Source organism: Epinephelus fuscoguttatus, linkage group LG4 (assembly GCF_011397635.1).
Source record: "Epinephelus fuscoguttatus linkage group LG4, E.fuscoguttatus.final_Chr_v1".
Taxonomy (NCBI): domain Eukaryota; kingdom Metazoa; phylum Chordata; class Actinopteri; order Perciformes; family Serranidae; genus Epinephelus; species Epinephelus fuscoguttatus.
Genome location: NC_064755.1, coordinates 7,065,620 through 7,345,914, shown reverse-complemented (window position 1 = coordinate 7,345,914; position 280,295 = coordinate 7,065,620). Strand labels below are relative to the sequence as shown.

At 40.5% G+C, this 280,295-nt stretch overlaps 6 protein-coding genes and 1 non-coding gene across 8 annotated transcripts in view; 4 read left to right on the top strand and 3 right to left on the bottom strand.

Moving 5' to 3' along the window:
- Window positions 1-45,915, bottom strand: part of il34 (interleukin 34) — a 46,699-nt gene extending 784 nt beyond the window's left edge. Inside the window, exons 1-8 of one of the 2 annotated variants that reach the window (XM_049574729.1) lie at window positions 45,778-45,915; window positions 34,614-34,898; window positions 16,097-16,200; window positions 14,562-14,639; window positions 13,535-13,612; window positions 12,529-12,636; window positions 9,483-9,666; window positions 1-3,677 (exon numbers count right to left, since the gene is read on the bottom strand). The exon at window positions 1-3,677 is cut by the window's left edge and continues 784 nt beyond it. In XM_049574729.1, the coding sequence (XP_049430686.1) occupies window positions 3,619-3,677; window positions 9,483-9,666; window positions 12,529-12,636; window positions 13,535-13,612; window positions 14,562-14,639; window positions 16,097-16,200; window positions 34,614-34,782 (780 nt within the window). In that variant the 5' untranslated portion in view covers window positions 34,783-34,898; window positions 45,778-45,915 and the 3' untranslated portion in view covers window positions 1-3,618. Of the gene's footprint in view, window positions 3,678-9,482; window positions 9,667-12,528; window positions 12,637-13,534; window positions 13,613-14,561; window positions 14,640-16,096; window positions 16,201-34,613; window positions 34,899-45,648 lie in introns of both variants that reach the window. The other variant, XM_049574728.1, reaches the window with a different exon arrangement.
- A 52,293-nt stretch (window positions 45,916-98,208) lies between these two features.
- Window positions 98,209-133,592, bottom strand: sf3b3 (splicing factor 3b, subunit 3). Its single transcript, XM_049574720.1, has 27 exons — window positions 133,465-133,592; window positions 132,642-132,782; window positions 131,954-132,109; window positions 131,522-131,692; window positions 131,084-131,256; window positions 130,212-130,353; window positions 128,901-129,013; window positions 128,386-128,523; window positions 127,995-128,098; window positions 126,672-126,837; window positions 126,422-126,517; window positions 125,702-125,774; window positions 124,985-125,136; window positions 124,700-124,855; window positions 124,055-124,210; window positions 121,616-121,759; window positions 120,140-120,262; window positions 119,765-119,919; window positions 118,036-118,210; window positions 115,562-115,767; window positions 112,420-112,576; window positions 110,217-110,342; window positions 108,734-108,946; window positions 108,347-108,445; window positions 100,986-101,129; window positions 100,747-100,851; window positions 98,209-99,663 (listed from the first exon to the last, which is right to left on the bottom strand). Exons 2-27 carry the CDS (start codon window positions 132,709-132,711, stop codon window positions 99,523-99,525), a joined length of 3,654 nt encoding a protein of 1,217 aa, XP_049430677.1. The 5' UTR covers window positions 132,712-132,782; window positions 133,465-133,592; the 3' UTR covers window positions 98,209-99,522.
- Window positions 133,593-137,991: 4,399 nt separating this feature from the next.
- Window positions 137,992-215,116, top strand: st3gal2 (ST3 beta-galactoside alpha-2,3-sialyltransferase 2). Its single transcript, XM_049573960.1, has 8 exons — window positions 137,992-138,108; window positions 189,084-189,773; window positions 200,766-200,825; window positions 201,287-201,420; window positions 203,661-203,840; window positions 204,247-204,292; window positions 205,652-205,771; window positions 205,931-215,116. Exons 1-8 carry the CDS (start codon window positions 137,992-137,994, stop codon window positions 206,102-206,104), a joined length of 1,521 nt encoding a protein of 506 aa, XP_049429917.1. The 3' UTR covers window positions 206,105-215,116.
- A 1,862-nt stretch (window positions 215,117-216,978) lies between these two features.
- On the bottom strand, window positions 216,979-239,431 carry aars1 (alanyl-tRNA synthetase 1). Its single transcript, XM_049574115.1, has 20 exons — window positions 239,310-239,431; window positions 235,636-235,793; window positions 235,267-235,455; window positions 232,518-232,663; window positions 231,422-231,613; window positions 230,524-230,668; window positions 230,180-230,325; window positions 229,693-229,801; window positions 228,566-228,716; window positions 227,653-227,777; window positions 225,385-225,529; window positions 225,105-225,283; window positions 223,652-223,765; window positions 223,251-223,457; window positions 222,740-222,924; window positions 221,109-221,217; window positions 220,397-220,510; window positions 220,100-220,306; window positions 219,509-219,622; window positions 216,979-218,199 (listed from the first exon to the last, which is right to left on the bottom strand). Exons 2-20 carry the CDS (start codon window positions 235,777-235,779, stop codon window positions 218,020-218,022), a joined length of 2,901 nt encoding a protein of 966 aa, XP_049430072.1. The 5' UTR covers window positions 235,780-235,793; window positions 239,310-239,431; the 3' UTR covers window positions 216,979-218,019.
- A 100-nt stretch (window positions 239,432-239,531) lies between these two features.
- exosc6 (exosome component 6) lies at window positions 239,532-242,862 on the top strand. The gene is made up of 2 exons (XM_049574116.1): window positions 239,532-240,225; window positions 242,178-242,862. The coding sequence occupies exons 1-2, from the start codon at window positions 239,948-239,950 to the stop codon at window positions 242,722-242,724; spliced, it is 825 nt and encodes a 274-aa protein (XP_049430073.1). The 5' UTR covers window positions 239,532-239,947; the 3' UTR covers window positions 242,725-242,862.
- A 15,279-nt stretch (window positions 242,863-258,141) lies between these two features.
- On the top strand, window positions 258,142-270,957 carry LOC125887470 (protein-glutamine gamma-glutamyltransferase 2-like). The gene is made up of 15 exons (XM_049574318.1): window positions 258,142-258,218; window positions 259,851-260,021; window positions 261,395-261,625; window positions 262,166-262,284; window positions 263,181-263,309; window positions 263,551-263,728; window positions 264,406-264,547; window positions 264,654-264,757; window positions 265,084-265,226; window positions 265,343-265,442; window positions 267,135-267,280; window positions 267,480-267,609; window positions 267,763-267,923; window positions 269,594-269,730; window positions 270,104-270,957. Exons 1-15 carry the CDS (start codon window positions 258,203-258,205, stop codon window positions 270,258-270,260), a joined length of 2,064 nt encoding a protein of 687 aa, XP_049430275.1. The 5' UTR covers window positions 258,142-258,202; the 3' UTR covers window positions 270,261-270,957.
- Window positions 270,958-275,047: 4,090 nt separating this feature from the next.
- On the top strand, window positions 275,048-275,130 carry trnal-cag (transfer RNA leucine (anticodon CAG)). The gene has a single exon. It is a non-coding gene; the product is annotated as a tRNA-Leu (tRNA).
- The last annotated feature ends 5,165 nt before the right edge of the window (window positions 275,131-280,295 follow it).

Below are 280,295 nucleotides of genomic sequence, written 5' to 3'. Positions count from 1 at the left end.
GTACAGGATTTTGAGCATTTTTTAAAACAACTCTGTTATAAGCTGCATGAGAAATGCGCTACATGAGAAATGCACTATTATAATAAACACAGTTAGCCCAAAAAGTAATGAAGGGATAAGAAAATGTTACATCATAAACTGACTAAACCAGCAAGTCAGGATTTGTAGGCAGTAAACCAGATGCATCAAGATAAAAGTCACCATCACTGCAATTCACGCATGCAAAAACATGAGTCTTAGGCCTTATTAACACCTGGTATTAACATCCATCTTGGGTGATTGGATCAAAAGTGGAATGCTCTAGGTACAGGTGTGAATGCACCCAATGCGTACTCAATGCTTCTAGAGATCAAACAGCTAAGACCATATTCAGAAGTGGTCCGAACCTCATATGGTCACATTCTTTAAGCAGTGTGTGACTGCTCTTGTGTCATGAGACACATCAATGGACTGCTTATTCAGCTGACATACTTGCTTATCCAACTCCCTACTTTCTGTAACTGCAGACTAAGTTCTACGTTCTACATTTTTTTCAGCTTATACGCCAATGTGTCCTGGGCCACACTATAGGACCAGCTATTCAACTGATGTACGTGCGTATATGACACTCCACTGGATAAGAAAAGAATTGATGGTTCTTTTACACAAACACAGAGCAGAGGGACTATCTCTGGAGCCATCCTACTCCCAGCAAACGGTCAGTTCAATGTCTGCCCAGTTAGCATGAGCTACACAGCAGCATCAGCAGCAGCAGCAGCAGCTGGTAATTGCTCCCAGCAAACTCCCACCGACAGTGACACAGCTTGACTCTGTCATTAAAGACTTACAGTTGTCCAATTTTTGGACCACTCAAGATGCATGGTAATACCAGGTCTGATCAAGCTCTGTAGGAAAATGGTGACTGCATGAAGTGGTGAGCAAATGATCGTGAGCCCCTGTCTATGCCTCAGTCATGAAAAAGCAACCCTAAGGCCCTCAGTGTGCTAAATATGCCCAAAGCATTAGGCCTACTCATGTCTTCATTTTTAAGTTTTTTTCATAGATGTGCATTGTCCTTTATATGTTGAGCCTCCTAAGTACCTTATCAAACTAAAGTTTGACCTCTATGATATTTATGGATGAATTATATATCTTAATTTCTCAAAACTGGACATTTAATGCATTTAATTTAACAGCGACAAGATAGCCTTGAGCTGAATCGCATAAGTGAAAAGAAATATAATGTAAAGCTGACACAACCTGAGAGGCAATCTCAGACAGAAAACACTGACAGGAGATACTGCTTTGCTTTTAAGCAAAATCTTAGTCAGAATTTGTCGTTAAGTAAAACTAAAATTTGAAAAGTGTTTAAGATTCCAATGTTGACAATAGCTATTACATACTTGTAATGTCTGCAAGTTTTAGGTTAGAATTTTACAGCTTTTATTACAGCATGTACAGAGCTAAAATTCTGAAACTAAATACACCCAAACCAGCCTGGGATGCCAATTTTGTTTGCTCTAATGAAATGTATCCTATCAACTTGCACATTCTCATTAAGTTGTATTCCATGTAACTATTTTTCAGATAATATATTTAGATAATATAGCTTTGGGACCTGATTATAAAATATAAACAAATCAGACTATGATGTTACTTCATACTTGAAATGCTGATGGTCACTCTTTAAGCTTTACACATTTAATTGGGTTATCAAAATATTCAATAGTTGCCTTTGCAAAAAAACAAAAACAAAAACAAAAACAAAAAACAACAATTACATAACAGATCTACAGTAAGTATAAAAATGCATACCTTGGATGGAGAGAGATGATTGTATGTTGTTGTTTGTTGGGATTTCACTGTCTCTCTTTATGCATGATAAATATATAAAAAGAAATACATGAAATTGAGAAAAAATGAACAAACTTGTTTTGACAGCTTTTGAATAATGTGGGCTGATAGTGCAGATCTAAAAATAACACTTTAAATGTAAGCTGCAGGTAAGAAGTGCTAGCCCATTCTCATTCCCAAGGTGCAGGACTGGGCAATATATTGATATTATATTAATATTGTGACATGAGACTAGATATTGTCTTAGGTATTGGTGGTTTAAAGGCTGCATTACAGTAAAATGATATAATATTCTGGAATTAACAGACTGCTCTAGCTGTTCTATTTTGGCCTTTGACAATTATTTTATCAAAAATATTATTGTGTAAATATTTTGTGAAAGCAACCATCCTACAATATCTTTGCAATATTAATATCAAAGTATTTGGTCAAAAATATCATGATATTTGATTTTCTCCATATCGCCCAGCCCTACCAGGGTATTAAGTATGGCAGCTTGGTCAGCGGCAGTTGCTGTCTGATTCTGACACAAAAGGCACCCTTGAGCGTCTGTAAGAGATACCACAGGCTTTCAACTACATCGAATGTAAGCCCATCCCCAAAGGCATAGTATAAAAAGCAAGAAAGGGAAGGAGGGGTGCTGGACGGGTCCAATAAACAGGACTTTCACCCAGGAGACCACTGTTCATGTCCCATATGAAACCAAAAGTCAACTTTGAATCTTTAACTACGTTACATAGTTAACGTCACATGACATACGTCACTAAGTGAAAACATGATCTTTTTTCTAAACCTTGTCAAGCAGTTTTGTTGCCTAAACCTAAAGTAGTTTTAGTGACAGGTCCTGGAAACATGTAAGTTTAATTTGAAAGGACACTGGCAGACACTGACACCTTGTCCCTGAATGCCCAAAGCTGATGCTAGAGGGGTACCTAGAGCATCATATTTTTAAGCATAGCGCCACAGACCAAGCTGGGTTTTTTTTTGTTTGTTTGGTTTTTTTTGACAAATTGAATGTGTTGGAAATGCATAGTCAACAACTGAAGAGGGAAAAAAACAGTAGTTAGCAGTTTGCCTGTAGGTTTGAAGTTCAGTTCATGTACATTGCTCTTGCTGTATCTCGTTGAAGTTCGAAAGAGGCATTCGTAGAGGACAAGTCTGGCTATGATACAAAGTCTGCTGGAGTTTCTCAATATAATAACACTCCGATGTGTAGTCTCTTGCTGCTTCTTGTTGGTCTCTGAGGTGAACCATGCAGGTCCACTGGAGCGCAACACAGGCTTTTTGGGCACAGGTTAGGCAAAGTCACGGTGACATCAATTTGATGATCAGTTAAGCCCATATATGTGAACATGAACAAATCTCTTCCAAACCTTGAAACCCAAGTATCAAAGCATCAACCTGAGCTGCCATCACAAGACAAGTGCTCTACACTTCCTGAGTGACAGAGAATTGGAAAATCTGACTTGGAGTTTTTACTCCCAAATGACTGTTATTTCATTTTAGCAAAAAGTCCTATGCTCATGAAAATCACAATGAATACTGTCGCCATACCTGCAATATCAGTTTGCTTTGGCTGATGTTGCCAGTGTTTGTGTCTCCAAGACAATCTTAGCTCTGTTTGGTAGATTTGGGAAAGACTTATTGATGTTCACAAATCAGGACTGAACTTTCTTGTTTCCGTGTGGATTGTCCTTTTATCCCTCTCCCTATCGTACAAGGGAGACAATGATACCAATCCCCTATCAGTGCCAATAGGGACGACTTCCCCCCGCTGGCCTCTTCTCAGCTTTCAGGATGTAAGTCTTTCTTCCTGCCTTTCCTCCAATAGGAAACATCGCAGTCTGGAAAAAAAGAGAGGAGAGACACTTGATTAACTCTTGGAAATATTATTCCATGTCTGTTGCTTCTTTTTATGGTAAAAAAGTGTAAAAAAAAAATATTTCACAAACCTTAAGAACAGTTTAGCATTCATGGAAATATGCTTATGAGAGTAAGATGAGAATGAATGCCACTGTCATGTCTGCACAGTAAGTATGTATATGGAGTCAGTGGGCAGTTAGCTTAGCTTAGTACAAAGACTAGAAACAGGGGGAAACAGCTCGCCTGGCTCTGCCCAAATAAGCTTAAATTTACCCTAAGGTTTCACCTCTTAAATAGGCACAAAAAGTAAGAAAATTTGTGTTTGGTAGATTATTTCTTTGTTGTAACAATGCTTCTTGGCAATAAATCTTATACCGTTGGAAAGCCTGTTTATTTCCCTTCTAAATGGTGCCACATTTGTAAGGAACATGCTTTTGTGGGATGAGCAGCAGAGCTGAGTAGGTGGGTTGCGCCGATGAAAAATTTGCCAAATCTTCTCTGCCAATGCCAAACAGTTTTTTTTTGCTTTTGACTCTTCTTTGGTGTTGTTTGGTGGATTGGATGATTGAAGTCTGAAGAAACAAGACAAATTGGCAATTTACCAATTTATTCATTTAACAAACAGGAGCCTCAGTAGTGTGTGGATGAACCATACACAGCCACAACAGCCTGGCAGCTCCTCCTCATGCTGGTCACCAGCCTGGTCACACGCTGCTATGGGATGGCATCCCATTATTCATCCAGCATTTGTCGAAGTCAGCCAACGTGGTTGTGTTGGTCACTTTGGCACAAATAGCATGTCCAAGCTGATCCCACAAGTGTTCAATGGGGTTGAGGTCAGGACTGCTGGCAGGCCATTTCATCCTCTCCACTCCCAAATTCTGGAGGTAGTCTTCTCCACACTTTGACCCTATGATCCAACTGCTGTAGGCAGAATCTGGACTCATCGCTAAACATTACGTTCCTCCACATGTTCAGGTTCCAGTGCACGTGTTGCTGACACCAGTGCAAGCGGGCAGTCATGGCAGGCCTCCTGGTAGCCCTATGAGACCGGAGATTGGCTGCATGCAGTCTGTTCCGGATTGTCTGGGCAGAGAGAGAGAGAGATGAGCAGCGTTGGGTCTGGCTGCTTTCCTAGGGTTCACCTTGCTTAGCATCCGTTTCACATCCTGTACCTGCACAGTCAGTGAATGGGAGCTGGGAGCTGGTTGTGGCTGGGATGGTGTGGCTGCAGACTGTTGGGTTAGGACCTCAAAGCTTGCGAAGAAGGTGTTCAGCTCTTCTGCCAGCGCAATGCTTGAGTCCTCTGCTGCGTTGATCTGCCCCCCGAAATTGGTGATCTGCTGGATACCCTGCCACACCTGATTGTTGTTGGTAGGGTGGCTTTCTATTTTCCTCCTGTAGTCGGACTTGGCTTTCTGCATTTCTCTCTTCAGGTCAGCTCTAGCAGCACTGTACAGATCTTTGTTATCTGACCTGAAGGCGGTGTTGCAGCCCTTGAAGAGTGTCTTGACCTGGTTGGTCATCCGAGGCTTCTGGTTGGGGAACACCTGTATGCATTTGTCCACCGTGACATTCCCCATACAGAACTTGATGTAGGATAGTGCAGCCTCCGTGTGTACAACACTCCACTTGGTATGAGTGAAACAGTCTTGAAGCTGAAGAAGTGCATCCTCAGGCCACGTTGTGATGGTATTATTCAGTGGAGTTGCCCTTCTTCTGAGAGGTGTGTATGCAGGGGTAAGGAGCATAGATAGGTGGTCTGACTTGCCTAAGTGTGGGAGCTGTATGGCTCTGTATGCATGGATCTAACGTGTTATTCCCCCTGGTCGGAATCTTAACATGCTGATAAAACCTAGACAGGACAGACTTTAAGTCTACCTGATTAAATCACCAGCAACAATGTGTACACTGTCGGGGTGACCCTGCTGTAGTTTGCTGATGGTGTGTGACAACAGCGAGAGAGCTATGCTAGTGTTAGCATCAGGTGGTATGTCATAGACTTTATAATAATAACTACCAGATGCCAAGATGGCGCCTATTTATTTCAATGGAGTTGGTTGCCTGGTGCGTGCCAGAAAAGTTTCTCCTTTCCAGTTTAGAATGTGGCCCATCCAAGTTCCCCCTCAGCTCATAGACTTTACAGGATGTCACAGACTTTTTAATCACTTTTCTCAGGTCCAGGAAAGTTTTACACATATAGAACCTCCATGGATGAAAAAAATTATAACATAAAGAGTCATAATTGACCTTGTTTGTAGTTTGAAGTGTCTTGTCAACAATTTTTCAGATGTCTCTTTTGTAGTTGTGGCCTATGGGAAAAATGTTTTTTTGGGCCACAGGGGATTTTTTTTTTTTTGCTGCAATGCTGCAAGCGGCCACTGGGAAAAAACTGACTGCAAGGCTGAGCAACATTCCTTGGGGCCTATTTTAACCTGAATTGATATGGGTTTATAGGAAGTGGCTATATATTTACTACTTATCAGAAAACTATTCACAGAGCAGCCTCAGAATTGGGCTTCATTTTTTAATCACATGAGTAAGAGACCTATTTAGCTACCCAAATGAGGATTTTCCTTCATCATGATTATGGATATTGACACAGAGTTTACTCCGATCATACTTGTGTTAGTATTATGTACACTATCCATACCAGATACTCGTTTCATTCAAAAACTCAAATCTCTGTTTTTCATCTCCTGCTGTATCCTAGCTCAGCCACTCAGCCTTTCAGCTTTCCTCTGGATATTTTGCTGTTATCAATTTCCATTGCAGTTTACTGACTGTCTTCTTTGCACAACACTCAGTTACTTCCTCTTTAAACAAGTCTCACAACATCTAGTTCAAGAAGAAGAGACTTTGGACATTTTGTACTTTTATTTTTATTTTTACTGTCACTATTTAAAGGAAAAAATGCAAGCTGATCACAAAGGATAAAAGTAGAAAGTTTTCAAGATCATTTTTCACCAGGGTTGAGAATTTGATACCCACATGAGACACATGTGGAACTGTTTGCTCCAAGAATGGGGGCCTCAAATGGCATACACTGTATACTGCCACATTATGACAATGACAGATTACCTCGAGTACGAACGAATGGCCAGGGCAGTGTACATACCTACATTAGTAAATGTATAGCATTCCCCATCTGTGACACTGTAATCTTTACTGATATGCTGTCTGTGCTGTTTAGGACCTTAGGTCAGTTTTATACATATTCTAGGTGTTTTTACTTTATTATAGGTGTATTCTTAGCAGGATTTATGGTTATCTAATCAAGCGCATTCAAGCTTCTCCCATGTCAAAACAGTTCATACCTACATACATAAGTATGGTTACAAATCATTCAGTGAAAAACAATCCACCCTAGTACTGTATCTCTTTCTGTGAAATGTATTACTTTTAATTTTAAAAAGTGTAAAAATACAGTATATCACTAGCCTTAAATGAAATTGGGTCAAAAGCATAGTGACGTGTTACTGGAAGAAGAGTATGTCATATGAGGCCTTCCAATGAAAGGTTTTTGGTAACTTAACTGTGATGAAGAAATTTGATTAAAAGCAGATTTAAACATTTTCTAACACTGCCACGTTTTACCTTTTGTATTCACTACTTCTTAGTTGTAAATTAAGACAGATAACATATATAACATAAGCCCCTTTTACACTGCCTCTTCAGAGCAGGAATTCCACACTGTTATTCTGCCTCACCGTTCTGTATAAATGGTACATTCACTGAATGAGAGGACAGAGTTGTCTCCTCTTGTCTCGCCAGGAGAGAAGGTAGTAACAGCGCAGAAATTACATATTTGTAAAAGGTACAGTCGGCAGAACTATAGACTGCTGGGAGATTTAAGAAGCAGCTGAGAGCAGTTAGCAGCTAACTCAAAGAAGAGCAGTGGCTGAAAATGTCCTCTTTTTTGGAAAAACAATGAGGTCTGAGACCTTCTTACCCTCCGAGCAGAGAACAAGACCAACTGCCACACAACAGGGACGGGAAATGATTGTTATTGCCACATCAATGCCATTGTTATTGTTTATAAAGCGCTACTGATGTGTATTTTATGTTACACTAGAGGCCGACACTGTTGTGTTACATGTCACACCTCTTAGCGTGTTGTCTACAACAACACACTGAAGCAGCATAATGTTGCTGTTGTTTTGTTCTGTGTAAAAATGCTAAGGTGGCATGAAGAAGGGACTTTGTAGCGGCTCTATAGTGCAATCACTCTATAAAAAGGGCTGTAGAGAACTGCTGAGAAAAGTGTACATTTTGGTTTGCACTGCAGTGTGTGTTTAGTGTAGGGCCATGCTTAGTTTAATCCATCCAAGCAACAAATAACTCATCAGCTGAGAAGGACAGTGCCGTCTTACTGCTCATCACTTTATCATCTGCTTCTGAAATGTGTCAAGTGCTGGCTGCTATAGTGATGTTTGTGCCACTGCAGCATGCTGCAAACAGATTCTGTGATTCTGATGCACGCTGCCATTTGATATTTGGAGATGGACCATGAAACAGATACAAATTAAAGGTGGCTTTAAATGTTTACTGCCTCATTAAATCCGTCTCGCAGGGGTCTAGTAGGCTGGATTAAAGCCCACGCATAACTCTGTTGCACTGTTTTTTTTTTAATGAATGTAGTCACGTGTTGGGGCCTCTCTTTCAGGGACACTGAATCACACACCTCCAGATCTTAACTAAACATTCTGGTTTCCTTCTAACAAACGCATTCTGTATCCATCAACTTTAAGTAAGGTTAAGTCATGTCCTATCAATTTAAGTTTTGCAAAATCTGGGAGGGGGCCCTCTGCCAGAGCAGAAGGTGGGGCTCTTCAAAAACAACTGGAGTTAGACCTTCTATCTGCCTCAGCAACCCCAGCAACAACAGCAAAGCTTAGCTGTTAGTGTATGAGTACTGATTACCTTGGATACTTTTAAAGCTGAAAGATAAATCAATGCAAACACTTTAGGAACAGGTTACAAATGTAACGCCTGTTAAATTTTGGTTTTGTATCATTTTATTATTTGTATGATTTTCCTCATTCCACAATTTTGTGATTTATTGGATCAGTTTTACTATGCTGTGTGAAACTAGTAATAAAAATGACATTTCGGTATTTTCCATTACTCCTGCTATTATGAAACAAAGTGTGTCTGGGTGTGTGTTTGGCAATGTTTCTGACAGGAAGGAATGTTAGCTTCAAGTGTTTGTGTGCTGTGTGTAGAACAATATCACTATGTGGAAATCTACAGCCACAAAAATTTGTCCAAAAAAGCAATGTCTCGAACATGAGCTGCAGCATCAAAGGCTTGGCTATGCTTTCACTGAGAGCAAAGGAGGACATTTAAACAACGTCCTCCGCAGCAAGGTCAAACAAAAACATGTTGGGTATGTACTGTACTGACTGTCAACTAAATTCTGTTTATGTCAAATCTAAGCTGACACTTGAATTGGTTCCTGATTACATATGACATGAAAAAATGTGCATCTACGACAACATGTTTGCGTTACACAATTTTTAACCCCACATGAGGCATATCATGGCCTCAGTGTCTTGGCCACTGGCTGACCCAAAATGTAGATGGACACTAGAATGTCCTGCCTTAGACGAGCTATTTTTTTCTTTGCTTTAAATTCTTCTTATTGTGTAGCCAGCCTGTGCTACTTGTGTGTTAGCCTCTGTTATTATAGTACTGCAACATTAGAAAAACTGAGCATGTCTTTTACTCTTAGGTTTTAGGTGCAGCCTGCGGTGTCACCAGCAGGTGTTTTTTGTTACACTCACAGTCCTGCGGTGCTTCTGTGCCAGCAAAGCACTCGCTGAAGAGACAGTGCATGGTTTGGCAGAAGTTGTCCAGGAGGGATTTCGGGGAAACATATCGCCAGCTGGACTCTGGCACTCTGTCGGGCTCTTCTGTTAAATTATCCCAAGTATCCTGGACAGACTCTGGAAGCTCCTGCTGGAACACCTGGACACACACAAAAACACACACAGAAACACATGCATGTTGTGAGACATGGCCAGGTAGGCTAAATGTAATCCATGAGGCGCTTCGCATCTAAAAATGTCAATATCTCATAAGGAATTAGTCGACAACAGTGTGAGCCAGCATCAAAAAACCCATTCACTGTGAGCATTTCAAAATGTGATTATGCATGGTCAATATGCACCAGATTATCATGGGCAATGGAAGAAAACACAAAAATGCTTCCCTGAGCTGCAAAACACTTCCTCCTACATATTTTAGCCATTTACAATTGGAGAAAGCCAATGCTTTTAATCCATAACATTTCAAAGCATCCATGCAGAACTTGTGATTCCCTTAGCCTCTGTCTGTCCCTGCAGGCTGTGATTCCTCACACCTCACATCCACCCACATGCAGGACCTCAACTGAATGGCACATGGGGGTCACACAATGTTTAATAGGTCTGTGTAGGGTAAGAACAACCAAATATTTATCATTTTGTACCAAAGTAAAACCAGGCAAGAACATTTTACTTAGGCCCACTTTTCTCTCCACTTTTGGTTGCACAATCACCTAAAAAAGTAACAGTTAATGAGTATGCTATATTGATAGTATTTCCTATGTGCTAGCATTTTGTCGGCAGTGTGTTCAGACGAGGAAGCTATTAACAGCTTCCAAAGTACACCCTGTTAAACCCAAAGTCACACAATAGCATAAACAAACTAGCTGATGGAGGCAGTGGTAGATAAGCAGCTCCTGTGTTCAGTGATGTTAAATTACTGTTTTCCTCAATGGAGTCTGGCTTGTCTTCAAACAGCTAATAATGTGTTGCTAATGACAGATAAACCTTGTTTCCAATCGTGATCATTGACAGCTTGCAAAGTACAGCTTCTCCTCTGATACCCCTCATTAAGCCATAGCATTATGGGATTGGTTCCTCAGGTTGGTTACGTTACAAACTCTGGAATCTGTGTAGCCCTACTCTGCAGATCAAGGTGGACATGCTCAGCCATAGGACTGACTGCTTATTTCAGTCATGATATGCCTTAGCATATAAAAACACCATATGGACATGTTAACAAGATTGAAAACTTGATTTTCAGTAGAGGGGATCTTTAAGTAAGCATTGATGAAGTGTGATATCGTTCTTTTATCTTAAAATTAGTGGTAAATGTTGCTCTCATAATTTTATTGGGCTTGGGATTGGATTTACATGAAAAATCTTTAAATAGTGAAATTTGGAGCCATTTAGTGTCATTAATGTTGTTACTCATAGCGTTAAAATAAAATATCTTGTGGGTGTGGCCCCAAGATTCTGAGGTGTTGGGATGTCAGACCATTGCATTTGCCAGCTGGGGTGGTGAAAACTGGAGCTAACTGGCAGGAGTCTGGTGACTGTCAAGTCTTTGTAATACCCCACTGAGGAACACTTCTCAACTCAGCATGTGTATGTAACCAAATTATTTAGTAGAAATGGTGAAAGAAGATACACATTTTACTGCAAAACACACAAAAGAACAAAGATATGGATCACAGTTTATGTCGATTATATACTGGAAGACTTAACGTCTAAAAGACTCAAGTCTGACACCCTCTGACATCTCAAGACAATGTGAGTTATTAGTCACACACTGTAAGATTTTGCAAAGACTGGGGATCCAACAGGTTCACTTTTTGCAAGACTACAGCTAGATGCCTTTGAGATTATTTCCCATTCAGCTCCTGAAGGAAAATATTACGCCAAATTCCCTTTAAGAAATGTAACATATTAACAATTCATTATGTGTCTGCAAGAACACATAACTCTAGAAACACAAGATAAAATGCATCATATGTCGACAGTATTCTTGCCAATTCGGCATTATTATAATCCACAAATATTAACTGAATTCGCATACAAACTTCACATTTTAGATTTTGTCACCTCAACTTGTTACCAACCTTTGTTGGATAGCTGCACTATTTTAGTGGGAGGAGACTGTGGGAATAAGAGGAGAACCGTTTCAAAAATTACAATGTCTCACTAAAATAAGTTTGGGTTGGATCAGATACATGCAGAATTACACATAATATAATATAATAAACACTTTTTTTATTTACTCTACAACTTCACAAGTCTCTCCTTTATTACACAGTCCAAGAGAGCTGTGACTTGTTCACATTGTTGCCCTGTCCATGTATATGCTGTATTTTGTTAGAAAGTCGAGATAAGAAATTGACCGACTTAAGACTGCTCGGTCTGGGTTTTATGGCCACCTAAAGGCATCTGATCTGGCTGTGATCAGTCCAGACAGTGTCAGTGTCTGCTGACTTTAGACTCAGTATACTTCAGCACAAGGTCACAGCAGGGCATTTTGTAGAGGATGGCCGATGAGACAGTGGTATGTAAATGCATGTAAATTGTCCAGACATCCATGTCTGTCATTTCAAAAGTGTTTTTTATCACTGCCTCTGCCTGGCCGACATGCTTTAACACAGAGGACAAGGAAAACACATATTCAAAGTGAATAAACTGGGCTGGAATATTAGACACCAGCACAAATACAGGAAAAACTAAATTTAGTAGACTGCCCAAAGCACTTCACTGCAAAATATCCCTCATGCTAACTTCACTGAATGATCAGTGCGTGTCCTGAATTCAACTTCACTGAACTCTTTTAGGATTATAAGTAGACGCCACATTTAATTTTTTTAATGATGGAAGCATTCATTCCCAGTACTGATAAATAGGGTCAATGTGACATCCATCCCCTGTCAAATATCCTCTAACCTCTGCAGTCTGAGAGAAAATCACTTACTAACTTAATTGATTAGTTTTAAGAGTAACTAAATACAGCTGTACAGATACCTGAACTCTGGCTTACCTCAGCTGGATGTGATTGTACAAAGACGCCCTCCGCATCCCTGAAGCGACTTTCCAACTCAGCGGTGTATGGACGTGAAGGATGTCTCTCTGGCATAACCCTGATGATCTGAAATTACAATTTCACTTTAGTTTAAGAAAACAAGATGCTCTCAAAATTGAATATAGCAAACAACACGCTCAGCCATCTTCTTCATTCAGATCTTTGACTCTGTGTACGTAGACAAACAACCTGAATCAAGCATGCGATGACGCTGGTGAAACCAGCTCTTTTCTTCTTTTTTAATGGAGGTTGACAAACCAGCTTCACTGATGTCAACAGCTGTACTGGTGTGACGCAGAAGACTGGGATGGATTGAGTGACTCACTTAGCTTTGAATATCCGTCAGTATGAGGTTAAAATGGTTAGTTGTTGTTTGCAAACAGTCCCTACTTACTTCTAAGGACTACATGGGCCCAAGCCCAAGGCCCTGGAGGGCTGGAGACATTAACCGAGAGGAGACAGAGCTGCAGATCTCCACCCCACTAATTTAACCTGTTCGTCTTTGTCAGGAGCACAAAATGTGTGGGTGGTGTTTCACCACTTAAACCCCTGCATTGACCAGTCCATGTCAGCATACAGTATGTGCCTGTTCCTTTAAGGAGTCAGTGACTGACATGTGATTTTAAAATTCTGATCTTTATTGACTGATTTACAAAGGTTTAGTCTTATGATTTACCTCAAGCTGACATTTATCTCTGTGTGGCAAAAATACAAGGTCACATAAACCACCTTATATAACCTTTTCATAGCACTATAAAATAAAAGAAAGGTCTGCCAGTGACAACACAGGCTGAGTGTTACACACATTAATGACCACAGGCGGTGAAATCATATTGAAACTTCGAGCCCGTTGAGGCAGTTGGGAGAGAAGGTTTTAACAAATTACATAAACTGTTTACACAAGGGAAATAAAATCATTGTTTTTTGACAAAATGGAACATAATGCATCTTACAATATTCCTACCTTTTTTAACACGCCTTGGTTGACCTGGAACCACAACCTCTGGAGAATCAGCTCATCCAGCCCGTCCTTCTGTAACCTCTGATGGGTAAAGAGAGGAGAGAAATTAATCAGAGGTGTATCAGATTATGTGAATCTGCGATATAAAAGCAATGTTAAAGAAGAAAAGATACTTTGATTTTGATATTTTGTCAATGTTTACACTATAGTACATCAGCATATAGCACGAAACAATGTATACATAAAAAGACACAACAGGTAAACCATAGGTGGAGTTGTATTAGTCTCCATAGCCAGACCTTTGTGGCATAAAGTCACAGACCTGAAGTCTGGCTTTGTGAGATTTGTAACACCCACCAAACACTAGAAGGCTTTGAAAAAAAAGGCTACAGCTAACTTCCTTTAAAGATTATTTCCCATCCTGCACCTGGTGGAAAAAAATTACACCAAACTCCCTTTAAGAAATATGTAACTGGGAGGAGACCGTGGAAATGACAGGTGAGCCATTTCAAAAATAAGATTTCTCGCCAGTTGGTGGAGAGACACGCACCGAATGAAACATCAGCTACACACCTCCACCAGTTTCTCCACCTTTTCCACAGTACAAGAGAACTGAGTGTTATCATCCTTGTGCCTCCCAAGAGTTCCCTCCCATGTTAACTGTCTACCTGGTTTGCTGCTTCCTGTTTGGTCCTGGAGAGAGCGCAGCTACTGGTTGTTGACCATGTTCATGTCATTATACTTCAATATAAGCATGAGCTTAGACTAAAAACATGTTTGATTTTATCGGAGCACCATGACAAGAAAAGAGCTGACTTTAAGACAGCTTGAACTGAGTTTTATGACCACCTTACACCAAACGATCGAAATCACGAGAACTCTAACATAACTCTTGGGATTTTAATTTGAAATTCAGTGACATCAGTGAAATTGTGTGAAAAGTCATTTGGTGTAACAACATAAAGCACAGGGAAAGTATCTCTAAAGGAATCTCCTCCACTTTGTCCTCTGTCAGGAAAAAAACATTTACCATTCTGTTGATGCTTGAAACTTTAAAGACTTCCTCACGATGAACCCTGATGGTGTAGTTGATGGGGAAGTTGTGCTTCTGTAATGCATAGAAAAACAGAAAGAAAAAAAATATAGCATGTGCATCTCATAAAGAGAGAGCTATAACATGTGTTGTGCCTTTGAGAAACTGGTTACGACATTTATTATCAAATCTAGTACATCTTAAAAAACCAACACAAATCCAAACTGTCTAATAACAACAAGTAATAACAATAAGTATGTCGTGTTCTATTTATGATCGAGTCCCCATCTGGGACAGACACTAATAAGACAGTGAGATAAATCATTACCATAAGATTGGATTAGTGGTAGTTCTGTCATGCGCATTCAAGTTCCAAATGGATTCATATGTCGACAGAAATACTGTTGCACTGAAACATTTGTCAGTGAACAATATCACTTCTTGTATGCAAACAGAGGAAGTTTGTCTTCTCACACACACTCTACAGATAAATCAACTAATTAACAGCACCACTGAATGTGCATTATGAATAAAGGGATAGCACTGATCCATTTTATACCCCAGTTTTATTGTTTAGGACAATTATCAACACAGAATGACAATTTAAAGGGTCACTCCACAAATTATACACAATATGGTCAGTTTATTTATAACTGGGAGTATGACTCAGCCTATTGAAATGGTTTAATAATGTCTTCTGCCTCTCTGGAGGAGCTTTGTCAAGTCTGGGAAAATGACCAGAGTGATATTATAAGCCTTTTTTACACTGAGATTGCACTACAGAGTCACTATGAAGACTCCTCTTTACGCCACCTTTATGCCACCATTTTTACACAGAACCATAGCAAAAGACACGTGACAATTAACACAACAGCGCTGGCGTCTTTATAAACAATAACAAACGTCACACCTGTGACACCCATGATCCTGTCCTGCTGTTGTCCCTTTTATACAGACCTCATTTAGGTGCTGTTACTACCACCGATGCTGCCTTAAAGGTGAGGAAACTCTGTCCCCCCATTCTGCGAATGTACCTTTTAAACATAACGGCGAGGCAGAATAACTGTGAAATTCCCACCTGGAAGAGGCAGTGTAAAAGGGGCAATAAATATGTCAACTCGGGCTTAGGGGCTACAGAGACCTGGGGGCACAGACCTTAAAAGATGAGGCCGTTAACCAGGAACAGAGATGAGAGGTGTGTTTATGGAGCCTGTCTCAGATTAGGAATTAAATTTAGCATATCTCTGCAACCATTTTTTAAAAATTACACCGAACTTTATAGAATTTTACTACCATCTACTTTAAATTTCAGTAGCACAGAAAAACAGTGTTTCATTGTTTAAGGAAAATCTCTTGCCGTAAATGCCATTATTATACTATCCTATTATTATCTAGTTGTCAGTTAAAAGTCACTCTGGGAATGGCGGTAAATCACTGATGTAATAAAGGATGTGTTAATTTGTGGGTAAAATTTGCTCGCTTGCTTCCATATTCACTGAGACATGCTTGTAAGCATGCCATCATTCTCTCACCATGTACCGTCGCCTGTGGCTAAGGCTGTCATTGAGCGTCTTCAAGGGCGTGCACATGCTGGCTGGTGTTGGGGCCATCAGAACAGGTGATAGCAGAAACAGGCCTTAAAAAAAAGAAAAGGAAACACAGAGCATTAGATCAACTGTCATTTTATATTTACTTTTCACACTGGCCACTTGGGATGTCCTGTCCAATTAAAACACTTATACACACTTATATACCTAATCAGTCTGGCAGAAGTGAGGAAAGGAAGCACGCTACCTGTTGCCTGTCTCCTAACTTCCCTGTTCTGTACAAAAAAGAGAAATGACAACTGTCTCTCCCTAGATCCTGCTTCAGATAAGGAAAAAAATAGATTTCAGGCCACTCCTCAGGAGAGAGGCAAAAGATAATGTACGTCTTACAGGGGAGGGTGTGTAATTATGTCTCCATCATTTAATCTGATCTAACCAGCCTTGTCATTATTTTAGCAGCCGTGTGATGTTGTGTCAGTAAAGAATCCAGCGTTTTTACCTTCAAAATAATCAAAGCTCACAGTAGTCCAGAATCACTCAACCAACAGCAAGTGATTATTCTGACAGTTGACTGGCTTCATGCCAGCTGGCAAACACACAATGACTTCTGTCAATCCAACATACAGATAACTGTCATTCATATGCATCTTTTTCAGAAGATTTATAGCAAATCTTGTCATTCACCTTTAATTTGCTTACATTTAATTGGCCATTTAATTGATGTACCAACATCAAGAGCATTTAAATTAACATAAAAAGTAAACAAACAAACAAACAAAGGTTAACACATTAATTAAAGACAGGCAATTCTGAAAACTTAATTTGCCAGGAATAAAATCTGTGTTTTAATGTATACGTCTTCTAACTAGAATTACCGCTTTGTGGTTGTATGCCTCTGAGAACCCGTCAAGATACAGTTTATACGTCCGTCCGAACTCATGTACAATGTTTCAAATATGGGTGTTGCTGCAATGATGCTACAAATTCTAAAACCTGTATGATCGCACAAATCTTCAACCCGGCAGCATGGACGTATTTTACAATCAGCACAGTTTTAAGGTGGGCGCCCAAGATTAGAGTCAAAATTCAGTCTCTGACCAAATGCCTTCCCTTCTGTTCCTGAGTGACGTCATTTCATCCTATAACACAATTATGTGAAGTTTTGTCATAATCAGCATATGAATTCTTGAGTTATGGACAAAAATATGTTTTGTGTGGTCACAGTTACCTTTGACCACACAAAAAAACAAAATTTACACCAGATGTTCATGTGATATCATGTTCAAAAGAACATGAAGTTAATTCTTGAGTCCAAGTCATAAGAGTGTATAAACAAAGTGGACATAGCCAGTGTGACGTCACACATTGGTTTGTGGACTACTGTTTTGAAGCCTTGAGTTCACCATCTTGGTTTTTTGATGCAAGAAGTGACCATATTTGGATGAGAGGGTGGGGCGGTGGAGGAGCAAGGGGTGGATGTGACTGAGCAGCCGAGGACTCGGTAGCAACTTGTCAATTACAAGGTAGTCAAAGCACGCCCTGCTTTATCGTCCATTTACTCTCAATGGGACCATAATTTATTAAATGAACATCATGCTGTATTGGAGAAGACTTTAAACCAAAAACTCAATAGGGAAATATTTACTTATCCTAACTCTGTACTTACTAAATCCAGTGAGAAGTAGGGTCACTTTTGGATAGACTTGACTACAATTCGTCTTACTTTTGCAACCAGAGGAGTCGCCCTCTGCTGGCCATTAGAAAGACTGCAGGCCTAAGGCACATCTGCATTGGCTTCCCCTTTCAGACCTGGAGATAATCCCTTGGTCAAAGTGAATGTTTTTGCCCAAGTCTAAGAAATTCCCTACAGGCATTTATGAGATATTGGGTTTACATGAATGGGACGAATGGACCAATAACCTAAAAACATAATGCCTCATGGCTAAGGTATAAAAAATTAAATCAAGGCCAGATGGCCTCCAGATGGTCAGAGGTGTTCTTAGTGTCAGTCACAAAAAGTGATTCGGTCAGACTCTGGGAAAAAGTCACTCAATCAACTAAAACCCCCCAGGGGCCGTATCTATTGCTTTGAGAACGGTGTCAGAGAGCAGTTGAGAACAGTTGATAATCGCTGACAAGGAGTCTCGCATCAGGGGTGAATTATCGAAGTAGCAAAACAAAGCCTACGGTTTAAATATTTCCCACCTATAATGGAAAACCCACAACAATTTGGTTGTTTGTAGCTAGAGTACTGAGGATGCACCTGTGTCCCATTCAAGTTTTGATTATCAACCAGGCAACTGCCCGGGCCCCAGACCGCCTTGGAACACTGAAAGACCTATAGGTTCACTGTGTCAGTTGGTTTGTGATAAATGATGAGTTGCAAATTTATTTGAGAATTTGCACAACTTCAGCCTGGAAAAAAGTGAAATGTCAGGTGATAGAGAGTGGAGAGTGGGAGGAATGGTGAATGGTAAATGGACCTGCACTTGTATAGTGCCTTTCTAGTCTTTCGAACACTCAAAGCGTTTTTTACACTATGAGTCACATTCACCCATTCACACACACATTCATACACTGGTGGCTGAGGCTACCATATAAGGTGCCACCTCAGTGCTACTCAGTTTTTTAACCACTCACATATTGATGGAGCAATTTGGGGTTCAGTATCTTGCTCAAGGATACTTAGACATGCGGACTGGAGGAGCCGGGGATTGGACCGCTGATCTTCGGATTAGTGGACGACCTACTCTACCATCTGAGCCACAGCTGCCCATCTGGTCAGTAGTGGGTAAATCTGGCCATGATGAATTATCCCATCAACATGAAAGTCTGCTGCGCCCTGCTAATGGTGCTTTGTTGGTTTACAATGTGCAAACATTCAGTGGGAGTTGAGTTACTCAAACTGTGAAATGGCATTAATAACAACTGATTCACCACTTTAGGCCGCGCCAAGTCAAACCATGCTGCACCAGTTTGTCCTTCCATTATCAGATAAGATGTGCCAAGCCACTCCGAGCTGCTCCATAGATGGACCAACTCTGAAGCAGGGCCAAAAGTGCGCCCAACTATCTCCAAGCGTGTAGCAGTGATGTATCACCAACTGCAGCCAACCCATGACGACCCCCTTCTCCCCTTGAAACAAGTATGTGTGTTTCGAGACTCGACTCAATTCTGTCTGTGCAAGAGACCAGATAGAATGGCAATGTATGATCAGCTTTCAGTACGTTTGTAGCTTCTAACTTTATCACTGTGGTTTGGAGTTTAGTTTAAGTCCCTGTTTGTACTTTAACAAAATTATGGGGGACTTATACTATGAAGAATCTATGGAATGTGTTTATCACCGTATTAGCCGTGAACAAATCTAAAAATACAGCAAGGAGGAAGAATTTAAGCAGAAACAGCCACAGTGAGATGTTAGATTAGAGCTGCAGACACCAGGCTCTTACTGCGCCTCTGCAAACAGCTCACCTCCATCAGGTAAACTTCTTTTAGCTGCTGTACAGTATGATGATAAAAACACTTGCAGCAAAAAAAGACAGATTTTAGCCTTGAATTTACCCACTGCTTTTAAACGTCATCACTCAAGACAAGCCGTCATCAGTTAAAGATGCACAATCAAGTGGGTAGCCCTGTTGTAATGGAGACACAAATCCCTGTCCAAACTGAATCAAGCTAAGCCAGCACAAGTGTGAAAAAAGGATACAAGTTTAAAAGAATATGCCACCAGTTTAGCATGACACTCACCTCGTCGGTCTAATGATGGACGTTTTTTTTTTTTTTTTTAAGTCTGAAAATGGTGCGGCACAACCAGATATTGTCTTTTTTATTGCATGCATGGATTTAAGGTAGTTTTTATTACACTGCTGTATGTTATTGTTAATACTATAAAACAGGGATTTACAACATGATTGGTAACTGTGTGAACTACTCGGTGGGTTCGCATTCAGTGGCGCTGCTAGCAATTGGTCGGAAGGGTGTATGGGCGGCAACCTATATACTGCAGAGATTGCTACTGCGCAGACTCTGGCTCCGAATGACGTCACTATAGCAAGATGGCAACGGCTGTACCTAGGATAGTTTAGCTTCACTTCTGTACAGCGCGGGTTGTCAATCTTTATATACAGTCTATGTTTTGGAGTAGTTCTTATCTTCACCTTAAGCTTAGAGAAGAAAATATTACCAGGTTTTTTTTAAAAAAAAATATTGCTTCTCCCACTGTTTAGCAATAGGAAGCTAATGTTTGTACACCATACTAGCTCTCATGATTATCAAGATATTGAAAATATTAAATAGTAATGTGTAATTTTCTAGGTCTAAGATGACATAATGTGTGGACACAGTTACTGGGTTGTGCAATTGCCACTCTTAGTCACTTTATTTACACTAATTTAGTTTTTTTCTCATAAGTTTCCTGTTCTTTCGCTGTCTTTCATTTCTCCTCTGACTCACAGATATATAATCCACACACAGCTGCTTAGCAAGAGGTGAAAAAACTGAAACATGACTCAGGCTCTTGATCTTCCCCTTAACTGTATTTACCTAGTGTTGTTGGAAGACCTTAGATTTTGTAAAATGGATGATCATCTCTACAGTATTCTCATCATGCTCTTTTCTGTCCATTTAACTACTCAGATACAAATGAACCCTTTCCTTCATCCTCAGCTCAAATGCAGGTAGCTACATTTCCTCTAGGAACTTGCCAGCTACAAGATGAATTACTTAGAAATCTAAAAGGGGAACTCTTTGAAGTGTCAGACACCATCAAAGTAAGCCATCCTTTCACATCGGCATGATATGTTACTGGTCGCCACAGCATCAGGGGGAAACACGACCGGACAAGGACATAAAGTTTGAGTAGGGTAGGTGGGAGTGGTGGTGGATGGGTCCAACAACCACCAGCTTTCACCTGGGAGGCCAGTATTCACTTCCCATATGAATGAGTATTTCTTTCTAAGCCTGACCACATGTGTGTGTTGGCTAAACAAAACCACGTGTGTCTGTTGAATTGACACAGTGAATTTATTTTGAAAGAGACCGTATGCAAACTGTACATTTCCTGTGAAAATGAAATTGCATTTGAAAAGAGACAATGCATGTAACAGGCTGAACTTGACAGTTCCAGAGTGTCAACAACCAAAGCACCCAGGCTACCTTGCACATTATGTTAACGTGGAAAGTCCATGACCAAGTGTAGATATGTGACGAGGTTGGAGTGAGATAGTGTTGCAGTCATAGATTTTTGTGTTGGAAGAGAGAAAGGGTAGCTCAGTGTTATCTAAAAGTTTTCAGTGTCATGACTGAATATTTAGCTGATGTTGATGATATAGGAAAGTCCACATGATTTCAGAACGAGACTTGGTCATAAAACAGACCAAGCAAAAGGTATTTCAGTTCTCTGTAGGGTCCTTTCAGTAATGTTGTAAGACACTCATTATAACAATCTGAGCCTGTCAGGGGCGAACACAGGCACGGGCATGAATTGATTGATTTGATTGAGGCGCACCTGCCCTCAGTAGTTATATTGTAGCCTGTTTCTCTGCTGCAGCACTCTAAATACTAGACCAATTCAAAAATTGTTGTTCCCACGAGTCACTTAGACACAAAAATATGATAAAATAGGGTCCAGGTTGAAAAACACCAGAGCTTCCCTATATCCAACTTATTCCACGATCAATACATAAAACCAGCAAGACTTATATGTAAGATTTTTCTGTTACTACTTTTCCATTCAACCAAAGTCACGTTTAACAGCACAACAGCAGCAAAAACAGCTCAGTTAAGCTAATTTCAGCTACATATGTGACAGATTTTCACACAGACAGTTGGTGGTTGATGACACACAGGAAACTACTTTACCTTTACTGTCTGAAATAGATACGAAATGCCCTTGACTACAGTACTCCAAAATGTTTCTAATGTACTACATGCATGTGTGTGTGTGTGTGTGTGTGTGTGTGTGTGTGTGTGTGTGTAAGAGAGTTGACTGATCCCTCACACATGCTGCTGCCAGTTTGAAGAGAAGATTTTTTAAAGGTGGGAGAGTGAAAGGGCTTCTGTACCATCTGGAAGTCATTTCATGTGAAGAACACAGAAAAAAAACAATTGGGACAACTGCCCTTTGATTTAGTGCTGGATACAATGACTGGGCCATTATCTCAGTATTTAATTTAGTTAGCATTAAAGTCTTTTCATATGTAAGCTTGTACAGTCCATAATGCTAGCTGACGAAGATTCAGAGAGACTTTGAGTATATCATAAACTGTGTTTCTGTATCTCAGCCTGCATGTCAGCACGTGTTTGTACACATGCAAATGCCTGAGGCTGTGTGTATGTGTGTGGTGGTACATGTCTGTGTGGGTCTGAATGGATTCATTTGTACTGTACCACCTAAGATTATTTACATTTTTTGTGAGTATTGTTGCAAATTCAGTGAGCTTTTCATAGTGTTACAGTCAGTTGGATCAGACTACACTAGGACTCGATGTCAGTGGCCAAACAGGTTTGTCTTAGTGTAGCAGATGGAAACCTAACATTGATGATATTATACTGATTATTATGTAATCAGTGAGTGGTAGCCTGCAGCAAATATCCTCCATAATTACAATGAGACGAGTACAATGATGCCTGCCCGTCTCTGAACCCTAAGCCAGTTATTAGGCAAAGTGTGCTTTCCTTCCTTGTTTGACCTTTTTGTGGTCACATCCTAACCACCAAGAAAGTACCCAAACAAGCATTTTGGGAGTTTCCTCTGAAGACACAATCCTTCTTAAGGCCAAGTCTGACGGAAATTGTACATTTCTGCAAACCACAAATACGTTACATTTGTATGTTTCCTATCAACTTTTCTAAAAAGATTATATTATATGAGCTGATATGTCAGCTGAGGATGGTGGCGATGCTGGATGGCGTGACACCTAGGTGAAACGTCTGCCAAGCTGCAGAGTACTGTTCAAGACCAACAAAAATTTCATTGCATTTCCAGGTGGGATAGTGCCATGACATGCAGATATTTTAAGCCAAAACATGATCTTTTCCTAAGTGGGTTTTGTGCCTAAGCTTAACCACGTTAACTGCAGTGCTGTTAAACATAAAGTTTCAACATATCGCCAACATAATAATTTACAAATGTAACATATCTCTGATTTGCAGAAACATAGAATGCCAACATTTTCTCTTTCTCAATTGAGGCGGATCCCCACATGGGTGATCCGGCAGCAAGAGATTGACCACTGAGGTAGTGGAGCTGAGTTCCCTGTGTTGTGTCCTTACAGGAGTTTAAACTAAGTTCCTCTGATGTGCCCAAAGAAGACTATTTCCTTGAACGGAGTTTGGTCCTTAATCTACAACTTCACACAATCCACAACAAGTGGGTAACAGGACCAAATGGCTAATTCTGGTTTCTGCATTCCCACATCCCCCAAAAAAAACATTTACACCAAACAAATCCACCTCCTACTGAACAACCCCATCATACACATGAAACTCAGGAAGACTGTTCTCATTCACTGTCTGTCTATATCCATCCAAAACTTCAGCCAACTCTCTTTACCACCACCACCACCAGTGTCTCGCCGGGAACTGCCCATTGGTCCGACAGCCCATTGGTCCGACAGCCCATTGGTCCGACCATATTAAACCCAATGTTCCGAAGTCCGTTCCGAAATCATCATGATGTCTTGTAGTTAAGGTCTGGTTAGGTTTAGGCACAAAAACCACTTGGTTAGGGTCAGGAAAAGATCATGGTGTGGGTTAAAATGAAAAAGAAAGTGACAAACACATAAGCCGTGAGCCTGCTCCGCCTCAAGCCGCGGACAGTCGGACTAATGGGATGTCGGACCAATGACACGGACCCGTCTCGCCTACCACTACTCCCATTACAATGATTTTACGATGGGGTCTAATCACCTGTCTGAGTCTCTACACTTCAAAAATAAAATGGATTTGATCACTTTTAAAATTAAGTCTCTCCTGACTGAAATACACACAGCAAAGAGCTTGCATCTTTAATATGTCTGGTCAGACAGTAAGTACACTTAATGTTTACCAAGCTGCATGTGGCTGTTGTTGAGGACTGCACTTTAATATAAAAATGTAGAAAAACCCACAAAAACCAAACGTAATGGGGCACAAATGTATGGGCTGCCACAATTGCTCAACTTTCCCTCGCAAAAACATATTTTCCCACAAATGCGGTTCTTCAGTGTAAACATGTTATTCACGGTGCAGAACATACTAAACATACTGTGCCGCACTGTTGTGGTTATACATCTTTGAACGCTTTTTACACCAGTTTTTTCTATGGGATCAGTGAAAGTATGCTGACAAGGAAAGAGTAATGACCCCTTTGGGCCCTCTGCAGCATGTTTACACTAATGAGGCTGTTGTAGGTGAGAGGGTGCTGCCATGTTAAGGAGACTCCATAATCAGATAGCCACTGTGAGCTATTACCCTGTAAATCAGCCTGTTGCCCTTTCTCCAACAACATACAGCAACACCAGCCCCCATTATGAATGTGTGGCATTTTCTTTTTGCTATGACATGAAGGTATGCAGAGTAAAGTTCATGTAAATACATTTGATGACATCAAATTGACACAGTGAAGAGTTTATGTGTCAGTTCAAAAAAATGAAATGCAAAAACATGTGTATTGTTTAATATGCAGTATATGAGCACATTTATTAACAGTGTGCTTCAGGTTTTGGCTTGTGTTGTGTTTACTTCAAATGTTCAGTGAGCTACACTAGTTGGTTTAAAATATTGAGTGGTTTCAAAAATAAGAACTAAAATTATAATAGCAGCTCGTGTTTAATTTTTGATGCTTGGCTATCTATCTGTGCTCCAACAACCTGCCAGTGGCTGCAGTTACGTAAATTATCATGCTTCCACAAGTCTCCTCTTGCTTCTGGCAAATACTGAGGTGAAGCCAAAGACTTCAACTTGAAAAGATCTAAATCTGTGGGTGACAAAACAACCCTGTTGTTAACACATTCTGACAACAGTGACGTTAATCAATCTGTCCATTTTCTACTATCACTTACAGTGGTGGTGTACTTCTTATACCCCTTTTCCACCAAAATTAGGGTGTTTATGTGTTTTTTTTTAAACACCGGTAAACCTGCTAAAAATAGGCTTCAGACTCGTCTCCCATTGCCAGTGGGTCAGAGCTGTGTACACGGCTCTGCAGCAGATGAATAAATCTTTCTTTGTGTGGATTTTTTTAGTGTGTCACATTTGACGTCCTGGGGGTTGGCTTTATTGATAATAAATGTTTCTGACCACTGAGATAACCCGTGCACCAGGCCTATTCATTTCATAGCCAGTGGGTCACATCTGGCCCAGAAGCCAGGGGAATTCCAACCACGCTTAGCAGCTTTACAAAATATCTGGGCTGCTGTCAAATACTCAAGATAAGTCTTATGTCTTTTTCTAAACACTTTTCATTGACTTTGATGGAAAGCATCATAAGGTGAGATATGTGTGTGTGGGGGGGAGAAAGAGAGGGAAGAGAAAGGGAGGGAGATGCTGGTGGAGAGAGAGACAGAGCATGTTATTGATTACTCTTTTTGCCCAATGTTACGTTTTGTGTGTCACTTGACTTTCTGGCAGTACATAAATAGTATCGAGAGCTTTTTTTTAATTTTGTTTCTGCACTTCATGTGTCTGAGTCAAATATATGATCAATTTTTTTTGTTATGTTGGCATTGTTATTTTTTTGGTTCAGTCATTCTTATTTGTTTAAAATTTGTCATTACCAAACACTAAAAAAGGGGTTTTTGAATACAGGCTGCTGAAAATGCCTGGCCCACCGACGTTTACTGGTTTTAAAATCTGGCCCAATTGAATACGTAATTGAATAGCGCTGCTGTTTACACATGCAAAGACACACATACACACACATACACACACACACACACACACACACACATACAGACTGCATCTGGTTATTCACACCAAGGTGAAATTCATCACACTGCAGCTATTTAGCCATTTACACCCATCCCTACTCGTCATGTTTACTGGTTGAGGTTGGAAGTGGTTAGAATTAGGGCAAAGAGATCATCGTTAGGGCTAGTGCTAGCCAATCTCGGATATTATTTGAGATTAAGGTGCTAAATTTAAGAGAAAAAAAACATCTGAAATGTATTGCCAGAAAGACAGGTGACAAAATACACATACTGAGTAAGATGCAGTTTTCACTACTTCACTATTACTGCCATCTTTAATGAATATAAACTGAATATGCTAAACAGGGGTTTAAAATTAAGCTACACTTTAGATTATTTTCTGAAGAGTCTTGTCTACTTTGCACTTGGCTGTAGCTTGTAAGTCAGCAGCAGGTTTATCATGGCTAGAAGCATTAGCCACCCACTGCACTTTCATCAGTGGTTACTGAGTTGATAGTGTATCAGAGGCTCTTGCTCGAAAAGTTAAACTAATCCATCGTGGCTCAGGCTAACTGGTCAATATGTTTAAATGGTGCGTAAATGTTAGCTAACACAATGACTTAGCGCTAGCTAGCTCACGGAATTGCACACCTGTCATCAATGTTGTGTACTGTAAATTAAATAGGTTTTTTTAAAGAATGGGCTGACTTATCCTTGCTAATAACATGTTCGATTCATGTTAATAATCTTGTTATTTTCATACATATTTTAATTGTTGGAGGAAAAAAAATAAATTAAAACTTAAATTGTCAAACAATAATTTGACAGACCCCCTGCAGTAACTCCGAGGACCCCTTAGGGGTCGTGGACCCCCTGTTGAAGACCCAGGAACTAAAATGTTATTGATAAATGTAACAGGCATCTATCAAAGTGGCAAAATAAAACCAATAATTCAATGTTATGGTTGTTCATTTTGTGTTCATGTACATTAAATGCAGATGGACCACAACCTAAATTAAAAACATATTATATCCAAGAGTATACATTTGAATTGCCCAGGGGGAAAATGCCACAACTTCTTGGCTCTCCTGACAGTTTGACTGTATATTAGCACCACAAAGCATTCCTTCACACACAGTTGATGACATGTGTGCTTGTATGAGGAAGAGCTGTCAGTTATCTGCTGCAACCCATCTGTCTTCGTTGTCTGTAATGAAGACCATGCCTCACTGAGAGTTTAATATACTGTATGAACAACTTCCTCTGGTATTGTTAATATATTCTCACACAACTTTAAGGAAGCCTGGCTGAACATGGTCATGCACAGACATGTTTAAAAAGTCCTCTGATCATCCACACAGCCAACTCATTGTGGTAAGGTATAAAATCCATTTGCAAGGATATTAACTAGAGATTATCCTGTGGACAGGTGTTGTATTTTTTTTTTGCTACAAAGGCTAAACCCATCTAGTCCTTGTGTATAGATGTATGTTACAATTCTAATACTACTGTGACGTCTGATATATCAAATTAAACAAACTAAACAAATCTGCCACATTTAACAGCATGTCACATTTTATGTCTGCTCAATTCAACAGTTCAACAAAAGGATCTGGGCGTATGGTAATATTCTCTTTGAACAGGACTGTGTTCTCTGCTATGGCTACAGGGACATCTGACACAAATATATAACAGATGTTCGACTGTGTTTCTTGTAAACTGACCGTTGTATTGACGTTAGAAATCCATCACCAGTAAAGGTATCGAAGTGTAATTTGTCTGCATGCATTTTTTCCACTGGCTGTTATACACTGAAATTTGGAAATATTTTTTGGCCCTTTAATGTGCATGTTTGAAGAACTGAACAGAGGATGTATTATGGTGCAGCCCAAAGTGTATACAGTACTCAGTGCCAGGGTTTTTAAAATTTTACATGTATTTGGCCTGGAATACATATAAATATATGTATTTTGCAATTGAAAACAACATGTCTTTGAAAAACACATCTTACAATAAATGTTTTATGTACAGCACTAAAATGTGTTTTATGGTAGTTGATTTAGACTGTCCTTTAGGGAAAAGGAGGGAAGGTAGGACTGTCACCTGGACGATTTGAGAATCCTGAGTTCAGTCCCAGTTAATCCCTGCTTGCTGCTTCTGTGCATTTTAGTTTGTCATCATGGTTTTAAAGCCAGACAGGTAGCACTCTAAAAACTGGTTCAACTTTAAAAGTTAGGGTAACAATTTGCATGCATCTTTTGAAGTAGTTTCACCTCTGGCATTATTGAGGCAATCCTATGAGTCTTTTATAAGTCTGACAAACTCCATTCGCTAAGTACAACCAACACGGCTTGCTTTGACCTCCAAAAAACTTATTTTAAGTTGAATCAACTTAATATGTATTAAAAGGTTGTGGTGATATTTAATGGTCAAATTATTTGATTTGATTATTTGATATTCTAACTTATTTACTTTAATTCCATCCTACTCAAGAATGTCAAAAATAGTTTTGATTTTGACCAACCTCTTGAAATAAGCTGTCAGCTGACTAAAACATATGAATAAAACAAACATAATTTTTTTAATGCTGAAAGAATTCTGTATTTTAAGCACTATCCACAAACCCCATGAATCCACTAGTTCAGCTTAAAAAATAGGTAACAATTTGCATACATCTCATTAGGTAGTTCCAAATCTGGCATTATAGAGTCAATCCTATTCTTTTATAATCTGAAAAAATAAATTAATTTTGTTCAACCAACATGAATTGCTTTGACCTGGAAAAGCTTATTTAAGTTGAGCCAACTTAAAATGTATCCAAAAGTTGTGGTGAAATTATTTTATAAAAGATATTCCAACTTCTTTATTTGAATTTCATCCTAGCTAAAAATGTTTCTGATTTTGACCAACTTCTTAAAATAAGTTGTCAACTAATTTAAACACGTTAATGTAACAAATCTAATTCTTTGTGCTGAAAAACTTTGTTTTAAGCATTTTCCACTCACCTCATGAGTCATATTAAACATACATAATTGCCACATTGAAAAGGAAAAAGAAAAAGAAAAACTGATCAGTATTTAATTATTGGCATTACAATTTGAAATGTTTCACGCTTTAACAACATATTTTCATGATATGACATGAATCGTTTCTTGTTAAAACAACATACTGTATATCTTGTTATATGACACATTTCAATTATAATGCAATAAAACATGTGTTGTTATAACATGAAACTCCTATTTGAATGAGGAAACGGCGTGTGGAGAGCAGATAAATTGAGGAACATAGCTCATGATTTGAGTAAATTGTACTTCATCCACGAGACATGGTGACATTCAGCTGTTATTGGTGTATGGTGGATGATATTTTACATACAGAAGAATTTTAAAAGGCATAGGGCAAATAGTGAGAGCAGCTGAGAAGATCACCTTTCCATGGCTGACATCTACACACACCAGTGTGTCAGGAAGGCTAACAGCATAATGACTGACCCCTTCCCTCCCACCACCTCTTCACACTCCTGCCACATGGAAGAAGGTTCCAGAGCATCTATGCACGACAGACTGTGCAGTTTTTTCCCAAAGCTATCAGAATTCTGAACACTGTCCGAGTGCTGATCCCATCCCTCCCTCCAACACCACAGGATGATACATTGTGACACACAGATGATACATTTAAAGAGCGCCAGCACTTAAATTCTGCACTGCCTGTTTTTCCACAGTACACTGCACACATAGACACTTAAGCACTTTTTACAGGGGTTTTGTTTTTAAGTCTAAATATGTCTTGCATTATAGAAGTGACTAATTAACCTGATTCTGTATTTGATTCTGATTCCTTACAGAAGGAAGAAAGAGGAGAAGGAACAGCACTGGGCTTTGAAATCAATCTGACATAGTGGCCTAACCCTGGAATTACATCTTCCAGGTCCATCATATGATGTGATTGAGACTTTTTCCCCTAGACTTCAGGATTTGATCCATTCAGTCCGATAACATTTTGAGACTAAAAGAGCTGCACTAATAAATTATTTGATCTCCATTCAAGTTAGGGGAGCACTAGACTAGCAAGTTAGCCGCTTGGCTGGCAAAAGCCTCTATAGTGTGGCTGCCCTATGGGTTCTTCGATGCAGAAGCAGAAATGGAAGATTCAGTACTTTAAACATGGAAGTTAATATTTTTGGCTTCATGTGCCTCCAACTCTGTATCCACTTCTCTTTTACATCAATGTTCTGCCCCCTGGATGTAGCACCATTTCTGATTGATCAGCTGGAGGAGCATGGAAGGTGGATACAAGTCCCAAGGAGTCATGCGAGGCACCAGGATGATGTGACCAAGGGGTAGGCCACTTTATATGTTGTAAATGATAGTGATCTCTTTTTCTTTTTTTGATGTGGCAGAAAAACACTTTAGATGTTGCCCTTGGCTGCAGGTGTTAGGCCACATGTTTTTATGAATATAATTTCCAATAGAAATAGTCATTCTTCCACCAACCATTTCTTTTCCTGATCCTCCCAATGACACTGTTCTTGATGCAGTCTTGGTTTTCATGACATCCTCAATCTGACTCATCTAGGCTATTATTTTCATTTTTTATTTTTGAAAATGATCTCTTGTGGAAATAATGTAGATACCCTACTGATTTAACAACAGCAATGCATGGAAACATGAAATATGTGGAGTTGTGAAAAAACGAGTTTGAATGTCTTTGTGTGTCTAAATATATGGCCTCAACTGTTTTTGCCTAAACTCTCCAGCTACTAAAGTTATGGCACCCAAGGTGGTTCTGAGATGATGGGTTGGGGGTCTTGTCTGTGGATTTGTTTCTACAGGCTTGTTTGATTTTCCTCATCATTCAGACCAAAGCACCCTTGGGACACAAGTGAGGTTTCTTCAAGACAAGAACAGATCCACATATACTCTATATAATTTACTCTATATAATTCCTCTGTAAATCTGTCTACACCCTGTCATCCCGGGGCAAAGGTTGTCATTTAGATGGTCCACCATATGGCCCTGTGTTAAGTGAGATTAACCGGGGACATATGTAGCCTTGTTCTTCTCCTCGGGCCTCCCAGCATTATTTACTCTTGAATTGAAGTTAAATGTCAGACTAATTAAGGCTCTTATTCACGTGCTGGCCTGCAGCAAACTATAGGGTAATTAAAGCTTCTCCATGTTTATTTTGTTTATTTTTTTGTTAATTTTATTTGGATCCCCATTAGCAGCTGCACAGCAGCCGCTAATCTTCCTGGGGTCCACACAATGTCACTTTTGATTTTAGCCCCTTTTACACTGCCTGTACAAGGCAGGAATTTCACAACATTATTCCTCCATCATAGAATGGGGTGACAGAGTTGTTTCGCCTTTAAGCCAGCAGCGGACATCATTTGTAAAAGGGAAAGTTTTAGGATGGCACCATGGAGGGGGTGGGTGTGAGGTTTTGACAACCTGTTATGTGTGCGACCCATGGCGGGGCAATTAAAAAAGCTAACAGCTAAAAGCAGTCAGCAGCTAACTCAAAGAAGAACAGCAGCCGAAAACTGGGAAAACAACTAGGTTACCCTCGGAGCACAGGACGAGATTAGCTGCCATATAACAGCTATGTAACAGTGAATGATTGTAATTGCCATGGTATGCCATCGTTATTGTTCATAAAGCACTGCAGATACATATGTTATATGTCGCAGTAGAAGCAAACACTGTTGTGTAACATGTCACACCTCTTTTGCTTCTGGGATGCTGGCATGCTGAGCTGTATGATGCCGCTGTTGATTACTTCTACGTAAAAATGCAAAGGAAAATACTATATCCATGCAGATTTTCTATGTGCAAACAAAGGCCTCTGATTAATGCTGCAAAAAGACAAAGGATCTGAACAGTCTAAAACCAGCATTGGAATTACGGTTACAGCGATATACTGGTTTTAAAGTATACTGTGACATAAAAAATGAAGTTCATCGTACTGTGTACATTTGCTTATCTACGATAATCAAAAAAATTCAACTAGATGGAGAATCTCCCCTATATTTTAGTTATTTTTAAAGGGGAGACTTTTTACACATACTTAAATTAACAAAATAGTTTCAAGTTTCACTTGAAATGAAACATTTGTTCAACCAAAAATAACCCTTCAATTTTCATTCCTTTAAGATTCATTCTGACTGATAATAATATAAATTATGTAATACTGTGATACCATGAAACTGGTTTTTTTTCTGAGACGGTTATTGTACTGTGAAAATCTCCTACCGTTGCAACCCTAATTGGAAAAGCTGACAAATGGGCAGACTCTTCTATATAACCTGTGTTAGCACCTGAACATCCACTGTTCATAGTGAATCCAAATGAAATGCTGTGATTAATGTCTCCGCAGAGAGGTTCACTTTCATTTGAACTCTTTGAGACTCATTTTTCTCTTTAGATAAATTTTTTGGATCAAGGCAAGGAGGACAGTTAAGGGGCCGGGCCTGAGGAATATATTGGTGTTTTTACTGCAAGTGGCTGCAGGCATACATTCTCCTGCTGAAAAAGACCTCATATTCCATAGAAGTTGTGAATACCACTGATGTACTTGCAGTACTGGCATTATCAGAATTAAAGGATAGGTTCACATTTTTTCAAGTCCTCTCATATGTACACTGAAAGGGTTAATTGTTGCTGTAATTCTAAAGTAAAGCAAAAGTTAATATGAGGCAGGGTGTCCTCCAAAGTTACGGTGTTTAGTATTGCCTTGTTGTGTTGCTTTCTCTCTCAGGCTCAGCAACAAACACAGTCAATCAAAGAACGAGCATCATGTTAGCCTCAACTGAACCTGAGGATTATGTTGTGTATGGAAACAGATAAGAGACAAAAGTACTTACATTTTAACAGCTACTGAATACTTAACATTGAAATTTAAACACCACTTAATCAATAGCTTTGAAATATTTCACTTTGAAAACCATGTATTTGAATTTGTTTTTTCTGAATTTACCTCTTCGGCCAAGTTCAGACCTAAAATTTGTCATGAGACGACTTGAAACAGGCAACTACTTGCAATGCAACATTCTGAAAACCTGCACCAATGCAACAAAACAAGACAGTATATCAATTCTGTGCAACAACTCTCTGTACTCCAGTTCTGATTTCCAGTTTCTTAGGCTCATTCTTGGCTGAATATAATTTGTAGCTCCTTTATATGAATGAGGATAGTGATGGTAAGATACTGGCTGCAGTTGCATTTGTAGTGATGAAACAGTGACAAGACGCCACAGTAATATATATAACCAGCGCCAATTAATCAGTCAATGATAATGTGTGTGTGTGTTAGTGTGTGTGGGGGGGGCATAAGCACACACAGCGAGAAGCAGTGACCCACCGTCTGATGCCAACACACCATGGGGACAGAAACAGAGGGCTCAGCAGGGATTTAGCACCTGCTACAGCAAGCGAACACGGCGTTTGTGGTCATTTTGAAACATTTTGCATACAGTCTAAAACCAGCGGCCGGTGATTTGACCAGCTGAGTTGCAAGTGACACCATCGACCGGCTTGAGTCAAGCTCAGACAGCCAGTTGTCACCGTTGCAGCTCTTCTCTACAACGTTCTGTAAAGGTTTCATCCCATCACAAATCATTGGTCTGAACTGGGCTTTTGGAATTGAAATGTGAAATTTCTTGAATTGCAGTTTTGAAAGCCTATTTTTGAATATAATGAATGTTCATGAATTTAGACCCAAAAATTTGAGTTTCATTATAAAAAAAAAGGTTCAGGGAAATTATTTGATTGATCAAATTCAGATCTAAAATTTCACGTTGAAATTTTTCAAATAAAACCGTTTGAGTGCTCAAATTTAGATCCAAAAATTACAATTCCAAAAACTTTAAAAGGCAACATCCGGGCTACCCAGGACAGGATAGACAATCAAGCCTGAATGCACTCAAACCAACTTATGGCCTATCAGAGCACAGTCTGTCAGTCATGTGGGCCAAGATAGTGGTTCGAAAACTGAAAAACAATAATGACTACCAGGAAGAATGATGGGGCTCCAGTAAGTTGTTGAATTTGTGCTGTGTATGGACTGTCTTATTGAACTGTTCTGCTGTTCTATTTGATCATTTGAAACCTAAGTTTTTAGATCTGATTTTGACCAATCAAATTTTAGTTGTAGATGTTTAATCTATATTTTTCTTTTTTTTTTTGAAATTCTGAAACTTGAATTTTTGGATATGAAGTTGTGAACATTATAAAAATCTATACATTCAAAGTCAGATTTTACATTGCAAATCAAGAAATTTTTATTTCAAAGTGGTGAATTCAAAATAAATAAATTCAGATACATGGTTTTCAAAGTAAAATGTCTCACTGTTTTGAATTCAGTGGTCTTTACATTTAAATATTAAGTATTCAGTAGCTATTAAATTTAGATGTCTCTTATTTGCACACACACACACATACACACGCACACACACACACACACACACACACAATTCCATTTTTTTTTACACTGAGACACAAAAACCAGCTCAGCACTAATACCAGCAGCAAGGCCCATTGCAGTGCACACACACACACACACACACACACACACACACACACACACACACACACACCCCTGCAGATTTCACTTACCAAAAAGGCCTCCCAGCAGGTAGACTGAGTTGGACAGTTGGACCATAGTCTTGCAATTAAGTCCTCGGCTCCACAGTGCTTTAATGTTAATGCACACGCACAGGATCGACAACCTACACAACTCTGTCGTTTGCAACTCTTTAGTGTGTCTGTTCAGTGGGACACACATGGGATGTGGAGCCTCAGGTCTTCATTTCATCGTTGAGCATCTCCAGAACATGCCAGCAGACACAGATCCTGGTTTTTATGGCCCTTGTTCTTCTGTTGCTCCCTGCTGTTGACAGTCTGAAACAGATGGGGGATAAAAAAAACTTGGCTGTCAACTCCACTGTTAAGTTAAAGCCTATAAAGTCTTCAAATAAACATGTCTATACATTTTTGATATGCTCATAAACTCAGACCTGTGATAGACTCCACAAAAAATGCATGAAATTTTGGGTTCTACGTGGAGATTTATGGATGGTGTTTTAGTCCTTGATTATTCACATTCCACATCACGAAATGCAATAAACAGAATCCATATCATTATTACAGTTGAAGCCAGCAGAAAGCACAAGTCTGCAGCCACGCCAATGTCTCTGTAAGGCTGTTCCATAGGTTCTATGCTATATGCTAACATAAGGACGCTAACATGCTCCCGATGTCAAAGCTAACATGCTGATGTTCACGATCTTATTTTAACTTTGCTAATCAGCACTTAACACTGAAGCTAATTGGAGATCAAAAGTCAGTCATCACTATTCATCTTGAGGGGGGTATGAATAATGATAGGCCTACAAAATTTCATTACAATCCATCTGATAGTTTTTGAGACCTTTTTGACGCAAATAGAACCAACTAACCAATCAATATTGTTATACCTAGAGCTATGCCGTTAGCATGGCTAAAACTCAAACTAGATTCATAAAGATAGCACAGTATTCATTGTGGAGGAATAGTTATCTCGTGCAAGTTCAATTTTGACGCTGAAAGCAATGAAAACGTTGGCTGCCTAGAAGGTAGATTGTGTAAAACAAAATACATGTAACAGCATGAAATATATATGGAACAATGGTCAAAGTAATGATGAAGAGAAATGAAAAACACTGAGTGACATGAGCAGAGTTTGTTCCTGTTTAATGTTCATATTTGATATAAAAAAAAGAGATAAACTTCAGCCCAAGCCAACAACTGCAACACCCATGACCTATCCTGTCATTTCATATTAACTAACGATACTGTTTTCAGGAATCTGTTAGCTATCATATCTTATTGCGTCTTATCAGATCTGATGGGAAGAATGTGAATTTGAATGTTTGTCTCTTCTCTTGAGTTCAAAGGACTTTTACAGTAAGGCTGTTTGGCTGATCGTTCACTCATTCTGATGAAATATGGGCATATCGTGCATCTCACCAGTGAGATCACCATTTTGAGAAAACAGGGATACATGATACAATTCAGCCCAGAGGTACTCAAAGTTTTTCAAGGGACCAACAAAATGCTGCAGCCAGGCACAGCTGGTTAAAATATCAAAATACAGGTGTTCAGAAGATTTATTCATCTCCTAAATGAGCTTTTAAAAAGGGACAAATCTTATGTGAAATGTAAAAGGCACACTGGATAGTTTATCCACCTTATTTTCAAACACGGAAGTAAATAGTGATCAACTTCCATGTTTTTGTGTGTGACTTCTGGTCAGCCGGTTTCCCTTACCGGAGCTAATGGTGCAAGCTAATTTTTTTTTCAATTTTCAATTGTTTATGTTAGTCAGTCAGTCAGTTAGTTAGTTAGTTAGTTAGTTAGTCTGTGTATTTTATATAGATAACTGTGCCCACGTTTCTGTTATCCGGTAATTGCCGGTAAAAATATTTCCCTCTAAACACGAATAAATCGCACGTCAATCAAAACTATGAACTAAAAAAGCATAATCTATCCTGAGTGAGACAAACTGCTTGATCCCCATCTCTAGTGTACCAGCAGAGAACCTGCAGAACCGAATCAGCGAAAAAACACACCAGGCTACACAGCCTCTCTACCTGAGCAGCTGAAGCTGTGGCTCGCACCCTCGACACACAGACACACAGATGGTGTTTCTGCATGCCAGCCAAACGTGCGCAACTGTGAGAAATAAATATGTGAGGTGCACGCTGCTTTTCTATCGTTTTTTTCTTTTCTTTCTTTCTGCCAGCGACATGCACTCCTAACACAGGACGGGTTGTTTTTATTGACTGAGTTGATTATTAAGCCATAGTGATGCATGGATCGGCTCTGATAGCACCGGAATCAGCATGTACGCATCAACCATCCAGCCATTACAACATGATTGAGTTAGCAAAGCAGTTTTGTGTTGCTATGTGTGGTATTTATTCAGTTTTGGGAAATCACAATGTCTAGAAAGCATCAGTGGCTGCAGCTGACAGGGACAGCTAACGTTAACACTAGCAGCAATGCTAACATCAGGACGTCATCTGTTAAAAGCCTCCCATTGTCGGATACGACATGAAACTACTCCAGTTAGCTCAATCATGTTGTAACTAAGACATCCGCTGGGAAAAAAAAAATTTTCACGGACCGTTTATTGAGTTCTTGAGTTATTACAGACACCGCTAACGGCTAACAGCTAACAGTTAGCCCAGCTAATCTACGATAACCATGTTATTGATTACAAAACGTGCACACAGAAATAGTAATGTTTGTTCAGTCATTGTGTTTATACACTTTACAAACATCAGATTAGTCTGATAACAAGATATAGTGATGTGAAAAATGTGACTGATATATATTCCCATTTACACAGTGGTCAAGAGTGCTGGATAGGAAGTGTCGCACAAAAAAATGGAAGCTGGCTGCGTTCTGTTTTGCCTCCGTGTTTCCGTGAAAAATAAGGTGGATAGAATTACAGAAGCTTTGCAATCTGTTAAAGACATGATATCTGTATTTTACATCAGATGGTCAGCTAAGTAGGAGGATTAGGGCTGCCACGAACCATTATTATCTGTGTATCTATGTATCTATTGTTTTTAGCTATACTAGCAGCATGGCTCTCAGGAAAGCCTAGTCGAAAATACATCACATATGTATGTTTCATATATATCATAACTTTTATGAAGTTACACAGTATATGAGCTGACTTTGTCATGTAGAGGTGGAGGGAATGGTGGATGGCGTTACACCTCAGCCATACGCCTTTGAAGCTGCAGACCACTGTTCAAGACCAACAAACACCAAAACTGGTTATAAGCCATACGCATTTACAGTGGCTTTTTGGCCACCCACACCAAATGTGGGTGATTTTCTAACCACATATTCACATTGTTAAAACATAGAAATGGAAAATTTCAACATTTCCACAACATATAAACCTACAAATACAACATATCAATGGTTTGTAGAAACATAAAACGTCAATATTTTACCTAGCGATCGGGTTGCTGAGGATGGCAATTTTTGTCCAGACTGAAATGACTTAACAACAATTGGACAGACTGCCATGAAATTTCATGAAGATATTCATGGTCCCCAAATGAAGAATGACTCTGGTGATGGCTTAACTTTTACTCAAGCACCACAAGCAGGTTGACATTTTTGGTTGTTATTGAATTATTGAATAGATCAAGATGGTAACATTTTACAGCAGCATGTTGCATTGTTATTGTAGGCATGTCAGCATGCTGATGTGTAGCATTTTGCTCGAAGCACCACTGTGCCAAGTAGCACGGCCACCAGAATGACAGTAATATGAAGTATGTCCATTACAATTTCCAAGCTCCTCTTTAAATTGGTTGTTTTGTCAAAAACTCAAGAGACATTTTATTTACAGTGACACATAACAGAGAAAAGCAGCAAATGCCCACATTTGAACAAGATAATGTTTGCCAGTTTTGCTTAATTATTTGCTTAAATGCACCTATCAGGGTGCAACATGTGAAACTCATCAACATGTCTGGTCATGCTTATAACACACTAACAACTAACAGTCTGTTTGTTCAACAAAATTTTCCTGGCCACTCAGCAAATGGCATGGCTTGCTGTAAGTCAAAAGGTCATTTAAGAGAAAGAAATCTCAGCTATAGCAACATAAATTATATAGATTAACTAAGAAGAGAATCCACTTTATAATTTATTTCGAAACGATGAGGGATCCATTGTTTTTTTTTTTTCAGGTGTAAGAAGGAATAGACCTCTAGGTGTCCAGAATGCAGGCAGGTGAACAAGCAATGAAGAAAAATGAAAAAAGAGAGAGAGACCAAAGGGAATGTTGAGCTACCAAGAACTTAACTTATAGCAAACTATAAACTAATTTTTCTTTAAAAAAAAAACAATTGTACAAATGTTGGGGAAAGCAAAACATGTCCATAATAAATTTTCCAGCTAACGTTAGCTTATTGATCTTACATTAATGTTAGTTCATATTAGACTAATGTCTGAATTAATATTGTGTTTAAAACCTCACATTTGTGGTTATGTGTCCAATATCGTAAACAATAAAGCAGGTGTCAGGTCTAGGTTTAGGAACAGTAACTCTGAGCAATACTGACCTTCATAACCCAATGAAGAATACATAACAAAATACAATATTCTAATGGTGCATTTCTACCATAGATTTCTGTGCGTAGTTTGCATGTTCTCCCCGTGTCAGTGTTGGTTTTCTCCAGGTTCTCTGGTTTCCCTCCCAACATCCATTAGGTTAATTGGTGACCCTAAATTGAATGGGAGCGTGAATGGTTGTCTGTCTCTATGTGTCAGCCCTGTGCAACTAATAATCTCTATATCAGTATAAGATTTCAATATCCAAAGCATTCTGCTTTCCATTTATAGTCTGAGCAGTATTGGCCAATCACATTTGAGATTGAGTGGTAGGGAGAGCAAAAGAGTCAGAATACAATGCAGTCATCAGCAATGCAATCCGCATTCATATGCAGATAGAGATTAGCCGAAATGAGTGGCACACGAAAGAGGAAGTCTTGGCCTGGGTATGTCAACTTTCTACAGTGGAACCCACGATATATTAGCTGTTACCCCCAGAGACTTATTGCATGGCAACTGATGTCATCTCACAAGTGTCGTGGGAATTACTTCTGTCATTAATGCCAGCGTTGCTACTGTAGCTTTGTCAGCAATTTTAGAGGCTGGCTCAGCACTTTAATGTAAAAGTATGGAAATTATGGCTGGCTCTCTAAATTGGCACTCATTCATCAAAACTTCGAGAACCTCTGGATGGCACCTGACGGGAGAATTAGTGCCACCTACTGCTTATCTCAATGAACCATCTCCTGATATTCACATAACAGTAGTGAATGGAAACGAACATTTTCTTTTGAGGATTTTCTGAAAGTCTTTGCTGAGCTGGAGAGATGCATGGTCAATCCTTAAACCTGTTGATATAGCACTAGAGTCTGGTTGAGGCTGAGGCTGGAAGAGTCAACACAATACACACCTCTCATTCTAAAAGTTATTGTAAGCTTTAGGCTGGATCCTGTGATGCTGTGATGTTGCTCTGTCTTTATGTTCTATCCGAGGCCAAAGTGATCGTACTGACAGAGCTGATGGTCCTGTGACGTGTGCTACTACTGATTTTCTGCTAGTAACAAATGCAGTTATTGCTTTAACAACTGCAAAAATACTGCACTCTCAATATTAGTTGTGAGGGGTTTTTTTTGCTTTTTTTTTAACTGCTGTTAATTGTGGCTTGTTATTTCACCAAAGGGTGGCTGTGGATAACTCTGATTTCACTATCTGGTGCCAACTTGTACTTCTTCAGTTCTTCCTTCAGTCCACAAGGAGGAACCACAGACGGACCATGGAAAAAAAATCATCTGACTGTTGGTGGGAAAAAAGCAAACTTCTCACTGTGTGCAAGATCTGTACTCACTTCCTTGTGAGGTGCTCCTTTACTTCAGTGAGCCTGTCATATATTATCTGTGTATAATTACGTGTCTTCGGCTGATATCTACTGTACATCTTTACAGCACAATCTCAGCATTTCTAGATCATCTTAAAACACTGATACCAGAAAGGCTCAACTTTGGGATTGGTTAGTAATTAGAGGGAAAAAATGTATTTTTGATTTTGGGGTGACTGTTTCTCTAAGGCATAGAGCCAGTAGTCTCGCTCACCAGCCCTTTCTCAAGAAAAGAAAGGTCTGGCTGGGTCGACTCTCAGTTTAAGATTGGAGAAAAAAACGCCCCAGCTTTTTTTATTTCTTTCAACCAATCACAATCGTTCTGGGCGGTGCCACAGCAACGGTGCACTTGCAGAAATAGAAACAGGTTTTGGTGTAACACGCCCACAAAAATATCACCTACAGGACGCGAACCATTGCAGAAGAATGGCTACAAAAAAAGTTAGTAAAGGACATGTTGAAAACGGTTGAAAACTGCTACACAACCGGAGGTGGTAGGGCGGGACTTCAGCGGGTGGCTCGTTCTGCCCAATGAGAGGCTGATCTATGCAGCGAACTTCTGCCCACTCAGACTATAGAGCCAGTAACTGTATTTGAGATCTGGTTTTGGGGGATAATATAAACTAATTAAGACTTTTTTAAGTACTTTTGCTATTGACTGGGGTGATAGTCGGCCCCCAGAAATGGTCCTGTGTTTACAGTCTAATGCCGTGTTTCCTATTCAGCTAACACTCGTGAAACATTCCCTGAGTCAAGCACTCAAACACAGTCTTAATGTAGGTTGCTGAATTTTAATTTCAAAATATGAACCCGACTTAAATACACAAACTGTTCCTTCATTCATTCATTCATTCGTTTTCCGTAACCACTTCTCCTGTTAGGGGTCATGGGGGGCTAGAGCCTATCCCAGCTGTGAGGCGGGGTACACGATGGACAGCCAACGGACTATCACAGGACTGACACATAGAGACAGACAACACTGTTGCTCACATTCACACCTATGGGGAACTTACTGCTTTTCACCAGTTCACCTGCATGACTTTGGACTGTGGGAGGAAGCTGGAGATCCTGGGGAAAACCCACACAGACACAGGGAGAACATGCAAACTCCACACAGAAGGGCCCCAGCTGGCCAGCGGGTTTAAGCCCGGAACCCTCTTGCTGTGAGGCGACAGTGGCAACCATTACACCACCGTGGCGCCCACTGCTCCTTCATGCATAGAAAAAAAATCTTCCTCATACTTCTTCATACCAGAGGGAACACTGTGCCTCACAGACATCACATGAATAATCAAACTGGAGAATCCGTGTAGAGCCCACATCAGCATCCATGCAGATATTTCCAAGAAACCCACAGAAAACACTTACCAGCTGAGCACAGGCAGCTTCCACATATCCTTAATAAAATCACTTCTTCCCATGAGCTGATTCTACAGCATAAGGTCTACTTGCAGTTCAGAGGACTCCTGCTGCTCTGGCATATCTTCAACTCAGACCGATGTGTGGACATCATCTTCACATATGGTTAACAGACCCTCCTCTCGTATAGACAACATATTTGTCAACACATAGACAATCTGAGGAACTATGAGGTCATTTTAGATGCAACTGAAGCTCAGTGCAACTTCACAGCCAATCACGGATGACTCAGAAAGATGATTGAGATAAAAGGCAAGTTTATTTCACATCTCTGTGACCTCTGTGGTGCTGTACTGGAGGGCATTATATTTAAAGGTGTTTCTAATATTTGTCGAACCCCCGTTGGGCAGAATATTAGAAACATCTCAGGTAGAGCAGAGGCACTCCCCACATGAGTCAGAGACTTTCAGAGCAGCACGCCCACCACTGCATGCTCGCTGCACCTCATCAGTAAAACGTTCCAATCTCAAGCAAATGCTAGCAAATTTCAGGAATGCTTCTGATGTTTGGGTGAGAAACACACAGGAGCTGAGCTGTATTATCCCTGGTGAATGTCACCGATATGTCACACTCACTCAGATGAAAACTGTCTACTTTGTGACAGAACGTTAAAACCTCAATGCAACACAGCATGATGCCTGATATTCTTCAGAGTTAAATGAGAAGATGTTTAAACATGTCTCACTCAGTATGCACTTAAAATTTATCCACACAATAATCTGTGTCAAAGATGAGTCATTCCTTTTCGTTTCCCTCCCTCATGCCTCTATTCCTGTTTTCCTCTTGTCATATCTTTACCTTCCTCCTCGTTCACTCCCCACAGCTGGACATCACACCTCAGTGCTTAGCCAGCTGACTAACTCAGTGACTTTCCAGCTGGTTAGATGTGCCACCAGTGGTGAGGTCATTGTGGCATGCAGCCAAGCTGCAAAGATCAACAAATGACTAAACCCAACTGATGGTTTCACAGCTGGCAAAAATGGATGGAACAGTGTGTAGGTTGTAATTGCAGCATGTGTGGTCACCTCATGAGGAGGCTACATCTAGTTTTCATTAAGTATAATTTCATTCCAGTAAGAGTGCAAGAAGATAAACAGTAACGATAAATAACAGTAGCTGAAAGAGGGTAAATGGAGGTTTAGGGGCCGCGTGTCAGGCAGTTTCTTCTAAAGTGCCCCATTTTTTTTTTAAATGCTCCACTCTGCAACCCAGAGTTAAAGAAAGTGCACATTGAATGAATCATAAACGTAATATCTGTATGGGCAAAAATGTGTGTCAGCCTGTAGAACATCCAGGTGTTCATGAATCCATAGAACTAGACAGGACTGACTGAATCAGACTCAAGCCAAGACCTCCGCCAGCCAAGGCCATTGCCGTGCTCCTCGGATGGTCATTCTTTTGACTTTGGTGTCTTCATGAGTTTTAAGTTGTAATAGGGAAACAACATGGACGCTCCAAAGGCAATGTGTTGTACGTTATTGCTCTCAATGTTTAAACAATATCTTGATAACAAAGCACAAAGGAAACACATCAAACAAGCTGTGAAATATGATTGGGAACTCATTTTTCAGATTATTCTCGCACCACATGAATGCAGTACATGCAGAGAAAACAGGGATGTCTACTTGCTCTCAAAGAACAAAAGAGCGTTAGTCAGTGACATTTTTTAAACATCGTAATGAGCTTACATAGCCTACGTACATACTGTATCAATGTGTTAGAATTATTATTTTATTTTTATTAATGTAAATGTATACATGATGACTGTCTTGTGAGTAGTTGCACTGTGAGAAGTTTTGTGGGGCGGGTGGCACTAGCTGTCAAACATGCTTGGACTGAAACACTATATTGCAAAAAGTATTCAAACTTGAAGCGCTCCATACATTTACATGTCATTTTGGGGACAGCAGAGGAAATGGCAGGGAAGTTATATTAGGTAGAGATAAATAATAATAATAATTTGGGAGGAGTGACCTGTTGGTAGCCCATTCAAAGACTCCCATGACTCATGTGCAGTCTCGATCTTGACTTTGCCCACAATGCTCAAAAACCTGAACTACAAAACTTAATCAGTAGGACACAGGCTGGTAAATGTACTTTTCCAGTCATAGCATCCGCTCAAAGTGCTGTTCACTACAGCTACCATTCACCCATTCATACACTGGTGACCAAGGCTACCATACATCATCAGTTCATCAGTTAAACATTCACATGCACTGTTATCTTGCAAGGACACGTCAACATGTAGACTGCACAGGCCAGGTATCGAACCACAGACGACCCCATATGCTCACCTGACCAGACATAAAACCCGAATGTCACAACATGGCAGCTGACATGCTTAACCTTCTGCACCCACACAAGCAATGATGCATAACAGCTGCATCTCTAAGCTGCTTTCAGTGTGCACTCAGAAAATTACAGGGTCTGTTAAATCCTCCCTCTCCAAGGACATACTGTATGCCCATAGTCCTACAGAATACACACGTATATTGAAATATAGCATATATAGACTGGTATTTACTATAGTATTCCTGTACTTCTGACAGCCCTGCCAGTCTACAGGTCTTTCATATCCATCCACTGTAACCTTCACCTTATCCATCAGCATTGCATATCTAAACCATATCCTAACTTTAAACCTGACACTAAAACCAAGCAGTCCTATCCCTCAAACTGAGGGCAGACTGGGTCAAAGTGTCTGCACAAAAACAGAGAGTTATCAGGTCCAAACCTCACGCTGGTCCTTACAAGGACAGAACACACACACACACACACACACACACACACACACACACGCACACACATTGCTCTGGGCTGACTCACCGCAGTTTTCCTCCTTTTCCTCTTGCCCTCTGTTGCCTAGCCTGTAAAAGAAGTTCGCCTATAGGCTGCAGTCCATATCAGGGAAGCCTATGGGCAGGACGTCTAATTTTACAGTAACAGAGGCGCTGCCCTGCAGACTCTGCAGCAGAGGCCAGAGGAAAGGCCTGCTGTATTTGCATTTCCTGGCCAAAAATGCTCTTTCAACCACATAAAAAATCTGAAGCTCAGGTCAAATGAGCATAATGGAGAGCGTGAACTGTCTGTGGCTGCATGAACTGCTCTCACCATGTCTAACAGAGATAATTATTTATTCTGATGGGAAGCTATTTAATTTACCCTCAGAGTAATGTTTTTTTTTTTAATGTGCTGCGCAAACAGTCTTGTCTCTTAATTCAACCAGCAGCCTGACTACTTCTCAATTGTGAAACTTGGACTCTCTCACTCCTGCGCCTGCTCTGGTGTTGCAATTCTTGGATACGGATGTTTATACAGTCTAGCTGTACTGTGAGGAGCCAAAACCCCTAGGTGGTAAGGTCTCACCTTCTCGTGCTCGATTCATGACAGTTGCTGCAGAGAGTGTGAAATCGCGTCTGCTTGCATTATTTAACCCAGGCTGAGAGTCCATTTGCCTTGCAAGCCTCGTCGGCACATACTGTCAATGTCTTCAGCCAGAGGCTAAGCGCAGCCTGGGCAATAAATAGCTGACGCACCTGACGAAAGTGAAAGTACTGCTGGACAACCAAAGACTACAGGCTGCACACACTCTCTCGTGCGTCACACACACACACACACACACACACACACACACACACACACACACACACACACAGCACACAGCAGCAGCACACCTGTGTGACCGTGAGGAAAGTTTGACAAATTAAAATCACACACACATGGGTACACACGCACCTCGAGAGTCCCGTCTGCCCCGGCTCCCGGGATGCGTAAAGGCTGTATCCACTAAGAGGTTGCACGTTGTAATAAGCCCTTGTTAAACCAAGAGAAAAGCAGACCCGATAGGCATCCAAGTAAAATCACCTATAAGAGAAGTCCTTTAGTGGCTCCGTTCATCCACGCAGCTGTGGTGCGCTCTGTCTGTGTGTGCCGCCAAGTGCGCAACAGGCTGGCCTGCAGTTCCTTCCAGTCAACACCGAGTCGCAGACACGCACACAAATGCAGCCTGCTTTCAAAATAAGAGCAGCTCGGAGCCTCCCTTGCGTGTCTCACAGTCCTCCTCCTCCTCCTCCTCCTCCTCTCTCTCTCTCTCTCTCTCTCTGACACACACATCTTGCCTTTTTTGGTTCAAATACACCAATTGACAACTGTATTACGCAAAAGATCCTCCCCTTGACCACAAGGAAGTCTTGCAAACACGTCTTTTAAAAATAACAAACTTATTTTTGTAATTAAATGTAAAACCATATTTGCCTCTAGTCAGGTTTCAGGATCGGAGAAATCTGATTAGTCATCCAAAGTGGGGGCGTTTGAGAGACTGGCTGATGGGTTCCAAGCTCGTGTCTTTGTCGCCTTTTATTAAACCAACCTTAACCTGCAGTGTCTTTATTTACACAGCCTTAAACCCTTTGGCAGTGAATTTGGGCATTGCCCAATCTGCCTGTTGCCTATTATCATTAGGGTTTCACACAGTTTTGTTTCTACTTGCTTGACAGACGTGTCATCACACACTGCGGGAAACAACATGTGGTTTAACGCAGTACACATCTGCATTTCTCGGCATGTTGCATCACTAACAGAACACAGAGGTGTCAGTTCATCCGGATTTTACTTTGAAATTTGGGTTTTAACCAGAACTGTCGGTAGGCCACTGTATTCCATCCGGCTTGACAGTAAACGCAGCTTCACTGTGGTGCTGCTGGCTCTCATAATAGATGATACTTGGACTCCTGCTGATAGTGCTCTGGTCTGCAGCACACATGTTTTTATTCAGCTTTCCAGCTGTTTCTGTGCGCGTCCATTCACAATAACCCTGCTGTTTTCATATTATAGAGAATATACATTAACATTTTATACATCATATTGAGGTGAGACAATGATTAGACTGGTAGAAATAAAAGAAAATAAGTTTTTCACTTGTTTGTTAAATAAATCTGCGGAATTTCTTCTTTTAAATCAAGTCTTTTTATCATAAGGGCGTTCTTCCAAATATATACATATATATATTTCAGGTAAGAATATCTAAAAAAAAAAAAAAGCCGCACACGCTCATGGCCAAGACAAAGTTATGATCCACCTGTGCCTTGTATAGGCTAACACATAAAAAGCCTCGGAGTGAGGCAAAGGAGGACTGAGGACCCATGGCGCGTTTCAGAGATTTTAGACAACTATATCAAAAAGTCACATTTACATTTTCGTGCGTAATCTTGTGCCGAAGATTTCCTGGACTATAGGAAGTAACTACAAAAAATCCTTATAATCTAACCTTATTTTCAAATCAAATCATGATTCAACGAACATTAAAACCATACAGAGTGGCATCTTAGATATGCTGTTCATATTGTCTGTTTGTTGTTTGTTTTGGTGCGTCAAGTCGGCTGTCGCCACAGCAGACTACTGTGTCCCACTGTACTTTACGCACAGGAAACTCATCATCTGCCAAAATGAACCCGCTCACATGCCGCCTTTTAGGGTCGCTCCGGGATATGGCCTGGTCTGACTCTGATTCACCTACATCTATCTATCTATCTATCTATCTATCTATCTATCTATCTATCTATCTATATTATCGGCGCAGCCTATTATGAACTGCGGAGGGTATCTGGCTGACTCTGAGCGTGCATGATGGAGGGACATTATGGCATCATTATAGACCAGAGCCAGATCACACCGAAACACCCAGAGCCAAACCTTCACCACAACCGCATGTGTAGCTCCAGACTGACTGCTGAGCTCAGAGGGGAAAGCCCGCAGGGGAGCAGCAGCATGGATGCAGGGTTTTTATGAATATTTCCATTTAGTCATATGAGGTCGCCTTTGATATTTTTTTAGCCAGATTTTAAAAAAAAAAAAAAAAAATAATAATAAAAAAAAAATAGTATAACTATTTTTAAGGAGTTGGTAAAAAAAAAAGTAGTAGCATCATGGGAGTTGAAAACAAAATAATCAATAATCAAAGTCACTGAAATCATACAGCAGAGTAAGATTTTCTGAGTGCTCTAATGGGATATGAAAATTCAAATGGTGCCAATTTTTAATAGGTCACCCCTTAATAATGGTGTTATATTTAGGGGTTATATAGTGTAACTAATTGTTTTATTAGTTGGTAATACATGCTTTACAGATAAGTTAGCTATAGTTATCAATAAGAAAAACTTTGGATTGTTTTTCTTATTGATAACTTATAAAACATTTTAAAAGTGACATTGAATGTACTTTTAAAAAATGTAAAATGTAACAAAAAAAAAAAAAGTCCTGACATAAAAAGTAACATGTTAGTAAAACCTTAGAAATGCTCTCTCCTCCGCCAGCAGTTGTGATTCAGCTCTGGTAAAAATGCTTAGTGGCCAACAGTAGACGACTGTGGTTGTACTTGGATTTATTATTGTGTCCAGCTCTCCTTTTCCATTGTTCATGGTTACATAAACACCACCTGGAGCTTGGTTGACAATATGAATCCTAATAGATGAGGCCTTAACACATATTGAACTGTTAGCACACTGCAAACATTTGAATAATGTGTTCATATATGCTCATGTATTTTTGTTGGTCAAATGTACTTGACTGTCCTTGAGATTGCCACCAATATTGTGTTTTCATTGAATGCGGTCCTTGAGATCAAAGATGGGGGACCTCCTTCACTCATGGAGAACATTTATCTTGTGCTGACCCAGAAGGTGTTGGCAGGCCTATCAATTTGTTGTCTCTTCACATTCATCACTATTTTAATTACAGAGCAGAGACACTGCTTAAAGCTGTGGACGACGATCCATCAGTTAGTGACGCAGAATGATGAAAACTCATACAGCGGGGCTTTTGACCTGGAAAAACCAAAATGAGCTCCTCGACCTGTTACTTTAAGTTGTTGTTCTCTACATGGCAGACTGTCCATCACACTCACTGCCCTCTGTTGTTGCTTATTTGTGATAGATGAGTCATGCGGGAACTTCTGAGGCAGTTTAGTGCTTTACTGCATTCTTGACTGTGCGGCTGAACTTCTGGGGCAGTTTAGTGCTTTACTGCATTCTTGACTGTGGGGTTGAATTTTCCGAGCCAGGCTGGGAAGACTGGCGACATTTTGGGGACAATGTCATTTGTTTAATGTTCCAGTTTAATTAGGGACATAATAACACTGGGGATTATGAGCAACAGATTGGCTCTGGTCTCTTTGTCCATTTATCATACAAAGTAAATGTGGGATGTCCAATCAATAGTATTGATTGGATGCCGACTTGTGTTTGACCTTGCCAAAGGAATGTAAATGACACTAAAAGAAATGTTGTTGTGACTGTGGTATTTTACACAGTGTTACATGAGAGGGAATGACTGGACCATCTGTAAGGTTTACTGTTGCTCTGTCTAATGTGTCCAAAGGACTAGAGCTGTAGATTTACACTGCCTGTTCAGGGCGGGAATATTATGCCATTATGCCACCTCACGATTCTTTATATAAGGTATGAATGGGGGGACAGAGTGGTCTTGCCTTGAAGCTGCCATGGGGGGTAGTAACAGCTCCAAAATAGTGTCTGCATAAACAAGACAGTTAGCAGGACAGGATCATGGGTGGCACAGGTGTGATGTTTTGATGATGTGTTATGCATCCAACCCACCACGGCCGATTTAAAAAGTAGCCGTAAGCAGTTAGTGGCTGACTGCAACAGTTATTGGCCATGTATAAACCAACCCTGCAGGAAGTGGAGTCTGTCTGTCACAGATGTTTTAAGCTCAGATGGGCCAACATTCAGTCTGCCAATTGGTCCACCAGCCCAACAGTTGGATCAAGGGATTTCACCACAATGGTGGACAGGTTGTATGATGCAGTGTGCACCAAGAAATATACAGCAGCACACACACTAACACAATTACACGATGACTGATGAAGAGGAGGCAATGATATCACCAGTGCCTGATAACTTGTGTGCTGGAAGCAAGTTGATTTTGAGAAAATAAAGGGGACAACTCCTGTTATTGTTCAGCCAAAGTCAACTTTTAGATCAAGTAAAAGACAATATCCACTATCCCAGAGGCTATTCAAGGCATTGCTCCTGTCATTCAGTCACTCATAAATCAAGGTGCCATTGTGGAATGACCTAATTCACCATGTAATACCCCCATCCTACCTTTAACAAACCAAATGGGGATTGGAGACCAGTGCAAGACCTCAAATTAGGCTGTGCAACACCCAGCCCCCACTGTTGCAATGTCTTTCACAGGTGCCAGCAGACTCTGTTTTCTGTCATTGATTTGGCAAACTTTGTTTTCTGTGGCTGTGGCAGAAAACCTGTCGCACTGGCAGTTCAATTCATGGCAGCACACTTGTGCAGTATGGTCTCTTAGTGTGTTCCACTACACAAGAAAATTGTAAAGCTGACACAGCTGCTCTGCTTTTTAGCTGAAAATGGTCACAAAGTTTGAAAAGATAAGCTGCAGCTAGTGTACCATTCAGCGCATTATCTTGGCCATAATATCACTCTGGAGGGTCCTAAATTGAGTCTTGACCGCATCCAGGAGATCTTGGATGTTCAAAACCATGTATAAAAAAAAGAAACAACAACCTTTTTGGGCTTAGTAGGCTATTGCCATCCATGGATTTGTGATTTTGTGGAGATCTCCCAACCACTGTATGACATCACGCAGGGTGAAGACATTTGGCCATGACTGACATATTGACTGTGACTTCTACAGACAAAAACTGCTCACCTGACCTACACTGGCAAGTATATCACTGACCATGTCTAATGTTACCTTGAATCAGTGTAATTTCTTTAACTAATCAACATTGCTCCCAACAGCTGAAGACGGAGAATCACATCCCTGTCTGGAACTGGTTACCACAGCATCAAATTCACGTGATGAATTGTTTGACACTGTTGTGCAATTAACCATGTTTTGAAGCTCATATTTTCTAAGGTCAAAGCTGCCCTTCCTGAGCCACAGCGGTCAATTTCACAACTTCCAGCCTGGGGACTGGGTGGTGATCACGAACCTCAGAAGACATCATTGGCAGCAGCCACAGTGGATTGCTACAATGCATGGAGAACAACAAGACACCCCAACAGTACCAACAGGGGCCAGAGACAGATGTGGGTAAGCCTCCCATGAGGGAGAACCAGCCAGCTAACAAACCATTCAAACCCTCTGGTAAAAAGCTAATTTGTTACCTCTGTGGACTAGAAGGTCATACAAAACCCATGTGCCCTAAAAATTCAGCCAAGATGACACAAATGTGCTTTGTTCCACGCCCTCATGTTGAACCTGAGCTTAAGCAAGACCAACCTGTTAAAATGACACACATTGAAGTTAATGGAACAACTCTCAAAGCCCTGCTTGATTCTGGGAGTGATCAGACTCTTGTGCATAGATGGTTTGTGCCACCCAACATTGTGAGGGCCCAAGACACCATTCCTATCTGTTGTGTACATGGAGATGAGAAAGACTATTCAACAGCTGACATGTACATAAAAGTATAGGGCCAAACTTTCCTTATGAATGTTGGTGTTGCTGATAAATTGCCCTATCCTGCTGTGCTAGGACGAGACCTGCCAATACTTTTTGATTTGTTGGAGGCTGACCAAAGCCAAAAATGTAATGTTGCTGTTACCAGGACGCAGGCAAAAACTTCCAATGACCACTCTGAGGTTCTCAGTGCCCTGCCTTTCTATAATGAGGAGTTGGAGACGACACCAGGAAAGACTCTGAAAACCTGCAGACAGAGAAGGCAGGAGAAATTCCAACATACAGTTGTGAAACCACCAACCAACACTGAGCCAGAGTTGCCTCTAGGGTTTCAAATGCCAGCCAATATCAATGAGATGCAGAAAACCAATCAATCTTTAGTGTCTCTTTTTCAGAGAGTGAAGGAGCCAGGAGCTGAACTGGACTGCAATGGAGAGGAGTATGTTCTACAAAATGGTATGCTCTACCGCCAACAGGGGTGAGTGTTGCAGCTAGTGGTTCCCCAAGCAGCTAGAGACACCATACTTGCCTTGGGGCATTCTGTTCCCTGGGCTGGCCACCTAGGAAAGCATAAAACCACAGCTTGCATCCAACACCATTTCCACTGGCCTGGCCTGTGCAAAGATGTTGCTCAGTTCTGCAGAAGTTGCCCTCAGTGCCAAATAACAACTACTAAAACTCCCTCCAGAGCTCCACTCCAGCCACTACCCATCATTGGCATCCCATTTGAGCTCCTTGGGATGGACATTGTTGGTCTTGTTAAGAGGAGCAAGTCAGGGAACCGTTACATGCTGGTTATTACTGATTATGCTACAAAGTATCCAGAAGTTTTTCCTTTGAAATCCATAAAAGCAAAGTCAGTTGCTTTCTGTTTGGTGCAGTTCTTCTCCAAAGTAGGCTTCCCTCATGAAATATTGACCGATCATCCCCAAACTGATGGACTCACAGAGCGCTTTAACCAGACCCTGAAGCATATGCTTTGGAAATTTGTGAATGACAGTGGTACAGACTGGGATCAGTGGCTGCCATACCTCCTCTTTGCATACAGGGAAGTACCCCAAGCCTCTACTGGCTTCTCTCCATTTGAACTTTTGTACGGGCATGAAGTACAAGGGCCTCTCTCGCTGCTCCTCCCCAGTTATAACAACAAGCTGTTGGCAAAGTGGCAAGGACCGTTTGAGGTCCTAAAGAAACTCAGGCCCACCACATACAGGTATTAACCCCAGGGCAGCCACGCCCTAGTAGGTACTGCATATAAATCTCTTGAAGGAGTGGGTGCAGCAGCCTGAAAGAAGGGTGTTGGAGGACGAGGACGTGGACGAGCAATACTTACCACCTGCTGGTGCTCCGGTAGATTGTGACCTCAGTCACCTCCCAGAAGATAAACAGCTTCAGGTGAGATCAATCTGTAATTCAAAAGTGTTTCAAGAGAATCCTGGGAGGACAAATATTGTTGAACATGACATTGTTGTGAGAGAAGGTGCCTCTGTGAGACGAATGAGTTACAGGATCCCTGAATGCCTGCTGTCCTCACTGGAAAAGGAGATTGACCTGATGATGTCTCTGGGAATCATCGAGGCTTCCAAAAGTGAGTGGTGTAACCCAGTGTTCCTGGTGCCAAAGACGGATGGCAGCACCAGGTTCTGCATTGACTTCAGGTACCTGAATTCAATTTCTCAGTTTGATTCTTAACCAATACCAAGAATTGATGACCTGCTTGAGCGGCTGGGAAATGCCAAATACTTGACCAAAATAGATTTGTGCAAGGGTTACTGGCAGGTTCCACTCACCGAGCGGTCCAAGAATCTGACAGCCTTCAGAGCACCATGGGGTCTCTTCCAGTTTACGGTCCTGCCATTTGGGTTGCACGGTGCTCCAGCAACCTTCCAGAGTCCTTTCTGGGCATGGCAGGCTTCTATCACTGCTTTATACCACAGTTCTCTGCCAGGGGACTGCCATCCAGTTGCCTACATCAGCCGAAAACTGTTCCCGAGGAAGGTTCGGTATTCAACAGTGGAAAAAGAGGCCCTGGCCATTAAGTGGGCCCTCAGCTCTTTCCGGTACTATCTCCTGGGTAGAGAGTTCACCCTGGAGATGGATCACAAGGCGCTTCAGTGGATGGAAAGGATGAAGGATATCAACGGAAGGATCACCCGATGGTATCTGGCACTGCAACCCTTCTGCTTCCGCATCCAGCACATCCCAGGAAAGGACAATGTCACAGCTGACTACCTCTCTCGCGAGAGTCCTGAAAGGGGGAGTGTGTGATGGCCACAGCCACACATGGTAATATGATTCCAAAGCACATTCACTCACCATTAGTTTGTGGTCTACATAAACATAGATACATGGGGGAGACGTGGCATTGGCAAGAGACCCCAAGAGAAGGACAGTTGATCAGAGTCATAAGGCTATAAAGTAAACAGAATGACGAGAAACTTTTAGGGTCTTTTGCCTTACTGCTTGGTCCCTGACAATGATGGTGACTCAGTCATAGACAAATGATATAATTTTGATGTGTGACTTTAAATTGACTGTTTTATATAAAATGTTTTGTTTTTCTTTTTTTTTTTTTTTACAGATATTTTTTTAGGCTTTGTAGCCTTTAATGTATAGGACTGACAAGCATGAAGGGGGGAGAGAGAGCGGGAGTGACATGCAGCAAAGGGCCACAGGCTTGAGTCGGAGTTGATGACTTCGGAGTGAGACCGGGCTCAAAGGGGACGGGGATAGCCCTCCATTCCGAAACACCGCAGTTCCGAAACACCACCATTCTGAACCACCCCCACTCCGAAACCCCCCCACTCCAAAACTGATTTTCAAGTCCATATCGAGTTTCCTGCATCAAACACTGCCTCCCGCTCTCCGGCCGCACTCGCACAATTCTGAAATTCGTTGTACTTCAAAAGCTTGCAATGAACATTCAACTCGTTTCTTATTGAAAATATGTCACTGTCTTCATTTATTATGTATAATTTCGCTAGCAGCAAACACATTTAAAAGGAGACCCTTGTGAAGTCTTTTTACGCGTGCTGTCCGTGGTGCTGAAATCCCCACTCCCGGCCGCACTTGCGGGGGGGATACGTGTTGTCGTCGTCCCCCCCCAGTCAGAAAGACAAGTGATAATCTGGCTTCTGGTCATAGTAAATATATTAAATGCATTTATAAAATGGAAAGGTGAAATCAGTCAATCTGATTGTTTCTTAACTGTGATATAATGAGCATACACCCACGGCTACAATTTTAAAGCCTTATCACAGCATAGCACCAGCTAGAAGCAACGATGTAGGCCTATCCATGACAACAATAAACCTGATCCGGATCTGTGATTGAGTGTGCGGCTGATTGGAGGCACCTGTTGACGAGCTGCGGGCATTGTCAACAGCGGGGCCTTTAGAAAAAATGGGAAATCCCGCCATTACAAAGAATGGAGGTCTATTTTTGGAAAGGCGGGGTGTAATCAAAGGGGACGTATGACGTATTGACGTATGCTGACATATTGCAGTAAGCGAGTTGTGTCATTTCCGGTGTTTCTGTGACAGCGTCTCTGTAATGCTCTGGTGAATTCTACTAGCCTGCTTTCTCACTTCAGTTGCTTTAACGCTGCTTTTACGTCTACTTCAAGTCATAACCCACACTGGTTCTGTTTAAGCAGTTATAGCTCTCCTCCTTTCTACGACTTTCCCACTAATCTTTTAGCTGTTGTTTGCACGTTACTAGCCTTGGTAGCTACATTAGCTTTACAGTTAGCGATGGCTTCTCCCTCTGCTCTTTCTTGCTCAGTGTGTCAAATGTTCAGTTATGCCTCTGCCTCCTTTAGCAACAGTGGTAACTGTAATAAGTGTAGCTTATTTGCTGCATTGGAGGTGAGGCTTAGTGAATTAGAAGCGCGGCTCCGCACCATGGAAAATCATTCAGTAGCTGCGGTAGTTAGCCAGCCCCCTGTAGCCGGTGTGGAGCCACATAGCATAGCCTTAGCCTCTGCTAACTGTCCTCCGGTAACTCCCGTTCAGCCAGGAGGTTGCGTTACGGTTCGCCAGAGGCACAGCTCCAAGCCGAAGCCCACGGCTCACCACCAGCCTGTTCACGTTTCCAACCAACTCTGGTTATTGGCAGCTCTATTCTGAGAAACGTGAAGTTAGCAACACCAGCGGCCATAGTCAAATGTATCTCTGGGGCCAGAGTGGGCGACATTGAATCAAATTTAAAACTGCTGGCTAAAGCTAAATGTAGATTCAGTAAGATTGTTATTCACGTCAGCGGCAGTGACACCCGGTTACGCCAATCGGAGGTCACTAAAATTAATGTTGCCTCGGTGTGTGAATATGCAAAAACGATGTCGGACTCCGTAGTTTTCTCTGGACCCCTCCCAAATCTGACCACTGATGAGATGTTTAGCTGCATGTCATCATTTAATCGCTGGTTGTCCAGGTGGTGTCCTGCAAACAATGTGGGTTTCGTTAATAATTGGCAAACTTTCTGGGGAAAACCTGGTCTTATTAGGAGAGACGGCATTCATCCCACTTTGGATGGAGCTGCTCTCATTTCTAGGAACCTGGCAAATTTTATTAGTAATTTAAATCCCTGATAACCCAGAGTTGAGATCAGGACTCAGAGTCACAGTCCTATACGCCTCTCTGAACTTCTAGTTCAGTTACCCAGCCATAGTTTTCATAGTTTTATACAAATGGTGTCTGTCCCCCGACCACCTAAATTATTTCAATCTAAAATTAAATTAAGAGGAGTTGTGCATAACAACCTCATAAAAATTAAAACCTCTTCTGTGACAGAAAGACAAAACAGGAGAATTAAATGCGAACTGTTAAATATCAGGTCTCTATCGTCTAAAGCAGTGTTAGTAAACGAATTAATATCAGATAGTCATATTGATTTACTCAGTCTCACTGAAACCTGGCTGTGTCAAGATGAATATGTTAGTCTAAATGAGTCCACTCCTCCCAGTCATAATAATACCCACATTCCTCGAGGCAGCGGCCGAGGAGCGGGAGTTGCAGCCATTTTTAACTCTAGTCTGTTTATCAGCCCTAAAGCTAAACTAGATTATAATTCATTTGAAAGCCTCGTTTTTAGTCATTTACATCCGGCCTCGCAGCCACTTTTATTTGTTCTAGTGTACCGTTCTCCTGGCCCATATTATGAATTTGTATCTGAATTCTCAGAGTTTTTATCCAGTTTAGTTCTTAAATCAGATAAAGTTATTATTGTAGGCGATTTTAACATTCATGTTGACGTTGATAATGACTCCCTGGCTACTGCGTTTATCTCATTATGAGACTCCATTGGCTTCAGTCAGGGTGTACATGAACCCACTCATTGTTTTAACCATACCCTCGCTATCGGATCATTATCTGATTACTTTTGATTTCTTTTTACTCAATTACATGCCACTCAGCAACAGTTACTATACTAGATGTTTATCAGATAGTGCTGTCGCAAAATTTAAGGAAAAGATTACTCCGTCGTTAAATTCAATACCAAGTCCTTCAGTAACAGAGGTTTCCCGTACCGACTTTAACCTCTCCCGAATTGATCATTTTGTCGATAGCGCCGTAGGCTCGCTGCGAACAACACTCGACTCTGTAGTTCCTCTTAAAAAGAAGTTAACAAAGCAAAGAAAGTTCGCTCCTTGGTATAACTCTCAAACCTGTAAGTTAAAACAAATATCGCAAAAATTTGAAAGGAATTGGCGATTAACCAAACTGGAAGAATCTCGTTTAATCTGGGCAGACAGTCTCAAAACTTGTAAGAGAGGCCTCCGCAATGCCAGAGCAAACTATTACTCAGCACTAATAGAAGAAAACAAGAACAACCCCAGGTTTCTTTTCAGCGCTGTAGCCAGGCTGACTGAGAGTCAAAGCTCTATTGAGCCTTGTATTCCTTTAGCCCTTAGCAGTAATGATTTTATGAGCTTTTTTAATGATAAAATTCTAACTATTAGAGGCAAAATTCATGACCTCCTGTCCTCAGACAGTACCTATCTAACCTCAAACACAGCTGTAAGACCTAATATATATTTAGATTGCTTCTCCCCAATTTCTCTTCAAGAATTGACTGTAGTGATTTCTTCATCTAAATCATCAATGTGTCTCTTAGACCCCATCCCAACTAGGCTACTTAAGGAGGTCTTTCCTTTAGTTAACACTCATATATTAGATATGATCAATATATCCTTATTAGCAGGCTATGTACCACAGTCTTTTAAGGTAGCTGTAATTAATCCTCTCCTAAAAAAGCCCACCCTGGATCCAGAGGTGTTAGCCAACTATAGACCAATATCTAATCTTCCCTTTATGTCAAAGATCCTTGAGAAAGTAGTCGCAGACCAGCTGTGTGATTTTCTCCATGATAATAATTTATTTGAGGAATTACAGTCAGGATTTAGAGTGCATCATAGCACTGAGACAGCACTAGTTAAAATTACAAATGACCTTCTGATTGCTTCAGACAAAGGACTCGTCTCTGTACTTGTTTTATTAGATCTTAGTGCGGCGTTTGACACTGTTGACCATCAAATTCTGCTACAGAGGCTGGATCACTTAATTGGCCTAACAGGTTCTGCACTAAGCTGGTTTAAATCTTATTTATCTGATCGTTTTTAGTTTGTTGACGTTAATAATGAATCATCCTTACGTACTAAAGTTTGTTTTGGAGTTCCGCAAGGTTCTGTGCTTGGACCAATCCTGTTTACTCTATATATGCTTCCTTTAGGTAACATCATTAGAAATCACTCTATAAATTTCCATTGTTATGCGTATGATACACAGTTGTGTTCATCGATGAAGCCAGAAGAAAGTAATCAATTAACTAAACTCCATAACTGCCTTAAAGACATAAAAACCTGGATGAGCACCAATTTCCTGATGTTAAATTCAGACAAAACTGAAGTTATTGTTCTTGGCCCCAAACAACTCAGAGACTCTTTATCTGATGACATAGTTTCTCTAGATGGCATTGCTCTGGCCTCTAGCACTACCGTAAGAAACCTCGGAGTAACATTTGATCAAGATTTGTCATTTAATTCTCATTTAAAACAAACCTCACGGATTGCATTTTTTTCATCTGCGTAATATTGCGAAAATTAGGCCTATCCTGACCCGAAAAGATGCAGAAAAATTGGTCCACGCTTTTGTTACCTCAAGGCTGGATTACTGTAACTCTCTATTATCAGGTAGCTCTAGTAAGTCCTTAAAAACTCTCCAGCTAATACAGAATGCAGCAGCACGTGTACTAACAGGAACTAAGAAACGAGATCATATTTCTCCTGTTTTAGCTTCTCTGCACTGGCTCCCTGTAAAATCCAGAATTGAATTTAAAATTCTACTGTTAACTTATAAAGCTCTAAATGGTCAGGCTCCATCATATCTTAGAGAGCTCATAGTGCCATATTATCCCACCACAACACTGCGCTCTGAGAACGCAGGGTTACTCATGGTCCCTAAAGTCTCCAAAAGTAGATCAGGAGCCAGAGCCTTCAGCTATCAGGCTCCTCTCCTGTGGAATCATCTTCCTGTTACGGTCCGGGAGGCAGACACCGTCTCCACATTTAAGACTAGACTTAAGACTTTCCTCTTTGATAAAGCTTATAGTTAGGGCTGGCTCAGGCTTGCCCTGTACCAGCCCCTAGTTAGGCTGACTTAGGCCTAGTCTGCCGGAGGACCCCTCTATAATACACCGGCCACCTTCTCTCTCTCTCTCTCTCTCTCTCTCTCTCTCTCTCTCTCTCTCTTTCTCTCTTGTATTCTATCACGGCATCTTGCTAACTCAGCCATTCTGGATGTCACTAACTCGGCTTCTTCTCCGGAGCCTTTGTGCTCCACTGTCTCTCAAGTTAACTCATATCGCAGCGGTGCCTGGACAGTGTGATGTGTGTGGTTGTGCTGCTGCCGTGGTCCTGCCAGATGCCTCCTGATGCTGCTGCCATCATTAGTCATTAGTCATACTTCTTCTGTTATTATACACATATGATTATTGTCACACATGTATACTGCCAGATATTAATATATACTTTCAACATATTGTACCACAGTAGCCAGAACTATAACTATAATATTATTACTTTCAATAATGTTGTTGTAAGCTACTGTCATTACCTGCATCACTCTCTCTCTCTCTCTTTCTCTGTCTCATTGTGTCATATGGATTACTGTTAATTTATTACGCTGATCTGTTCTGTACGACATCTATTGCACGTCTGTCCGTCCTGCAAGAGGGATCCCTCCTCAGTTGCTCTTCCTGAGGTTTCTACCGTTTTTTTCCCCGTTAAAGGGTTTTTTTGGGGGAGTTTTTCCTTATCCGCTGCGAGGGTCATAAGGACAGAGGGATGTCGTATGCTGTAAAGCCCTGTGAGGCAAATTGTGATTTGTGATATTGGGCTTTATAAATAAAATTGATTGATTGATTGATTGATTGATAAATAAGGGACATGTAGCAGCCCTATAGTGCATAAAAGGGCTTTTTTTTTTTTTTTTACAAATACTATTGCATATGGGAGTCAGTCATACTAGCAACCATAAGGCTACTGAGGCATTTTTCAGATAAATGCTAAAGTTAGCATACTAACAGGGACAACTCTTAGCTTAGCATTGTGCTGTATGTGCTGCAACATATTGTACACGGTACCCCATTTTAAACCAATAAATAAGGAAATAAATGAACATGCTCACAATAATAATGCTAAAATGCTGATGTCAAGCAGGTAGAAAAATTCACCATCACAGTTAGCACTAGAAATTGCTCAACATGACATCAACATCAGCTTTATTGTTTAGGACAGTGGTTCTTACCCCTTTTCCTTAAGGGACCCCTTGGGTGTCATTGAGTAGACTGACAATGCCTGACTTAGTAACATATTTTATGGATATTCCATATTATATGCAATGCATAACAGTGACAGTAATGGACAACTGATAAACTGTACAATTAGCCCAAATAGTGAAAGCAGCTGAGATAGATGAAGCCTACAGTATCTTTTTTTTTGTGTGTGTGTGTGTGTGTGTGTCTTACATCCCTTAAAATCAGGCCTTGCGACCCCACAGGAAGCTATGGAGACCTGTAGTGGGGCCCAGGACCCCCAGGTTGGAAACACTGGTTTAGCATATCATACACTTATTGTAAATTTAAAGTTTCAAAACATTCTTTCAGACATTAATGTTAATTAACAATGTGAGGTAAATAAGCTAACATTAGCTTAGCTATCATTCAGTGATTAACCCACAATAACGAATGTTAGCTAGCTGATCTGAACTCGGCAAACATCATTTTGTGAAAATTTAACTTAAACCACAAGGTTGCTAACATGAAAAATTCATTTTAATGAGAGTATGAATTTTTAATAATTACCCATTAACTGGGTGAATCCCACCATATCAGCAGCCATACTGGTGTTCCATGGACCAGAAGCTGTAACATTACTGAACCGTTTTGACGACTGCTGATAGTTTGCTCCAGAATGTGAGAATGGCGCTCGTTCACACACCTTTTTGACATTTCACCAGGCCTTTGGACTTGCCATTATGCCATCTTCCAGGGTTATTGCCTCCTTTGATGTTCATTCCCTCAGGCTTGTAGAGCAGTATGGGCCACAGATACGTATATTCAGTTTTTCCTCTGACCCTTTCTGCACAGTCTGCTCATGTCTTTCAAATGTCTCAACATTGTAAGATAGCAAGGTGATTCCTTTCATAGGTCATCTTATATTCATGTATTATATAGCCTCCAAATCTCACATCTTCCTCAAAGGACCTCACAACCTGTACAGTACAACAGGTAGCACCCTATATATTTGGGCCGTAGGTTTAGAAAGCACAAACTCCTCATGAAGTTCTAAAGTCAGTACACAAGACGGATCTGATGGTAATTTGATCATCAGTGTACAATGAATGTATAGTAAATACAATTTCAGCAATACTGACACCAAGGACTCCCAAAACTCTCCAACTGCCCTCTCAGGACAGTTGAGACTATGAGATTGGCTGTTTCCTGTTTGTTTTAATTGCTCAACTTCAGGCTGCAGAGCAACATGTTGAAACAGTCCAACTTAAACTCTTAAGCATTATTTATATGTCAAGAGGTCACTTCAGCTCCACTGTAGCTTCTCATTTCAGTTTGAAACTCTTCAGATCCGATTAGCTCTCAGCATGGTAGATTACTAAGTGGGCCTACCGGGCAAAGGCCCAGGGGCCTATAGTGTCGGGGCTGTCCCTAGCCTTCATCTGCAAAATATCAGAGTGACTACAGAGACACAACTAGACCACAAAGAGATGCAAATGAATTGCAAAGAGACACACAATAACTTCAAAAGGGGCAAAACAACTACAGAGAGTAATATTACACCAAACAGACACAAAATGATTACAGAGGGACACAAAACCACGAAAAAATGCATAATGGCAACAAATGCGATGCAAAACAAAAACAAGAAAAGTGACAAAGTCAGTGTGTCTTGTTCCAATGTAGGGGAGGTGGTAGGGCCTTTTGTATATTTGTGCCCAGAGGCCCATCTACTCATAATTGGCCCATGGCTTTCAGTGCATCCTTAGATACATTTTACTACTATAAAAATGTTTAAACGGGGTATATTTGCTGACCTTTTTGTTTAACTTGCTCAAATTCAAGCTGTACAGTGACATAGTGAAACAGTCCAACTTAAACGATTGTTTTACGTTGTAAAAGTGTTTTAACAGGGTCTCTTTGCTGACCTTTTATTTATAATATTGGTGAGCTGGCCCAAAGGAGAGTTTTACCACCACTGGGCTTTCCAATCTATTTCTGTTTAACATCACTTAAATGGGGCAAAAAGCGAAATCGTTTCACCACTAGGTTTGCTGTTGTGCACTGCCTGTAGACCAAAACAAAGTGTGTCATGAGCCACACCTCCCTCTACCTCTGCTCTACTCCGGACATTAACCCATGCTACAATTGTAACATTAAATTTAATTGAATCGACATAGGGACATGTGCCTAACGTTACTGTAACACTAATTAAAACAGACATTTGTCTTTATGTTGTACCTGTCCAGGAGAAGAAGAGCTAGCTCCGAGTCAGATTGTAGCCCCTTTAGCTCTTGCAGTGCTCTCCACCTTGGAAATGCAAGGCCAATGTTAATCCGAGTTCTGTCCCTTTCTTTATCCGACAACTTCTTCGCCAACAACCGTAGTTTCTTTAGAGGTAATTTCGGATCCTGGTTGTCTTAAGGTGAACGTTTCGTTCCGCTCTCCGCCATTTCGCTTCAAAAATACGAGAGGGAGGGCCAGGGGCTCCAAGAGGAGGGAGGAGGCAGCGATTCACATGAACGTACACGAACGCGCAGCCGGACCGGCTTGTAAACAATGGGCTGGAGATCAACACAGAGAGAGGGTGTGTGAGGTCATGCTATACTCCAGATGAAATTACACCTCTAGTTCTTCACATAGCGATTTTTTAATTCCTTCAATCTAGAAATGATGAATTTCCACTTATTGCCCCTTTAACTGTTTGTGCATAATAGCCACCGGCAGCTTGGGTCTCTGAGGTCATCCAGTATGTGTCTCATGGTGGACTTTTACTGCCACCTACACTTAAAAGGGATAGTTTGGATTTTTTGATCTGTAGTCAGTGTTTTATGTACAGTAGATGTCTGTCATCACACCCCCAGTTTAGAGAAGCTGGCTGGAGTGCTGACATGGAAGTTAGGCAATGTACCGCCGTGGACAGCAATAAAACTTGTTTTAGCCACCTAAAAAAGTCCTACAAAAAAAAAACTATAACAGTGTTAAGTGTGCTATATTTAAAATATTTTATTGCTTTACCTTTCTGTCAGGCAGCATGTTCTGAATACTGTTAACGACCTCAGTTCCCCATCTGTGCTCTCATCAAAGCCACCAGACTCCATTGAGAATGACAGTTCAGATTCACCAGTCACACAATAACACAAACTACCTAACTAAAGGAGGCAGCTGTAGACCAGCAGCTCCTGTGTTCAGCAATGCTAACTCACTGTTTTTCTTGATGGAGTCTTGCCCTTTAGAGAGCAGCATCATGGCTACAGTTCCACTTCAGAAATCACTGTCTGATGGTGAGGTAAAGCTGTACAACTTTCGAAATACAACATACACTTAAACAGATATTGATTTTATTAGTGCTGAGTGACATATACTGTTTGTGATGAACTGACTATGGGTAATTACCTCATACAACATCACTTTAAAAAAAACTGAACTATCCCTTTAAATGCAGAAATCCAGCATCAGACAATGAACCAATGAAATGAAAACAATGAGAACTCCATGTCAGTGTTTTGGCACATTTTTCAGCCATCAGAAATCCAGTGAGAGATATCATATATAATGCCCAATTTACTTCAGAATACATCTAAAGTAGGAAGAACAGGGAAATGTACAATATCTATCCATTATGAGTAGTCCTCATGTGAATAAGACTGTATTAATTTGGATTAGTTTTTACAGAAAAAGAACTCATTACAAGTGTCAAATGCACACATCTTTAAGCTCCGAGTGTCCTTATGGTCAAAGGGCATAAAGTCACAGGCTAATGTGTTTTCCCTGAACTCCAATTTTGACATTAAGACAAACAAGCTTTCTTTGCATATTTAATAGAGAGTGTTTGCATGTCTCAAGGCAGAAGCATACGATTTATGTTTTAAACTCCATGCGTCAAGTGGTAGATGACGCTTGAGGAAATAAGAGGCATAGCTGACATATTACATTTATGGCTGCAAGTTCATTTACAGTCCATCATGAAAATGTACAAGTGTAAGGCTAAAACATTTGTGTGACATGAGGAGGAGCAAGCGAGTGACTCAGCTTTGTTGCCTGGGGAGCATGAGGTCACTGTTGTTGTGATAATAATTGGGCCCACCCTGAAGAAAAGCATGTTGTGTTTCAAATACTTCAAATCCCCTTCAGTCTGCTCTGCAAGTGGCCACAACATATGCAGCTCAGTCAGCCTGCTTTCAATTTTATTTCACATTTAATGCCTGGGACACACTTAAATGTGCTTTACAAATACCAGACAAAAGGCGAACAAATTCCAAACCTATTAGAGCAGCAGTTGACACAGCACAGTGTAGATTTAAGTGGCTGTAAAAAGGCAGTGTGAAAAGCTGCGCCTAGTGGCTTATTTCACAGGCATTTACACACTCTGCTGGCCTCAAATACTCTGTGTGTCAGCTCCATAAATGGTGTCAGCAACGCCTCAGATCCTAGTTTTTGCTAAAGGAACTCCTAAAAGTTTCATGTTAGAGGATCAGATTCAGGTGTAATGGTGTGGGGGATATTTTCTTGGCACACTTTGGTCCTCGTAATACCGACTGAGCATCGTTTAAACGCCACAGCCTATCTGAGTATTGTTGCACAGTGTACTTCCAGCAGGATAGCGCACCATGTCACAAAGCTCAAATCATCTCAAACTGGTTTCTTGAACATGTCAGTGAGTTCACTGTACTCCAATGGCCTCCACAGTCACCAGATCTCAATCCAACAGAGCACCTTTAAGATGTGGTGGAATGGGAGATTCGCATCATGGATCACAAACTTTCTCATGAGCCGTGATTGACTCCTCTGCTCTGATTGGTTGTTGCTACTGCGCCATGGTTGGGCTCTTATAAATGCTATTAGAAGCAGTAAAAGAGATGTGATTTTATTCACAGACTGTTTGTGTCATGTACTTCTTTAAAATAGACTCCTCTGCTCTGATTGGTTGTTGCTACTGCGCCATGGTTGGGCTCTTATAAATGCTGTTAGAAGCAGTAAAAGAGATGTGATTTTATTCACAGACTGTTTGTGTCATGTACTTCTTTAAAATATAGTAAAGGTTTCAGTAAATATGACACAGTTATTTTTTTTGTGTGACTTTAGAAAAAGCGAAGCAAAGACACACAGCTACAGCTACATCAGTAGATGTGGAGGTTACTGACTATATGCTGCATAACTCAAAGCAACCTGCCCTCTGTACGGTATGAAAGAGTTGTGCCCCTGGACAAAGTTAATGGAAATTTGTATTGTGAATATGAATTATGTGTTTTGTACTTACCTGTAGGATGAGGTCAATAATATGCCAGAGGCTGTTTTAATTCCCACTGAATTAAAGAAAAAAAAAGATTATTTGAAATTGAGGTTTTTACAAATTCAATTTCAGGTTCAACAGAAATCCAGAAGCTCTATTGGCAACAGCTCAACATGAGTTTCAGTTAGGAGCAACAGTCGACGGCAGATTTAATCAAATGTATTTTATTGCAAAAAGAAACAAAATATTGTGTACAGGTTAGGAAAAGGTAACAGCTGCTCTTATTATGTCATTTGTGCAGATTTTCTGTTTTAATATCCTGATTATAAATGTACCCACACCTGTTGAGTCACGTGTCTTTTATCTGTACAACATCAAATATGTTCCTACACTTTAGTTAATAGTGTACACTGATAAATTGGTAACTAAATATTAAACAAGATTTTCGTTTTTTTATTATTTAAATAAGATATAACCTGTTGCAGCCATACACAAAATATCTGCTTTTGATTATCTTACACCTTTAAAAATAATCACTTCCACCAAAATATTAAACCTGGGATTAAACAATTTCTTAAATATTTGCAATTTTTACTTTGGGTCTATTTGATACTCTTAGCCTAAATTAAATGTTGTGGTCTACTTAGTATTAATGTTTCATAGCAAAAAAAGTGTAGTATTGACATCATATTGTAACAGCAAAACAATTTTTTAATGATAATTGTCTTTATGAACATGTGCATTTTCAGATGAAAAAGCTGAAAGGTCCACAAATTTATAAATCATTTTAGAAACCTGAAAAAAAGTAAACCTCACTTGGAGGTGAGGTGGAAAAGCCAAACATGTAGTCAGGGTCAAGTTTGAACATCAGGCATCTGACATCTGGGATCACAGAGACCCGGTAGGTCATGCTCAATCCATTGTTCCATCCATTTGTCTCCATTGCTGACAACTGTGCGAGCTAAAAGAGTGGTGGAGGCAGGCATCAGGCTGAAGAAAGAGGCCTCTCAGACTTGGCTACCTCGGGAAGCCTGACTTAACAGACAGTTACCAGGAACACAAAGAAGAACAGCATCTTTCACTAATGTGGCCTCCGAAAAGTTCATCAGTCTGCGAGAACACCAGCTGAAAGTAATTACCTACACTCAACTTTATATTTTAACAGTTGGTATGAATTAAAAAAAAAAAAAAAAGAATTTGTATTTGGAAACTGACAAACCATTTCTGAGTGCTCATACAGCAGCTTTATGTGACTTAGCCCCCAGTAAATCAAGCCACCGGTTGTAAACTCAAGTTTCACGGAGTGTGTAAGAAAGCTCTTTTAAATTACAGCTTAGTTGTTAACATCATGACACTTAACAGCAGCCACAGTAGCACCACTTGTAATGGCCTCATGTTTTACTGACACATCTTCACTCACACAACTCCCACATTGCAAATTTGTAGCCTCCAGATGAGACTTATCCCTCAGACTTAAACGGGACAATCCATCTTGGACTGTTTATTGATTGTAAATGTTATTCCTTGGCGTGACTTTATTGAGATTTTTATTGCAACTGTGCTGGATTTATTGACTGTTTAAAGCACAACAAAATCCATTAAATCCTAAGCCTTTAAAACACTCAACAATTGAGGCTGAGGCTAAAATTCATTGTCTTATGACAGGAATAGCTTTTACACATTTAAATCTGTCTTCAGTTATCGACAGAACCTAATAATAGAGTACTGGTTGTTGTGTTTTTTGTTTTGTTTTTTGAGTAGACACAACAGGGAAGAGCCGCAAAATTCTGGTCTTGCTTAAACACACCAAGCAAGGTATTGTTAAAGTGGTAATTACAAAATGCCTTCATTTCCCAAGATTCTCTGGTGTGTTTATCTGAAACATGATAAAGCAACCCAGTCACCAGAAGAAAATGTTGTCATTGTGCGTTTCTGAAATCCCATTATATTATACGTTATATTTGTATGTTTCATCAGGAGGAAGAGGAGATGGTGAAGGGTGTGACACCTCAGCGGGCTGCATGTCATGCTGCAGACCACTGCAGATCGCTGTTCAACACCAAAAAACAACAGAACCACTTGTGTATTAGGAACCTGTCATTGTTTTTCTAGCGGCTTTTTTGCCCAAAAAATATTGGTGTCTTTTAGCGTCCCGTTGCTGTTTCTCCAACGAGGATACTGCTAAAAAAAAAAACAGTTTATTTATTCGTTTTATACTGTACCAAGACATCACTGCATTTCCTGCCAGGATAATGCCATAAAAAGTGGGTACTTTACGATGAAACATGATCTTTTCACAGCATTGTCGAAACATAAAGAATGGTAAGTTTTAACATATCTGCAACATAATGATATACCAATGTAACATATCCATGGATTGCATATATGTCCAATGCTGGCATTTTTTCAGGGGATTGGGTCAGATGAAATGTAGTGTGACAGGAGCCCAAGTATCAGAAAGTCAAAAAGCTTGTAGCTGCAAAACCCCTGAGTGTGTTGAATTATTGAATTTAACAAGAGTGCAATCTATTGCTTACGATTTAAAGTTTCATTCATAAGAAGGAAAGTGTGTTTATTCGTCTCACAAATGCTATCTGGGCACGCTTTAAGACAACTTTTGAAATAAATCTCCTTATCACAATTTGTGCCATTTCAGCATTCAAAAAAGTTTTGTTTTTAACATTAAATCCAAATAAAATAGAGCAGCCAAACAGACGCCTGCTATTTGTTAACTTCTTTCCATACTCATTCGTTTTCCGTAACCGCTTCTTGTGTTAGGGTCACGGGGGGGTGTAACCTATTCCAGCTGACATTGGGTGAGAGGCAGGGTACACCCTGGACAGGCTGCCAGACTATCACAGGGCTAACACATAGAGAAAACCCACACAGACACAGGGAGAACATGCAAACTCTGCAAAGAAGGGCCCCCCAACCCGGGGTTTGAACCCCCCCCCACCCTGGGTTCAAACGAGGAATCCTTTTGCTGTGAGTGGACAGTGCTAACCACTGCACCACCATGTCACTGTGTACCAAACATACTCTTTCCAAAAATATGGCAATTTGGCATGGCTTGAATATTAGCAGGTACATTCCCTTTGAAGCTCAGCTGCGACTTTTTGGAAATTTAAAAAATTTGGGGATAAAAATGTAGTCACCTCACATCAATACTGATCGAGCAAAGTCGCACCAAAATGTTAAAAAACCTCTGCACCTGTGCAGACGCTGAAAAATAAATACCAACTGCAGCTGTGATGAAGATGATCATCATGTTGAACCTTTTCTTTACTCAGATGTTATGTTTTAATCAAAGTGTTTTTCATAAGCAACACAAAGTTAAATGTGAAAGCAAATGTATGAATGTACAAGTACAATCAACTCTTTTTATCATTTAGTATGGATAGTTCCACCACACATGGATGGAAACCATAACGAAGTCAGGCAGTGAGCCACTGCTGGGGCCTGAACTGAGGAGGCTTATTAAATCACTGCATCACAGACCCTTAAAAACTAAGAGGAAAATCCAATGAGGAGTCTAAATATAGCTGACATTTCCTCTGAGTTATATGTTCCTGATGTCTGTCTCTGTCCTCTCTTTGGACTGTTAACAGGACATGTTGTGAGAGCACAAGTATGTACTGTAATGTGTTGTAAGTGTTGTATAAGCGCTCCACTGCTGTGCAGCTCGCTGGCAGCCACCGCTGCAGAGAGGATGAAACAAGTATGTTTGTGAACTTTGGAATAAAATAATTAAATGTGGAACACAGATGACATCTGAAGTGTGTCAGGTGTTTTATTTTGTCAACCTCTTCAGATTTTATTTTATAAAACAGAGGGGGGCCTCCCAAATTCAGACTTCCCTCTATTATGGGTTTATTTTCAAAGAGGATCGCTAATGTAAATAGCGTGTGGTACTTGGCAAACACCCTGTTTTGGGGATTACAAGTTTGTGGTGGGTTGACTTTGTTGCTGTGTTTGCTCATTCAGTCAAGGTAGCACGAGACCATAAAAGTTATGTAAGTTCAAAGCTGACATGGAACATATTTGAGATGCCGGGGTCATTTGTTTCCATCACACTGTGTGCTCTGTTGTAGACCAGTTGGGTTTATTTTTTGCAAACAGTGTGAAAGAGCTAAAGATCATGCTTCACGATACATTGGGATACATTTAAATGAGCTCCATTTTTTGAGTAAAATATATTTTTTCTGACATATGTTATATTGTCCAACCTCAACACAAGGTTTGTTTAATCTGAATACAGTTTAGTTGATAGTAGTTCAGTTATTTCTCTCTTTATTATTCCCCAAATAAAATATTGTCTAATTGTCGGAGCAAGATTTATTTTGTAAGTTCATTACTTCTTATCAAACATGCATGAGATTAACAGGCCGACATTACATTTTATTCAACTGACGTTTTTATCCAAAGTCACTTACACTAAGTGCATTCGACCAAGTGGGTACAAGAGTCAAGCAAGTGCATCAACCTCATCAAATATGAGGATCTACTTCAAGTGCTACATTTAGAGAAAGTAAGAGGTCGAGAAACATATGTTTTTTATTGTATAGGGCAAGTTAGCAGTCTGAACAGGTGAGCTTTTCTATGTGTAGAATTCCTGATGTCCTGATGTCAAGTGGGAGATCATTCCACCATTTAGGAGCATGGGACAGCAAACTGCTGTATTCAGCTATGATGATAAGTCTTAATTCAGTTGTCTGTACTACTAGTCCATACCCATGGGTAGCTTTGTCACCTTCTACCTATGCCAATCCTCAATGCCTTTGTGCAATTTCACATAGATTGACCACGTCAGACCGTGATTATGTACAGCATACCATACCATGACTTAGTCATACCAAAAATTAGAAAAAACCCCCCAAAACATTCAGCCACAGGGGGAGCCACAGCGATCGGTCGCATTTTAGCCATTTTAAAGCATTTTTCTGTTGTTATAGCGCCACCCAGTTGCCAATTAGAGTTAAATTTCTCCAGTCACCTTGAGGCGTCCTGTTCTACATATCTACCATGTTTAGTAAAAATCGATATGGCGGTTAGGCCTAGATAAGAAATTAACTTTCTAGCGCCCCCAGTTTGTTTGATGGGGTCAATAATGGAGGAGTCCCCTCAGATTATGTGTGGTCATGTGCCTACACAGTTGCGTGGTGATCGGTAAAACCCTTGAGATGTTATACACCTTTATGTGATGAGCCACGCCCTCCGCAATATTCATTGCCTTATAGAAGCTCAGTTTTAGTAATTTTTCCAACCTTTGCCAAGAGGGAACTTTAGATATTGGTCCCTAGGTTATGTTCACTGAGTTTCATGCAGATCGCTCAAACTCAAACTAGGAAGAGATTGATTTTAAGTGTTTTTCAAAAAATTCAAAATGGTGGAAAATCTATATAACCGGAAGTTATGGGTTCTCATGTCTCTACAACATACAGGGCTTGAGATATGCAAATTCAAAGTTTGCAATTTCAATCAATTGCTATAACGCCCCCCTTTGGCCAATTGATGTAATATTGCTTCATTCACATCCTCCCATGACCCTCTACCACTGTGCCACATTTCACATGGACTGACCAAGTCAGTGAGGAGAAAAATGTGGAACAGACACACAGACAGAGTTTTCGTCATTATAGTAAGATTGTCCTATGATGACTTGTGCTGCTATGGGATTGACATCTCTCGTGTCTATTTTGCAAGTCTTGGTGGTGCTCTTTGTGGTTGGCTTTGGACGATAGTGGCGTGTGGCTGCAGGTCACTCACCACGTCGATGAATATAAACATCAGTAAACATTGAGGAAAAGATGGAGAAGAATGAACACTAGCTGAACTAGTGTCCTGGTAGCGATTGTGCAGCATCAGTTACCATCAGAAACTGTAATATAATCTGATTCGCTGAAAACTTGGCTAAATCCTGGACAATACCATTCAGTCAGGACAATTTTTTCTATATGCCGATCCCATAGAGCAGAGGACTCTGAAGAGAGAAGGACAGGAACTTTACGGTGAATAAGGACTGGTGTGACAGTGGAAATGTGAGGTGTTGCCCTGTTCCTGCTGTGAATCACTGCATTCGTTAAGAAGTGGCGGCAGTGCAGAGCTGCCTGTGTTCTGGAGGAGCGACCATGTGGCCATCTTGTTGAGGTCACAATATGTGGACAGTTAAATCACTTCACAACCAGAAACCATGGAGCACCAGAACCATCTGGAAACATGGACAATTATAAAGCAGCAGCCAACAATGTAAGACACAAAAAAAGGACCAGAATTACAGAGCACAAGTTAAGGGAACTGATTGGTAAATGGATCTGCATTTGTATAGTGCCTTTCTAGTCATCTAGTGACCACTCAAAGCTCTTTTTACACTACGAGTCACGTTCACCCATTCACACACACATTCATACACTAGTGGCCAAGGCTACCATACAAGGTGCCACCTGCTACTCAGTTTTAACACACTCACACACTGATGGAACAGCCATCGGGAGCAATTTGGGGTTCAGTATCTTGCTCAAGGATACTTCGACATGCAGACTGGAGGAGCCTGAGATCAAACCGCTGATCTTTTGATTGGTGGACGACCCGCTCTACCCCTGATGATTGACTGATTGAGACATTCCTCCATGAAGGACTACCTTACTTATAAAATGAGGATTTGTAAATCCGTGTTACATTAAATTTGTGAAGAGAACTCTAAAGAGATGTGAAGAGATGTAACTTTTTCTCACATGCCTCTATGGTAAATGAAGAATCCACAAACAGAGAAATTCTTGATAATTTGGAGTAAAAAGGGGGCTGCATTTCACAACAACTAACTTGTATCAAAACATCTGCTTACAAACTCTCACACAGCTCGTGCAGTTCTTCCCAAACACAAATGCATTCTTGTGAAAATGTCACTATTTAAAACACTTCCGCATAAACAGTCTCACATGTGGATAAGTAGCGCACCTGGGGAAACACATGCATTTGAACTCTGCACAGCGGAATGCATGGGCAGAGTTGAAACTCATTTTCTCATTAGGCTGATAGAAAACGTGCTCCAAGTAGCATGTAACATTTCTTTCAAAACACAATTGCGGTTTCAAATTAGTTGTATAGAATTATAGTGTAATTTCTAGGGGACAGGGTTGAGTTCTTCATATGAGGAAGCTTCCCCTGTGGCCAGGATGAAATTAAAGATTGTTGGGTTTTGAGGCACGGATATGGCTGTCTGTAGCTGTCAGTCCTCCTGTCAGTGCTGTATCACTGCCATCAAAAGCTCCACTTCATTCACAGTCTGCCTAATGTTTTGCTAGCAGTTGAAGTGCACATAGATTTTACTGTATAGTTTTACTTTCTGCAGTTATGAAGCCAAGCCACAACTCAAACCAAGTTAGGAATCTGAATCTTATTTTGTACTCAGCTCTTGTTCATTTCATATTCACTGTCACATTGAATAAAAAAACAAAGCTTCACTGCAGGGCAAGTGGCCTCACCGTCTGTGACAAAGTGACAAAGAGAAAGACCGCCCGGCAGGAGGTTGGAGCCGGGGCTCTGGAGCTCCCCGCTGGGAACCCCTGGAGGGGCTGGAAAAGGCTGCTGCTGCAACCACTCTGACTCTACGCCATAGAGGCAGGGAATCTGTGGATCTGTGTGTGACAGTGGCTTTCCCGCTGGTTTTCTTATTATAGTGTTGTATATGGTTTTTGTATACACTCTTATCTTTGTACCAACCCTTTTATCACAACAACTCCTATCAATCATTATCAGAAGAAAAATCCAATAAAAAGAAAAAGAGAAAATTGACATTTAAGCCACATTTAAGCTAATGCTGTTTGAAGCCTCCTCCTCCCAGTGTGTGCCCAGACCTCTCTGACCCTGGCTCCCTGTCTAGCATTGAGCTTAAGGCCCCGTTTATATGACAACGATTTCAACTTGGTTGGTAAATGGTAAACTTTAGTTGCGTTTTGGCCGATCCAGTGGAAAATGGAGACATTTCGCACATGTGCATTAGGGTTCCAGTCACTAGGCAAGCCCACCATCACAACAACAGTGCCGAGCTATGTTTGTGCTGCTCACCCTGTTGATTTGAAGTGAAGTGCCTGCTGCTAGATAAGATCTGTGGTGACCTGAAGCGCTGGAATAATCTTCCCATCTCCCATCTGGGACAAATAGCCACAGTTAAAATGAAAATTCTACCCCAAATTAACTATTTTTTTCCATGATTCCATTCAAACCCACATCAAAATGGTTCCTGTCATTACATTCTGCAATTATAAAATTCTACTCAAAGAACAAAACAGCAAAAATTAGCCTAAGCACCCTTCAGAAAAACAAATTGGAAGGGGGATTGGACGCTCCTAACTTTACACATTACTATTTAGCTAACCAGCTACAATACCTATCCAAATGGTTATATCCTAACGAAGACTACAACTCCTGGCTCGAACTAGAACAGGCGGACTGCAACAACATAAAACTCTCTGACCTCCCGTTTATCACCACTACACTCAGACGTCATAACTGTTTTAAGAACCCAATGATTGTTTCCACCTTGTCAGCCTAGTGGAAAACACTACAAATCACAAACTCTCAAATAGAACCTTGCTTGCTATCTCCAATTTGGCACAACCCGGATTTTGAAATTAACAAAAGACCTCTCCATTTTAGCACATGGGAGATGAAGGGAGTAACTCATATCCACCACCTTTTCCAAGACAATATACTTATGACATACACAAACTTATTTCAAACTTTTGAAATAAGAAATGGAAATTTTCTACAATATTTACAACTGATAAAAACAATCAAGAAGAGAATTCCAGCACCTCAGGATACTTTGCAGCCACCAGAATTTGCCAAACATATTACAAAGCTTTCTCCGAGAAATAAAAAGAACCTTTCTAAGATTTATAAATTACTGCCAGAGACCAATTCTATACATTTACCAATTTCAAAATGGGAAAAGGAGCTGGGCGTATGACCGGACCCTGACTTCTGGACTCAAATATGCAAAAATACGTTTAAGATGACAAGACACACTAATATACAACTTATCCAATTTAAAGTACTCCACAGAACACACATCACCCAACAAAAGATGAATAGAATGGGCTTCAGTCAATCTGACATATGCACTCAGTGTACTCAGAACACTGCAGACACCTACTTTCATGCACTCTGGTTATGTTCACCCGTTCAGCACTTCTGGTCAACAGTCACTCAAAAACTCTCCTCCATTTTGGACTGCAGGATCCCATTATCTCCCAACCTGTGCTTAATTGGTGACCTGATGACAATTGACCTCCCAAACAGCCACTGCAATTCTCTTCTTGTAGCTCTCGCCATCGCCAAGAAAACAATCCTAGTCAACTGGAAAGATAAACAGACCCTCAACATCAACCACTGGCTGAATCTCCTTGCAGAACATACAACACACGGTGGTGTGGTGGTTAGCACTCTCGCCTCACAGCAAGAGGGTTGCCGGTTCGATCCCGGGCGTGGGAGCCCTTCTGTGCGGAGTTTGCATGTTCTCCCCGTGTCAGCGTGGGTTCTCTCCGGGCACTCCGGCTTCCTCCCACAGTCCAAAGACATGCAGATTTGGGGACTAGGTTAATTGGAGACTCTAAATTGTCCGTAGGTGTGAATGTGAGCGTGAATGGTTGTCTGTCTCTATGTGTCAGCCATAGTCTGCAATAGTCTGGCGACCTGTCCAGGGTGTACCCTGCCTCTCGACCGATGTAGCTGGGATAGGCTCCAGCCCCCCCGCGACCCTCAAGAGGATGAAGCGGTTAGAAGATGAATGAATGAATGAATAATAATAATAATAATAATAATAATAATAATAATGAATCTGGAAATACAGTTTTAAGGTTGAATAAGATGCCACAGTACATAAAAAAGCAGAAAAATAGAACTTGCTCATTTGGAAACATTTCCAGGATCCCCTCCAGTCACCCCTACAGATCCTCAAATCCTACATACACCCCTGCTCAAGATAATCCACAGACCTTGTTGAGAGCAGTTTCATGAATCCAAATAGTTACTCTATTTTCTTCCCAAACTACAGGAAACATGCATCTTCTCATGGACGAGAGGCCCGTGCTTGTGACAGTATGAGATGCAAACAGTAATGATGTCCTTCTCAGCTGAGCTGTGATGTTAGCTAGCTAAATGGTGCTAGGTGTTTTTAGACTAAAAAGCTTAGATAAATCCACTTTACACTTCGTGCCCAGAACCAAACAGCAGACGTACACAATTAGCCACTAGCTGGTGAACACAGTGAAACATTTAGCAGCTACAGGCCTGTATATTTCCCTCAGTTGGTGGGGACCAAAAAACTACTAAAGGGAGAGTGAATATTGGATGTTGATGAAGTTCCATTTTAGGGCAGCATATGTCAATGTTTTGTTTCCAGCTTGTTCCACTGCCCCAGTGTTAGCTTTTCATTTTCAGCGAGGGAGTGATTTGTGGAAAGTGTGATGCTTTTTATGAATTAGTTATAATTTCATTATGACCACAAAAAATGAATAATAAGGAATTCAAATATAGCAACACTCCTCAACAGGAAGTGAATCACTCCTGTTTTTCTGGAATATCCCAGTGCCTTCATGAAGTGCATCACAGTTAATGTTCACCGCAACCACACAGCGACATGGGTCTGATTCACTCATTTCACTTTATGTGTGTTCCGACATCATGGGACTTCCACTGTTTGTAAAGGAGGTAAGCAGGACACCAGAATAGGGAGGGGCGGACTGACCACCATCTGCAGAGAATTAGCAGCATTCATAATCCACACTTAGACAAACCTGTGCAGACCGTGACCCCCAATGCGACCTCCAAACACTTTTTTATGACTGCCTGAACTTTCCGGATGTCAAAATCTGTTACAGATCAAGTCCTACTCCAGTGTGGCTGACAGGCAGCTGGATATGCAGGGCTGGGGTGTGAGAGAGGGTGAGTAGAGGTGACGTGATGGATGGAAGCCAGTAAAGCTCACAGCTCATGAATATAAAAGCAGCCTGTGAAGATGTCTCGAAGCTCCACAACAGCTGCTGTTCATAAAGTCAGAATACTGCAGCAGACACACGGGGTGTCATCATACTGTATAATATGAAACACAATATGGTTCGTCTTCAAGCAGGCGTATTCTCTTCACTCTTAATTCTCCAATCTTCATCCTCACTCTCATTTCCCTCACTTTTTGTTTTTTAATATTTTGTTTTTATTCCATCCATTTTTCTTTACTGTATTCTCTCTATATTTCACTAATCTTTCTCACCCAGTCATTCATGGCTGTCTTGTGGTTGATTACAAGACCATTTTTTTAACAACTGCAGGACTGTGTCTGTACTTGCTTGCTCCATCCTTATTGTAGAGTGGTACTGTGTGTTGTGTGTGAGTTAATCAGCTAAGTGCATCTCTCATGTGGTCTGCCCTACAGGGATCTATTAAAATGACCTTGTGATCTAGTTATTTTTACTGTTAATCTGAAAATTTAAAAAAAAAAGTCATTCCTTTAGTGGCTTCCCTGTATTGTTGCAAAATTCTGTCTTGCTCACTTGTTCCTATATGGCAGTGCTGCCGTCTGTCAGAGGTGCACTTCGCAAGGAAATGGGGTCGCCTTTGTAGTAGCCTGTTCCTGACAGTTCAGGTCAATTGTCTGCCCCCTGGAGCCAGTCATTCCTTCACTTGGTCAATTAGACCTATACTATCTACTTATGTCTACTAAGTACCTCTATTAGCCCCAACATCAGTCATGTCACTCTGAGTCACTGAGATCTCAAAATCATTCCTTTGTTTATACTTTTCTCCAGCTAAAAGTCCATAAGTTTAAACTGACTTCCTGCCACGGTCTTATTTTGGTACAGAGAAGACATAAGAAAGGTGTTTCCATCAAAATAATTATGAAAGATACCAGTAGATGACTGCTACAGATCTTTTGCTAGCGCAGTGCCTGATCAAAACATGCCTGGTGAGAACATAGCCTCTGGTACTGCTGCATGTAGTTTTCTCAAGCACAGCTCATCCAAACAACTTCACACTCGACACAGCACTTCCGTGGGTCCTGAGTAATACACCTGCCATGACGTAATTCAATGAATCCTCACAGAACACTAAGAGAATGTATGATATCTTACAAAAATGCAGACACAAATGTTCCTATGATATTCTATGTAATAGCGCCCCACAAATAATGTTATGTCCTTAACGTACAGTTAGGTACGTGATCACAGCCTTTCAAAATACGTGGGAAATGTACAAATTTGGGTGCATTACTTTTCATAGGAAACCATACGTACAGTTTATGAGAACACCCTGCATAGTTGAATCCCCTAGCAATGCTAGAGTGTATGCATCATATGGGTGAAAAAGATCACACAAACATTTTATGGCCTCAAAAAATCAAAGCCCAGCTACTTCTGGGAGCATTTATTCCTAAATTCTTGCTGATGACTGAAATGTTATAGTTTGCTACAACATAACATCTCTAGTTTCTCTTTCTTCATTTGTTCTTGAATGTACTGTGGCAAGTAACAGAGAGCGACAGAGAGCAAGCCAATAAATATGTCCTGCAGATCTCAGGAGCTGGCACTCAACATTGCACTTCCTTGGTTCCTGAGCACTACACCTGCCATGACACAGTTGCATCCCCTAGCAGTACAAGAGTATTTGCGTCAATTGGGTGCAAAAGCTCACACGAACACGTTATGGCCTTAGTGAAGTCAAAGCCTGGTAATTTCCACAAACAAAACCGTTCTTTCAGAAAGTCACATTGCTGATGCTTGACATGTTTGCGTGTGCTGCAATGTAACATCTCCGATTTCTCTTTCTTCGTCTGCTCTGGCAAGTGTAGTCTAGCAAGTGATGGAGAGCAAGCTTTACCCAATGTGCCATTCAGCAGTGTAACAGTTAGAAGGGGTCCCCTCTCAATACGCTACACATTGTGTACATAGCTCGCACGTGACACTGTGTTCCTTGGCTCCTCAGCAATACACCTGCCATGACATAGTTCCGTACCCTAGCAGTGCTAGAGCATAAATGTCATTTGGGTGCAAAAGCTCACATGAACATGTTATGGTCTCAATGAAGTCAAATCCTAGCTATATCCTGGAACAAAAAGTATTAATTCCAAAAGTTAATTTTGATGATTGAAATGTTAAAGTTTGCTACAATATGACACCTGTGATCTCTCTTTCCTTATCTGTTCTTGAATGTACTGTAGCGAGCGACAGAGAGCAAGCTGTACATAGCACGCTGTTAGGCGGTGTACCAGTTTATGTCCCCCCTAAATAAACTAAACAGTGTGTACATGACGCTATACTAAATACGTCCCATAGATCTCAAAAGCTTGCACTCTACTCTGCACTTCCTTGGGACCATTTCAGTTGAATGGGTCCAACATGGCTATAAAAGTTGGCACAGCAGCATCAGAATAAGCCATGTGCAGGCTACATTTCATCTAAAGTAAACTTTGGTGGACACCAGGTGACTCATACCAGCTATAACATTAATCAGACAGTAAACTGTGGTTGTGTGTGTTGACAGGAGCTAGACGAGTAAAAAATCATCATGCCGAGCACAGTCTCTTTTTATCCTGTATTGCTTTGTATGGTATTTTGAAGGGTCTGATCCTTGACTAACAGTATGCATGCTCACACATTCCTCCCCTGGGATATTTGGAAACATTTTTTTTAAATACTTCAGTAGTCAAAACTTTAAAAAAGATATATGGCTCTTCTCTTGTAAACCACACGATTGTAGGATTGAGAAAAATCCATTGATCAAAGAAGAACGCTATGCCCGAGGGAAACTGTCTACTAAAGTCTGGAAACTTGTCAGGACAAGTAGAGTCAGGGTTTCTGCAATGTTTTTACAAATTCGAAAGATCTGCTTTTCAGTATATAAAAAAAAAAAAACACACAGTGGTTTTCCAATTCACAGCAAACAGACTTTGTAAACTTGCGATGAGTTTTCAGAATTTTTACTCAGTGATACATTCAATGAACTTTTAAAGATAGATTGTGATTTCCCCCCAAAGTCTGAGGTCGACTCAATAAAAAAAAAGAAATGTCACAAAAAAATTGTCGTTACAGGACGCTCTATGATCCAGAGACAGGCAGACAAAAAGCTGCAGGACTCCCTAATGCATAAAATAGCAGTCAGATCATTGCCTGAGTCAAGTAGTAATTGTGAGGAAGTGTTAAGTGTAATCTAGTGAAATGAATACTTCCTCTGGAGAGTCACTGTTCTAAAGTCGTTCCACAGCTGGGGAAAATCCTCCCTCCTAAGTGTCGTAATGATGACTGTAAGAAAACTAAAAGAATGTCAACCACATTAAAAGTGGAGCCCAGACTCAGGCCAGGCTCTCCCTGAGTCAAGCTGTGCCAACAGAGACGCTCACTCCAGGCTTCGCTGTCACCACGTTTTCTGGCAGAATACATTACAAGAGAGAATTTCCTCATTATGTGTCCATCTCTGCTGCTTTAACTATATCATTTTGTGTATATTTATCTTGTGGTTAAGCTTGGACAAAAGGACAAAAGGTCCAGTCTCAGTAAGCTCTTACATTTTTTACCATAACATTTGATCTCACTTGTTTCTAATTCAACTTGACGTTACAAGTAACACATGTATCTACTCACTCACTCAGTAACACACTCACATGTACACAACATCAACTCCCAATTTCCCTGTGGGGATCAGTAAAGCATTTCTGATTCTGTACTGCAGGGCCTGCTGTCTTCAATAGTATTTCCCAGGAAGGGACAAACTAATTCATCTCTGTGAAAAAAAGAGACTGTCTGCAGAAAAAACATTACATGCATCAACAAGTTTGATTTTTAGACTCTGGTTTTGAAAAAAAAAAGTTGTGACCGCCAGTCCCTGCAGATCAGCAAATACTGGTGGTCAACGTTAACATTCCTTCAACCAACACAAGTGAACAAACTGCTGCGGCATTCTGTTCTCAAAGGGTGATCTGTTTCAGACCACTAATTACCTGCTACGTGGTTACTGCTGAAGTGCATTGGATTATTGAAAAAAAAATCTGATTCTTTTGCAGCCATTCTGAGTAACTCGTTCCCTCCAGGATGAAGTTAAAAATAAATTTTATTAGCTGATCCCCATGCTGTCAGAGCATATTTCAAGGTTTCCAAGCGCCCACGCACACTGTGCATCACCTAATTTGTTTGCCGCTGGTCTGTGCACTCGTGACCCAGAGCACACAGGTCCATGCGCAAAACATTAGACAGGTCCAAAACACAATGATTGATTTCTGTAGGGTGCAGCCATGTGTGGAGATATGATTTGTCAAACAGTGATGGCACCTACTGCCTTTGATGTTAGCGATGTTGATTATTAGTGACAGACTCAAAATTCACAAGTGTGGGACGTTCTGCACCGTGACTGGAAACTGTAATGATGAAAGTTTAGTGTTAGCTCCCCGCAGCTCTTGGTTTTCTCTTCAGCAGTTGTTGCTCTGCAGTTGTTCATTTCCTACTGTCCCACTCATTTACAGCCCACACACTGTTTAAAGAGTTGCTCCAGCTTTACATTTGAATTACTTTCATCCAACTGTATACATTACATCCAGATGATGAAAATATTTCCTTATGTATTTGTTTTCATTTGCTTTTTATATTTTAGTTTGTCTTACAAATGCACCACTGATTTCTACAGTGGCTCAGAAGTGCAGAACAGAAAACTGAATGATGCTTCGTTAAACGGTTAGAAGAGACGTAGTACAAAACTCTCCTTCTGGTGTCCTCCATGGAACCTTATTTCGGGGAAAAAAAATATTTACACTACTCAATAGTGAGAAACAAAAGATTTTTTGATCCAGTTTGAATGGTCAATTTAAAACATAATTTTTTTAAGTCAAGAAATTCACAATTTGTCCTTGGTTTGTTGTAATACTATTTAGTTTTGTGGTACTTATTGAATAACACTTCTCGTTTCGCACAATTATACATCACCTACACAAGCTAGCTACTTAGCCATGTTCCACGCAAAAATGTAATATTATCTTGCCTGATGTGTTTTAACCTGCAACTCCTGGTCCTTTCATTAACCAGGAAGTGAAAGAACAAGCAAGACCTGTTGCTCGTGTGAGTATATCCCAGTACGAAACATACAGGCAACGTAGCTTTGGCGGGAGAAAAAGTTATGAACTCACCTACGCGTCTTGTGTAGTCTTGCTAATTACGTACAGTATACGTAAAAAAAAACAATAGCCAATATTAATTACTAATATATAGCAGCCAACAGCAAGACACAAATAATTTTTTTGCCATTTGAATTTTGCCATGAATGACATATGATGTTTGCCAATTTAAAACATAATTTTCTCAAGTCAAAAAAGTTGTCGTTTGTCTCAGGTTTGTTTTAGTACTATTTAAAGTTGTGTGAAACTGCCCAGTGAACTACATCTCTTTTCTCACACAACATGCATGACTTACACCAGCTAGCTGGCCAGGTAACTTAGCTATGGTGCACACAGTAATGTAACATTATCTTAGCTTATTTATCCAGTTACTCCTGGTCCATGATCTCATCTACTCAACTTGTGTAGTCTTGCTGATTATGTATTTTCACAGCTTATAATTCAACAGTTTTATAAAAAAAACTGAAACTTTATTGACTTGCATATCTATCTTAAAAACATCATAGGCCTATTTGTAATTCATGGCACAGTTAAAATGGGATCAAAAACTAATTTGCCTCCCCATCGACTATTGGCATACATATAAATACTACCATATGTATACATTTTTTTCGAAATAAGGGCCCATGGTAGTCCACTGGGAGAGGAGGGACTTTGCATCTCTATAAACATGTAAGGAAAAAGAGTTAAAAGAATTAAAGTATTATTAACAACAACAACAACAAAGTGGTCATCTTATTTAAATGTCCTGTGTGTGAGATAAACATTGTGTTATACAACAGTGTCAAGTCGGGGGAGAAAAAAAAGTCTGTATTCCTGTCTGCTCTGTCCTCTGCCTCTGCCAGACAAATTATTTTCCTCTCTGTTCTTTCTCTCAGTGGGTCTTTCTCTCTGAACAGGGCTTAACATATTGTGGGTGCAGCTCCCTAGTCTGTTGTTATCAGACTATCAGTGGGCTTGGACTGTTTTTTGTTTTCGTTTTTTTTTTTTTTGCTTTACTGAAGCTAAGCTGGTGTTGACTGACTGGTGTTTGTAGATGGTCGTCCTTTGGTTTTCTGGTGTATTTTGGTTTATTTTGTTTTTCTTCCGCCTATGGTAAGGGGGGAACAAATTACCGGCATTTGAGCAACGGGAAACAAACACTCTAGAAAGGTTTTAAATGTGAGGAATCATTTGCTTTTCTGTTTTATATTATTGTGAATGGAAAATCTATTAACATAAATTGGCAATTTGTCATATTGGGCTCTGGGCAAATTGTGAGGGCTGATTTTCATTATTCAAATAATGAATCAATCAATAAAAAAATGACAATGGCTGAATTAACAATGGTAAGAATCATTAGTTACAGTGCAAATTTAGAATTATCTGTCACTGCATATCTGATGAGCAAATTTATGTTATGTCACATGATAATTCAGGGCTTTAAAACAGCAACTTTATACTTCAGTGCTTAATTAGACAGTGTGGGTTGACACTACACACATGGTACAGACTTCACATGGATCATCAAAGTGGGGCAGTGAATGCTCCAAGTTTTGCTCCATATAACCACAATGAAAATAAATAGTTAAGGTCTGCTAACCAGCTTAAATGAATCCAATATGTGTCAAACTTCTGGCACATTTAGACTGCAGGAGCATGACCGCAGCCAGCTGTCATTTAGAGTTAATGTTTCAAAAAGAAACACAGGCATATGGTAGATACATGACTGTACACAAATCTTTATTTTCTTAACACGAGTCAATGGATCCTCACACGGTTTGTTTATCTTACAAATTAGTGCCCCACGAATGGCGTTGTCATGTTACATATGTAAAGTTAAGTTATCTATCTCACACAAAATTATGTAGGAAAGTAAAGTTCAGGGGCCTTGTAGCCGGGGGGATAAGTGGCACTGATTAGCCAGGGACCCAATGAGAGGGAGGGCCTCCAAAAATTCAGGAATGAAAAGTTTGGTTTTGTTTGCTTTTTTTCTGTGTAATTCATACCACAGCCAAAATAAAAAATTTCCTGAATAAATAGGCTGTAAGACAAAAACATAGTGGAAGCTCTCCCCTTACAGACACAAAATGGTTTAGTCCACCCTTGCACCAGGTTTGTCTCTAAACATGGCAAAAGCTTATGCTGCTGGAGCACCAACGTACACTGCCAAGTCTTTCCCCCAAAAAGGCAAATTAGGGCTCTACAAAAGACAAGAAAGGCAAGAGAATGAAAGCAAACTAACTTTGTTAAAAAAAGAAAGAAAAGAATTTAAAAAAAATCGTGACAGAAACATGGATGGAGAGAGGGAGGGAAGGCTGCTTAGGCGTGGGGCCCAGAATTTGCTACACCCCTGGTAAAGTGATTAGGTTTAGGAAAAGAGACATGGGCAACATGGTTGGGCGTCATCATGTTATGTACTTCGTGTAAAGAAAGTAAAACGAGAAAGTGGAAAGTGTAGAAAGTCTACAATGAAAGTAAAGTCACATAGGTTCGGTTAAGAAAAGTAAGGTCATGTAGGTTAGGTTTAGGAAAGTAAAGTCACATAGGTTCGGTTTAGGAAGGGAAACATTGTGATGACGTACATTAAAATAACTTAAAGTTCACATGGTTTCACACAGAACACGAACACCGATCTACTGGGGAGAAAGTTCTGTGTTGGTTTGACCCATCCACCAACCCAAACTGTGTCCTATGTAGGCTTTCCCTCTTAATATAGTCTTCTTTACTACCATCAGGGCATTGGTCGGGTGTTGCAGCCTACCCAATTTACAGGCTCATGATAACGTGGATTATATAAAAATTCTGGTGCATTACTTTAGCATACATACGAACAGTGCATGAGAACAGCCTGCATCAGGAAATATGCAGCATTGTAATGCTCTTCAATCACAAAAAACGTAAAAATTACTGTAATACAAACCATGTAACATTGTTAACTGATACCATTTAAACATTTATGTGAACATAAAAAATATCTATTTTTAATGTAGAGAAGGCTCTTATGTCTGAGGTTATTATAGGCCAGAGCTCCATCTGAAAGAACTGAAAATCTGCCTGTTTTCTAAACAAAATGGCTTCCTCACTTAACCTGAAGAGAACCGTTAACTATGATAGAAGCAGCTTCAGTGAAAAATGTAATAACATTTAGGATCCATTTCTGAGCAGTCCGAAAAAGGCTTTGGACTAAAAACCCCATAATGACTGACTGAGATAATATGGGACTGTCCTGCATGGGATTTTCTTTTAGAACTAATATGAATGTAACTGGTGCACCAATTACCACCCCCAGCCCTACTAACCCCACCTTGCCAAAAAAAAAAGTAAGCATTATATGAAATGTATGACTTAGACACTAAATGTTTGTCAGGCAAATGCAGCCTTCATGTGCCCACAGAAATCCTTATTTAGTGAAAAAAGCGAGTCATCCTACAAAACAGAAAAAGAAATGCAAAACAAGGGCAAAATATTTCTCAGAAGTAATCACCAGACTACTAAGAAATGCAAAATTGGGGAAATTCCAAATTTGTTCAAAGCCCCAGAGGGCTCTCTCCATGGTGCTGACTGTGTCAGGGTGTGGACAGCATGCAATGACACAGCAGCTACAGCATCCAGCAAACAATAAACAGTAAGTCTGTGGATATTCTCATTTATCCAGGTCAATTCCATTTTGGCAACAATTAAATCGTAGGCAACTGGACTTTGATTTGTCGAGAAGACGTTTCGCCTCTTACCCAAGCGGCTTCATCAGTTCTCAACGCATCGGTCTGACTAGTCCTCACTAGTCTGACCAACAGTGGAGTAAGACTCAGGTTTTTAACCTCTGTGGAGGTGTACACCCACCACCCTCATAAGACATAAGACGCCCTCATAAGTCTTATGAGGGTGGTGGGTGTACACCTCCACAGAGGTTAAAAACCTGAGTCTTACTCCACTGTTTGTCAGACTAGTGAGGACTAGTCAGACCGATGCGTTGAGAACTGATGAAGCCGCTTGGATAAGAGGCAAACATCTTCTAGACAAAATCAAAGTCCAGTTGCCTACGATTTAATTGTTGCCAAAATAAACAGTAAGTAGATTTGTGCAATAGGTTCTTGTCATGAAAGACATCTAGATGTGTTCTAGCAAGAGAGTGGTTAATAATGGCTGGGTTTCATGTAGTTGTCCAAGTTCCAAGGGCTACAGTGTTGACTGGAAAAGCCAAATGGGACACTTCAGTAAAAGCAATCCATTAATGTCATCAGCCACAGCAATGATTTTCTTGATGTGCTAATTGTCAAAATGTATACTGTGGAAAAGGCCTATATAACCTTTATAACATTGCCAACTTCATACAGAAAGGAGTGAAGGCTGAATGTGCTGTTTGAAGACAGATGCTATTCTCTTCCAATATCAGTGACATATTCTAAGTTCCCACTGGAGCTGTTGCTGCAGTGCAAATTTTGAGCAGTTCTGTGGTATCATTCTAGTCCTCAAGTCCTCAACATTCAGTTTGGCAATTTTTAATTAAAGGATACCAACTTTGTCTGTTTTTCTCATCAGTACGTTTGGCTATAATTGCTTCTCACACAACAGATTATAACATGCAGTCCAGACAATTTCACTTGTCATTGTAGAAAAATTGACATATATTTTTGGTTAGTGGGGGGCACAGAAACTCCTGTTATTTGCTAAGGTGTTAGCAAACAATTGCTCATTTAAATCCACTGAGCAACAACAGCATTCATTTGAGGGTGTCTCTACCTACCTCATTATATAAGTGCCGTATTCACTTTACTTGCAGCTCTCCTGGTCTCCTACCACTTTGTTGGCAACGTCTGGCTCTTTAGCTAGCTAGTCACTAACTCCGGCTCTTTAGCTAGGTTCTAACTCTGGCTCTTTTGCTAGTTGCTTAACGTTACTCTGGTTTTTTAGCTTGTTGCTAACCCTGGCTCTTTAGATATTAACTCCTGCTCTTCAGTGAGTTGCTAAACCCGACTCTTTAGATAGATGCTAACTCTAGCTTTTTAGTTAGTTGCTGACTCCTGCTCTTTAGCTAGTCACTAACTCTGGCTCTTTAGGTAGTCGCTAACTCTGGCTCTTTAGCTAGTCAACAGATAAACATAGCTAGCATTAGTGATTAGTGTGCTAGATAATCTGTTGCTCTGTTATAATAAAAATATCAATTGGGAAATCCAAACAAAAATGATTTAAAAAGCAAGATGGCATATAGGCCTACATGGCATATACATGTACCATCATAAAGGTTAAAGGAGCCACAAAGCTAGGCCCAAAACAATAATAAACATATTACTGTCTGTTGTCTCATGTTATTTGGACAATAGCTAAGAATCATTAGTTACAATGAGCACAACAATAAATGATCACAGAAAAAGAAAAGCTAAAATTATCTTCACTGATCCAAAGTCAACTTCAGTCACCACCAGTGTTTCATTGAGTATTGAGTGTGACTTGGCTGCAAGTGTGGCGTTAGTGTGTGGCTGCTGAGGGTCTCAACTCTTTGCCTTCAGACACACAGACTGAGACTGAGAGAGTCCAGGCCACAATTACATTCACGGAGAAAGGTCAGTTTTTGTATAAAACTTGGTCAAGATTGAAACCCTTGAGCTTAAATTAAATTTCACCACTTGCATGACACAAAATCTAATATTTCTATTGCCTTTTAAGCTGCACACTGAGCTGCTTTCAGTGTTTTCCAACTACCAGGTCCTGTATGTATGACTATATTTGCTTGTATAACCTGTAGCAGATCCAGTAGATCTGCTAATGGTTTCATTCAGGTTGGATTCATATTCTGTTTGGCACTGATGTGAAAAAGATCCTCTTCCACATATTAGATGTGAGGTGTGTTGTGGGTGAAAAGGAAAACACTTTCCACATGCCATTGTGAATTGAGCCATCATCCAGTGTACTACTCAGTGGCAGGATGGGTAATAAACTTTTGTGTATATATTCAGATGTGTTGTCAGCTAGTTTTAAATTTTTTTTCACCTTGGTGGCTTGTTGAATATATGAAGCTCAGCATAAGTTCAGGAAGACTTCCTTTGTGATATATTAATTCACAACGCTCTCTCTATCCCAGTCCCACTACTTCATCCAATCAGCTGACTCGGGTGTTCCCTCCCCTAGTTAGCCAACAATCTCCTTCAGCCATTCATGTTGCTGTTGCCAAACTTTTAATCTGTTTTCCTCTTTGCTCCTGGCAGTTGTCATTTTAGGCAGAATCGTCATGCCATCCTCTACCCCATTCTCCTCCAGTCACCTTATCCAGAGCCCAGGACGAGCTCATCAAAAGCCCACTCCTCTTCACAGCCAGATCCTCAGCTCCCTCTCCATCTCATCTCATCACCACCATTACCCTCACCAGTGTCGAGATTCCATAGGGGTGTTCCCTAATCTACTACGTCTGTACCACCCTCGTCAAAGACTTTTCACATTTCTCATACTTATGTCCACATGTAAATAAGAACAAGTCTCTCCTGATTGAAATATGGTTAAAGGGGAACTACTCTACAGGACCCCACAGAGAAATTAAACTTTTCACTTTCACTTTTCACTTTCATTTCTGTACTTTTCACTTTTTCTGGTCCGTTTTGTGTTCAAGTCTCACTAACAATACAGACAGTGTATCTTACTCTTATCTTTTCTGCACACTCATAATATCAATCTGAGCCTGTCAGTGGCAAAAACAAGCACTTTTAATGGATTTAAATTGACTGGTTGCCTGGAGTGGTTACATTATAGCTTGTTTCACTGCTGCCAGCTGCAACACTCTCGCTTAACACTGAACTAACTTCAGAAGCTGTTGTTTCCACGCGTCACTTAATCACAAAAGCATGGGAAAATAGGATCCAAGTTAAAAATACCATAGTTCCCCTTTAACTCTATATTTTGAACCAGCCATCAAAGTAAATAAAAATTAGACACCAGCTAAAACATCAAAATATACACACAAAATTTTATTCTTGCTCACCGCAATGCCACTGACCCAAGTTGAAAAATTCAGGCATTCCCCGTTAATATTAAATACTATGGAAGCTAAATATGGAAGTTGTTTGCATTCTATAAGTGTTAAGGTTATCAAATGCTCTTCTGAATAAACTGCAAAGTTCACAGAATGCACAGCTGCATGGTTTTCCTTTAAGCACATTATGAATTTAATTTGATAAAGGAAACTGCCAAAAAAACAGAATTGATATGTTTTGCCTGTTGTTTGACCAGTCTGCAGACTGTAAATAAGAGAATGTAATGAAATAAAGTCAGGATGAAAGGGAACCTGTGACAGTGACATGCATACAGCTGAATACGCCTTCTCCCAGGTATTATCATTGCAATTTAGTGAATTCCTCCAGGAGATAAAAGCTCAGTTAAGTTTTCTATGAGCTGTTTAACTCTTGGCTTCCTGGATCTGCCGTTTACTTTTTATTGAACTAATGTTTAGTTTAGTGAGAAGAAACTCTACTCATCTATACTTATTAAAAAGATAAGATGAGTCCCCTGTTGGCTCAGTTGGCCATGGTTTACACACTTGATATGTATCTTTGATGTCCTGAGTTTGAATGTATTCTTGAATCTTTGTTACATATTGAGTCTCCCCTGAAAGAACAAAGACAAGACATTTACCATAAAGGCTGAATCAGGACAGGATTTCACTTGTCAGAGAGAAGTACACCTTAAAGCATTTATTTTCTTTACACAGGGGTTGGAGCCATTCCCAGCAGGCAAAGGGCAGAGAGCAAAGCAACATCTTGGTCAGTTTATCCATCCATCACGGGATGGCTCACTTTGACATGAGCATTTGAGAGTCTCTGATACACCTGACTTGAATTTCTTTGGGGCTGTTGGAGAAAGACTCAGCAGGCAAACACGAGATAACATGCAAACTGCACGCAGAAACAGCCAAGGCAAGAAATCGAAGCCAGGATTCTTCTGTGAGGCAACAACACTGTTCTCAAAGGTATTCATGTCTCTTATGATCTCTCTCTCATCTCTTCTCAGAGGTAGATTCTAATAGTGCAAGCAGACTTACAGCATCCTACAGAGCCCCAACTGTTCAATATTAAAAAGACATTACAAAGTAAATACTAAAAATAATAAATTATGTAAAATATGATAATAAAAAAAAAAAGATATGAAAAGAAGTTTGCGAATACTGCTGACACTGGCTCTTCACGTCGATTGCCAGTAATAATCTCGGCTCACAATCCATCTATCTCGGTACATTAGCTTGCTCGGTATCTCGTCCACACTGAGAAATTTTGTTTTAAAAGGAAATAATCTGCCCACACTAGCATGCCTAAAAAAGCATATCACATTAACATTAATGCACATTGGGTATGTGTGTATCGGTGTTAAGAGGAAGCAGATTGTTTGCAGTTGGTTGCTCAGTTACAGAAAAAAACAATGGAGGTGGTGAAAAGTAAGAGCAGAGATTTCTATGCTTGGAATGAATGAATTTTACTCTACTCTTACTGTCCCACCTCAAGTAGTTTTGCTCTTTACCCTTTACTGTCAAACTGATCACAACTGTCCTTGATGTAAACTTTAAAATTTAAGATTAACGTTCAGTCCAAAACCTCTCATAAAGGATGGGGTAGCCTATCCTTTGGTAGATTAATGTCTAACAATGTCCAATTGGTTAGTATTATCTTACAGCCTATTATTTTGCCTAGTGTATGCATTATATTAAGATGTGCACGATCATACCATCCTCCTTAATCAACTGAGTAGATGAGCTGGTATATCACAAAAAGCGAGTTGTTTGTCTCTTTTTTGTGAAATAGACATTTTCTTTGTTTGTTTGTTTTTTGTCTCTATCGGTAACTATGTGTTCTAATTTGCTCCGCTGTTATATGGGGTGACTCAGGGTTCAATCCTTGGCCCTACTCTTATGCCTTTGTGTATGCTTCCCTTGGGGCAGGTAATTAGTCGCTTTGGTTTTATATCCTGTATTATTACATGGATGACACCCAACTATACATTTCAGTAAAAGCAGAAGACTTCAGCAACCCAGATACTCTCTAGAACTGTTTGGCCCCTATGAAGGACTGAATGTCACTTAACACACACACACACAAAACTGAGCTTGTCATTATTGGCCTCAAAAATAGCCTACTACAAGTGCATTCTCCAGTGTATTTACCCACTTAAATTCAACTGAGAAACATTGCTAACGTTGGGCTGTTATTATTGGCTTTTAAATTAAGCATGTAGGCATGTTCAGGCCTTCATTTTTACCCATCTAAACTTCTCTTGCCTTAGTTAAACTACCCTGGCACATCTGCAGCTTATACAAAATGCAACAGGTAGACTCCTAAAGGCAACTCCTCTTTTGCTTTCTTTGTCCTAAGACTTTTGAACAATCTCACACCTCCCTTTTAAGCCAAAGAGCAAAAGACCAAAGATTCGTGATGGTGTCAAAAATATTTATTTTTTATTTAAAGGGCCACTGTGTAAAATGGGTTGAAAACCGTTGAAAACAGTGACATAAGTGGTCAAATTCTAGATTGCAGGGCTCACTCGTTCACCCCTCCCGTCGAGTAAATGACGGTGGCCTCGTAGGGACAAAAAGCCTTGCGCAGACATGAGTTTTTCAGGAGTAGATCTATCTAGCGACGAGGTGAATATTTATTTAGAAATCTAAGCCATGTTACAAAATTGTAATGAATCCCTCACGAGCAGGAGACCAGAGGAGCATTCGGGGAAAAGGCCAGTTTATTTGAGCACTCCAAAAACTCCAATAACACTCCAGGGGGTAAAAGACTCCATCCCAAACTCTGACTAACACACACACACTCCATACACACATTCTCGTTTACAATACCAAGCGGGTACCCCCTCCCCTCTCTGCTCCACCAACCTCCAGCCCGCACACTGACTGACAGCATAGCCTGTAAACAGAGCTCAGCTGTTTATTTAGCCTCGCAATATCTCTGGACTGTAGTAGCTGCAATGGACGACTTTGAACGCGATTTTGAAGAGTTTCTTGTAGCGGACACAGACCCAGAGCCATACCTGTTTGAGCCGGAGCATACAGATGAGGAACTTGGATGATGATATATATATATACATATATATATATATATATATATATATAAGCATAATTATAAGGCTACGAAAACCAAAACTAATTTTATTTTATAGCGATCATACACTTATATAAACATATTAATGGGCAGAATATTCAGACTCAGATTCAGATTTGACAGTAAACCATGCCAAATATTACACACTGGCCCTTTAAAAACCCACATCTCCAAGTTGGTGTTTTTATAATTCACGGGTTGATCTAGGTGGTGACTGGCTACTGTATGCTTTCTGTGTCTGTATGTGCATTGCATTTGTATGTACTTTTGAATGTTGCAGTCTTTTGCTTGGCATTTGTGTTTTCTTTTTTGTGCGTGTTCTGTACTTATGTTATAAGGCACTTTGTAACCTAGGTTAAAAAAAGTTTTGCTTACTTACCTAAGAAAATATGGGCCAAATCGAGTGCCACATTGATTCCCTTAAGGAATCAATAACAGTCTGCATTTTATTTTCCCATACAGGATGATCCCAGGATGATCCCATATTATACAGGATGGGTGGCAGGTAATTTTGGCACAGCTTTTCGGAAGTTTTTGAGTATTGTGTTGTTTTCTTCTTAAACTCTTTCTTTGCTTGCATGTTAATCTCATTTTCTATAATTTCTCAAGTTTATTAAATATTGTCAGTGCAGAAATCTTCATCCAATTAGCTGTAAATGTACTAATAGCAGTGAAAATGTGTCTGAAATTTACCTTGAAATTTATCATTCTATATATCAGTCCCTGCTGTGCTGTCCAATGTTACATGTGTCTGGTATAACTACAAGTCTTCCCAAGGGAAAGCAGCAAAGGAAGACATCCTCCCAGTGCAGGGGTATAGTGCATCACTCGAAACGTAAAGGGTGGAGTAGGGGAAGGGTAAATTTATGAACACGGGTCAAGGCTTGTATCGTGGGCAAGAGGTCCAGACACAGCAGGGAGTCCCTGTGGGAGATCTCATCCGTCTGCAGAGAGGTGTTGCAGTGTTGTGTGAAAAAACAAAACGTCCTTTAAAACAGTTTAGCAGAGTTGTTCCAGTGTGATGAATGATTTGATGAATTGTTCCACCGCAGTCATCTATTTCTTGCATCATGTGTCAGCACTCCATTTTAGTCACCACTTTATCACTTAAGCATATTGAAACCAGACAGATGTTAGTTTCTTTTTCATACATGTGAGACACTTGACGCTGATTTTAGTGGTTTCTGTTAAAGGGGAACACCACCTAAATTCAGAATTCTTATATTCTATAGTGGTGTTCTCATTTCGTCCACAGAATATGTACCCATATACACAGACTATTTCCTTGGCTGCTCTGAGTAACATCTCAAACATCTTTCCCTAATTCATGGTCTATGAAGCAGCTCTGGACTTTATATACCCTATGACATCACAAATTAGATTTTTAGCACTCAAGTATTTGAATTTAGGAGAGAGATGTTCATGTTTACCAACAGTTTGGACCATCTAAATACATAGAAATAACATATATGAATTTTAAAAATGAGTGTTGTTCCCCTTTAATGCTTATGGAGACAGATGGATATAAAAAGGGGAACTCACAGTGGCACGTTCCCAGTGCCAAATGTTATTTGAAATTGATCGAGAAATATTGATGAAAAAATTGTTTCTTTAATGTTTGGGAAGGTAAAAGCCTACTTTTTTGTGTTGTTGTCACTTAGCTTGACCCATGTTTTCCTACACCTAATTTCACTCTGAGCTGCTGATTTATCAAGTGTACTACCATTTAATGCTGAAAAATAACAATGAACAGCCATGACTAGCTGGCACATTTTGTTTATTGAAGACTACAGCTGTGTCAGCAGCTCTGTGAGTCTGTACTAGGGTGACCATATTTTGATTTCCAAAAAAGAGGACACTCGGCCGGCCACGACATAGCCTACTTAAATGATACTCGCAGTTTACTCAAAGATGCCTTATCATTTTAATATATTTAAAATTTATATGTATGGATAGAAAATTCAGTTATATTACAAAATAATATCTCTCAAAGACAGAAATTCAGATAGGCCCCAATAGGGGACACATACACACACTAGAGTGTGGCGATCCGAGCCCGACGGTACCCGACGGGTCGGGCCGCGTTTGGTCAAAAATGTAGCTATAAATTGTATTCAGGCTCGGGTCGGATTCGGTCAGCTTTCAGTGAAAATGTAGAGTAAAAATAAATAAAATCCTATTGTCTGTCCTGTTTATTGCTTGGGCACTGTTATTTACGTGACAACACCTGAACATAACACACACAGACACACATTGGCTGTTTGTTTCTACCTCTCCCCTCGCTGGAAGTCTCGGACCTCCAGCCGCCCGCCTCCACCTTGATTAAACGCTGAAAATAAATTAAAAGAGGGAGACAGGTTTTTATATTTTATCTTATTTTGTTTTATTTGTCCCTCTCGTCTCGCTGGAAGCGTCGGACCTCCCGCTTCCCGCTCCCGTCTCAAACACGGAGGTCTCCCTCTCCGCTGAGCACGCCGGGCCTGTTAAATAGCCTGTAACCACAACTGTGTGACACAAACTCAGTGCTTTGGTCATTAAATAATGTCGGGCTCGGTTCGGGTTCGGAAAGAAATATGCGGCCCATGCCTTACTCTAACACACACACACAAACACACGGAAAACCGGACATTATCATCAGTTTATAAAAACCCCCCGGACATCCCGGACGGGACGTGAAAAGTGGACATGTCCGGGCAAAAGAGGACGTTTGGTCAGCCTAGGCTGCACTTAGGCACAGCTTTACACTAAATGCTAACAGTAGCTTGCTAGAATGTTCAGGAACAGATGGGAAAGTGCCTTTTTAGCAAGTTAAGCAGGATTTATACTTCTGCATCAAATCGACACCATACCTCTGGTGAAATGAAACTGCACATTGCAGCGACACAGACCTCCTGTCTATTCTTGTGAGCTAAAAACCATTTCTCTTGGTGGAAATGAAACTTTTATTTATATTTCTTTTACAGATAAGAAACACTAAATTGCAAAGACAATAAAGTGCACACAAAATGGCATCTGAAGCCCTGTGTGTGATTTATCCTGGCTTCGTTTGAGTAGAGAAAAACTCTGCTAGCTGCTAAGCTAATTATACAGTATATAGCCTAAAATGTCATAATCTTATGCTAATAACATTAGCATGCTGTATTTGTGGGGAAAATGTGTTTAGTATAAGACAGTTGTTTATCGATGACCCTTGTAAGCTGTAAAGGAGCCGAGTTTTGAAATGTTACCGTTGTGAAATGTCGCTGTTGTTCCTGGCTAATAATGTTAGCATGATGTATTTGTGGGGAAAATGTGTCCTGCAAAAGACATGTGTTTTGTGTGTGAATCTTGCCAGTTATTATGAAGCTGATTTGTGTACTTGTGTTTTAGATTATTGCTGTTTAGCCATGTTTAATGTGTGTTTCAGATATATTTTGAATCAATTGAACATTAAATCACCTAACAGAAACTGCACTGCTAACTGGCATTTTGGAGGTTTAATTATATATAACAAATGCCCACAACTGCATAGCCCATGTGCGTAGGCTATAGGCTCTGTGTAGAGGCAGCAGGCAAGTATAAATCTGCCTTGAGAAAGCAACTATGCCCATTCACCATGCTGATACTCAGCCACACCCTCTTCACTTTCAAACTCAAAATGGTGATCCTCTAACTATTCCTCATATTTTATTCACATTTTTGAAATCTAGCAACACATTTTTGGCTCTTTTATTATGTTTATTCTATCATACTGTTTTTGTTATGTCATATACAAAAATAATATTGTTGGAAAGCTGATTTTCTGGATTGACAGTTGATGCTAGTGTTAGCTAATTAGTCTGAATTTTGTTGGTAGCTAATACAGGAGTCAAAAGCATGCCTGCTTGCCCTATGGCAGTTTGGACAGTTACTGGGTGCAGCTGGGACAGTATTGTTCATAGCTCCTACCTTAGAAATATTTTTCCCTACTGAATGATTTATTTTGCTTGGTTTAAACTGTGGCCCATGATCACTATCCTTTGGGTGAGCAAATATATTAAACAAAATAGTGCCTTTCACATTTGGGTTGGGCTCTAAAAAAAATTCATAAATTGTTTGCAGACACCTGCATCTGGAGGATTAAATTATTTTCATTACTGTTCAAGCAGTCTTTGAGTAATGTAAGGGTGTCCCATCCAACCCCGCTCTCCCATATTTGACTGTAGTGCAACAACATAGGCCACTTTTACTGATGTTTTGGTGCCTTAACTTTATATTGCTGGTGTTCAGGGAAAATCAGGTATTTATAAATTCACAGACTTGTTTTAAGCTTGAATTTAATGGTTACTATTTACGTAGTTAAGTTAGTTTTCAATGTTTTTTTAGCCTAAGACATTAGATAAAGGTATATATGGAAATACATGATTTTCACTGGACATCTTTATGTGAAAACCTGAAGTGAGCAGACACTATTTCCTTTGTTTTAGGGCAGCATTCACTAGTGACGATTGTAAGAATAGTCTAAAATGACAAAAACAATAATTCCTAAGCAATGGCTTTATCACGTAATGGCTTAATCTAAAGATAACAATGAATGTTTTCATCGTAATGAATTTAGCCTATATCAGAGCTGCAACAGCACCTTTAATGTTGTTATGCTGAATTTTTCATGCATGCATATTTTCAGGCTCAGTGGTTTTAGCTGGCTTTTGTTGTTTTGTTTTATCAAAGTTGTGCAACTGGAAATACTAACAAGTAAATAAAAAACACAATCCATCTACTTACTCCCTCGCATCCCAAGGTTGTACACTGCTGCCATTTTAAGGACCATCAGACCCTCCGTCACTTAAAATTAATTGGTAAAGTAGCATGTGAAACTAGTCATTTCCCTGGATGGGCATGCTTATAGATCCAGATGTTTCTCTCCTGTGCCATGTATACTTTTCACCTCAAATTAGGAACACATGTCCTCTGGGTAACATTCACTGCAGTGCAGTTTTGTTGTCCTTTACATATTTAAAAAAGCTGCCCATGTGGTTATAGTTCTATAAAACTCTGGAGTGCCATTGTTCTGAGAGGGAAAGTTTAGTCTGGCCAGTTTCTTAGCTATTCTCCCAGAGCGGCAAAACCCATCGCATGCGCAGAAGCACCGAGCCACATGTGAGGATGTTGTTTTAGTGTTTGTGTTTCTACCGTGTGACAAATCATCAAACTTGTTACTTAGAAGGAGAAGCTGTAAAAGTCAACCTTTCCACATTGCCAACTGTGGAAAATATGCTTATTTGTTTCTTTGATCTGAGTTATATCAAAAGGTGACACCACTCTCACACTGCATGTTACATATGAAGCAAGAGCCAGGAGACAATTAGCTTAGCTAAGCATAGGGTAATGTTGGGCAAAGGTAAAAAAAAAAAAAATATATATATATATATATATATTATTCATAGTTATTGTACACACAGAGTATACTTCTATGCAGGAAAATGAACAGGCATGTTTTCCAAAATGGTGTACTATTCCATTAATTAATACACAGAGGAGAGAAGTTGCTGCTGTCTGGTTTGGAAGTGTAGCACTGTTAGCTGCGCAGGTCCTGAGGAGAACCCTCTGTTTGTGATCTACATCACCAGAAAACAGACACTACTGATTTCATAAGGACAGATATTTAAAATAGCTAAAGCCAATTCTATTATTTTTTAAAGGTGGTTTCATATGAACTCAAATGAACACATCACAGCTGGTCTTGGTTGGCTAACCTCTCTGAAGCATCTGTCTTGTTCACCACATTTACATCTTTTTATAGGCAAGTTGACGTCTTGTTCAGCACATTTACATCTTTTTATACTTTCAAGGCAAGTTGACGTCAGCTCGCGATTGATTTTTTTCTATGGTCATTTGCTCCAATGGTTATCTCAAGCGTACCTCAAGGGAAGCATAAAATCTTGGTTACCTATGTTAATTTCTCTCCAATTTTGAGTAATATTCCTAGAACCAAGGGCAGGGGAATAATATTCTTGGAACGAGGGACGGATTATCAGACAATACAATATGTCCGGTTGTGAAGATTTTGGTTTTAAAGCTTCTCTTGGTGATTTTCACAGTGGAATGTGCAGCTATATTCTGTAACAATCATTCCCAGCTGCAAAGATGCACAAGACAAGCAAATTAAGACCAATCAGAGCAGACTTTTGAGAGAGGGTTTAAAAGACGGGTGCTTAAACAGAACGACTCAGAGAGTGAATACAGGTGTTCTAACACAGACAATATGAGGTAAATAGTTTTGGAACATTACAGCATGTTACCATACCTAGTGGAAACCTTACATACACGTATGAACCTGAAAATGAACATATTAGGTCCTCCTTAACACGACTTTAGAAGAGTTGGTGTCTCCAGCCAGTTAGTGCACAATACCATGACTGTTCTATCTGCAGGGTCTAACTCAAATTCATCAAATTTAAGCAATTTGACTTTCATTCAAAACACAGCATCAACACTGTTCCTATGCTGACGTCATCGTAAAATGACAAAACTTAATATCCGATGTGCTAATGATCGAGACAAATCAGTCATGAATGCTTTGGCAGAGTGATGGTTCTCCACACACACACGGTGGCAGGAAATGACACAAACAGACGGTATTATAAAGCACACAAAAAAAACAACAACTTTATTTACAAAAACAGACCACTGCCCCCATCCCACAAACCCCTAAATTCAGTGACTACTGAGGAATGCTATGTCTGTGCCTGTGGCTGAGGTTGGGAATTTACAGGACTGAGAAGAACAACACCCAGTGCAAACCTTCAGTGTTCTTCCACCCACTTATTTAGTCTGAGTTCAGCCGTTGTCTAATGCCACAGTATGGCAACAATTGTTGAACCGTGTGGCCTGAGGCTTCGACTGGGTTGGACGTTGGCTTCTGCTTGGTTCCCAATTGCAAGTAAGCAATATGCTTGAATGAACCTGGGGTCAACATGTCACAGACAGACAGGTGGGGCAAAAGGCTACCAAAGATTTCATAATACCATCTTGGACTATGGTATATGCATCATAACAGGTCATTCTAATCAATACACGTTTAAAAAAATCATACCATACAAAAACACATTTGTTTCAATTTAGCTGAGATCGAAAATAAGGACACAACTGAAACACACCTCCTTAATTTACAGACACTAAAAGTATTCTCAGCTTTCAACAGCCCTCTGTCCAGGCAGTGTGACACTCGTCTCTACACTGTGTACATAACGAGACTCCTCCACTTGGCATGAAATAAAAAGCCTTTAAATAAAATGGCTTCACTTGCCCACAGATGATATGGGGTCAGCATGTATGTACTGTTAGGTCTGCAGATGACAGTGGGACAGTTGCTCGTCACGTAATCGGTTGTGTGTGAATTCTGTTCACACAGTTGTGTGTGTGAATGACGCTCATGACAGTCGTCTGTGTGAGAATGCTGTTCACACAGCTGTATGTGTGAATGCAGGTAATTGTGGCAACGCAGTTAAGCAATGTAAAAGAGCTGAAGTGGCCGAGACTTCCTGCCATGTTTCCATGTAATGGTGTCGCTGAACTGCGTTTGGTTTCTGCTGACATCAGCACAGGGGAGGTGTGAAAAACTTCTCAGTAACTGAGTCAGCATGTATGTACGTGTGGGGTGAGGGCAAAACTGAATGTTCACACACGTAGTTTCAAACACAGGTATTTGCGTCGGAAAGGAAGAGGTGCGTGTGAGTTGCATAATGACGGAACGATGTACGGGAATTACAAGCTTGTGACATCTTGTACTGCTGTTCCATGTCCTAAGGCATGCCCACAGTCAACCGTCTAACAATCCCCTACGTGTTTGCCCATTTATGTCCTTAACAGGAGAATACTGTGGCAGAGCAGGATGTGTGTAATGGTCCTAATGAGTGTGTCTCTGTCCACTGCTGCTGCATAAATTTGTATGATTAGAAGGCGTAGCGGGTGCGAATGTCCTCCAGTTTCTTAGAGACCTCAGGGGGCGTTCTGTCCAGCTCTTCAGCCACACTTTTCTGCTTGTGAGGGTCCATACTGTTAAACTGCTCACACAGATCTCCGTCAATCACATTCTGGAGAGAAAAACCAAGAAGACAAAAAATGACTCAGGGCAAGTTGGCTTCTGATAGTCTGTGATGCTGAAGCAGACAAACAGATCAGATGATATGAGATCTTTACAGAAGATAGTAAAGGTGCACTGATTTATCGGCCGAACATTGGTATCAGACGTGATTCACCTTGTTGACTACTTTGGGCCTATATAAGATGCCAATTGCGATGGCAGTGGCCGATGTTCTTCTGTTTTGTCAAATCAATTTTGTGCAGCCTAAAAACCAGGACTCAAGACTAATAGCGTCCCAACATCCTGAGGACAGAAAACCTCTTTGGGACAAACAGAGATCTTCCCTGGGCTGTATGTGGGACAAAAGGACGTAGTAAATTCACGATTGACACACGAGAGATTGCACCCTTTTTTTTCCTGATAATGCTGATAATCAGTGGGGAGAGAGCTAGGTAATATTAGCTGTTACCAGCCCTCAGCCACAACTAATGGCTAAGGTTGCAATGAGTTACATTATGATGCATTCAATCGCTATTCAGTAAAACTGAGAATTTGGCAAAGGAACATTACAGCATTATTATGATGCGCTCAAATGTAGCTTTGTAGAATTTAGTTTTGGCAAAATATTTGAATAAATACAGCTGTTTAAAGGAAAAATTTGTTGATGTATTCACAGCAATATAAAAAAGAGAGGGAATTATCATAAACGTAGTAAAAAGGCTTTTGAAGCACTTATTTTTTTTAACAATGTTTTAAAGTCATTCAATCCTTCATTACACTATGTTTGAATGAGCACAAATTCAATCATATAAATATGAAATAACCATTAAAATTCTTTCACAGGAAAAACATTTCTTATAATGAAGACTTTGTTGTTTCCCTTGCACAACAGGGGGAATAAATAGCAAAAACACCCAAAATAAACACCAAAAAAACCAAAACAAAAACAAACAAACAAACAAACAAAAAAAACACAGTATAATGGGCCACTGGCCTGATCATTGTTTTAAACATTTGTATCAGTATTGGTCCAGAATTTCACAATTGGTTCATTCCAACTAAAAACACACAGACATGTAAAAACAAAACCAACCTTGACTGGGAAGTAGTAGGATCTAAAACTGAGATGGTCTCTGCCACACAGGGGAGGAAACTCAGAGCGCATATGCATCTCTAAATGCTGGAAGAAGTCATGGTCCTGAAGAAAAGAAAGAATAAAGGAAGATTGGATAAAAATCAAATGAGACGGAGATAGTGACAGTGTGTATTTTGCAGGCCACGATGATGCATTAGCCTCTTGTGAGACACAGTGTGTGGATGTTTGTGTTTTACCTCGTGTGAGGTGAATGGAACCAGTATGCCGATGCCTCCAGACAGTGTGGTGTAGACCATGGACTCGGAACCTCCGGGGATCAGAGTGGTTTTCTGGAGGGACAGCACCGTCTCTCCCACGTGGTAGTTCATTATCACCTCAGCCTGGAAAGACAATGGAGGCAGAGAAAGACAGCCATGTGTTTTTGTTGTCTGGTAGAATTCATTCTTGGGATCACTTCAGCAACAGACGGCAATCATTCTTTTCTGACCCCTCGTGGCTTTTTGCTACCTGATGTGATGTGGAACAAAAGTGTTTTCATTTTGAGTGACACTCCATGTGACCTGAAGTGTATTGTTTAAGCAGTATTGGCCTTTGTGTTGGGTGATCTGCTCCACTGTCACATTTTCTATCGTCACCCTGTAAGATTGTCAGTATCAGATTCAATCGCTTGGGGAAATAAAAAATGCAGTCTATTCTGTTGTTAATATTAGATATTAGAGGATACAAAATTATTGTATTTATGAATGGTCTTTAACCACTGACAGATGAATGCTAAAATCAACAAAATAACAGCCAGCAGCATCACAGGCATTTAGTTAAAAAATAAAAATAAAATAGATTGTGTCTCAGCACACTTGTCAAGTTTCTCTTACAGTTTACATTCATGCATTCATGTCTGTGAAAACATGGATGCTTCACACACATTTTTCCGACAGCACAGATCATCTGTACAATCAGCACAGTTTCAAGGTGGACAACCAAGATTAGTGTCACCAATTCAGTATCTGACCAAATGTCTCCCCTTCTGGTATGCAGCAAGCATTGGCCACAGAAGTGTTTTTAGGCACAACATTATAATGTCACGGTGAAGGTGACCTTTGATCTTTTGGATATAAAATTCCATCACTTCATTATTTTATCCTATTGGACATTTGTGTGTTTTTACCTTTGACGGCCAAATTCTGATCAGTTTATTCCTCAGTCCGAGTGAACGTTTGTGTCAAATTTGACGAAACTCCCTTAAGGTGTTCATGAGTTGTCACATTCACAAGAATGAGATGGATGCAAGGTCACAGTGACCCTGACCTTTGACCACCAAAACCTGATCAGTTCATTGTTTAGTCCAAGGGGATGTTTGTGCCAAATCTGAAGAAATTCCCTCAAGGTGTTCTTGAGATATCACGTACAGCTCATACTTTTTTACACAGACAGCGACTCTGCCCCGTTACTACTTCCACTACCAGCTTTAAGGCAAGACAACTCTGTCCCGCCACACTCTGCGATCGTACCCTTTATACTGCCTGGGGAGGCAGAACAGCTGCGCAACATTCCCGCTTTGAGTGTAAAAGGGGCTGCTCTCTCCCTTGCAAGCAGCTTAACAGAAATGACATGTACACTCTTTCTCTCCTCAGCTACATTCAGTACAGGAAACGGCACCATGCCGTCATTTGGTTGGAGTGTGTGCACTTTTATGTGTCAGTGTTGCAAGTGTCTTTATCAGCAGGGGATGCCAATGTAACACTATGATGGCAAATTAAATATTATTTAACTAATATTATTTTACTACTAGTACTAACAATACTAAAAAATAATAATCTAATACATGCATGGGAAAATGAGTCACATATTGCTTTGACACTGGCAAAGTCATTGGCTTCTGGCAATCACTATGATCCCAAAATCAGCTTCTATCAGCAAAAGCCAAATTGGCCCGCACCTCGTTATCCTGTTGTTTTCTACCACACTGAATCACTGGGGACATAATGGGGATTTTGTGACACTGAACAGAAACACATGCTATGAATGAAATAATCTTGTTTCTCTCAACACGATGTAAATGGTACAATGTGGTTTTTGTCTTGACAGTTTTGAGAAACATCTGCTTTATAATTAAAAAAAAGAACATTTAGAGCAACTGTGATTATTAATTTGATGGTGCAGACAGTTGAGAATGATATTTTAATGACCTCTTGACCACCTGTCAGTGACTCTCATTGACTGTAACTTGTAACTTACATCTGTCCAGACTAATGGAATAACAAGGAGCTGCGTTAAACCATGAAAAATCTGATCATATGATATCATGTCTGATATGTCACTGAAGGTCCCAAGATCATCCGTCCTGACAGCTGCAAATATATGATAAAGTACATGACTAGTGGACTCTGTGCCAAGGTCACATAGGAGACACACACTGTCATTCTCCTCTTAGAGGAAATTGGTCCGGATGGTCAGATCTAATCCAATAACCATCAAAAAACCACTTTGTCAATAATTAAAGGTAATAATCAGCATGTACCCTGGATACACAGGCAGCATTCAGGAGCAATAAAACCTCAGTATTAGCAAACTGCATACAGGGCATATGTTACGCTGACACCATGGGACCAAGAAAGCACATAAGACAGACACAAATGAGACCGAAATGTGCAGAAGTTTTGATTATTATTGAATTATTATTGATACCAATGTCATTATTGAGTCTGCTTATCGATCCCACTTTATATGATTCCCTTATGGGTTCTTGATCAATTGTGTGTGTGTGTGTGTGTGTGTGTGTGTGTGTGTGTGTGTGTGTGTGTGTGTGTGTGTGTGTGTGTGTGGTGGGGGGGAGTGAAAAACACGGCATTCCTGGAAGTTAAGCCCATGTTCTCTAGAGGGATGTTTCAGAGTATTGCTGGTGTTACCACTACTTCAAACGATCGTTTTACAGGCATTACAGCACTCGTCATCTTTTTTCTTCAAATAAAGTCACGCTTTGGTCCGTTTTTTAAATGCCATGACTGCCATGACTCAGTGGCATACACACAAGTTTGACGTCATCGTTTTGTTATGTGGTCAGAAAAACATGCCGGCATTAATTAAAGGAACTGATAAGCTCTGAGGCATATGATTCCAATAGATCATACAATGTGGACCTGCTTCTTTATTTCTTCATTCCTATCCCTACTCCAGAGCCCTGAAATAGGAACACAATCTGTTTTTGATCACTTTGGCCAAAAATCGATTGGATTTAAAAAAAACAACAAAAAAAAAACATACTGCACTCCAAGCAGCGTAGCATGGCACTTATGCTGAGCTTGTGTTGCCTTCAGGCGTTGTCACGTAAATAACAACTTCCAGCACTTAAATAGGTCATAGCACAAAACAGCAGCATGTCAAGTGACTTTTTACTTTTATTATATTCAATAAAGTTGTATGTTCCTAAATCTTGAGACACCTCATATGTAAGCTAGACAGACATTTCACCTGCTCATTACTGTGCACACATGTACTGTATGTACTTAGTCCTAAAGAGCCCTTCTGGTGCCAGTAGATACACAGAAACATCCCAGCAGGCTGTGCTTTGCAAGCATACAAAAAAGTTTCACGCATATGAAAATTATTTTTCATGCGTGTGCTTCACCTCCGCTGCTACAACTCCATCCTAGGGGAAACATTGCTGTGTGCGTTTTGTGCAACAGGTGGATGTGGTAGTCTACTGGTAGAGTAGAGAGAGAGCTAAGTAGCGTTGAAGTAGAGTAGAGCAGGGCAGAGAGATGGAAGCAAAATATATTAAACCCGGTGTTAATACAGCAGAACTGGAGAGAGGGGTGAAAAATAAATAGAGGTGGGCATGGGCGCAAAATTATAGATGGAGAATAATTGACACATTTTTCACTTTAAGCCCTGACACTGTCATATTTGTGTAGGAATTAAGCTACAATACATGACGTATGTTGTTTTAATTAATAAATACAGTGTGAATAAAGATTACATAACATAAAAATAACTGCAGTCTTTGTTAATTGATAGCTGCTTAAATTAAACAATTTTTATAGGGCAAGAGAAAAAAAACCTTAGCGTTGAACCCTGGGACAGATCTTGTTTCTGGTTGTTATTTATTCTGGGGGGATTTTTTGTTGTTATCATTGATGTTACTGTTCTGATCTTTATTTAAAAAATGACATGCCTCTTAATTTTTTGCTGCTGTATCAAAAATGGTATCGAGTCTTGAATATTTTCCTGGGTATCGATATCGAGTTTGAAATTTTTGTATCGTGACAACCCTAGTCCAGACTCATATATAGCTGTCAGTAGACAACATTTCAAACATAGGATGCTGCTGCAAAGAAGCTACAAATTCTAAAACGTGGATGATTCACACACAGATCTGTACAATCAGCACAGTGTCAAAATGGAAACCTAAGATTAGTGTCACTGATTCAGTATCTGACCAAATGTCCCCACTTCTGCCCCAGAAAAGTGTTTTTACAGAACGTTATGATGTCACAGTGAAGTTGACCTCTGAGCTTTTGGATATAAAATGTCATCACATCACTTATCCTCTTAGACATTTGTGTGAAATGTTGTCACAATAAGCATATGAATTCTTGAGTTACAGCAAAAAATGTTTTTTGTGAAGTCACAATGACCTTTAACCTCCAAATTCTAATCAGTTCAGTGTTGAGTCCAAGTGGACCGCTATGCCAAATGTTTTGAAGTTCCCTTAAGGCCTTCTTGAGAAATCGCATTCAGGAGAATGGGACAGATGGACAGACAGAGAACCCAAAAACATTATGTCTCCGCATCATTGCTGACGCCAGTGCGGAGGGATACAAGGACGAAGAAAGAAAGAAAGAAAGAAAGAAAGAAAGAAAGAAAGAAAGAGAGAGATGGTGGCCTTGAGCTGAGAGCACAGCATGGGTGAGCGAGCTGAGAGCGACAGAGACAGAGCTGCCATGATGTGAGAAAACCAGGGAATGAGAGAAATAAGACATAATCTTTATATATTTCTTCCCAGCGTCTACCTTTCAAAACAAGTAAATAACCTTCAAGTACTCAACAGATGATTTACTGTGGAGACAGATGCTTAGATTTATTTTCCTCCTCTGCATTTCATTCAGTGCATCCAACTTGCAGCAAAACTATGCAGCAGTAAATCTCACCACAGTGAGACAAAACCTGAAGTGTATTTTTTTCATGTTTTTTTTTTTAGATTGAAAAGGCGGTCAAAGTGAACTGCAGGCTGTAGAGTGTGTTCAACCCTGCAACCACCAGCAGCCCTTGTCCCATCATGTTGCTTTTTCATGCCTCAGAGGACTCATTTACCTAATCTTCAGGGGTCTTTAAACTGTGGTGCAGACACAGATAACACTTGGCCAAAGGAAACGTTCAGTTTCTTGAGAAGCTGCCTCTGGGACTTACACTATTGATAAACTACAGAAAAAAAAAAAAAAAAGAAAAGATGTGCATCATTTGGACCTTATGTAACGAGCCACTTATTTGTACATATAAACTAAATAACTAACATCAGCATTTTGAATCAAAGTCATTCCTGAAAAACAACACTAAGATTCTCTTGCCATGCATGCATCTCTGTGAGGCTGTCATTACACACACAGTCTCACCTCGTCCTGGTCACAAACTGCAGCCTTAAGCCGCTCTCGGGTATGTTGAGAATAAATGAGGCACATATTTGCTGCTGTGGGAGACTCCAGCACAGTGGAAATGTCACCTTAGGCCAACAAAGACTAAGCAGGAAAACTCAAAAGATGTTTTTGTTTCTGAAGTGTTGAGGAGCTGAGGAAAGGAAGTCAGAACAGGGTTGTGCAGGCTTGTGGAAGCAAAGGACTCCCCAGGAGACGGTTAGAAACAACAAGACAAAAATGACCCTCACACACCACAAGACATTTGGGGTTAAGACAGTCAATCCTTTCATTTTGTTCAACAGACAGCTGTGTCTCCCTGACCTTGATCTTTTGAGATACAATAATCAAATAGAAATGGAATGCATCTAATTTAATGTAAGACAGCATTTAGCTGAGCCATGTATGGATAATTAGGTTCATCCAGCCAGATGTGAACACACAAGGCTTTCTGGATACGGACAAATCCAGGCTTCCACACCCACATCTAAATACAGACATGGTACATTTCTAAACTCAAATGAAATTCTCAATCAATGTGCACGGAGACAGAAATAGCTGACAAACACTGTGTCACAAAGACAACTGGGACCAGCTCACAATGTCTAAATCTGAGGGACTTTCCCAGTCCATCTGCTACCTAAACAGTTTTGACCAGAATTTAAATATGGGATGAGTGAAACTGTGTTTTTTCCAAACTGCGCAAGTGTGTGTGTGTACACACTTGCATCTGTGAGAAGGTTAAGCTTGTGGTTGACGATGTTATGCAGTATGTGTATGTGTATGTGTATGTGTGTCATGTCTCTGTGTGCTGGCGGTTGGAGGTCAGAAGAGTGGAGGAGGCAGATTAGTGCGCAGGCTGGACATTCAGACCGTGAGCAGCACCCAGTCTGAATCATTCAAACTTGTGCAGCATGGGCTCAACAGAAACCTGATGTTTCTTCCTTGAACAACTCAAATCCTGAAGCGACTGTTCAAACATTAAAACTCACTTTTGCTCTCTTCATTTCTTTTACTCTCTGTCTTACATATAAATGCTGAGGAGTGGACTGGTCAGACTCTAAAAAATGCACACATAAAAGGTCAGCTCGGTAATTAAGACACTGGTGGCCTGCTCTCAGGTTTTATTGGCTTTTCCGTTATGATCAAGCACTGAATTGTCATCTGTATGCTTTGTAATCTCTTACATAATGTTTAACTCTGATGGTAATTTTTCTATTTCAGACTGTGACCATCAGCACCAGCCAGACAGGCTTGAGCCTGAGCTTGAGTGTTGTCAGAAGATATTTAAGACATTGTGATGATACAACTTACATACTTTCTGTCCTTAATTTAAGTTTTGAAACAAGGACTTTTACTTGTAATGGAGTATTTTTACAATGTGGTGTTATTAGTACCTTTACCGCAGTAAAGGGTTTAAATAGTTCCTCCACCTACCTCTGGCAGCTCATTGTGCTGGCATTACTGTCACTCTCTCCTCACTCTGTTATATGTGAAGCTCCACTTCTCAGTACATTTTCTTTTAACTCTACTTCATGTGTGCTGATTTACTTCAGCAATGTGCCACCACATACTTGCAGACTCTTTGCTGCAATAGCAAATTCTTCTCTGTGGTACCTGACCAGTACTACTGGTAATTGAGCCGAGTAGCGAGCTAGAAAAAGGAAGCTGAACTAGAGTGATAGTAGACAGCAAGGGTCAATCACAGAGCTGCAATACAATTATTGACGGTCATACACTGCATTTTGCCAGAGTCGATGCAAAACAAAATGTGGTCAGTCAAGGGCTGACACCATTTAGCTCATTCAACCTGTGACTTTGTCCCTGCAGACACACACCCAAAATTACAAAAAAAAAAAGGAAATACAAACAAAATGCAAAAAAAGAAATGTTAACAAATGTAACAGTGACACACTGGTAAAATTTCAGAAGTCTAACACGGCAGATGGTTTGGAGAATAATGGCTTTACCTTCTGTGATGCTCCATTAAGGAGGCCTCTGTCCCATAAAGCTTTGTTCCCTGTGGGGTCTTCATCCACATCATCGCTGGTGTTGGGGGGTAGACGCACCTGAGAGAATTAAATAGAGAATGAAGACATGTTTTTATTTAGCTTGTCAGTCCTACTGGGTTCCATGGGTTTTTTGGGGTCCGATCACTGCTGATGTTTTTGAGCCTAATGAGAGGAAACTGTAGCTGCTCAGGAAGGGACATGGAGGGGAAAAAAATGTACAATTGTGCCAAATCTAATGCACCATATACTTTATAATTCATATTGTATTCCAGCGTATTCTTTCTCTGCTATATGACAGTCCAATCACAGATTCAGACAGCCAACACTCCCCAACCCCAAACTTACAATGCTGATGTTGCCAAACTTGTCAGCGGAGGCCATGGTGTCATAGTCGAGCAGACAGGCTGTGGTTACCCAGCGGGGATATGTGTCATCAGCAAAGATGATGAGCTGGTTCTCATTGCGTCGGTAGCGCACCCAGAACAGGCTCTCCTGCACGTCAGAGACGATCACACGCTGGCCTATTGTATGGATGCCAGTCACCAGGTTGGGAACGTGCTAAACAGGAGAGACATAAAATACACTCAATAAAGTACACTCAAAAGACATGACATGTATATTATGTGGAACAATATCTCCTTTTTTGCACAAGGGAAACGTGATGAGATGAAGCCCTGTTCTGTGAGCAGCTTGATGTGCAGCACTGTTCATTGTTCCTGCTGGTTATTCGTTAAAACTGATTCAGTTACAGACTTTTTTGGAGGACATAATAAATAAGGGAGGGACCAAACAGGTAGGAAAGAAATATTACAAGCACAATGATCGCCTGGCGTACAGCGCCCAACAATCCGAGTACACATAGGTCCAACTGCAGCACATTCAGTTGTGCGTATGTGGTCTTCAGTCAAATGCATCAGTGTGCCTTTGTACTCTGTGCAGCTTCATTACAAACAAAAACTGTTCTGTGTATTTGTGTCTCACAACCTCACAAACATGGCAAATGCATTTCCTGCCTCATAAAAGATTTGCAAAGCTTGTTTTTATTTCAGATTGGCTATTTAACAGGCTAAAAACTGTGTATACACACGAGACAAGATGCAAATGACACAGGAACCCACTGTGCACTCATTCAAAACTGATCAAAATGTTACTCCTCAGTGCCACCAGTGCTCAGAAACTCTGAAGGATATCTTTCGGAAAGTGACATAAATACTAAAATAAACAGTCTCTGCAAACTCAAGCACATGAATGTGACCACGTTGACCCCAGTCAGTTATCACACTGATACTTAGAGAAGTCCTCTGCCTGAAGGTCGTTTATTCTTTGTAGAACAAAGAACAGATGATAACTTCTGTCCTTACAAGCCTGTGCACCTTTGCTGTGATTCATTTTAAACTGCTTCAGAATTACATTTGATCTACAAAGGAAGAAACGGAAGAGCAGGAGACTCATAATTGAATCAAACAATTAAACTCATTTAAACCAGTGCTGTCATGCACTGTTGGATAAAAATAACATCTTTGAGGGAAAAGCCAGTGTCCCAGGTTTATCTCTACTGACATTTACCAACAAATTATTTGAGGTTACCCACAGACAGGCGGATCAATGGCTTATTTAGTTTCTAAAACGGTAAAGATAATACAGCTTCAGTTCTATTATTCTGGACAAACCTCTACTCAAGCTGCATTTATCACATTAAGTCATGAGGAGAAATTGGGTTTAAACCATACTGACTTTTGAACTGCTTTGCCTAGTACACAGTGTGACTGTTGGACATACTCACATCAACAGCTCAAAGAGAGGTTGAGTGTTTGGGTCCTTGCTTTACCTTGTTTTCACACTTGCGAAGCAGCTTCTTCTTGCCCAGGTCGTAGATTCTTAGAAGTTTCCCAACTCCCACCAGGACTCGTCCCTGGAACGGAGCAATGGCCAAAGGCACGTCCTCGACTGGGGTCTGCCAATCAAAACACAATGAATTATTAAAATGCAGCTGATTACATTCTTTTAGGCAACGCTCAGGAGAAGTTAGGTTGAGATGCAGCATGTTTGTTTGAGCAGAAACAGCTCATATTATTTGAGAGATAGAAAACCTCCTTTTTGAAGATGTACCCACTGTCTAATGAAAAACAGTGTGACACAACTCACTCTTTCGATTATAACTGTGATTGAAGGTGTGAAGATAAAGAGCAGGGCTGTACCTAATAATATGAAGCTTCACTTGTAACATTGGTATTTGAATTCTAACTCAACATTCGAATGCTGAGCTGCTTTTTTGGTTTTGCACAAATAATCTTTCTGTTTAAACCTTGTATTTCTGCATAGTTGCAGTTAAGATTAGGCCACGCTAATATTATTAGCATTACACTAATTGTAGAATTAGATTAAAGTGGTGGCTGCATAGGTTTGTTTTTGACTCATGTGATCCAAACATTTCCAAAAAACTTCAGTGTTACAAAGTCAAAAAGGCAGACTCAGCTGAAACTCGAATTACTGCCTCATGGTTGTATGCTTCCACCAACAGGTCAAGTTGCAGTTTACATCCCCGTCTGTCCAGACTCATATGTAGTCATGACAACAGACAATGCTTCATATATCGAAGTTGCTGCAAAAAAAAGCTACAAATATTAGAGCGTGGGTGCTTCACAGAAATCTTCAACCACGCAGCATAGAAGATCTATACAATCAGCTCAGTCTCATTTGTGTCACCAATTCCTTATCTGACCAAATGTCTCTACTTCTGTTGCTAAATTATGACACTGAGTAATGGCAAGAAAAGTGTTTTCACGCAACTTTATGATGTCACAGTGAAGTTGACCCTTGATCTTTTGATTTAAAAAAGCATCAGTTCATCCTTGTATCCTACTAGATATTCGTGTGAATTTTTTTGTCATAACAGGCATATGAATACTTGAGTTATGACCAAAAATTGTGTTTTGTGAGGTCACAGTAACCTTTAACCACCAAAGTCTAATCAGTTCATCCTTGAGTCCAAGTGAACGTTTGTGCCAAACATGAGGAAAATCTCTAAAGTTCCTGATGTTAACGAAAATGGGATGAACAGATGGTCGTATGGAAAACCCAAAGACATAATGCTTCCGGCCGTGGCCGAATAATCTTCTATCTGTGTGTATTTGCATGCGTCATCTGCACCAGTAAAAAAGAAAATGTGTTGTTTCGACCAGTTAGACTCATCTAAAATATCTGATCTGGTTAAGTGGTTGGGAAATTCCTCCAATGTGAACACCACTGTGTAATACAACACTCCTGACTCATTTCCCTTCTTAATCCACATCAGGTAACAAATGCATGTGGGCTGATTCACCCTGATGGCCTCCACCCTGCTTGAGTTTTTGGGGAATTGCCCGGAGAGAAGTGCATGGTGCCAGAGGCATTAACATCTGTCCTTAAAATTCTAATCATTGCTGTCCCACCTGTTGCACTCTGATGACCCTTCTCTCTCGTCCATACCTCAGACCTCACAAGATGCAACCTGCTAACTTGCATTTCAATAATAGAGCACAGTTTTGTGCTTTGCCTCAACCTAAATGGTCATGTGATATGATTCCTCTTCCCCCAAGGTAGAATGAGTATCATGTCAGTCACACTGGCTGCATTCCGTATTCACTTCCTGTGCATATTGTTTTTTTTACTTAGGCTTTAATCACAAAATTGTCACTTTAACTTTGAAACCAGACTTAGCCAAAATCACCCAGCTGCAGATCTACATGTTCTTGGTCTGTTGCTTAAGTACAGCATAGACGTAGTCTAGACCTACACACTGCGTAAACGTTCTGATGTCACCACCTACAGGCAAAGACAGGGCAGCAGCGGTGCCATCTGCAGTAAATAAATGTTGCAGTTTTCCCTTTCTGTTGTCTGCTGTATGTGAATGGATGACTTTGACTGTTGCAGTCCAGTTCCTTGAACTGCTTTGCATGTATAAACAAGTATCCAAGACAAAAAAACGAATTGGCTTTCCTGTAGCAATATAGACATAATTTCAATTGAATTCAGTGAAGTGTCAAACCCACCTTGTGCACAAACTCCAGTTTCTCCCCTCCGCTGATGAGCCGATAGGTGTAGATAAAGCCACCGCCCACTGATCTGGGGTTGAGAATCATGTCTCTGGCAACGCCCACCAGAACATACCAATCATCTCCTGTGTTGGGGAAACGACACACTGCAACGCTGAAATGTATCAAACACAGGGAAAAGGAAAGGTGTCAGATATGGGCTCTCATGCAGTTTTTTGACAAAGAATTAAACAAGATGGAAAATTAAAATCAAATAATACACAACATCCAACACAGAAATAAAACTACAGACATTGACAGATTTCCATGTAAGTGACCTGTTCGTTAACCAAGCTAACACCACAGAGACTGCAATACTTCATGCAAAGGTCTGACGAAATATCAAAACAAATTCTGTTTGTCAGATTTTTGAGTGTGCTGAGAAATACTTGCTGGTGACTGTAAATGTATTAATCTATGCTATAGAAAAGATTCATCTGTGCCTTCAAAACACAGACCCGTCATGCTTCCTATAGACTCCACATGCATTTAGCTAATAAGATAATAAAATGCATATTTATGTTGCTGAAAGGTGACTACTTACTATTTACAACTGTTCTGAATCTAAAATATTCTTTATCTAACAATATCATGTAGAATAAAACTTGACTGAACTTGTCAGCAATGTTTATATCAATGTGCTACATAGAGACAGACTTTTAGGTTCAAGTATTTCAATTAAATTAAATTGATAAAATGTGGAAAAAATGTAAAAATAAATACTACATAACTATTATTATGAGTGAAACCAAAAAGCTGCTATTAATTAATTCACTATTACTGTTGCACCTATGCTAACTGTGCTTGCTGTCAGTGCAGAGAAGCAGTTCCTGCGGAAAAGAAAGATGATAATGCAACACAGCAAAGGGATGCTCCGATTTATCGGTCAAACATCAGTATTGGCCAATATTCCAAATGTTGACTGCCATCGGCCTTTTGGCAAATAAGATGACATCCACCGACGGCAGTGGCCGATGCTTTTCTGTTGTGTCACATCAGTTTGTGCAGCCTAAAAAGCAGGGCTCAAAACTAACGTCTCATTGTTGAGGGCACAATATAAACTGTCTTTGGGACAAACACAGATCTTCTTTAGGTGACCTATGGGATAAAAGGCTGCAGTAAAGTCAAAATCGACTCGCTAGGGGATGCACCCACTTTCTTCGTTTTTCAAATTGTTATGAACATTTACTTTCTCTCAGATTTTGGTAGATGCTTAATAAGATGCCCATCTTTGATATCATACATGCATTTTTACTATTTTAAGCCAAGCTTTCAATGACAGTCAATTATAGTTTAGAGAAAGAAAGAAAATCAGGACTGGCCAAAATCGAAAGGTCAGACTTGTAAAAAAATCGGAATTAACCCAAAAAAATTGCAATCATTGATTCTCTGGTACTTAACAGCCTCTCTTTCTTAAAACTAGGGACAAAACCAACTCTCTCTCTCCTCACCCGTCAGTCATCAGATTATGAAAGACATTAAATTTTAAAGCACAACGGTTCTGTTTTTGCAGCCCAAAAGATTTCTTTATGGCTGCTGGTCAAATTGAGATAACAAGGAAACAATTTATGAGATGCTGACAGTTTTTGAGACTCTCCATCAATGTGAAAGGCATAATAATCGGGAAACAGCCCAGGGTCAGACTCTGGACGTCATCACCACTCTACGCACACACCACTTAGAACTTCAGGCTGTGACACAATGTCATGCAAAACCTTTTCTTCAGCATTAAGTGCTTATGTTTCACACTGTGAACAGTCCAGAGTTTCACTTTTTATTTTACAACAGGATCTCTACCCAGCCTCCCACTCACTTCATCATTTCATGACACTTACAGCTTCACTATAGCCATCTGTAAACAAACAACCCACTTATTAAACAGAAGGCTGAACTCTGGCTCAGTTGTATCATGCCATTCCAAAAACTTGCTTCTTTTGTCCTTTGTTCATCTCAAGTGTTCTCCTTCAGATATCTCAGAATTTACATTTATTGATATTACTACCTGGGAGGCACAATATATACTGGGCCGATAAATGATGAAATTATAGCCAATAAATGAAGCCAAATTGCTTTTATTGACTTAATAAGGGCAGCTTCTACACATCCTGATAAAGTAAGTGGCGCTGGACACCTTTGAAGTTGGTTTGCCGGCTGCAAATAAACACAGAGAGGAAGAAAAAGCGCAGCACGCTGACTAGAGAGCCAAACATGTCACCGTTTTTCACAGTTTCAGAGAAAGACGATGCGATGCACCGAGAAGCTGAGCCCCAACAGTCCAACTCTGCGTCAGATTAGCAAACTTTCTGCTGCGGATAAACAGATTAGATGCAGCACTGAAAGACTGTCTCTGGAACATTAGCATGAGCTAACACAGCAGAGGCGGCTCACATCCAACACTGAGCCTTCAATTAACTCTCTCTCTAACAGTGCTCCTAATGAACCGTCCAGCTCCACAAATAGAAAGTCGGAATGTGGCAGCAGATGTTTTAAAAGTCAATATAAAATTTCTATCTTTGATTCACATGATGAAATGCCCCAAAATGATCACTTTAACTGTGCTGCCCTTACCTGATCGTTTGAACAGCGCATGGTTATTACACAATCTTGAATCGACAGATGGAGTTGGGTTGCAGAACGAAGCGGTCATGTGTGAGGGTGGCAGAGTGGATGTGATATTGCATGTCGCAGTGCCAATTCCGGAGCAGGACTTAAAAATTAGACACATTCAGGACTCTGCGTTTGACTACACAGCAGCCCCATCACTATGACAACAAATAATTATGCATGTCTATAGGCTCTGGGTGTGTATGTATGTGTATTTCAGACCAATGTGTGTATAAGGTAAAAATAACAGAGTGAAAAAAATGGTTTCCCAAGAGGGATTAATAAAATGGTAATTCTTGTTGAGCAAGCATCTTGGTAAATCTACTCTGGGTTCCTTCCTTGACCGAAACTCTATACTATGGCACTAAGTCTTGTTTTTGGTTATATTTACATAATTCCTTTTTTTGCTGTCAGTCTGTCTGTTCATCCATTTCTCATCTCAATACAATTTTGTACTTTTCCATTTGTATGAAGAAATTAAATTAAACCTGCTCACCTGAATGCAGCTTCGTTCTGTTCTAGCTGCACCTGGTCCAGTGTTGTACCCTGTATGGGGTTGACAAGACGCACCAGTGAGGCCCACTGTCCTGCTCCAGCTTTAGGTGCGCCAAAAATGGCTTCTGGGAGATTCTCATTGAGGAAAGCAGCTGCCATTTCAGCAGCCAGTTCTCTTTCGTCCTCACCAGCAGCCTCCACCATCTCCTGTAAAGGCAACGCAGAGCAGGTCAGCTGAAGGGATACCACAGGATCTTTCCCCCCCCCATTACCAGGTGACTGAAACATTCAATGGGACACACTGAATCAAAGCCCACTGCCTTAGTTCCTTCATAACCTTAGAGGTAATTAACATTGTCAGTTTGTCTGTGTTTAATGTAAATACCCGTCCTTTCACCTGATTCCACCTCATGCAGGCTGCAGCGATATTTTTTGGTGTCCTCTGATTGGTGGACTCTTGCCTATTGACACGTATACTACAGCTGAAACAGTTGGTCATTCAACCTTAAATTAGTCAGTAACTATTTTGACGATGGGTCCAGTCCTTTATCAAGCAAAAATGATGAATTTTCCTCTATTCTCAGTGTATTATTTAAAATTAAATTTAAATAAAAAATGTTTTTGCAATCAATTGAGCGATCTGAAGATGAAACTGTGATGAGCATTTTCCCGCTGAAATAATTAGCAGATGAACAGATAATGAAAATAATTGTTAACTGAAGTCTTGATGTATCCATGTGTGTTGTGATATTGATGAAATTAAAGGGTGCTGCTTCCCACAAGGTCATGTCTGGCTTGTGTTTTGCCTCGTGTGGCGTACCTTCTTAACTCTGATCATGTATATGCAGAGTGAACTAAATATGTGTAAAAATAAATAAATAAGAAATGGAGAGAGGAGGTGTGTTTTGATATGAATAATGGTAAAACAGATGCACATTTCTTTGTCTATTTTTCTTTTATAATAACGTGTTCTTTTGTTTCGAACAAGACATTTTTTCTACTGAGAGATGATGGCTTTTCCTGCAGCCTGGGCCACTGCACTGACCATGACTCACACTGAAACTATGACTGGAACCAAAAAGAATCAACAAAGCAGTCTCATAATTCTTAAGTTTTTGGGTCCATTTACAAATAAAATGGCTGAACATCCCAAACAAAACTAAACACATAGGCTCAGTGCTCTCTGCTCCAGTAATCTGGTCCTTAGCCACAGCTAGCTGCTTATGCATAAAGGAAACACTGAGCTCCTATCAGGCCTTGGCTTACAATACTTGAGATGTCAAAAGGGGGACTTGATGCTCAGCCTGGGTGGTCTCTGCACTGTAAATCAGGGTTTCCCCCAGAAAAGCTGTTGGGCCAGGTGGCCAGTGTCTTTCTGACAGAGGCCAACAACAGACTTTCTTTATGATTTCTAAGTTAACAATGCAGCTAAGTTAAATTAAAATAAATTTTTTTTTCTGTGTAAAAAGCAGCATTTGGTCCAATATGCATAAGGAATGTAATGCAGCTTTGGTGCGTATTTATGGGTGACTGAAATAGAGGGGCAAAAGATTTTGCATAGGGCCCTCACAGAGCTAAAAACGGCCGTGCTAGCTGGTGTGTTTACTGGAAGAGATGCAGCTGTTGTAGGGAGAGGAGCAGTGTGTTGCCAAGGACTAAATGCAATGAGGAGATTTCATTGCAACCTCATGTCCCACAGAGGATGAGAGGGAGCAAGTAAGTGGTTAACCTTAGTAACATGATTTGAGCTGTTGCAGAGATGTGACTCCTCATAGTTCATGTAACGTTATCATCAGCTCAATCACTGAAAATGCAAACGCCAGCTGCTGTCTCGTTAGCTAGCATTGTCTGTCACAGCTGTAACTGTCATGAGGTCAGAGCCTGGCGGCCCTGTGCTGTGTGTTAGTCTGTGTGCGCTTGTGCTTATGTCTGCAGTCAGCTTTATTTTCATCACTATTCATTGTAATATTAACAGGGTGTTTTTCTTCATTCTCTAGGCTCCTGTCGTTAGCAAAATCTTGAATTTATTTAATTATTTTTTTTCATTTTAAAAGAATTCCCCAATGCTTAAGCTGGGCGGGGGCTCAGGCTTGCAAAACACTGGTGGACACCCTGCTAAAAGCTCTGGATACTCAGTCATTTGTCATTGTGCCTTGCTGTAGTCTGTCTCTGTTAAAGGAGTGTTTTTGGGCACAAGGTCTGTAGTCTGACATAGACAGGACCAAACATGATGCACAAGAAACCCGAAGGATGGTGATAGTGGATGACTCTTAAAGGGGACACAAGAAAAATAGAGCAAAGTGTCTGTTACAGTGCCTTTCTTTTTAGGCCTTAACCTGGAAAAATAATTACAGATCTATAACCAATAGACCAACTCTCTGCTCAAATAACTGTTACTGTCAGGGGACCAGGAGCAGAGTTTAGTTTGCTGTTAAGGTCATAACACCATCATTTTATTGACACTGTAATTCATACCTCAGCCATTTGCTGCTTTCTCTGAGCTTTGGTTGCCTCGGTGTAGGCATTGTGGTCAGTCTCGATCAAAATCAGGTTGTTGGTCTCGGGGTGGATGACAAATTTCCTGGGAGTGTACTGCAGAGGAAAGGCCACCTGGTTGAAGACAGCTCCTAATTTCTCCAAAGCCAAGATTCTGATGGACAGATGATAAGAGAAAAGAAGGGAAAGAGAGAGAAGGTTACAAATCATTTCACTCACAGGTCAACCTCAGATTTGTGCTCACTGTTGGACCACCATCACAACACTAGATGGAGGTGTCATACAGTAATAGGCAGAGTGGTGCATATATATATATATATATATATATATATATATATATATAGAGAGAGAGAGAGAGAGAGAGAGAGAGAGATCTTTTTATTCAATCTGTGATACAGAGCAAAGGCAGAATGGTTCAACCTCTAAGACAAAAGTGAGACTACTGTTATGCAACTAGGGCTTGGTGATATGGAGAAAATCAAATATCACTATATTTTTTGTGAAATTCCTTGATTTTTTATAGTGCAACAATATTGTAGGGTTGACTATTGGTGCTTACAAAATTAGTGTTTGGATTAGTAATCATCAGTATAACTGCTAAGCGGGTAAAGCAAGTAATTAAACAGTTTGCACAGTCTGGGAAGTTCAGAAAATTACACTTAACATATTAAAATATCCTAAATCTAACACAATATCCAGTCTCATATCATGATATAGCTATAACATCAATATATTGCCCAGCTCTATGTGCAACTATTGTACAAGTTACATTTTTCACTATAATTTCACCAGGATTTTTGCTTTCTACCACAAAAACTGAAAGCAATAGCTCGTCTTCAACCTGTTTCTTTTGTCTTCACTACTAGCAATTTCAACCAATAATAACTATCATTATTATTATAACTTAATTTAAACAGGGAAGACCATTGAGAGCAAGTTCTCTTTTACAAGGACGCCATGATTACAGTACACAGAAAACAATAAAAGCACACTGAAGTTACAGTATACATCAACAACTTCCCAACAATAGAAGAATCCAAAGAAGACAAAGACATCAGCATAGGAAAGAACACCAATTCACAGAAAACACATGCATTCACACTGCTCTGTCAGTCACAAGGACTTTGAATTGATCAAAAGGGAAAATCTTAAGAAAGAAACTTAAGAAATTTATTGTTTTTTTGTTTTTTTTTATAAACACTGGTTGACTCGCTAAAAAAGGCCATAGACTCCTTTCCCATTGCCAGTAAACCAGACCTTTTTGGCCTGTCATGTTTGACGTCATGTACAGGCCCGAAAACATGAAGGTAAACAGTAGAACGCAGCATGGAGCCCTTTGTGGTTTGCTTCCTTTTATATATCTCTATATATCTCAGTCTCTCTTTCGGTGCAGACTAATTTGGATTGATGTTTGAGCGCTGCTTAGATGGAGACGGATGGTATTTTCTGGTGGCATGTTATTGCATTTCACTGGTAAAGGGGCTAATATTAGCGTTTGCCCAGGTGTGTTTTTTTTTTTTCAATCAATGCTGATCAATGCAGATGCATTTGACCAGTGTGTGAATGACGATAGTAACATTTACCATTACATTAAATAGCCAGATGTTAACGGGTGTCAGCAGGTTTTTTTTATGTGCAGTGGAAAGGGGGCTTCAGACTGCCAAAGGTTTATGCAAACATGTGTAGCTGTTGCAGTGTGTATCCTTACCTCAGTGTGTTGGTGGAAATGGCCACGATACCTTCAGGGCACTGCTCGGAGGCAAAGCCAGAGGCGTACTCCAGGGTCTCATATGACAGAGGGGTCAGATGGAAGCGAGACTGGTACGAGTAGCTGAGCCAGGAGCGACTGGACATTGCCAGCACCTGTCACGGAGAAGAGGTGCAGCCAATTCAGATTCATCACATGATTGTCCAACATTCAACATGACAAAAACTCATCAATGTTTTGGCTAATCAGCAGCAAAAAGAGTTTCAATTTCATACTTGTTTGACCGCAAACTGATGTATCATTTTGTAATAAGGTTGTAGTTATGTAGCCTTTTTTTGTGTGTATTGATTATATGTAAATGTTTAAGTCACATACAGCTTCCTGTCCCTGCATCCTGACTCTGAAGAGTTTGACAGGTCGTGAACCCAGGTAGCGTGTTCTGGTATCTGACAGGTCACCGGTCACTGGGTCCAGCACAGTCCTCAGCAGCACACCATTCTGAGGAAGGAGATCAAACACAAACACACAATTGACAATCTGTATCCTAACATATTGTCACATAAGCCCTCACTAATAATAAATGAACAATTGAAAAATAAATGTCAATAAACAATATTTTCTATGTCAATTAACATAAGTGCATGGTATTCCTCTAGACCTCTGCTCTGGATTGTGGGTAATTGTTTGCTTGAACTTCTGATTAGATATCACGGGCTTCTGCAAATATTCTTAGAACAATAACTGGGGATTCAGAATATTAACTTATTGAAAAGTGCAATATCCAGCCTTAATATTCTTGCTAGTTCTGGACTCAGACCTAAATTTCAATAGTCACATTAAGACAATTACTAAATCAGCCTACTACCACCTTAAAAACATAGCAAGAATAAAAGAATTTCTGTCTAAACCAGATACAGAAAAACTTGTTCATGCTTTCATTTTCAGCAGGCTGGACTATTGTAACGGTGTCTTCACAGGCCTGAGTAAAAAATCAATCAGACAACTGCAGCTCGTCCAGAACGCTGCTGCCAGAGTCCTCACCAACACCAAGAGAGTGGAGCACATTACACCAGTGCTTAAATCACTGCACTGGCTTCCTGTGTGTCAAAGGATAGACTTTAAAATCTTGTTACTTGTCTATAAAGCACTAAATGGTCTCGGGCCTAAATACATCTCTGATTTACTTGTACGTTATGAAGCACCCAGACCCCTCAGATCATCTGGAACAGGTTTACTCAGTGTTCCCAGGATCAAAACCAAACAAGGTGAAGCAGCCTTTAGTTTCTATGCTCCCCGCCTGTGGAACAAACTTCCAGAATATCTGAGGTTGGCTGAAACTGTCAGCTCATTTAAATCAGGGCTTAAAACATTACTATTTACTGCAGCTTAGCAGTGAACTAGATATGTAACTTATTGTTAGGATAATCTGTAGCTATTGTTTTTATATTTGTCTGCTGTTGCTTTTGCTTTATGTTTGCTTTTTAAATGCATTTTCTGCACTGTTTTTCTTGCTTTTAGCTTTTGTTTTTAATGATCTATTGTTCCTTTAATGTTTTATCTTAACATATTTCCCTTGTAAAGCACATTGAATTGCCTTGTGTATGAATGGTGCTATATAAATAAAATTGCCTTGCCTTGCTGGATGACCTTCATGACAGAGTTTTATTCAGAGTTTTCCTCTTGGATCACTAAGTACAAGATCCATCTGAGCCGATGCTAATGTAAATATGTTGTAAAGCCCCCTGAGGCAAACTGTGCTTTGTAATATTGAGCACTGTAAATAAAATGCACTGAATTAAAGGACTGTCTTATCTGTGCCTCTTCTGGTTGTGAATTAAAAACAACATTTACCTGAAGCCCTATGTTGAGGTAGAGGAAGCCGATGGTTCCCTTTTCTCCAAGTTCATCCTGTTTCTCGACCCCTCCCATCTCAACAATACACAGACTCTCTGGCTGGGCGGGCAGAGCCTGCATACTCAGCGGCTGCAGGCAGTCCTGAACACCACAGAGACGCAAAGGGTTAAACTCTTTCAACACACAAAGGGTGCCAACATTCAGTGTTAACACATAAATATGTAGAAGGGATGTACTGGGTGACAAAACTCATAATAATTTGGTTTGATAGGACAGTAGTGTCACACGGTTCAGTACGTTTTTGATACAGCACAAATACAAATGCAAGAGAAACTTCCTTGATTCTCAAAATGTTTCATTTTTTAAAACTAAAATCGGAAAATATGACCTTTTTAACTTAAAAAAAAAAGGTAGAGCTATAACTGAATGACATTTTCTTGGGTGTCTCTTTAGCAGCTTATAATACAAAAACAGCTCCTTGTAAAATACAAAATGTAATAGTATAGTTATAAATTCATACATACAAAAGAAACAATTCTGTTTCTGAATGAAAGAGAAATGTACTTTTTTTTTTTCTAAATTTATACACACCACACACTGCGTTCACACTCAGAGGAAAGAAAACCGTTTTGCTGACACTAAAAACATTACAAATTGATAGTACCCAATAAGGGAACTGAAACAATCTGGCCGATAGGCAGAATTGATAAAGGCCTTGGTATCAATGAAATCTTATCAATTATGTTATTGGCAGCATGCACGGGCGCAGCTGCTTTTGGCTCTCTATGCACCAAGCGGAGTTGCATGTCCAATTTCGTTGTTTGCTCTGCCACAATGACAATAAAGTCTTCTATTCTATTCTAACTTATCGAGGCAAGCAAAAATGATCGAAGTCATGTGCACATATATACACGTAGAATACAATATTGCCAGTTTTGTTTACATGCACATTTGTTTACATAACAATGTCACCAACATTTTGGCCAACATGATCCCAGAATAAACAGCAGGGATTTCCCAACCATTATAAGACTTGGAAACAGTGCCTAAGTGTGTTTTTGCTGCTTGTATTACTATGCTTATGCATTATCATTGTATCAGTGCAATATATATATTGTCCAACAGAAGAAGTCTCAGGATCATGACAGCCCTAAGCGTGCACCACATTCTCACTGAAATATTAAGCTGCACCTCACAAGTCATACTTGTTTTAATACTTAAAAGTGTACCATATATTTTGAAAATAAGTCTGTTTTATCATTCAATTAATTCTGTAATTTTACACTTGAATGGACAAATAAAAACCTTTTCTTCTTCGGAATATTCATCAGTCTTAGCCTCCAAAAACTCTCACTAACACAGAGTGCTACTTAACTAAGAAAGGTAAATGAGTAATACTGAGCACGGAGTATCCTGTTTAGACTGTGGGCTATTAGCAACATGTGTGGCTGGCTGCTCAGCTCTTTCAGCTTTGTGTGTCAGGAGTTTAGGTAACAGTTTAATCGTTTCTTGGGTTGAAAGGTCAGACTGGTCAACTATTATTATTATTTTGTCTGTGTCTGACCCTGAAGCAAGTCTCTCTAATGAACCTAAAAGCAATCACTTAAAGGGCAAAGGCTGCTTCACTGGTCACCATTAGGAGCAGGGAGAGTCAAAGTCAAAGTGCCTGTTGAGCCAAGCGTTTCCCTGGAGCATGGTGTCACTGTTATTTTAACCAGCATGGATACCACTTGCTACTGACCTGGGAAAAAACTAAGCAAGCAGTTTGGGCTGTGGGGGATTCACACTGAAGAAGACTTTCTGTCGAAACGTCTGTGTTTCTGGTACTGCCACCCAAGTTGGTTTATTAAATTTACCAAAAGGACATTTGTGAGTGCTGACATTTTCCCCTTTTTTGTTGTTTTTGGCCGTGCACCTTTCCAGGGGATTTATTTTGAGAATGCTTGCTTCTTTCCTATGTGATTTTGAACAAATTATTTCAAACAAGAGGCTGGTGTGTTATAACACCTGGGAAAGCTGTGGTTCAGGAGGCAGAGCGGGGCGTCAACTAATCGGAAGATCAGCGGGTTGGTCCCCGGCTCCTCCAGTCTGCATGTCAAAATATCTTTAATCAAGATACTTAGCCCCCAACTGCTCCCGATGGCTGTTCCATCTGTGTGTGAGTGTGCAGGTGGCACGTTGTATGGTAGCCTCAGCCACCAGTGTATGAATGTGTGTGTCAATGAGTGAATGTGACTCGTAGTGTAAAAAGCCCTTTGAGTGGCCGGATGACTTATAAAAGGCATTTATCATTTCCATCATCACTTATTCTAATGCAGGGCAAAAATGATTTACTACTTCACTCAACTGACAACAATTGATTCTTTTACACCTTAGACTGGATTAGCATCACAGAACATTTCATTTTAATGTGTCAGGGTGCGTTTTTGTTCATACCGAAGGGTCCAGGGAGATGATTCGGACAGTGTTGTCAACAAGTCCCACGGCCAGGAATCGCGAACGTTGTTCACCAGGTGGAACGTTGGCCAAGCTCATACAAACCACATCTGCAGACATCTCCTTCCGCTCGGTGTACTCATTCAGCTGGCCCGACTGGAGAGAGGAAAAACAAGGAGAGAAAGAGAGAAAACAGTATTACTACACAGATTCTCAGTCATTTCAGTTCTTTCCTGTGTTTAATATGGTAGCAGTGACTGACTTAGTTTTAGTTTTCAATGTCTGTTTCAGTCACATTTGAGTAAATACAAAGTAGGTGCAGCTCATGGTGTTTGATTTTTACAGAGAATGTCAGAGTATGGTTATAGTAGCAAGTTTTGAGTGAGTCACTACATGTGACAATGACAGTGTCAGTAACATTCTGTTAACTGGTGTCAAAAAAATGAAATGCATTAGCATTTTGTAAAAAAATGTTGAGCTAAAAAATGAAAATGAACTGATCTGAAACTTTGGTTTGAGGCCTGCTGTGATAGGTGTGCCCTTTAAATCCTTCTGACATTCCTTTGAAATCTGTGACTTTTTGAATATGGGGTTGAAGTAGCACGAGATATGAAATGCTGGAAAAAAACCCATTTATTTTCTTACCGGGTCCATCTCAAAGTAGACCAGCTCTCCTCCAGTGAGTGCGATAACAACCTGTCGCTGGTTCACAGCACAGCGGACAATGGTCTTTTTACCGGGAGTCTTCCACTCATTCACACGCTTGTCTGCTCGGATGTGGCGAATACCATCTGGGTACACCTGTATGAATAACAGGGAACGAGAAGAGGAAATAAGATGGAAAGAAAGTAAGTGGTGGGTTGGCTTCATTGTTGATATTTTCCACTGTTCAGTATCACAACAGGTACAAATGAGGATGATTACACAGACCTGCACCAGGGCGTCTTCACCGAGCAGGGAGCAGGAGAGAGTGGGTGTTGTTCCCAGAAATCCAGAGTCTGTCACTTCCTCTACAGTCTCACCGATGGACAGAACCAGAGTAGCGTTCACGAAAGACACTATGATGTAGGCATCAAACTCATCTGATGGAAAAAGGAAATAAAGACAAAGAGGTAATGATTAAAAAAATCATGCTGATGGAGCTGTGCTGAGGCTAAATATGATGAATAAATGCCAGGAAAGATCTGGAAACTGCAAAGACAAACACATGGGAAAGAAACAGTCACACATCTGAGTGATCTGAGAGGTAATTAGCACTGGCCATTAAAAGAATATCACATTTATAAAGACTTGTAATACACACCGATGATCAATGCAAAATGAAACATGAATAAATATCATTAACTTTCCCGTGTCCAAAGAATGGATATTCCATCGTATCGTAAAGAAGCTTGTGATTTACACCCCTAGTAACATTTGTGTTCTAAAAATGCATTCAAAATGTTTCCCACAGGCAGATGAGATCTTACACATCTGCTTAACACCTTGCACTTACTGTACTCTCCTATTTATAAAGGTGATTGCTCTGTAGCTAATGGTTGGTGCTCATTTTGAGCAGGTAAAATGCTTCTTCAGTAGGGCTTTGGGACATTCACACAGCCAATAGTCAAGTTGGAAAAAAGGTGTCTGTAATCGTAAACTTATTACCGTCCACATGTCTGCGTACTGTCCACACAGCGTTGGGGTTACCGGGCAGCTCAGACACAGCCATCTCTGATACCTGATAGAGAAGGATAGGGAGGGAACAAGAGGATTTAAAGTTCAAGACCACATGATATATCATGATATTGTAAGGGCTTGATCCACTTGCTTCACTACACAGAAAATATATATGAATTACATATCATCTAGTTTTTCACAAAATACACTTGACTGTACATGTTCCACCCACATAGAGATTATGGGGCCATTTACAGCTGAACAATAATAATTGCACATTTACGGTCTCACAACATTTGCAGCGTGTTTGCATACCATTGATATGTACTGAGCACAGGACACATGTAATTGGAGAAACACACCATCTCTGAAAGCCCTGCTGCAGAGCTTTGTGTGTTTCCTCACAGGTGGGATGTTGTCAGATACAAAGCCAGAAATGGCTGCCAACCAGCAAGCAGCATACAACCAGTGATTGTTTGATGATACATTTGTAAGCAGCAAGTGACAAAAGCTGACATGTTGAGGGTGGATGATATAAAAACACCAGATTTTGTTTGAGCTAAAATCAGAGCATTTGACAGACTCTTCAGCTTTTATTCAGAGAAGAGACATGAACAAACTCATCACTTTTCAGTCAGCAGTGTGCATACATCTGTCCTTGCCTGCATGCATGTTACATGTTGTGTTGTTAAGTCTGCGTCTGTATACCTCAAGTCCATGTCTAAGGACCCTCAGAGTAGACCGGGGTCCTCGTCCACAGGCGACGTACAACTGTGGTGTATCTTCATTGGCCAAATCAGCAATCTGTCGGGTAGGGAGCACACAGTGAGCCACAGACAAAAGGCGCTGTTCAAATCTATTCAAATAAGACATTTTATTACAGCAATACAGCCCCCAGGTATATGTGAGGCCCAGGTGTATAACAAGTGCCAGCAAAGACACACTCACACCCACTGACCTGGCAGGACATGATGGGTGACAAGTTCTCCTGTTCATCCACCAGCACCAGGTTCTTGAGAGGGCGGGGTTGAAAGAAGAAGGTGTCTCCCTCCTCCAGTGGCATCGCAGAGGAGAACTCAGGCTCTTCATCATCATCACCCAAGTGGGCAATCTGGTAAAGGTAACTGAGGAAACAAGCGAAGGGGTTTTGAGAGAAAAAACAGAGCAAGAGATATAAAGCAAAAGTTAAACAGACAGGAATTCTGGGCCAAGCTTTGAGGATATTTTCCTGGGTACAGCCAAAAGCCTTCTGCACAGAGTACCCATGGGTGCAGATCTGATGACAAGTTTGGGGGGGACACAATCAGTTGTGATTTCTTTTTTAATTGCATGCGTGCAAATCATGCCCACAGAGCGCTTGAGATTGCCAGCATATTTTACGATTTCATAGAGGCTCATCACCATCACCAAGTCATTCAAAAAGCACTACAAAGAGAATCATATGCTTACCTTTACTGTTTATTTCTCTTAAACAGCCAGTAGTACATGGAACCAGCCATCACCGTCCTTTTCACTGCTTTGTTGTTAGTTAATGCTACTTCTAGTTTCAGGGTCTCAGGCATGTTATGTCTACTCACGTTCTCATCTCTCGCCTCTCACGGATTCCCATTTCTCCTTATCATCTTCCCTTTCTCCCAGTATATAGGACTACTGTATACATTTGTTCAATTTCAGTCATTTAAGCTATTTAGAATTGCGGGGGACAATTTGTGTTTTTCAGAATTTGGGGGGGACATGTCTCCCACCCGGGATCTGCACCCATGGGAGTACCCCGCATGTAAAGTCAAGGTAATGTGTGCTTTACATCAGGATGATTTAATTGAAAATTGACTGATTTAAATGAAAGTTAACTGATGTAGGACCGCCTAACTTCTTTATCAGGGGCATTATAAGGTTGCTGGTTATAGAATAGCATTATGTGCTTTCTCTGTTTTGCTAGCAAGCCTAGTACTAGCATTGTGTGTGAAATTAAATTTTGACAATCTAAACAACTATTAATTCATAATGACTTTGAGACCAGGAGGGAGCAGCACTCAGTGTGCTCCGGGCATAAATGCACAACAAACTTTTAATCAATTCTTTCCCTGTGCATCAGATATAATTTTCTCACAAAGCAATTATCCCCGCATTTTTTCTGGTGACACAGAATGTGATTTTGTCCTGGGGAACAGCTGATTTAACCCTAATTGCATCCCTAATTGAAAGCTATATTCCATTAAAAGGTAATTCAAATTAATATGAAGAGGGGAGAAGAGGAATTGAAGTTGAAAAAATGACTTACTGGTTTCCAAACTCTGAAGACACAAACAAGAAACCAGTCTTCAGGACACACATGGCTGTTGCCACAGGGATTGTGTCAAAGTATTTCAGCCTGATTTCTGTGACCTAAGAAAAAAAACAGACCCCTTTAAAACACACACCTTAGTGCCAAACATTTACCTGATGAATAAATCCACAGATAACCACTTAATGACTACTTGTAACTACGTGATTGTTGTTGGTTTTCTGCTTTACATTACAGATGGGGGGTATGCAGCACCTGTTGAAAACAGATTTGGCTTCACAGTTTGTTTTATTGTAAAATTGATTTATAATTGTCATGTCGCATGAAGAAGTGAAAAAGACAACACTACAGAGGCAGGACCCTCTATCCATCCTTCAAATGTGCTCACCATTTCTTCATCTGTTTCCAGGGTAACCTTAAAGATGTCTCCCTGCTCTGTCTGGGCCAGGAAGAAGAACATGGACTTTGTCTTGTGGGTGGCTGAGCAAACAAATATCATGCCGCGCTCCGGGTCATCTAGGTCATTCTGCAGGAAGAGACAGATGAGGAAAGGAGGAGGGAAGGGGAGCAGATTATAAATAAATGTGCATGCAGAGACAAAACGTGACCTGACACAGATGCATAGAAAAATAATTAAAGTGGGTGTAGTGACTTGAATTATAGCACAGCTTCCAAATATACATAAATAAACATCCTTCCATTTGAAATATTAGTACTGGATTACAACATCACAAGTCATGAATTATAGCTGAAATCCTAACAGTCAACATTTTCATGCTATGTTCGTAGGAAGCTGTCGTAAAGATACTCAGAGAGTCCACATGGTAAAAGTGCCTTACAGTTGACTGTGTAGCAAAGATACAGCTCTGTTTTTCATGACATATTTCTGTATTTAGGACTCACCCTGCGTCGTGGGATGGGACAGCGAATGTCGGGCTGGTCTCCAAAATTCTTGTAAGTGATGTAGTTTTCAGAGCAGATCAGAACTCCACTGGGCCCGTCTGAACCACCAGGAACTAGACAGAGAGGAGCGTTCAGTGGAATGAGTTTCTTTTCAAAATGATGATGACTACAGTGAAAACAGCTGGAATCCAAAAGCAGGATGGGCTCTGTTTTCCAATCTAAAGTTTCCCTTTACTACTTTGCCTCACTCTTAAATGTGAGTTACTGCGTTGGTCAACTCGTGCTGAGATCAGAGGTGTAAAATCTTTCTCCAGTGTTAGTCAGAGAAGAGACATAACAAACTCATCACACCAACAACACTTAAATGTAGGTACTTATAATAATTTGTAAACCAACAATGTACATTATCTAACAGCAATGCCTGTATACTGGTTCTTAGGAAAACAAATCAAATTCTGCGAATTGCGTTAGCATCATGCTGAACGAGGTGGATTATTTTAAATGCTGTCCATCGAGCAGGACCTCATCCAAACATCATCAGACTTAAATGACATGGTGATTAACCTGTTTGCATCCCAGAAAGGCCCTCGATGTGAGCTTCTCTTCAAATAAGGTAGGCCCAAGCCCTAACCTCTTATTAAAGGAGCATTACTCCTTTCCTTTACCTTTCCTATCTGTGCGTACAGCCGAAAATAGTCTGTGTGTGTGTGTGTGTGTGTGTGTGTGTGTGTGTGTGTGTGTGTGTGTGAGCCAGCAAGCCAGTGAGAGCGAGAGAGAGACAGAGAGCGCTTTTGGCATCAGAACATTTTTGTAGTTAGCCTAACTCTCTAGTTTTGTTGTAGTACATTGTTGCTGTAACCTGGTACTGTATCTCGATGTGATGTTACTGTTACTGCAGCTGAACTATTGATCAGTATAGGCCATAGGCCTAATGCTTAGCCCTCCCACCCAATTTTGCCACGAGCTGCTGCTGGTTCCTTGGTTTCCTTGGCACAAAAGGTGGAAAAAATTCCAAACTCAAAAATAAAACACTGGCATCCGCTATCGGTCAAATTGTTATTTTAAACATCAATATTGATACTGGCCCAGAATTTCACAATCGGTCTATCCCTACTAAAACCTTGCAGACTCTAAATGTTTCAAAGTTTCTTTTCCACTGTCTCCTCTTAAGTGTGTTTTGACACACCTGCCTGGCTCCATTTTTTAACAGTCTCCAACCATGACTGTCAGCTGGGTGTATGCTTTCCTTCCTGACAACTATTGTAGCAACTGATTACTGGAGTGTGCAACCTCATGTGCACAAATGCTTACCGGTGATGAGGAAATTTCCATGCTCTTCTAATGCTTCACTGTACTTGCGCACCACGTGATTCAAGCCGAGATCCAGCTCGTAAAAGGTGAGCGTTTGCTGCGTGTTGGCGGCAGCCTCTCCTGTCGGGTCATTGTCAGCTTCCTATAAAGAGCAAATATCAGCAAAAAGGATCAGAGGTTTTCAAAATGAGTCCTATGTTAGACGCAGTATAGCCCCACTCCCAGACACTATGTGAGTGGTGGTGGCGGCTTGTAACATTAAATAACAAAAGAGTAAAAATGTTTTTTGAAAAAAGCATCAGGGTGGGCAACAATGTTTCTTACCAATGGTGCTTGAAAATCAAATGTATGTGCTGAGATCAGAGGTGTTAAATCTTTCTCCAGTGATTGTCAGAGAAGAGACATGACAAACTCATCACATCAACAACACCAGACAGTTTGCATTATCCAACACATTCTCATTCAGACGTAGTAAAATCCACTTGGTCATGGATTTCTATGTCATGCACAGATGCGGTATGTTACACCATCAGGCGGTGTCCATTTATAACACCACAGGACAACATTGTAATTTAAGAAGCTGGAAAGTCTGGGCAGGTCCCACAACACCAGACTTTCACCCAGGAGCCTGGTGTTTGCTTCCTGTATGAATGTAGAGCCAAACCATGGCGGTTTTTTTCTTACCACGTGCTTTTGTTTGCCTAAAGCTAGCCACGTGCGTTTGTGACACAGGGAAATAAACGTTAATATTCTGTGTTGTATCTAAGTAAGTTTATTTTGAAAAAGACTGTATGTATCTAACAAACAGAAACTGTACATTTCCTGGGAAAATAAACGTGTCATCAACAACAGACACACCCAAGATACCTTACCTCATAGTCCATCTCCAGACAGGCAAACATGGGATTTTCAAAACCGACATCGACTCCCACTACATGGTAGACCAGTGTGTTTGCTTTATGGGCTTCCAGTGGAGAGGAGATGGTCAGTCTGGCAGCTGCATCTCTGTTCAGAATATAAACCAGCTTCTGCTTCTCTATAGCTCCTAAACAGGAAAGAGACAAGGCATCCCAAACGCTTAACTTAATGTTTTATTGAACTGCACTAATAAATCCTTTCTAACATATGTATGTAAGAGGTGTTCGATAAAGGCTTACAGTATAATACTGACACATTTTACTATGTTGTAGAGGTATACTAACCTCATCTGTCTGTGTAACATGACCTCAAGCACATACTGTAATTTAGCTTGTTTGGTTCAACCATTAGATTTATACAAACATTTTTAACTCTTGGATATTAGTTCGTACCTATCATAACAGCTCTGCCTTTTGGGTCGACAGCCAGGAACTGTCCAGGGACGATGCGCCGGCAGCCGCTCTTCCCAAATGTTTCCTGATGGATCTTCTCAAACTGGTTTTTCGATGGGTGATATTCCAGGATGACAATACGACCGCTGTCACTCCCAACAACAATATAGTCTACAAACACAAGAACGTAGATAAATATAAAAAACAAAGGTAGTAAATACACTTTTTCCCCCTTACACTTTATCAATTTTTAAATCATTGAGGTAATAAAATTCTGGTTGAAGAGGGAAACCCTTTCCCTTCCACAGAGGAACGTCAAAACCAATGTATAACTCTGCACATATGGAAATCTATTTCATGAAAAAAAAAACACATTTAGAATGGTTTCTTTTATAATCCATGTTAGTAGTGCATGCACCCTTGGCTACGTACCTTTGGTTCCTCCAGTTAGTCTGAAGGCCATCAGGGATCTAACGATGCCAAACACCTCCACTGTGAGCAAAGTGTGCACCTTTCCTGTGTTGGCGTCTGGCCGCAATAATTCCAAGATCTTCCCCCTGGAAACAACAATCTCCTGCATCTTGGTTCCTACAATGACAAAAACATCTCTTTTCAGCATTCAGCATTTGTTACATTTCAGCTATCAACTGCAGAGAAACATTCAGAGGTGTTGCATTCTCTCAGAGAAAATGCATGGGGAAAATGACACGTTGAAAACTCACCACCAGCACTTAACAAGTAATGCTTGAGCATTTGATAAATAGATCCCAACACAGAAACACAAAAGTATGCATTTTAAAAGACAAAAATGTCAACAGACAGAAGAAGATTAATTACAACTCTTTACGAGGCAACTTCTTTCATACACACATCAGGAGCAAACTGGGGCTTGGTGTTTTCTTAAGGACACACTGCCATGTGGAAAAGAGAAGCCGGGTATTGTTACACCAGCCCTAAAATTAATGAGAATCTGCCTCTAACAACTGAGTTACAGCTGCTATACAAACTTCTCTGACCATCGAGCGGTAGTCTTCCTGCTGTAGCTTTTAATAAATTTGACAACAGAGGTGGAAAATGTTAACACAGCCACACAGGAGAAGAAGGCGGGCAGTAGTCTCACCTGAGAAGTTTCCATGGATGGCATGAGTGATGCCCGTGGCACGCTGAAGGGTGATGTTGTACAGAAACATGGCTCCTTTTCTCTGGCTTCCCCACAAGGTTCTTCAGGGGCTGCAGACAGAGCACTTAGCTCGGCCTAAAACTGTGGGACACAGAGGGAAACAAAGAGCGATGTTTAAGTGTGAACATTAGTATCTGTGTTTATGCTAAGACCAGTTTATTTACAATGACCAGTCTTTCATATGTGTCGTTGTTTTGGTGTGTTGGCTGTTTCAGAGTAACGTATTCAAACTGAACTGAGCTGCACTGTTGAGGAAGTAGCACTGTGGTAAAATGAGTTACCTTCCAGAGACGAAATAATCTCCTGGCAGTGTAACCATTTAGAGTTAGCAGAGGGTTAGCATGCTTGTTGGACACACAGACTGAATTTGTGGCGTTTAGTTACATGTCGTTACCCGGAGAGCAATGCTAATGTTAGCTTAGCAAGCAGAAGACGAACTTCACGCTTAGCAAGTCTAAATAACTATCAAGTAGGTTTGTTTGCAAAGTTAGCTCTTTTGTTATAAAACCATAGAAGCACAAAGCTACCTATCTTTAGCCTTAATAATTCAGCTTGGCCACAACAGTGCACACAGTGAGCCTACACCGCTGACTTATCAACTTGAATTCAGCGGACTGAGTTCCCATTCATACAAAGCGCCACTTTTGCCTGCCGCTATCCCCCATTTTTCATGCTATATTACTTCAGACGGTGCGCACTTCACATGCATATCACGTCCATTTGATTACTAACAAGCTATATATTTGTACAATAAAATATTTACCGGCGTCTCAGTTAGGATGATTCTGATTTCAGATGGATAAAGTTTCATATAAACTAAATAGTCTCCATGAAACTGTGGGAAGCCGACGATGAGCCGCCGTTAGTGGGTCCTTCATCAGCCAAAACGACGTCACGTGAGGTGTCCCACACAGTGCCTGACAGAAACCTGACACATGCGGTAGTAGCGCTGAATCTCCAGCAGATGCCAACAAAGACCTTAATAACGGACCTAAATATAATGAAACACGCAGACAGGGTGGACGGTATGTTCAGTGTTGTACAGTTACAGTCATTGTTTAGATATCTTGCCCCCCCATTTTTTATGCACTTCATCCATGCGCAATAAGTGATCTTGTGATGGATATTATTTCTTTCATTCATTCATTAACATTACGCTGCTTAACTCTAAAAACAAAGCCCACCGACTGACTAATATGGCAGCAAAATGAATAGCCTACATACACTCTGTCCAGACTAAGAAAAAAGCATTGCTTTGTCATTTCCTTGGGGCAATAATAACAAAAATGTATTTATTTATTTACGTTTTAACAGATGTGACAGTTTTTTTTTAAAATATAAGCCTCTATCAAACAATTGTGTAGTCACTTCATGGTATTTGCAAAACAAAGAAAAAAATATACCAACATATATCAATCTGTTACCATGGAATAAGTAGTATTACCAGTGCTAATACTATTTTCCACTTTTTAAATCTCGATATTTAGCATTACAGTACATTGAAAACATCTCAGAAATGGTCAAAAATCATACTGATATAATTTTTTTCCCCATCAAATATATATTAGAATAACATTGGATACATGGTATTAACAACAGTGAATATGCATCCTGTTTCATTTTAGAAAAATTGTAAAAAAAAAAATAAAAAAAAAAATCTTAGCATCACTACTTTTACCATAAAAGGACAGTTCAACTGGTTGAGCAGGCTTTAGATACTAAAAAAGAACACACTTACAAAATTATTTCATCATATGTATGTTGGATGACATTTAATGTATCATTTAACAACATCGAATGATCAAAAGTGATGTTATTCATGGTATATAGTCAATTTCAATAAATATTAGCTCAATGCTAATGCTGTCGGCTAAAGTCCGACAGGTCCACCAGTGACGCTATCTGAACAAACTCATGTCATGCAGCCTAGCACAAGTAAAGAAGATAAGGAAGAAGAAGGAGAAAAAGAAGGGAAAATAAGAAACTTTTTTTTTGTAAAATCCCACTCATTGATAATTATGTACACAGTAAATACAATTACATCTATCACAAAATTACATCTACACAATAGGCTACAGTATTTACAGTAGCAGGGTAAGCATCACTATAGATTTATGGAAATGTTGGGACAAGAAGTTACAGGACATTTGTTTTTGTCTGATAGTGTGGATTTTCCTTATTCATCTAATGACATGAAAAGAAACTTAAGATAAAAGTTAAGTGTTTAAGGCTTGAATACATTTGTGCATTGTTTTTCTTAAGTTGTATTTGAACAACATACTGTGGGAGCTTAAATGCATCGAGTCAGTGGTCAGATGTAATTTACACCAGAAGTGTGTGTGTACCTGTGTGTGTGTGTGTGTGTGTGTGTGTGTGTGTGTGTGTGTGTGTGTGTGTGCGTGTGCGTGTGTGTGTGTCTGTCTGTGCAGCAGCAGCATTTTTTCCCATCTTGACTATCAGGTGTCCTCAGGGTGGTGTGGTGGACATGATGGTGCAAAACCACAGCTGACACTGATGTCTGGAAATAAGCACAGTCACTGCGCATGCTGTCTCTGTCTGGCCCTCTCTCTCTCTCTCTCTCTCTCTCTCTCTCTCTCTCACACACACACACACACACACACACACACACACACACACACACATACACACACGAAAGAGACCATTAGTAGTCAGGTGGACTATGGAAACACTTCTTTGACTTTTCCCTGCCATGCTGGCCTCACTTATGTTTGGACTGGACACACTCTAAGAACACTACCAGTCTTTCTGACAATACATAATATCAGCCCAGATGGATTCACAGCTCCTTGGTCCATTTAATGTGCTGAGTGAACCAGAAAATGACAACTGAGCCAATTGTTTTTAGCAGTCTGGTGAGTGGTGGTGCCATCACACTGAAAAATCACCTCAGCAGTGCCATGTTGAACTTGGTTTCTTATTTAGGAACTAATTTAAGTGCCAGTGTATAATGAATATTTATGATTTAATCATAGGGAAGTAGTCGGCCATATGTGACATATGAAGAAAGAGTAGCCAACCTTATTCCTCACTCTCATTCTGGATATTGATTTCTTCTCAGTTTAATGTTTGGAGCAGAGCATGGACATTATTTTTTACTCATTCTTCAGTGTGATCTGTGGGTGAAAATGTCTTTGTATTATATTTCAAGAGGATATTGACTTCTCAGTCAGTCCCTGAAAATGTAGTAACCTTCAGTGTGTGTAAAAACTACAAATTCCAAAATGCTTTGCATGCATCAGGAATTTGGGGGGGGGGGGGACTCTGTTCTGAAAATATGAGAAAAAGAGCATGAAGTGAGTAAAAGTGGGTTCATATTCTCATGATTGATTTGGATGAGGGAGCCATGTCAGCCACATGGGTGCAACCAATAATTAGTGCATCTATTACAGTGTGTGGATATGATAGGACAACAGTGAATATGAATGATTTATAATCAATACTCAAATATTTAAAGGTAAGTTTTGAGCCTTTTTGTGCAGCTGTGGTGTCAGAGCTCTGTTATTGTGGTAGTTTTGCTCTTCTGAATATCTTCTTTGTGGGATTCATTCAACTGTCAGCATAAAGCTGGGGAGTTCACTTGATTAAGAGGCTGCCTGTGAGTTTGTTTTCAAAGTAAAAGCGGCAACATTGTGCTAATGGGTACTGGCAACATCAGAATATATTTACTAAATGTGAACAGATCCCCTCAACATCTTTCTATCTTACTATATTTTGGTCTGTTTAATATCAGAATTGCATTTTTCCCCCTCTTGTACTCAAAATTTTAGCCTATTTATAGGCTAAACAACTGGTTCTAATAAAGTCTAATAAAGATTAGATTAGTTTGATTTTAGTTAAGATAGCAAATAGTTTTTAGTGATTACGATCCGAAATGTTTAGACTAAGGCTCAGAGATAATGAGGATTGTTGGAAATGTCAAGGATCCAAAGAAACATTTATGCATATCCATGAATGTATTTATGATTTTTGAAGTTATAATTTTGATTTCATTCCTAAACTGTATATATTAAGTGAACCACTTATTTTAGGGGACTGTAGGGCTTCAGAGATGATCCATTTTTGCATTCTGGTGGGGAAACAGGTTTTTGTCAAGGGGCTGGAACTTATGTGTTGCTACAACGAAATAGAATGTAGGACAAAAAGGACAATGTATAGGCTAAATAACTTCACTAGTAAATATGTATATGTAGGAATATATATGTATATGTATGTATGTATCCCTGGTTCAGGCTGGGCAACCAGCAGTAAACAGTGAGCTGGAACAGCGTCCACCGAGCAGCACGGACGTATGGACTAGAAGTCCTCAAGTCCTGAGGGACAAACCATCCAAAGTGCTTGAGAACAACAGGATCCTGTGATCCCGCGGGACTTTACGTTTCAGACTGACAAGCAGCTGCAAGTAAACCAACCAGACGTAGTGGTTCTTGACAAGGAAGAAGGAGCATAAAACGACTGAGTAACAGGGGCTGAAAGGACAACTGGAACAGATGTGGAAGGTGAGGTCTAAAGTGGTCCCAGTGGCAATTTGAGCATTAGGGGCTGTGACCCCCAAACTGGGAGAGTGGCTCCAGCAGATTCCAGGAACAACATCTGAAGCCCAGTCCAGAAGTGTGAAGTCCTAGGAACAGCTAAGATACTGCGCAGAACCCTATGTATGCATGAATCTCTATTTAATGTATTTATTAATTTCTGTATTTATGCATTTAGTATATATACTAAATATGTATATATACTAAATATACTTATTCATTTAGTGTGTGTGTGTGTGTGTGTGTGTGTGTGTGTGTGTGTGTGTGATTTGCACTTGATTTAAACAACACAATTTGATAAAAAAAAAAAAAAGGTAAAAGAGACAATAAAAAATTAAACAGTAAAAAAAAAGTTACTCCGCATGCATTAGTCTACATGGTTTGAAAGTATTTTATTAATTTAATTTTGACTTAATTTTAACTTGATATACATACAATGTTCTACTTGCCGTATGTTATATTTTCTTTGCGGCAATACATCAGTTCATAGCACGTATGTGCTTCAATAGCCTGAAGCAGTGTATATATTTGCATGCGCATCTCTATTACACACACACACACACACACACACACACACACACACACACACACACACTTTATATATATATTAATATAAATAAATAAAAAATGATATACCATATGCATTCTCTTAGTGACACGGTTTTATGATTAAAACACACGCAGTAATATTTTAATTGTGAAAAGGGAAAACAGGAAGTTGTAGATTTATGCTAGTTAGCATGACAGCGGTGGCCACGGGGTTTACGAGGACCGTCCCTCCCAGGAAGACACCAACCGACACCGCCTCCTGCTCCTCCTGCCTGGTCGCTGAGGGCCGTCCTGGACCACAGTCCACGGTCTTCTTCTAGCGTTGGACGCTGCCTCATTACTAATTACTATTCAGCGAGCGGGTTAGCAGGTGTTAGCCTCTCCAACATCTGTCTGTCGTTGCCTTTGCACAGCTAGGTTGTAACCGCTAGCATCTTTTTGTCTTCGTTATCCAAGGTCCATTTAAATTCCGTTGGTCGTTTGACTTTGCATCCTGAGAGAGTGGAGGAAAAGCAAACACATTCAGGTCCAGACAACGTGACTGCTTGCTGTGTACGACGAGCCGCTAGATGCTTGAAATAAGCAGCAGCAGCAAGAGCAGCGAGCACGGCTGAAAAGGACCCGGTGGCTGAACGCTGATTTGGGACTTCACCCAGAAATACAACCGGCACAGCAAGGTGAGCCTGTGGGAATATCATTTATGTGCAGCCAAATTGTCTCTACACAGGGTGCTTCAGTGGGAAACCAACACAGCTCGGTGAATCAGTGCATTGTGGTGTAATGATGAAGAGGCAGGCATCATTCTCCTCCTCCTGTGTGTGCTGCTGGTGTCGGAGGCCATCGGCTCTTTACATCTCCCTCTGCCCGGCTGGAGATGCATTGTAGTCCTTGACCTGCCTGACAGGGCTAAAAACCCTTTACCGTCCTATGGGCGTCAGTTGAGCAACACAAAGTATGAGCACTTTGACAAACTGTGGGCTCTCCTCTTACCCAAGCCTTATCCCACATTTAATCTTGCAGTTTTTATTATAATATCAGGGGGAAAAGTTGCTATAAAAATGTCTGACATCTACTTTGAAGTCAGATCTTGTTGAAAGAGTTCTCCAGGCAAATGAGCCCTCTGTATATTTTATAACCAACCTCTTAGTGAAGTATTTTCCTAGAAATGTAGTCAAAATGTAGTCTGCTTTATCATTTTGACATTTTGGTCCCAAATGACATTAAATGCAGCAACTTGGTGAGAGCTTGACATTTAAGCGTCCCTCCCTAGTTTCTTTCCCATTGTTTCTCCCTCCTCTTTCTCCCTCCCCTCTTCCCCATCTTTCCTCTCCTCTTTCCCCCATCTTCCTTTAGTTACCTTTCCTTCCCTTGCTGTGCTTTTTTTAACCTCTCCCCTCTCCTCCCTCCCTACCTCTCAACTCCATTCCCCTTCTCTTATCCCCTTCTTTGTACACTTGACACCCATTTGCCCTTCTCCCCACTTCTTTCTACTTCTTTCTCGCCTTTTGTCCTCTCGCCCCCCCTTCATTCATCTCTCTGTCGCTCTCTTTTCCCCTCCATCGATTTGCCTGGCAGTGTTGCTAAGAGACAACACCAGTCTGAGTGCCGTGAAGGATAGAGTAGATGGAGGGGCAGCTTCGTCTGCTCAGTAAAAGGTGAAGATTGTAAGGGGAGATTCTCTTCTCTTCTCTTCTCTTCTCTTCTCTTCTCTTCTCTTCTCTTCTCTTCTCAAATGGACATAAAATTAGTGGCTACCTAACATTTTAATGTCAAGCAGATGCAGATAAGACCAGTCAACCATCTTCCCATCTGCTTTGGTGGAGAACTATCTGTACTGTAGGAAAGGAAAGGGTGGAGAGATTGTGCTGAAACATGCATTTGCAAAATACATGGAGACAACTTTGCACAGGTATACAGAGAAAGGGATTCTGGGTAACTGTAGCTCACAAAGAAGTTGTTGCACACAAACTGAGAATCGCATGTTATGCCCATGTCTGCTCCTCCTGTACATCAAACAATGTTGGTTAGCAGTGCAGGGAAATTGTAACTAAAACAAACAAAAAAAAAACAGAGACTAAAAAAAACAGTTTGAGTCCGTGATCTTTTATAGTTAAATATGGCTGCAACTAATGACTTATTTAATCATCCATTGATCTGTCAGTTATTTCTAGGATTAAGTAATTGATTACTATGTAAAGTGGAAAAGTAGTGGAAAATGACCAACAGTAAAAATCCAAAGATATTCATTATCAAAATTATTGTTGATTGATTTTGTTATTGACTAATCAACTGTTTGACTAATAGTTTCAGCCCTGTAGCTACGCATACTTTACCATCGAAGATACTGCAGATAAAACAGAGGATGAAGGATGCAAGTCTCATGCACTTAGATACATTAACCGGTGATCCTCTCCCTTTAACACAGTGCGCCCTGAAATGTGATTACAGCTTCTCTGTGATCGTTCCCACCAGTTCATTGGTATCCACTGATATGGATTTAATTTCTTTGTAATAGGCTACAACATGCCAAAATCAAAGTTGATTTTATGCCTCCGTGTTGGTGCAAGCTGTGGCCAGAGGCATTATGTTTTTGGGTCGCCTGGCTGTCTAACACATTGCCTTAAAGGGATAGTGCACCCAAACATGAAAATTCACCCATTATCTACTCACCCTCATGCCGATGGAGGATCAGGTGAAGTTTTAGAGTCCTCACAACACTTGCGGAGATCCAAGGGGAGAGTGGGTAGCAACAAAACTCCACCTAATGGAGGCTTATGGCGCCCCAGATTCAAACGTCCAAAAACACATAATTGAAACCACAAAATATCTCCATACTGCTCGTCCGTAGTGATCCAAGTGTCCTGAAGCCCCAACATAAAAAGTTGTTTGGAAAAACGTCATTTGAACTCTGTTTTTAGCCTCATTGTAGCCTGTAGCTCTAACTGCCTCTTTGGGCACTGTGTTCACGTGCGCACGCTTGCTTACCTGTACATCTGTGTTTGCATCACGGTCTCGCACAAGTGCGGTGCCCAGAGAGGCAGTCCATCGGCATGAGGGTGAGTAGATAATGGGTGAATTTTCATGTTTGGGTGCACTATCCCTTTAAGGGAATTTCCTCAAATTTGGCACAAATGCCCACTTTGACTCATGACTGAACAAATTAGATTTTGGTGTTCAAAGGTCAAAGTATCTGTGACCTCACACCGGTCTCAGTCTCATAAATGCTACATTTTAGGAATATCTGAAGGGAATTTCATCTCATTACATTTGGCACAAACATCCACTCGGACTAAAGAATAAAATGATTCGATTTTGGAGGTCAAAGGTCACTGTGACTTCAAAAAACACATTTATGGCCATAACTCAAGAATTCATATGCTAACACTTGCATCTATTAAGATAAAATAATGAAGTGATGACATATTCAAAAGGTCAAAGGTCAGCTCCACTGTGACATCATAATGTTCTGCATAAACACTTTTCTAGCCATTATTCAACATCATAACTCAGGAACAGAAGGGGAGACATTTGGTCAGATACTGAATTAGTGACATTAATCTCGGGTATCCACCTTGAAACTGTGCTGATTGAATAGATCTTCTGTGCAACCAGGCGGAAGATATGTCTGAAGTAACAATGTTTAAGAATATGTAGCTTCTTTGCAGCAACGTCCATATTTGAGGCAATGTCTACTGTGATGGCTACGTATGAGTTCAGACAGACATGGATGTAAAATACAATTTGACTGGTTGATAGAGACGTACAACCACGAGGTGGTAATTCTAGTTTTTATTTGACAGACTTATATTCATGCCAGTATGCCACAGCGCTTTACCTTATCAATGGTCCGTCTTTCCTTACACAAATGAAGTAATGTGGTAAGCGAGTGATAAAAGGCTGGAATAGTCATGTGCACATCCACAAAGCCTCAGTGGAATAGGTGCTTGAAATGAAAGAATAATCAACGATACAACAGAAAGGTACGGTGGAATCAGAGCTATCTTAAAGTCCCTGAAAACTCAGCTTCAAATCTTAAGCATGACTCTACAACATTACATTAATGACTAAATCATGAGCACACAGATAAAAGAAATGTAGAAACCTCTCATGGGAAATATCCCAAACTGTTCTAACTTTGGCACAAAGTATTGTGTCCATGTAGGAAGAAGCTGATTGAGAAAATAAGTTTTCAGGCCTTGAAGATTAACATTTCTATTTTATTCCCGATAACCCCAGAACTTATTGTATAATTGTGCTGATGACATGACACAACACTCCCTAGCATGTGCGTTAAATGTATCCCTAATAGTTTTAAATAGCCACCTTATCTTAAGTGTCAGAATATTCTTTATCTCCTCTCATCCCATGCGGTCACATTTTAAAAGGAGCACAACGGCGCTTCATCCTCTAAGAAAACCCAGGGGCTTAAATGTAAGCGGGGGCGTTCTCACGCTAGCTTAGCAATCCGTTGAGTGTCATAACCTTCAACCCGGCCTTCTGCTTTAATCATCTAACTGTTAAAAATCAGCGGAAACATCAGCAGACTGTCACCCAGCGCAGTAAAATCACCAGCAACAACAAACCTCAATATCTCAACAGTGTGTTACAGTTGTACAGGACCCACCTCCACCCCTCCACCCCTCCACCCCTCCACTCTTTCTATGAACTGCCTCTCTCAGGTCACACACTCTAAGTCCCTCAGGCTAAATACAACTGCCTCCATCTTGTACTTGTTTCCCCACATATTTTCACTTTCAGGACCCAGTTTTTAAAGGCACTTCATGTTTTTGATAAGGTCCCTTAGAGATGCCACACACTGTGTGTATTTAATGCATTGAGCACAATGCTCAAATTCCCCTTCTGGATTTTTCCTGGCTTTAAAAGAGGCTTAGATGCTGCAGCAACAAAGCAGGCCTGGTGTTGTGATCCTGGCTAATATATCACCCAAACCACTTCTATTCTAATTTTGTGCTTGTATAGACACATTCTTTTAGCATTGGCTAACTAATCACTGCAGACCCATCGATTTGTCAGAATTCAATGCTTATTTAAATCAACTCTCTAAAAGTTTTCATTCTGGTGTGAAACCCAAAATCTGAGAAAAGCCCTTTAACCAGAAGGAACTTTGTCCTCATGGTGGATTTTATCAACCTCTAACTTTTCTTTTTCTCTGTCTTTCTTATATTCTTAACAGCAAGACTGGAAAGCCATACTAAAGCAACGATGTAGTAATGCTTAAGTGACGAGTAAAAAAAGTGTTCCTGTTGTTCTGTTCAACTTCAGTTCCTCACAGGTAGACAGCAATTTGTTATGTCATGTTTTGTTCTGCAGTGAAGATATATATAATATATAATATTAGAGAATTGTAAATCAGAAAAAATCTGCACACTGATTTAAAAAACTAGATGTAAACAACTGATGTGCCTAGTAGACTCATTTATAATTCTTTATGTTTAATATTTTACATTTTTAATATTTGTTCATACACACACACACAGGCACAAAACAAACACAGCATGAGTTTGTGCCAATACATACAGTATGCAGGAAGTTTCTATTGGAGGATTAAAAAAAAAAAAAAGAAACTATTCATGAAAGATTTGTAGTGTTGTTTCCTACAGTCATATACATCAAAAGGTATTTGATTATTACATTGTTTTCATTTGAATGTCTTCCATGTATTTAAAATGGTAATCACAAAGGAATAATTGTTTGAAAATGTTGAATTTGTTTTATTAACGAGAGTGTTGTTTTCTGAGTAGTTTTAATGCATGAAATCAAATGTTCGTACATTAAAGTGACTGATGAATCACACCACATGATTTATCTTCAGACCAGACTACATTTCATGCAGTTAGAACAAGCTGTAACAAGCGAACACCCAGCCACTGTTACAAGGCAACAATGCTTTTAAGGTATCAATGACAATAAAATTTGAAGAGGTTTGAATATAAATGTGTCACACCATAAAACACTAAGATGCAGCAGCGACCTTGGAGGTCTGAGCAAGGGACATTTAATGGAAACTGTTCAAGGCAAAACCCACTTCATGTGTTTCAGACATGTTTTCTGTTCTGGATCCCAAAACATTTCAAAATAATTCTGTTTAAAACCACAAAATCCATTTAATTGAATTATTGTGCATGGACTCAAGGACATAATCTCAACTCAAGGTCCTCGTACTAGCTTCCCCTGAGTTTTCAGGTGCATCTTCATCAGCAAAATTAGGTATATTAACCCCAATATGAGGTGAGGGTTTACCTGCTGCATAGACTGCATCATTGCTTTTTTATTTTAACGGTTTTAAGTCTGTTTTTCGTGAGTGAAAATTAGCATGACACTAGCATTAGGGCTGTCTCCACCTCTCATCTAAACATAGTCACTTCTAGCTCCAAAAATCCAAAGGGCAACGGCCAAAATGCCAAACTCAAGGCTTCAAAACTTGAGTATACAGTCTATGGCACCACCATCAGGTCAAAATAGTATTTTTTCCAATGCTTTGGTGTATGGCCAAATACCTGCAGAACTAATGACATTCCCATCAGTCTCAGCTGTACTTAGTGTTTTACACTGTTAAGCAAACGTTAGCATGCTGACGCACTAAATTAATATGATAAACATTGTACATGCTAAACGCTGCATTGTCATGTTAGCATTTAAGAGCAGCTTTAAAGTTGCAAGGCTAGCTTGTAATTTTTTATGAATTGACGACTGCCTATATTTTGACAATCTAATCAACAACACAAACATATTTTTTTGATGGTTTAGAAATCAAATAGAACCTGCAAGTCTGTAATACACACACACAGGGGCAAGGCTGTAGCATCTACCTCAGAACATCTGATGTCAGCTGACAGACTAAGCATTGAGCCAAGAGGTTGCTAATAGGATTCTTACCTTTAAACCATGCGAGGGGGGGGGGGGGGGGGTGCAAAAACACACACACACACACACACACACACACACACACACACACACACACACAGAGTCTGAGAATACTGAGAACAGATTTGAAATGTAAATCCCCTCTGTTGAACGCCTTGAGTCTTCTCAGGGTCTTTGACCAACCACAGCAGTGCCCACAGAGTCAGTACACAGCAGGCTAACTATTAATGTGCTGACTACAAAAATGAAAGTGTTTCACATCTGAACACAAAGTCAAACTAACCAGCTGCTACTAAAAATGTCCTGGCATTCAGCTGCTGTTGGCTGCCGTTAATTTACTACCCTTACTCTGGTAGTGTGTCTGTGTGTACCCTCAGCAACAAGGCATCCTAAAATAAAAAACACTGACAAAAACTCCAAAGTCCAAAATCTTTCGCTGTAATGAAATTTGGTTCTGTGGTGAAAGTCTGTGGGCGGTTGTCCAAAAGACAGGAATTAAGTTCATGCTTTGCACAACAAATTTATAGTCAAGGTTAGAAGTTTAAAAATCAGAAACAGATCTGAAACTTCCAAACTTCATGAAAGCTTTCTCGGGGCACTGTGTGTGTGCAAATTTGGCTGTGGCAGCAAATTGAGCGCTTAATGAGCTGAAGAAATTGTATGATGTGCATCCAGTTTAAACACTGCCTTGAGGTAAAAGGCCCCCAGTGAAGTTAAGTTTATGGGCTTTCATGAAAGACTTGTGATAGCAAAAAGGCACCAGGCAGATTTCACATTCTGAAGGGTATAATGCGATAACCCTTTCGGATTGTGAAACCACATACTGCACAGTAGCATACGAAGGAAATGAACAAGACATGACATCATGCAGATAACATGGTGTTAATACAAAAAGTCTTTTCTCTACACATGCATGCGCAAACACGCACATGGAATAGCACACATAATCCTATCATTTTAAACTACTTACAGTAACTGTACTTTATTCTCTCCCTCACACAGACATACGCACACACACTCTATCCTATCACAGTAAACTACTTAACTTTCTCACACACATCTAACTCCTTTATTTACACAGGTATTTGAATCAACGTTAAAAACCACTCAGTGTAAAACCAAAGAAAGCCTTGTACTTCACAGTGCACTGTACAGTTATTTAGATGAATTAGTGGAAATCAATTCAGTCTGACTTTTGTTTGTGCTAATCTTCATTTGTCTGCCACATCATCGACGGTTACCCGGTATTATTGTTTATCTCTAATTATTCCTCCAGTAGAAATCAAATAGACAGTCAGACCTCCAGATTAGATAACACGGGTGATGTCAGTCCATTTATTTCCACTCTGTTTACTAATCAATGGCTCCTGTTACCACTGATAAAAGCACACACAATCACCCATGAATGGCAAGAAAATTTTGCACCACTTTGTGCTCACGGAGCGGAAAGAGGAAAACACCATTTAAATCAAATTAATGTCAGAACAGAGCTGAAGAGGAAGGTCAGCTGAGTAAATGATGTTTTGTGATAATTCAGACTAACTCATCTTGTCATGCAAATACTGTTTTGGGTGCCCGCTTTAACACAGCTCCTACATCTTGGAATTATCTAGCAAATAAAACTCAAGCAAAACCCCCTCCAGACAACAGTGTCTACATTTCCAGTATGACCTTTATCACTTTAAGGATTAGTTTGACATTTTGGGAAACACACTTATTCCCTTTCTAGGAGAGCATTAGATGAGAACATCGATAACACTCACATATTTGTCTGTTCAATATGAAGCTGGTTAGCTTAAGGAGGCAGAGATAACTAGAGCACCATATAAAAGAACAAATCACGTCCTTGATACCAGGAACCAGAACTGCCTCAAGTCAGTGTTGACTTTAATTTAAGCAAGGCCACAGTCCCTCTCTAACCTTCACAAAAAGCCTTGCCTGACTTTAAGCAATCACATCTTAACCATACTGCTCTTAACCAAGACCACAGTGTATCTCTAACATCAACCTAGTGCTTTGGCCTTACCTGTGCAAACATTAATCATGCTTTAGTTGACAGGAACAGATATTGTAGGGAAGAAAACTGCAGATAGTGTGTTCAATGTAAAGGTTTTCTGGTTATGTTGAATACATAATAATTAGCAAACATACCCACAATCTTCTCATCTCCCCACTCTGTCTCTTTCTGTCTGTCTTATTATGGCCTTTTCGCACCATAAAATGGCACAGCAGTATTCATCTGCTCATCTTCATCAAAACTTTGATTCTACAAGTGACTCCTCGCAGGGCTAGTTGATGAACTACTGTGACTTACCAGCCAGAAAAATGCAAGGGCCTCTCAGTCACCATTAGGGCTGTAACAGTGCATCGATCTGGATCGACATACTGATTCAATGATCAATGATCCAGTATCATAGATGCAGAGTGAAAACATCTATACACATCATCTTTAAGAAATGCCTTTACTTTGAAATTCCCATGGTACGTTTTAAACAGTTAAACAGTGCTAGCAGCCCAGCTTCAGGCAGGTAATGGTAAGCAGTAGGGACGGGTACCGTTAAGATTAATCGATACTTCTATTATCAGTACTCCGTTTTGAAATCATCAGTACATATTGTCATCTTTAAGATATGCCTTTATTTTGGAATTCCCATGGCACATCTTTGGTGCCATCTCTGTCCAAACGCACCTCCTCCTTAACCATTAAAACTGTGCTAGCACCCTAGCACCAGGCCGATAATGGTAAGCATGTGGAGATGGGTATTGTTAGGATTTTATCAATACTACCACTTTCATCAATACTCCTATTAGTACTTTGCTTTTTAAAAATATATTTAAAAAAAAAAAAAGAATAAATTACAAACTGGATTATAACTGAATATTTTAATATAACTGAATGTTTCTAGTTCAGCAACAGTAATGTTTACAACAGCAAAGTATATAAACTCAATAATATCTATACTAAATATAAATGTCAGTTAAATAAATCATATTCCTGCCTTCACACTCCTGAGTGAGGTTTAGAAAGAATGAAGAACACAGACATCAGTCAGTATCAGTCCTCCCTCCTGTCCTCTGTCCTCAACCCTCTGCTGCTGATGTGATTTATTGCCTGCAGGTACTGCTGCTAAATTTTAAGATTGGCAGACTAAGCTTAACAGTGAGAGTATATACAGACAGCTTTCGTTTTAGCTTGTTTGTAACAGTTTGCTGTCAGCTGAGCTATAGCATGCTATGCTTGTGTATAACATAATGGCATGGATGAGAGAATATAAACAGAGCAGATTTAAATATTGCTTTCTGCATGTTCATGCTGGTTAAACAGGTGTATTGAGAAAGTTTTGGCTTTTTACTGGTGAAGGTTTCATTGTACTGACTGAAAGTAATGAGCGCAACTGTCGTCAGCTCGAGTAATAATCAAGTTATCTTTACTTTGTCTCTGCTGTGACCTCTCTGCTCTGCTGTTTGTTGGCTTCACTCTGTGCTGTACGTGTGTGTCTGTATTTGGAGAAGTGCCGACACAGAGATGCTGATAAGAAAATACACCAAAACATTAAAAAGTAGGGATGCACGATAATGTCGGTACGCCTTCAGAATCGGCCTATATGCTTTTTCTTATTTTGCACAATGAATGAATATTGCATACATTGAAAAGTATTGCATTTCATGTCTCCATCTGTTGGTGGGCCATCACCATAAGAAGAAAAAATCGTCCATCCCTATTTTTTTCCAAAGAATCAATATAATATCATATTGCAATGAAACTTTTGATTTACACCTCCAGTCACCATAGCTGCCCAAGCTTCTTTCTCTTTTCTTTGTTGCTGTTTCAAGATGGCTTGCTCTTGGTCAGTGGAGCAAATTCGTACATTAAAGTTCCCCAGAGTTGAACTCCCCCTGCACCTTCAAGCAAATCTACATATAGCGGCAGTTCCATTGAAATGAAGTAATTTCCTGTCTTAAATGCTGGTGAGAACAGGTTTATTGGGTTCTGTTAAGTATTGTGTAACTGAACTGTAGAAGTGAAGTGAAGTGGGTTTTTATGATTGTCTGCTCTGGTCCACTGTCTCTCTCGCTGTGCTTATTTAAAAGAAGACTGGAGGCAACTGAAATGTTTGCCTTTTGATGTATTTCATGAAGGTGTCAAGGAAAGCAAGTGGACCAAAAGCAGAAGTAAATACAATTAAAATTCAGTCGGTTTGCAGCTGCCCCTCAAGACCAAACAACACTGAAACACTCAGCAAAATACAATAAGCATTCCAGCGTTTTCCCGCTTGATGAAATCAATGCCCAAATACCAGATTAGATTTCCAGGCAGTCACATGCTTTGCACTGCAGAGGGTACTTTGTAATTTGAACGCAGCCGAATAATATAATTATAGATCACCGTCTCGCTCACAAGCCCAATTCTGAGGCCAGAGCTGTTGATGTTCATCACATCATTAGAAATCTGCAGTGGCGGGACTCAGAAGCCCTCTCCAATCTTGTCTAATTAACTCAGCAGGAAAAAGCTTCAACTAGGTTAATCTGATACCTAGGGAGCAGAAGTTTAATCGAGCCACACAAACCTAACTGGGTTACTCTTTTTTCTTCTCGCCTCTTCACATTTTCCCTCTCCTCTCCTCTCCTCTCCTCTCCTCTCCTCTCCTCTCCTCTCCCCTCCCCTCTGTATCTTTCCTCTCTGAAATTTTTGATGATACAGTTGCTGTCACTTCTGCTCCAGAGGGACTTTAAACGGGGTTAAGGCACACAGGTCATCCTATTGATGAAGCCAAACCTGGCAAAGGTGACTCTCTCTCTTTCTCTCTCTCTCCATCTGTCTCATTCTCACTTTCCCTCTGCCTGCCGCTCTTCACATGCACACACATGCTGTGACTCACAACTGGAGATAGCTCAATTGCACAAGACATTCACAAGCATCGTTTGCAGAATAAATAAGTAGACACACAGCATCGAGGTGTCAGACTGATGTTCCCCTCAGTGACAGGAGAGCTGTGGTGACAGACGTGCTGGATGTAATGAGCTTGGTGACAGATGCGCAGGTCATGGATGGAAATAAGCAAACCAAACATTGGATATGTTGATAAATGAACAGGTGCGGTCTAATAGCTGCATGCTGGCCTATATGTTAAGAGAAACACCTGGTGAGATGGAGCCAAAAAGTACAGGGTGTGAGAATGCCACACTGTTGGCTCGGTCCCCAGCATTTTTCGTATGTTACCCTTGCTCCAGGAAAATGTCTTTGCATACAGTCTAAATTATGTGACATTAGTGCTGTTACAGACACTCTCCTCCTTCCATTTATTTACTTTAATCTCAGTCTTGTAATCACCCCAATGCTGTTTTTCAGAGATAGTTTCAATGCAAAAGGTCATTGGTAGCCAAAAAAGCATCAGATACTTGAACAGGTGAAATGTCTGTTTTTGATTATTAGGGATGCGGCACTTGTTTTCTATAATCTGGTACCGATGATTGAAATCACAATTTGGCTGTTAGCTGATACCAAATATACATTTGAACATGATAACATTATAATTTTCCCTCACTCAGTACCAGTTTTTACTGAATAGAGCTTCAGTACATCATAATATAACTCAGGGCAGCTTCTGTTAGCTCAGGCCATCGGTTGCTGACAGCTAACGTTAACTAGCTCTCCTTCTAATGGCTTTAACTCAATTTTTGTAGTTCACAGTGCGGCATAATGTGTCCTTTTGTCCCAAATCAGTCCCGGGGAAGATCTCTGTTCGTCCCAAACACATTATCTATTGTCCCTTGGATTACACTGTACACTGTTAGTCTCGAGGCCCTCTTTTTAGCCTGCGCAAAATTGATGTAAATCAACAGTAAAACATTGGCCACTGCCGATAGGACAGTGGGAGTCAACAAGGTAAATATCGGCTGATACCAATATTTGGACAATAAATTGGAGCACCCTAATGATTATAAGTATGAAATATTTATATAGCTCTCAGTAGGAGAAGTTTGAGCATTACAGCATTGCCCCTGGAATTATAATTGTTTCGATTTATTGTTAGGAATGTGGTCTTCTTTCTGATTATAGAGGCGTTGAGGAGATTTCTCAAAGTATTATTGGTTCACTGTAAAAGCTAGTATTCAGAGTTATGGGGCAAGAAGGATGTGGCAGCCAAGTATGTGCATACGTTAATCAGTGACTAGGTGCCAAGAGTGATTCATAGGTAGACAGTGCCAGTTGGCATGTAGTTAAGCATCTACTTTGTTTTGTAAGCAATGTGTGCACATGTCTGATCTCTCAAGTCCCATCATATCGTGTTCCATGTAATACCTCATACTGAATGAGATGCAGTTCGGAAGTAAGTATCGGTACTAATAGCGAGACAATAATGCTTTAAGGGATGTGAGTTTGGTCTTTATGTTTTGAAAACAGCAGTGTTTCGTAATGGCTTGGCTAATTACTGGAAAATCTGAAATCCTATTCTAGGCTTCCCCCTGGTGTTTATCCATGATGTGTCTGATTGGTTGGGTGTCATCCATTTCTTTTTAATTTTTAATTGATTGGTAATAGTAATGTAAATATACATTTGCTGCTTCTGGGCCTCGTTGAACTTTAGACTTCAGCAGTGTTGTTGCATCATTACTCTGTTGCTGCAGTTCGATTTGTGGTGTTTTATTTTTCCAATAAAGTGTGAGAGCAGAGTTGAGAGAAGTAAAGCAGGTAGGAGGTAGCTGGAGGGGACTCATGGGGTGGGCAAAACTGAAAACACCTCAATATAATGCGGTCCAGTTCAACACTGCAAACTATAGCCTCAGTTACAAATCTGTAGTTAAAGCAACACCTCTCTAACAGTGTCAATAAAAACTGAAGATTATTATCTTTGTATGTGTACAATTCATGGATCAGCTTCTGTATTGCATTAGGTCTGACAGGTGTACCTTATAAAGTGATCTCTTTGTGTTTCTCTGTAGGGATGCCATGGGTGCTAGTTAATTAAGAAAATGGTTGACTTTTCAGTGCTGCCACAAATTGGTAATGGCATTTGTTCACTGATGTGTGTTGTGTTTTCTCTCTGTCTCTCTGATCATATCTGTATGTAGTTGTATCTGCTGGCGTGTCATGGTAAGAAGAGGAAAATACCACTCGACAGCATGATTAGGAATGTCTCCAGGTAGCTGTTGAGTCACTTGTGGTGACAGTCTCAGATCCCCCCAAGTAGCCCCTGAGCAAGAGCAACTACCAGCTATGTTCCAACCTGCTGCAAAGGATCTAGCTATTTTATCTCATGTGGTGCAATATCAGGCAGGTGCCTTACAGTGTGTCACTGTGGTTGTATTAGAAAGCTCAGGCATTAGTTTGGGAGATTAGGTGTGACAGGCACTAGAGATGGGCATTTTTAAGTCATTAAAAAAGGATGTAATGTAAGAATAGGGTTAGGTATGAACACCCAAGCAAAAATGTGTGTAGAGGTTAGAGTTAGACCACCTTTCTGTGCTGCACGACTATAAAAAACAGCTATGATATACAAGTTTAAAGGGGACCTATTATGCTTTTCCATATTTTGTGTCTTAGATAGAGTATTACAAAGAAGGATGTCGTCATTATTAGACATGGCCAGAGTTTCAAGTAATAAGGTTAACATATGTAGAAGTAATCCCTGTGAGCAAAAACCTTGGGATTCCTACCATTCTAAATGCTCTGTTTCTAACCTGTTATTTATTTATTTTTTTACTCTTGCTACTGTATGTCGTCATAGTGTGCCAGACTTCTTATGATCATCTGCTCCAAGCTTGCTACTGCAACTATGTAGCCTACACTGTTATATGAAGCTACATGCTAACATAGGGGAAACATGTAATCTTAGTTGTGGATGTAGGTTTCGGATCATATTCCTGCAGGAATGTGACTGGTTTTGTTGGGAAACTTTTATTATTGATTTTTTATGCCTTCATGCCAGCGATAGCCATAGTCAGAGGCATTATGTTTTCGGGTAGTCTGTCTGTTTGTTTGTTCGTCCTGTTCTTGTGAACGCCTCAAGGGAAATTTTTCAAATTTTGCGTCAATGTTCACTTGGACTCAATGATTAACTGATTAGATTTTGGTGGTCAAGGGTCACTGTGACCTTGCATCTGTCTCATTCTCGTGAACGTGATATCTCAAGAACACCTTAAAGGAATTTTTTCAACACAAACGTCTGCTTGGACAGAAGAATAAGCTGATTAGAATTTAGTAGTTGAAGGTCAAAGGTCTAGGTCAGTGTGACTCCACAAAACATGCTTTCAGCCATAACTTAAAAATTCCTTTGCTAGTTATGACAAAATTTTCCACAAATATCTAAAAGAATAAAATGATCAGGTGATGACATTTTATGTCCAAAAGGCCAAAGGTCACCTTCACTGTGACATCATAATGTTCTTTCATATCTCAGGAACAGAGGGGGAGACCTTTTTAACTGCAGAGTAGGAATTCTCACCCATATCTTTGTTTTTCTTTTAAAAAATATTCTTCTAAATGAAGCCTTTTCAGACAGAGGTTGAATACAGGTGTATATGTATTTTGTTTTCTATTTTCTCACAAAAAAAGGTAGTCTACATGCTCTCTATGTTAAAAGAATACTGACATCTCATGCTTATCCTGAACAGGAACTACATACTCTGTCCAATAAGAAAGGCTGTGCCAGAGATAGGGTTGGGTACCGAAACTCGGTACTTTTTGTACTTGGTACCGATTCACGTTGGTACTACCGAGTACCGATTCACTTAAAATGAATCTGTGCCAAATTTCGGTACCTGAGGTGGAGGCAGAGCAAGAGCACATGACTCACACCTCAGACTCAGCAACAATGGCGACAAAAAAATCTCAATAAAATGTTGAAACTGGAAAGTTTAGACTTTAAAAAGTACCAAAATAAGGTACCGTTTGGTACCAGTACCGAATTCCAGATACCAGTACTGGTACCGTATCGGTTCAATTATGAACGGTACCCAACCCTAGCTAGAGATCAAATACCACTGCTTGGAGAAATTACATCTGTGTGAAAATGCGACTTTATTGTTCCTTATAAAGGATATGCATATCTTTATTAGTTGTGTGTGTGTTTGTTTGTTTGTTTGTGTTTGTGTTTGTGTGTGTATGAACAAATGAGTCAGTCAATTTGCACATCTACTCATCAGTCCCACATAACTCACAGTAGCATCTCTGTGTTTTCCAAGTGTTTGTGTATACATACGTGTTTACAGGTTCAGGTCAGCCCACGTGTGTTTGTACTGTATGTCACACTTATTATAGCCTCCTGTTTGTTCCAGATGGGTGGAAGCCAGAAGGTGGACAGCCGTCCATCACATCAGCTTACTGGTGATCTGAGGGCTTTGTTCTCTCAGGATTATGGTGCCTTCTTTAAATGAGCTGTCCTCACCTGGGAGCACATGTACAGGCAGCCATCATAACATTTTCACTTCACTGATTATCAGATTTAGAGCTTTGAAAACGCCCCATCCTGGAGCTTCAGTGAGCAGGCAGTTGACGTAGCTCTTGCTATTTTGGTCACAGCCCTACAGTCGCAGTCATTACTGGTACCATGGCACTGATCTGAGACCAGATCACTTAGGAACATATTGTCACCAGAAATGCTCATGTCACTGATTTTCATGCCTTCCTCTACAGTATTTTTCGGTTAATCCGACTCGTAAAGAATACGCTGCTGGCTCTGTTCCCCAAGTTTCGAAAGAGTGAGCTTCGTTTCTGTCTGTCTCTCTGTTGTACCGCAACACAGACAGGAACAGTTCTCAGGGCTGCTGTCTGTCAAGTGTTCACTTCATCTCATCTGTCTCCCAAAAAACCTTTTCATCTCTGTCTCCTCTCACCCTCACATCCCAGTGCGGAGTAAGAAAGAGCACCCAGGGGAGAAAATGAGGAAGAGCAAAGGGATCCCTCCCGCCCTCTTTTCAAGAAATGTGCAGGGCCGAGGCCTAGTTAATCGACTTCCCCCTAAAACCAGAGAGACTCTGCTCGCTCTGAGCACCCACCTGACTTGAATTTAAGATGTACTCATTAGATTTCTGTGAGAGAGCACGTATGACATGAAAGTTGCAGCAATTTCAACCATGTTTTATGTGAATGGAGACAGGTTGGATTTATACCCCCTCTAGTTCATACAACTGAATGTGACTTTCCTGACACTCAGTTACCAGTGCAACTGTTTCAATTCTTGCAACACTGTGGCAACCAGGTTCTCCCCTCCTCTAAAAGAATTGATCAAATCAGAAGAGCTGACAGATGATCTGAGGCAGTTTCCCAAATCCCATGCTAATATGCTGAAACATTCGTACGTGAATTGTTATTTTCATATAAAATATTACAGTTTACAAACACTGGACACTGTGCCACACAAAATATCCCACATAGCAATGACAACAACATTCATAATTGACCGTGACCAAGACACCTCAGTAATCTTGATAATGCTCCTATTTAAGTGTAAGTGTAAGATTTCACTTTGCTCCGGGTGATATATTTTTGAAATTATTTTAAAAATTTCAGCTAGAGCTGAGGTTGGCAGGAGTTACCATGGTTATGGGTCTCCAACCAATAAGGAGGCTCTCAGGAAGTGACATGGTAATTACAGCTCTGTGTGTCCGAAAAGATACATACTACTGTTCATTCACACAAAGCTATGTTGAAGGATAGTATACATATGAGGTATCTAGAAGGTAAAAGAGGTGCGCACTTGAGTCACGCGACTTGGACTCGAGTCAGACTTGAATCACAAATTTGATGATTTTAGACTTGACAAAAAGACTTGCAACTTGAGTAGGACTTTAACACCAGTGTCTTAGGACTTCACTTGGACTTGAGCCTTATGACTTGAAAGTACTTAATACCTTCCCCCAAGCTCAAAGAGTATGTTATTGAAAAAGTGTGCCATAAAATAATTTCCCTTCATCTCCTGAATCTACTAAAGCCCCTTTCCCATTAGACAAAAAACTTTTATATGAAATGGGTAATGTTACATCAGCATTCATTCCCAGAACAAATGCCCCTGTAGCAGTCGCGGGTATTTATCGGCTACGGCTCCGATCAGCATTGATCAGCTTCGATAGGCAGTGAAGGAAATGCAATATCCTGGACAATCCAATTTTAGCCCCTTCACTGGCACACTGACTTAAAGGGTTGCCACAGAATTCTGCCTGTCTCTGTCCAAGCAGCACTCTGAGATTGTTTCAAATTTAGTCTGCTGCAAGTTTGAAAGAGAGATTGAATAGGTAAAAGATGTAAAAAAGAAGTAACCACAGTAACATTTTCACTGCGGGGAAGTCAAAACTTTATTCTCCAGATTCACTTTGTTTGAATCAATCCAGCAGCATCTAGTCAAGTTGCAGGAGAGAATCAAAAAGAGGTAATGTAATGTTGCGGAGTGCCAGCTGGAAAAAAAATCAGACCAAAGATCATTTCTTTTGTGTACAAAAACTACACAATGGTCAACTAAAATAAATTGCATTATGCAAAACGTGTCAAAAATTACAGATGGAGACACAACAACTTCAGACAAATTTGTAAGGACCAATTTTAAAAAAGCATTTATGATTCTTGTAAATTTATTAGATAATTAATCTGCTGTTAAAAGGCATTACATTTAGTGAGGAGTGCATTATGACTCAATCACAGCTCAACAGTGCACTGTAACTCATTTAGGTCTTAAAACTTTTAAGTTCAAGATTTGGGACTTACTTGTGAAAGTAAGCAACAGCAATACAAACAATAACTTGGTCCCATCTGTGGTTTGTAGTATGTGATTTTGGACACAGTGTAAGGATTACTTATCGTCATGGCAACCCTGAATTCTGATTGAAAAATGGTAGTACATCTGAGTGTAACACATACAGTTGCCAGAATGCAGCTTTTTGCTGTTCACAAAAGATTTGAGGCAAATTAAATCATAAACTGTATTATAGAGTAATAGCCAATACTGATTTTATTATAGCAATTATAGCATATGGCTTTGACACATTAAACCCCCGTTGTGCAATAAATGTGACGTCGTAAATTTATTTCTAATTGTTTGGCTAAACAGAATTGTTAATAAGAACAATATGCCTGTTGGGACATAATGGTGGTGGTTTTCTTTAAATAAGCCATTACAAAATAATGTCAGGCATGCCTCAGTGTATATTATTGCAATTTGCCTGAAGTGCAGAAGTTGCTTTGTAAACTGTTCATTGTTCAGAGTCCATACCACAAAATGTTGACTATACTCCTTCATCTTATGGTGAAATATATTCTCTCAGTTGCTGACACTGCTCCTGGCTCACAGAGCTCATTCTTGGTAATTACAGCTGTTAATCTAAAGCTGCTTTTCTCTTCCCGCATCTATTTACTTCAGATCGAACTGATACAGCAGTTTTCTGTTAACAAGTGCAGCTTTTATGTTGTGGCAGGCTGATAGGAAAGCTGATTAATGATAGACAAGTCATTTTAGTTCATACATGTTACTTGAATGTCTTTTGTCTGATTGAAATGGAAGAAAGTTGGACACCCACTGTTTTGTTGTTGTTTAGACAAGATTTGCCATGTTGTCTCCTTAATAAACACATTTATGTGCACAGTTTTTCTCATGTGAGTTGTGGGCATGCGTTGTGATGAATGTGACACAAACAACAGATGTGCTGCTGACTCAAGTTTATCTCATTGTTGTAGCACAGTGACAAGAATTGCAGAGGCCTTCCAGTATAGTGCTAAAAAACCCTTTATTGTCCATTTATACACAGAGGTATGTTACATGGAGAAATGATTGCACTAAGTGGCAGCACCAAAAACAGTTGAGCATACATACAGGTGTTTGATTACTTCTTCCGTACGCAATAATGTGGATGTGTAGAACAAAAGATAAAGACTTTTTACCATCTGTGTACAAGACAGATAAGGGATAGACAAACTTGTAAAGGTAACATAGTTTATAGAGCATAGACCGGGGTATTTTCTGTTATCACCATTAGGGCAGAGAGTCACACAGCAACCAGAGTTTGCATCAAGGGCTGAATTCCAAAGCAGTGTCATCCCTGCCTGCCTGCATTTGGATGGATAGTCTCTGCAGCAGTAGCAGCTGGCACTGGGCCTCAGGACGGAGGACTCTCCTTCTCGTCTTCCCTTTTGTATTCCTCTCGCTTCTCTCTTTAGGACTGAAGACTAATGGAAAGAAAAGGGAGGGAGGGGAGTGAAGGAAAAGCCCAGAGACACTAGCAGGGCTGGCAGGGAGACGCGAGGGAAGAGAGACAAGTGGTTGGTTCATTCTCTCTGTGCAGCTAAAAATGACAGAGCACCATACGAATGCAGACATGCCATCTGTGTACTTTGGCAGTCTTCGTTCTTGCACCTCCCATGATTGATGATCGAGTACCTGAAAACGTTTATAGTACATAAGAAAAATCTCCTAGAACTGACCGTTTGCTGATCCTCACCCCTCTTATGAATACTGCTGCCATGACTGTCAAGCTCATTCTCAAAGCACACATATTCAGTTTACTGTGATAATGGTGGCAAATTTACCCTCTAAATTTGTAGTAATTTTTGAAAGCAATGCTAAACAACAGCAGGCTCCACATTTCTAGCTGACGACTGCCAATTTTGCCAGCTGAAATGACAACTGTTGCTAAATGATTTTAATGGCAATAGCTAGCAAGCTAATTAAGCTAGCGTTAGCCCCATAAATTGGTTGAAAATGCTGTCGGCAGCTTTATAATTTTTCCAGCTGACGCCTTTTAAAATGAGAATCCTGTCTAATGGGTCTTAAATATGCATTTGATGGCTAATTGTACTAAAAGACTTGAGGCTAAAGCTACGTGTCCCATGCCAAAAAAAAAAAAAAAAACCTCACTGGTTAATGATCCATTTAGAATACGTGCAGCTTAAGACACAGCATTATTCTTGTATTGCAGGGAAGAGCTAGCTTATCCTAGTAGTATGACAAGGAAAAATGTAACTGCTAAGATTAGACTTCTGTTTCGCTTGCACATGTCTGTGTTTGCCTGCTTAGGTATTTGTAATGTGGACATAGCATGTTTCCACTTTTACAAGGGAAAGGCTTTTAGGATGAAAACCAGCAATGTGATCTTGGGTAACTTGGCTGGGGTTGCTGGAGTGTAAACGTGCCCAAATCCAATAAAGAGCAGGACAGAGTTGCTAACATTTTGCTTCTAAACTCTGATAGCATCAGGTCTAACTTCCACACACAGAGTAGATTCTACACAGTGGCAACCTGCAACCCCACAAACTTAGTTTGTTAGTTGATGATATGCTCCTTGGCTTTAAAGAAGTGTTTCACTGCTCGAAAGATGGTCTTTTCATAGAACTGGCCTGTATAGTCAGTAGAAAGAAGCAAATACTTTTGAAATTGGTGCTACATGACCAGAGAAAACAGAGAAAAAGGACTGTGAATTTTGCTTTTGCCCAGGAGATAGAAAAACTATAATTTCCAGAATGCAGTGCACCGTACCAGACCAATAGATGCTCCCGCTGATCGGTAACGTAATGCAAGTGGCATGTCTGAGAAACAATTTGGTGGCCAGCTGGTAACGAACAATGTCATTTTACTAAAGAGTGCACTAAAATATATTTATGAAAACATTTAAGGCAAGAAATCAACAATACAGTAACAGAATCTTTGTTCATAATTGATCAGCATGGCCTAGTTTTATTAACTGATCAGAGTTTTGTCTGAGTTTGAGAGAGAGATTGTTTTGCTTTCTCTTTCAATCTGCTTCAATACTCTTTGTTGCCGCGGCATGAATGTATAAAGAGACCTGGACAGTACGTCTGAGGCGGGGCCCTGTTTGTTGTTACGAAAGTTGGAAGCCAAAAAAATCTTGATTTCTGTGGTATGAAATTACCCAGATCTTCGGCATCATGAGACCCATAGAGCAAGTGCACAGTAGACTTCCAGCGGCTGAGTGGCTAACCTCCAGTTTAGCTTGCTAACTTGAATGGGAATAAAAATGATTTTAACATGTGGCTCTTCTAGACTTTAGAAATGACCAAATCGCTCAAATCCTGATAGTGATATGAGTCATTTTGTGGGGATTGTGATGCTCAAAAAATGTATCCACTGATTTACATGACATCTCTTTCACAGTGTAACGCTATGGCAAAAAGTCTTTCTGGGCCCCACTGCATCATGGGACGGAACCAGACATTGTAATTCCGTGTTTGGCCACTGTTCCTGGGGGCTTGGTCCCTGTTGATGGTGGGCATACAAAAATGAGGAAGTACAATCTGTAGTTTGAGCAACAGCCCAATGAGCAGGGAGATCTGGGCGCTGGCAAGATAGAGGGAAGCTTAGCAAAATTCATTCACACATACTATCCACATTATGACAGAAAGCTAATTGAAAATTGACAAAGTATCCCTTTAAGTAACACTTGGTTACTACTGTGTGTTCTAAGCTGGTTAACTAGACATACTAATGAGTGCAGCTGTGTATTGCCACAGCTCCATGCATGCTGTTTTCACATGTTGAGTTATGGTTACTAAGCTATGATTGGACTATTGTTGTTTAGGTCAGGAGTTTAGCGAACAGTCAGTTGTCCTCCATAGGCATTACAATATTTTTTAGACCAGTCCTAGTTAGAGGCCTGTTTGGGTGATTGCAGCTTTTCAGATGCTGCACTGTTTCACACACACAACACAGCAACTGTAAGGGCTGTTCCCATTTTCTAAATAGCCAAAAACTGTTTTTCATCTCAAATTTGTTAACAGCAATTTCTGTTGGACATCAGGGATGTTAAGCACTAAATGTCCCAGTTGCTTAACAGTCATATAATATCACCAACTGGGATTTCACGCTCACAGTTTCTGCCAGTGTAGCAGAACTAGTTCATGACAGCATGAAAGCCGCGAACAGGCCAGTTTAAAAGGAATGGAAATGATCGGCTGTGTTGTAAGTTGCATATAGGTCACGCAGCACTCACCTAAATGCAAATTACAGGGAAAATTACAGCACGGAGCAAAGATTAAAAAGCGAGCGGGGAGGGCGTGTGAGAAAAAATCTGCGTGTGACAGCAGGGGTTTGAATGATAAGAAGCCTGAAGAGAAAGTGAGGGAGAGAAGAGGAGGTGTTGAGATGCAGAGAGCAAACGAGACTTAAATGTTAGGCGGTATGGCAGATATAACAAGGGAGCGTTTGACTGTGTGTGTGTGTGTGTGTGTGTGTGTGTGTGTGTGTGTGTGAGTGAGAGAGAAAGTCTTGGCATAAGACGTGTGTGTGTGTGTGTGTGTGTGTGTGACAGTAGCGTGTGAATATGAGCAGTGTTAAAAACAAATAGCTGACATCCACAGAAACATGTGACAGACGTGAAAGTGACAGAGAGAGAGAGAGGCAAGAAGTGCTACGAATCCAAAGTAAGCATGAACTTGAATGAAGGGATGAAAATCCCATTTTTAGAGGATTTGATTTTTTTTAAAGCTTTTCCACATAGCATGTCTGTAAAATGAAAGACAATACAAAGAGGTTATGAGAGGACAGAAAGGGCTGAAAGTGTGCAAAGTACGGGAAGATGATAGAAGGTGGATGAAGAAAAAGATCAGGCAGGAAAAATCGAGCTGCGATATGAAAGCCGGAGAAAGAGGTGATTGTTTTTGGTGATAGGCCACCGCTACCTTTTATTCAGCTGTCGGGGAAGAAATATTATAAGTGCTCTTTAAGTGCGCCCATTTTTTCCAGTGATTGGACAAATGCAATGCTATCTAATTCAGATACAGGGCGTAACGACTCATAAATCCAGAGAAAGAAAGGTGAGTGAATAACTGAAGAGAGGAAACCCTGTCCCTTTGCTTCAAAGTAATGACACGGTGGTCAAGTATATATCTGTGCTGCCAGATTTAAGACAGTAAAGTAGCACTGAGTGGGAGGAGGGACAAATGGAAATGAATTAAAGGACAAATACTCAGGGGAGGACCAGAATGAGAAAGAGGAAGCGAGGCAGTCACACAAATTACACTTAGCTGGAAACTTTTAGGATAATTATTGATCACTGGTGACGAGAGAAGGCAGACTGTGGAATAAGAAGGGGAGGGGAGGATGTGAGCACTGTACAGTTAAACAAATGGACATAGAGACAGTTTTTTAGTATTAAAGGGAGACAAGAACGCATTATAGTGTACATCTAATTTACTAAGTCCATAGGCTGCTGAAATCACAGCCTTGTTTTACTTAATCTGTTTTTAAGAACTCGGTACATCAGTATTGTTTCATGAATTAATTTAAATGGTATCCCGTGAGAAGTAATTAACAAGTAACAGGATTTCCATTCGTTTGGCCGTAGCTGAACTCTCTGCCACATTTCTCTGCTTCTCTTCATTATGTTTCATTACCAGCTCTGTCGTACACTCCCACTATTCAGGGGTTTGGGTTGCTTTACAATGAGAGCACACAGGCTGGCATTTCCCAGTTAGCTGGTGGACTCTGTTTAATTCCAAAAGTTGAAGTGAGGTTGCAGAGCAGAATGCTGCTGTCAGAAAATGGACAGACTTTTAACCACTGCTTACACAACATGCTGCAAGAAAAAAGCCCAGTCGCCTGAAGAAAATTTTGTCATTGTACATTTCTGAAAACCTCGGGGAATGTCAAATTTGTATGTTTCATATCAACATTTCGAAAGTGACATAGTATATATGAGCTGACTTGGTCGTTGGGAGGTGGAGGCGATGGTGGTAGGCGTGTGAGACACGCTGCAGAGCTGCAGACCTCTGTTTGACAGCAACAAACAACAAAACTGCTGTGTTTTAGTGAGTTATTGCTGTGTTTCCAGCAGCTTTTATGTTTTTGTGCCCAAATCCAACCACACATTAACCACAGTGTTATTGAAACATAAAGTTTCAACGCATCTGTTACATAATAACGTGCAAATGTAACATATCCTAGGTTTGAAGAAATGGACAATGCCAAAAAAATTTTCTGGGGATTTGATTGCTTCAAGAAATAGGGCTTTTTTATCTTCATCCCCGAATATAGATTTATTAACAACAAACCTCACATTTTAGCAGCATAGCATGACACATTCAGTAACATGAAAAATTATGTGCAACATAACCAGCATACAAAGATCTTAATCTTGCCTAAAATGTGTGTATTGATTAGGAATCCAGGAACTTTTTGATAAGCTAGTCCAGTTAACCTAACTAGCTATGTCTGAAATTTCTTGCTACTCACCTGTGGCCATGCCAGTTTTTTGAGATATTGTTTGCCTGTCTTCATGCTTTATTTGTGTGATTTGTCTAGCTCTTGTTTTTGGTGGTTTGTCAAGTGATTATTCTTGGAGCGCTATGGAGCAATGTCTGTTACAAGTTGGTTCCTGTTTTGCTCGCACTGGACAAATCTATGACAGGGGTGATGCCACCGGTTTCAAGCTTATCCACTGACAATTGGTTATGGTGATGTGCAAACTTTAGCAATGCTTCAAAAAAGAAGACTGCTAGCCAGCAAACAAGGATGTAAATGTAAACATTCTCTTTGTTTGTTTACAAGATAACTGCAGGTTACCGTTAAATTGTACTAATTAATGCTGCATTTCAAGCTCTTCGGCAGCTTTGTGAGAAACATTGTTAAGCACTGTTTTAAAGCAAAAATCCTAACTTTAACTAGTCTTGTCAAACTTAGACTCAAAGAGTAAGTTTGCCAATTTTCAACCAGCGCTGTGTCATCACAGTGTGTTCAGATGAGCGGTGTTTGTTCCCCTTGTGCCACGAGAGTCCAGAGCTGCACGCACATTTCCTAGTGGACTTGAATGACAGGTGGTGTCGTCGTTCTTCTGCACACACTGCACACACTGTGATGACACTGAGGTGGTTGAAAATCTGCAAAGTTTCCTTTTAACAAAAGTCCCATGTAGTCCTGCTAGGACCCAATAATCTAACCTTTTTCTAAGAAGGTCCTGGTTTTAGCCTAAATGCTTAATAGGTTTTTCACCAGCGAATCACCAGAAAAATACTTATGGGGTTTTGGCAAAATTACAGTACAAACAGAGCCCTTATGGAATATATAGACATACTTCAACCTGTCCATACCTGTCCAATCCTTCCAGTGCCACTTCCTTTTACTTACACAGCAGTATGTCAAGCACCAAATGATAATAAAAAAGTATTTGCTGGGAAAAATGGCTTTTCTTGAATTTCTCTGTGATTCACAAACTGCACTGCATATGGGTAACTGTGTATTTGTGTTTATATGGTACCCCTGTAATACACCCCAGCCAGTGTAGCTGCTGTCACTTTTGGAATTATTAGAGTGGGATTATTCTGTAATCACACAATACACAATCACACAACTAACCTGTTGATAATAAATGCACTGATACATTAATGAAGGCTTTTTATATTAGAGCATTTAACTGTTCTGTAAAGAGACTAGGGCATGTTATATACTACAGTGAATCATCAACTGTCACCTTATGGGTGGGAACTGAAAACAAGTTAAACACAAAGTGCACATGTTTGCACTTCATTTGGGCTTCGCTGTGTCTCACATGCTTTGTATAAAGTTAAATCTAACTTGATCAAAAGCAGGCTGGGGGTGTTATTGCCATATGTCTGTGAGATGTTAGCATACAATATGCAAAACAGGTATTACACTTGAAATAGACAAACAGAAGGAGCGAAATGATGAAGGCAAGGTGTCTTTCCTGTGCAGAGAAGCCCCATTAGCTCTGCTGATTTTAGCCTCTCGCTCATTACTTTTTTAATAATGGTCTCGATTGTATAATATTGCCTGCGTAATAAAAACTGATGAACTGCAAAATATAGAACAGACCATAAGTGGCTGGTTGGGTTCTCATTAGGTTAATTTGTTGTTTGTTGTGTTTTGTTACCTTTGACGAGGCAAACAGGATGAGTCACGATGCCACCATTTATAACTCTCCCACAACAAATCATTTTGAAGTAGTACCTCACCTTCCGAAGCATGAATATTTTACCATATTACTGCTCTTTAACTAATAGTAGTTAATAATTAAACTTAATTCAGTTGCATAAAAGTAGCAGAAGGCATGCAAGTGCTGTGATCACAGTGCTACATACTGCATAGGAGAATGCTTCCATAGCTGCTATGTAGATCAGCAATCAAGCTGGACCTCCACATTGTAAATTGTTAAATGTTCTTTTATATAGTGTTGACTTTATAAATAGATCAGTTTCACAGGGTACTCACAGACAGACAAAGAAATCAAACTACCACCACCCCTAACTCAGGGGATGATCAGGTTCAGCTGAATTCAGTATGCGCTTTTGGCTGTGTAATGACAGAGTCAGCCAATTAAATTCCAGGAGGGTACGCGTGATAGGGGTGCTGTGAAATGAGAGTGAGATCAGGCCTGAATAAAAACTATGTTCTTTGAATGAACATCTGCACCTGCAAACAAAGTGCATCTTGTAATGTGCCATCCTGTGAAAACTTATCTTGGAGTGTGCCCACTGTTCTGACATCAAGGTGTAAATTATGTTTGGTAAATGGGACACATCTCGTAGTCAGCATGAGGCATTATTGTGGCCTAAATTGAAGCTGAGTGAGTTAATGGCTTTTGTTTTCCAGCCTTTTTGCATCTGAATATATGTGTGTGGGAGGGTGGGTGTGTATGAACTGGTTTTGGGCATGCATCCACAAGCTGTAGTCTCTGTTCAACACATTTCCTGGCTGACAACATTGTTGCAAGCAGTGAATACAAGCACATAATTTTGGTTGTTTAGTTCATGGTTCTACGTTTGACCTGTGAGGAAAGGTGCCTTAAAGCAGTATTAGATATTTTGGACTATTAGGGAACAGCAGAACAATCTTTAAACAAAACATAGGCTGTCTGAAATCACTCTTTAAATACTAGTGCACTACCTGTATCCATCTCCATTTGATTTGAGTGCCCAAATTTTGTCTCTGCACCTGTCTGTGATGACGCAATGTGACAGTGATTAAAAAGTGTCCAAAATCTGAGTTTACCTGTCATAATAGAATAATTTGGTGTGATTGAGGGTCCATAATGTAGTGAGGAATAAGGGAGTGAGAGTGATTCTGGACACGCTTGTTGGCTTATTATTATTACCTTATGTGCCAGCATGTCAGTTGCCTATTCACACATTCAATAGGCAAGTTGCAGCATTAGCCTGTCAAGCTTCCAGCCATTTGACGTATGAATATAAATCCAATATTCACTTTCCTTGTAAGCACAATATTATAACTGCTTTAAAGGTATGGTTACAGTGACATATGTCAACTCCTTAGCAATAATCACACAGCATTTTGGAGATTCATAGACTTTTAACCCTTTTCTACTTAAAAAAATAAAGATATATTGAATTATTTTGCTGAAATCTAGCTGTGTTGTTACAAGTCAACCTGAGACGGCAGAAGAAATGGTCAGCATTGTACAGTCCTTCTAGGATTTCACAGGCTGTTTTTGGGATTGCTGAAATAGCCTACCTGATTTCATGGCAGCTTTTCTAAAATTTCTGTCCCCGTGAGCAGCTTTTCTCCTGCTCCCTCTGTCTGGTTAGCACAAGCTAACACAGCACAACATGATCTCATCACTACTCATCTTATTTTGTCGCTTGGGCAGAAGCCTGGCCGCAGCAGTCAACATCAGACACCGAGCTGTTAATCTCACACTGAGACGGCTCAACTCGACTTGACCGTTGTTAAAACTGTTAATAATACTGTTAATCTTTTTTTTTTTAAATGTAGAGAGAGAGAGAGAGGGGCCGGGCAAATCAATACGCTGCATGCAGCACTACAGTGAAATTAGATTTCATTTTACCCTTTTTAAACAGTCAGATTTGCAGTAAATTTGTGGTGATTGGACAAAACTGGCACAGGTGGTGCAGAATTTACAAGGATTGGCTGTATTTGCCTTAATTGTTGCAATCACTACATCGCAAAATCCTTGAGGGACTGGTTGTACATTTGTGGAAACCACGAAAATCATTACATTTGTATTTTTCATATGTTTGAGATTAACATTAAAGTGATGTAGTATATGAGCTGACTTTGTCATCGAGAGGTGAAGGGGATGGTGGATGGTGTGACACCACATGGCTGCCAGGCCTCAGACCACTGTACTAGCGAAACAAACAACAAAACTAGTTGTTTTTTAGCGAGTCATTTCTGCGTTTCCTGCCGGGATAGTGCCACAAAAAGCATTTGTTTTTTACAGAGACATGGGTAGCTTCTCTAGCTTTGACTGTGCTGCCCAAACCAAGTTTTTTAAGACCAAACATGATTTTTTTTCTTACCATAACCAAGTGTTTTTTGTACTTTAACTTGACCACATGTTATCCACAATGTTGTTGAAATAAAAAGAAAAGTAAAGTTTCCAACTATTTGATGCATAAATACATACAGATGAAAGGTGTCCGTGGTTTGCAGAAATGTACGATTCCTACGTTATTTCCTGTTGATTGGGTTGTACAAGTTCTCTTGTATAATAAAGGAATAGAGCCACTGTTGTCACCAGAAAGTTGGATATTATCACGTTAAAGCTGCTCAGAACAATTCATGGTTTTGGATCAGGATTTGGTCTCTCGCCAGTAGAAAAGCCATATCTGTGACCTTTTGGCACCTCTTAGCGGCAGCGTATGGGACTCTCCGTGTCTTCAATAGTTGGATCACACATTTATTCTCACTTGCTCTTCTTTTCCTGCCTGTCTCACGCTGGCAGAATTACAGATAAAGCATGCTTACATGACACACAATATTAGAGACTCATACACACAAGCAGTCACGCATTACTCATTTGAATTCCTCCAGCAGAAATATGTCTGATGTGTTTAATTGGCCACTGGGGAGTTATTGGATGGACTTTTCTTTCTCTGTCTCTCTGTCTCTATCTTTTCCTTCTCTCACTATCTTTGTCTCATGCTCTTCCTCTCCTTCTCTTCCTCTCTCCCCCTCACATCTAGCATTCAGGCTGCCCCCCTTCCCTCTGTTTGACTGCTGATGAAAGCCCCAAACTCGCTGAAAACAAAGATTCTTAATTCAGTCTCACCACTGACAATACTCTTGTGCAAGGCAAGGCAGAATACAATGAATTTCAATCACTTAATTCAAAATAGGTTGACATCTCAAATTAATTTCCTTTGGGAATTTCTCTTTGACTTCCCCATTTAAATGTGTCACTTGCTATATTAAGGGAATATATTATCAGCAAAATGATTTCTGCAATCCCAGACCTGACATCCATTGACATGACAACAGATTAAACAGTTATTGTTTCATTTTAGATGAAGTAAATTGTATTTGTATCTCCAATATACATCTTTCAAGAGAGGTCACAGTTGCTCTTGGGAATTTTAATGAGTTTCCCAGCTTTGCTCAATGACGCCAAGGCACAATTTATACAAAACTAAACTAACCACTTGCCTGCCCATGCAGTGACATTGCCTTTTTGTGATGCTTAGGATGGTTCCAGAAACCTTATGGATAATAAAAAGCAAATCATGCCTCTCAGCCAAGTAATGAAAGTCATTAATTAACGTCAGCAGTTCAAAGGGTAGCACTATTTGTGCTGTTAACTTAAACGTTAAAGAACAAAATTTTACCTAATGAACCATAGTGAATGTCCCCTTGACCCCTGTTGGAAAGCGTCGCTGACAATGTCGTTACTGTATGTCCTCACCAGGTTTTAATTTCCTATGCTGGGAACATGCTGCTCCTGTGAACCTTTTGAGTTGTTCCTCAATATGCAAATTCCCATCTGGCCTGATTATCTCTGTGACTCTTTGTCAGTTCCCGAGACCTCTGGGAAAACAAGTCATCTGTGGTTTCATCTCCAATGCAAGAAAGTTTTCAACTACTTTGTTAACCTCTAAAAACCTCAGTTCACAGACCCCACCAAACTGTATAATAAATTCTAATTATAAAGTATCCACATAAAGTTTCCTCAGATTCAGAATGTGTCAGGATGAATGTCAAGGAATGTGCTTAAAATGATGCAGAGGACATGTCGGAATATTAATCTAAACCATTAAATTTAATGTAGTGATGTAGCCATAAAAACTGTGTCTAGTGTTTCAATATTTCACTCAGTAAGTATCATATAGAGCAGCCTCGTTAAAGTGTATATACTATATTTGATAGTGTCGTACGTTTTGGAAAAATATCTAAAAGCTACTTATGATCAAGGGATTTCTGGATAATCTAGCACGACATACAGTTGAATCAACACTTGTCGGAAAAAGTTTAAATAAAACCTGAACATTATAACCTTCAAGAAAGGTGGATTTATTGCAGGACTGTTGTATTTTTGTATTAGACCAGGCAGTCTGGCAGTTGGGCCAACTGAGGCCCGTAGACCGATTTTAAGTGTTTTAAGTAAGAGAATCCATGTAAGTGGACCACACCCAAAATATACTGGTGGCCTGCCTAGGGGTGGGTGATATGGCCCTAAAATAATATCACAATATTTCAGGGTATTTTTGCTGTAACGATATTCTTGACGATATGACAATTGGTTAAAAAAAAAAAAAAAAAAATATATATATATATATATATATATGTATATATATGTATATATATGTATATATATATGATGCATATATATGTATATATATATGATGATGTATATATATGTATATATATATGTATATATATATATATATATATATATATATATATATATATATATATATGTTTCATTATTAATAGAAGAAAATAGAATTGCATCAAAATAAGTGAGATAGTTGTACATGTCAACCTAACAGTTTGCCTTAAAATATTCAGTCAAAACTAAACAAAAATAATCTCGCATTTCTTTTGTTTGTAAACAACAATAGTAACTCAGTGAGTAATTTGTCAATATGTAAAGAATACCATTATCAAAAAAATACCCTGAAATATTGTGATATTATTTGAGGGATATATCATCCACCCCTGTAGGAACTATGCAGGCGGAACTAATATGTTTCATAAACCAGTAAATGGAAGAGTTCCCTAACAGCCATTTTTTCGCTAGGTGGCAGACATGGCCATAGCAAAGGAGAGTAAATTCGACAGCGAATCACTTTCAGGAGTGATGGAAACTTGAATACTTGTTTACTGAAACATGAAATAGTTGCATTGCGTCTCGTTTGCATGTGATTTATTTTTGTTTATTTTTTAATAACTCATAAAATGTGAGAAGCAGCTGGCCCCCAGGTATTTTTTATATTCCGTAGTCTAGCCCCCTTTAAAAGTGTTTTGGATACCTTTTTATTGCTGAATTAGTTTCAGCTAGGTGTACCTAATAACTTTGCATCTGAGTGTATATGAAATATATAACATATGACATTTTCAGACATCTAATTGTTGTGTAAGGATTGGGCATCCAGTCTTACAGTGTTAATCATTTCAGGCCCGGAGACTTTACTCTGAAGTGATCTTTTGCCATAGGACCCAGGCTCCTCTAATTATAGTCATGCTGACAGCACTAAACTAGGAAATTGCACTCAGCAATTGCAGAGCTTCAAATTATTCAAAATGCTGCTGCCGGGATCTTGGCAAAGACAAAAAATTAGAGACCACGTAATAACACCCATCCCATTAGACTTACAGTGGCTTGTCATGTCAGCTAAAATTGATTTGAAAGCCGATTGAATTATCAGATGTTAAACCATTATCTGATTTTGGAGATTTTAATGGATGAGTCCCTTCACAGATTTGTGACTGCCTGTGATTTTACACTTCAGCTCTTCCTCTGATTGAGCCACACTCTAAATGTATATCCTGCGCACATCCAAGAAAGACACAGGCTGGGAATCATAGAAGGGCAGACACAGTTTACACTTAAAACAGGAAGGTAAAGTCCTGCAGTACCTCCTGTCTCATCTTACTTGAATTATCATTTGTCATTTATTTATTTCCTCTTTTTAAAGTTTAAACCTTTTTATGCGCGCATGCATTTCTATTTATTGGTGCCGTTTGAATAATTCTGTCAAATTAGCGTGAAAGGTGTTGGGAAGATATAAAACATGAACATCTTAAAATTACTCATGTTTATGGTTTGGTTTTGAGAGCTGGCTTTTCCATACCACGAGTATTTTTAACAACGCAAATAAAAGCTTTAGTGATCATAATTTATGCAACAAAATTCTATTTATGCAATAAAATGAATCCACGGCTAACCTTTTTGCTGAATCAGGAAATGATCTCTGCCACAGGACAAACTGCCAGATCAGATTTATCTGTTATCTGTTGGCTGTTCCATCTTCTCCAATGGGAAGATTTGTTGCTCTTTTGTTTTATATCAGTCTAAACTGAATATGTTTGGATTTTGAAATAATGGATGGATAACATAAGAAATCTTAATCAGCTTTGACTAGGGGAGTGGTTGGCCTTTTTACTACTTTGTGATGTGTTGCAGACATAGACTGTAAAAATAATGGACATAGCTACCGTTACGACACCCATTAGTTTGTGAACTTCCTTTTTGAAGCCTTGAGTTTGGCTGTCACCATTTTTTTTCTTTGGAGCTCTCTCCCATATTTGGGAGAGAGGCTGGCGCTGTGAGGAGCAAGGGTTTGATCTTACTGAGAAATCAAGGACACTATCATCAGACAGCCTGTCACTTAAATCAGCCTGCCCCTAATTGTGCGCAGTGAGTTACATAGAAATTCGCCCCTCATACAGATGCTGGGTAAATTAGCTATAGAGACCCAAACTGTTTCTTTTTTTACCAGGCTGTGAACATGTTTATTTCTGCTGTGAAGTTGGGCATTTTAACATGGGAGTCTATGGGGACTGAGCCAGCCTCAAGTGACCATTAGAGGAACTGCAGCTTTTGACACTTCATTTTTGAGCCCCAGAGGTTGCTGCTTGGTTACTGACCAAACAGTTTATTTGACAAAAATATTGGCAAATGAATCATATTGTTGCATGGTTAAAATTTTGGATTCCATTGATGTATTTCATACTTTAAAATTCCATAATGTGCTTTCAGCCTCCAAATCTGCTTTATTGACAATTATGTGATATTTAGCTGTTCCATAATGTCTGCCCATTTCTAAAAAAGCCACTTAATTCCATGCCAAAATCCAAAAAAATCATTTTCAACTGTTGAGTATACAGAATTGTTATAATGTCTTGTGCAGCCATATAAGATGACTGCATTTGCTAGATCAGTGCTTTCAAAGGTTTTCTGTCTTCCCTTATGAAGCCCAGCAGACAATTGATTCTGCCAACCAGTAAATCAATGTGCAAAAAAAAAAAAAAAGTAAAAATAAACTTGGAATCCAACAAACACACTGTTTCCCAAATATCATGGTAAAATGAGTTTTCTGATGATTTTTTAAGATAGATTTTTGGGACTTATTCCTTGCAGCAGGTATGATCCGTCACTCCCAGGAAAATGATGGTTTCAGATGTGGTTATACATTTTAGTAAATACACTGAAGAATGTGATCATGCTGGTTGGGAAACATTGTAAGTATATCAGAATGTAAATCGCATTAAAAAAAAGATACATATTAAATATGAAAAACACATTGTTGGGACTTGTGGATAGAGTTAGGAAGAGGGAGGAACATGAAATTGTGTAATGAAGCTGTTTTTGCCAGTTACATTTTGAGGAGTGGATTTTTACAGTAATTTTGTGTAATCAGAGAGGCTGTATGGCACAATTAACTGAGGGCAGGAATGAAAGAATCATCTCTTTCTATAGGATACAGATAGTGGGTTTCCATGGCTACAGCCCAGTTGCAGAGCGAGGCTTTCTGCTTGCAGTTCATAAAAATGGAGACACTTGAATTCGGTGATAAATAACCCATTATCTTCTTTTCAAATTGGCTGCTCTTTGACATTGTCTGGGATTATTTTCTGATCTGGCTATATTTCATTTCATGCTTTCATTTTCTCTCCTCACTGTGTCGCTCGAAGCTGGTCATGACTTCTTCTGTGTTTCCAGATGGCAAGTACTTTCAAAGTCAGGGGCGTTTGTCTCAGATACATCGAAGCAGAGACATTAGATCCAGGTTGTTGCTGAAGGTCTTTCTTTAAGTGGTTTTCTGTAACACAAGTCCAGTCTTGTGTTAGTCTCTGCTAAAGCTTCAAATGTAGTCATGTTTTCAGACAGGAGACTTTGCAAAAGTCTTGGATATTAAAGGCAGTGATTGTGAATGAGTAAGGCTCAGGAGTTGAAATATCCCTAGATTTAAGCATCAACCAGTGAACATCTTCGTGTTTTAATTTGTCTTTACTTGGCACGAAATATTTTCTTTTTGTCTGAGGAACAGGACAGTCTTTTGTGGTAGGTTCATATCTTTTGTTTTGTAATGCATTTAGCATATATCTGTCTTTGCGTTGCATAAGTTATGGTTTTTGCAAATGTTTGCAAATTAAAGTAAAGTAAAGCAAAATAGTCATATCAGTCAGTATTGAGACTAATGGCCATGGATGGCAGCAAAATGTAAAACTGTAATTCCACAGCAAAATTGATTCATCCGACAGAATTGCTGTGATTAATAGATTCACTGCACAAAATTTTTGCACAAAGTTCAAACTTGGTGTACTTTTACCAGACTGGCTAGTGTGTTAGCTCACCAGCCACTGTAGTTCACCATCTGGCAATGGAAGTAGTCCCTACATGCCTTTGTCATCATAGGTTTTATATCTTGAAGACTTGTGGGAGATTTCTTACTGTGTCACTGTCTGGTGTGATTAAGCCCTTACATTAAAAAACACAGGTGACATCAGGCTTGGGCGATACGACATGATTATGGTTGAACACAAGCGGCGACCCCCATGGCTGAAAAATAGGGTTGGGTCGGTATGAGGAAAAAAAAAAAGGTCCGGTTTTTGTGAAAAAAAGGCGTCGGTAATACCGGATTTTCACCACTTGAGGGCGCAATTAACTCATTTAAAATAAAAAACGACCATAGGACAACAGAGTGACAGTAACATGTTGTTTCTTTTATTCCTTACAAATAAATTTGCAGGTTTAGCTTACTCAATCAGTGCAAACTAGGGTTGCCTCCTTCGTCTGGCTCAAAGCCAAAGTGTTGCCATATTGGCGCATTCCTTGATTTCTTCGAGACTAAATTGTCCGCCATTATCGACTCCCCGTCACTGTTAAAAAAAACTCCAGGCTACAGTAGAGCCCTTGGTGCATGCGCACTCGCACCCCGTAGCTCAGTCCCCACCCTACCCCCCTCTCTCTCCTGCTTGCTGTGTGTTTGGTGAAGAGGCAGACACAGGTGCTCACAGACTTGGGCGTACTATAAGCGGAGCGGACGTATGCGGTCCAGTCAGTCTCAAAAAAAAACAAACAAAAAAAAAACAGTCCAAGACGGAGTACCTAACCGAATTGATATTACCGAGAACCGACCCAACCCTACTGAAAGATGAAGTCAACACTGAGGTGCCAAAAACTGCAGTTCCTCTAATGGCCACTTGAGGCTCACTGGTTTCCCTTTTATCAAAGCTTAAAGTTACACAAAATTAAGGGCAGGCAGCATGACAGGCTGTCTGCTGATAGTGTCCTCGACTTCACAGTCAGATCCACCCCTCGCTCCTCCACAGCGCCAGCCTCTCTTCCAAATATGATCACTTCTGGCTTCAAAAAAGCCAAGATGGCGAAGACCGAATAATCCAATAGGTGAAGTCACAGTGGCTACGTCCATTTTTTTTGCCACAGAAAGGTCCTCACGTGTCCATGATAACAGAACGATATTCAGTTATACAACACCTGTTACAAATTTTCTGCTATTTTCAGTCACTCATTTTTCTTGCTTTGTCCATGCTTCACCACATTCTTGTAGCGTGTCAAAAATATCAAACAACATGCTAGCATATGTCTGACACTGTATGTAATTACTCATGTAGCCTATGCTGTTTTCACACTGGAAGTAACAAAGTAACAGTGTGTCAGCTACATTAATGCAGAGTAGCTGCTGAAGTGCAGCAGGAAATATGTCCACTTTTGTTTGCAGAAAGAATGCAAATGCACCTACAGTACAGGCCAAAAGTTTGGACACACCTTCTCATTCAATGCGTTTTCTTTATTTTCATGACTATTTACATTGTAGATTCTCACTGAAGGCATCAAAACTATGAATGAACACATGTGGAGTTATGTACTTAACAAAAAAAGGTGAAATATGAAAACATGAACATGAACATGTTTTATATTCTAGTTTCTTCAAAATAGCCACCCTTTGCTCTGATTACTGCTTTGCACACTCTTGGCATTCTCTCCATGAGCTTCAAGAGGTAGTCACCTGAAATGGTTTTCCAACAGTCTTGAAGGAGTTCCCAGAGGTGTTTAGCACTTGTTGGCCCCTTTGCCTTCACTCTGCGGTCCAGCTCACCCCAAACCATCTCGATTGGGTTCAGGTCCGGTGACTGTGGAGGCCAGGTCATCTGCCGCAGCACTCCATCACTCTCCTTCTTGGTCAAATAGCCCTTACACAGCCTGGAGGTGTGTTTGGGGTCATTGTCCTGTTGAAAAATAAATGATCGCCCAACTAAACGCAAACCGGATGGGATGGCATGTTGCTGCAGGATGCTGTGGTAGCCATGCTGGTTCAGTGTGCCTTCAATTTTGAATAAATCCCCAACAGTGTCACCAGCAAAACACCCCCACACCATCACACCTCCTCCTCCATGCTTCACAGTGGGAACCAGGCATGTGGAATCCATCCGTTCACCTTTTCTGCGTCTCACAAAGACACGGCGCTTGGAACCAAAGATCTCAAATTTGGACTCATCAGACCAAAGCACAGATTTCCACTGGTCTAATGTCCATTCCTTGTGTTTCTTGGCCCAAACAAATCTCTTCTGCTTGTTGCCTCTCCTTAGCAGTGGTTTCCTAGCAGCTATTTGACCATGAAGGCCTGATTCGCGCAGTCTCCTCTTAATAGTTGTTCTAGAGATGGGTCTGCTGCTAGAACTCTGTGTGGCATTCATCTGGTCTCTGATCTGAGCTGCTGTTAACTTGTGATTTCTGAGGCTGGTGACTCGGATGAACTTATCCTCAGAAGCAGAGGTGACTCTTGGTCTTCCTTTCCTGGGTCGGTCCTCATGTGTGCCAGTTTCGTTGTAGCGCTTGATGGTTTTTGCGACTCCACTTGGGGACACATTTAAAGTTTTTGCAGTTTTCCGGACTGACTGACCTTCATTTCTTAAAGTAATGATGGCCACTCGTTTTTCTTTAGTTAGCTGATTGGTTCTTGCCATAATATGAATTTTAACAGTTGTCCAATAGGGCTGTCGGCTGTGTATTAACCTGACTTCTGCACAACACAACTGATGGTCCCAACCCCATTGATAAAGCAAGAAATTCCACTAATTAACCCTGATAAGGCACACCTGTGAAGTGGAAACCATTTCAGGTGACTACCTCTTGAAGCTCATGGAGAGAATGCCAAGAGTGTGCAAAGCAGTAATCAGAGCAAAGGGTGGCTATTTTGAAGAAACTAGAATATAAAACATGTTTTCAGTTATTTCACCTTTTTTTGTTAAGTACATAACTCCACATGTGTTCATTCATAGTTTTGATGCCTTCAGTGAGAATCTACAATGTAAATAGTCATGAAAATAAAGAAAACGCATTGAATGAGAAGGTGTGTCCAAACTTTTGGCCTGTACTGTATGTGGCAATTCTTAGGCTTGAATGAAGGAATGACAAGGGCCATCGAGGACCAACAGTGCGGGACACACTGCCACCTACACACCACGACCACCACGGTATTGCAACATGTGTCCTCAGTCCATAGATATTTACATCTAAGTGCGTCACGCTCTTCAGGTTTTTTGGACAATAATTTCGTATAACGTTGTTTTTCTTCAAGCAGTATCATCAGGAATTTTAATATCGCCCAACCCCAGATGACCATAAAGAAATAAATATACGGCTCAGTGATGTCAGTTCTCTAAACCAGCAAACAAACAAATGACCAAATTTATCTCTCCATACAAGGCCAGGGTCAAGTGTTTGCGTGTCATTCAGACTTAGTTTGTTGAAGCTGCAGAGCCTCTGTGTGCACTGTAATAGGAAAAGAGAATAGAGAAGGGGTTATTACCTTACAAAAGCATAAAACAGCAGCAGCGGCATTATCTTCACACTGTTAATGATTTTAGCTTTAGTGAGGATGGACAGGGAGAGAGCACAGATAGAGTTCTGACAGACAAGGTTCAAGGTTTCTTTGTCAGTACCCAAGGGTAAACCAAGACACCACAGCAACACAGACTTAAAGGACATGAAAACAAGTATTATCTTGTACCAAAACAGTATTAAAGTATAAGAACACCAATTAATATCATGATGCTTCTACATACAAACATAAACACATGTACTCACTCCAAAGCTTAGGGTGCCAAGTGCATCATCTTGTGCTAGTTTTCAAGTTAAGTTTCAATATGCCACCAGCTTCTTTTTAAGTGCAGGCAGGGTAAAGAGGAGAGGATTGCATTACAAAATATAGATCATGTTTTACTCCGACTGTCCATTGAACCCTGCATCTATAATTTATGTTGATGGTGAAGGTGGCCTCTGGTTTGTGAAATTACAGTAAAGCACTGTTATTGCCAAACGCTGCACACAGCCAGGAATCAAAGAGTAAAAAGAGACAAAGCAGAAGGAGGATGTGTGAGGGGGGAGTGGAGGTACAGTACGGGCCAAAAGTTTGGACACACCTTCTCATTCAGTGCGTTTTCTTCATTTTCATGACTATTTCACCTTTTTTTGTTAAGTACATAACTCCACATGTGTTCATTCATAGTTTTGATGCCTTCAGTGAGAATCTACAATGTAAATAGTCATGAAAATAAAGAAAACGCATTGAATGAGAAGGTGTGTCCAAACTTTTGGCCTGTACTGTATATATTGGGCACGTGTAACAACCGGAATGGCAGCATTTTATTGTCTCTGACTCGTGTCATCTGCAGCTGTGATTGAAATGGAAAGAGAGAGGGGGGTGGTGGAGGGGAACGGTGAAAAACACTGACAAATGAGACAGCAAGGTCAAGAGAAAAAAACTGGAGGAAAGCAAAGAGAGAGAAGTGATGGAAAATTATTAGAACCTGTTTGCACCTTGTGAAAATCAATAAGATCAACTGCTACAGACAGATGCTTCTACTGCGAGGATGGACGGCAGAGAGGGAGCAAGATGGGAGAGATGAAGACATGCGTGGTGGGGTGGGGTCTCACAGTGGGAGCTATGCACCTGTAATGTTGGCATCAATCTTTCTTTGTCATAAACACACTCTAGTTACAGTGATGACTGGAGGAGATTGGGATGAATGAGGGGACTAGGAAATAATCAGAAACAAATGGTTACTTCAGCAGATAGAGAAAGCACTGGGAGGTGGGGGAGTAGATTATGGGAGGGTGATTGGGAAAAGTAATTGGAAATGGTCTGTACCACGATAACAGCTGCTAATAACAGATGTTTCCATTGCGGAATTTTGCTGACGCCTTATTTTAAACTGTGATGATGAGAGAAAGTGAGGCAGGAGATGGAGAAAAATAAGACGCGGGTCGACTGAGAACAAGATTTGACTCACCCACACAGGCTAATGGAAGGCTGGCAACAACGTGCTTAGTGACAGCAACAGTTAAGGCGAGTAATTAAAGTAATTAAAGATGGTAATTAAACCTGAAAGATATATGCATGGATATATGCACCCAGACATGCAGGCTGGCTGAAGAAGCTAATTGCTTTGTCGGTCACTGTGCATCTCCAGACGAGTAAGAACAGGAGTTAGTGACTGTAGGCCCACGCAAAACTCATGTTGAAAATGTGAGAGACCCCACACATTATAACATGTCACAATTGATTTAACAATTCAGTTCCTATAGTAAGTGAAGAGCAACAATTTTCCCAACAGATTCTATTCACGAACAACCAGAGTTTAGACTTTAGAGTGAACAAACATGGTGGGTGACGGGCAGGAAGAACAAGTTGTTAGCTCTTTTTACGGGAAATTATTGCATTAGTCGGCATTAGATTAGGAGATGGACATGACCCCAGCTAAAGCCGGGCACACAGTACACATGACTCAGGGCGATTCCTCCCTCCCCACAAAACTTAATCAGCAAAGCCCTGATTTATTGTGATCATCTTGCCAGATTTTCCTGTCATGTGTGGTATATTATTCAGTGTTTTGAAAGATTTTTTTTTTTTTTTTTTTTTTTTTTTTTTGATATTACTGCCTCATTTTTACCCCTTTTCCACTAAAATTGTGTATTTGGGTTTTTTTTAAACATGGGTTAACCTGCTAAAAATAGGCAATAGACTTCCCTCCCATTGCCAGTAGACAGGAGCTATGTACATGGCTCTGCAGCAGACGAGTATGCCTTTCGGTGTGTGTGCAGTTTTTTTTTTATTTAGGGTTTTTTTTGTGTGTGTGTGTGTCACGTTTGAAGTCACAGACAGGCTGGAAAACAGGTGAGTAAACAGTAGAAAGCAGCACGGTAGCCTGTGAAAACTTTACAGTGGGGCTAAAATTAGTGGGTTACCCGGTTGTTCTTATCGCTGCTGATCAGACCTGGAAACGATATATACTTGTGACTACTGCACAGTTGTTTGACCCAGTGTAAATGCCAACAGTAATCTTTCCCATTACATTATAAAGCCAGATGTTAGCGAGTGATAGTGGGTTTTTTTGTGCAATGGAAAAGAGACTTTGAGAGGGTGAGGAAAGACAAGCAGGGCTCACTGTTATTTGGCAAACTACTGGGGCGCCCCTTCAGTGTTTTTCACATCCCCCAGTCTTCTGCTTGAATGTTCATCATGGCTGCACTGTTTTCAGATCGCAAGTATTAAGAGTTCAGTGAATACTAGCGAACCCTGATGATCGCCAGCTGTCTCGGAGGTTTCAGGGAATTTTAATGCAACATCAAATGGGATCAACTCCAGCATGTAACATGTACAGTCCATGTTCACCCTGTCTCCGTGACTTCAACCATATTTTTTTTTGCTTCACTAATTTTCTGTAAAAAGTAGTGATAACACTCACAACTAGTTTTCTTACTCTTACTCTAAAGTCACGTTTGATTGTACAAGATTTTCAGTTTTAGAGTCAGGACTCTGTGAATGGAATCTGTTAGTGTGTGGTATTCTGTTTTGAACAAATCATTGCTCTCCACATAATACAGGAACATACTGTCACACTTGTTTTTACATGTTATTATGTTTGGGGTCTCTCACATTTTCAACATCATTTAAAAATTGAATAATCTTTTGACTTGAGTTTGTAATTTCCTTCATTTCTTGTCAGTCTTTTCCAGCTATTCAGGGGATATTTATTAGTTTCTGCAGCTAACAGTGCACCATACATTCATTTATTTTCTTTACTTGGTTATAGTCAAGGTTGGAGTGAAGCCTATCCCAGAATGCACTGCTTGGAAGGCAGGGAAACACCTATCCATAAATGGCATCAGTAGCTCAGTCTGTGCAGACTTGGCTTGGGAGCCAAAGGGTTGCTGGTTCAAGTCCTTGCACGGTCCAAGTACAGAGTGTGGACTGGTACCTAGAAAAGTGCCAGTTCACCTCATGGGCACTGTCAAGGTGCCCTTGAGCAAGTTACAGAACCTCTGTCTCCTCAGGGCGCTGTGCTGTGCCGACCCATCATTCTGCTATCTCTGATGCCACATTTGATGAATGTGCCTGTGTGTATTAAATGTGTATAACAACAGGATGAAAAATACTTTCATCCAGGGGACAATGAAGCACATTCTTCTTATTACTATTATTATAATTTCACGGCTTATTTACAGTACTGTAGATACACAATCACTCACACTCAGCTTCATGTAGAGCCAACAGCTCACTTTATGGGCATGACTTTGGGTGGTAGGAGAAAGAAGGAAAATATTTGCCGGTACCCCCACTGCACCACCAGACTGGCCTCATTCAAATGAATAAGAGGGCTGTGATTTTTTCATGCAGCACTGAACACAGCCTTTGTCTTGTTGGACAACAATGGAGCTTTATGGCACAGAGAAATAATCTATGTCATGTTTTGGCAACACAAACAATATGTGTGAAAAGGATCTATTCATGTTGGTTTTGGTCCTTTCATGGGATGTGTTGGCAGTACTGAAATCTAAAATATTATCAGACTTATCCTTTAAATGGTGGGGAACATTATTCTGTGTTGATATAATCACCCCTCTCTGTAAGAAAATGTTTATTATGTTAGGATAACCTTTACAGAATACTTATTTATCATCTGTGCATGGACTGCAGACCTGGAGCAGAACTGTCAGTCTCCCCAGGGCAGGTTTTCACTGTCAATAATAATATTGCTGGTACTCACTGTTCTGTAGCAGTGCACAAAAATGTGAAGTAAAACTGCTACTGGGAGTGCCAGAACTGTTTGGCACACACACGCACACTGTGGAGCATGTGGCCTGGGCTTTAGACCAATGAGTGCCTAAAAGCCGGATGCATTGGGGTAGATTTGTACTTGAGTTTGTTTTGTTCAGTCATTAAGACACCCTCACCTCCAGAACGAAGAGAGGGGGTGAGACTGAGAAGAGCGAGGGCGTCACAGACGAGAGCACTCAACAGGAGGCAGAGTAGAAAGATTGAAATTTTCCGGCACCTGTTAAGAGCCATTGTTACAGGAAGGAGGCCGGCAGGAGGGTATTCGATGATAATTGCTAGCTGTAAAAAATGCGATGGCATCAAACTCCCAGGAATATGACAGGACAATAGGTACGCCTAAAGCAGAAAATGGAGAGAGCGAAGGTAGGGAATGTGGGGGAGGTGATTGACAGTTTAAAGTGGCGAGCTCCTGTTAAAGTTGGAATGAAATCAATGCAAGAGAAATGTTACCATTCAGGAGATAGAACAGTGTACAAAAACTGGGCAGAATACAAAACACACAAGCCAGATACACATACTGAAAGCTGCTCCCCTGGTATAAATGTATTAACACCCAGACAGGTGATGTGTCTGAGCTGATGAAAAACATTTGAGCCGCAGCATGTGTAGGACTCTGCTGCTATCGATGCAAACTAACTGTGTTTTCTTGCAATGAGCCGTGTGTAGAAACTTGTTCATTGATGTGATGAATCATTTACCAGAAGATTTAATTGACAGCTATGTGGACTCTAAAGGATGTTATGGATAACTGTGGGAAATACAGTGGAAAATGTTGACAGCTGTTTCCATTAACGGCTGCCATAGTCAACAATTAACTGCATTTGTCATTGGCGTTCTTCAAAAATGAATCATGAATTCAATAAAGAATGCTCTCAGTTGCATTGGGAACATGTCTTATTAAAACCAAAGGGGCAGAGGCGAGCATCATGCTCACATTAATTGTATCCCTTGGCTTTAGTGACAAATAGAAGGAATGCTAACAAGCCATAACACAGAATCTGAAAATGAAACTTTGGAGTGTAACAAACACTTGTTTCGCAGAAAAAAGTCTTGTATTCCACTTTCCTTAAGCAATAGGAACCCTGTGGAGATACTGGCTGTAGAGATGTCTGCCTTCTCTCCACTATAATGGAACTAGATGGCACTTGGCATGGGGTGCTCACAGTGCCAAAAAATACATCAGAAAAAGTCAACAGCAATGTCTCTTTCTGGAATTCATGACCCGGTCAGTCAAGATAATCCACAGACCTTGTTGTTGTTAGCAGTTTCATGTAGGAACTATTTTCGTTCTACTGAGCCACACCCGCCAATCGTATTACTACACAGAAGGAAGTTGCATCAACTGCTGGCTCACCCAACACCACTGAGCTAGCTAACATTACAGCTCAGGAAAGATAGATTACTGTCGGGTCTACCATGCACAGGCCCAAGGGCCCAGAGTGCCCTGGCCTTCACCAGCAAAGTGTCACTCAAAGAGACACGCACCGACCTAGAAAAGAGACACAAAGCAGCTACAAAGAGACACAAAACCACAAAGAGATGTGTAACAATGACAAAGAGATGAACAAATCAACAACAAAAAAGATGCCAAACAGCTATAAAGTCTGTGTATTTTGCATCTCTGTAGGAGCCCAGCGATCCTTGGTCTCATAATGTGCCTTTGCAAGGAAGAAGCTATAAACTTTTTGTGCTATCAGTGTGAGTCTCATTTCCATGAGTAGATGTACTCTTCCTTCTGCACAATGATAGGGTTGGCGGGTGTTTTTCAGTGGACAGAAAGTAGCTCCTACACCATGCTGTTCACAGCAAGGGCTGTGGATTATCTTGAGTAGAATGAAAGATTGCTGTTGAATTTTTAGTGTATTGAGCACCACAATCTGAGCGCCATCTAGTTCAATTACACTGGAGAGAAGGCAGACATCTCTATGGCCGATATCTCCAACACTTTGCAACTCACACCAAAACAATATAGATTGATAAATGGCACTACAGGTAAGACGGAAAATATGTATTTTTGATTTTGGGGTGAACTGTCCCTTTAAGTTAATATTGTGAACCTGCAGCTCATTAGGACTGTGACTGTAGTAATGTCACAGGCTCTGTCAGCTCTTAATATGTTTGTGTTTGTGTGCATCTGGCTGCAGTTTGTCAGTGCACTTTTACACGCAGATGGCATCCAGTGACAGAAGCAAAGTTATGAAAAACCACCAGGAGCGCCAAGGCTGTGGCTCCAGGTGTGAATATGTGCTACTCTGTCACTGAAGGCATGATATATACAGCTATTATGGAAATAGAACATAAAGAAATATGTCAACTGGAGGAAAGCAGAGTCTGTCCCGATTCTCTAGCATGGATTAGATGGGTCAAGGTTGGGGACTCTGTGGTTTGTGTTGCCGTAACAACCCTGCATCACTTGCTGGCTGCCATGGCGATGCATCAAAAATAGAGTAGTGGAAAATAATCGTTCATTGCTGGCTGGGTGGGTTGCTTGGTATAGCAAGAAGAGGCAGACTGTCTCCGTAATGTAATTCGCTTCTCATAGGTGGATGGGAAAAAGAGAAGAACATTTCAGTACATAACTGAGTAGACTGACAACAACTAAGGACTTATTAAAGAGTTGTGGCTCTTTTTCTGCACCAACAAGCTTTGGTACTCATTAACTAAGTAATTTTACTTATAGAGCACTTCTCATTGCACTGAAGAAAGACTTTGATTTGGATCTGCCGTGGGACAGGGAGCCAGTTGGGGTTCTGGAGGACAAGGGTGATGTGAGTTCTGTGTGTAGTGGAGTTTATTTAGGACTTTGGATGAGGTACCACAAAGAATGCTGTTGTAGTTGTAATTCTGGATGTGATGAAGAGCTGGAGGGGTGTGGGAGCCCTTCTGTGCGGAGTTTGCATGTTCTCCCCGTGTCAGCGTGGGCTCTCTCCGGGCACTCCGGCTTCCTCCCACAGTCCAAAGACATGCAGATTGGGGACTAGGTTTATTGGTGACTCTAAATTGTCCATAGGTGTGAATGTGAGCGTGAATGGTTGTCTGTCTCTATGTGTCAGCCCTGCGATAGTCTGGCGACCTGTCCAGGGTGTACCCTGCCTCCCGCCCGATGTCAGCTGGGATAGGCTCCAGCCCCCCCGCGACCCTCAAGAGGATGAAGCGGTTAGAAGATGAATGAATGAATGAATGAAGAACTGGAGACTGTGAGACTGTGAGACTGATAGACGATAGGAGAGGAGCTATGTTTTGTAGGTGGAAAAAGGCAGTTCTGGTGATTTGATTGACGTGGTGTTCGAAGGAGAGGTTGACTATGTGTCGGGACAAAGGACCACACCTAGGTTTTGCTCTGGTAAAACGGAAGCAATGGGGAAGATGGTTAGACAAAGTCTTAATACTGGGGTTGTAACAAACATGTTTTTTTTATTATCTGTTATACTGCCGATTATTTTGTCAGTTAACTGACTCATCGTTTACTCTATTGCATGTCACAAAAATAATAAAATAATGTCCATGCCAATTTTCTTAAGCTAAAGATTTCCTCAAATTGCTTGTTTTCTCGATCGACACTCCAAAACCAAAAAGAAAAGCAACACATCCTCACAAACTGAAATTAAGTTATTGGGATTTTTTTTTTTTAGGCAAATTGTGCTCCTCTCAGCTCTAATCAAAGAGCAGTGTGTATAATTTAGTGTCATCTAGTGTTGATGTTACAGATTGCAACCAACTGAATACTCCTCCCCCCACCCTTTAATTTCCAAGCATGTAGTGGAATCATGGACTGTATAAAATAATGAAAAAGCCACTGTGACATCACCCATTGATTCCTGGACTCCCATGTTTAAGCCTCAATTTGGCATTTTGACCGTCGCCATCTTGGATGTTTGGAACCAGAAGTGACCATATTAGGATGAGAGTTTGGAGATAACCCTAACGCTAGCTGCTAGTTTATTTACATTTACATTTACATTACATTTACAGCTATGGTTAACTGTGATAATATTAATGCTAATTTTTGCTTGCAAAAAACAGGGTTAAAACCATTAAATCATTGTTTTAGTTTTACAACCAAAACCGAACAAGACTTAATTAGGTGACTAAAATGTTATAGTTAACTTCCATGAACTGAAAACACACTAAAATAGCAACAGCTATGGCTACGTCTATACTCTGGAGTTACGCCATGGTCACTCTATCCACCCAGCTTTGTCACTGTGGTAGCAACTTGTCAACTCAAAGTGGCCATGCCATTAATTATGCATAACTTAAAGAAATTATAAAATTTAAGAATTTACCCCAAAGACACCAAAACTGTTTTTTGTACCAGGCTGCTTTAAGTTGTGCTTTTTAACATAGGGGTTCTGTGGGGATTAAGTTACTCTTGGCGCCAGCCTCAAGTGGCCATTGAAGGAACTGCAGCTTTCGGCACTTAATTACTGGCTTCATTTTCCAACTCTAGAGGTTGCTACGTGAGTAGGACCGACAGTAGCCTTCAGGTAGCGTAAAAACACGAAAGGCCCTCCTTATAGCCAGTGTTTGGTTTGTCAGTTTTGTGCTACTGTTAAAACATGGCAGTAGAAATTGGTGGAAAATGGTGGACTCCAGGGATGAGGACCTGCTCCCTATGAAGATATAACAGCCTCATTCTAAGCTAAGGAAGACACAGTCCTTAGTTTCAGCTGATTATATTCCATTTCTGCTCACAGATCCTTTGACATCCTACACACTGTTCCTTTAATAGTTCAGACAAAATGCGTCATTTGATGACAGCAGTAAAGAATAATGCAGCACATTTAGAGATGCATAACAAAGTTACTTTAATGTGGCACACAAAACAAAGGAGCAGCAATAGAAAACAAATCTTCACATGATATTGGCTACCTCTTTGTGATGACCTGCTTGAATTTGTATTTTTCCAGACTTTAAATGGCTTATATTAGGTTGAGTCCAGTGTGGGGATTTCCTGTTTGTTCTATAATTTTTATCTGTTTAGTGCAACAGTCTCGTCAAAGTAGTCTAAAAGTTTCACCAAAAGTTTCCACATTGATTTTTAACATCTTATTCAGTCACTGACCTTTTTGTTGAGCTGATGACATTTGGCTATTTAAGTCACATTTCCTCACATTCAGCCGTCTTCTTGCAGAATGAATACACAGTTGTAGTTCCAAAAAGGCTTTTTCCGCCACCATTATTCCAAGTTTAGCAGCAGAAAACACTCTTCATTTAACAGGCGTCAAAACAGCTGCTGGCTTTAGATCTTAATAAGCAGGACTTAATAAGTCAGACATCAGATTAACTTCGGCTAAGCTCATTTACATCTCTAGTCTCAATAAATACCTTGCTACATTGAAAAAAATTGCAGTGATGCTAAATTTTGCAACCTGATGGCAAGTTGTAGTGGGCTTAGCGAATATCCCCCACAGATGCGTGATCATCTGGTACAGCGGCAGTAAACACAGCAGCCTCCCAGATCTGAGAGGTCTGTTTCTCTGCTTAGTATTCTGCCCTGACTCTTTCAATCTGTATCCTGTCAGTCTGCTTCAGCATTTCCAATTCAGTATAGTGACATTTTGAAATTTCTTCAGTACCAATCAGCGGACACGCAAACAGGACAGAGCACAAGTTTGTTGCATGTTTGCCCTTGTCACTGTGATGGACACAGTCAAAAACAAATTGTGCGAGAGGAGTGAGGAGGAAAAGAAGAATGAGAGTTGTGTAAAAAAGATCAGATGCAAGTGAAACAGCAGAAACAGGGCTGTTGGAGACAAATAGGAACAGAGGCAGTTTGAGATGAGGAAGGTTAGACTGAGGGGAAAGAAGAGGAAATGAGAATGGGAGAAGAGAGGAAGAGGATCAAAGAGAGAAAAGAGAGGAGGATTAAAAATGTCAATATGGTCAATGAGGCTAATGGCAGTAAATGACATTCTGTCTTTTATCTCTTTCTCTGTCTCTGCAGGTTTGCCACAGAACAGGAAGCCAGACTTTGGGCCAGAAATCCCTGAACAACACACAATCACACACAAACATTTGATCATGACATAAAAAACTTTCTAACTTTACTGGGAGCAGTGGTTCGTGCCTTAGGGGTTGCACAGAAACACACACACACACACATACACAACAAAAGTAGTTGTTTTTGCAGGAGAAAGACAACAGTGTGTGTGTGTGTGTGTGTATGTATGTGTGCGCAGGTGAGTTAAGCAGGTGTTTATATGGCATCAGATGAACATGGGCAGGGCAGACAGCTGGCATAAAGTGGGTACTGCAGGGGTCTTACCGTGGGATTACAGTGTAGCCGATTAGAGCGAAGCAGCAGTCACCTTAAGCTCACCAGCTTCATGAAACTTACGCTGCCAGCCAATGGGGCGTGCACAAACACACACACCGGCACAGCTGTAGAACACAATTAAATTAGTGCAACTGGCAGACGGTGTGCAGCCCTAGCTTAACACCATACTCATATTAAATCACTGGCACAAAGACGTGCACACACACACACACTCACACACACACTGGGCTGCAGGACAGGCGCTGCCCCCACCCTTCCTCCCGTCATCCTCGCAAAGCCAGCTGGAGAGAAGATGAGATTTGGGGCTGATTGGTTTTGTCTTTTTTTCTATCACAGCCTCCACACATCACTCCATCCATCACTTTTGCCTTTCCTTGGTGCAGCTTCATCTTCGGGTGAACGGTCATCATAAAAATCTTTCCATCAGAAGAACATCAGACAATCCGCTTGTGATGCTTTGATTACTTCTCAGAAAGTTATTTTTGCTTTTATCTTTGTGTTTGTTTGTTTGTTTTGTTTTGTTTTTTCTCATCTCAATGGGCACAGAGTGGAGCAGGGAAAGGACTTCCTGATTAGTTGTTGGACTATTTTTTTGTGATTTCTAAATACCATATCAGCCAAGCTTGGCAGAACCCCATCAACTGCAGAACTGACATCTAGAGGGTGATGGTGGCAAATGCTGCACAGCGTCATGAAGTCTCCTGCTACCCTTATAGACAATGTTTTTCATCTTATTAAGATTTCATCATTCATCATAAAGAACTGAAACTTTCACACCAGCTTTTTCAAACTTTGTGTCTGAGGAAAGTGTGCAGAGGAACGGCATCAGAGGGGTGCTTTAAACTCGACACAACTGCTATTCACCAAGTAGCTCTCAGAGCCTCAGTGAAACAGGCAGACAAAGACAATGGACTGAAAGGGGTGAAAGAGGAGAGGAAAGACCTTGAGATGGAGAGAGACTAAGCGAAGCGAACCTCGAGAGAGAAAAGCAAAACAGCGAGTGAAAAAGCAGAAGAGTGAATACCGAGAAAACGGCAGAGGAATCAAGCAGCCAAGGAGAAAAAAGAGGAAAAGAGTTTTGTTTTTTTTTTTTTGGTCTAGGATGGCTAGAAACGTGATGGAGCACCCTTCAGGCCAGACCTCCTCCCTTCTACCGCTCCTCCTCCCTCTCCTCCTCCTCCAATCTTCCCTCCCTCTCTCCGCTGCTCTCAACTAGTCTGCCAGCTTTCTTTGGCTACGTCGCTTCAGTGGAAAGAGAGAGACAGAGAAAGAGAGAAAGCGGAGCGCTGGAGCCGAGCTCAGCATTCACACAGATGGCAGAGAGAACGAGAACGACCTGCTGCATCCATCCACGCCGTGCGCTGGATTTCACTGAAGATGGACATTGCAGTTAATTCAAAGAAAAAAAGAGGGAGGGAAAAGAGAGAGGTGGAGGTAAAGACAGTGGAAGCCAGACAAGAGAAAGTTAAAAACTAAAGAGAGAGGGAATGAAGAAAGCATAGAAAGGTGAAAAGAGCAGAGACTGTGATCGAGGAGATCACCTCTCACTGAAAGCAAAGGAAGCAGTCAGGCTACAGCTGTGTGTAATTCAGCTGCGACTCCAGTGTGTGTGTGCGTGTGTGTGGACACATTTCTGTGTGTGAGACGAGCAGATAGCTGTGAAAAGAGAGGGAGACAGAGAATCCAGCGGGAGACAGAGAGAAAGCGTAGGAGCATCACTGAGCGCACAGCTTGACTGTGAGACAAATTGACTCTGACACACTGTCCTCCGTCAGAGTGTGTGTGTGTGTGTGCGAGTCTGTGTGTGTTTTTACTAGTCTGATATAGTGGGTGATCCTGTGATCCAAAGTGTTAGTCAGGGGGTCGTCCCAGTCACGCTGACCGGGCCTTGGTGGTCGTTGCGTGGAGGCGGCAGCTCAGGAGGTGGTGGTGGGCTGGGGACAGTGGCAGGCCTAGGGGTGGGGGCATGGCCGTGGGGGGGCCGCATCCCGTCCTCCACCCTGCACCGGGACAGGCGCTGGGGCTGGGGGTCCTGGGGCGGGGGTTCATCCAGGGGAGCTCCCAGACTGTCCGAGCTCAGGCCATGGCTGAGCGGAGGGGCGGTCGCAGCGGCAGGAGGCGGAGGTAGTACTGGGGGAGGAGGCGGGACGGAGAAAGGAGGCAGGGTGAGATGTTCACGCAGGCTCTGGGTTCTCCTTGGCTCGCTGGTTCTCGTCTTTCTCACCTCGCTATTCTTCTCCGTGTCACTCCGTGGGGGTGTCGGCTTCAACTACCTGGAGCCGCCTGGGTGGGAGGAGTCAAGGCGGGTGAAGTTAGTGCCAAGCTACGTGGGTGCACACAGGCTTTCACCACCCGACACCACGCAGCAGAAGACCTGTGCCTGCCCACGCTGTGTCGGAGACCCCGGCGTTTCTGATTGGTTCGATGAGAACTACGACCCGGACATCTCACCTGTGTGGACCAGAGACAACGTCCAGCTGCCCTCTGATGTCTACTACTGGTGGGTGGTAAGTAACACTTTAACTTAACATGCTAGAGTTGTGACACAAATAGTACATTAAGTGTATTGACAAGTATTGTGAATGTTAAGTTTATAGATGTGTCTTTGGCAAGAGTTTGCGTGATACTTTATCTGTTCAAGATCATTTACACCTTCAGTGGTATGAGACTGAAGGAACAGTTCATCATTTTGGAAAATAGGCTCATTCAGTTTTGTCCCGGAGTGAGATGAGAACATTGATACCACTCTCATGTTTGTACAGTAAATATGAAGTCACAGCCAGCAGCCAGTTATCTTAGTTTAGCATAAAGACTGGAAACAGGGGGAAAAGGCTGGCCTGGCTCTGTCTGAAGATAACAAAACCTGCCTACCAGCAACTCTAAAGCTCACTAAATAACTAGGGATGCAATGATTTTGAAATTCTGGCCTGATACTGATGTTTAATATAACAATTTGGCCAACAACCGATATTGAACTGCTTTAAAGTAATCCAGCCTCTTTGAATGACAACAAAGTCAATCATACGCATTTATAAAACATCCTTTAACATAACCTTTCCCATGAAAAAACATCTTTCTTAAAAGATTCATAGCTGCTTCAACAGCTTTTTTTACTTTATACATCATAATTCCATCTCTATTTATATTGCTGTAAAGACAGCAATAAATTGCTCCCTCAAACAACTGGATTTATTTGTTTTTCGCCAAAAGGTACATTTTACAAGATAGAATTGAACACATCATGAGAATGTTGTTTGTTTTGTCTTATACTCATTCTTTCTGAATAGACTTTGAATGCACCATAATGTTACTCTGCATCCTCTGTCAGCTGTTTGTTGTGGCCACTGGCTGCTCAGAGCTCATGTTAACTAGCTCTCCTGATACTAATTTTAACAGGGATTCTTTGTTCACAATGTAGCATTATCAGGGGAAAAAACAGGCTGCGTCCTGAGATGAGACTATAATGAGTTTACTGCGTCCTTTCTTCCCAAACGGGAAGATCTCTGTTTGTCACACACATTTTTTCTGTTGTCAGCGGGTGGACTGGACGCAGGCTGCTACAAGCCATCTCGTCACACAACAGTGAGATCACAGAGTCTATTTGCCAGTCATTATATTCTTGTTGTACGTACTCATTATTTAAGTTTGTGGCCATTAGTCTGGAGCCCTGCTTTTAAGCATGCACAATTGAAAAAACATTGGCCCCTGCCATTGGTGAATGTCATCTTACCGGCTGACAGGCTGATGGCAGTCAACAAGGCGAATATCAGCTAAAGCCAATGCCCAGCGGATAAATCAGTGCATCCCTATAAATAACACTTAATATGAAATCTTTTTCTTTTTGTACCTCCATGTGTAATAACAATGGATGACATGACAGCTCCTCAAATATGATGCCATAATAACTTGATCGCCCCCTGCTGGATGGCTGCAGTATAAGTCATTAACCCCACCTGCTCCATGTCTGCAGATGGGACAAAGGCCAAATTAAAATATCAAAGTACTCAGTAATTTTTTTCCCCAAAGATGGATTGTGTCATTTTTGGTAATTCTTACTATGCTGATGTGTCTTTAAGGGGTGTATGGGTGGAATCTCAGTGTTGTGGCTCCACCCCCCAATTTCTACTGTGCAGACTCTGGCTCCATTGGAAATATGAAAATGGAAATATAACATGTGAATAAGTGAGCTTTAGTGGTGCTGGAAGGCAAATTTAGGGTGAGGGTTGGACAGAGCCAGCCTAGTTTTTTGTCCTGCCTCCAGTCTTTATGCAAAGCTACGCTAAGCTAAATGACTCTTTGCTCCAGCTGCAGTCTTAACAAACATGATCCTCTCTCATCTGATCAATTGACTGTCATAAAAAGAAAGTGAAAGTGAAAATTTCCCAACATTTTGAACTATTCATTTAAGGTAAGAACATCTGTATTCATCAACAACACAAGCACTTGGAATACAATGCAACCAAAGACTTCTTATCCATGTTTGGTAAAGTTTTGCATTAAGTTTGTCACTCAGTTTGTCTCAGTATATCTAATATAGTTATAGCCATCCATTTTCAGTTACAGTAATGTGTGGACATGTACCCATTAAAGGTCCAATGTGTAGGATTTAGTGGCATTTACTGGCAGAAATGGAGTATATAACTATGTTTTCGTGAGTGTTCATTCACCTGAAATTGAGAATCTTTGTCTTTACATAACCATAGAATGAGCCGATAAAATTGTTCTGTTGGCATACATTTTTGTTTGTAGAAAACTAACAGTAATAATCCTGATTACAAAAAAATGGGTGCAGTCTTTGTTTAGCCTTCAGCCATTATATCTAAGAGTTCCTGGGTCTGGACCCCCACTGTGTCTGTTTTGATACCACTACTAGAAGTCATGGGGGCATTAAATTAACATTAAATAGTAATTTTGTTTAAGTGGTTTTATCGCTGTGTTTGGAATAAAACTCCCAAAATGAACATTTACAGGACACATTGCAGTACATTAGTATAGATGATATTGAGTCAACCTGCAAACTGTTTTATGATTTAATATCCCCACCTTCATTGATATGCATTAAAAACACACCAGTAAGATGGATTATGCACAATATTATCATTACAGCATTGACATTTTAGTATTCTTTTTAAGTGCATGTAGCACCATTAAACGCTTTTCATTTGTTTGTATTGCACAGAGGGGGGGAGTCAGTTACATGGGAAATATACGTTTATTAGGACACCAACGTAGGGGAAGTAATACATCATAATTGCAGATCTCTCTCCATTCTCCTTATCCTCCCTTGTCATTGAGCCAACCAATCCCCTCTTACAAGTACTACATGCTCCTCATGTATCCCTGCCAGTCATGTGTCGTTTGGAACATTACACGTTTGGTCACTGGGCTTAAACTGCTACTGAGTAATGTCTGACAAACTGAAATTAATATGTCTTCAGACTCAGAGAGAGACGGGAAGCACTTACTTACAGAAAACTCGCATTAACACCCCATCACAGTGTATGTGTGTGTATTAGTCTTTGTGGGTGTGTCTCTTTGGCTGTATACCTATTTGTCAGTGTGTTCCCACTTGAATCAAAGTGTAAATGTGTTTTCAGTATTATCTCTAGTGTTGTACAGTGTCCCTCAGTGGCCAGTTTAGAGTCCTATTTCAGAGCTGTAGCCTCAGTCCAGCTCTGAAATGGCAGAAAACTGCAAACACAGGCCAACAGCTGCCAAGCCATTAGGTCACACTGCAACAGGGAGGTGATGAAGTGGGAGAGAGAAAGTAGGAGAAATAAATGAGAGGAAGAATAGATGTGGAGAGGGAGGTTTGACAGGGAAGGAATAGGGGAGATCACACATAGAACAAAGCAAAAACAAGGGTAAACACTCAGGATAGGAAAATAGTTGTGGTAAAATTACAAAAGAGGGGAGTGAGGGATGAAACAGATTGCAAATAAACTAGAGAAATAGAGAGGAAGGAGGGCAGAAAAACAGAAGGGGAGAATATGGAGCATGTTGGAGAAAACAATGGAAGGGAGTAGGGAACAAACAGAAGAAAGGTACAGGGCTGTACCAAGCAGGATAAACATACCAGTCTCTGCAGACCTATTAGAGCCGTGTATGTCTGTTTTTGACCTTGTGTTCTCTTGTCAGGGATGTCTCTCTGTATCGGGGAGAACACCACGTCCAATTTCATGGAGTTGTCTTGCACTTCAATGTTGAAAGAAGAAGAAAATCCGCACACTGAATTAGAGCTCCCAGTAAGTTTTTAATGACTAAAAAAAGCAACATTTCAACCCAAACGGTCTTCCTCAGGCAACTTCAAAAGAATGAATGAAAAGGCAGGTGGCAGGTATTTTGTTTTGTTTGTTTCTACAAAATTATAAAATATCTTAAAATATTTACTAAAATATTCTAAAAAGTTTCTTGTCTAATAGTAAAGTTGTCTCTTTTGTACTATGTGTTTCCCCAATAACAATTTGTTTATTTTGTATTCTTTGCACTTATTGATATGCAAATCCTTTGTGCACACTAAGTAGCCATCATATGCCTATATATGGCTCACTTGAACGACTGTCTGATTGTTTGATTGACAGATGACGTGGGTGGGATGACACCTGGCTCTCAGCCTATATGTATACCTGCCACCTGCCTTTTCATTCATTCTTTTGAAGTTGCCTGAGGAAGACCGTTTGGGTCGAAACGTTGCTTTTTTAGTCATTAAAAACTTACTGGGAGCTCTAATTCAGTGTGCGGATTTTCTTCTTCTTTCTGCATGGACCCCCATTATCCAGCACCTGACCTAAAGCAGGATTGGATGGGATGTGCGCACAACTACTCTGTCTTTTTGCACTTCAGTGTTGCCTTGATTCAAATATACTTATTCATTTATTCCGCTTATCCTGTTCAGGGTCACACAGGGGGGCTGGAGCCTATCCCAGCTCACACTGGGCGTGAGGCGTACACCCTGGACAGGTCACCAGACTATTACAGGGCAGACACAGAGAAACAGGCAACCATTCACGCTCACATTCAAACCTGTGAGCAATTTAGTCACTACTTAACCTAATCTGCATGTCTTTGGACTGTGGGAGGGAGCTGGAGGACCTGAAGAAAAACCACGCTGACATGGGGAGAACATACAAACTCCGCACAGAAGGGCCCCAGCTGGACAGTGGGTCCAAACCTAGAACCCCTGTACTGTGAGGCATTAGTGCTCACCACTGAACCAGGCCTCCCTTACATATCCTATACACAACAAACCTCCTTTTTTGTTCCTCCACCCAAATGCTGGCCATGACTGCATCATGTCACTCCAAAATTTTAGAGTTATCAGTGGGTTTGACCCAAGAATTCTAGCTAGTTTGGGATATTTTACATGGTTTTAAACTGGGAATTTGGTGACATTTTTTTTTAAATATCTTGGAAAATGCTTGGACAACTGGACAACATTTAGAAGGACCAGCAAGTCATTACCAGGCCCATGTGTAATCTGCATCCACAGAATTCCAACAACATCTCTGCAGATTTTCCACAGATTTAGAAAAAGTTTATATCGTCTATAATATTACGAGCAAAAAATACATTCAGCAGAATTCCACAGATTTTCCATTCTGGATCACAGCTGAAAAAATCTACAGATTCCATTTGGGTCTGGTCATTACTACCTTTAGGGATGGTACCTGTCGACTTCAAAGGGAATAAACATAATACAGTACCAAGTTAGGGCTCCTTCTGTTGGGAATCAGAAGACACGATAAGAGGTTGTTTCCTGGCAGAGAAATTAGAGCCAGGCATCACTGATGCACAGTGAGAAGTAGCTGTGTAAGTGCTCCCCAGTCAATTACTTGCTTTCTCTCTTCTAAAGGAAAATTCTCCAGTCCAAAGTGCTTTAATAAGGAGATTCAATGTAACCACACAAAATGGTGGAATAACCTCTCTGCTAAGTCTTTTTTCTTTTGCATCACTTGACTTGCTTTTAATCCAGAGTCCAATCAGCCAATGTTAGGAAGGAAGGAAAACAAACGATTATGTGTGTGCATGATTGGAGTATATGCTCTTCAATCAAACCTAATGTGTTATTTTGTAATGCTGCCTCAGGGGTAGGGGAAGGAATCAAGCATTAAATGAAAGGAACATTTTGAAGAATGATTTCTTTGGGAAGGACTTAAGTGATATTTTAGTTTGGTGAAACAGTTTCACATTTAAGACTATGAATCCCCAACCACCAATCTTTGTTGATGTGGTGATTTTCCATGAGTAGTTTCGCACGTTGATAGTTTCTTCATGATATTGAGAGCTGAAAGAGGAAAAAAAAAGTTTGAATAGAGGCTTGGGCACTGGCCTCCAAAGATGGCTGATTTGAATCCAGGGTTTGGTTGCAGCAAGTATTTGTGAATCAATCCAGAGTTTGTCCTTTTTTTGGTTCTTAGTAACTATTGGCTAGTTTCAAATCAGTGTTTTGCTAAATGGGGTTCCATCATAGATATAGAATCCATAGAATGGACATTGAACTGTTTGCTGTAGATGTTCTGGTGACAACACACATCAGTTGGGCTGCAAAATGTATCACACTTATTAGTTTGAGCACACTATTTCTGCCTATTCTTATAGCTGTTTTCCTTATTAAACAGAAAAATAGATTTGTACACCAATCCAAGTTTATCTCTTTGACCGAACTAAGACTGACGTTAGCTTGATTGCCTTGTTAACTGTTTATCCTGGCGATCTCCCTCTCCCTTTAAGCTGTCCACTGAGCAGTGGCTCTCGGTTGTTCTTGGGAGGCAGCTACAGCAGTGTTACATCATGTTTCACAAACATGTCATTAATGTTAACGAAAGAAACAGGGAAGTAAGAGTTCCGGTAATATTTTTTAACCTCAGTAAGTTCGCGACTTGCCGCATGTTGGTTTGTTTATATGAGAGGTTATAGAGAAGTTAGCCCTTTACAAGGGTTGCAGTGTCAGTGGTACACCTAAAAATGGCTTCTGCTCTGACCAACCTGCTTTGTTGATTTCAATGTGAATGCTGGTCTACTCTCATTTTATTTCTATTGGTACTAACATTTAAAATTAAGGATCTAGTAAATGTTTACAGTACTAAATACCAAAACGTAATACCTACATTAGTAAAAATCAAACAGTTCAATCAAAAGCAATTAATTCTGTAAGAGGAAGTCACTCTACGGGAAGGCAGATATTATATATAATAATTCTAACTATGATTTCATTAGTTCATAATCACCTGAAAATAAGAGTCATTGATTTTTTGTTACTTTAGAATAAGTTGTCTACATCTAAAGCAAGTGCGCCATGTTGTTCTACAGTAGCCCAGAATGGACAAAGCAGACACTGGCTCTAGATAAGGCGATTTGCATATTTCATATCTTGTAGTTCTCCTACACGCTTGGAACATGGGAGAAGTTTCATTTGGTTGCAATCTGCTGGATGTCACTAAATCCTACACACTAAAGTTTAAGCTTATGTTATTAAAACCAATGTTATGTGGTCATATAGGCTAATGTTATTGCCATTATGTTTTATACTTTGAGGTATGTTGTGATCATTTTGCAAGAGTTTACATTTAATCAGTTGTTGACCACATTACCTCTGTGATTCATCAGCCTAAATGGGTCATATTAGCAAACTAATGTTAGGTTTTTCATTTGGCTCAGTTAGCGAGGTACCAGTTATACCTGGCAGATAGTGGGTAGAAATGTTTAGTTACAACGTGTTTGTGTGGTACAGCCCTTGTTAATTTAGTAATGCATAAATCTCCACTTAGTTAATGTTTTAATTAGGCCTGGGTTAAACTTAGAACAGCTGGTGCAATGGCTCCCGGAAGTAGCAATGTTCTGCCAATGTAAAATATTGGTTTATAGTAAATGAAAAAAGAAAGTGGCATTTACTTGAAAGTAGGTGCCAGGAAGCTTATACTTCAGAGTCAGAGGACAGCTGAGAGGAAGGAAGCAAGACAGCATTTGGCATAGCAGCCAAAAAAACATCTGCCAAAAATTAGAAGCCCCTGAACAACAGCGGTGCTGCGTGCCAAGCTGGCTCTGGCATCATGCAGGGAGTCAGAGGCAGAAGAAGGCAAAGGATGGAGGGATCAAGGAGGATGGAAAAACAGAGAGAAGGAGAAAAAGAGAACATTTCAGAGAGGTAACAGCATGAGAAACAAAGTCAGAGAGAGTAAAGGGGAGTAAAAGAAAAGACTTAGCGGTCTCTGATCAGCACTGATGAGCTGCGTGGTGCACAGGCGTCCCAGAGAGATGAAGAAAGACAAGAGGAGGAGGAGAAACAAAGAGGGAGCAAGGGAAATTAAAGAGAAGGAATTAGACATGAGGGCAAGGAGAGTGCTGGAGAGGATGTGTGAATGAAAATGGAAGCGAACACGATCTGTGTTGGGAAAAGCGAATTAAGGCCGATGGTGGGTGAAAAGGAAGTGGTGACAAAAGAGTGGGAAAATGAAGATTGCTGTGTGGGAGAGAGGGAGAAAGACAGAAAGAAAAAGATGGTTATGGAGAGGAACAGCCATGAAGTGGCTGCCAATATCCTGATGGAATTTTTGTGTGTGCGTATTTTGGTTTTGGGGGATTTTTTTTGTGTGTGTGTGTGTGTGTGTGTGTGTGTGTGTGTGCAGGTGCTGGCTTTCCCTTTTACATGCATGAATGCTCATTTGCCTGTGTGGTTTGGCAGATAACAAAATTGGAACAAGATTTCCCTTTTTTTTTTTTTTGTAATCGGACAACTTCTCTTTGTCAGCCGCCGCAGTGTGTGTCATCATTCTCTTTACATAGCACAATGAGGCAGTTCAAAATGGTGATCTAAAAAAAATCAAAAAGACACTTAGCATTTAAATGAACAGACAAAGCAGAAAGATATTTTTACTCTCGACTGTAAACATGTGGCTTCACAATATTTCATGCCTCTAAAAATACGACCACTCAAGTGACTGGTGTCTGCCTTAGAAAGCAGAGAGAAGAGGCTCTGTTTTTCAGGTCTCTCTTACTACAACAGGTGTCCATATAAACACTGAAACAGGTTTTGCTGCTGTAATCATTCCTCTTATTCATACTGGCCATTGCAAAATCCCATCCTAATGTACTTCCAGTGGAAGTAATGGGGGTTTAAATTATAGACTGTATAAAAAAAATGGACTTAGCGACCGTGACATCACCCATTGGTTTGTGAACTCCTGTTTTGAAGCCTCAAGTTTGGCATTTTGTCCACCTCTGTCTTAGATTTTTGGAGTCAGACATGACCATATTTGGACAAGAGGATGAAGCTGTGGAGTAGCAAAGCGTGGATCAAAATGAGAGCCTGAGAATGCTAGTGGCAGACAGCCACATCCTTATATATGTGTAACTTTAAGCCTTAATAAAATGTAAACAGGTGAGTTATATTAAAATTCACCCCTGATACAGCTGAATGAACAGGGAATCCGCGATAGAGACCAAAACTGTTTTTTGTACCAGGCTGTTAATATGTTTATTTCTGCTGTAAAGTTGGGCATTTAAACATTAGGGCCTATTGGCATGGACATATAAAGAGAACTGAGTACTATGTTGGGGCCCATTCATTCCTCTGTAAGATGCTCAGTTAAACTTCCCAGGTATAAAATTACCCAGATTTTCCACATTGTTGGGCCCATGGAGCAGGCGCACTAGAGACTTCACCAGTTTAGCAGCTATCTTCCGGTTTAGCCCCCCGCTATCTTGATAAGATGATGGAATAGAGATAAAATGATTTAATCGTGCAGCTTTTCTAGACTCTTGAAAAGTTATTAGACCGAATGGCTTAACTTCTAATAGTGGAACAAGTCATTTGGGGGGGTTGTGATGATTTGCAGATGTCTCTTTCCTGATGTAAGTCTATGGGACAAGACTCACTTTTTGGAGCCAGCCTCAAGTGGCCATTAGAAGAACTGCAGTTTTTGATTCATCCATGTTGGCTTCATTGTTCAGCCCTGGAAGCTGCTGCTTGGTCTAAATTCACAGTAGGTGGTGCCAGCCTGATAAATGTCAGTGAGTGAGTCTGTAAATGACTCAGTAGCCAATTTTATGAGGTGCTTTACATCTAAAAGGAGTAGTGCCAGGTTTCCCATGCTGTTACTGACAATTAATAACTTCATATCGCCATTGTCAGGTCCGCATCTCTAAAATATTCCCATTGGAAATATTCAGTGGCAACCAATAATTCTTCATAAAGGTGGCCAGATAGGGGGAGGTCAGGTGCAGTGTGAGAGTCATGGGCCCCCCGTTGTCCTCCCTTGAGGGCACTGCTGGAAATGTTGGCCATTACGTTGAAAGTTTTATTACTTTGAGGTACTTTATTTACTTATTTTTGGCTAACCACTTTGAAAGGGGTTGTGTTTCCTAAAGCACCTTAGTCACAATTCGAACTGGGGGTTATTAATTGCTCTACACAACTTAGAGACTTTTTCTGTGTTTACTTTAACATCCACTTTAATTAAGTGCCCTTGCTTATTAACATTATAATGGATTCTAATCAAGCTGAAACACTGTCATGGTATTTAAGTTTTTTTACACATGAAATCGAGCGCTGAATTAAGGCCATTTTCAAAGTAGCTGAAGAGGCAGTCCTAAATTAACGTTTTGTTTTGTTTTTCCACAGAAAACTAATGGCTTTAGATTAATGGTGTTACTTATCCATTAAGTCTTTGATTGCCAGGTACTTAAATGGCAAAATCTTCCATCTTCCTCCCCTCATAGTCTTTCTTTGAACTCCATTTACAACCTCTGTGTGTTTAACTCCCCTTCTTTTTTTCTGCTCCTTCCCTCTTTACATTCTACACATAACTTTAACTTTTTTATTCACCATCTATTTATTCTGGTTGCACAGCCAGACAGGAGAGACGTGTTGTCATTTCTGCTGTCACTTTTGTTTATCCCTCCGAGCAGAACTCTGGGTGCTTTGGACATCTCCCTGTTGTCGTTGACGGACAGTGTAATCGAAAACTTGCCTGGAAAGACAGAGAAACTTAAGCACACTGTCTCTTCAGGTGTAATAAACTGTTTATGGCAAACAAACAGAGACAAGTAGTCTGAAAGAAGCAAATAAACTTGGTGGGAGTGAAAAGTTTAAAAGATGTTTGGACTCTCCCACACTTCTTGCCATCTTTTTGACATTTTTCATCCCTTCCTCCACTGCCATCTGTTTTTTTTTCTCCAGCTTGTTTTTGACATGTGGACAGCGATGCCTCTGCTCCTCTGACCACAGCTCACCCAGTCTGACTGCATCCTGTCAGTCTGACACATGGCTGTTACCTAAACACACACACACACACACACACACACACACACACACACACACACACAGGCGCACAGGCACCTGCTTATTTGCACATGAATGCTGGCGAGTGCATGCATACACACGTACATGGGCGCTCGGAAAGTAACCAAACATAAAGTCTGTTGTCACATCCAGTTTGTCTACAGAGGAGAAACTACACATCCTAACCATACTTTCTGTCTCTTCTCCTCTTCTTCTCTAGATGTTACAGCCCCAGTTTAAGCCCCACAGCATCCAGCAGGTGTTGCTGAGGTTGTTCCAGGTACTTTATATTATTAATTCATCTTTCCATTACTCTGGTAGTTTCAAATCAGCCAAGTCATTACCGCACACTCTTGGGCAAAAGCTGAGAGGAACAGATTGTCTTTATTAGACATTAGAGTTTATCAGTGACCCAGCTCATTCCTTTTTAATGGATCTGGATTTTTGTTTTTTTGTTTTTTTTGTTTTTTTTCATTCTGACTCACAATGCAGCGCAGTGCTTTCACATAATGCCGTGTGTTCCGATATCTCAGCCTGGCTCTTCGAGGGCAGAAGGGGCCTCATGTATTTTTCATGAAGAGTTCAACCCAGTATTGAGAGCAGGATGTATTTTTACAATCAGGTCTGAGCTGCAGGTTAGGTTATTTTATGTCTCTTGCTGTTCCAGCGCTAGTGTCCCATTTCATTTCCTGTGCAGTTTGAATCCAGTCAGCTTGATTCAATCACGGCTGTCTATCGCAGGTGATTCCCGGGAGGTCGCCATACGGCTCGTGGGATCCGGGACGCTGCCTGCGCTGCGCCGTGGTGGGGAACTCTGGAAACCTCCGCGGGGCCGGATATGGGGCGACCATTGATGGACACAACTACATCATGAGGTGAGAGGGATGGAGGCAATAGATATAGACCAAATAGAGGATGTGGGGCTGCATCAGATAGAGCAAGAGTGAAAGATCTGGAGATAGAGGACAAGACTGAAACTGAGAGATGAAGGGAGGGGGAGGGAGAGGGAGACAGCAACACGAATATGGTATGTGCCATTAAAGTTACAGTATGCAATACTGTGTGTGCAGAAGGGAGAAGTGCAGACAGCAGATGTGTGTTTCTGATACTATATTTAATCTCACAGTTTAATGCTATCATCTGTTCAGCTCTCCTATTGGTTGGCAAAGAGGTCACCTGAGTCTTGTGAGGTCATTACAGAGACTTTATGTCCTGAGAAGCTGAAACATATAGATAGATTGTGCCTCTCGTGTAGACAGAGAGGCACATAAATCCGTTTCCCCGGTCTCTTTCGTGCAGCAGTGATGGATCACAGTGCCTGATTGTTGTCAGTTGGCATGAACACACAGCTATATGTTGTCTCCTGCAACGTGTGTGTGTTGTGGCCACGTGCTTGTGGCATGAAAGCCTCTGCAGGAATGACTGGTATTTTTTGTTTCTGTGCGCTAAAAGCATTAACATCCATTAGCGTTGCACTCTCAGTAGACCTGTGTGGGCAGCCTCCAACTTCCGTCTCCTGTTACACTTTCTAATTGTTGAGGTTTGATTCTCATTTGTTTTTATAATCAGCATGCCCCGCAGCAGTCCCACTCACCAGCACCACCCACCTCCTGTCTGTCTGCCTTTTCACTCCTGCTATCTGAACAAACATCTGTTTTGTTGTCTGACATATGGGTAGGCGCACTTTGTGGCCTTTTTTTTCAGGTGCCCCTTCCTGTTTACATAAACAGTTCACTCCTCCAGACAGTGAGTCACATCTACTGTAAATACAGCAAGTACGCAGACAGAGCTGAGTGGTTCAGTTACTGTCTGACTGAAGGTTACACTGGACTAATGTGCTTATTATATTATTTAATAAAATGTGCTGCTGGAAAGTGCTCGTCATGAGACACTAAACAGTATTTGACTCAAATGACAAATGAAATGTGAACTAGTTTGCTGGTAGTGACAGAGTGAATCAGCACCCTACTCTGCAGTTCCCCTCCAATCCATGGCATCTGAGCATCTTTCAGCTCATTGTTTTGGTTTTACAGCTCATAACTTTACTGTTTTTGCTCACACTCACTGCTCCAATGAGCACTGTTCCCAGCAGATTTCAGTGGAATGGCTCTAAAACCCACTGTACACTACCTGCTCAGAGCCAAACAGCAGACAGACAAAGTTAGCGACCATCTGGTGAACATAGTGGAGCACTGAGCAGCTAAAGAGCCAGATTTTTTCTTAAGAAGTTAGACTAGATCATGATGCCAGAATAAACAGAAGGGTTTTTTCGGCCATTAAAAGTCTCAGGCGCAACAATTCTCCCATTTTTTCTCCACACCAGCCTACGTGCAAAAATAAAACAACACTTCAAAGACGACACAGCGTAGCTTACCGGTAGCCTGCAGCTGCACTTTTAGAGTGGAAGAAGCACAGTTCTGACAGTTGTTATCTTACCAACCTGTGGCAACAAGCCAAAAAATTCCATCATTTCTATTTTTACCCTTTAACAACTTCATCCTCCATTCTGTAAATCCACCAGCAAATTGCCCGGTTCTCAGACTGTTCAGCCAACTGCAGCATATCAGCCAGATTGTAACTGCAGTGTTCCTGGAGCTTCACTAGTTTCAATCACTCAAGTCTTCAAATGAATGCTAATGTCAATTAAAGAAGGCGATTATGTCACTTATATTTTTACAGCGTATTGTGCTGTCCCCATGTGGCCAAATTCAGTTTGACACATTAAAATGAAACACATGATTCTCACATTTCTTAAATGTTGAACTACTCTTTTAAAAGCCCTAGAGGGCCTGTGTCCACAGAGTGTTTCTATTCAGCAGAAAAGTGATTGCGGAGCGTTGGGGAGCGCTTCATCCCAGCGCTTCATAAAAAAGCACTCCCAGCTTTCTTAAAATGACGCACTAGTGTCATTAACGTTAGCTAGGTAGCTAATGCAACGCAACATTAACAGAGGGTTGACTGCACAGATAACAACAAGCACACAACAGCACAGTGATCAAAGCACAACAACATCCTGGGTCCGCCGGCTAATTAGCTTCCGAGCTCATATGTTGCCAACTAACAAAGTGTGACCTGAAGACGTTCATCTCTTATGCTGTCCCTCCCTTGCTCCCAGGATAAACCTGGCCCCCACGGTGGGCTATGAAGAAGATGCCGGCAGCCACACCACTCACCACTTCATGTACCCGGAGAGCGCCAAGAACCTGGCAGCCAACGTCAGCTTCGTCCTGGTTCCGTTTAAAACGCTGGATCTTGTCTGGATCACGAGCGCTCTGTCCACGGGCCAGATTCGATTGTAAGAAGAGACACACACATACACACACACACACACAGATATTCATAAGCATGGATTAACACACATGGGAGTGCACACAAACATATAATTAATTTTGGACACATGGTGCACACAGCGTTGGGACACAAAAATGTTGGCATCCACTATTTGACTTTGACAGACACATAAATACAGTTTGCGGGCGTAAATACACACATTTTATGCACACACACACACACACACACTCACACACAGTTGTGAGAAGCAGAGTTGCTGGGCTGGAACAATCTGTCAGCCGTCAATCATCCAGAATTCATAGCTGCAGCAATCACATGAAGTGCTGATTGAATGTGTTAATCAATTTCTCTCTCTCTATCTCTCTGTCTGTCTCTTTCTCTCTGTCTGTCTCTGCCTCCCTCTCTCTCAGTACTTACGCTCCAGTGAAGCAGTTCCTCCGTGTAGATAAAGACAAGGTGTGTATTTTCAGCATCCATTGCAATTTCTTTTGCCCATTCTCACACACTCCCAGTAATACACCAACACACACACACACACAACACACACACACACACACACACGCACACAGCCACACATTAACGCACAGAGTGACCCCGCTTTGCTGCAATTATATCATCCCCTCCCCATTGTTGATGACGGGATTACAGTTAGATTATAAAGCTTCCCTTTGTTTTAAATAATCTTCTGCTCGAGCCTTAATCCGTGAAAATAAATAAAGTCAAACTAATCCTCACCATGTGAAGACTTTGTGAATATCTTTGCGGGGTCAGAGACACGGTGTCTTTGGGGCCGGCCCAAAAATATAGATTTAAAAGACTTACTCCTCCGCTGCGGAGCTCTAAGCAGCCAAAAGCCCTGTTTGTTAGGACTGAGCATCACCTGGAGGTAGATGATAAATTTGTAATTACTATTCATTTGGTTAGCAGCGCTCTTAATCTTTCACAGCAATCACAACCTCAGGGAGTATTAAAATTTAACCTGGAACCTTGTTGGGTTAGACCTTTCAAATGAGCAACGGCTATAATCTGCATGAGGTTGTCTTCCTGCTTTACTCTATAAATTATCTGAGTGAACGCTTTAAATCTGAATGTAGGATATCTAGGAAGTTTGGAAAGACAAATACACATTTTGTGGATCTTTCTGAACATTAGATTGTGAGAAAATGCTGAAAAAAAAACATTTAGAGAAAAATACACTCTTCTTTTCCTGCCTTCCAGGCAGAAGTTTGGCTTTGATACTTAGTTAAATTTACAACAAGGAGATGATTCAGTATTTCTAGCGATGCACCAAGTGAGAAATGTTGGACCAATACTGATATTTAAAATAACAGTTTGGCCAGTAATTGGTAGTGATGTTTTTGTTGTTGCTTATTTTGTTGTTGCTTTTATCTATTCCCCCTTTTGTGCAAGGGAAATAAAGAAATCTTTATTACAAAAAAATGTATTTCTGTATTCACTGTGTTCCACCCCCTTTTTTATATACTAGTATTGTATCATGCAATACTTAAAAATACTTAAAAATACTTAAATACTGCAGTTCTCAGGAGGTGGAGCCTGTGCAAAATGTATGTTACACAACAGAAAAACATAGGCCACTGCCATTGGTGAGTGTCATCTTATTTGCCAATGCGCTGATGGCGGTCAACAAGGCAAGTATTGTCTGATACCAGTGTTTGCTAACTTGGTGCATCCCTCCAAAAAAAACCTTTCCCTACTTTCCATACAGGAATTTGGGTTTGGTCTTAGTCAAACTTACAGTAAGTAGACAGTTAAATACAGCATTTCCCTTTCTCTGCATCTCTGTCCATCCCCCAGGTCCAGATCTTCAACCCAGCATTCTTTAAATACATCCATGACCGCTGGACCAGACATCATGGGCGCTACCCCTCCACTGGCATGCTAGTGCTGTTCTTTGCGCTGCACGTCTGTGACGAGGTCAGATTCTTTCTTTTTCTCTCTCTGCTTTCAAATAACCACATACTGTAAATCCTTGCATCATGCTCAAACTCCGCTTACATCATATTCATCCTGAATAGACACACTTTTGTAACCACACACTTGCTTTTCAATGCTCTCTCTTTGACTCTCCTCTAGGTGAATGTGTTTGGGTTCGGAGCAGACAGCCGAGGAAATTGGCACCACTACTGGGAACAAAACCGCTACTCTGGAGAGTTCAGGAAGACTGGCGTCCACGACGCCGACTATGAAGCCCAGATCATCCAACGGCTGGCCAAGGCTGGCAAGATAACTGTATTCCCTGGGAAATAACCAGCAAATCAGCCTGTGTATCTAATGTTTCAACACTGCAGGCAACAGACACTATAGAGGCCGCTTAGAACGTGTTAGATATTCTCGCTTTCACTTACCCACACCGGTTTAGGCTCCCAGTTTGAAGTAAATGCTTACAGGAAGTGAGACGCAATGGTCATGAAATGGTACCAAACAATCCTATTCCATTTACTTTCCTTCATATTCCAGAGGTTGCCCACCAGTGGAGGCTCTGATTGAAGAACATGGTGTGTAGACTCTTAGGAACCAGGAACAGAGAACATCCAAATGTTGTGCTCACTGTGGACTGATCTAAAAGTGGCGGTTGAGCCTTAAATTTGACAATAGACGTATTGTCTCTTAGTAGTTTTCAAGGTTTAACCTCTAATGGCCAGTGCAAGACCACATATTGCTTTTCTGGGGGCAGCTTCAACTTAGGGGTGATAAAGAAGAGAAGGCTGGACAGCAGGAAAACTTAACCAGTCACCACAAATACAAATGACCGTGTGCAGCAGAGAGAGAGAGCCAGAGAGAGGGAGAGATTTCACATGCAAGCGTCCCACTTCTGGACTCACCTTGGATGAGTGTCCAATCCTCATCCATTAACAACATATACAGTATGCTGCACACTGAAAAAGCCACAGAAACAGCACCGTCAGCATCTGGTAGACTATTGTTCTACAGCTATGTGGTGTCTGAAAGTAATAGAGTGGGTATAAAAGTACAGTTCTTCACCCTCTAAGCACGAGGCACTTTTCTGTAGGCCTGCAGACTAGACTGACACAAACTGTGGAGCTGTCAAAAGCCACTGTGCTGTTGAACATTTTGAACCCTAGGCCATGACTTCCTTGAGAAAGAGTTGTTTTTCTTAAGTCCTTTACGAGGCCAAACCTCACCTTCCACTTTCCACTGTCACATCCCCACTTTATGTGAGTTCTCCCTCACAAGACAGCATTGCAAGGACCTTGTCTGACTGAGATGGCTTGTAAAATGGTTTGGTTGTAAGATGAAAGGTGATTGCTGTGAGTTTATATCGTTTGGCTGTCCTCTAAACCCCTTGGGTCCCCACCAGGCTTAGCAAGGCCTCCACACCTCGCCGCAGACTCACAGAAACGCGATCAAGACTTTTGCCTTTCAGCCATTCTGTCGACTCAGAAAGATCACTGCAGCACAAGCATGAGCTTCAGCTTCTGTAGAGCCAGCTAACCTGGTTTCAAACATTGTGGCGACCGGAGGCCAATCTTTCTTCACAGGGACACAGGGAGAAGTGTTGTGGGAGAGTGTTGGTTGGACTGTGTGTGACTCTAATGAGGCCAAAAGTCCGTCTCCTGGGGTTTCATGTGTGGATGGAGGCATGCTGGTTTTTGGACTGGAGTTTCATCCCCATGTGGTCTGTCAGGGTCTAATTTGGGAGACGAGGAGACAGAGAGCTAGGGCATGAGGAACCAGTCTGACAACAGCAGCATGAGAAACATTTTGCTCCAGTATTTTTAAGGGTGAAAAGAAAAGATGTTGGTTTATGAACAGAAACTTGTGCTTCTATACAAACTGTACTGGGTTCACCGCTTTGGTTTTGAAAGGACTGAGACACAAAGGGACCGTGCTCTGTCTCTTTTCCCTTTCACAGACCTGACTCCTGTATCCCAGTGGAGTTAGAGACTGTCAGTGACATTTCTACCAGATTAAGGCTCATGTAATGGGGTGAAAGAAAACCCCAACAAACCCCAACTGGATCTGGGAACTCTTTAACCCGTCAGCAGCTCGGCTTCATTAACCACTAGCCCTGGTCCCCGCTCAGCCAATTAAAACTTCAGCTATGTCTGGAGGGGGTGGAGCCACCAGACGCCTTAGACTCCATCTCTGTACTGCATAAACTGCACTTCCTGTTCTGATTTTAATGTTAATGGCATATCCCCCTGCAGACTGCAGCAGATCTCATTTGTTAGTTTTATGTACTGTTAAGCTTTGAGTTTACACTTTGGCTGGATTTATACTGTCGGCTCAGATTAGACTTCCACCCAGGTGGCACATTAATGGTTTTTATCATGATTTGGTATCCCCAAACAATGCCCATTTACACATTAATAGCCTCCATTGTAAGTTATTTCTATCTTTAACAAGGAGGCACAAACAAGTATCAATCGTGGATGTGCAGCCAGACAGTGTTGAAAAAACAGAAACGTCAGTGGAAAACAGACAATGTGTGCCACAGAGAGAAAGGAAAATAACAGTATTTGGTTTAACCTGAGGCTGTAAATCCATCCAAAGATGCCATGACAGAGGTGTTAATCAAGAAACAGCTGGTGGCTGATTAAGGAGAGTACTCAGGGTTCCTACGCAGGTCTGGTAAATTTGGAGAAGTGGTGACTGAATAAGACTTTTAAGGTGCGATAAGTAATTTTACACCAAACACGTATGCATGACTTTGAACACTTGTTGATTGGTATTAATGACTCAACAGCAACTTTATGTTAGGCTGAGAGCTCTGGCTTTTAAAACTCACTTCCCAGACTACATTCCATTTAAGAACAAATTAATATTTATGTCAGTTACAGGGTACTAAGTATTTGTTGGTTCACCAGGATACACACAATGTCTTTTGGTGAGTAAGAGTGAATGTAAACGGAAACTCCACAGAGAAAAAACTCCTTAGCTATTATTTATTAAGAGTTTAACAAATAAAAAGCACTTATCTGTTTCATCAGGACTGTGTGGGTGGAGTTTGACCAGTTTGATATGGCCCGACTAGCAAACAACTAGGGCTGGGTACCAGTACTTGATACCTTTAAGGCATCAACAGAAATAATGCACTACCAAGTAATATCGAAAAATCTCCGGTCAAATAATACCTGCTTTCATTCTTTTTGTGCCAGGGGTCTGAAACCAGACCATCCTGACTCCCTGCCAGATGAAACTTTCTGTTGTTGTCTCCGAAGTCACTCTCCTCCTGCTCAGTTCCATGTATGCCCAGTTAGCACAGGCTAAAGCAGGATTTATACTTGTGCCTCAGCTCTAAGCAGAGCTGTAGCCTATGCACGTGGTCTACACCATTGTGAGCATACTTGTGCAGTGGTGTTTCTCTTCAGTTACACCTCCAAACCACTAGTCGGCAGTGGGGTTTCTGTGAAATGCTGAAAACTTTAGTTGATTCAAAACACACATTAAACATGGCTTAATGGAGACAATTTCAAACACAAGTACACAAATGGGCTTTGTTATAACTTGCAGGATTCACAGACAAAACACTTGTCTTTTGCTGGACAGATATTCATGCTAATGTTATTAGCATGTAATTGGAATTTTACATTGTATAAATTAGCTTAGCCGCTAGCTAACATTTCCTCTACCCATATGAAGCCAGAGACAAAAGCAACATTTAACAAAGGTAACGTTACAAAAATAAGCTCCATTACAACTCACTAGGTTGACCAACAAAACAACTGTCTTATACTAACAAGTTTTCCAAACAAATACAACACACTAACGTTATTAGCACAAGCCTATGGCATTTTACATTGTATAAATTAGCCTAGCAACTAGTGGGGATTTCCTCTACTCATATGAAGCCAGGAAAAAAATCACACACAAGACATAAAATACTTCTTTGTGGAGGATTTATTATCTTCAATTCATTGTTTCTTATCTGTGAAATAAAATAAGTCAATTGTTTGAGCTTACAAAAACAAACAGGAGGTCTGCGTTGCTGTGGCGTGTAGTTACATTTCTGGGGAGGTGCACGTCAGGCTACAGTGTAGGGTACGGCATAGCCTCTATGTTGACACAGAGCCCTACACCATAGGTACAGCATTGATTCGAAGCAGAAGTATAAATCCCGCCCAACACAGCAGCAGCGCTAACATCCACCCCCGAGCCATTAAACAGATTCAAACTCACATTCACACCAAAATGGCATGACTCTGTCATTAAACCCATTATTAACTGTGATGCTAACAGTTAGCCCTGTCACTGTGTGTGAGCGGCTGGTGAACTTTTACAAAGTGTACCTGGAGAGAAGCTCACACCACTGGTGTGGTGAAGGTGAGCACGATGATTCGTATGTAGATATAAATGGTTCATTCTAAGGTAATAAAAAAACAACGATTCTTATTTTCAGGTGATTATAAACTAATGAAAACATAGTTATGAATATGACATTCCATTTCTACCATTAGATGCTCCAAGATCCTAAACCCTGGACCTTTAATGCTCCTTTAAAACTTTAAGAAAACTATAGTTACAGCTAAAAGTTTACCAGAACTTCACTGATATTTTTTTCCTTTAGAAGGAGTCGTGTGTTGTGTCCGTGACTCATAATGTGCTATACAGTGAGCTAAAAAGAACTTATCTGCCACCTCCAGAAATGGTGAAAGAGATAGCTACATCTGTGAATAGAAGCTGTGTAGGAACCGTGAGTGCCAGCCACTGCAGCAGATGCTACTGTCATGTGAAATATCACTTGTGTATGTGTGACAACATTGCTGAATGCACCTTTCTCAGTGTGTTGTTAAAAGTTAAGGGATTTAACCACAATGTTATGAAGCCTTTCATTTTTTTTTTTACATGCAGTGCAACCAGCTGAGAAAGGTTTGAGGTAGGCGCACGCGCACACACACACTCTCACACACACACACACACACACACACACACACACACACACACACACACACACACACACTTAAAGTGAGAAGGGTCGAGGTGTCATACCACCCCCAGCAGGTGATGTGAAGAACTGTGCCTCCTGTGCTGATATCAGTTCTGTTGGTGTTTTACTGTGTTATCTTTGGACAATATTGTGTATCCACACGTGACTCTAATGTATTACTGTTGTTCTCTATATGCTTTCAATGTTTTTATCCTACTTTGCACATTACAGATTTTATAGGATGCTTTAGTGTTGAACTGGGCTCACTTCAAGAGTCCGTGCGGCTGTATCTGGACATATTGTTTGTGTTTCTCTGTCTCTCTCTCACACACACACACACACACACACACACACTTTCATGCTTTCGTGCCTTGTCCTGCTGCTGGACGTTTCTGGCCTACAGCTGCTCCATCGGCAAAACACACACCTGCTACCTTTGCTTTTTTTTCTTTCTTTTTTTGGTCACACACACACTGTCATGTCTTTTGGCTGAGAGCTGTGCCTTCTGAGCTGCGCACACACACACACACACACACACACACACCCCTACATGAAGACACACTCTGCCTTCTGCTCGGGGTGCAGACGCCCCCCGCTCTTCACTCCTTACTGCTTTGTGCTCTGACGTTGTTTTCTAAAGATGGCTGTAGGCTAAACAAGAGGATGTAAAGTGGTGATGCAGTGTGACTCGCTGTGAATCCATATTAGGGCATTTGCTACTTTTTTGAACATATAGCGTATACTTTCCAGGCATATCTGCTTTTTTAGATAACATTCAGTGAGGAATGGCAGGAGAGATGGCAGACATAGAGGGTAATCCGCTGGATTTGAGCCCACAAAGTTGCAGGTACACAGTGACTGTAGAACAGAAGATGACAAAGCGTCTAAAGGTTTAGACATATCAGTGTACCGCTGCTTTCGCGGTTCGGCGTTTTTCTCAGAGTTGTCAGCTACTGTGGTCCTGCGTTATTGATGTTTGTTTCCCAAGATGCTCCTTCTAACTTCAAAAGGAATGTGTAAATTGTTTTGGAGATAACGTGGCTCTCTGGCAGCAGAATAACACTTTGCTATCGCATTCTTGCAGCCCACAGTGGGTAAGAAAAGTCTTAATAGTCTACTGTGCCCCCAAACAAGGTGAGACCCCGTTCCAGCACGGAAACAGTTATCAGCATCCTCAATTTCTCCCAGTTGTAAACCAGAACATTGAGATCAGATAGAGGTGGAGGCAGGGTGATCCCTCTCTGCTGTGCTAGCCTGAATTAGAGTGGAGGTTTTACAGCACATGACACAGATCTGAGAGTGTTCCCTGTAGCATTTATAACCCAAAATAGGTCTTTTCTCCTGTCGCCAACCCAATACACTGATTTTTTTTTTTTTGGTCCTCGGGAGTTGATTCTCAAAATAATTGAAAGACACACCACTTTTTCAGGTCACTGCCTGTGCCATGGCTGTGTGAAGAACATCCATCTAGAAATAAAGAGCTGCATCTGGTGAGAGCATTTTGGGAAACACGGTCCTTGATTGTGATGGTCAGATCAGATGTCCAGGAGCAGGATGTTTTCTCAGGTGAAATCTGAATGTGTGGTTAAGTCCTCTGATAACACTGACAGAAACAAATGACAGCCAACTTGCGTGTTGAGTTTCTGTCACAAATTAAACCGGACTGATTTTCTTTTTAGCATTGTGTTTATTTCTTGAAATTCCCGGCCAGACTCGCGCAAATTATCCCCACACTAACATCATCCATCTTTGTTCTACTTTGCTGTCAGTGGAATCCAGGTTCCTTTCACATCCAGGACTATTTTTACACCGTTTAGTCTCACACACTGTGTGCTGAGGCACATTTCAGTAAAAGCCACAAACACTCAATCACTGATTGCCTGAAAATGTGTTATTGAGCCTTGTATGATTGCACAAAGCAGAAAACCCAAACCACTGGAGTTTACCACAATTTCCATTTTCCTGGATCGAAAGGGAGGCACATTAAACTCATTAAATTACATTTTTATGGGGTAATTAAACAGGATGAGTGCAGAAATGAACACAGTCTGATAGCACACCTGTTCAGCTCGGAAAAAGTGGACACTGATGTTTTTATGTCAGAGGGAGAATATCTGAACAGCATCTCAATGGGGTCACTCCTGTTTCCAGGGTCCTATGTTCCCCAGATTTATGGCACATTATGGGAACATGACAAAGGGCTTTGTGTTTCCCTGGGTCATAATGTGAACCTGAAAAAGATGTTGCCCAGCTCTGCATTTGCTTAATATGGCATGGGCTAGGGTTGGGTTAGGGGACTATAATCATGACTCTGAGAATCATGGAATTGCTCTGGAGTTGGCTGTAATGGTACATGCTTTACCTGGTGAGCTACCAGGGCGCCCTAGTAGTTACTAGGAAATCAATAGCAGTTGACTTTTGCTATCTCAAACAGGGCGGGGTTAGGAAATAGGTTGAGGGTCAGGTTAGATTATTTATGAAATATCTGAGGTAAAATTTGTAAGACAATAGGAGAGTTAATCTGTGTAAACAGAATATTGGACCTTAACATAAGACCTTGCGAACATAGGACTTTCGGGAAAACATGGCACTCGGGGAACATTGGATATTCAGAACATTCGACTCTTGGAACATAGGACCTTGGGAACACAAGACCCTTGACATATAGATAGCCTCCCTACATGCATCTACAATTAAATGAGTAATTACACGAGTAGGGTTATACCACTCATGCACACACATCTGTGTTAAATTAAAGGCTACAGCTGGGAGACAGCTTAGCTTAGCTTAGCTTGAAGACTGGTGCTAGCCAGCTAGTCTGTCCAAAAGGTAGCTAACTAATAGTCTGTCACATAACCTTCCGATAAACCTACAAATTGTTTTTACACTTCTGTTTTGTACAGAATAAACAATAAGATATAACTCGTGAAGTAGTGAGTTTAACAATCTAGTGTGTAGGATTTAGTGCCATCTAGCGGTGAGGTTGCAGATTGCAACCAACTGAAACTTTTCTCATGTGCCGAGCATGTAGGAGACAGTGACCAATGCAAATGGCCCTATCAAGGGCCAGTGTTTGGTTTGTCCGTTCTGGGCTACTGTAGAAACAACATGGCGGACTCAGTGTAAGAGTACCATCTCCATGTATAAACAGCTCATTCCAAGCTGACGATAACGTGACAATTCTTAGTTTTAGGTGCTTATACACTAAAGAAAACATAGTTATGAATATTGTATTCCATTTCTGCCAATATATCCCCCTAAATCCTACACACTGCACCTTTAAGAGGAGCCAGTAGGCTAATAGCATTACAAATCTTTGCTAATAGTTATCTTTGGACAGACTAGGCGAGCTGTTTCCAGTATATGCTAACTGTGAGAGTGGTATCAAATAACTGTCTGAGGAAAACAAGCAATTTTCTTAAAATGTCAAAGTATGTTTTTGCTATGTTAAGGGCAAACTATGTTTTCTTTTGTTTTCTAGCTGTAGTACTTACAGCTTGATTACTCGGACATGTTGATAAGAACCTACTGAATGAAAGTAAACAGAAAATCAGAAAATTGGATTAATTTGTGGTTGTCTGGCAGTGTCTCCAGCTGTAACAAAAGAGAATCGGTGCCAGACAAAAGGAAATCACAGCCCTCATGGCTGGAAAATTACTTTAATACCACTTAAGTCTCCTCAACCTGTGTCTATCCAGTTGCTATGGTTAAGGAGGCTGCAGCTTGGTGTCATTCTGTGGTAATGAAGAATAGATTTCTGCAGCAGGCACAGATATGTAACTGAATGTTGGAGAGAAAGCTGCAAGGAACAAATGCATCCTGATCAAAACACTGCCGGCTCAGGCTGTTGGCATCGTGACATGGCCTGCGACTGTTTTCAGCGTGCAGCGGTGTTTGAGGCTGAGGTGAGGACAGCCTCAGGCAGCTCTTTACTCATCAGTTCACTGGTCTGCACTGAACAGAAGCAGCTCTTTAGCAGCAGTCACTGAGCTGCAGACTGCACATATCAGACTGTCGCTGTGGATTGTAACGCTAACTTTCACACCTCTGTCAGCTATTGTGCTAGTACTCTCAATCAAGTATGAACTATCAAGTAGGATTAAAGGCTGCTTAGTGAATAGATCTGCCACAACAGCAAACTTACTGGTGGCTCGTTTGAAACAGATACTGTAGGAAAAGGAGTAGTCCAAGGATTTAGAGTTTGGATGGGTGAAATATTTTCATGTGGGTGGTTTTCTGCTGTCTGGATCTGTCATCATCATCTAGTCCTGCTTAAATGTCCCATTCTTAAGTAGCACTACCTTGCGGACAAGGTAGTACACATGTATTTACTACATGGAAACATCTGTATGATATGTGATCCGACTCTTTGTATCTTATGCTATTGTACAAATAAAAGCTTCATGAAACATGAGCTCAAAGTCTGATGTGTTGTTTGTAGAATTCTGGTTTGGTTCACACTGAGCTGCTGATAAGACTTGGGAAAGACTGCATAGAAAAGTATATAGATTGGATAAAACTAGCTTCAAGTGGGGATTTATGGTGGGTTGCTAAAGAGTGAGCTTCTTCACTTAAAGATATACTATGCAGGATTTTCCTTAGAAAACAATGTAAGTACTCATACAGATAGATCTATCTGTCTATCTACAAATATATACAGCACTGAACAAAAATTTAAACACTTATTTTTGCTCCCATTTTTCACAGGTTTAAGTTGAAGATCTCAGACTTTTCACTTGCACTCAGTAGATACATTTCACTCAAATTTTGGTCACAAATTTGTGTTAGTGAACACTTTTCTTTTGCCAAGATAATCCATCCACCTGACAGGTGTGACATATCAAGATGCTGATTAAACAGCATCATTACTACACAGGTGTGCCTTGGGATGCTCACAATAAAAGGCCACTCTAAAATAACTGATTACACGGCACAATGAGACAGATGTTGCAGGTTCTGAGGGAGTGTGTTACTGGCATGCTGTCTGCATGCAATATCCTCCAGAGCTGTTGCACGTGAATTGAAGGCTCATTCACTACCATAAGACATCTCCAGTGCTGTTTTCCTGAATTTGACGGTATATCCAACCAACCTCACAACCACACAAGTTGGTGTGATTGAAAATTAGGGTATTTAAACATATTTAATCTATAATGTGTTGTATAAGGTTACTTGTTCTGATGAAACTGAACTTCTAACCTAATGATGGGTGTTGCTCATTTAAACCCTACTGTGACAGCAGTGAGAGACACCAAGGTCACGAACCAGGGAGGCTCAGACACCTAGATTATGAGCCAGGGAAGACAACAAGTGTCCTTGTTAGTCTCAAGAGATGTTGTGTTTTAGGAATGTCAAGGTGGCACATATTTTGACTGTTGTGCATGTGTTATGGGAACTATAAAGATAGCAGGGCGAGAGGACTTGCTGGGCATTCACTGACTGACTGTTCATGCAGTTGTATGTTTGAGTGTTTCCATTCATGAATGCTTATTAAAACTCAAGGAAGACAGCCGACATGTTAAGACTTTTTCTTTAAACTGTTCATTAAATAGTAGTTTTGGCACCACATTGGTTAGAAAGACAAACTGCTGTCAGGTCAAGACCCTGGTGAGGACAATGAGCATACAGATGAGCTTCTCTGTCCAGGTGGCTGGTTTCAGATGATCATGCAGATGAAGATGCTGGATGTGTAAATCCTAAACTGGTGTGATTCAATGTGGTCTGCCATTGTGAAGCCATTTGGATGAACTGCCAAATTAACAGAAATGACTTCGGCGACATCCTATGGTAGTGCAATGAACATTCAGTTGAGGAGAATAACAGAATAATAGAAAGGCATCTCTGACAAGAGAACACAAGGTCGAAAACATACACTGCTCTAATAAGTCTGCAGAGACTGGTATGTTTAGCTCAACCCTGAATAGAATAAGCTGAGCTTTCCATAAGTGCCGGCTACCTGCCAAACAGCCACCTACTCATTTAAATCCAGCCAGCTACTTCTCTCTTTAATTCAATAGTGTTAATAATAGATGCTTTTAGTGCTCGCTAATGAATTTATACATCAATCATTTTTGTTCAGTGATCCACATCTAATGATTGTAGTCCAACCTTGCAGTGTTATTGATCAGATTTGAAGCCAGTACTTGAAATAAACTGAGTGTGTACCTTCCTCCTTGAAATGAATCACCTCTACAAATATATCCCACATATGAAAGGAACAAGGTAGACAGTGTGGCATTTAATAGTGGTATTTATTCCATTCCCATAACGTGACATTTCTCTGACATGGAACAGCTACAATGACAAAAGACTTATTAAATGTCAGCAAAATGAAGTTACACAGATTAATTATTGGACATGTTCATGATGATTTTATACAGTTAATGAATTATTAATTTACTAAATTAAACCCATTTCTTCTTCTTCTTCTTACACGTCAGATAATGGCTTGTTATTTGATAAGCAAGACTATGATACAGCTACTGCGTGTACAACTTAAGTCAAACCAATCACAGGAGAGGACTCAGGGTTTCGCTCATTCAGATGGACGGAGCCACTGTTTAGAGATCAGATCAAAGCCTTCAGCCAACTCAGGACAACAGTGTATACTGCATCTAAATCATTTCAGAGCTGGGCTGACTTTTCACTTCTCTTTTAGAGACTGAGCTTCAGTGTACAGGAAGTTTAAAGCAGCCTTGAACGAGCAGGAAAGACAAAGTGCTCTGGGGCTTGTATTTAAATAACCAGGGCCACACTGAGGAAAAACACAGAGGCAGGATGGAAGTTTATCAAGAGCTAACTGTAGAGTCCACACTAGGTGGAGTAAAGTACTTGTCGGAGGCTAAATCGATCAAAGTCAATCCCTTTTCCTTTGTCACAAGCATGCAACAATGAAGAGGACACTCTATAATAAAAGTCGCAAATCACCTGCTGCCCTCTTTCATTTAACTGACTGAGAGGATCTTCATATGAATTCAAGCAATTTCCATAGAGATGAATTTTTATTGGGGCAAGTCAGACATCGTAGTCCCAATACAAATATGAGGGGCTCAGTTACAGCTGGCTGAGTGTCAGTGTGGTCATCTGTCAACATAGTAAGCAAGAGGCCCGTGAATTTCCCATAGGGAGAAGAAGAGAGGAGGATGTTTGGGGGTTACTAACTCAGTTAGACTCAGGTCTCAACCATTACATTATTTCCATGATGCTACGCGACGTATGTTTGCAACCTCATCTCCTCCTCCTCTCTCCACCTCCCAAACACCCCTCTCTCCTCTTAGTTCTCTCCCAGTTTAAGTTGTGCAAAGTTGTTGGCCATCTGTAGCGCCTCCTGCAGGCACTGTGTGTTCTTGCCAGTGGCCTGGGCAGACATGTCCTTGCCGCCTCCTTTGCCGTCCAGCAGGGGGCATAGTTCCTGAACCCACTCGCTGGCCTTCAGACCGCGGTTTGCCACATCCTGAAGAAAAGAGGAGTGATCAGGGTTAAATCTATTAAAGACATGGAATGCTCCAAGCACAAGGCCTGTCATGATAATTATGTTATCAACTTAGTGTTCGATATATGGAAATGACCTCTGTCATTTTGCTGACCTTGATATTGCACATTGTGTTTACATACCTGTTTGTTTACACAAGAATGTCACCAATATTTTTAAGCCAACATGATGCCAGATTAAACGTCAGGGTTTTTACATTATAAGACGTGGGTGCAGTGAATCTCTCTTTTTTTTCTCTCCACTGCTTGCGCAAGTTATAAGAAAGAAAAAAGCACTTCAATGACGATACAGCGTAGCTTAACAGTAGCCTAAACTGCACTTTTAGAGTGGCAGAGGCACAGTCTTGACAGTCATTTGCTTACCAGCCCCTGGTAACAAGCTAAAAAGTCGATTGTAGTTTTACCCTCCAACAACTTTATCCTGCACTCAATAAATCCACTGACTGGATTATAAAAGGCGACTGCAGTGTTCCTGGAGCTTTGCTAAGCTCGTCTATTAGTCTTGGTTTTGTTTTTGTTGGCCAAATTTTGAATAAAGTTACAAACTATCCGTCCGTGCATCAGTTTGTCTCATTCTTGTGATATCTCAAGAACACCTCACGGGAATTTTTCACATTTGGCACAAATGTTTACTTGGATTTAATGGCAAACTAGTTAGATTATTTAAGGTCAAAAGTCAAGGTCACTGTGACCTTGTTCATTCTTGTGAATGCCATATCTCAATAGGGCCTTGAGGGATTCTTCTTAAATTTGGCACATACATCTGCTATGACCCAAGAATGAATTGATTAAAATTTATTGTTTGAAGGTCAACTTCACTGTGACATCAAAATGTTCTGCAAAAACACTTCTAACAATTATTTAACATCATTTCTCCAGAACAGAAGAGAAGAACTTTGGTGAGCTACTGAATTGATGTGTGTGATGCATCTATGTTTTCACAGACATGGATGTAAACTGTAACTGCAACTTAGAGGCATACAACTATAAGGCGGTAATTCTAGTTTATAACTAGAATGTAACTATAACTATTGAACATTGTTTTCATATTCCAATTGCAATGTCTGAATATTCTTAAGAATTAAAAGTGAACTGCTCTTTGAAAGGGTGTGCCTGCATTACTATGCGGGTATATCAGTGGCGTAAAATGGTCAAAAATGACAATAATATTGCTTATCATAATGATTTCTGGGACTATATATTGTCAGCCAAAAGTAATTATCATGACAGGCCTACCTAGTGTACAGTATGACTGAATGAACGGGTGTTACCTGTGGGACTTGACACAAGCAGGTGATCTTGCCAGCGTCAGGGTCTACGGTGAAGAGCATCGCAGCGGTCTGAGGAGACTGCGTTTTCAGCAACTTCAGTGACTCGTTCAGTGCCTGAGAGGGTAAGGAGAAATGTATTGAGGAAAAAAAGTAAAAGAGGAGGAGGGTAAGAAAAGAAATAGGGAGAGAAGAACGGAAAAAAAAGTCTCCTAAATCAGCACTATTGATGTCTCAAGGTCAGAACTAATGGGCCACAGAGCTGATTTGGTCCCGTGGCAATAACACAATGAGATAAGCTATGAGACTGCCTGAGAAAATGTGCAATACTGCAGAGATAAACTGGATTTTAATACTGTTTGCGCTTTTCATTTATTTTTGTACGTGATGCAGATGAAGTTTTGGGGTTTGGATTTAAGATTTTATCTAGTGTGTGAATGTAGGGTCTTCTTTTACAAGGACATTTGGGCAGATATGTCAATTCACAGAACACTACAAATATCTAAATGGGTAGCAATGACTTGGTATGAACAATTTCAGTTTGTTTCAGCCATTTAATTTCAGAGGTTGTTTAAAGCCTGTACTGATTCTCACCTTGGCTGAGGCTCCGACCTCCATCTCCATTATGAGCAGCTGCTGGTTGGGGTTGCTTTCGATCACCTCTTTGGTCTTTTCCAGGACTCTCTTCTGGATGTCAGCCTTGTAGTTGCGGTCCAAGTCATCCATGGTCTTCTTCAGGCCTTTCAAGGATTCCCTCATCTCGTCCTTCCTCCACTGGGAGATCACTGCTGTGCCTATCAACTGCATAGAGTGGGGACGTGTTGATACCACAGCACAGAGTTGTTCTGTTGGGATGTTTTAATGTCTTTGGAGCACAAAAAATGTACCTACCTCTGTCATGTCTGCGATCTCTTTCTGAATGTCCTTGTTGGGAGCAGTCTGCTGCTTCACCTTGTCTCCCAGTTCAGACAAAGACTGCTGAAGGGAATCGGCTTTCCTCTGGGCCTGATGAATGTGAGACACAGACGTGTGAGCGGTGGGCAGGAGTGAGACAAGGGCAAAGAGCGAAAAGTGCAGGGAGAGATGAGGAGGAAGGAAAAATGAGCACAGCAGTGGAAGCAAGAGAAAAAGGCAAAAAGATAAAGAGGAGGATCAAACAATCGTCTAAAAATAGTAAAGATTAATTTGTCCTCGGGGCCTGGAGAGAGGGGGGAAAATGCAAAATGCTCCTTTCTAGCTCCAAGTTCACCACAAGTCAAAAACAAGCTTCATTAAAGTTTCATCACTGGGATGTGTTTTCTCACCAGGGACCCAAATACGACATGTAGTCCCTCAGACTGAGACACATTTTCATTTAGTTAAGGTTTCCTATTGTGAGTGGCAAGAAAATCATTGTGACCATTTGACCATCATTATGCCACAACAAGCAATCATTTCAGACAGAGACATACATGGGAGGAATATTAAATCTTTAAATGTTGGCTAAACTCTTTTCTATATGAGTGTGGGTGGATGTGTTACATGAGCATAATGCTGGAAGCAAGTGCTCCAGTGTGTGTGTGTGTGTGTGTGTGTGTGTGTGTGTGTGTGTGTGTGTCCTGACCTTCTGGGCCTCTGTTCCTGTCACAGCAACAATGCGGCGGATGCCCTTAGCGATGGCCTCCTCTGAGACGATGACAAACGGCGCGGCATGACCCGAGTTCTGCAGATGGCTGCAGATAACAGAAACCAACAGCACATTACCAACAGCGTTACACAACTGTGGGAGGCAGATGAGAAGGAGAGCGGCGAGGAGAAGGAGCAACACAGAGCGGGAGAGACAACATTACAGAACAACAGCAGCGGGAACAAGGGATTCTTTGAAGTGGGCTGCAGATTAGAACATCAAAGACAACATCAGGAAGCACAACAACAGTTTACTAAAATGGAATATTTTAAAACCTAAAGCAGCATTGGTGATTGTGGGGCATGCAATTAAAAAACAAGCCTGGTGCAACTGTCTCCTCTAGTGCTTAAATTGGGAACCAACTCTATACACACATAGAGCCATTTTAAACAGCTATGCACATAAAATATAGCCTTGAAATGATTTTGGCTCCGACAGTGATCAAATGAAATGTAAAGTCTTGCTATAATCTATGTAAGAGCGGGGATGTCTTGGCATTCAGGTGAATTTTACAGCCGGGAACAGACACCGTAAAAGTCAGTGCAGCAAGTCTAATCGCTGGATTGAGCTCTACAAAATGTTCCAGGGCTCGTCTGCACAGGGACACGGCTGCCTCATCGTAAAGACCCACAAATCCAATTAATGGTTTCAACTTTACACACCGCCACTGGGCAGGTCTGACACTTCTGAAAACTGGTGGCTTCATGCAGATGCAGACATTTATTCAGCGTCAACTCTACTTCTCTGAGTTGATGTGAGAGTGATGTATGTTCCACTCAGAACATGCACTGTAATTACTAGCAACACGTCAGATGTGACAGTGAACACACACAACCAAAGCATGAGCTCATGTACACGGTGTCTCAAGAAATTAGACACTTAAATTTAATGCTTTTTAGAGACCTTTTCAAGGTCGTTCTAACCAAATTTTTCACAAACTCACATTTAAGCCTATTTCATGACTTTTAAAGGTATGCTACAGAGGACTGTCAGTTTCACACACTCATCAGTGAAAGTGAAAGTAGAAGCCAACCCCCCAATTCCCTCTCATTTGGAATTTTGCCTAATTTTTTTTTTCTCGGCACTGTATCTCTTGAATGCCTGCTGCTTGTGGTCTGGCAGCTGGTCATTACCTTTTTATATATCTTTGACCTCACCTGAACGTTGTGGGGGTACACGCCTTTATACATCCCAAACACAGAAAATAAGAAAAAAAGAACAAAATCCAGGCAGAAAAAGTCTCTGCAGAAAATTACACCAGTGGGTCGTAGGTGACGATTGAGATTGAGAATGTCCATTGGTGGATGTTCTATTTTCCTTGAACAAAGGTTAAAATGCAAACCAACTCCTTTTTCTCAAACAGCTGACATTTGTGATTAAAAATTCTACATTTTAAATTCAGCACACGCATTCTCCACGAGTTTTGTTGCCAGCTATTTTTTTTCTTTCAGCACTAACATAGTGAATTTAAGAAGCCTGACCATATGTGCGCCATGGCGGACTGGTTTGCATGTCCTGTCACAAGTCATGAGAAATACATGAGAAATAAAATAAAGTATCATACTCACGTCCCACCACAAAACTCGATGGAGGTGAGAGAACCAGCAGTGCTGTCGGGACTCTCCAGCAGCTTCTCAACAGGGATACCAATAGACACGACTCGGACGGGGTCGGGGTAGGTCTCATCGAACACGGCACGCAGGCCTTGAATGGCCTTGGCTTGTGCTAGTGGGGCATCCAGGGCGTATATCGGCTGGAGAGAGCAAAGTGTGGGAGGGAGGGGGAGTTAATATTCATATTTATAATGGCAAAAACAAGTCATGTATAACTTTATTCAGGATCATAGGAGGGCACAAACCCTCAATCATCTCATTAGCAGGAGACATAAAGCATTTACTTTTCATACAAACCTTTCTTTCTGTTTAAGTTTCAGGGAGGAGCTGGAGTTAAACAGATGAGCTAGAATCATCACCTACATCTAAATCATTCCGAGTGTCTAAAAGACAACATTTCTTTGCCCTTTCAGTCAAAATAAACTACTATCAGGCGTGATTATTTCTTGCGTATTCCCTCACTGACCTTAGCTTCTTTTATCATGGCACAAGCGATCTCCTCAGTCCGGCGGACCTCCCCTGTGCTCAGCGCACCTTTAGCAGTGAAGTCAAAACGCAGGCGGTCAGGGGCCACCAGGGAGCCCCTCTGGTCTGCCTCCCCCAAAACCCCCCGCAAGGCAAAGTTCAAGATGTGTGTGGCAGTGTGGTTGCTCATGATGGGCCTACGACGAGCCTGGAATGAGAACATGAACAGACAAATAAGAGCTTTGGTCAGAGGAGTAAATCAGAGGCCAGAGTTATCAGATCCTGAAAAGTGTTAAACCTATTTTCATGGCATTTAAACTGTCTGATAATGAACAACATCACCTATGTATGTAACTTGCTTTCTACAGTAAAACAGACTTCGAATCCTCTGTATGTTCTCACCTCATCTACACGTAAAGTAACGCGGTCTCCAACCTTCAGAATGCCATAGACTGTCCCAATATGGAGAACGTAACCTCCTCGAACCTGAGTGTTCTTAACTGTAAACTCCATCCGCTGCAAAGAAAGAAAGACGGAGACAGAATGATATATTTGTTCTTCAGAAAACACTGAAAAAAGAATTGTTAGAAATCTGGCTGATGGATTGTGTGGGTGTTTTGTTGTAGCATTTTGAGATTAAATATTCATTTTTTTTAACTCATGCTTCAAAGTTTTTGAAGTGTTTTAGAAAATGGTGTTGAATATAGAAGAGAACATATTTATCAAGGCAAAAAATATTCCTTTGGCAAATTTCCACATCCTCAGCAAAAGTAAGAATTCTCAGAAACTTCAATTAACGACTCAAGTTATATCCCTTCGCCAAGCAGTCAAAATGCTGCTACAGTTTACAGTCATGTCTGTGAAAACATAGACACTTCACACACTTCTTTAAGTTAGCAGCAGATCTATACAATCAGCACAGCTTCAAGATGGACACCCAAGATTAGAGTCACAAATTCAGCATCTGACCAAATGTCACCCCTTCTATTCCTAAAATATGACGTTGAATAACAGACAGAAAAGTATTTTTGTAGAGCATTATCATGTCATAGTGAAGTTGACAGTTGACTTTTAGGATATAAAATGTCATCACTTGATCATTTTATCCTATTCGAGATTAGTGTGAAAGTTATGGCCAAGTTATGTTGAGTTATGACCAAAAACATGTTTGGTGAGGTCACAATGACCTTGACCTTTGATCACCAAATTCAAATAATTTGTTCTTGAGTCCACTTAAGCACAAACGTCCAAATGTCTTTAACGTTTGTGCTAAATTTAATGAAATTCCCTCAAGGTGTTCTTGAGATATTGCATTCTCAAGAACAGGACACATGTACAGCCAACCTGAAGACATTATGACTCCAGCCACAGCTGTCACCAGCATGGAGCATAAAAATATCAAGACATAAAAAAAGAACCAAAGTACTAACAATGAATTCTTTTTGATGGCAGTCTTCTGCAAACTAATATGAATGTTTTTCATGCCATTCAGGTTCTCACTCATGAGACAGATGAGAACAGCTTATTATATTTCATCTATTCTCCTGTTAAAATTGGAATATTTCCAACCTTTGTCTAAGGTGGCCAAGACGTTTTGAACAAACTGCACATCCAAAACGCTTTGCAAAACCAAAACTGAAGTGAGCATCAACAGACGTTGACAATAAACAAGCAGATTATTACTGAACTAATATTATTCACATTTACCTAACATTATGCTGCTATGAAGCTAACTATGCAGTAATGTTAGCATTATCTTATTTAGCTAGCCTTGGTAAATCAGAATGTGACCCAAGCTTTACCCATGTATTGAGACATAACGGTATTAAGGCTGCTACGTGGTTTTTGCGCTTACATCTTCAGTGCTGTCATCCTCTCGGACCATGTAACCCTCGTCGAATGTCTGTCCGCCCTGCTCGGCATAGAAGGTTGTCTGGTCCAGCAGCACACCACATTCCTGACCCGTGGTCACTTGGTCGCAGAAGGCGCGATCACAGCGCAGGGCCAACACTGTGGCTGAGGCCTGCTCAAACGCTGGACACGTCAACAGGGTGGGGGTCAGTGCATGAATGTCTTGATAATACAGTCGTTCAACTAAACTTAAGGTCTGTTTGTGAGAATGCAATTTCACTAACTGTAGTTGCCGTTTTCCTCAGAGGTGTATCTGTATTTGGGGTTGTCATCTGTGGCGGGTATCTTCTTGTTTCTCAGCTCTTCGATGGCGTAGATGTCCAACATGATGTGGTCCACATCTCCTGCACCCTTACCCTGGGACTTTAACTACAAACAGGCACAAACAAATGTGTGTCGTTTAGTTTTAAACACAAAATCTACAACACTTAATCTGATGCTTAAACACACCACATGACCACAAACAGCACAAGGTTCAGTGTGTACTTAGGAGAAAGATAGTTGATTGAATCTTATTTACAGGTCATCAAATACCGAACAACCAACCCAAAACGTGGGTATTTCACGACGTAAGAATGAGACTCAACTATCTTTCTCCAGCATTACATACTGAACCTTTAAGAACTTTTTAAAAACAGGAAAAAAATGACACATTCATTGAAAAAGTGGCACTTACAGTAGTACTGAAAGCAAATCATAGAGCCTGTGTGTTTTGTGTAAAAGTGTAAAGTGTGAAGATCACCAAGAAGCATTGTGATCCTATCGCTCAAACCACTTGCTGTCCTGGTCTGGGACGCATTTTGTCACAAATTTTTTGTTGTGTAAGCTCCAATGTGTCATGATGTGTCCCCTGACCAGGACTACATCATCACTGCATGACGTGGTGGTTATTTTGGTGGCAGTGCGCTAACACACTATAACTTTTTTTTTTACAACGAGTTGTATTAAGTGTTGTGTGATCGTCCATCATTTTGCCGGACTGATTGGAGACGTGTTGAATTCTGCTGACAGCTGTGTTGACAGAACCTCTGACGTTACTAGCAGCTAGTGTGAGTGCAACAGCTAACGGGGCCCTCCGACCTTCTAACATAAGTGTCGTAGAAAGTAGAGCTCTGATTCTCTGCTCGAACCCGACTGGTCCAGGCTTTACTTGCTCATTTTTTCCTGGGACTTATATTGGGTCAGGTTCTCGCCAATTTACCTTTTTTTTGTTTGTTTTGTTCTGTTAAGTTATGAAACAGGCAGTTCTCACGCTCAAATGGCAGGCGTTTTAATGGACTTAATCAAGAGGGAAAGGGGGAGAAAGACAGGGGGGACTGCAGCTGAGAGAGGGAAGGTGACCAAGCAGCGGACCAATATAGTGGAGAACCGGGTGAGAGAGATACAATGTGCGCAAGAGAGGGGTGGAAAACGAAAGAGAGAAAGTGGGTGGGTGGGGGCAATGGAGTTGGCAGTGTTTGGCCTCTGCCTCCCCTGCAGTGGTAGAGATGTGCATAACATGCAGAGTAGTGATAATCATCTACGCGCTGCATTGCCATGGACACGGTGATATTTCAGCCTGGGTAATTAAAGGTTATGTATGTTTCTCCTCGCAAATCTAAACCTATCCAGTTAACAAAAAGTTTGCTGGCTTCCTTAAAATGTTTATTTACCCCATTAATCTGCTGTTTCATAAAGTGCATACAAGGCAATAATACTCCAGCCTACATACATTATAATAAAAATGTGTGTACTTTCATTTGTGTAATGATTCTTGAGAGAACGTTTATACTATGGAGTTACCTGTTTATTTTATTAGGTGCACCTGTACAATCTAATGTAACACAACACAACAGCCCAGGGACACATCCTGAAAGCTGTAAAGCTTGTTATGTTCAGTATGTGTTATTATTTTTTCATGTTCATACTCAAAACTGACCTTAGAGTTGAATCTGTGTGTCTCTGCGAATGTCAACAAAAAAACAAACTTAACAAGCTTTACAAAGTTGGGTTTTATTGCAGAGCTATTGTGTTGTTGTGTTGTATTGCCTTATATTGTATAGTTCTACCCAATAAACTCAGTGTACATGGCAGGATAAGGAGGAAATACAAAAGCCACAGTGTGTTAAACTTCTCATTTGGCAGGGAGCTGAACTGCAGTGTCAGTATGTATACAGACTAATGTGTTGGACAGCAGTGTGACAGCAGTCTGAGGCTGCAGTAAACTAGAAAAGAGATCAATCTTTTTGCAAAATCAAACAACAAGGGATTAGCGCAGGGCTGTAAAGTAAATGAGGGTTTATTTAAACAGCAGGTGCACCGCTCCTGATTCTGACTTACAGTGCAATACTGGAGAACGCTGACGCAAGGCAAAATAGTTTACCCACGGGAGTGGACACAGAACACTGCTCAGTGGAGTTTCCCTCAAAGAGCAGTCAAGGCCAAATTCAAACAATGAGCAAATATGAAATGGTTTCCTTCACTTCCCTCCTCCCCTCCTTAAGTCTCCTCACCTGTGCTGCCTTCTTCTCCTCTTCAAAGGCGGCGACGTCCACTACCATGCCCTTCTCCTCTGCGATGAGGGAGGTCAAGTCCAGAGGGAAGCCGTATGTGTCATACAACAGCCATGCTGTGTCACCTGGATGCACAGAAAGAGAGGGGGAAAAGCTGCTTAATTTGTGGGAGAGGTGTAAGAAGTTAACACAATATTCCTACAAAAACTAATGCTGTCATCATTTTGATCAATCAGCAAGAAGTTAGAGGTGAACAGCACAAAGTTTCAAGTGTCTTTGCTGTTACTGTATTTCCAGCAATGCAAATGCAAGCACACTTTTAGACTTTTGGCTTTAGCATCAGTGGTGTGTCATTTTAGCTGAGTACACAAAGGATGCTGTCACCATTTGGGACAAAGAAGAAATACATTTAAAAATCCTGAGGTAGACAACAATCTGGATTTACGGTGTGATTGATCTGTTATTAGGATTTTAGCTTTTCTAACTGTACTCCATTTCCTTAAGGCAATCTGAATATTTTTTAACACTGAATGAGACAGATCAGAGATATCACGCATGATGGTCGGACAGAGAGATGAATGACGGAAGAGAGACCTATCTAACACATTCTGATTGGATTAAAAGAAAAAGCTGAGCGATGGAGAAAGGGAAGGAGTTACAGAGGAAAGACTGAAAAGAGAAAGTGACAAGAGCAGTGAAGAGAGATGTGAGATAAAGAAAAGTAAGAGGATGACTGAGGGAGAAAAGAAACACTGAACCTTTTACAATCATATCTACGTTACAGCAGATTTTTTAAAGCTGTTTCAACACGCGATATCTTAAAATAAACCAAAGCTCTTTCCACTAAAATCATCAGCTTATGACATGTCACATATGTACACACAAGTGGTGACACTTGTTCTGTGATGCCCACCTGGAATGGTCTTGCTGTCTCCCAGACTCATGATCTTCCTATCAAGGATACGGCGTCCCCTGCTGAGGGTTTTGAGGAACTGCGCCTCCTCCTCATTTATAATGTCCTTCACCATCTCTGGGTCTTTCTTTAACTCTGGGAAGGCATTGCCCTGGAGAGTGGAAATGAGAGTGAAAGAAGACGGGGATCAAAGATGGGGTGAGAAAGGGATGGAGACGGACAAGCAGAGAGATGACAGAGAGAATGAAGAGAGGAGGTCACCATTGGTAGAATTAAACATAAACTGGATTTTAGAAGTTACTGTTGTGTTCATCCTGATAGAAAGTTCTGATGTGCATCTTTTTCAAGAGAATAAAAACAATACAGGGCAACAGTATATGCCACATAGAAGTGGTATACATCATCTTACAGCAAAAGTGTAAGTTTTTCTGGTCATTAATATGTCGTAAACATTGTGATTTGGTTAAGTGCCTATTCAAACGTTTAAAGTTCATAGTGTATATGGGCTAAGAACATAATGATGGAAGTATATGATGGCCATTCCCATGCTTAATTAGGTCTCATATGTTGTTGCAAAAACTTTTGGGGTTGATACTATTTGTAACACCAATTTTGGTGCTAAATTTAAGTATTTTTGACCACTTGAGACTTAATGAAAAAAAAAAAAGATCAGAAATGCCTCCAAAATACCACCTTAAGACATCAAGACCTTGAGGAACATCATAGGAAAATCCATGCTTGATTTGTAATCAGAAACTTCTGGCATTTAGAGATTTCTGTAAGAATTGTCTTGTTTGGCAATTGGATGATGAGCACTTCTGTTCTAGAAACTGCTGAGAAACCCCCTTATTGTCAATATACCTGTGCAATCCATAATCCTCTGAATGCCTGAGGTCTCTGGTTTGTGGCTGCAAAGTTTCACGAGGCTGTCATTATTCTAAAGCTCACTAGAAGTCACACTTTAAACTGCTACAGCCTCTGAAAGACAGTAATGTCAGCTAAGGATGGCAGTGTGCTAGTGGAGTGGAAGAGGTTAAAAAGTCTGCTCCTTTCTTCCACTCAAGCTGATGTGTTGCATGAAGACCACTGACGCTAGAATAAAAACAAGTGAAGGAAGAAAATCTCACCAGGGAATCAACCACCACATCCACCAAAGTTGCAAAAAAGCCTTTCTGAGCTCCCAGCTTCTCATGGGAATAACGGACGGCGCGACGCAGGATCCTCCTCAACACGTAGCTAAACATGATGGAAACAACAAAACATTATAACAAAGTATTAAAAATAAAGTGCGAAACATTTATAGCCACGCTGTCTGAAAACTTGTGTAGCTTTGCTGCAAAAGCATGTGTTGTGCTAACACATAACCTATGGTGTGTTTGTTATTCCTGAAATACTGTATTAAATGACCAAAGTACAATTTTGGAAATACGAAGTATACCAAGAACTGGCACGCTATTTTGTCAAGCATGTATGACTTTTTTAAATTCTCAAACTCAAGTAAAACTGTGTTGTACACACAAATTACAGTATCCTGTGCCCCACTTCAGATGGTGTCTACGCCTGATATGTTTTTTTTAGATTTGTAATCTCTGCTCTGCAATGTTTATGTCTCACCCTCTTCCTGTGTTGTCAGGCCGGCCGCCATCTGATAGGGCGATGGTGATGGTGCGGGCGTGATCAGCCAGCACACGGTAGGCCATGTCAATACCATCAGTGTCCTCGGCCCCTACTTTACCGGTGTATGGTCGAGCACCTGTACCCTGAAACAAACACAGATTAGGTTTAAACTGTGAATTACATCAGTGGTTCCTGACCTTTCTTCTTATATACACCCACAGACCTTCATCAACACCACCCATCATGTCAGTTTGGTCGAATTTGTCAAAACAACAAGCATGAAGAGGCAAGCACAACCACTCTGGAAACTAACTAAAACTAAACTGAATTGATTTCAGTACCTTCTGAATGGCTTCAAAGTACGGGACAAAGAGGTCAGTGTCATAGTTTGACATCTTGTTCTGCAGAACGGACACCAGGCGCTCCAGGCCCATTCCTGTGTCAATGCTCTTCTTAGGCAGAGGCTTCAGCACAGTCTCTGACTCTCTAAACAGGGTCCAACAAGAAACAATAGTTACAAACACTAGTTCACTGAGCAGTAGTGAATGGGTTTGTTCTTTTGATGAGGCAGTCTCATAGTGGAACAGCACACAGGTGTTTCTTACTTTGTTCAGGAGGATCACACAGTTTGTTCAGTTCACTTTAAACTACTACTGCTACTGCTACTACTACTACTACTACTTGTCAACAACTGTAAATTTCTTTGGACAGCACAAACAACAGAAGGAGAGGGAGGGTGTGTATATTTGACTCTGTAGCTGCAGTAAATACTGTGCCAAACAGATGACAACAAAAGGTGTGTCCACATTCCAGTACTACCTAACCTTAATTCATTGTTTCATTCATTGCAGTTAAATGCTCTATATATAATCCACTGAACTGGTTACAAGCCTCGACAGAAACAGTGAGCTAACCTCACAGCCATGATGTTGCAATGAACAAAGATTTAACATCTATCCCTCAAGGCATCACAACAAATGATGTTTTATTTACAAACAACTGTAGATAATATAGATGCCTATGTATGAAAAACTGCATCAGTTACCAGAAAACCTGTCAAAACATGGACTGAAAAATGAATGAGCTGTTTCTTTAAATCCTGACGATGCATTATTTATCATTAGAAACAAAGGTGCAAGCCTGTACAGCGTGTCTGCACTGCAACTGTGAGGTAAATATGCCGTCCCAGTTAAGAGTTTTGAACATACTCGCATGATTGTCTGAGTGTCAGTTTATAACCTGTTGAACTGGATGAACACCAGGTTCCAGATCTCCAGGACGTTGGGATCGTCCATGTTCACCAGGTGAGAGGCGTCCCTCCCTCCGATGCGGTCGAAGTGGATCTCACTGCAGGGACCGCAGGGGCCGGTGTCTCCCATCTCCCAGAAGTTATCCTTCATACTGCCTGGCAGGATACGAGCCTCATCCACCCTGAGAGAAACACAGAGTGTAATGATATAATTAAATTAATTCTGTTAACAGGTAAAAATGAGGTTGTGAGAAAACTCAGTATGCAAAGTGTGAGAGCATACTCCAATGAACAAAACATTTATTTTACATACTCCGCTCAGTGTTTAAGATGAGACATTTGAGTGACTGTCAAAACCAGTCTGAGGGCCAATATATTCCTTACAAAAACATCAGACAAAACTCGACATTTAGAAATCAGAAAAGGCAAAGCAATCCTGTGAAAACATCTCGGCAGGTTTATATTTTGTGGACTTTCCCCCTTTGTTGGAGCTGCTTTATCAGGACCAGCAGTGCGTTTTTATGTAAGCAGAGACGCTGAGGCCAGTAACAAAGAAAAGCCAACAGAGAAAGAGAGAGAGGAAAGGATCATAGAAAGTCTGGTGCTAAGTGAGAAAAAAAGCAAACTGAAAGCTTTGAATAAATAAATACATGGTAGATAACTGGACTGTTAAAACACCAAATGTTTCATGAGTTGGGGCATAAAAAGAAGGTGAAATGTGGTTTGAGACAGGGAGGTGGAAAAATGGAGAGGGAGAGACAATCTTGTAGGCTGTTGTTGTAAGCAATGTGGTGGCTCTGTGGGACTGTGGGTGGAGAAGAAAGGCAGCTCCCCAGGGAACGTTCACACAACATTATGCAATTACAGGGGCAGATAAACCGTTTTGCAACATTCATACAGAGATACCACACAACATCTGTAAAAAGAGCTGTACATAATTTGTAGAGGAGGTATGAGAACTCCCAGGTGATACTGCAGGGGATAAAAAAATCATCCACAACAGACAGTGATAATTAAAAGTCGCCCTAAAGCAGATGCCTTCATCTGATGCATTAATCAATACATCTAATCCCAAGCTGGGCTTACCCTAAGTCAATCCAGATCTGTTTGCACTCCAGGTCCGGCTCCAGGCCTGCATCAGCGTGACCCCCGAAGTAGGTGACATACAGGCGGTCTATGGAAATACCAAACACCTCGGTCAGCAGCTCCAGGGCCATCTTACAGGCCAGGTGCTGCAGGGGGAGAGATGATGCAGAATGAGCAGAGGGAAGAATGAGACGAGACACAGAGGAGAAAAAGACAGAAGCATGAGAGCACGTAATTCCACAGTACTACAGAAAGCAGGCTAAAGTGCGGTAAAAAAAAAAAAAAATACACTGATTCACACAGGTATCTAAAGTTGTTATTATTTATGAGTCTAAATCAATTAACAAATTCCAGAAGTTAATTACTGCACATTAACAAAGTTAGTGTCTTGATTGTTCCTCCTCACTGAACCAGCCATGCTGAGTAATGGTTCCCAACCAGGGACCCCCAAGAGTGCTTAAGCGAGTTCAAGGCAGTCTCCACATTAATATGGAATTAGCTTTTACTACAGAAGTGAGCCCAGTGTGAGTAATAGTCATAAGAAAAACTATTCTGAACATAGGTTTCACTTCCTCGTTTAGCATCTCCAAAATTGTAGTTGACAACAACAAAATTCTGATCTTAAATCACATCTAACAATCAAAATCTTTTCAGATGGAGGTCCCTGAAGTGAAATCTATCAAATTAGGGTCCATGACCTAATGTATATCAATTCAGGGATCCTTGACACGAAACAGGTTGAGAACCAGTGTAATAAGCCATGTTGACAAAACATAAAACACACAAAGACACATGTAGACACAGACACACACACACAAAGACACACACACACACACACACACACACACAAAGACACACACACACACAATCAAGCATTTCAGTGTGTGGATACATTTCAGATTTAATACTTTCCTGGGAGAAGGAAAGTATTACCTGGCAGGTTTTATGGCAGGACTCAACATTAACTTTTATAAGTAGTTGCTGGGCTGTCAACCAGCTGTCAGCTTTTGGTTGCCAAAACTGAAAATATGGTTGCCAGTTTGAGTAATCTTACATTTTGAATAATTAAGATGCTATGCAGTTACATGACAGATTAATCACGAAAATGTGACATAAAAGACTGTTTAAAAGCTTTAATATAGTAACGGAACTAAATTTTTTTTGAGTTTGTGTTTCATCTGATACTTTCTTCTCCGCTGGTTTTTCGTTCAAGTTTATCTGGTTCTTTATGGACTGAATCAAAGTGCACATTCATTTGTGATGTTCACAGGTTAGTCAAACTTAGTGCCTCACAGTCAAACAATGTAACTTGCTTCACTATTGTCTTTGAAACAAATGCCTGTAAACGCACGGTAAATGCACCAACAACGCACATGCAGTGTTGTCTGGTTTCGGTTCTGACTGTAACAGCAATATCTAAATATCACTAACGCAACAATGTTTAAAACATTTATTTCTTTTGGGGTGCATGTTTTGCTGTCTGCTGTCCCTATCTGTTTCCTGTTAAAAAGCAAAGAAAATACAAAATAAGTAATGGGAATGACGACAGTGACAGCATTCGAGGAGCCAGCCTTTGGTGTCAGTTCTATTAGAGTCAGTGGGGCGGGCACTTCAAATCACACTATGACCCATCATATCTTTGTTGTTTCAACTTTGACTGAGAATTCTTTCCACTGGATTTAAAAAACACACATTATGTGACTGACATTTTTTATCTAAATATGTGTGTTTGTTTTCCTTGTTACTGGTCTCCAAACAGATCATGTCTCTGTCCTGCAGAGGCTGAGTTGCAGCTGGTGGACAGAGCCACGATCTGTCTGGAGAATTAAGGATTAAGTGGAAGTTAAAGCGACAAAGCTATGATGGGTTATAGTGTGACTTGCAGGGCCCAACCCATTGACTCCAACAGAGCTGATACCAAAGTCTTGCTCCTCAAACGCTGTCACTGTCTTCATGACTGTTCCTTCTTTTATATTTTCCTTGTTAAAAAGTGGTTGCCACTGATGGCAATCACAGGTCAGGAAATTGTTGCCAGTTTCTTGAAAACTGTTGGCAACCTGGCAATTGTTACAGCTGAGTCCTGTAGGGCAGTAATGGTCAGGCTCTTACTGCTAGTATTGGATAAATAAATATTTTTAATGGATTTGTGACCCCAGAAGTCAAACATGAATTGTAATATTTCCTAAAACAGGTTAGTTACACTCTGTATCAAGTAAGCAGAAAGAAACTTTTAGCTAGCTGCATACCATGTTTGTACTCATAAAACCACATATCAGCCACAGCAAAAACACAAGATTATTGGGCTTTCTGCATCAATCATTTCACTCTGTATATAGCTTACTACGTTATCTTCATTTTAGAATAAAGGGCGCTGCAGCAGGCTGGTCAATATTAGCTTGCTGCAGATATATCAGTTTAAGTGTACGTGTTGGCCGATAAGCAGCGAAGAAATGCGGTGCAGAAATGCCAAACTTGGTTTGAGGTCATTCAGAAACAGAGAACACTGACAAATAGGTTTTTAAAAGTGAAATGTCCAGCTTAGTATATTGGTCACAATTTATAATAAATAAATAAAAACTACTCAAAAGGATCCACATCAAGATTACTGTTTATGTAATGTATTCATTTAAAAATAAATTACATATATCGTAAACATATATGTCAGTATGGGTCTAAAAAAATCCAGTATCAGTTATAATTGTACGGTGACAAAAAAGTAACACAAATGAAAAGTACGAAAGCGTAATACCTTAAAGTAATCACCAAAGGACCAGGACCCCAGCATCTCGAAGAAGGTGTGGTGGTAGACATCTTTCCCCACATCGTCCAGGTCGTTGTGTTTGCCTCCTGCACGGATACACTTCTGGGTGTTTGCGGCACGACGCAGCCTGGCCATAGGGTGGGACGGATCGATGGTGTTGAGGAAGATGGGCTTAAACTAGGAGGGAAGGGGTACAAAAAGCAATTTTATGAGTTATATTCTTCTAAAAGTTTGCCATCCCATCACTTCAGCACTGAGTCAAAATGTTGTAAATCAGACGGTACGTATCAGGGAGCCATCCTGAAGGAGAGAGGAACAGATATTTGGGAACAACATGGAGACGCATGGATAGTGTACCTGATTCATGCCAGCATTGGCGAAAAGCAGTGTGGGGTCATCCAGTGGGATGGTGGCTGACGAGTGGATGTAATTGTGCTCATAGCCACGGAAGAAGTCAATGAACTTCTCGCGGATTTGAGCTGCACTCAAAGAGGAGTCCATTCCGAATCAGCTGTCTAGAAAAAACACATACACAAAAAACGATTGTAGGCAGCACTCATGGGTAGCAACCATTTTTAATTCAGCTCCGTGTCCAATTAAATGATTCCACATTGGCAACATGGCGACAGGAAAACAGAAACTAGTCTTCACATGCTCCCACCAGCTGAGCCCAGCTACAGAGCGACAAAGGAAGACAAATAATTTGGTTTGATTAAACAGAACTCTTCGACTGATGAATTAATTTGTCAAAAAAAAAGTTCCTATGTTTAAAATGTTTAAACTCCTTTTACTAAAAGCAAAAATTGGGTCTTTTCCATGTTACTTGTGCATTTTCTTCTATAAGCCAGTTGAAGCAATGTCAGTCGTAAAAGGCAGGAGGCCTGCAGACAGCAGTCATCCCGACGGCTCCCACTGCACTTTAGCCCAAATCTGAGTCTGATCTAACATCCAGGTTGGATTGAGCCAGTGTAGTGCTTATGTTGCAGTTGTGTGTTGTCTGCAGAACACAGACTATAGAGGTCAAAGACTCAGTTGCCTTGTTTAACCAGTCATTCCTAACAGCTGATAATTGTGTAGTTCTGATCACATGTGGACAAACCTGGTTTATCTCTTTCACTGTGATACTGAAAACAATTAGTTGACTGTACCCTAAAAAAATGGCATGAACAGAAGCTGAGTCAGATGACAGCTGAATGTTACAAAACTCAACTGCTAGATGTCATCTGGAGAATACCGAAAAAGGTTGACAGCCACAATACAAAACTCCTAGAGTCCAAACAATTATTCAGTTTTCAACGTGAGTCAGACAGTCGTAAATTCCTTTGATTTTAAGGCCATCACACCACTCACAACAAGTTAAACCAGCTAAGCCTTATCTGCACGTCACCCTTTTGCTCCAAGCTATGCTTTGCTTCAACACATTTCTTTTACGTGCAAAGCACAGGAAAAGCTATTGTTTGTTGCATTATCACTGATACATAAATTAGTATCTAAGAAGCTGGAAGGGATTTTGGTCGAGGCCTACAGTGTGGCGGGAAATATGACCATAATTAGTGTGAGCTGACAGAAATTTCCAACTGTTGTGGATTTTGCCATACTGTTTATACTATAGCTATTCCGTCAATATCTGTCATTGTGTTTGGTCATTGTGGGCGATGTTACCAATTAATGAGCAGGACCACTGAACACTACTGTATTTTTACATGACCTTTACATCCATGTGATAAAGAACCTTTATATATCAGGTATTGAGACATAAACAGACATCTCCATTAGGTATTTTCAATTTTTATGTTAATGTTTCAGAAGATTGGTAGTACTTTCTTAACCTCCCCCGACCCTAACCTGCTGCACCCGCCCCTGTGTGTCCTAACAAACCGTTGTAACAAAATGTTCTACTATGTCATTGCTCTCCAACAGTTTGGCCTGAGGCTCCTCTCATGAACGAACGACAACTCAGGAATCCAGTGCGGCAGGCAAATCTTTTCATGCTGCAGGTGACTGCTATAAAACTGAAAACAGATCTAGAACAAGCAGTTTGGGATCAGTATTTGTTAGAACATAGCATTGTTGTGTTGCTGGCTGCAGTAAGTCATCAATGGGTCACTCAATTTATAGATGATTTTACTTTTGACAGGTTCTTGGTGCTCACCATTGTTAAATTCAAAATGCATCCAAACAACAGTATCAAATGACAACCATCACTGCACTCATACAACACTGAGTGTAGTTTGCTCAGGTGGAGCGTCAGCAGTGTTTAACCCTTACAGCTGCTATAAAGCACCTTGGGGGCCTACAGGAGCAGCTGTGAAAGAAGGCAAGAAAGTTTTTGCCTGCTACTCAGGGATCTTGTCAATGGACAGAAACTGAATTGACAACAATTGTGGTAATAAGCAGTTCATAATTAAACTGATATATCAGGTGTAATGCCACACATTGCTGGTTTCAGCTTCTAAAATGTGAGGATCTGCCGCTTTCCTGTTTATATAATTGAAAAGTGTACACCTTTGACACACCCTTAATAAAACTACTCATATACATTTTGATGTGACACACCCTTAATAAAACTACTCATATACATTTTGATGTTAATTTGTTTTGTCAGAATTTGTAAAAACTGGTGTATTTCGGTGACTCAACTGATCACAAATTCCACTTTTTTGCCCCTCTTATTATTTCTGTTACATTCCAACACCTATTGAAAGTGTCTTGCACAGTGAAATGCCTCTCCCGAGGTTTCTTCCATTTTCCATATGTGCCATAGTTTTGGGTGGGGTTTTTTCTCACATCATCCACCCAGAGAGCTGAGGCTGGATGAAATACTGCTGCTGATGTGATACTAGCCTGCACAAATGAAATTGATTACTTAAACCGTACTTGATGACAATTCAAACTATACTGCCATCTAGTCATTTCAATGCATGTTTATGATAGAGCCTCCCAAATCTTTGCTTCCAAGTAAAAAAGATCAAGACCAGTGTGAAACAAAAAAGAAATCACACTAGGAAAACAAAAAAATGAACTGCATCGAGCAAAATTAAAGCCATAAAGGATTCAAGGATCTAAATTCAATTAAAAATCATCTTTGGTCTTATAATCGAGCACTACAACTACAGTATCAATGATGTCTATAATTAAAAGGCAGCACAGTAGAATTCCCAACAGTGCAATAATTTGTAAACTAACAGGCAAAGGAAACCACACAGCTGGTGTCTTCAGCTCTCTGGTGCCGGCAGGCAGACGTAAACAGCTACAATCCCCATCCTGACTACCAAACCACCCTGTTGGCAACCAGAGAAAAGAGGTGACATTGGGGTGATGGAATGGAAAAAATTGCCTTTGCGAAGGACAGACGGTGTGTTGCACAAAAACGGCTTAACGTGACAAGAATGAGACTGCATAAAGGAAGAAAAAGAAAGCAGGATACAAATGTGGATGCAATTTAGGTCAACTTTTTTTTTTAATCCTATTTGTAATCACTACACTGACCAAAAGCTCAGGTGGGAAACCACAAAGTCAAGCTCCAGGTTAGTCAGTGGAGCAACACTGTTGTTTGTCTCCAAACCTTAGCTTCGCGATTTCTAGCATTGAGTTGGCCCAAAAATAGAGACTGCAATGTTTTACATCCGCCCTCTGTGACATGAAGTCTCAGAGGGCTAATTTCCTTTTCACCTGCTGACTAACACCGGTTCTCCCATGTCACCTTTGCACCTCTGTTGTAAACAAGCGCACTGACAGAGGTGTCACACAACAGTAGCAGTCATGCCAGACATCATGCCTCAGCAACTGCTTCTAAAAGTCGGAATGTATCATTATAAGATGTTGAGCTAATTGTAAACTGCTGTGTTGGACAGAGGCACTAGCTTAACAAGCTGACGTTAGCAGGCTAAGTGTTAGCTACAGAGGCTACCGCTATATGTTCAGCCTGAGAGAGAGATTTTAGCACAAAACTCTAACAGACACCCTACTTTACTGAATGGTACGGTACACAATATTTGTTTAACAGCACCTGGGTAAAAAGTAATACTCACAGAAGTCGCTATTCCCGCGGAATGAATCGGTTACTGCACCCAGACACACTGCTTTAGCCCACGCTGCTCGACGAAAAAGGAAAGCACAGAGCCGGAGAACACGCCCACGGCAGCTGCCCATTGGTCAAGTTGCACCGGTCCTCAACAAATCTTAATTTCTATTGGACAAGCCTACTGTCAGTCTTAGCCGAGCCCGCCGCATCAATGGTACGAACTTCCCTGGTTTGGCTGATGCAATGGAAATGACACTGGTGACAGTAGCTTTTTAGATTTCTCCTCCGTTTGATAAAGACAGGTGTTAGGGCACATGTTCGTAAATAAAAAAAAAAAAAACTGTTAAAATATTTTGTCAATAATTATTTCTCGTCGTTTCTATGCATTAATTTGGGTGTTCAGGTTTCAGCCAAGTCACTACAAGGCGTACCAACTATTTTGTAATCATTTGTGATTCTGTAACATAATACTGAAACACTACTGCTTATTATAACATCTACACACACTTGTTTAGATCGCTGATGTAATTTCCCTCACTGCCACGCAATAGCGGAACCATTTCTCTGCTTGCTGTGATTCCGGGGGACAGGTTTAGAGCTGGACTTGTTCACACGCTTTGCTTGGTTGATTATTTTCACTGCACCATGCCGACCGACACCAAACGTGTACGCGGCCCAGAAGTCTCCCAAAGTCCGTATCTGTTTTTGTGCAAACCGGTGGCCGTCCTCCCCTCTCACGGCCCCAGAGCAGACGGTCGGCAGCGGGATCAGGTGGACGTGCGGCCCGTGTTTGTCCGGTGCGGGCTGGTGAGCCAGGCTAAAGGCTCCGCGTACATCGAGGCTGGAAACACCAAGTTAATGTGCTGCGTTTACGGCCCCAAAGAAATAGAGCGGAAAGATGAGACCGATATGAAATGTGGAAGGTATGTAGTAATTTTAGAAATGTGTTGATTTATTTTATGTGACTTGTTTAGGATCTACAACCAGTGGTGTAATGTAACGAAGCACTAATACTTCGTCCCAGTATTTTTGAGAATGTCTGTACTTTACTTGAGTTTTTATATTTCTGTCAATTTTTACTCTACTACATTTCCTAAATAAAATGTATACTTCTGCCCTAATACATTTCCCCAAAGCATCTGAGTTACTTACAACAAAATAGGGCAGGAAGGAAGGAAGTAGGGAGGAAGGGACAGACGGACGGACGATTTAAAGAAACAGGGGTTTTTTTTCATATCATTTAAGTTTTGAAAAAGACCTCGTTTTTCTTTATGCTCCATTTTTAAGTTGCTTAGTAATTACCTGCATCTACTTGTACTATTACTTTGAATACATAGGTGCATCTAATATTATGAAATTACTTTTGATACCTAAGTAAACTAAATATTAGATACCTTAAGATTTTTACTCAAGAAACATCCTCTCTGTAACTTCTACCAAAATCAGTTTCTAGTCAGAAATATGTACTTTTACTCAAGTGTGGCTGTCAGATACTCCATCCACCACTGTCTACAACACAGTAAACACACACACATCAAAGTTAGACTTTGTAACTTACTCTTTCTGCGTGAATTCATAAGCAGTGCACACTCACGCTGCTACTCTTTATGACTAGTAACTTCTGTTGGCTGAATGTTATCTCATATTAAAATACTAAAGTGAGAACACGTAATTCCAACATTGTACAAAGATTAAAAAAAAAACAGACTGATACATGAAACGTCAAAATAAAAACGGGGACTTGAATACCAAAGCAAACTTCTGGCTACATTATTTACAGGAGATATATTGCATGAACACACACAGGCCCTGCTGTTGTAACCATGAGGAGTATGGATCATTGTTATCTGAGAACACAAACACTTAATAACACGACCATTAGATATAAATGTTCACCAAGAGGCATCCCTTAGTGTTTGGCTTAAGAGGTATTATATCACTAATATGCTGTAAGGAGTATCATGGAGTGTTGTAAATAAGTGCTTCCCAACTGGGGGGTGCTGTTGCCAAAGTTTTGCAGGGGGGTCGTGAGGCCCTTTTGATTTTAACAGGTGTAAATCAACTTTAAATAAATACAGTAGGCCTTTATCTCAACATTTTATTTATTTCTGTAAAGGAAACTAAATGAAATTGAACCCATTTTGATTTTTTAAAACTTAGATTATTAAGATATAAACTGTAAAATAAAAACTTACAGGAAACAGTATTCACAGAGCCTTTCTCTGCTAAACAGGCTGGTCCTGCATTGGAACAGAATGCAGTTAAAACAACCAAGGGCCTAATTAAACAGGGAAAACACTGAATTTGTCAAAGAAAAAGAAGTTGGTTAAGCAACATAAGTACATAATACATAGAAATGTATACTAAAAATAATGGGAAAACTCACCTCTGTTACAATATTCACATTTAATAAATGAAAAAGGCGTCCCTTAAGGAAAAAGGTTGAGAAACCACTGCTGTAAGTCAACAAAACATCACTAGTTACCACTATTACATTCTGTGGTGGATGAAGTACCTGAGAGCCACACTTGAGTAAGAGTACAGATTTCTGACTAGAAAAGGACTTTGGTAGAAGTTAAAGTAACCTGTTATAATATTACTTGAGTAAAAGTCTTAAAAGTATCTGATATTTACTGTACTTAAGATTCAAAAGTAATTTTATTATATTAAATGTAATCAATGTATTGAAAGAAAAAGTGCAAGTAAATGCTGTTATAAAAAAAAGCAAGCAAACTCTGAGGATCATGACATTATTTCTTCTTATTATGTACACTGCATAGAAAGACATAGATTGTGGAGTAATAGTGGAGTAAAATTCTTTTACTGCCGTACATAGAAATGTATTGTAAAACTCTGTATTTCTCTGTGTATCCAGGTTGACAACTGACATGCGTTTTGCTCCATTTTCCTGCCTGGAGAGGGGCTCCTGGATTCAGGGCAGCCAGGACAAAGACCTCTCCCTGATGCTGCATGAGAGTCTGCAGCCCGCCCTGTGCCTCCACAAATATCCCCGCTCTCAGATCGAGGTCAACGTGATGGTTCTCGAGAACAGCGGTTCAGTTCTGGCCCACGCAGTCACGTGCGCTTCTCTCGCTCTCGCAGATGCAGGGATCGAAATGTATGATCTGGTGCTTGGTTGTTCCATACGCCAGGATGGTGCCTCTTATGTAGTCGACCCTTCTTACATGGAGGAAAACAGCTGCAGCTCAGTCAGCGGTGAGAACCAGGGCCGTCTGACTGTTGCGTTCCTCCCCAGCCTGAACCAGATATCTGGGCTGCAATCAGATGGAGAAATGACTGAAGAGACTCTGACCGCCGGGATTCGGACCTGCATTGAGGGATGCTATAAACTGTACCCGGTCATCCAACAAGCCCTGGCCAAGGCTGTGCGCAGGGCGGCACCACCACCATCAGAGAGCTGAGAGACTCATGAACCAACAGCTGCTCAGTTCATAGTTTTTCTACTTTACAGTTTTTAGTCCTTAATTAGACAACAATGCCCATGTCTGTATTTTTGCTATTTCATTGTCTTTACATATAAATGAATGCATCTGATTTCACCTGTGCTTTTGTATTAAATCATTTAATAAGGCACTTATATGGTATTGTTTGCATTTGGGTCTTGAAACTTCAAATTTGGAAAGAGAAATACAGGAAAGAGCACCATGTTAAGATTTCATTACTTTAATGAAATTGCTCATCCAGTTCCTGAATGTATTTTCATGAAACAATCTACTAAGTGCAAACTAACTAAATAAATACACTCTTTTGCAAACAGGCAGACCTCGTATAAACATCCCAGATGGATTTGGTCAACAAATTGTCTCCAGCTCAGTGGAGCTGTTGCTCTGTCATTAGCTCTGCTGGAGGTTAGAGTTTAAAATGGGTTTAAACCTGTGTTTTTGGGAACAAAATTACAGGACCTTTGAGACCATGCTGTGTCTTGAAACTGCAGTTTAAAAATCACGTGGTCTTGTCTTAACTTAGGTGCTGTGTGCTGTAGGAACATGCTTTAGGCCACTAGAGGTCACCCTACCTAAGGTTTTAGTTGCAGAGGTTTAAGAGAGGGCCTGTTCATGGGTGGGTTCTAAAACAATGTGCCTCTGGGCACAGATACACAAAGGGCCCCACCACCTCTTTTTATGGTTTTGTGGTCATTTTGTGTCTCTTTGTAGTCTTTTGGGTCTATATGAGGTTATGTTATATCTTACTGCGGTAATTTTGTGTCTTTTTTTAGGAAATTTTATGTCTTTTATTTTTGTCATTTTGTGACACCTTGAGGTTGTTTTATGTCTTTTGTAGTCATTTTGTGCTGTAGAAATAAGCTAAATGCCACTAGAGGTTACCCTACCAAAAGCCCTTTTTAAACAGGAATTGTGCAAATTTGCAAGAAAGCCCAATCAGTCTTCTTTCAGCATTGGCAGTATAAAAACAAAATTGGGGAGTGCGGCAAAATGCTGCCTACCTACTTTTGTTCATACAGAATGTGCCTTTTTCGGGGCAACAGTGGGCGTGAGCAAGTAACAAAATGTGTGGCTCAGCGTGTGACGTAAACAGTGACGTGGGAGGGAAGCCGCGGCTGGTCAGTCCTTTGGCGATTCTCTCATAAGTCGGCCCGTTCTTCACCATTCCCGTCATCTGACTGTTAATGGCCTCTTCATTTGCGAGGGCAAGGAGGGAGTGCAATTCCTTGTCTCCTCAGTTGCTCATCTTTACAGTGTCTGTCAGGTTTGTGTTTCCCTCTAGCTACTAGCTGCTCACTAATTCCAGCTATCAGCCCCTACTGTTGCAGAAGGCCGCCTCAGTCTGTTTAAACTAAAAGGGTTCCGCCAATATGACTACCCTACGAGGCTGAAAATTGGGCACCTCGGATCAACTCGCCAATCCGGCTCTGTGTGTCTCAACACCCGCAGCTTGCCGGCAAAACGGCCCAACATTCACAGAAAATCTGGCGGTGTAAAAGGGGCTTAGGGTTTTAGTTAAACCTGTCATTGCAGAGGTGTCAGAGAAGGCCTGTTCATGGGCTTATTATAAGAAAATGTGCCCCTGGGCCCCACCACCTCTTTCATGGTTTTGTGTCTCTTTGCAGCCTTGGGACTTTTGAGGTAACTTTGTGTCTCTTTAAGGTAATTTTATGTCATTTTTGGTCATTTTATGTGTCCTTGAGGTTGTTTTGTGTCTTTTTGTAGCCATTTTGTGTCTTATGGAGGCAATTTTGTTTCACTTTGAGGTCATTCTATGTCATTTTTGGTTGTTTTGTGTCACTTTGTGGTCATCTGTGTCTCCATGTGGTTGTTGTCTGTCTCTTTGCAGTTCCTTTTCATCTCTTTGTGGTGAAATTTTGTAAGTGAGGGCAAAGGGGCCCCCTGACACTTTGCTACCCTGGGCCTGTGCCCAGCTGGCCCGTACAATAATCCATCCGTTGGCCTGTGTTACTCTGTCCCCTATGCAAATTTGGAGCTCTAAAGGCTGCTCCAAACACTATGAAACAAAGATAACATTCAAAAAATACCCTAAATTGAGGCATCCTAGTGCTGTGGGGATGGCATAGAGTCTGGCTGGGGACCTTTTTGCTGCAACACCGCATTGCCTCTCCCGATCATTTCTGCCTAGCATCAGTTTTATAGCCCAGTGTGCTCTCCCTGGATGCCGACAGTGCTGGAATTACACATCGGAGATGTTAGCATTGGACAGAATCCTGGGTTCACAGAAATGTTCAATATTGACTTTTTCTTCTTGACTGTGGGCTGAGGAAATCCACTGTGGGTGTGTATTAAGTGACAAATGAGCTTACATGACCACACACTTAGCAGAAAAATGTCACACCAATAACTAAGTGATCTTTCAAGAATATAAGTATCCGAGTATTCAAAATACAGTTCATGGTGTTTTGCGCTGACTGAAATTTGAAAAAAGGTTGGTAGTTAAGCATGTGATCTAATAATGGTCTTAAGAGTGGAAAGACTTCTAGAGGGACCATGTCTTGACATTTTGGTGCCCCAGGTGAGACGTCCGTAATTTTTTCATTAGAATGTTTGGGACATTCATAGTTATTCTATGCTTTATTCTTTGAAGAAAAGAGCAGGACAGCACTACAATTTAAAATTTTAATATGATGGATGTTTTGGTCAAGACACCCAATACCACAAACATTGTGCACAGGTGGGGTTAATTATGGGTGACCACAAACAACACAAGTATATCCTCGTAGTGTTTTGGATTAGAGCACTAAAAAATGAAATGACACAAATATGTTCACTTCAATAAAAACACAAATATACTCACTTCATAAAAAAATGATATTCACTTCATGAAAACAATCAAATTAAATCTCCTTATTCCTCCTGTTGGGGATGAGGATATCAAGGAAATGAATCCAATATGCCTCCCTTTGGAAAAAGATTCTGTCCCTATTACCACCTCTCTGTGGCATCCTCACTGTGCCTCACTGCCAGTGCAATGAAGTTTATTCAAGCTGTGGTTCTGGCTGTTGAAGTTGCAAAGCCACAGATGATTTATCATTGTGATTACAAATGGAAAACTTGCGTTCACAGATCCTGGTTTTTAATTCTCATTTTGTTTACCCAAAATAATACAAGATACATGAACATTTTAACAGGTAAAACATGCATTTTACATGTGATTCTGCCTCTAACTTTGATATCAATGCCAGACATATGATGAGTAAAATGATTACATTTGATAATAGAATAACAGTTTATGAATTTATGACCAGGAAATATGAGACGAATATGAATATGAGATGACCTCATGGGCAAATATGTGAGACGTCCTCTTGGGCAAATCTGACTTCACTAAGTAATCATGCAAGTTGGAAGACCTCTTATAAAAATTTTCAAGCAGAGTTTGAAATGAACTTGAAATTTGAGGGTCACTTTTCAAAATGTGCTAATATGTACCCACTATTCCTTTTACTGACTCAGATATAGGGCTATAAGTTGATACAAATGCAAGACCCTGTATGGAAGTGTCTCTAGAGCTAGGTTTTAGTAAATCAGACTGCTAAACTTGGCTGAGTTTATTGAGATGATTGTCCAGTAATTCATCTCCATATCCCCTCTCTTTAAAGCTGTTAGAAAGTACTTGCTTTGTGAAGTTACAAATTTGTCTAACCGTTAGTAGCTGACTATACAACAGACTTCTTTTTAGTGCTGGTGCATGATGACTGCTGAATTGTAGAAAAGTTCCCTCTTTTTTTTCACCAAAACATCCAAAAAAGAAACGTTCAAGGTCATAACACAATGTGAACCTGATGGATTCTTTTCTGTCATTTATGAAAGCATGGCACTCTAATAAGTCCTGAGCATTAGCACTCTTATATTTGTACTTTATTCTTTTAAATGAAATTTTATTCAAATTCACTCTCCAACAGCACCGGGACAGTTGCTAGAACGCACCAACTTTAAACACTGGTGTGCCTATGTATAGCACCAGTAACCTTGAATTCATCACATGTACCTGTGAACCATCATTGGCTATGATATTTACATCACCATTAATAAACAAAAGAAGAATGATCAATGATTGATTTGTAGCACTCATATTGCAACAGACTTGCTTCACAATTCAGGGTAAATTTAAAAAGATCATTAACACGGAAGTAAAATGAAAGAAAATCATCAAAAAATATCATTTTAAAATAGGTTTATAAATGTCTCTGTTTTCTTTTTCATATAATACTACGTACACTTACTACACTATCCATACATTATAACATCATACTATAATATCCTGCTTCAGCAGATTAGCTTGACTGAAAATGAAAACATTGCATATACAATACTTAAAGAAGTCATCTTAGTTAAACAGAGTATAATTGAATGTATTAAACGTTATAAAATATTTTTAAATTGACATTAGAAAAGTCATGATGGTTTAAATAAATAGTTTTTAGTAAGCATTATTTTCAAGTGTGCAACTGAGCATTAGCTGCTGGAGCTTCCTCTGCCTCTGTAGCCTCAGCTAGAATGAAAATGCTGCTGCACATATTTGCGATTATTTTAAGAGTTTGAGAGTTTTATTTATTCATTATTCATTGTTTGGGTTTTTTGGGGCTTTTTTTGTTTTGATTTTTTTTCCCTTCAACTCAGTAAAAATCTAATGAAATAAATGAGTTTTAGTTTCATTTTTAAAGGCACTTGACAAGTTTGGATTCCTTTTTGATTTGACTAAACTGTGGAAGAAATGGACAATACAGATCTACAGAGTCACTAACAGATCTAAGACCTGAAAGGACTTGATATTGAAATGTGCCAATATGACTGTTAGAGTTATTATTTTCTTCGGTTATAAGTAATTGTGAAGAAATGAGACTGAGTTGTTACAACACTGTGAGTCTGGGTAAAACCTATCTGAAGCCTCCACACTGACACTGATCTGCTGCAATCAGAAAGAAAGGTACTGACAATGAAACACTTCCTCTCATCTAATATTGTCTACAGTTCTGTAGATGTGTTGACCGAGCGTGTGTGTGTGTGTGTGTGTGTGTGTGTGTGTGAGCAGAGAAAGTTGGAGAAAACTCAATGAAGGGCATTGCACTTTTACTCCCTGCCCGTCAGTGTGTCACTCTGTTGACACTTGGGTGTGATCGGGAGGCTGAGGTCAGGCAAAGACCTCGTTTTCCCGAAACATGACCGTCCCAGCATTCCACAGCTCAGCATCATACTGATACAAACCCTGTTTTCCGGTCAGGCAGATGCATTCTGACAAAGGCAGATATTTACTCTGTAAAATATCTGCTCAATGACAATGCTTGATCGGTCATGGATATGTAACAGGAAGTGTTTCAGAATTAGAAACAGTTTTAGTTTAGGTTTAAGTACAAAAGTCAAAAGACACATAAGATAGAAACTTTTATAATGGTTTTTAAAGTGAAGGAGCTGCACGGTTTTGGTCAGGAATGTGCAAAATAATGACCAGGGGAGAGCAAAAGTTAAGACTGTAAGTCTAACAATATGTGCATATGAGGAGATAGTGGAGACAGCATCAGATGTTTAGGATGGTCATGATGCATCCTCGCACAACAGTTTGTATATTGATAAGTGGAGCTGGTGGAGCTTTATTTTCCAGCCTCACACAGATGCCTTTTGTTGAAAAGTATCATCATGCTAAATACTAACTCTTGTGTATTACATTTTGACTTCTGAGCTTGCACGTTAGCAGCTAAATAGCATGATAACGAGCTGAGCTAACAAGCATGGAAAAACAAGAATACCTTATTATTTGTCTGATATTTGTACAAAAAAAATCCCAGAAAAGTTCCGGCCAGTTGGGTCCAGCTCCTCAAAACACGGCAGGGAGGTCAAGTTCAGTGGCCTGATATGAGGCCCAACAGACAGCACTGTCAGTCAAAGTAACCACACCCTTAATTATGCAGAAGTTTAAGCTTTAATAACATTGAAACCGGATCGTTATAAAAAAAAATCACCACCGTACAGTTGTCATGAATGATGAAATAAGCCATAGAGACCAAAACCATTTTTGAACCAAGCTGTAAACATGTTTTAGCTGTAAAGTCATGGGAGTCTAAGGGGATTTGCTTTGTTTTGGAGCCAGCCTCAAGTGGCCAGTCGATGAATTGCAGTTTTTGGCACTTATGCATTGGCTTTGCTGTCCGCCCTGGAGGTTGCCGCTTGGTCATTACCAACATTTCCTGGCTTCCTCTCTGCTGCAATCGAGTCTTAATACAACTCATTACAAAATCATAATTTCTATTCAAACACATGAAGGAGGCATGGCACCCTACATTTCAAAGTCAGTTTAGCATTCATGGGGCAAACCTACTGACTGTGAGACCAGTTACATCATATATTCTCTTAGGAAATTATTCATGTCAGTTCAGGTATCTCAGGATGGGCTTGTAGTATCCAACTCCAAATCATAGACACTGAGAGGACGGAGTTGCTTTGTGGGAAGTGTAGTATCCACCTTCGAGTTTTATGTAAGTGCAATTCTACCTTGCTGGAGTATTAAAACCATATCAAATATTGTTTAGTCTGAATAGACAGTCTTTATCATCAGAGGACACCTTGTGTCTGTGTGAGTGTTTGTGTGTAACTTCAAACATGTGTAAATTCAAATGTTGTCTTTTCACTTCCATCAAATTCATCTCAATCTGTTTCAGTTAGGACCGAGTTTACACTAAACAGCCATACTGAGGTCATGTGGACTTGTATCTTCAGCTGAGTTGGCCACCTTCTAGTTCGTATACGTATATGGTACATCACTTTATCAGTGAAAGTGTGTGTGTGTGTGTGTGTGTGTGTGTGTTGCCCTCAATGAAATGTAATGTGTCGGTGTACGTCACTGTTATAGCACTATAGTGACAACCTTCAGATTATTACATGTCTGATTATGCGTGCACTTGGTGCTTGTGTTTATCGTCTAGGCTATTTATTGTACTGTTCTCATTGTGTGTGTGTGTGTGTGTGTGTGTGTGTGTGTATGTGTTTATTCTTAGTTCTATCAGTCTGTCACAGACCTCATTATCTTCCTGTTTCTGCTCTGAGCCAGACAATACATCTGCCATCACCAGCTATCTGTGGGAACTGAGATATGTGACACAATGCAGTAAGCTCTCGAGTCGCACCAACAGACTCTATTTCACTCAGTCTGCAATCTCACAGTCTAGTTTACAATTTATATTGGAGCCAGGCATCACAAAACAAAAAGGTACACTGACTATATATATATATATATATATATACATATATATATATAGTCAGTGTACCTTTTTGTTTTGTGTGTATATATATATATATATATACAGGATCTAAAATTAACTGGCCAAATGCTAGTAAAATAAGCAAGTGGCTGGTAAAGTTTGAACATTCACTAGCCATTTGGCCGGTGAGTCAAAAAGTTTGAATTTTGGACACTGTATATATATATATATATATATATATATATATATATATATATGTATATATATAAATTTATTTTTATCTTTTTAAAATGACAGCTACATTTCAAGAATACAACATGACATGAATTACCGAATTGTTCTGGAAAGGAGGACAGGGGGCTGTGAAGTATAGGATTAACGCTGGAGGAGGAGTCAGTCCCCACAGACCCCCATGTTAATATGCCCACATTTATAGCAGAAATAAACATGTTTACAGCCTGGTACAAAAAATGGTTTTGGTCTCTGTAGATAATTTCCTGGATAATGACAACTGTACATGGTGTAGATTTTTATATAACTCACCTGTCTACATGATATTAAGGCTTAAAGTTATGCATAATTAAGGGTGGGACACTTTTAGTGATAAGCTGTCTGCTGATAGTGTCCTCGGGCTCTCAGCCAGATCCACCCCTCGCTCCCTCACAGCGCCAGTCTTGTGTCCAAACATAGTCATTTCTGGCATCAAAAATTCAAGATGGCAACTGCCAAAATGCCGAACTCGAGACATCATTCATTCATTCATTCATCTTCTAACCGCTTCATCCTCTTGAGGGTCGCGGGGGGCCTGGAGCCTATCCCAGCTGACATCGGGCGAGAGGCAGGGTACACCCTGGACAGGTCGCCAGACTATCGCAGGGCTGACGCATAGAGACAGACAACCATTCACACTCACATTCACACCTATGGACATTAGTCCACAATTTAATTAGTTATCAATTAACCTAGTCCCCAATCTGCATGTCTTTGGACTGTGGGAGGAAGCCGGAGTGCCCGGAGAGAACCCACGCTGACACGGGGAGAACATGCAAACTCCACACAGAAGGGCTCCCATGCCCGGGATCGAACCAGCAACCCTCTTGCTGTGAGGCGAGAGTGCTAACCACCACACCACCGTGCCGCCCACTCGAGACATCAAAAGTAGTTAAAAAAAAAAAAAGTTGGGTGATCTCAAGGTGGCTACGTCCATTACTTTTATACAGTCTATGGCCATTACACACAAAGTTTCACTATGTTTACATTCATTACATCACTAATGTCAGAGGCTACAGATTTATAATATTATTAATAATAATATATTATTAATATTATGTGTTCTGTTGCCTTCAGAGGAGACGGTAACAAACACCAACCATTCCCACATGCAAATGGTGACAAATAGGTTCCCCGTGAGGGTTTTTTCATTAAATTAAATTACATTTTTTAACTAGAGTTTGCCTCTTTATTAGGAAATGGATGTGCACAACATACTGATACAGTCAATTAATTCATAACTCAGGCCCAGTATAATATTGCAGTATTGGGTTGGCACCATGACACACCAGTGTGCCACTACACACCATTTCAGAACCACCACTTTACATGATGTCTCACACCTTTGAGGCACGAGGAGTGCACCCATTCTTTTGGTCCCAAATAGTCATTGACTCTTTGACCCAAAAATCCCATTCCCACTTGGCTTTCAGGTCATCATCCACTTAAAGCTAGGCAGGGCGTCTGGCTCACTAGACTTCTTATCATAAGACAATGTGAAATATCTCTACAGCCATCCTAGCAGCTGCTCTAAGCTAAACATGAACATCAGCATGCTAACATGCTCATAATAAAAATGCTGACATACTCATGTTAAGCACGTATATTTGCCATGTTCACCATCTTCCTTTAGCATGCTAGCATTTGCTAATTAGCACAAAACATAAAGTGCAGCTGAGTCTGTAATGTTTTTAATTTGGCTGGTATTTGGTCATAAGCCAAAGTATTAGAACTTTAACCCAATGATGGTGTCAGAGGAAAAGTTAGCAGTTCACCTAAACCGTCAAGAAGTAGCATTTGGCCACCATGACCAATGCTCGTCCATCAGGTAAATATCCAGAGATATTTCACAGGATAGGGGACATTGTTGATGTGCTGGTCGTGGAAAAGTCAGGAGATCACCCAGGCTTCATCTTCTAGAGACCATGAATGTCTGTATAAATTGTCAAAGTAATTATCTAATAGTTGTTGGGATGTTTCAGTATAAAGACCTAGAACCCAAGACCTCAGAAAGACCAGAATGTCTACCATCCCAGAAAGGTTTTATTTTCATGCAACTTCAGAAAATGTGTGTGTGGTTTGGTTCCACGTGGTTACATAATCTCCAGCATGATTGTTGAATCTTTGTTTGTTTACTTTAAATTTTAGGTGTGATAAAATACTGAATCTGGTTCTTCCAAATAAACTCTCTCCACCCCTGTGATTGTGCTGTGTTCAGTTGAAATTTCCATGTCATACCACATCCTTTCTGGGATTTCCTCACCCACCTCTCTTTCCCATTTGCTTTTGACATATTATGTTGAGTCATTGAGTCTAGATTCCATCAGACAATGGTACAGGATTTACACTACTGTGGGTATGGCCTTACTATATGCTTGTACTTATAGCGTATAATGATTGGCTGAATTTCCTCCTCTCCTTTCTTGATTTTTTTTGTGTAATAATCCCTCATCTGTGTGTTTCTAAATAAGTCCTGATTTACTAATTGATATGTTTTTTCTATATTGAAAGCTTATCATTCCACCCTTTTTAATTACTTTGCATATGACTGTTATGCCCCTTTCTGTCCATTGCTTGAATCTGGTGTTGGTTCTTTCTGGTTTGAATTTATCATCAAATGCTCTCCATCTTAATAGACCAAGTTCATTTCCCAGTTTTTGTTGTTTGCCAGTAGAGTTTCAGGAGTAAATGCTGTTATCAGGTTTATGTCTAGTAATCATTTTTTTCACCTGTAATTGTTTGATTTGGGTATTTATTTGCAGACATTTCAATATCTTTCCATCGAGCTACATAAGCTGCACTGCACCAGTGAATAAGTGGACAAAGTTGTGCCACATGAAAATATTCCTTCAAGTTCGAAAGAGCCCTTTCTCCTAGAGTGGAATAACATGTTTTAGGTCTTTTACCTTCCCAAATAAATCTTGATATGAGCTTATTCCATTTAATAAATTGAACTTATGGTATACTCAAAGGAAGAGACTGAAACAAATCCACATCCATAGCTGCATTTATATAACTTTGCTAGAGTTTTTGGTACTTTAAGTCTCAAGTATATGATTGATTGTGCATCCCAGTTTATTTTTACTTCTTTAAGCTTTTGAGTTGGTGAGCAGTTAAACGTTCGTATTTTTTATGATAGCAGGTTATCTAGCCAGAGCTGTTGATATTATGGTATGTCCATGTAGAGTAGGGTACCGGCACATTCTAATGAAAGATACAGACAGTCTTGTGTACACTGTAAACATGCAGATATAGCCATGACAGGACAAGTGCCAATTGAAGAATACATGATAGACAGGTCTAGAGAGACCGAGATCCCATGTCCAGAGGGATATAGTTTAGATAGGGATGTTTATGAGAGAAAGGTTGCACAGACTTTGTCAGGTTTGAGTGAAACCTGAGGCTTCTTGCTATTTCCGGCAATTGGAGAAATAGCTACCCCACTTTGACAGTTTTGAGTGAAAACTGTGGCCGAGGTTCGGGCAATCGCAGAACTAATTCAGTGTCGGCAGTAACGATTAGTGGCACAAATTGATGACTCTAAATTCAGAAAGGGTGCCAAGAGATAGGAGCACCGAGAGAGGCAGTTAAGCTCCTATGAACCAGGAGATGGTCTGAAGAGAAGAGATCATAAGCTGATATAGACAATAAAATATAGAAAAAGGCCTATAAATAGAGAAAATATAAATGAATCCAGCTGGAATAATACGGATAACACCAGTATTAAGAAAATAACAGGAAAATTACAATTTGCTGAGAAAAAAAAAAACAAAACAGAAAAATGCAGTACAAAACAATAAGTAGGTAACACTGAGTTAGCAGTGTGTGCAAGCACTGTAAAAGTCTTGCCCTTACACACATGATATTTCCTGAGGGAGACGTATGGAGTAGAGGGAGACAATATGGATGGAACTTAGGTGCAGACATTACAAGAAGTCACCTGCATAACAGTCAATCACTAGGAACATCAACAAAAAGCCCTGTTAACAGTCTTAGTGGGCAAAAGGCCTTGATTCAATGGGACCACATTATGCTGGGGTGGGGGCAAGGTGCTGTGCTGTCATAAAGTTTCTAATTATGTCCCATAAGCCTTCCTCCCTCCTGTGAAGGTCCAACAATGCCGAAGCAGCCTTTTCCATGCTTACAAGATTTAAAAATTCATCCAGCCATTTCAGGATGTTAAAACAGTCGGGGTTTCTAACTTTCCAATTCATGAGTATTATACGTTTAGTTGCAAGACATGCAAGTGAGACAATTTTTTGTGCAATTGAAGAGTTAATGCCAATTGCTTGAACACCTAACAGGCATGTAGCTGGAGAAAGGCTCAGTTCAGTATTTAAAATTTGACTGCATCCCAGAGGGCCCTGACAGCAGGACAGAACAAAAGGGAGTGGGCCAGGGTGCCTACCTCCCCACACCCATGCCAGCATAGGTCTGAAACAGAGTTATCCATCTTGTTTAGCTTGTAGGGCGTGATGTAAGCTCTATGTAAGATTTTAAAATTGATAATCCTGAAACGTGCACATTTAGTAAAAGATACAGAGTTATTCCAAATTCTGTCCCATACATGCTGGGAGAGTGAGATACCTAAATCTTCCTCCCATCTTGTCTGAGCCCTAGTGTTGGTATTAGAGGAGGATAGGAGTAGTAATTTATAAATGCCTGAGACCAGACCTTTTCCACCCACAAGTTTTTTTTAGGGTTTTGTCTAAGTGTTCATGACTACACACACTTGATCCTTTTGAGGATATTTTGGTAATAACAGCCTTAAGCTGGAGATAGGAGAGGAAATTGGAATTATTCATATTAAACTTCGATAACATTTCAGAGAAAGGTATCGTGGTGTTATCCTTCACAACTTGCCCTAAAGTATGTAATCCACAATTTTTCATAGAAGTGTCATAGTATGTGTCTGTATATGTGTGTGTAAGAGCGCTGAGCAGAAGGGAACTGTTAACCCTTAGGTGTGTGGTATCTGAGAGAAGCATAGGAAAGCTGTGTCCAGAGTGTGAATGCGTTTGTGTTGAAGTAAGACTGAAGAGAGTGTGCCTGAGACAATAGTAATGTTGGAATTTGCGTTGTGTTAAGAGGTGAAGATTGGTGTGTGGTGTCCGAGCAGAGGCTAAAAGAGAGAAAGGAATAAGAAAGTGTGTTGTTTGTCCAAGGCTGAAAGAGAGAAAGAGAGAGAAAGTGAGTTTGAGGAAATAGTTGTATAGTGAGCTGGTCTTGTGGAGAGAAGTTGTCCCATAGACAGCTGAGAACAGACTGAGACAGTAATCGATCAGTAAACTAAGGGGAGAGGAGCCTGGGGACACAGATACAGGCTTTCTAAAAATAGTTTAGGTGCACTACAGCACAGTCCCCTCCCAGCCCCTCCTTTCGAGAGCGCCAGCAGAAGTGAAAAGTTTGAGGTTTGATATAGTGGTTTGTGAGAGTATGGAAACTAGAATAAGAGATTACAAACCTAAAGACAAATCAAAGAAACGTCAAGAAAAGAGAGAATTGGAATTGAAACTTTTGAAGATGTTCAAAGCTGAAGGTCAAAACTATAGGGCAAAGTTGAGACAGGGACTTATGAAACTAAAAAACAACATGGGGAAAGAGAAGGGTCAGGAAAGCAAACAACTTAACGTGGCGGAGGTCACGGGGTTGTATCCAAATTTGGATGGTTGGCTACATTTTAACAGTAATGTTAAAGAACCAACAGCAGAAGAAATATCCCAGATCATTTCAAGTGACGAGGCTAAGGATGAGGACAAGACCACCACACTTAGGGAAGATAAGAGTCCAACCCCTAAAAGTTCAAAAGATAGTCCTTTGAGCACGAGCGACTCACAAAAGTCAGTAAAGGTTGTGATAGCAGAGAAATGTAGAAGTACTGAACACAATTTAGAGAAACAAGTGCGTGGAAACACAACTCAGAGTACAGATACAAAAACTTCAGCTAGTGTAAAAATACTGAGTCCAAAACATTGTAGCACTGTCAGGAAAGTGAGACGTAGCTAGTATGCCAGCCGTGCTGGATTGTTACGAGGGAAGAAAGAGTGCAGCACGGGAGCAACCATACAGTTATTGGCTTGATCTGCCAAATGTAGGAATAGACCTAAGACGTGAGCTTAATTGGTCTGCCATTATGAAGTTTGAGGAGGAGATAGACAAACAAGCAGCTGAGTTGAGGGGCTGCAAAGATGAGGAGGAGATAGAGGAAGAGCAAAAAATAAATCTTAGAAATAGAGCACTACTTAAAAAACCAGACAGATATAATAATGAACATTATATGGCTCCAATCTTAATAAAGGGGACCCAGAGACATTATATGCCGTGGCAGACCCTCGATCTGACCGGCCTGGTCTCCAGACTCCCTGATATTCATGACAGGGCCTCAAGGTGGATTAGAGCTTTAGAGGAAGCTACTACTGGCAAAATGTTGGCTTTGGGGGATTCCATACTCAGACTCTTCTTTTAAAGATAAACGTGCACCATCTGCTACACATGCATTAATATCTCTACATCCACTGTCTTTTCTTTACCTGTTGCCATGGTGAATCGTGGAGTCGGAGTTCCATTGATGATGGCTTTTTATTGTCAGCTTAACTCAGAGTGAACATACTCAGAGTTGACTGAACTAACTCAGATCAGCTGTTCTGGAACCGGTAACTCAGAGTTTCCCATCTCAGGGTAAATCAACTCAGAGTTCAGGGTTAGACTCAGAGTTTGTTGAACCTCCTACCTGGAATACCTCTCTGATGTCTGCAAATTGGGAAAACAATGACGTCTGGGAGCTCCTTACCTATGAGCAGAGGAAGAGACCAGCAGCCATATAACGAAGAAGGTAAATGATTGTTAATACCATGTGATGCCATTGTTATTGTTTATAAAGTGCTGCTGATAGGTATGTTATATGTCCCACTAGAGGCTGACGCTTTTGTGTTACATGTCACACCCGTCACGCCTTTTTTGATTCTGTGATGCTGTGGTGCTGTCTAAAATCACGCATTGGAGTGGCATGATGCTGCCGTCGTTTAGTTCAGTGTAAAAATGCAAAGGAGGCCTAAAGGAGGGACTCTGTAGCGGCCTATAGTGCATTCTCTGTTTTAAAAGGGGCTTTGGAGGCTGTGGCATGCCAGTTTGTTGAGTCTCCCCTAAGCTTCAGAAGGCTTGTTCTCAGTAAATGTTTAATTTATTTTAATCAAAGTGCCTCCTCAAATTAAAGCTGAAGTCTGCAGTATATGTGTCTTATAGATGACATGTTTAGATGCATAACACATTTAAACAGGATTGTTGTGGATCTCAAAATGTTAATGGTACCTGTATTAGTCAGTGCACATCAGATAGGTTAATTAGTAATATTAACTGTAAATTAAGAAACCAAAGTATATCAGTGTGGTTCCTTACCTTTCCATACTGACATAGTTTTGAACTAGCTAATATACTTCAACAGCATTATCAAATTCCTGAAATTTAATTATGGCTTTAAGTTTTCAAGGGCCACCCCAAGATTTTCAGAGGCCCCATCTGGCCAACCCTGTGGAAAAACTGCGCCACTGCACAGCCCTCTCTCTCAAACACACAGGCATGCACAAATACAGACAGACATGCAAGCAGCAACATTCACCCTTCATCACATACAGCAACAAAGACCCCAGTGTCTTAGAAGGGGCTGAGAAACTCACTTTAAACTATCACTCACACACTGCAAACACACACACACACCCCCACAGAGGACTGTGGGTTGTTGGTAAGTGATGTCAGAGATCAGCGAGGGAGATGAGGTGGAGTGAGTGTTTTGGGGTGAGTGTGTGTCAGAGAGGTGGGAGGGACAGCCTTGTGTGTATAAATACAGGACTGTGATGGACAACAAGCATGAGAAGAAGAGTGTGACGGACACTTGAGGGCACTTGGAGCAATAATTTAGTGGACTTGAATAAGATACGATAAAATCTACGATGGCCAACCACAACGGTACGTGATTTTCCTTGTCTATCTGTCTATCTATCGATCTATCTATCTATCTATCTAAAATGTTTGTTGTCCACATCTCTTGCTCCTTTTCTGTCTACAGTCCATATAACAAAATTTATGGGAGTTTGTGATGCATGTAAAAAATGTGCTGATGCATGACTCAACACTTGGATGCGATATGACCCATCCTAATTCCTGCAACAAGTACAAATCTGGCTAGGACAGACTGGCCAAACAGGGCTACATAGTTCAACATTGCAGGAAATACATTTATTCCCTTTGTTGCAGCAAGGTAGATGAGAGGAGGTCTAAATAATTATCATGAAGCAACAGCACGGAAAAATAACTACCGTGGGTCTGTCCAAAGGTAACAATCTGCCTACCAGCACCTCTAAACCTCAGTAATTACTGTAACAGGTCTCTTTGGAGTCTCCCCTAGTTGGCTGGCAATGTCATGGTGACGACAAGACTTTCTTGACTTGGCCAAAAAAAAGTCTGTCACATAAACTCCTGTAAAACCACAGCTTGTCCTTTTTTACAATTTGGTTTTTGTACAAATTAAACAAACAAATAGTAGCATATTAATCAGTGAGCTTTGTAGGCAGATCTTGTTACCTTTGCTGAGAGCCAGACGAGCTGATTCCACCTCTTTTCAGTCTTTATGCTTACCTAAGCTCTCTCCTGGCTGTAGCTTCTGTACAGAGTTGTATTGATCTTCTTATCTAACTGTCTATCTTAACCAAAATGTCCAACTATTTCTTTAAAAACACACACTCAAAAAAATGAAAAGATATGTCGGGTTTACTTAGGGTTGCACTTTCAGAGCAACAGTACAAAAACTGTACCACAGATTTAAAGAGCACCCTTACAGTTAGTACAGTTTTTTTAAACGTAACATTATGAAGGCTAGAGCCACAAGAAATTTGTTAAATTGTGTTTCTTACCATCTCATTAAACATATTGCCAATAAACAAACATTTTTGGAGCTCCAACCAACTTTTAGCTCCAATCATGGCAGGGACTATACCTCAAGCAAGGGTTACAAGCTTAAACACCATGAGGTTAACCAGAATCTTTTACCCAGTAGGGTCGACAGTGGCTACACGAGAGGCAGCTTATACCAACCCAAACTGTTGTACACACAACAGCTGGGAGAAAACAAAAATCAAAACAGTTTCATCATGTTTGTGGGCCCAATTAACAAAATCTTATTGGGGACCTTTACAAAAGCATCAACAGGTCAGGTCCCTGGTCAGTAGTTTCATACCACTGCTTAAGAGTTCAATTTGAAACTTCTACCTTTCAGGTAAAACACTAAGAAATGACAAAAAGGTTAACAGACAGTCAAACCCACAGCTCAGGTGAACAGGATAACAAAACCACACATTTCAGCACATTGAATAGCCTCCAGGACACAACACTGTAGCGGGTTAATGCATTCATTCCATCAGTTTGTTTTTGAGTACCTGGATTTTGGCTGAAAGCCTGTGTGCAGCATATGCACCGAAGACGACAACTTAGTGCTCAAGTCCAACTCGGGACATGTGACAACCAATATTTTATTTAACACAGCGACAGACATCCCCTGACATACTTTATTGCAGACTGATTGTTTATGTTTGTGTCTGTTAGGTTTGATTTTTGATGTGGATCTGAGAAGTCATGAAAACAACTTGGCTCACCGCACCCGAGAGATTGACAGGGAGCGCTTGATAGTGCGCAGGGGTCAGCCCTTCTCCATCACTCTGCAGTGCTCTGAGTCTCTGCACCCCGAACACCACCTGGAGCTTGTCCTGCACCTTGGTGAGTACAGCCTCTCCTGGGTTTCTGATGCTAATCCAATGTAAGTGATTTACTATTTACAAAGGCATGGTGCGCCCAAGCAAGGAGAAATTCACAAAAAAAAACCTTACCTGCTAAGTAAACACACACACACACACACACACACACACACACACACACACAGAGTCAGTTGTGGTGTCCAGTACTGGGTCCATCTAAGATCGACCCAATACTTGTTAAAGTTTAACCCATGAGCATGAAAAATTTGGGGCACCAATCGCACCCAAAAAATTTTGAACCCGTTTTAGTGTTCACAGTGTTTCTGCTGACTAATCCAGCCCTACCAATATGTGGTTATTTTGAGCCAGTAACAATGTCATATTTACAGTTATGTAGGGTCATATCATAAGTTGAACCAAAAAGTGTGACTACTTTTACCCATGTAATGTTATTTTTAATCTTTTTGTTAGGTCATTAATTAAACTAAAACTGTGCAATTTTATGACCCAGTATTACTATTATTGTTGTATTCCCATCCAACAGTAAAAAATGGTTATTTTGACATCATCTTTATATTTCTGCATCTTTCTACCAAAAAACTATTGTTGTTTTTACCCAGTACTCTTATCTACATACATACAAGTCGTCAATTAAACCAAAAATGTATAGTGCCGTGTTTAGACCACACAAGCTTGTTTTTATTGGTTTTTTTTTCTAACACAGGAGTTACTTAAAAGAATTACCACCAAGTTATGACATAATATTCAAAACTTGGAGTACAAAATTTGACATGTAAGTTTTTAAAAAAGACAGTTCACTCTACACTTACTATAGAGACACAATATGTCTTCACTTGGGACAGATCATCCCAATTTGTAATATTTCCAAAACAGTTAAGAAAAAAAACCCAGACACAAACAAACAAACATCTAAGAGCATCTAACCTCTCCTAAAAAAATTGTTTTAAACAGCAGGAATGTAACGAATTTTGTCAGGAATCTAACACTGCAACCTGCAAAAATCCCCAGACTGGAGAAAATTGCTTTGGGTATTTTACATCAAAGACATAAAAACATTTAAAGCACACATCCACTGCTTCAAGCAGAAATTGACGATCCATTCACAGAAGTGAAAACCTGATGTTGGTCTTACCTCCAAGCAGAATGATGGAGGGTTCAGACATCATGGTCTGGACTGTCTGTAGATATATAGTGGCTGGTTTGTTCCAATCTGTAGAATGAGAAACAAGGGCACAAGTGGGACTACTAATGTCATTCCAAGACACCATGCTGATGTCACACTACTTTGTGATGCTGAATTAGATAAATTGCAAGAACATCAAGTGATGATACAACAATCCGTTTTATAAATCAACTTTTTACATATTTCTTCAGGTAAGAGAGACGAGGTGATGATCAAGGCCCAGAAGGGACGTGGAGCTGGAGACAAGTGGTGGTTTGACCACCAGGTAGCGCAGGATGAAATGCTGCTGACTCTGCACAGTCCTGCAGACGCTATCATTGGCCACTACCGCCTTGCTGTGTTGATAATGTCACCTGACGGACGCATTTTAGAGAAGACCAACAAAAGTAGCTTCCACCTGCTCTTTAACCCGTGGTGCAAAGGTAAAACAGAAAGCACAGTGAACACACTCTTTGTAATGTGCCTTCTCAATGAGGTCAGACTGACTGCATTCACATGCTACAGCTTGTATCCTTAGTATGTGCCTAATTTTAGCAGAAACAAAACAGACTGGATGTGAATTCTCCATAATTTACATTCAGAAGGTGTTTCTACCCACAAAAGTTTTAACAATACAACAGGTCCCCCGACATCACTTTTCAACCCATTTGAGCATTTATCGTCATCATTAGTAGCATCAAAACAAATGAAGAAAATTTTCTCATTGTCATGTTATCTAATTGAGGCCCTCACACACTTTAAAAAAAAATAATATTCACAATTTATGTTTATGTTTCTCCTTGTTGGTTTATTCTGTTTCTGTGTGAATGTGTCACTCTTTAGAGTTTCTAATGTGAAGCATGTTATAAGGAAACAAATCTTTTTCATGAATTAATGATACAGGATGTAAGTGTGCTCATGGTCTTTTGTGTGTCCGTGTGTGTGTGTGTGTGTGTGTGTGTGTGTGTGTGTGTGTGTGCCAGATGATGTGGTGTACGTTCCTGATGAGAGTCTGCTCTGGGAGTATATAATGAATGAGGATGGAGTCATTTACATGGGCACCTGGGATTACATCAACAGTATTCCTTGGAATTATGGACAGGTAATTCTCTCTCTCCCTCTCTCTTTCACACACACAGACACACACAGACACACACATTTATTTTGTGTACTTTTTGGGAAATCACATAGTCTTACTTCAACTTCTAACCCAAAAATCAGCTGTTTCTGAAATGGGGATGTAGCTTTTGTCCATTGGACAAACCGTTTTGAATTAACTGGTCTTTAATCTGAAATATGTCCCTAATGGTAGCCTAATTTTTTGTGTTACGGACCCAAATTGATAGAGGTTATGTCACAGACCCCCATTTGATAAGATTTTTCTTCAGGGACTGCCATTTGAAAATACTTTGTTTGTTAGATATGATTAAGACCAGAATTCTATTGTTGTCAACTACAGCTGAGGAGATAGCTGTGGAGGAAAAACCTATGACTCTTACTTACATTGGGCTCACTTCTAGAGTGAATTAACTAGAACTATTCCCCATTTTTCTGGGGACACCTCGGAACTCCCTCAAGGACTCCTACAAACATACATACACACACACTTATGTGAATGGGCTGAGTATGTGTGTGTCTATCTGGCCAGGTGGCCTGTGTGAACTGTCACAGCAGTGTTAAAGCAGAGACTTCGGAGCTTCAGCTGGATCAGGAAATCTGTTTGTTGGATGGAGAAAACTTCTGGACAGGAGGTGTCAGAATGTAACCAAACCACACAAACAAGGGCTTGTTCCTTCACAGCTCGCTGGGAGGACAGAGAGGAAGACAAACAGATAGATAGACGGCAGAAAGACAGTCAGGAAGTGGTATAACAGATACACACACAGACCGACCAATGGGAGACAAATATAATCTCAAATCTGTTTTCAAGAATGGTTGCAAAATATGCCCTGTTCAACAGCCAATCTTTTCTTTTCTTTGCTCCTGTCTCTGTCTCAGTTTGAAGACTATGTGATGGACATCTGTTTTGAAATCCTGGACAACTCCAAGGATGCCCTGAAAAACTCAAAAATGGACATCGAGCACAGATATGACCCCGTCTATGTCAGCAGGATGATCACTGCGATGGTGAATTTCTCTTCTACTCCTTGCTCAGACAACACTGACAGTTTGACAACAGAACAGAAAATAACATCTGCATTTAGTTATCTTTGTCACTGTGGTAGCCCATATGATACTTTGGTGATTTATCAAGATACAGTTCATCAAAGCATTTATATTCAGTGTTTTAAACACAGTATCTTATAGCTCTTTCCCAGTGATACAGCTGTAAAGATGTCTCCTCGACGTGTTGTCTCCACCCATCCAGGTGAACTCCAATGGGGACAGGGGTGTGTTGAGTGGTCGCTGGGAGGAACCGTACACTGACGGAGTCGCACCGCACAGATGGACCGGCAGTGTGCCGATCCTCCAACAGTGGAGCAAAGCTGGGGTGAGGGCAGTGAAATATGGCCAGTGCTGGGTGTTTGCTGCCGTTGCCTGCACAGGTGAGGCTTCCACAGATTTCACTGCTGCATGACTGAATGATCCCAAAGGGTAACAGTAATGAAGATAAAGGAAAACAAATGTTTTCTGGAGTAACTGCTACCGCTTGCATGCTTTTTATAGGAATAATTCAACATTTTGGGCTATACACTTATTTGTTAGATAAAAAGACTGATAACGCTGTCTGTATGGTAGACATAGCTACAGCCAACAGCCAGCTAACTTAACTTAGCATAAAGTGTGTCCCCGTTTCTCCAAAAACTTAAAGGAATACTTCACTCACCAAATGGCCATAATGTATATTAAACACCCACTGCGTGCTACCTTAAATTTGTGAAGAAAACTTTGTTTTTCTTGCACGCCTCCAAGGAAAACGGAGAATCCAAAAAAGTTGAATGTTCTTCATGAACTGAAGTCATTGGGGACCACGTCTATCAACAGCAAAAAATCTGTTTACAAACCCTCAACAACTTGCAGTGTAATCCAAGTCTCATTTATTAAGTAATATACTCAGTACACTCCCAAACACATGCTTTTTCGCTAAAATGTTACAGTATAAAACTTCCCAGTCCTGGGTATTCCTCTAATATTATCAGACTCAAGCCAATTTGGGTAGGAAGTAGGTAGAAAGTGGGTGAGAACAAAGGAATGAATTGTCTGATGTGTGCTATCTTCACAGTGCTGCGCTGTTTGGGAATCCCAACACGCCTCATCACCAACTTTTCTTCAGCCCATGATGTCGATGGAAACCTCTCTGTAGACTTCCTGTTGAATGACAGACTGGAGAACTTTGACAGAGGAAACAAGAAAGACAGCAGCTGGTAGGAACACATGCACACACATTGACTTTGAATAAGATTTAGTAGAAGACATCACATTAATTAATGTGACGAATGATTGCCTTCTCTCCTCTTCTCATAATTTTAGGAACTTCCATTGTTGGGTCGAGTCGTGGATGAGGAGAGATGATCTCTCCAAAGGAAATGATGGCTGGCAGGTTTTGGACCCCACCCCTCAAGAACTGAGTGATGGTACATTCCTAATTTTGAACCTAATCTATGTTATTCACCTCTCTTGTTAATTTATCAGTCTATTCACGCTTTACAAGACATTTCTCACCTAATCCACTTTGAAAACTAAAAAATTGCACATCCTACCTGTTGACTGTCGTCTTTCATCACTATAAACTACTGGATTCCCTTGGTATCATATAAATGTGATCATCAGACAAAATTAGCTTTTTTTTAAAAAAAAAAAAAAAAAATCAAGTTTATTTCCTGCCACTGTGTCAACTATCTAATGATGCAGGAAGTGCTTAATAACAAACCCACGACAAGATTAATTTTTGACTCTACAGGTGAGTTTTGCTGTGGTCCGTGTCCAGTGACAGCCATCAAGGAGGGAAATCTGGGGGTGAAGTACGACGCGCCGTTTGTATTCGCTGAAGTGAACGCTGACATCATTTACTGGGTTGTCAAACAAGATGGACAACGGCAGAAGGTTACTGACTCTTGTTTTGTCTTTAATATTTGCTAAAGTTAAAAAGCATCTGCAATTTCTAAGAGCAAATAATTAAAATGATTCAATGATAACGTTGATTGTTATTACTGTTATAGATCAGAGTGGACCAGCGGACTGTGGGGAGGAACATAAGCACCAAGAGTGTTTACGGTGACCACAGAGAAGATGTCACTCTGCACTACAAATATCCTGAGGGTTAGTCTGAAACTTGAATACAGAGTAGATAAAATAGCATCAGTGTTTACACAAACGTATCGCCATTATAATGAAAAACTTGAGCATAACACATTTTTTTAGTTCAGTTTACAGCATTTGCCAACAATATGTAGCCTGCTGATGTTTATTGTAGGTAGGCCTGTGATAATAATTACATTATTTTCTTATTGTACCATGTACGGACATGACCTTGATCATTTTGATGACCTCAACATTGGCTGTTGTGTTTATGTAGGTGTTGACTTACATGAGAATGTCACCATTTTAGCCAACATGAGAACAGCAGGGTTTTCCCAACCACTGTAAGACTTAAGCGCAGTGAATCTTTCTTATTTTTCTCCCCACCCCTGCCTACTTAAGCCTAATAAAACAACACTCCAAAGATGTCACAGTGGCTTAGCGGTAGCTGCACTTTTGGAGTGGAAGACATACAGTCCTGATAGTTGTTAGCTTGCTAACTGCTGGCAATACTGAAAGCTGTTTCCCCCCCAACAACTTTATCCTCCACTCCATAAAGTCACCAGCAAACTGCCCAGCTCTAAGGCTGGCCTTGGGAGCCGACTGCAGCACACTGGCCAGATTATGGAGGTAACTGCTGTGTCTATTAAGGTCCAGACATATCAAACCGATTTCAGAGAACTAGCAGCAATGAAAGCCCCCTGCTGTGTCACCTGACGTCGCCGTGTCTCAACCAGAGAGTGGCGCATGAACACACTGCAAAGACAGAGCAGACAGCCAAGCAGCATGTACATCCTGTGCCTGCATGAATGAGAGGAAAAAATTCTCCAAACCAGCAGATGGCCGTAGTCTGTAATCGTCATTCAAAAAGAGATCCCGGAAGACCATCTTGATGCTAGGTAGCCAGTTAGCACATTAGGAACACAATCCAATGTTGTAAGAACAGAGCATATTTACTGTGCAACAGTTAACAATAACACAAACCATCACAAAACATTTCTACTAAGAGCTCAATGGCTAAAAGAGGTAATCTCACCTTGTGTCACAAGTTTGTTTTTGTGTCATTTCCTCTCGACTTTAGCTCTTTGTTTACTTTCCTCACTTACATTTCTCTTCTTGTGCGCTGAGCTGAACTGCCAGTTGGTAATTTCTTTCACTGACGGGCTCTGCTGATTCAACATGCTGAATTGACCAAAAAAAAAAAGCGAATGGGTGCCAAAAAGGGGCAAAGGCACAGAACACGCTGCACTGACTAGGGCAACAAATGCTCACCTGACACTCCAACAATGACCGATGGCCAACCGTCGCTTTGGTGTGTCACAGCCTTTAGTTGCAAGAGGAATTACTTGGGGTTATTTTGTTGGCCAAATTTTGCATAGTTTTGGGCTACTCCTTTAATGGTGATTTTATGTATACTTTATTGTATATATTAACAGGGTATTATATTCTCATTATGTAAGTGGCATAAAATGGTCTCAAAATGACGATAGTATCGTTTATTGCAATCAATTCTGGGATAATATATATTGCCCAATCAAAGTAGTTATCGTGACACACCTAATTGTAAGAATTTGTTGTATGTGATATTAAAGAAATCATACAACTGATTGAGCATGTAACTGATGAACACTAATTTGTATAATATCTGCTTAGAGTAATCTGTTTAGACTCATGATTAGGGTTAGTTGACATGGACCAACATCTTCTTCACAGGCTCCAAGAAGGAGAGAGAGGTGTATGAGAAGGCGGGACGCCGGGTCACTGAGCCGACCAATGGGAGCATAGAACCAGGACAACTGAAGCTGTTAATCAAGCATGCTAAGCCTGTTTTTGGGACAGACTTTGATGTGATTGTTGAGGTATGTCATGGTCAGACTGCAGCTAAATGAACTGATGGACGGATGAAATGATAAAATGAGTAGATTAATCACCCAGTGAATTTTCTCATGTGTCCTCTCGAAGTCTGTTTGATTTACGGGCATTTAATGGAACAAGATCAGAGTGATCACCTATAGTGGTCAATCCAGTCATCCAGTCATGCATCTATTCTGTCTACAGGTGAAGAATGAAGGAGACAGAGATGCTCATGCTCAGCTGACCGTGCTGGTCATGGCTATAACTTATAATTCTTACCACCGGGGAGAGTGCGAGAGACAAACAATCAGTGTGACTGTACCCGCCCACAGTGGTTAGTAGCTCAAATAAACCTACAAAAGTCTCTGGTGCAGACGTAATGTAAAACATCAGTGATCAGATATCTGCACACTTTCTCCTGTTCTCATATTGCAGCAACACGATGTAACAATTTGCTGTTTAACACTGTGTGTGTATGTGTGTTCAGCCCACAAAGAAGTGCTACGTCTGCGCTATGACGACTATGTCAGGTGTGTCTCTGCGGATCATCTGATCAGGGTGAAAGCCTTCTTAGAGGCTCCAGGGGAGAGCGAACCCCTCTTGACTGTCGCCAACATCCCACTGAGCATGCCTGAACTCCTCATACAGGTAGGTGAACACTGACCACAGCCAGAGGTCATATTTGGACCATGAAAGCATTTATAAGGTTTATAATGCTTGTCTAATTTGTGTCTACTATTCACTATTCAAGTGTGCAGGTCTCTTTCAATCTCAGTTAAAATAAGGTATACATTGAGCTAGGAGAGCACTGACCTAAAGAGTTTGATGTTTCTTATATGAGATTTAACTGCATAAGAAACATCCCACAGATCATCATTAGACAAAGATTCAACAGTCATATGGAAAATAAATAAATATGTGACTACAAATTACAGAAGTTTTAGCTTTTAAAATGTTTTTCCATACCCATACCTAGATTAGGTTAATGTGTAAAACAACACCAGGATGTATTCACAATCACCTGAAAGCTCCTTGGATTTCTAAGGTAGTTTCCATCACAGGTACCATTTTAAGAACTCAGGATACCTGGAATTTCCTAGCCCCAAAAATTTCCTGCTCTGAGAGAAGTATTTTTAGATTTCACAATGGCTCATGTTGTTTCCTTATACGAGACATTTGTGTCAAACAGTGCTGTTGTTTTTATGTTACTGAACTAATTTGCCAGATTTTTACAGTTCTTCAGATGCAGACATATAAGGACATTTAAGGCATTTCTGGACCGGAGGAACTTTTTCAAAGTTCAAAGAACATAGTTCTAAGAACCCCACTTTTTATTGTGTTGACACCACAAGAACTAGGAACGCTTGTAGTTCTTAGAACACCGTTTTGAGGAACTTAATAGCTCCTATTTAAGAGCAAGTACTCTTCCAGAACAAGAGAAACTATGAATGACGTACGTATATGTTGATCAGTCAAACCCAAGCCAATGCAGCACCAGAAACAGACAACACAAAACACAAACAACAGTTTGGAATGAAAAAGAAAATGGGTCTAGAGTGATCATCAAAGCGAAAAAGGCCAGCTTGGGGTACGCCACTTCACTAGTACGACTAGCAGTGTGAATGCATATAGAAAAAAAGCCTTGAAGGTATGTCGTTGTCAGGGGAACTTCCCAGTGGGCAGTTCCTCACAGGGAGTCCTATAGATTTAATACCTAGATACCAGATTTCAAGATGGGGCCTAGTTATTCCAATGGAATTGCTTGCGAGTTTCTGGGTTTACTTCTGTGGTATGTGGCCCCGCCCACGAGTATCACTTGGCTCATAAACTTTACTTTGCAATGATGCTGTGGATTTTTAAATCGTTTTTCTCGTCTCCAGGAAAGTTTTACAAATACAGAACGTCCATTGAACAAAAATTCATAATAGACAGAGTCATAATTGATCTTTGCAGTTCGACATGTCCTGTCAACAGTTTTACAGATATCTTTTTTTATAATAATAGTCTATGGGGAAAATGCTTTTTGGGCCTTAGAGATTTTTCACTGCAGTACTGTGAGTGGCCACTGGCAAGACTTTGTTGCAAGGCTGAGCAGCGTTCCTTCTTTCTGGGGAGTCCCCAGAACTGTTTGGTTCAAAGACGACTTAAGTTCTTGTTTAAGTCCCTGTGGCTGTGTAATATCTGAAAACAGGCATTGTCCCTACAGAATCCACCAGTCTCTGGAAGCCTTTTAATGTTTTGTGTGTCCAGATTGGAAACTGTGATGTCCTACACTGTAACTTGTAATGTGAACATAGAGCTGTCTCCTTTTTCTTCAGGTGCCTGGAAAGGCTGTTGTATGGGAACCAGTGACAGCCTACATCTCCTTCACCAATCCTCTACCAGTTCCTCTGAGGGGTGGTGTGTTCACTGTGGAGGGGGCTGGCCTCCTGTCGGCCACTGAGATTCCTCTTAAGTAAGTACTGAGTTAGCCACCTTTGCTATGATGCTTGTGCAGAGAACTGACAGTGTTAAGCCGACTTAAAAGATCTAGCATACATTTAAAAATGAAGTCTAGACTGGCCTCCAAAAAGTGTTAAGTCTATGTTGGAAGCCCAATGAATCAGAATGGGAATTTTCGGTTCAAGAACTAGCTTTTGTAGACAAACTAACAGTGTTTGATCAGTTGGTCTTGTTGTCTGGCACCTTCCAGAGTGAAACAAACAATTAACTGTTACCTTCATTGCCATTCATGCTCCCCTGAGGATGGCCCTCAATTTGTCACTTAGGTTCGTGACAGAAACTCAAATTAATACAATAAAATATAGCATTGCTGTTTTGTCTTTCAGTGGTAATGTATCTCCTGGCCAGAAGATTTCTGTCAAGCTCTCGTTCTCACCTGTGCGCACCGGGGTCAGGAAGCTCCTGGTGGACTTTGACTCTGACAGACTGAAGGACGTAAAGGGAGTCGCCACTGTGGTTGTCCGCAAGAAATACTTCCTGTAATTACTTGACCTTGTATGTGAGATGAAGTGACATTTCCCAGATGTGAGAGGAGGAGCTCTGTTTGAATGCAAAAGTATTTCAAGTATAAAAGTGAAATGTTTATGCACATAAATTCTATTAGCTGTATTGTATGTATAGTTGTATCTTCCAGGATGAATGTGACCATGTCCAAAAAAGAAGTACCAAGCACAGTATTGGTTTAATGACCTTAAAGCCACTATTTTTCAGATCTGAACATTTCTGACTTTGCATTATGCCTGGCACCACAGGTTCCCACATGGAAATGAATAAAACACAACAGGTGACAGCCTCTAGATGGCAAACAGACTGGTTTTTATTTTTTCATTTTGCTCCTTTGTACCATTTTATTTCTTGTATTTCTTACTTGCACCAAATTTAACAAGTTTCCCTCTCTTTGTACCCTCCTCCAAATCACTGCTGTTATTTGTGCCTTGTGAAATGAAATGAAAACCATTAGGACCCTCAGCCGTGAGATGCAGGGTTAAAAAAAGTGCTATATGCTTTATGCATACTTGTTGAATGATTTTACAGAATCTGTTGTTATATGTTTTGTTACTTAATTACATCTTTGCACTGTTTCCAATCCCATTTTAGTCAAAATATGATTGGAAGAAACTACATTTTTTTCATACAATTTAATGCTAATATGTATGCATTTTTTGAATAGTTCTGTGTGTTCAAGCTGATATAAAATATTTGCGCATTATGCTTTCAATAAAAAACACTTCACCAGTGTTCATTTGACCTGACATGTTATTAACACTGATGTCTGAGGTAGATGATGATGATGATGGTGTTGGCTGTCTGCAACATTATTTAAACTGTACAGAGCAAACTATTCTACTAAGACTTTCATAATGTCAGTTGAAGAGACGGAATTAGAAATAAAGAGTCTAGAAACATAAGATTTACAAGTACACTGTACCTCTGTGATTTAAAGGATGTGTTGCCATCATCTGCAGGGACTGGATTAAGTTAAACTGTCAGTATTGTTTTCGCAGTGAGTAGAAAAGATCGTCACCATCACAGTGATCATCCTCCTGACATAGACAGGGTCAGACCTGTGCTCCATGTCCATTTCTGAGCATTTAAGGGCATCCTCAGAGCTGTCTAGGACTTCAAGACAGACACCGCATGGTCTCATAGGCTTCTCAACCTTTTTTAAACAGATTTCAAATTACATTTATTTTCCTTTGGTTGCTCTGTGAGTATGTGTGTCTGTTACGCCGCCTCCTGTCTGTCTGTCTATCTGCCATCCATCTGTTTGTCTTCCTCTCTGTCCTCCCAGCGAGCTGTGAAGGAACAAGCCCTTGTTTGTGTGGTTTGGTTGCATTCTGACACCTCCTGTCCAGAACTTTACTCAGTCCAATAAACAGATTTCCTGATCCAGCCGAAGCCCCCGATGCTCTACTGTCACACTGCTGTGACAATTCACACAGGCAACCTGGCCCTGACAGATGCACACATACTCAGCTCATTCACATAAGTGTGTGTGTACGTGTGTGTCTGAGTCTGTGCATGTCTGTATGGGGTGCCGTTTGTAAAGTGGCTCACGCTGAAAATAACATCAGCATTTTGCCACATTTAGCTTGAAACAATGTTTAAAAAAGTATTGTGAATTTTTTAACGTCACCTTTTACCACATTTACAGCAATAAATTAAATCTAAATCTAAATGCTAAATCTAAATATTAAATCTAAATCTAAATCTAAATATAAATGTTAAATCTAAATATTAAATCTAAATCTAAATCTAAATGTTAAATCTACATGCTAAATATAAATCTAAATGTTAAATGTTAAATCTAAATGTTCTGGGTGAAACTAAATATTTAGCTAATATGCAAATTCACACTGCCGGTCACCAGAAGTACCAAAATAAAAGCTCGAGATGGTCAGACTGTGTTTATAGAATCAAATAACGAATTAAAACCAACTTATCGGGGGAAATGAACACTTGAACATACATTAGCGTGATAATAACTACCTAAAATAACAAGAAACATGTTTGGAGAAATTTTATTTGACGTGTACTTTGAGTTGTTAGTGTCCCTTTACAAACGGCACCCCATATGTCTGTGCAGAATTACCTGTTCACAATCCAAGGGAACATTGCTGATGTAATGCCAGGTGCCCAAGTAAATGATTCCATTTTTAATTATAATATATTCCTAGAGCAGAATCTCATCAGGGAGGTACACCACCATCATCTGATACACAAACACAAACACACACCAAAGAATACCATGAGTATACTTTTGTTGTATTGTTGCTTTCAGCTTTCCCGAGAACTGTTCATCCAAACTTTACTCTCGACACCGCTTATTTGAGTCCTGAGCAATACACCTGCCATAACATAGTTTTGTCACACACCCAAATCGTGGCTAATTGTGTTCAGAAACACCACTAACACACACTCTTGTTCACTGGAAAAATTATAGGGGCAGACTTTATCATTAGGCAAGGTTCACAACTGCTTGGGGCCCTAAACAAGTCATAGATTTATTATCTTTAGATGCAAGAAATATTAAATTATGTTACCACTATAAGTCATTGTACCCCAAAATAACATACAAAATGCCCTCACGGCACTTTAAAAAAATGAAACTCAACTATACATACTTACTGTGCACTTCTACTTCAGAGGAAAACATTGTACTACATTTACCTGACAGAGACATATTACTGTTACGTTGCAGATTCAGATTTTACTCACAAAATATAACAATTAAAATATAATGCATTATTTTTTATTAAACTATCCAGCATTTCATTAGAGATTAAAGCTCCACCTTAAACAGACACTAAGTAAATGTGCAAATCAAAATGTGGACTCATCAGACCACACACCTAATTCTCAGGGGACATAGTCTTATGTTCTACAAATATAAGGGCTTAACTAAACTAAACCAAGAAATTAAGTTTGCAAGCACAGGGTGCTACCTATTGGAAAAGGTTAAGAAAGCACCTCACATGATAAAAGTTTATAGTGTATTTTAGGCCCTGAATAAGAGCAGTGAACATGACCAAATCTTGTATGCTTACATTGTTTTAGAGACTTTTTCTCTGTCAATTTTGTCCTCCTCTGTTTCTACTGAGCATACAGTATACAGAATTATTGTGGCTAAAATATGGTATCATGAAACAGAGATGAGAACCAGGAGAAGCAGTACTTCTGTCTGATTATGGGGGGCTCGAAATGGACCAATAAATATTTCTATCTTCTACCAACAGGCTGGAGTAGAAACTAAGACCACGAATTGAACTTCAGTCAAATGATCAGCTGTTACCAGGACACTCTAGTTATTATATGTTTTAAAAAACACATTATTGTCATATGTCATATATATACTTGATTATAATTGTCCCTTAAATCGATGAGTAGTTGCTTGAGGTTTTAGTGAATCAACACCTCCTCAGTGTCACTGCTCATGATCATTACTTTGCTCTTTCTCCAAAAAGTGGAGAGAATCTCCAATGATCAGAATAAATTAATTTGTTGAAGCCACATCAGCTGACTAGATTGTGTGTGGGGTCACACTCTGAACTCGAACTCTCTTTACCAGCAGCACGAATACAATTCAGGAAGCTGACTGCACCTCTCCCTGTTAGTAAGAATTAGGTCAGATTCCTGTGAAATGCCGACTGTCCATGTCACCAGTGGTTAGAGAGCAGTAGTACAGATTACTCATGTAATCTACAAGAGAACATTGTCTCCCTTAGCCTTCTCATGAGTTCACACGTTTATACTGCCTGAACCTAGTAAGGGCTGAAAGTGATTTTTGATGAACAAACCTAAATCAAAATATTGAATTGCTCACTTCTAGGTCAAAGTACTCGATTGTGCCTGATAACTGATGAGTGAGGACGAATCACCATTTCACAGTGCATAACAGAGTCCTGCTAACTCAGTGTAAAACTTTTTTTTACTAAAACTTTGTTGTGAGATCTAAAAACACAAAAAAGAGGTAAGAGATATCTATTAGGTATAGCTACAAGTGAGATATATGGATCAGTGTATATTTATTATGTTGATCTATTCTGTACACACCACATCTATTGCATTTCTGTGCATCCAGGAAGAGGGATCCCTCCTTAGTTGCTCTACTTGAGGTTCCTGCCATTTCTCCCCCCTGTTAAAGCATTCTTTGGGGGGAGTTTTTCCTCATCCACTTTGAGGGTCCAAAGACAGATGGATGGCAACTTCTGATTTGTGATACTGGGCGTTATAAATAAAACTGAATGGAATTGAAGAAGGAAATCATTGGTTTCAGGCTGATTGGGCAAAGAGGCCAGCTTGTCTTATGAAACTGATCTAGTTGCATGGTTCTGGCACACTCAATAAACCTGCATTAAACTGCTTTGGAGACAAGCCTCAGCTAAATAAATGTAATGTAATATAATATAATAAACTATATTGTCATTTCCTTCTAAAATACAAGCCACTAAAAACAGTCAGACTATTCCAGAATATGATGATGCTTTCAGAAATCAAGTTATTGTTGGCAACAATCGATTACTGTAGGCAAGTGTTTGTGCAACTACAGTTAAATCACCAGCAGAGGGAGTAAGAGCGCCATGCATAAAGTTGAGCTGCTTATGTTACTAAGCCACAAAACAGAATAACCCTGCCTTCCCGCTAAACAAATGACGTGTAGTAGTAAGAATACATAAATACAAGATCACAATAAATAGACTTAAAACAGACCTAGGAAAAGTACAACGGCAGTATCTACATAACTGAAGGTTTTGACAAATTTTACGCAAGTCAGGATGGCCGAGCGGTCTAAGGCGCTGCGTTCAGGTCGCAGTCTCCCCTGGAGGCGTGGGTTCGAATCCCACTTCTGACAAATACTTTTTACAGTGACAGTTCAACATTGCTCCGACAATAGCGTGCCTTAAAATGGGTACACAATTAAGTGCTGAACATTAAACTGTATAGGGACATTACTCCACACCCCCAAAACTTCTACTTCAGTACGTGTTAATTTACATTTACTTTTTACATTTTTACAGCCTGTCTTGTTCCCTCTTCTGTGTGAACAACTTGCAGTTCAGTAGAAGTTTCACTGTCTTTTTGTCACAGAGCACAGACTTCAGTGTATTTTTTTTTTTTTTTTGAAGCCCCATTATAGTAAGTTTGATGATATATCACTATTCTAAGCTTAGATCTTGTTACGATACCTCAAGGAAGCAAATGTCACACATGATGCGTTGAAGGACTGTCGGACGTTTAAAAATTCAACAATTATTTCTGTTTTTACAGTTTTTTACAGGGCTGTGCATAGACATTTTGGGGGGAGGTGCTCAAGCAAAAAGAAGGGCACCTCCCTCATAATTATTTATAAAAAACTAAATAAAATGAAAGTTATATACAGTGGCACATCTTTTACTTACTTACATATGTATTTATTTCAATACCCATGCACTCGTGGTGGGTTTAATTTCATAACAGTGACAAACAATGCCAAGGCTTATTGGAAACTATATCGTTACCTGGCTGCATGCCAACAGTGATGGCATGTCAGGGAAACATGGATGCTGCTCCACAGGGTGCTTGATTTGTTTGCGTTTATTCTGCTGGCTGTGACAAGGGGAGTCGAAGAGAAAGGGGCTCATGCATTCTAGCAGGATTAGCACTCAAATGCAGTTGTTGGGCATTACAACTTGCTTGATGAAATACAAAAAAAGTCTAACAAAAAGGCCACTTAGCTAGTCCATCTGTGATCATGCTTGCTAAATGGAGTAATTTGTTGATTTTTTTTATTTTTTTTTTATTAAGAAAACATGCCTTTAATGCCTGCTTGACGTTCGTGGAGTTCAGAAGCCATTAGACCAAGTACACAGAACCAGGCTCACTGTCAGGGGCAAAGGGTACAGATGGTCCCCGCCAAAGGCCAAGGAGGGGCCCATGAAAAGGTCTATGGTTGACCTTTAAATGGGATCAAGTTAAGCAATTTACTTACTGACTTAAATCACTGGCAATAGAAGTTATGTGTATTTATATGATAAATAAATGCAATTTTATAATCAAAACACATTTCACACGCCATCTGATGCTCCCACCCCCCCTGCCGGTACTGTGTAATGGCACTGTCCATCTGACGTGGGACAGGTGCATGACGCACAGAAATCACAAGGACTTCTGATGTAAACACATGAGGCGGACTGCGGCCTGATTAGCTAAGTCAGAATGCCTCACCAACAATCAGGGACTCCTAAAGGAAAAGTCAGGGTACAGAGTGAATAAGAAAATGAAAGCAGCAGATGGACACTGACCAAATATCTGAAAAAAAATGTAAAGCATCAGCAGGTATGGCAGGCAGAGCTGAAGGTGAGGAATGTGTCAGTCAATTTTAGAAAATAAATAAATAAACAACTGCGGTATGGGGTTCGGTTTTAAAGTTACAGTGATCAAGCTACAGTTATCATAAGGACCTAAGGCATCCATTGGTACCAACCAAGTTAAGCTATCTTGTCAGAAAGGGTGCTAAATAATGCTCAGAACAGTCTTGGAATTTCAAAATTGGTATAATTGGAAAATTGAGTGTTTACAGCCCTCAAGATTGAATGAATAAATTAAGAAAAAACATATTTGTTCACTCCTGATTTGATCTCCTTGCTTGTTGGGTGTGGATGAGGGGCACACTTTGGCACACTAACGGCTGGCCTGCATCATTCTAGTGAATGGATTTGCAATGGTGTAGGGCCTCTCTATTTTTCTGACCATTCAACAACTTGCACTACTTGTCACATTCACACACTGGGGGCCAAGGCTACTCCATTAAACATTCACCCACACTTGCACTCATACTCAATTGAAGCAATTTGGGGTTCAGTTTGTTGCCCAAGGATACTTAGGCATGTGGACTAGAGGAGCCAGGAATGGAACCACTGATTTTTGGTTTAGTGGACAACCCGTTCTACCTCCTGAGCCACCACGGGCCTGATTTCTTCTGGTTTGCAGGATTTATTATGGCAAAATGTCCATTATTTGTTTTTTTTTCTTCTTCTGGGTTTTAAATATTAATTATGTGCAAAGAGATCTAATCAGACTAGCTCAATCGACGCGCCAGAGTTGGCCCGTGGGCAGCCAGCCAGTGACTATATGAACACTTAACTGTAAGGGGAAAAAAGCCAGAAATAAGTGAACATGCAGTATTTAAATACAGAGCAGAAGCCAGAATATTTTAAAACAACAGATTGGTTGTCATAATTTTCAAACTGATGTCAAAACAGCCTTCACCGCCCTACCTGTCAGTGGTTATTTTTCTCATCCCCTTTCATTTATTGATGAAAACATTTTTCCAGTTCTACTTCTGTCTACCTTCACTGGCTTTTCGACAACATTCTGCTTTGATAAGAATGTAGAGATGTAATAAGCAGAATGGAGTCATAATTTCACTGTACAAAAAACAGTTGTAGACCTTGACTTACTATACTTCATTTATAGAGAATGCTTATGACCTTGGAGTCTCATGTTTGAATACTCTGCTTAGAGAATATTATTGCTTCAGTTACGTTGGCTTGCACAGAATTGGTATGGTATCAGTCAGTGACAATGTAGAGTAAGATGCTTTTAATAAAGTATGTAAAAGGGATACACCAGCTATTTAGACAAATAAAAAGAATGGTCAAATCAATGCAACAGTGCCCAAGATATCCTGACCTATAGCCCCTACCTTGAGGATGCTTTCAGGTTTTTGTTTTCTTTCTTTTTAAAGGTTGAATATACTGATGTACAGAGTTAAAAATATAGGATCAAACAAAATTAAAAGTATAAATATAGCCTATACATAAACAGAATCTGTAGATGAGAATGGTAGCACCACTGGTAGTACTGGTGCTACTAACTTTCTCAGCTGGGCACACCCTTATTTTGTTACTATAAACAGTTAAAAACAAAATTATACGATAGCCAATAAAATAAAATAATTGAAAAATGTAATACTCTGTTTTCACCACTCCTCGCCTCCCTCAATGCCCAACCCACAGCTCTGTCTGATTGGTTACATTTCATGAATAACAGCCTAATAACACTAAAGGCTGCCGTGCCACAGACTGGTCAAGAGACTGGAGTTGCTGCTCGGTCAGTGAGCGGAGCTGTGTGTCGAAAGGCAGCAGATATTGCAGAAGTTGTGATAAACATCATAACCCTCCACACTGAAGCTGCAATAACACCCAGTGTTTCCGCTGGTAACATTCTGCTGTTAGTAATAGTAGTTACTGGGTGTAACTTCAGTTGTGTGAGTTTGAGAACTGCAGGAAGTGGAAGGAGTGAGATGGCGTCTGGATGCAGTGACATTTGACTGTAACGTTACATCTTTATTTTACAGTCAGTGGTTGAATTCAAATAAACACAAGAAGTTTGTGCTCTAGAAAAAGGATCAGCACTCAGTGAATAACCTCCTAAGCCCTATGATAAGCTATTATGGCAAGGCTTAACTATACAGACCAGTGAGCAGCGATAACTATCATGTCTTTGGGGTCATCAGTTGAGAACCAGTGTTTAGTCTAGTTGGTCCCACGACACCTCCAGGAGGCTAGACAGTGATCTCTGGCGTCCCAGAGACACTCCCCTAATGCCAGGTCTCACTGCTCCCTGTGCCAACCCAAAATCCTCCTTTACCTTACTTACACATGGCTTTCTCAGCCCAAACAGCACTGCCACCTTCAACAAACCCAGGCTACGTTCATGCGAGCTCTAGGTAGAGACAGTGCCGATACTACCTATCCTAGCACATTCACCATACTCTATTTCATACGTTAGATAGCATAACTCCAATTTAAGCTAAAGTTAAAGGAAATAGAGAAGATAAACTCACAGGATCAGCAAACACACTCACCTTGCAGAATGGTCTCAAACAAAAGGGATTCAAATAGGCCACTCCCACACTTAAATAACCTTCCTCTTCCTGGATTTCCTCCTGAGAGGACTGATTGGTGAATCTCTCTACCTGATCTCAAGGAGTTATGTACCCTGCTTGGTAGTTCCCTCTGCTGGCCCCCAACTGACATTATTCTTCCTCATCCAAAGCCACTGACTAGCTCTGGCTGCTTCATCTAACATTTCCTTCACTTTCTTCCTCAAACTTGAGATAAGTGTCCGGATAATCAGAGGTTATACAATTGCTGTGGTGGCCATCGCTGTCTGGAGACAGTATTTGGTTGGTCCGCTCTGGGCTACTGTAGAAACATGGTGGTGCAACATGGCAGACTCTGTAGACAAGGATCGGCTTGTTGACGTGACTCTTATTTTCAGGTGATTATACACTAAAGAAAACATACTTACAAACATACTCCTACACACTGGACCTAAAAATGGACCTTAAAATGTTTTCCAAACACAACAGTTAAACTTCGGTGGTAGTACTGTGGTGATCACTGGTGTCAGTGACAGGAAGGTGGATAAATACTGTTTGTAAAAAGATCAAACAGAACACATGCCACACACAGCTGAAACATATTCACAGACAATTTATTTTTGATTGAAATTATTTCACATCATAGTTGTTATTTTTCCTGTTGAAGATCTTTTGTATTTTTATTACAACAGCCACAGAGCAGCAGCAGCAGCAATAATAATAATAATAATAACCCAGCAGGAGAAGCAGATCAATGCGGAGAAAGACTGAAAAAGAGAGAGAAACATCATGGGCGCCCCTTTTCCAGCTGCCAAAAATATTTTTACTACAAGAAATTATGGGAAATAGAGTTGTTGTTGTTTTTTCAGTCAGTCAGATTTGTCAGGCTGTGTCACATCTGACCCTATTCCTTCCATAACAACTGTTAAGACTGGAGCACAGCTGTACACATCTTGGACATGGTAGAAACTCTTTACAGTTTGTGTAGAATAAAAAACATCAGAGATAATAGACAAAAGGGAGGAGTCAGGATGGGAACAAAAAGCAAAGCACATTGAGCTCCACAGGATACGGAGACATGACAGAACAGAAGAGGCGTTTCTATTCAACCATTACATGTTCTACAGTAATACAAAACCTTCCATTATAAC

Bases quoted from the DNA above. Each gene is read 5' to 3' on its own strand.
- sf3b3 (XM_049574720.1), bottom strand. From the start codon at position 132,711: ATGTTTCTGTACAACATCACCCTTCAGCGTGCCACGGGCATCACTCAT. The intron at 118,211-119,764 runs GTAAGGATACAC...TCTGTCCATCAG, and splicing joins ATTTCCACCAACACACTGAG to AATCTTGGCTTTGGAGAAAT. The intron at 108,446-108,733 runs GTAAGTTTGGGG...TAATTCTCTCAG, and splicing joins AGTTTGGCAACATCAGCATT to GTGCGTCTACCCCCCAACAC.
- st3gal2 (XM_049573960.1), top strand. From the start codon at position 137,992: ATGACAGCGGTGGCCACGGGGTTTACGAGGACCGTCCCTCCCAGGAAG. The intron at 203,841-204,246 runs GTAAGAAGAGAC...CCTCTCTCTCAG, and splicing joins TCCACGGGCCAGATTCGATT to TACTTACGCTCCAGTGAAGC. The intron at 204,293-205,651 runs GTGTGTATTTTC...TCCATCCCCCAG, and splicing joins TCCGTGTAGATAAAGACAAG to GTCCAGATCTTCAACCCAGC.
- aars1 (XM_049574115.1), bottom strand. From the start codon at position 235,779: ATGGACTCCTCTTTGAGTGCAGCTCAAATCCGCGAGAAGTTCATTGAC. The intron at 228,717-229,692 runs GTGAGATTTTCT...TCCACTCTCCAG, and splicing joins ATGTGGTGGTTGATTCCCTG to GGCAATGCCTTCCCAGAGTT. The intron at 218,200-219,508 runs GTAACACCCGTT...TCTTTTCTTCAG, and splicing joins GCTTGTGTCAAGTCCCACAG to GATGTGGCAAACCGCGGTCT.
- exosc6 (XM_049574116.1), top strand. From the start codon at position 239,948: ATGCCGACCGACACCAAACGTGTACGCGGCCCAGAAGTCTCCCAAAGT. The intron at 240,226-242,177 runs GTATGTAGTAAT...CTGTGTATCCAG, and splicing joins ACCGATATGAAATGTGGAAG to GTTGACAACTGACATGCGTT.
- LOC125887470 (XM_049574318.1), top strand. The intron at 263,310-263,550 runs GTGAATTTCTCT...CCACCCATCCAG, and splicing joins GCAGGATGATCACTGCGATG to GTGAACTCCAATGGGGACAG. The intron at 265,443-267,134 runs GTTAGTCTGAAA...TCTTCTTCACAG, and splicing joins GCACTACAAATATCCTGAGG to GCTCCAAGAAGGAGAGAGAG.